This window comes from Cupressus sempervirens, chromosome 3, assembly GCF_028749045.1.
Source record: "Cupressus sempervirens isolate cs-2001-9-10 chromosome 3, ASM2874904v1, whole genome shotgun sequence".
Taxonomy (NCBI): Eukaryota; Viridiplantae; Streptophyta; class Pinopsida; order Cupressales; family Cupressaceae; genus Cupressus; species Cupressus sempervirens.
The window spans coordinates 39,206,794-39,439,417 of record NC_143120.1 but is presented as its reverse complement, the minus strand read 5'-3'; the positions used below and the strand labels follow the sequence as shown (position 1 = coordinate 39,439,417).

Genomic DNA, 232,624 nt, shown 5'->3' with positions numbered 1-232,624 from the left:
ATATGGCTTAAGTGTTGGTGAAGTGAGAAGGTTGATTGCTTGAAGGGTTGTCGAGTGAATCAAGATCATAGATGACAATGAGAAGCTTATCAGCAAGTTAGCACATGAACCAAATAGAGATCTAAACTTGCAAAGTGAGTTAGAATCACACATATTAAAACCTACTATTTTCTTTCTAGTCTTTTAAATAGTTTGTATTGAAATCCTTGTAATAGAGGTTGACCTAATAGTCTGTGTAAATCCTTTAGCAAGGTGATATTCTAAATGGAATGATCAAATTCCTCTGACAAGGCCAATCCTAATAGGGTGATTAAATCCTCTAACCAAGTTACATTTATTAGTGTGTTTTGTAAACCTTTAAGAGGGTTGGCTCCTAACAAAGCTCACTTCAAAAGAGTGAAAAATGGTGACATGTTGCTGGTGGTTTTTTCCAAATTGGGTTTCCACATAAAATCCTAGTGTTAAATCTATGTTGAATGCTTTATATATTTTAAATTTGATGATATTTTCAAGACAATACTTTACAAGAGAGACTGAGCAACAACATGATATATAGGACAAAGAGTATTTGTGTTTAATTGTTCAAGTGGTAATTATGGACCTTGAGTAACTGATTCAGCCCCCTCCCTCTCAATTATTCTAAATATCTCTAACAATTTCTATAAGAGCTAAGTGCTTGCAGAGAAAAGTTTGAAGGTACTTAAAGCTAAAGATCATGACTCATAAGAGAGATGTATTGAAGCTGAATAAGGATAATTTTACTGCATGGAAAACCTTGACGATGTTTCACATATCTAGTATTGGTGATGATGCTATCAACTTTGTGGACAATGAATGTTTAAAAGTGAAAACTACTCCTCTGATAGCTGAACAATTGAAATAGAAGCAAGAACACAATCAACCAATGTTGGAGATTTCCTTGACCCTAAGCTTGTTGGTATCTCTAACTGTTGTCAAAAAAGCTTGCACCCTTGCCTAAAGGTTTTACCTAAAGGAAACCTTGTGAAACATGGAAACAATCTCCAAGTTGTGGGACTTGAACTATAAGATTGAGTCTCTGGAGAAGGTTGACTTCCTTACTATTAGGGTGCATCTAACTACTCTTTGAGAGGAAAAGGAAGAAGGAATCCATGAAAGAAAACTACCTAATCTAATCTAAAAGGGGTGATACATCAAAATAGTTTGTTCGGTCATAGCTCTGCTTAACAATGCACTATTCATCAATATAGCCTCAAAATACACTAATTCAACCTTTTTCTTAATCCAACAGTTACATACAGATAAAAACCAAATGAAATGCCACAAGGAAAGAACTTTATAACATTGAAAGGCAAGAGTAGATATTGTTATATAGATTGAAGAAAGAAAATAAAACACCAACAAAGGCAAGAAGATTTTGCACTAATATTGATTGGAGAATTAGGTAAAGGAAAGGATTACATTCACTCATAGATAAAAGGAAAATATAGTAATAGAGTATAGAATACTACTGCTATAGAACCAAAGAAAAAATGACTAACTCTAAGAAGGGTTACAAAATCTGATTTTATAGTTTCAGCATAACTCAGAAAGCTTATATCCTATGGTAAAACTCAACAACTACATTTCAAGTTATAGAGAACAATCACTGCAAATCTGGGAAAGATCTGATCATGGTACACATCCAAATGTAGGAAAATCATATCATCCACCAAATAGAACCTTGAGAAGATAGAAATGACATCCATTATCATTTTGACTAGGTAGATGGATAAACAAGTGATTATGGAGTGTCCCTTTACATTTATCAGGCATGGGGAACATGTAAGATTGGTTATAGACAATTAAGAAGATTGGTTTTTCCATTTAAGAGTTGTTTCTTTCTTGCTATCAACACTTCAAGTTAGTCATGTCATTGGTCAACTAGAGTCAATCCTTGGGTTTTTGCACGTGAACCAATCATATTTTATCATTCTTTCACCTGACCACTCTTCTAACTTTATGTTGACCTGTTGACCCTATCCTAGTGCAGCTTCACCAACTTTTTATCTTAATTAACTATTTACCTTGTGAAACTATGAACTCAAACTAACTATTATCGCTACTTCATAGCTTGAAATTGATGTAATATAAAATACCCATGACCTTGCAAAAATTAACTTGACCACCATTGCTTACTCACCACCTGGACTTGCTGAGACATGTGTCAACCCATTGCTATGTCACTATGGAAAATGACCTTACATATTTGGTTAGTCGCACATCTACTTTTAATATGATGGTCCTAAAGATGCATTTACCTCTATCAGTACCTCGACCATTCAAATCCCTACCCTATGCTAGCTCATTTTGACACCCCTTCACTTGCAGCCCATAGTTGAAACAAGTCCCACACGTCCACATGTGACATCATCACTATCTCACTATGGAAAATGATCATACAATTTTCCATAGTGACATAGTGACAATCGTTGATCATCTCCAAATCAACGACGGACAAGAGCACATCAAAAAATTGGTCCACTTCAAAAGGTCATGAATAGAACTTCACCAACTATTACCTCATCTGACAACTCCAACAATTGCAAAGAAGCAAGGTCCACCTAGGATACGTGACATGTTATTTCTATGTTGTTATGAATATTATTCATGCACTCTCTATTAGCAATAAAGTGATGATTTTCAATTAATTTACATCGGATGTTTGAGAAGATGTAGGCTTGCTAAGATATTGATAACGTGAAGCAAGTCGCAGACTTAGGATACAAAAATTAACCAAAGGTTTTAAACATATCTTTGATAACATTAGAATATTTGAAAATATGACTATTGGACATGTTTGACGGACAAAACTCAAATTTTGGCGGGAGGGCAAATATGGCTAACAATTGTGGTGACTCAGGGGGGATACTATCCTACTAAGTATATGACCAATGACCTTAAGCATCCATTGGGATACATAGTCATAAAATGAAACCCATGCTTCATGAAACCCTAACTCTATCTTTGTCTTCTCTATAACTGCAAAAATTATGAAACTCTGCTTCCTTTGCAACCACAAACTTCAAAACCTAGCTATCTTACAGAGAGATAACCTATGCTCAACACTTCATAGAAAACTAGAAACTAACCTAATATATACAAAAAACCCTAACCCTCTGTAGAAGCAGGGTTTGAGGTAACTTTCATTGACTAGAACTTGTAGGATATCACCATTGGTCCTGGATAATTGGAAGGCATGTGCTGCTTACAACTGGTGATAAAATAAGGTCCATTCCAATTAGCATCAAATTTGGAGTGCCTGCCTAGTTTGGCTCTTTCTGCATCCCATTTGAGGACAAGGTCTCCTTCTCTAAAAACCTTAGCTTTTTCCCTCTTGTCAAATCTCTTTTTGATCTTTTTTTTGTGAATTTAAAGTGTCTACATAGCATGTTATCTCTTTTCTTCTAGCTCCATTAATTTTACCATTTTGATTGTCATGGCATCATCTTCCATTAGCTCCAATTAATGAGCTAACTCTAGGGAGGGGAAATCAAGTGAGATAGGAAGTTTGGCCTCTTTTCCATATACCAACATGAAAGGTGAATTCCCAATGGCCCTCTTAGGTGTAATTCTATCAGCCATAGAGAGATGTCTTTAACGTTGAATGCCAACACCTCTAATTATCCTCAATAGTCATCTTCATGATTTTGATAAGGTTCTTATTAGAGGACTTAGCCAAGCCATTGCCTTGGGGGTAATAATTTGAAGATGTGCTCAAATAGATACCATGGTCAACTACCCAAGAAAAAATATGGGTCCCAACAAAAGACTTAGCATTGTCAAATATGATGGTTGAAGGAACACTAAACCTGGTAACAATTTCATCAAGGAATTCAACCACTAAAGTCTCTATGGCATCCTTCAAAGATATTTCCTCTATCCACCTTGTAAAATAACTAGTAGTAGCTAAGATCCACTTGTGATTAGAGCTAGAAGGTGGATTTATTGGACAAATAAATTTTAGCCCCTATTGGGCAAATGGTTGATCAACCTAAATAGGATGTAGGGGAAGAGATGCTAATTTTTGTTTGCCTAAAAAGAAAGCACACTTCTCACATTTCTTTATATGTTTATAAAAATCATTGAATAGAGTTGACCAATAAAAACCAACTCTCATGATCTTCATAGTTGTTGTTCTAGCTGAGAAATGACCACCATTAGGACCATCATGAAACTCCTTAATTATCCTATCTATTTGATTAGTGATGATGCATCTTAATAGGGCTCCATTGAAATCTTTCCTAAAAAGAATTCCATCCACTAGGACAAAAGGGATAGACTGCAATTTGAGTTGCCTTCTTTTAGCTCTTCTCAACCCTTGTGGATATCCTTCTCCCAACAAGAAGGTTGTGATGTCATGTATCAAATTGTTCAAGTTTCCATCCCCTATTGGTTCTATATCTTCTATAGCTAGAGAAACTTCCTTAGTTGGATCCTAGGATTAAATCATTTGTTCACATAATCCTTTACTTTTAAGAAGCTTGGTGATCTTGATATCAACATCCTACTCAATGACCTTGGTGATCCATCCATCCCTCTTTTCATTGACATCTTTATTTAAAAGAAAGTCCTTCACACTTGCATGAGGAACCAAGAGTTGTTTCTTGTTATGTGACCAAAGATGTCTAAACTTATTTAAGGCCCTTATTACATAGAGGAACTTCTTTACCACATAACTATACTTATCTTCATAGTCCTTTAGCCCTTCATTGAAAAAAGCAATAGGTTGCTCTTCATTTGTATCATTTAGCTATGTCAAGATAGCAGATATAATTGGCTCACCTCCAAGGGTATAGAGAATGAAATCCTTATAAAAATAGGGATTGATAAGGGTAGGATCTGATGCTATTGCTGCCTTAATCTCTTCAAAACTAGATCTCCCTTCCTTTGTCCAAGTGAAGACCATATTCTTTCTTAACATAGTTGTAAGAGGCTTGACCATGGTAACAAGATTAGGAATAAATCTTCTTACAAAGTTGATTCTACCAAGGAAGCTTTGCAACCCTTTCTTATGAGTAGGAAGTGGGAGAGCAAGGATTGCCTCTACCCTTTCAGGATCAATAGTCAAACCCTCTTTAGACACAATATGTCCAAGCAATTTCCCTTGATTAGTGACAAACACACACTTGCTTGGATTCAGTGACACACCATATTCTCTACACTTGCCTTAGATGACCAAAATGATCTATCACATTCTTGGAGTAGACTGTTATTTCATCAAGGTAGACCAAAACAAACTTCTCAATCATATTCTTGAAATCCATCTCCATTGCCTCTTGAAAAGTAGCACTTGCGTTAGTTAGTCCAAAAGGAATCTTACTATGGGCATAAGTACCCTCATTTAGTACTGAAAGTAGTCTTGTATCTATCAGACTCTTGGACTAGAACTTTATTTTATCCTAAAAATCCATCTAAGAAAGAAAATCTTTTTGAACCACTAATCTTGGACAAGATCTATTCCATAGAAGGGAGAGGATGGTGATCTTTAAGAGAAGCCCTCTTAAGGTCCCTAAAATCTACACATAATATAATTTCTTGACTTTTCCTCCTAATAGGAACAAGGTTAAATACCTAAGAGGAATGGTTAATAGGAAAGATAATATTAGCCTTTTAACTTGGATAACTTCTTTCTCATCATAGGCTCAATCTTAGGGTTGATTGGTCTCTATTTTTATCTAACAAGTTTGGCATTATCACTCAAATCTATGGTATGCAGAGATAAGCTTGGGTCAAAACCCCTTAAATCATCATATGTCTGTGCAAATACATCGTCGAATTCTTGACATAAATGAAAAAAAATTTCTTGCTCAACTTCAGAGGATACCTTTCCCAAATTTAGAGTCCTTCTATCAGCAACAATGATAGGTATGTGATCATCTTTGTTGATAGCTAGATTCAAACCTTTGCTCCTTGTTTGATCATCAAGGTTGACGATACTCTTTGAAGTGATTACACATTTAGTTAACTTGTTTGAACTAAGGTTCATGCTTTGATCATTGTACTAGCCTTGTAGCCTAGATTGGTTCCTCTTAGAGAGTTTTGCTTCACTTTGCAAAAAGTTGCCAATTTGTGCATCAGAATTGAACACCTACCAATTTGCATTGTTGTCTGGGATTATAGGCCTTAAAACCACTCTAATATGTTGTTCTTTTTCATCTTTAACATGTTCTAGTACATCATAATGAGAACCTATTGTTGCAAGTCTGTCAACAAGTTTAATTTCTCTCTTAGGAATACTTTGAATGGTAAATGCTTGAAAGCCTTCAAGTAGATCCCACACCCTATGTTTGTATGATTTGAGAAGATTACTCTTTGTGATATTTAGGCTCCTTACTTTCTTGACAACCAACTCACTATCCCCAAATACCCTTAGAGCCTTGATTCCTCTCTTTTGTGCAAGTTGGTGACCTTGGATAAAAGCTTCATACTCTACTACATTATTAGTGTAGTGAAATTGGAGCCTATAAGAGAAATAATATTTCTCTAATTTAGGGGAAATGGGCATCATACCAGCCCCTAAACCATTTTTATTTCTTGAGCCATCAAAGAACATGCTCCACAATCCACTTGAATTTTCTCTTGTCTTTATAAGATTTGGAGTAGGAACATCCTTTTTTGATATACAATATGTGCCAAGGCCTATCTCTAAGGCTTCTTGTACTAGATCAAATTGATAAGTAGTGGCCCACTCATCCAAAAGGATAATCAGGGATCTTTTCCAAAGAAGTAGCAAGCTCCTTTTCTATGTCTCCATCTTCTTCTTCAAAAATAGTGTGTAATTCATTTATGTTGGTGCAGATTCAAGGGCATAAAAGTATAGTTTGGATGGAAGGTCCCTTAGGTTGGACTGCCTGGGTTGGCAATCACTATGATCTTCTCAGCTAGATAGTCTTATTTTTTTCTCCTTTTGTTGCTTGTATGTAGAGCTGATACTTTCTCTTTGAGGTGAGGCTTGGCCTCCTTGTGTATATTCATATTGATACTCTGATTTTTTTTTTGTTCTGAAACTCTTATATCTAATAGAAAAAAAAATAGTGTAATTCATGTTTATGGGACTAGGAGTATAGGTATCTATATGATTGAGTGCTAGAGGCTCTGCTCTTATGGAATATTTTGTTCCATACCATGGTCTAAAAAACATGTAAGATAAATCAAATGAAATATAGCCATCTATTTGTGTAGTAAAGTCTCTGGAAAGATAGATGGCAAAATGGGGTTTGACCTCACCTACTGATATATCTTGTGTAATAGTACAACCAAGGAAAGCATGCAATGAAATCTTTACATTTTTTAAGCCTTCTATAGTCTTGAAAAAGTTACTATGTAGTTGGAGCACATCCCTAACTATGGGTTCATATTTGATGCCAAGGAGATCAGCTACACTTCTAGGCATTATAGAACTACTAACCCCTAAATCTATCATGCAATTATGGACTATTTTATTTCCTATGATCAAGGAAACATAAAAGGGAGGAGGCCTAATTTTCTTACTTTTTTCTCCCTCTTTTATGGGTTGCACCAAGCTTGTTGCATTCTCCTCTCTAGGTGGTTGATCTTTCACTTCTATACTCTCGAACTCTTGTTGTAGTAACTTCTTTTGTGATGGCATAGTAGCAACAACATCCCATATGGAGATATTAACATCAATCCTTTTCATTTGATCTATCAATTGAAAGGAGCATTAGATTCCTTGACTAAATCCTTGGGAGCCACATGGATAGGTGGTTAATTTTGAGAAGTCTAAGGTTCAGTAGACTCCTTGTGGCACATACCTTGCCTCTGTTGAGGGGAAACATTGGATTGTGCATTTATCACTGGCACATGAGGAGCAGCCTCTGAAGTGGAAGCTTGGTTAAGTGAGGAAGATGTAGCATCCTTGTAAACAACTCCTCTTTTACTTCTAGTGTTATGGGATATAACATCATGATTAGCATGATAGTGTTCCTCTAAATGATGGTTTATGAAAGAACAATCACTCTGTTATTATATATGAGAATCATCAGTAGGTTGGCTAACATTATATTATTGTCCTTCTGCTTTCTCTTGTGTATTCAATGCTAAGTAAGACTCTGCCTTCTAGCACATACAATATCCATAGGAATAGTTACAAGAAGGGAAAAAATCTTGATCTTGACCAAGATTATTCTGAGGGACTAAAGCCATGTTTGGGTTTATATTTGTAGCAAGGGTATTACCAATAGGTCTATTCTGATTGTAAGGGTCATGCCTCTAATTTTGATTTGGAAGCCTATTATGCATGGGACCCTAATACTAGAGCATGGGAGGCTTATTGTTTTGAGCTTGTTTCCTTTCTAATGTCACCACTTTGTTACTCATCTTTTGTATCAATGAGAAGTTATCCTCTAGCTTCATCTCCTGACCTTGCAACTTCTTATCTATATTTTGCATTATAGATTGCATCATATCTTTAATTTCATTTATTCCATTTGAAGATGTGGAGGCTAAAGGAATAATAAAAAGGGGTCAACTTGTAGATGTAGTAGGGATAGGAGCTACAGTAGACTGATGATTAGACATATCAGGAAAAAAAGTCATTGGAGGTCTTTGGGATAACTTTCCTCCTTGTATTAAAATATTTTCTACCCTTATAGTAATTTCATAGGCATCAAGTAAAGTATCCCCTCCCATAGTTTGCACTATAGTGGCTATGTCACTATTAAAGGCTCTATGATCATGCAATAAAACATTACTAGGGGAAAGCTTTACTACAGTAGGTATTCTATCCCATGTCCTTTGAAATCTATAATTAAAATCAGTCATATATTTATGGGGTGCTCTCTTGATAGTTCTTAGCTACCCCAAAAGTGATAGGTGATCACTTTTATCCTCAAAATGCTTGTAAAGTCCTGCTCCTAACCCATCCCAATCACTAATAGAGTTATGAGGAAAACCTCTATATCATTGCAATACTTTTCCTTTTAAGGATGGAGCTAGAATCCTAACAACATCATCATCCTTTGTAATACCATGTATATTACAAACATTTGAAATTTCTTGAATATGTTCTATAGGAGAGATGGAAGTTTCACCAATAAAATTAGGTATACTTTTGAGAGCTGATACTAGAATATCATGTCTTTGAGCCAATAGGAGAGGAATCTTACCATTAAAGGTGGCAAATGCATGTGCTCTAGGATATGCTATATGGAATGATGATCTATTTAGATGAAAATATGGAAACCTAGGTTGTGATCTATCAACAAGAGGAGTGGAAAGAAATCTTTATAGTGTATGTGTTAGTGTTGCACTCCTAACTGGTGATAGAGATAATCTATTTCTCTTTCTTCTAGGGTTTGGAAATGAGAGCTCGGTGTATTGAAAATTACCTCTAAAAGATGCCCTTTTATGACCCTTGGGCATGAATCATAACAACTTGGTCTAGAGACTAGATGTATTATAGAACAAAGTCACCAAGTACTTGAAAATGAGCCTCTTGAAGGCCTAAAAATATTGATAGTAGCACTATCTTCTCAGTATGCAATTGAAGTCCATGTCTTCTTGACACCAATGAACTTAAAATGCTTCAATATGAGGGTCCCACTAGGCATGCCAAAAATTGTTGTCATAAAAGCTTGCACCCTTGCCTAAAGTTTTTACCTAAAGGTAACCTTATGAAACATGGAAACAATCTCCAAGCTATGGTACTTGAACTATGAGATTGAGTCTCTGGAGAAGGTTGGCTTCCTTACTATCAGGGTGCATCTAACTACTCTTTGAGAGGAAAAGGGAGAAGGAATGCATGAAATCAAACTACCTAATATAATCTAAAGGGGGTGATACACTAAAATAGTTTTTTTAATCATATCTTTTTCTAACAATGCACTATTCATCAATATCACCTCAAAATACACTGATTCAACCTTTGTCTTAATTCAATAGTTATATACAAATTAGAAACCAAATGAAATTCCTCAAGGAAGGAACTTCACTCTATAACATTCAAAGGCAAAGTAGATATTGCTATGTAGATTGAAGAATGAAAACAAAAAAACAATAGAGGCAAGAAGATTTTGGACTGATATTCATGGGAGAATGAGGTAAAGTAGAGGATTACATTCACTCATAGACAAAAGGAAAATACAATAATAAAGTATAGAATACTACTACAATAGAATCAAATAAAAAATAACCGACCCTAAGAAGGGTTACAAAATTTGTTTTTATAGTTTATGCATAACTCATAAAGCTTCCAACCTAAGGTAAAACTCAACAACTACATTTAAGGTTGTAGAGAAAAATCGCTACAAATCTAGGAAAGATCTAATCATGGTACACATCCAAATGTAGGAAAATCATATCATCCACCAAATAGAACATTGAGAAGATAGAAATGGTGGCCATTATCATTCTAATTGGGTAGATGGATAACCAAGCGGTGATGGAGTGTCCCTTTACATTTATCAGGTATGGGGAACATCAAAGAGTGGTTGTGGATGATTAAGAAGATCAAATTTTCCATTTAAGATCTTTTTCTTTCTTGCTATCAGTATGCCAAGCTAGTCATGTCATCTGTCAACAAGAGTGAATCCTCAGGTTTCACCACATGGACCAATCATATTTTATCATTCTGCCACCTGCACACTCTTTCAACTTTATGTTGACCTATTGACCCTTACTCTAGTAGTAGTTTTGCCATATTTTTATCTTAATTAACTATTTACCTTATGAAACTATGAACTCAAACTAATTGTTATCACTGCTTTGTAGCTTGAAATCGATGTGACATAAAATTTCCATGACCTTGCAAAAATGAACTTGACCACTATTGCTTACTTGTCACACGGGCCCACTGAGACATGTGTCGACCTATCAATATGTCTCTATGTAAAATAACCTCACATCTTTGCATAGAAACTTAATGATAGTCATGCATCTTCTTTTAATATGATGGTCCTAAAGATTGACCTCTATAAGTACTTTGACCAATCAAAACCTTGCCCTACACCACTCATTCTGACAACCCTTCGCTTATAGCTCATATTTGAAATAGGTCCCACACATCCATGTGTCACATCATTGATATCTCTCTATGGAAAATAAATGTACAATTTTCCATAGTGATAATTGTTGATCATCTCCAAATCAAGAACATACAAGAGTACGTCAAGAAATTGGCCCATTTCAAAAAAAGGTCATGAATAGAACTTTGCTAGCTGTTACCTTATTTGAAAAATCCACCAAATGCAAAGAAGGCCCACCTGGGATATGTGGCAAATTGTCACTATTTCATTATGAATACTCTTCTTGCACTTTTTGCTAGCGAAAAAATGATGATCATCGATTTCTTTATATTGGATGGTTGAGAAAATGTGGGCTCGCAAAGATATTTATAATGTGAAGCAACTCACAGACTTAGGATATAAAAAGTAATGCAAGGTTTTAAATATATATTTGATGAAATTAGAATATTTGAATATAAGACAATTGGACATGTTTGACAGTCAAAACTCAAATTTTGGCAGGAGGGTAAATATGGCTAACACTAACCATTATTGTCTATTAGTGTCAAACACTTAGTAATTTACAAGGTAGAGTTAGGCGGTCATCACTATTTCCAAGCTAATCTATATGGGCTACATCATGTACATAAGTGAGTATGTATCAAGCTCTATAGGAGATGAGTAAGTGTATGGTCATTGAGTACTTTTTATATGAGACGAGTTCATCAACAATCAAGAAAATTCAAAGTCTACAAGTGTCAAGTTATATAGTGTGTGTCGAGCACAATACATGTCAAGCATTAGAAGGGTAATACAGATTGAGCAACATAAATGTTGGGCATTAGGAAATATTAAAGACTGAGCAATGTAGAGTTTACATAAAAGTCAAGAATGGAAGAAAGTTTGAGGCAAAATGAATAACAAGCTAACTTGGAGGGTATATTTAAGTTTTGAAGAGGTTGTTACAGAACATTTAATACTTGAAGAGGTTGTTACAAAACATTTAATACTTGAAGAGGTTGTTACAGAAAATTTACACAACGTGGATCATATATCCCTATGTTGTGTGTTCAATGATCAAGATGAAGAGGCAAAACATGGAACCATATAGAAAGCTCTACAAAATTCTTTAAATAGCGATCATCTTAACCTATATAGCAAGAATGAATGTGAAGTAAGAGAAAGGATAGAGAGATGAATGTGTGTGAACAAGAGGTAAAGGATTGAAAACATATTAGAAGTAAGTGAAGGTTTCTATTATCATCTAACAGAAGAAGTGACCTAGTCAAGGTAGTGAAGCGAAAGGGAAAGACAAGTGATATTAGATAAGAGGAGAGGACCAGTTAGCAAGGAGAAGACTCAAAATTAGCTTGCAAAGAAAACTGAGAGTTAGGTACTAAATTATTTTTAACTGACTTGAATCGGGGTAAATCTTTTAACAAAGTGGTCTTAACAGATCTTTGTAATTCTCCCAATAGAGTCCTAACTTTGTTGTAAGTGTTAAATTCTCTAACAAGGTAAGACCTAGTAGTCTCTTAAATCTTAAACAAGGAAGAATACTTATAGGGTAGATCATATTTTATGATCAAATATTGTAACTTGACTTGGTTAACTTTATTACTGCAGTTGTGAAGATTTGTGGGTATCATCCGCACCCCAATTTTACCTTCACCTTGGAGGGTTTCTAGGTAAAAAATATAGTGTTATGTGTTTTCATTTCATGCATGTGATTGATTGGTTTTACATGTTCCAAAAATTTTACATGCACAAGTTACTAATAGATGTGAATGAATTCGTAAAAATGTTAAAGTGTTAAAGACTCTAGTTCACCCCACCTGCCCCCCCGCCTCCTCCTCCCCCCCTAGTATCTAGTTTATCTTGTTTACACCTCCATAAATAAATAATTGGTATCATAGCATTGGTTCTCTAAGAGAAGCTTAATAGATTGGAGATAAGATCTTTGAGATGGAGGAATTCGAATTGGATAAGGTTATTAAAAATCATGTGATTGACATTTGAGTCATACTGCAAAAACTTGAGAAGTAAAGACAAGATTTGAAGGATTCCCTAAAAAGGAGAAAGGAAATTGTCATCCAGATAAAATAGTTCTCCTATGAAGAAGTTGAGACCGAAGGATTGTTTAAATCAATCAATCCAACTGACAAAGCATCTATTGATCTAATTGGCAAGAGAAAACTCTTGAATGAAGAAATAAGAGAACTAAAAAGAGAACATGAAATCCAATTAGTAAGACTATGTGAAGTGATTGAACAAAGAAAGAAAGTTGAAGAAGACAAAACTACGACTGAAGTAGACAAAAGGGTAATGGCTACCAGACTTAAAGAAAGGATATCAAATGTGTAGATGCTCGCTAATACTCAATTGGACATGATGAATCAACTAATGCTTGCAAACTAGGAATTGAATAATAAGAATCTGGAAATTGCAAATCTAAAATCATAAAATGACATACTAAAGATGTTGGTACCCAAATTAAAAAATTAGGTTTCCTATGGAGTGATGATCCAATTATGGGAACTCCTGATAGAATTTTTTCAATTGACAGGTTCTACTCCAAAATAATGTGAATCTCTACAATTCTGGCTCTATAGAACCAAGGCTAGTAGGCCTATACCTCACACCCTAGAGGATTTTTAGAGTAGATATCTTAGGGGACTTAGGTGTTGAGGAATTTAATTAAGAAGTTGATAAATATTTATTGGTGTGATATGTGAATGTATGATGGATTGGTGATCTTCATCACCTGGATATGTGTCCTTTTTGCAATCAACATGAAAACTCAAAATAATAATCAAAAGACCAATGCCTTAACCTATGGAGTCTTTATCATTATTCTATCAATCATTCAAAATGTTTAAAGTAACCCTTAGAGATAGACAATAGATCCCTTCAAGATAGATTTTTGTCACTTTAATGATGTATGAATTATTGAATACTTAAAAAAAATTCAATACTAAGTCTTATTGACTTTAACTCTCCTCAAGAGCCCAACAAGACAACGATACAGATCGACTAATCAATACAATATTACTATTTTACAAAAATTGAAAAATATTTATTGTGTTCAATCAATTAAACAATCAATTAAAAAACTTAAGATTTTTTCTGAGGAAAAAAAATGTATGAGATATAAATGATATCACCAAAAGATCAATCGAGCACATGAAACCCTTGTATTGAACATGAAATCCTTCATCACAAATACACTTGTTTCTAGTGCATACAAATAACACAATCCAAAGTAAACAAAAATGATGGACCTTGTCTGAAAAATATGTTATATAGAATATATGATAATGATGATATATCTCCAAATTAAGTCCTTATAATTATAGATAGAAAATTGGTTACAAAATGAAAATATGTGACCCTTTTACAAAATTAATCACAACTAGCCAACTGATGATAACTACTAATTAAGCAAAACAAGTCTATAAGAGAAAAAGTTTCATTGAGATGAATTTGATGTCAATTCCTCAATAAAATCATTGCATTATCTTATGTGCTTCTGATATTTGTCATCCTCGATTAGGTTTGCATCAGTGATCACCTCACGAGCCCTTATCTCCATCTCGATCATCCATTTAATCTACTCATTGGTCCTTGTTATCTCCAAATCATCATTCTTCATTTCTCCTAGGGCTTTTTCCTACATCGCATGGAAAATCCCTATCCATGTTTCCCACTCGATTGTCTATCCATTTGCATCATTCCAAGATAGAACTTCATGCTTTGTTACTAAATATTCAAATAACTTAAAATTACTTTTAAACTCCTTAGTGTATATATTATGATCATGGATCAATTTATTTACCTCTCAAATGTCTTCATCCTCTACAAGATCATCTTTTCTTTGAAAAGAGTTTTATATATTTCATTATGTTGGAGAGCCAAGGATTTGTATGTATTGTATAAGTCCCAAAATTTCCCTAACTTGGTTAACAACATTTTGAAATGATTTTTTAATATGGAACCAGATATTTCCTTTTTTATCAAAGAGATATCCTTCATCCTTTTATTTTCCTCCTACATTTTCTTCAATTCAATCTTTAACGCATCATCATCTGATTGAATCATAGGTTGAGTCTGTGGCCTTCCTATTTTTAGTAGGATCTCATACATTTCTCCTTGATTATCTGAAAATTTTTACCTATTTCATCTATGCTTGATTAAACAGAGCTATATCTCTTGCATAGTTACTGATTTGTTAGGGTCTGTTACCCTCGCTTTTAGTGTCATCAACTGTCCAAAGGCTTGATCAATATCAATAATCTATGGCATCTTGTGTGGAGGATAGAGATCCCATAAATGCATAGACCTTTCATCTTCTATAAATATGGAACTAATGATCACATCCTTTACACCTTGCACATTTAATTTCATATCTTGCTTTCCAAATTTGATTAAGCTATCAAATATGTAGGATGTACTCAGATCCTACACAGGTAAAACCATGATTCTTGCTTCATTAAGAAATTATCTCCCTCTAGCTAGATTCATATTCTTCACTTCTTTTTTGATATCTTCTTTTAGGTTTACCATCAAGTCCTTTTCATTTTTTGTAGTGATGTGTTGAACACTCTGCCTCAATATCTTTCCTCTATAATTGTATAGAACAAAAAACTGTTTTGATTTAACAAAATCATCATCACTTACAAACTCGCTAGATTCAAGGATCATTTTCAACATATTATCTATCAACTACCCAAACATCATACTCTAATACTTGAATCTCTAACCTATTTAAATTTTGAGTCATTGGAACAAGGGAATATGGAAAATTCTCTAAGTCATTTTTGAATTGTTCCAATTCTTGTTGTCTTTTCTCTTCCATCTCTTTGTTCTATTCATACAACTTTTTTTGAACTTATAACCACTTCATGTTCTTGAAATTTTCTTCATCTTCAATGCTATGATGTACTCACCCAATTTCTATGACTTTCTACAGGCATAGATATAACCTTCAGGGTCATAATGAGTCCATGGATTCATAGTGTACATATGATATTCATTCTACAAATTTTCTCCAATTTTATCATATGATTTGGTTGCACAAATTGTAAAATATCCAAAAGACAAAGTAGTAGAGAGAAAAGTTTACTTCCTTTGTTTCCCTCCAAAATGTTGCTTCTTGACTCTGACATTTGCCTTACAATTTTCATGTAAGAAATCCTATCAAGTACTGAGACTGGCAATCTATATGGGTTACCGTCAAATCCAAATCCTCTAAAACATGTAAAATAATTGTATGAGTACCAATTATGTTTGATCTTTTCCCCCCAATCCATTATCCCTAGGTCTTAAAAACCTCTTGATTTTAGGTCTGATGGAAGGGAAAGCTTGATGCCCAAACAAAGTATCCAAGGGTTGGACAAAATAATCCTCAAAAGTGAGGTAGCAAGATGCACTGTATCTATAATTCCATATTGAAGTCCACATTGGAACTTTCCTTTCCTCACCATTTGGTTCCCACACATTTAATTTCATATCTTCATGCCATAAATTTTCAGCATAATCATAGGGCCTAGGCTCCAACATTTGAATATGAGATGCTAACACCATGGGTCCAATCTATATTAGGTCTAGAACTCCCATTCCTCCAACTTTCCCACATGACTGATATGTGATATTGAGGTATTTCTTAAACATATTAATGCTAAATGGAGGTCCATCTTCTATAGTCAATGGTTCCTTGACAATCTTATGTAACATTAACTTCCATTACATATAGGATATTTTTGACTTGTCATATTCACTCTTCAACTCGATAAATGACAACTGCTTTGTGAGACTCTCTGTTAATTTGAAAACCTCATTCAAGGAATCAATTGAAATCTCCATAAATTTCTCCCCCACACTATCATAGATACACCTATCATCAACATTATACTTATTGATGATAACCTTTAGCAATTCAACATTCATTAATATATTGGGCACAACCAATTTTCCTAAATTCGTCTCCCATGGATTACAAATAGGTGCTTTGTAATTCCTTCTAACATAATCATATAAAAATAGCTCATAACCCTTCATCCTTGTCTAGACATTTCCCACCTCACTATATTTTTATTCCAATTTGTCATGAGAGGAAAACTTAATCCTTCTCGATTTAGGCCTAGAAAAATCCATCTATTCAATCAAGTTCTCATTTAGCCTCCTAGGAGAAACTTCATCTTTTGTTCTTTGCTTCCTCTCATTTTTACCCTTCTTCACTTTCTCAACTTTCCTCTTTAGTGTCAAACTAGAACTCTCCATGCTTCTCTAAAAATTCTTTCTAAATTGAATTGCTACAAACTCTATACACTAACAAAAAACCTTACAGCTCTTATAAAATTCTCTGATTTTGGAATAAGGAATGATTACCTCTTTAGTATAGAACACCTTGTGTGCTTCTGCATTTACTTCCTTGCATGAATCAAAGTCATAAAGTTTTTTTATCATTTTAATAAAACACAAATTGTCAGTGGTCACCTCTTGTCAATACTTCCTGAATTCATAAAATATTTTTCAAATATTTGATTGCTATAGTTTTTGGCAAAAAATACACACACACCTTTGATCACTATGTCTCAACCCTTGAATAGTGATTCTATTTTACTTTGTGCACTTATTGCTATATTAGTAGCAATAACCCTATCTCTCATCACTATATTTGAAATCCCCTACTTGCAACCTTTGATAGGTGTTGTTTCTATAGAGTACAGTGATCATAGGCTTAGTCTTTGTAGCAAGTTTTCATCCTATCGCTATAGTAGATAGTGATATGTAAGTACCCATTGCTTATTGCTATGTTCATATTTCTCAGAGTGTGATCTATGATCAACTTCTATCCATTGATATAGGAAATAGTGATCCATGTTGTTATCAAATTGCTTTATCATTGTAGCACATTGCAACACAAACTCCTTTCCTTCGGCTATTGATGATCACTGAAAGTCATAATTATATACTTTTCTTTATTGCTCAATGCTATATAAACAATATGTTCTCTGATGATGTTGCTTCTGGATTCGATTGTGTAAAAAAACTTACACAATCGAATCCAGAAGCAACATCATCATTAACAATGGATTGTGGAAACTTGATATTATTAATATGTTCTCTTTTCATAGTGATGAACTTGAGTGCTATATTTTATAGTGATATCTCACCCAACTTTGAAAATGACTCTATTGTTATCACTACAATATATATCGGTACTTGATACTTCATCACTATAGCTATAGTGATATATGAAAAAAATCACATATCTCATAGAAGTTCAAGAAAATCAAAAGAAAGATCCATTGATAGGGATTTCCATGTGATGAGTAAGCCATGGGAATATATTTTGAGATAGGAACCTTTGATTTAGATGTTAAATTTTGATTTCTTGCAAACACGAAGAAAGGCAGGAAGAAATTCTTTTTTTTGAGCACCACCATAAAATCATCCTAGGCTATGAAGATGATAAGTAATTTGCAACATGAAGAATAATTCAATAAGATCCACACATAATCAAAGCATATAAAAGGTAGAAAATATTTATAAAATATTAAACTCCACCCTAAGAATGAATTGAAAAATGAGAAAGATTCTATGGATAAATTAAACAAACCTAAAGAGGCAATGAAGTACTTTGAAGAACTTATGAAGTCATCAAGGTGTTCTAATGGGTCGAGATATTCATGCATTGAGAAAGGAGAATCATCCAAGAATGAAGAGTTGAGGAATGCAAAGTCAAAGGACAAACCAACATAATATCACTATGGAAAGCTTGGTCATACTGCAAATATTTGTTGATGCAAACATGGTATTAAAATTTTGAAAGTTACTATTTTTACTCCAAGAAACAAAGACATCAAATACATGGGTGTAGGCCAAGACTGAGGAATGCACCTACTACACCTAGATTTGAAGGATATTATTATAACTGTCAAAAATATAGACATAGAGCATATGAATGCAAATCATAGACAAAATTCTACTCGAAAAATTAGAGAAATAATTATCCACCTAACAATGCATGTTCCAAATATCACAGGTTTGGACATTAAAGCAATAATTGCAGGACTCAAGTACATTCAGCAAATCAGACAAAGGACAAATGCAAAGGCAAAGTAGTTATTGATGAACCAGAAATGGAAAAGGAAGATAGAAGATGGAAATAGTGGAGTTAATGAAGTTGAGGTCACCCAATCCAATGGAGAAGGTAATCATGTCATCTCTAACTAAGAAAGAGAGTTATGTGTGAAACTATATACTTAATTGATATATCATACATCAGTTCCTTACATGTAAATGTGCCAAAATTTCATATATGCATATGTAAAGATACATAAGAAAAAAAGGTTGTCAAGCATTGGTAAAATTTTCTATGTTGACTGAGCATTGCAACATAGATCGAGGATTTTAGAAATGATATGGAAGAGACTGAGTAATATGGAAGAGACTGAGATGGAATACAAAGACCTAGTTAAAAGGCATGAATATCGACCGAGACAATTGGCTTCCACTCACCTAAGTACACAACACTATTGGAGACCCTAAATTGATCAAAGAAGGTATATAGTGAATTTTGAAGACATTATTACATACCTTGCATTCAAATTTTTGAGAGCACGGAGTGATTTGGAAATTTTAGAAATCAACAAAGATTTCAAGAGTGATTTGATCAAGAAGCTTGAACAAGTAAAGGTTTGAACTGTGTCGAGTATCCAGAAAAACAAGAGCCTCAAGACCTATCTACAATCATGGCCACTTCATCAACCATTGGAATGAGACAAGAGGTTAGCATAATCCAACTGGTGAAGAGTGAGGTTTTTCCTCCACCTAAGTTTTGTGCTATTCTAGAGATTTCTATGAAATGAGACTCAATGGGTGCATTATCTTTGATACCACCTAAAGTCACTATAATCCATGATGTCAGAATCTATTATGTGTGTTAGCTTGATTTTCCACATCTTATTTTTTTTGCAAAATTGTAGTGAAATACTTAGTTGTCATCAATACAATTAGGGATTATGTGTCTTTTTATTGATTATGCCTTGGAAAAAACCCTAATGTAATTTATGCACTATGTCTCTAAAAGTTGGTTCACATTGTTTTTATTTTAAAAATGTGCATGGGAAGATTCTTTATAAAGCCTTAAAAACTATTGAAAATCCTTTTATTGTATGATTATCGCGCACTCTTTTAACTATTTTTGTGAAATTTTTTTTACCCTAATGTAATTTATGCACTATGTCTCTAAAATTTGGTTCACATTGTTTGTATTTTTAAAATGTGCATTGTAAGATTCTTTATAAAGCCTTAAAAACCATTGAAAATCCTTTTATTGTATGATTATCGCGCACTCTTTTAACTATTTTTGTGAAAATATTTTTACCCTAGCACTTGACTCTTCTTTGAAATAGGTTTTCCTATGGTTAGACCACCCTTTGTTTTATTAATTAAGTTATTAATCTAAAAAGAGTCATTTTCGTGATCGTCAGATCTTAGCAGATTGACGATCATCACTTTCTCACTTTTCAAAGATGCACAATGATTAGCTAAAGTGAGGAAGCAATGAGTTGTCACCTATCCCTATGGGCCCCTCTTTGGTTTCTAAGAAATATAAAATTATCTATCTTTCAATCCATTTATTAGATTCAAATAGACACTTGTCACATTCTTGCTTTATAAAGTTGCTTGAAGGATAACCAAAGCGAAAATGCGAGCATTCGATGCTTAGACATTGTGGGACCTAAGTGATGATTGGTCCACATTTGCAAGGTGTAAGAAGGGGCCCATAAATAAGGAAACATAGTAACTCGTTTTAATAAGCTTTAGATAATTGTGAATCAGATGGTATAAATCCAACTTCGGGCCTAAATGTTGAAAGGACAAAAGATTTTTGGAGAAAGTCTCGCAAATGATGACACTTCTCCACATTCAAATCCATCTTAGGCCAATTTGGATTATAAAGGAAAAGTTATTGTGTGGTCATAGATTTTGAGGAAATCAATGGCAGTCGCGAAGCAATAAAATAAAGGGGAATGCGTCAAAATAATTTGTCTAGATGACACACTTAGGTGGGTTGGAATTTTTGACTATTATAAATGATCTTCACTTTATGGAAGTTGTTGATCAAAAGTAGATCAACACCTATCACTTTCTCAATTTTCAAAATTGCATGAAGAATAACCAAAGTGAGAATGTGAGCATTGGAGACGTGTCTTGTTGGGCCCCAATTCATAAAGAAATTGAGCACATGTCAATAAAGTCTTCAAAAGATATGAAAGACAATTATCATAATGTCATAGGCTAGATAGCATTGAAGATTTTTAAGGTTGTGAGATAGTGATAAATGAGAAAAAAGTCAAGTTAACATTCATCATAGCACCGCACGATTAAGCCAAGAGAAATGATTTTGGGTTGTGAAATAGTGAAGAGCATCTAGCAATTAAAAGAAATGACCATCACACCATCACAAGGGTTTTTAATTGAAGTAAAATTTAAGTTGTGAATGTAAAAAAAGAAATTAAGATAGTTAGAGTCTTTGGTTGTGAAGCTATGAAGAGAGGTGGTGGATAGTCATAATAGTGTTTGAAACATTGGAGGTGATGGAAATTCTAGGCCCTAAACTGTGGAGATATTGCAAAAAGGTCAATTTCATGGTCATCCTTAGGTCACACTAGTTAGTAAATTGAAATGGTGAAACAAATAAGAATTAGCAATAAAGAATAAAAAGGAGAGATCACAATTTTCCAAGCCTAAGTGGTCAATAGAGAAATTAGGTTTCAAAGAAGCGAACATAAGAAGGTGCAACATCACTAGTTTTTCTTGGCAATTAGGGTGTTAACCTCATAATAGTTTTTGACACTTGAGTGCCAATACACTTAACCACTTTCTATATTGGAGCTGAGTACACCATGTATGTTGAGCCACAACATGAGCCGAGTCAGGAAAGACTTTAGGTGCCGAGTAGCCTTCAGGTGCCGAGTAAAGATCAGGTGCCAAGTGAAGTTCAAGTGCCAAATGACTCTAGGTGCTGAGCATGATACAAGTACCGAGTGATATTTAAGTGTCGAGTCACAAATGATGTCAAGCAATACAAAATGCAATAGGAGCCGAGTAAGCCAGTTTGATATTAGTGCCGAGCATTTGGAATCAGCAAGTGCCGCGTAACACAGAATGTACGTATGAGTTTGTAACTTCATTGATTCATATGTAAACTATTTTCATGGCCGAAATATGATGAATCTCGAAGGATTAAATGATAAGATAAAATATTTTGTATTTCCTATGCAATCTACATGCAGCCAATAAGAAAAATGGAGAAGGCATGCAACCAATACGAAAAGTGCAAGGAATGAGCGGGAAGAAAAGATTCAATATGGATCGTAAATCCATGCCTAACCCTAAGTCTTTGAATGACTTTATAAGGAAGATGAAATATCATTAAAAAAAGTGGATGTACAAGGGTGTGGAAGGAACACTATTTCAGAATAAAGAGTATCAGATCTCAGAGGATCAAGATTAGAGAAAGTAGATCAAGTGCTTGTATTTAGCAAATGAAGGATTGTAAGCTATCAGGTTTATTGTACCTAATACTCTCTAGCAATTGTATTAGAATGAAAAACCCTATGGTGATAGGTTAGCTTAACAGCTATTTTGTAGATCCTTTAAATATGTGATTAAATCCTTTAACAGGGTGACAATTCATGTAAAGTGTTTGTAAATCCTTTAACCAGGTCAGTATTGATAAAGTGTAAAGCCTTTAACAAGGCAGGCCTTTAACAGGGCAGACCATCAGAAGTGGTTAAATATTATTACTGTAGTGATTTTGTGGGTATCATCCCCACCCTAGTTTTACCTTCTTATTTCTGGAGGGTTTTTGGGTTACCAAAATCTCAAGTGTTATGTGGTGATGCTTATGTGTTTCTCATAATTGTTTGATATATTCATATGCATGCAATCTACTTTCAGTTAAAAAGTTTTAATGATCAAAATACAGTACTTTTGATTCACCCCCCCCAGAAGCATTCTTCCTATTTGAATATTTCAACAATTGGTATTAGAGCAAGGTTCTCACAAGAAGAAGTCTAACAACTTGGAGAAAAAGATCTAATGATGGAAGTCTTCAAACTTGGGAAGAATATTGACAATCAAGTGATTGATGTGCAACTGGCTCTACACAAAGTAGAGGAAGCAAGGGAGGAATTGAGAAAATCCTTGAAGAGAAGGAAGGATATAGCCATAGCTGAAAATGATATAAACTACAAGGAGATTGATACCACAAAACTGTGTGCCAATGGAGACAGCAAAGAGTTTGATGCAGCAATAGCAGAACTGATGGAGAAAAACAAAGTTCAAGCAGAAGAGATAAGATCTCTCAAGATGGAACATGAATCACAGGCCATAATGTTATGTGAAATCATTGAACAAAAGAAAAGAGAAGTTGAGGACAAAGTCATGATGGAAAATGACAAAAGAAATCTTGCAAAAAAACTTGAAGAAAAATGTACTGAATTAACAAGGATCTCAAACATGCAGATGGATACACTTGCCCAAATGATGAACCTTCATCATGAACTCAATATGAAAGATATTGAGATCTCTACTTTGAAGATGCAGAATGAACAACTAAATAATGAATTAAATAGAGAAAAAGAGGTAGCAAAGAATCTCAACAAGTCAAGTGAAGCCATCAAGTATTTTGAACAGTTGCTGAAATTGCCAAAATCTGCCCATGATACATCAGGACTTGGATACAATAGCATTGAAGTTGAAGAATCATCAAAGAGTGTTGAGAAAAGAAGTGATAAAGGTAAGAATTCTAAACCCACTTGTCATTATTGCAATAAAAAGGGACATACTGCTAATATTTGCAGGAGTAGGAGATTCAATCAGCCAAATACACCCAAGAGCAAGGGTTACTGTCACAAGTGCAACATGTAAGGACATATAACACAAGATTGCAGATCCAATATCACAAGGACTCAAAGATTTGATGGACATTGTCACAATTGCAAGAAGTATGGACATAGAGCATTTGAATGTAGATCAAATCCTATGTGGACATCAAATCAACCAACAAAATCAAAAGGATATAAAAGTCACTATCATTGGGATTACAACACTAGGAATAGCTGTCATTATTGTCAGGAATATGGACATACACCCCAGAATTGCATAAGAACACATTTCAAGGGAAACTATAAAAGATGGTTGAGCCAAACTACATGTTTCAGTTGTCAGAAAATTGGGCATACTAGAAGAAACTTTCCTACAAGGTCAAAGGCAACCAAGACTGAAGAAAATAAGGGTAAAGAAAAGATTGATGTCGAAAAGATAAGGGGGAAAATGAATAAGACTTGGAAAAGGAAAGATGAGTGCAACACATCAAGTGGAGGGATCACTTCACCCAATGGGTCAAGTGATCACACTTCATCAAACTAAGCATGAGAAGTATATGGGACTAATATACAAAGTTATATCACACATTAGTCCCAAGATAAAGAAGCAATGCAAAGTATAAATCTGCATGAGACAAGATGTCAAGACAAGATCTAAATGATGTTGTCAAGCTGTCTTTGGATGCCGAGCTAAACTTCAACACATGTCGAGTTCCTAATAGCGACTGAGTTGATAACTGATGCCGAGTTGGTGAACTCCAATGCAAGCCAAGTAAAGTGGAAGTGTAGTACAAGCCGAGTAATGTTAAAATCCATCAGAAGTGTTGAGATAATGGGTGTTGCACACATTGCATAATATTGTTATTTGATTGTTTTATTTTATTATTATATAATGTTGTACCTAGATGGACGTGCAACATGTAAAGATTCCCATGAAATATTCTTAATGAGTTGTATTGTAACATTGTGATAATATTTCATGTAATTATTTAATATTGGGGAAAAGAATTAAATGCCCAATATTAAATGTGGGGTCAGTAGGTTAGGTAGCACATGGTTTTAGCACATGCTTTATGTAATACTACTTGGTGGTTTTGTGGGACTTGCTACTATATAAGTAGCCACAAGGGTAGTTGTTGTATAGAGAGAGTGACAAGGAGAAGACAAAAGGCAAGAGTCGAGCGGGACAAGGCTTGACAGGTTAGCCAAGGGAGCATTTGTGAAGGTTGAAAGCATGGCATGGGATGTGTGGATTCATGCTTGTTCACATAGTTTTCTCGGTTGTGGCTATGGCCATGAAGGCTTCCATGGTTGTATGGCAATGGTATTTTTGCTGAATAATACATGGTGATGGATGCTTTTGGAGGCTAGGTTTTTCCCTCAATGAGGGTTTCCCAGGGTATATCTTGTGTCACATTTTGTGGGTATGTTGTCTATTCTCTTGCATGTGGATTTTAATTCTGTGTTTATTTTAGATCTATTATGGGTTATGTGGAAACGATTATATTATTTGTTGCCAACTTTCCTCACAAGTGGTATCAGAGCCAGATTTTATTATTATTGTAACCCTAGATTGAATCCATGGGAATGCATGAGAGGATAAAAGAAAGGGCAAGATATATGAATGATTTATTGCAGATCATAGGGTTTTGGATTTGCTGTTATGATGGGATGTTAAAATATTTGGGCATGTGAAATTGTTGGACAAAAGAGTTTTTTGGATGTTTCATTTAAATGAGGGTTTTGGGGGGTAGCATGCAGAAATGACCTCCTGGGTAAAAATAGACCTCACCATTGGATCCGGGTCGACATTTCCATAAGATTTGATATATAATATGCCCTAGTTTGGCCATGTCAAGAGGAAATGAAAGAGTTTTTTGGTTTCAGCCCATGATGGCCATCAAATTTAATCCCGTCAGAATTTTCGTCACTGAAAAAATAAAAAATGAAAAATCGTACTGAAAATGGTAAAAAGACTGTCTTAGTAAAATGGCCATAACTTTCTCTCAGAATATCAAATTTTAGAGTTCTTATAGGCGTTGGAAATCTAATTCAGAGCACTACAAGATGGTGTAGGTTTGGTTCTATGATTTTGATATTTTGTCAGGTTTTGAGAGCCCTAAAGTCAGATGTTATTTATTTTGAGCAATGATTAGGGCATAATTTGGGCATACAGAGTCAGATTTTGGACTTCGAGTAGTCAACGAAAAGCTCTTGGAGAGATCTACACATTGGTTAAGATTTGGTGCAGGTTTGGCATGATTTATTTGTTGATATATTTATCTGAATAGTTTATAGATATATTTTGACTATGGTAACATTGTGAGTTTATGGCATTGAAAATTTAAGATTTGATGTCATTGTATACTCAGTTCATATTTCAGATTAGTCTCATGATGATATGGTTATCAGTGTTTGGATTTGGATATGTATGATGACTTGTTGGATCTACAAGTTGTGCAGTGTTGTAAGCGGTCTATACTTATAGGTTGCATTTATAGCTTGGTTATGGGTTTTCTTTTCCCATTGATCTTTTATTATTGATGCATATTCAGATTGGTGGCTTGGATTTGGGTTGTCTATGCCCTGAGTCACATGATTTGTTGATTTTATTCTTCATGTAGAAGGGATGAGATGTTGTTACCAGGGACAGTCATGTTGGAGGATTGTGGTTGACTATGCTGACAGGTTGGACACTTTGAGAGATAGATGCTTGGTTCATGGATGTGATCATGGTGTCATGGATTTTGGCATGACATGATTGGATATACAGGTACATCCTTGATGTTCATTAGCTTGGATTTCTGATTTGGTTATGGTGGTATATCTTCTTGGTAGAGGATCATGGTTATTTAGTTTCTTTTGAGGAGCTCATAATGTGCACTTTGAGTTCTTTGATAGTTTGATGCCTTGGTTGATTCTCATGGTTAGAAGATGAGTTTTCATCATGATGTCATGGATAGCTTGGATACACGATTTAGTGGGAGCTTGTGACAGTGATGGGGTGACAGTGTAGGATTAGTTCCTGGTTTGGTTTGCATCTTCAAGTAGGAGATGGCTTTTATGATGTCATAGGTGACTTGGTACCACGGTTGAGTGGGAGTTGTTGACATTGATATATTTATTGAGTGTTTGCAGATGTTGGAGGTTTGTCTTAGATCCTGTTGCTGCAGAAGCATCTTTGATATTTGCATGCTGCACTTGTTATCTTCATGGTGTTTGAAGATGGTTAGATCTTGAGGACTCATGGAGTTCTTGGTTATCTTCATGGTGTATGGAGATGGTTCTTCCTGGTATGTGGAGATGGTTGCATCTTGAGAACTCACAGGGTTCTTGGCAAAGGTGTGGTTTATGCTTTTATTTGGCATGTTATCCTTGGTGTGAGGATGGTTTCATTATTATGTCATGGTATACTCTTGATACATGTTTAGAGTTGTGACATGTTATGGTGTGTTCATGTGGAGCATGTTATCTCTTTGGTTGAGATGGTAAGATCATGTTGTCATGTTTATGTTCCTGAGGCCATGGTTGGAACTTTGACATTGATCTTGGTTTAGTTTCTTAGTATTGAGTACACTGATCATAAGCTGGATACTTCATGATATTTCTATGTTGCATTTGGAGTTGGCATGGATTGATTGGTTACAGGTGCTCATGGATACTTAGAGACGGTGGTGACGTTGATTTCTCTTAGATTAGAGAAGTATTTGTTGGGATAGTTGATGGTTTCAGCAGGAAGTCCGAGGGGCACTCACCTGATATGGACTTGAGAGGAGATTGTTCTTAGATGAGTCTTGGTTGGAGACTTGGGTATCTTGATGAGCATTCTCATTCCCCACTCTTGATCTACTTGGCAGTTTGCTACTTGAGAGGTATAGCCCATTGTTTCTCTCAGTTGCATTATATTTATGCTTGTCTTTCATGGATATGGATCTTGAGCTATGGTACATGAGTTAGTTCTGGAGGGTTCATTTGAGAGATGGTTTAGCATTGGTTATCTCCATGTGCATATGTTGTTATGTTGGTTGAGTTTGGGAGATGGTTTTATATTGAGCATATTCCTTGGTTTAGGAATGGTTTTATTGAGTTTGATCTTCTTGTGAGAGGCTTACATCCATGATGAGTTATATGGTATGGTTTGGGTGTTGTTGAGGCTTCTTGTTGGGATTTTATGGAGGAGATCATACTTTCACAGTTTACATCTAGAGGTGTGTGTAGAAGGACATGATACAGGTTATGATTTGCATGGTTTCTCTAATCTTGGTTATCTTCCTGGATGTTTAGTTTTGCTTACATTGGATTTGAGATTGGTTGGAGATTGTGATCACTGGTTTGTGCTCATGTATGTCATGTGAGAGATGACATGCTTATTTCTTTATCTCTTTCCTTTGTTGGTTGTGGAGAATTTGAGAGACTATTGGAGACTTGTTATGAGAGTTATTCTTGCAGGATATTGGATTATGTATTGTGGATGTCCTTGATACTACATGGATTCACTTCTTTGAGATGTGTTGAGTGGATTGGTTATAGATTTGACATTATCTTTTGCAGTGGGAGCTTCTTGGTATATATGTGGCAGGTATTGCTCTTGAGGCTTGTGATTGTAGGTTATAGATTGGATATGTCGGTGATATGAGATTCACTTGTTATACCTTTGAGGTATAGATAGTTGGATGGATTTGGCACTTGCTGTGGGTGCTATTTCAGCTATGGATATTTTGACAACTACGGATACATGTGATTACCTTTGGATCAAGTTTTTTTTTGTGCATGGAATTTTAGTTGGTACAGGATTTTATGATCTTCTAATGCGACAGGTTGGTTGGCTTTCTCTTTGGATGGCTTCTATGTATGTCCAGTGGGAGTGGCATAATAGGAGGTGAGATCATTCATGTTCGAGATGCTGGATACTTTGATTTTGTTGCAGGTACCAGGATGGAGCACTTGGTGTATTTTGATCCATGATGGTGGATGTGCTGGGAGGGATTGTTCCCTTGTTCATTTTGTGTGGCACACATTGCATAATATTGTTATTTGATTATTTTATTTTTTTATTATATAATGTTGTACCTAGATGGACGTGCAACATGTAAAGATTCCCATGAAATATTCTTGATGAGTTGTATTGTAACATTGTGATAATATTTCATGTAATTATTTAATATTGGGGAAAAGAATTAAATGCCCAATATTAAATGTGGGGTCAGCGGGTTAGGTAGCACATGGTTTTAGCACATGCTTTATGTAATACCACTTGGTGCTTTTGTGGGACTTACTACTATATAAGTAGCCACAAGGGTAGTTGTTGTATAGAGAGAGTGACAAGGAGAAGACAAAAGGCAAGAGTCGAGCGGGACAAGGCTTGACAGGTTAGCCAAGGGAGCATTTGTGAAGGTTGAAAGCATGGCATGGGATGTGTGGATTCATGCTTGTTCACATAGTTTTCTCGGTTGTGGCTATGGCCATGAAGGCTTCCATGGTTGTATGGCAATGGTATTTTTGCTGAATAATACATGGTGATGGATGCTTTTGGAGGCTAGGTTTTTCCCTCAATGAGGGTTTCCTAGGGTATATCTTGTGTCACATTTTGTGGGTATGTTGTCTATTCTCTTGCATGTGAATTTTAATTTTGTGTTTATTTTAGATCTATTATGGGTTATGTGGAAATGATTATATTATTTGTTGCCAAGTTTCCTTACAAGAAGCTGAGTTGGCAGTTGAGCATTTAATGCGATAAAATAGGGTATATTATCGTGATTCCAATTAGTTTTCCTCATCGCAATCAAGAAGCAAAGAAGAGAAAGAGAGAAAAGAGACTTCATAGTAGAAAATTCAGCATTTTAAGTAGATTGCAACATCTTTCAATGTGTTTTCATCAATCTTGAGGTATTTTCATTTGTGTCGAGCTATGCAATTTCATATTTTGTAAAAAGGAAACCCTAGTTTGCATAAATGGTGTCAAGTTCCAAGAAAACTGAGGAGAAACAGTCATTTGAAGTTTAGTTAGTGTCCAATGAGGTCAAGCAAGCTGAGTTTTGTCCCATCCCTGAAGTTCATACAAAAATGGCCCAGCCACAGCTCTCTCCTAAATAGCCCCAAAAGTTGTAATGGTTCAAGATGTGAGAAGATGCTACAATTGTAAGATAGGAGCCCTAGGAGATATGGAAATAAGACAAGCCTATGAGAAATTGTGCATGGATGGAGTCTTAAAAGATGAATTCAAAATTGTTGAAAGAAAGGGTTTGACCTGAGTTTTGAGCTTTCCCACCGTATTCAAGATAGAATGGGTTAAACTTGTGTTAAGCAGAATTCATGGTGGAAGATATTCCCATCAAATTAACCAAAGGAATCATACATAGGGTAACTAGGTATCCTACCCTAGATCAGTTCAAAACCTTGAGAAGTGAATCGAAGGAGGTTATTGAAAAGAACACTGGTGCTCAGTGGAATAAAAGAGGAATGAATATTCACACCATCCAAGATCCTCTAGTTGAGTTTTCTGTTAGAGTCATTGCCCATAAGTTATATCAATCTAGTAGACTCAATAGTGTGCCATGTATTGTAGTAGATGTAGGTTACAAATTGGTGAAAAAGGATCATACTTATGATCTCACAGAATTGCAACTACAACAGATTATTGAAAACCTAGCTGCCATAAGAAGGACAAAGGGTGCTCAATGCAAATTTGGAGCAATTCTAGTTTGTATATTATTTTATGTTCAGAATGATTTTCCCTCTTTTGGAAAAGTTACATGGAGGAATGATAAGACTATCATTTCCCAAATCAATGAATATATAGAACAGATGGGAGAAAATTTTGATACACTGATGACAAGTTATTTTGAGGATTTCAAGAAATCCATGAACCAAAGATCAAGAATACCAGTTTCCTTAGTGGAAAAACATACTAATGATTTGTGCTTCTTAGTTGACATTGATTTTACCTATATTCAAGCAGTAATTCCAAGGGTGAGATGGGTAAAGCCATTTGGATATGAAATCAATATAGATGAAGCTTCTACAGCAATAACTGCATTATTGGCAGAAGAGACAGATAAGAGTGCTCCACACTTTGGCACTTATGATGTGGTAAGATCAAAGATAAATATGGAGTTAAAGACTGCCTCCACATTAAAGAAGAAAGAAAAATTGTTGAAGAAGATTAAAAAAAAATTTGGTGAAGGAATTGAGGCTAAAGTAGAAGAAGATGAATGAAAATGATGATGATGAAGATGAACAAGAACAAGGCCCAATGGAATTAACCCAAGGCCTAGGTGAAGACAAGGAGGAAGGTGCAGAGGAAGAAGAAACCAAGGAAGCACCAACTAAAGCTGAGTCAAAGAAAAGGAAGGCAACAGAACAGCCTCTAGCTCAGCAAAAACTAAAGAAATCTGCTATGCCATCACCTCAAAAGCCAACAACCCGAGCTGCAACAAGGGCCTCCACTAAAAAGGCTAAAGAGGAAGCTACAAAGAAGAAACCAATCAAGGAAACATAGGACAAGCCAAGGAAAAGAAGAAGATATGTGGCTCAACCTGATACTGATGAAGAAGATCAATCTGAAAAGGTACGCCATTTTTCAGTTGATACTTTATGTAAAAAGATTAGAAATGGTGATTTAAGAAACTTAAATAAAGTTGATTTCAATAAATTTACTAAAGAAGAACATAATAGGATAGAGGAAATAGTTTATGGAATGATGGCATTGTTAACATCATAATGTTTTTGACACTTGAGTGCCAACACACTTAATCATATTCCACATTGGATGCCAAGTACATCATGCATGCCGAGTGAAGATCAGTTACCGAGTGAAGAATAAGTGTCGAGCAATACAAGTGCCAAGTAGAATCAAGTGCTGAGTAAGTTCTAGTGTTGAGTAAGTCCAAGTGCCGAGTAAGTTCAAGTGCTGAGCTGGTATAGGTGTCGAGTAACACAAGAGGTGCCGAGCACCAGTAACTCGATAATGTCGAGTTGCTGAATTATTTAGGAAATTGAAGATTCGCCAGATCTAAGCTGACAAGGTTGTTATCTAGAAATCTATGAATTAAAAGGAATATAAGAAATATGAGTTGGTGGCACAGAACACCATGTAGAACAATTTTAAAATACAACTGGCAAAGTTTCAGGAAGAAAACAAGATATGGGATAGATACATTGTATCCTACCTAATCAATTTTGAAACCCTAAAATTGGAGAGGGAGAATTGAGCGGTAAAGGCATGCAACCAATCAGCAAAAGATAAGTATTGAGCGAAAAATGAAGATTGAATATGGATTGTAGATCCATACCTAACCCTAAATCTTAAAATTTCTTTATAAGGAAGACAAAACTTCATTGTAAAAAAAAAAGGAGAGATAAGAGGTATGAGAAGATATACAAGGGTTTGCAAGGAATTCTATTTTTAGAAGTAAGGATTATTAGATCACAAAAGGATCCAGATCAGAGAAAGAAGAAGAAGTGCCTGCAATCAGCAATCAAGGATTGTAATCAGTCAGGTTTATTGTACCTAATACTTTCTAGCAATTGTATTAGAATAAAAATCCTATGGTGATAGGTTAGCTTAATACCTATTTAGATAAATCTTTTAACTAAGTGATAAAATCCTTTAACAGGGTAACACTTCATGTTGAGTGTTTAAAAGCCTCTAACCAGGTCACTATTGACACAGTGTAAAGCCTTTAATAGGGTAGGCCTTTAACAGGGCAAACCATCAGAAGTGGTTGAACAATATTGCTGCAGTAATTTTTGTGGGTATCATCCCCACCCCAGTTTTACCTTCTTATTCCTGGAGGGTTTCTGGGTTACCAAATTCTAGTGTTAAGTGTTATTGATGCATGTGTCTAGTTTCATGATTATTTGATATACTTACATGCATGCAATTTACTTTCAATTAAAAGTTTTATTGGTTAAAGTATGATACTTATGATTCACCCCCCCCCCCCACTCTCATAAGTACTCTTTCCATATTTGAATATTCTAACAATTGGTATCAGAGCTTAATCTAGGTTCTCTTAAGGAAAAGCCTAAAAGCTTGGAGGAAAAGATCTAAACATGGAAGCCTTCAAACTTGGAAAGATAATTGAAAATCAGGTGATAGATGTGCAACTTTCTTTGCATAGCTTGGAGGAATTCAGAAACAAGTTGAGAAACTCATTAAAAAAGAGGAAGGATCTAGCCATAACTGAAAATGATATACACTACAAGGAGATTGATACCACCAACATATTTTCTAGTGGAGACACTAAAGAGTTTGATGCAGCAATAGCAGAATTGATGGAGAAAAATAAAATTCAAGTAGAAGAGATAAGAACTCTCAAGATGGAACATGAATCACAGGCTATAATGATATGTGAAATTACTGAACAAAATAAAAGAGCAGTTGATGATAAGTTCATGATGAAAAATGACAAAAGGAATCTTGCAAACAGACTTGAAGAAAAATGTACTGAACTAACAAGGATCTCAAACATGCAGATGGATACACTTTCCCAAAGGATGAATCTTCATCATGAACTCAATGTAAGGGATATTGAGATCTCTACCTTGAAGATGCAAAATGAACAAATGCAGAATGAATTAAATAGAGAAAAAGAGGTAGTAGAGAATCTCAAAAAATCAAGTGAAGAAATCAAGTATTTTGAACAGTTGCCGAAATCACCAAAATCTGCCCATGATACATCAGGACTAGGATACAATAGCACTGAAATTGGAGAATCATCAAAGAGTGCTAAAAAAAGAAGTGATAAAGGTAAGAATTCAAAACTCACTCATCATTTCTGTAATAAGAAGGGACATACAGCTAATGTGTGCAGGAGTAGAAGATTTAATCAATCAAACATACCCAAAAGTTTCTGTCACAAGTGCAACATGCAAGGACATATGACACAAAATTGCAGATCCAATGTCACAAGGACTCAAAGATTTGATGGACATTGTTATAATAGAAAAAATTATGGACATAGGGCATTTGAATGTAGATCAAAACCTATGTGGACAGTAAATCAACCAGCAAAGACATCAAACCATGAATTTTGGGATTACAACACCAGAAACAATTGTCACTATTGTCAAGAATATGGACATATCCCACATAATTGCATTAGAACACATTTCAAAGGAAACTACAAAAGATGGTTGAATCAAACCACATGTTTCAGTTGCTTAAAAATTGGTCATGTCAGTAGAAACTATCCTACAAGATCAACGGCACGCAAGACTGAAGATAACAAAGGAAAACAAATAATTGACGTTGAAAAGATAAGAGGGCAAATGAATAAGACTTGGAAAAAGAAGGAAGGGTGCAACACATCAAGTGGAGGGATCACCTCACCCAATGGGTTAAGTGATCATACTTCATCAAACTAAGCACAAGAAGTACACAGGACTGATATACAAAGCTATATCATACATCAGTCCCAAGAAAAGGAAGTTAAGCAAAGTATAAATCCACATGAAACAAGATGTTAAGATAAAACTAAATGTTGATGCCGAACTGCCTTTGGATGCCGAGCTCCCAACAGCGACCGAGCTGAAAATTGATGCCAAGTTGGATAACTCCAATAGAAGTCGAGTAAAATGGAAATAATGGAAGCCGAGTTAGGTCAAAATTTCCTTATAAGCTAAGTAGATAGTTGGCAATGTACTAAGCATTTATTACTCTATTCTAAAGGGTACATAAATCTGATTTTCGATCATTTTCTCACCATTCGAACAAGAAGCAAAGCTGAAAAAGGAGCGAAGAAGATCAAGAATAGCTCAAAAGCCATTCATAAAAGATTTCAACAGTGATTCAAGATAAATTTCATCTATTTAAGGTATTTTACTTAAGTGCCAAGCTATGTAGGACTTATAAACTTGTTTAAATTATAAACCCTAGTTTGGCAAACAATGGCATCTGGGTCAAGAACCACCAAGGGTTTAGAAAGTCATGAAGTTCAGTTGGTCAGTAACGAAGTAAAACAACCTGAATTTAAGCCCATTCTAGAAGTAGCATACAAGAATGATCTTGCAGGAGCATTATCAGTTATTCCAGATAAGGTTGTTATGGTACAAGATGTTCGCAAATGTTACAATTGCAAAATTGGTGCCATAGGAGACTTAGAAATTCATAATCCATATGATAAACTGTGTGAAAACAAAGTACTAAAAAATGAGTTTTCAATAGTAGAAAGAAAAGGATTGACCAAAACCCTAGCATTTTTTACTGTTTTAAAAACAGAATGGGTACGGATAATTTTGAGCCGAATACATGACAGAGCTTTTTGGTTAGAGTCAGGGCCAGTAAAATTTACCAAGAAAACTATTCATAGGGTTACTGGTATTCTAAACCTAGATCGACCAAAGACCCTGCGAAGTGACAAAAGGGAAATAATAGAGAGAAATACAGGTGCCAAATGGAAATATAGAGGAATGACTATCGACACAGTCATAGATCCCCTACTAAATTTTGTTGTGAGAATTATTTCACAAAAATTCTATCAATCAAGCAGGTTGAACAGTGTACCTTGTATAGTAGTTGATGTTGCATACAAAATAATCAAAAGAGATCACACTTATGATCTGGCAGAGCTCATGTTTCAACAGATTAATGAAAATTTGGGAGCCATAAGGAAAAGCAAGGGAGCTCAATGCAAATTTGGATCAGTTTTGATGTGTATGTTCTTCTATCTGATGAAAGAATTTCCTTCTATAGGGAAAGTAAAATGGAATCCAGATAAAACAATTGTTGAACAAATTAATGGATACATTGAACAAATGGGTGAAAATTTCGATGCCCAAATGACAGGTTATTTTGAGGATTTCAAGAAATCCATGAAGCAAAGGTCAAGGATACCAGCTTCATTAATAGAAAAGCATACAAATGATATATGTTTCTTAGTTGATATAGATTATACTTACATACAAGCAGTTATACCTAGAATAAGATGGCTTAGGCCACTAGGATATGAACTTGATGTTGATCAAGCCTCTACAGCAATAAATGCTCTACTAGCAGAAGAAGCTGATAAAAATGCACCACATTTTGGCACTTATGATGTGGTAAGATAAAAAATAAACATGGAATTAAAAACTACTTCTACATTGAAGAAGAAAGATAAATTAGTCAAGAAGATCAAGAAGAAGTTTGGAAAAGAAATTGAGGCTGAGGCAGAAGAAGAAGAAGATGACAGTGAGGATGAAGATGAGCAGGAACAAGGGCCAATAGAACTAACCCAAGGTCTTGGAGAAGACAAGGAGGAAGGTGCAGAGGAAGAAGAAGCCAAGGAAGCACCAACTGAAGCTGAGCCAAAGAAGAGAAAGGCAACAGAACAAACTTCAGCCAAGCCCAAAACGAAGAAAGCTACCACTTCATCACCTCAAAAGCCAACAACACAAGCATCAACAAGAACCTCTACTCAAAAGGCTAAAGAGGAAGTTTCCAAGAAGAAACAAGTCAAGGAATCTCAGGAAAAGCCAAGGAAAAGAAGAAAGTATGTGGCTCAACCTGACACTAATGACGAAGAGCAAACAGAAGAGGTAAGCAATTCATCAGTTGATACCCTATGTAAAAAGATTGCAAGTGGTGACTTGAATAATTTAAATGAAGTTGATTTTAGTAAATTTAATAAAGAAAAAAAAAAAAAGATAGAGGAAACAGTGTATGGAATGATGGCACAGTTCAAGTATACCCCACTTGAACTAGATGGTCAATTGCCAAAGGAGCTGTCAAAAATTATAGAAGACAGATGGAATTTTTGCTTAAAAATGGAGAAGGAGATGAGGGAATCAAGCCTAGCTAGTGTATTTCCGAATTTGACTAGAGAAAAAATTAGCAAAGCAGTCAAAAGGCATAATAATAGGTTCACACCCAAATACAGGGCATTCTTTATACTTCAAAATAGAATGGAAGAGATTGTTCAAAGAACAATAAAATTGTGGAAGAATTTGTATAAAAAGATTGAAGATTTTCTTGAGGAAGAATACAAGAAAGAAGTAGCCATACCAATAGAAGAGAGGAAAAAGAGAAAAGAAGAAGAAGAAAAGAGAAGAGAAGAAGAGAAGAGAGAAGAAGAAAAGATAGATGGAAAGGAGGAAAAGACACAAAAACAGGATAGAATGGCAATAGCTGAACAAGAGGAGCAACTAGATCAGAGTGTGCAAGACACACAATTGCCACCCCCTAGCCCTCCACAAGCATCCATTCCACCTGCAAATATTATAACAATTACTGATGTTCCTGATACTTCTGGTCAGAATGTCAATCCATTAATTGCAAAAGATCTGAAAAGAATTCTTGACCAATCAACACAACAAGCAATATTATGTACAGAATTAGTATTGGTCAGTATAGATGAGTTACAAAAACTAGTAGAAAGTATAGTTAAAGATAAGGTGAATACACAAGAACCACCTTCTATCACAACTACTAGTAGTCAATTTGAAATACCAACTAGTACAATTGATGCTGCAAGACAAAAGCAAAGTGTAGCTGTAGAACAAGGAAAGGAACAAACAGGACAGACCATTACATCTGATCCTACAGCACAAATATAAGGTGCACTTCCATAGATAACAATAATTGATCATGGTAAACAGAAAGAGGAGGAAATAGTAAAAACCCCTAAAGAACAGGAGACAATACAAACACTAATAAATTTGCCTACCTCGGGGACTCCTTCACCCAAGCCATTACAAATTTTAGTACCATCATCTAGTACTACCAGAATTGCAAGGGTACTTCATTATGGAGACCCTAAATTAGATGAAGAGATAGTCATACCAAGTTATGACTCAAAATCAATAACCATTGATCAAATCAATGAAGTGCAGGATGCACTAAATAGAAGGAAAAGGCAGAAATACTCATGAAAGAATATAAGAATATGCAAACACTTTATGAGATCAAGGACATCTTTATGGATGCCTTCAATTTGCAATCACCGGATGAGTCAAAGCATATCACAGAGCAATTAACAAATATTGTTGACCAGGTGACAAATGAAGACCTAGAAACTAGTGCAAAACTTATGGAATGGTCAGAAAAGAAATTTCAAGGGAAAGTGAACGAGAAAATATCAAGACAAATCGCACTTTCACAAGTAGAATTGGAAAAGCTCATTGATAAGGTGAAAAAGGTACTTGAGAATATATTCTCACTATACAAAAAGTTGTGTGATTTTTCATACTTCACACAAGAGACTAGCCAAAAAATACTGAGCTTGGAAAGAAATTTGAACATTTCAAGCATGCAACTACCAAGTGATCCAGCTCAAAGTGTGAAGCATTTTGCTCAATCGCTTCACACAAACTAAGAAATAGCTATATTAACAGCAAATGAGGCCAATATCAAGGCCAAAGTAATACAACTCCAGTCCTCCATTACCCCACATTTAGAGATACTCCATAAAGAGCAAGTATATGCTGAAAATGTACTCAAGAAAGATCCAAATATTTCTACATTAGATGGACTTGTTCATCTTTCTGCCGATACTGCCATCCAGCATAAGTCACTATAAATTGCTTTGAATAATTGGGATGCAGCTCTTAGAATGATTATGGAGGTAAATAGCACATTCTTGGCCAAATATGGTCTTAACCCTTAAACACTCTTTGACATAAGTGTCAAAAAGGGGGAGATATAGATTGTAAAGGGGGAGTTATACAGATTAAAAGGGGAGAACAGATACAAAGGAGGGGCATTGATATACAAATAATATACAGATAAGGCACAATCAACTCAGGGGGAGATACAAAATTTTTGAGGTATATATTGTAAGATTGTAAGACATAAATTTTGATCAAAGTTTTCAATATGTACATACCAATCAGATTAGTAAATGTACTTATAAGGTCAGTTAAGTGTTTTCGTCACTCATGTCAAAGGGGGAGATTTTTAACATCATAATGTTTTTGACACTTGAGTGCCAAAACACTTAATCATATTCCACATTGGATGCCAAGTACATCATGCATGCCGAGTGAAGATCAGTTACCGAGTGAAGAATAAGTGTCGAGCAAATCAAGTGCCAAGTAAGTTCTAGTGCCAAGTAAGTCCAAGTGCCGAATAAGTCCAAGTGCCGAGTAAGTTCAAGTGCCGAGCTGGTATAGGTGCCGAGTAACACAAGAGGTGCCGAGCACCAATAACTCAATAATGCCGAGTTGCTGAATTATTTAGGAAATTAAAGATTTTCCAGATCTAAGCCGACAAGGTTGTTATCTAGAAATCTGTTAATTAAAAGGAAGATAAGAATGATGAGTTGGTGGCACAGAACACCATGTAGAATGTTTTTAAAATACAACTGGCAAAGTTTCAGGAAGAAAACAAGATATGGGATAGATACATTGTATCCTACCTAATCAATTTTGAAACCCTAAAATTGAAGAGGGAGAATTGAGCAGTAAAGGCATGCAACCAATCAGCAAAAGATAAGTATTGAGCGGAAAATGAAGATTGAATATGGATTGTAGATCCATACCTAACCCTAAATCTCAAAAAGTCTTTATAAGGAAGACAAAACTTCATTGTAAAAAAAAGAGAGATAAGAGGTATGAGAAGATATACAAGGGTTCGCAAGGAATTCTATTTTCAGAAGTAAGGATTATCAGATCACAAAAGGATCCAGATCAGAGAAAGCAGAACAAGTGCCTACAATCAACAATCAAGGATTGTAATCAATCAGGTTTATTGTACCTAATACTTTCTAGCAATTGTATTAGAATAAAAATCCTATGGTGATAGGTTAGCTTAACAGCTATTTTGATAAATCCTTTAACTAGGTGATAAAATCCTTTAACAGGGTAACACTTCATGTTAAGTGTTTAAAAGCCTCTAACCAGGTCACTATTGACACAGTGTAAAGCTTTTAACAGGGCAGGCCTTTAACAGGGCAAACCATCAGAAGTGGTTGAACAATATTGCTACAGTAATTTTTGTGGGTATCATCCCCACCCCAGTTTTACCTTCTTATTCTTGGAGGGTTTTTGGGTTACCAAATTCCAGTGTTAAGTGTTATTGATGCATGTGTCTGGTTTTATGATTATTTGATATACTTACATGCATGCAATTTACTTTCAGTTAAAAGTTTTATTGGTTAAAGTATGATACTTATGATTCACCCCCCCCCCCCCCCCTCTCATAAGTACTCTTTCCATATTTGAATATTCCAACAGGCATAGTTCAAGTACACTCCTCTTGAACTAGATGGACAATTGCGAAAAGAACTGTCTAAAATTGTAGAAGACAGATGGCATTTTAGTTTGAAAATGGAGGAGATGAGGGAATCAACCCTAGCAAGCGTATTGCCTGATTTGACTAAGGAACAAATAAAGAAAGTAGTCAAAAGGCATAATACTAGGTTTATGCCTAAGTAAAGGGCATTCTTCATTCTCAAAAACAAGATGGAAGAAATTGTTCAAAGAACAATGAAATCATGGAAAAACTTGTACAAAAAGATTGAAGATTTTCTTGAAGAAGAATACAATGAAGAAGATGTTGCTCCACTAGAAGAGAGAAGAAAAAGGAGAGAAGAGAAGACAGTAGTAGAGAAGGGAGAAGAAGAAAAGAAAGAAGAAGAAGAAGAGAAAGAAGAAGAAGAAAAGAAAGATGGAGAGGAGGAAGAGATACAAGAACAAGATGTCACGGCAACAGCTGAGCAAGAGCAGCAACCAGACCAAAGTGTGCAAGACACACAATTGCCACCCTCTAGCCCTCCCCATGTACCCATCACACCTGTAGAAACTATAATTATAAAAGATGTTCCTGACACTTCTAGTCAGAACATCAATCCATTAACTGTAGAAGACCTCAAAAGAATCCTAGACCAATCTATGCAGCAAACAAGATTGTGTACAAATACAGTATTGGTCAGTATGGATGAATTACAAAAACTAGTACAAAGCACAGTTAGAGAAAAGGTGAATCCACAAGAACCACCTTCCATCATCTCTACAGCTACTAGTGGTCAACCTCAAATGCCCATAGTTACTTCATGAGGCATAGTTGACACCTCAATACAGAAGCTGAGTGCAGCTATAGAAAAAGAAATAGAACAAATAGGATAGACTATTACATCTAATCCTACAGCACAAACACAAGGTACACTTCCTAAGATTACCATAATTGATCAAGGTAGTAGACAGTAGGAGGAGAAAATAGAGGAAACACCTAAAGAGCAAGAGGCAATACAAACATTGATAAATTCGCCTACCTCGGGAGCTCCTTCACAACAACCATTACAAATATCTGCACCAGGATCTAGTACTACAAAATTTGCAAGGGTACTTCACTATGGAGACCCTAAATTAGATGAGGAGATAGTCATACCAGGATATGACTCAAAAACAATAACCATTGATCAAATCAATGAGGTGCAGGAAGCACTGAATAGGAGAAAGAGACAAGAGATACTCAGGAGGGAGTATAAACAAAAGCAAACACTACATGATATTAAGGACATCTTTATGGATGCCTTCAGTTTGTAGTCACTAGATGAGTCAAAGCATATCATAGAGCAATTATCAGATATTGTTGACCAGGTGAAAAATGAAGACCAAGAGACAAATGCAAAACTTATAGAATGGTTTGAAAGGAAATTCTAGGGAAAAGTAAATGAGCAAGTATCAAGTCAAATTGCACTCTCCCAGGTTGAATTGGCAAAGCTAATAGACAAAGTGAAAAAGATACTTGAGAATATATTCTCATTATACAAAAATTTGTGTGACTTTTCATACTTCACATAGGAGACAAGCCAAAAGATATTGAACTTGGAGAGAAATTGAAATATTTCAAGCATGTAGCTACCAAACGATCCAGCTCAAAGTGAGAAGCATTTTGCTCAATCGCTTCACACTCAGAAAGAAATAGCTGTATTAACAGCAGATGAGGCCAATATCAAGGCAAAACTGATACAGCTCTAGTCCTCCATTACCCCACATTTGGAAATACTCCATAAGGAACAAGTCTATGCAGAAATAGTTCTCAAGAAAGATCCCAATCTTTCTACTTCAGATGGACTTATTCATCTTGTTGTAGAGACTACCATCCATTACAAGTCACTAGAAATTTCTTTAAACAATTGGGATGCAGCTCTTAGGATGATTATGGAGGTAAATAGCACATTTTTGGTGAAATATGTTCTTAACCCTTAAAATCCTTTGACATAAGTGTCAAAAAGGGGGAGATATATATCTTATTAACTAAGGGGGAGATATTATAAGATGAATGAGAGAATTGGGGGAAACAAAACCAAGGAAACCAAGGGGAGCATGATATACAGATAATGGCACAAACAACTAACTCAGGGGGAGTTACATTAATTTTGAGGTATATATATTGTAAGTTACACAAATTTTTATTAAAGGTTTTTAAAACCTCTATATATACCAAGCAGATTAGTTAATGTACTCATAAGATCAGTTAAGTGTTTTTGTCACTCATGTCAAAGGGGGAGATTGTTAACCTCATAATAGTTTTTGACACTTGAGTGCCAATACACTTAACCACTTTCTATATTGGAGCCGAGTACACCATGTATGCCGAGCCACAACATGAGCCGAGTTAGGAAAGACTTTAGGTGCCGAGTGAAGTTCAAGTGCCAAATGACTCTAGGTGCTGAGCATGATACAAGTGCTGACTGATATTTAAGTGCCGAGTCACAAATGATGCTGAGCAATACAAAATGCAACAGGAGCCAAGTAAGTCAGTTTGATATTAGTGCCGAGCATCTGGAATTAGCAAGTGCTGAGTAACACAGAATGTACATATGAGTTTGTAACTTCATTGATTCATATGTAAACCATTTTCATGGCTGACATATGATGAATCTCGAAGGATTAAATGGTAAGATCGAATATTTTGTATTTCCTATGCAATCTACATGCAGCCAATAAGAAAAATGGAGAAGGCATGCAACTAATAAGAAAAGTGCAAGGAATGAGCAGGAAGCAAAGATTCAATATGGATTGTAGATCCATGCCTAACCCTAAGTCTTCGAATGTCTTTATAAGGAAGATGAAATCTCATTAAAAAAAGTGGATGTACAAGGGTGTGGAAGGAACACTTTTAGAATAAAGAGTATCAGATCTCAGAGGATCAAGATAAGAGAAAGCAGATCAAGTGCCTATATTCAGCAAATGAAGGATTGTAAGCTATCAGGTTTATTGTACCTGATACTCTCTAGCAATTGTATTAGAATCAAAAACCATATGGTGATAGGTTAGCTTAACAACTATTTTGTAGATTCTTTAAATAGGTGATTAAATCTTTTAATAGGGTAACACTTCATGTAAAGTGTTTATAAATCCTTTAACTAGGTCACTATTGATACAGTGTAAAGCTTTTAACAAGGTAGACCATCAAAAGTGGTTAAATATTATTACTGCAGTGATTTTGTGGGTATCATCCCCACCCCAGTTTTACCTTCTTATTTCTGGAGGGTTTCTAGGTTACCAAAATCTCAAGTGTTATGTGGTGATCCTTATGTGTTTCTCATAATTGTTTGATATATTCATATGCATGCAATTTACTTTCAGTTAAAAAGTTTTAATAGTCAAAATACAATACTTCTGATTCACCCCCCCCCCCCCCCCTCCCTCCTCTCAGAAGCATTCTTCCTATTTGAATATTCCAACATAGGAAAATAGGTAATGAAGTCATGAAATAGTTAAAGATAGCCATCTTCACTTGGTCATAGCCAGGGCTAAAGAAAGAAGGAAAAATACAGTGAAGTAGCAACAAAGAGGAATCATATCATTGTAGGCATAACATAACAATTTATTTTCAAGGCCCCAAAGATGCAAAAATATGATAGGTGGTAGAAAACCCTAGGTTTAAGGCTAAGTTGCAGAGTTGGAGCAAGATGAAATAGAGCTAAGAGCACTGAGCATTATTGCTCAATCTACACAACAATGATGGAGATCTAATTTTCAATTGGAGTAAGGTAGCAAGAAACTTAAATGAAATCAAATGCACTGTGTAGCTCATCAAGAAGGAAATAAATGTTTTAGAAGTAGTTAGAGAGAATAAGGCTTTGCTAGTGGGAAGCACTTGAAGATCTAAATGATTAAAGGTAGTTGAAGATAATAAAAAATTAAATCAAAGACTCCTACAATAACAGTCACCTATCAATTTTGCAATTACTTTCCTATTTTTTGTTTGAATGTTTTAAATGTAACATTATAGAAATATCTTGCCACTTGTTTTTCTAGTAAGATTTTGACATGTGTCCTATTCGTGTTTGAAAATTCTGGAGGGTTTTCAATCATGCCAATGAGAATATGACATATCTAGGGGCAGCTAACTCCCATTCTCAACATATCACTTCAAACACTAGGCCAACTATAAAGCTTCACCCTTCTTCTACTTCAGGCTTTGCAAGACCTAGGCGGGTAGACCTCAAATTCAATTGATATCGTACCATTGCAAAACATATCCCTAAATCTATTTATTGTAGATGAAACCCCTTATATCTCCTAATTAGTCATGAAATGACACAGATCTACAGTAGCTAAATGCAAATCTATGACATTCATAAGCTGAGTGAGGGTTAATTCCTTTTAGCCCACTACAAGACATGAAAAATTGAATTTATTTGAATAAAAGATTTTGAGCAAATGGAATTCATATCAACTTGCATCTAATTTAGTGATTAGTCCCTTATCCATTGAAACATAGAGTCATTACTAGCAGGATGACCTAATTTGTTTGCATTACAATTAAGTTTATCAACTGAAATCCCCAAATCCCATTCTTATGCAATATCCCCTTCATACACCCATAAACCCTATTAGAACACTGAAGCATTTACCTAACTCCTTGAGTCAGAAGAAACAACAGATCTAATACACAACTCATCCAACCTACCTTAAATCAAATGAACCTTATCCATTTAATCACAAAGTTAATGACATATGAAGAATTAGGAGACAAAACAAGGAAACCCAGATAATTCATGTAAATCCTTTTTCATATTTATCCATGGAAAGACTGAATACATTAACTGGTAAAACTAAATGAAACTCAAGATACTTCACATAATCTAGCATCAATTTCGAGTATCTCAGAATAATAATACATGACATGAAATTAAATCTACACATAAATAGGTTTGTGGTCTTCACTGCTAGAGCTCGACTCAATAGACAAGAAGCAAAACCGTCAACAACCCTAGTTTCAATAGTAGAACTGGAACCTGCTAGTATTACCCAGAGAAAAATGCCAACCCTTACAAATAATGAAAGATAGAAAGATATAGGAGAAGATGAATTCTCGGATTTGATTTCAGAATGACATGTGTCCACTTGGAATTTCATCCTTTTCAATTGCAAAACATCTCTCTTCTTTCTACCTATCTGATTTGATTTGATTTCATCATTAATCTGTAACAAACTTGCAAAATATCTCCTGCTGAATGATGAAATCCTTTGATTGCCAAAATATCTGATATGCATTAAGAATGCTAATAAAACTCCATTTAACTAACTTAGAAATGACCCCAACTGCATTTTCATTATCTCTTACCCATATTCAAGTCATTTCCATGCCAAAAATTAGTTTTGAACTTCCTCAACTGAATACAGTTGCAAATTGGGAATTTGGGAGAAAACCTTGAATTACTCAAATAGATGGCTCCCTTTGCAAAAATGAAATCCAGAATTGAAAAGTTTGTCTTCTCCCAATTTCAGCAATATATAATATCGCATATCTAGCCTCTCAAAAACCCATTAAATCTCAGTTTGAAAAATCACTCTCCTAGCTATAAATGTTTGATATGCACTTAATTTTCAAAAAAATTGAAAATTTTCTAAAGTTTGACTTTAGATTTAATGCCTCTTTGAATTTAAAATCTGGACGTAATATGCTTTTTGAAAAACAATTTAAAATTATTTTTAAAACTCAAATTTTTTCTCTATCCTTCAAATTTGGGGTCAACCCAAGTTTGACTGTGCCACGTGTCAATCTGTGATTGGCTAGCCTAACTCCCACATCACCGCCCTACTCCAGAGCACCACATCATCGCGCGTGAGACCCGCTACCACATGGTAGCATCCTGCATTCCCATAATTCTTAACTACCTTGTAACTTTGTAATGCAGGTTTGCACCCACAGTCAGATCTACCACATGGCAGCATCCTATGCATCTACTGTTTGATCTTCTGTCTGACGCCACATCATCTTCGAGCGAGACCTACTCTCACTTGTCCAAATTCTACATGCCTCCATTGCTTAAATAGTGAGCATTTTGGTTTTGTAGGTATGCCCCCACTGCATGATCTTCCAAATGTCAAAATCTTGTGCCTTGGTCACCACATCATCCTACACGCATGTTTGTTTAAAAATTTGTTCACGTCGCCCTACGAGTTGTCTTCCTTACTCGACATGTAGGTGGCCCACCCGCACAAGAAACCTTTCAAAAGGCTCTTCTCTTTTAGACATACCACATGTTGAGTTGTTTAGTATTTAAATTGTTAGGAGAGTCCTCCCACAACAAATGTGGGATAATTTGTTTTGAATATTCTTTATTGGCACCTGCTCTACATTTTTTTTGTGGGCTTTCTTTGGAGAAATTGTGGCTCTCTTTAACTTGGACGACTGCTCTATATTTACACATTGATTTCATTTTGTTTGAAGATGGCATAGAACTTCATTATGTTCCATCATGGGTTTATTCATTGTTGGAACTCCTCTTTGCTTCATGCTATGTGTTTCTTCCCTTCCATTTGCCCTGCATTCTCACTTGCATGTGGGAACTTTGATGTTGGGCGTGAGCTCTTTCAAGTATGGGTTTATCTGCAAGTTCGTGGTCCAGGCTCCATTTGGCGTTAAGTGTTTGCTCCAGGTATGGGACATTGGGCGACTTTTTCCCAAGTCTGTGTGGTTTTTTTTTTGGTATGCTCTATTCTTTAAAACTTGTGCGGGATCCCTTAACATGGAGTTCTCTTCTAACATTGCCTGCGTGAGGCATGTGTCTTCTATGTGTATGGCTTGGACTCTTAGACTTCCCTGCCTCTGCAGACATCCTCTTCAAATGGGTGGATTTCCTCTGCTTGCTTTGTATGATGTGTGAATAACCCTACTATACTGTAGGCTGCTATTTGGTTCCTTTTTAATGGCATGAGATTGTTTTTGTGGAGACTGTCCCCCTTGCACAACATGGAGCCTTGCCCCTATTATTAACATGCTCTCCCACTATGCATGCCTTGCGTGGAATTTAACTTTCAGATTTTGTTGTGGTTTTTTGCTTTATTTCGTAGGCAATCTCCTTACTTGCATGGATTTATACTGACCTGGCAGCTTCTACTTACATATTACCTCAGGGTGAAGCTCTGATTTGGTGTCTTCTCATGGCTATCGCCTATCTTAGATATTGCTTGCATGGACTAAGCCCTTGCTTGGTCAGCCCATTTTGATGCCTTGCTAATGGTTTTCTTTATACATGGCTTTCTCGCAAGCTCTTTCTTATGCGGCTTCATCCTCCTTATGCCACTTTAGCAATCAATATAGGTACTTGATATTTAACATGAATGCCATATTTCTTGCCTTTTGATGTCTCCCCTGTTGCTCACCTCGTTTGTAAGGAAAACTCTCGAGTCCCTATGATTATATAATACATTTTCATATGGCCATTGATGATCTAGAATCAAGTGGAGTGCAACCATAGTTGTGATCTACTTTATCATCTGGGGAGTCCTCCTTTGTCATAGCCTAGATGCATAACTGTAGTCTTGTATTTGCCTATACATCTTTGAGAAATGCCCTTTATGTGTTTGGTATATACATTACAAGAAATATATTTGATAATGCAAGTAGCATTTCTTTCAGTAAACAAAATTTCCAACCCAACATGGCCACTAATCATAGATATGAGTTCAAAATATTGAAATATATGGACCAGGACCATAAACAGATTTCCATGATAATGGGATGACTCATTCTATATTTTTATTACTCACAAAAGTTCTTGCACATAGGTCAAGCAACTTATATATTGCCTTGGCCAATACAAAAGCATCTCCCATATTGTATCAGTCTAATGCAATTAGCCGGGCCCCAAAGCGAGTCTGACTAAAAAAAAATTTGTTTTCGAACAACTGAATCTGCAAATTGATCTATAGAACACCTAAACTGATTAGAATAAATTTTGACCACTGATCAATCAACCGAAACCCATTTTACCACTAATCTAATACTTGTCAACTTTGTGCCAGGAGGTCCTTTGACTGGTCTTAAAAACTAACTAGAACACCTGATCAGGCTTTGAAAATCGGCACATTGATTCTGTGTACCGCACACTTGCACCTCGTTGAATCTCATCTTATGAAAAATTCTTAGTCAAAAGATGTTCGCTGTCGAAGTTGACCTCTTAGAACTACCTACAGATAAACATGTTAGAAAACACTAAATCGCGTTTGGAATTGGCTTTGAAAATTGGGCAAACTGACACTTGGGAAGATGAAAATTGGGGCATTGGTTTTCTATCATGAGGAGAGTATGAATCTATGATTTGGGCTCATGATGAATAATAGGATGTGAATGGCGAGTGGTCAAAGTGGGCTACTTAGATTTTGCAAACTGGAGACAATGACATAAAGTGATTTTTTGTAAATGGAAATGACCAAAAAAAGTGTGCAAATGGATTTGTCATGACTTAAAAATTGACACATTTGGAGTATTTTTGGAGGAAAACATAGGGGTACAATCCATTTAACTTGACCTATCACGGATCTCAAGTTATGATGCCACGAATAGAGCTTCCAACAAATCTGCAAATGCTGACACTAGTAAAAAGATAGAAATTCCATTTGGAATCGCATTTGAAAATGGATCAAATGGATTCATCTTGAGCTAAAAATTGAAACATAACAAGTATCTGACATCTACAATTCAACACAAAAGGAATTTCAACAATTGGGTCAACTGGTCAAAATTTATTATAGGTCAAACAGGGCTTCCCAGAATTTTGAACATTTCATATCAGCATGACATTGATAACTTACCAACTTTGAGGATTCAAAACCTAGTTAAACCAATTTGAAATGACTCAAAATCTAAAACATAGGTTCTTAGGTATGGACAGTAGACACTCCCAAAATAGCAAGTCATAAAACATTTCTAGGTGTGAGATATTCACTTGCAAACATAGCCTCCTGTCGTTGTTTAACACTCCAGTGAAAATGCAGAAATGACAATTGCTCAAAAGGAGACTTCACAAAATGGCTCAGAATGATAATTTATCATCATGGAACATGTAGGTGCACTAAATGAAAGATGTTAGAAACATTAAACACCTCATGGGGCTCAAATCTATAGTCAGGTACATAGGCATTTATGAGCGCATATGGGGCTTGATTTGACTCAAAATTTCAAATGGACGCTCAAAATGAGAACGCAATTTTGAGTGCCCATAGTGGCTTTGTCTGGGGATGCATGTCCCTTGCAGGAATGAAAAGGATTTAGATCTCTGGGAGAAGCAAACCACACACTCAACAACAAAACTTCCTCTTGAACAGCTTTATTGAAAGCAAGAAAACAACTACTAACTATGTACACACGATGGCCCCGGGCCACCGAAAAAGTTTTCATAACTTCTTACCTCTGTCATACACCTAATTTTCATTACCATTCTCCTGAGGTAAACTGAAATTCTTATTCCCATTTGTTTCACCCAACACATTAGCACTTTCAATCATTTGGTTAGGCAAAACAAAACTATTATCATCACTTCCATAGTGCATATAAAAATCAGACACACTTTCTTCATCTTTCTCACTATGAAAAAATGAATCAGCATGATCATAACAACTGAAAACAAATTGAAATTGATCACTACTAATTTAATCATGGACTCCTTCAATCGAAAACACAAAAGCTTGGTACTCTATTTCATTCAATGAGTTGCATGAATCAATTTGTAACTCACCTTGTGCCTCTGTATATGAAGAGTGTATAAACTGTGATCTCTCCTTATTTGCAATATCAGTACACCATATATCAGACTGAATATACACTACATTTTTTTCATATTCCAACAAATGATTAGATCTCAAACCACAAGAATTATCATGAAATTACATTCTAACAATGTGCTGATCCGTATCAAATTATCTCTCAAATAACTCACTAGGATAAACCATTTCATTAGTATTTCTTTTCTCATCATGTGAGCTATCTGAATTTATCTCATCTTCATGAAAATAAGAAAACCATGCAATAGCAACAAACCTTATCTCTACATCTTCATTTTCAACATAGAAGTCATCATGTGCATTGATGTACATATTACCATCACCAAAATTTGACAAAGCATATTCTAAAACTACATCTTCTTCAGCATCAAATTTAGGGGAATTGACTTCACCATATAGAAATGCAAAATGTGGCAAAGCACAAGTATCCTTGGATAGATTAACACACCTTTCAAAATTGTGAGCCAACAAGTCAAAAATCTCATCAACACTTAATAAGATTTCACTACTAGTTTCTTCACCTTGGCTATGATCATTATCTAGATAGCTTGATACATTTGTAACAGCAGACTTTTTAGTAATATTTTCTAAAAAATTAGAACTCTGATCATCACATAAATCTTCTTCTTTAGAAAATACCTCAAAAACTAGTATCGTAACACCTTCACATTCATTATTAAAAGAAAGACTAACACTTTTCCTCTTCTTGACAATCATCATCATAAAAAGATGAATCCACATTATGCCTATTATCAAATTGCTGACTACTATCCTCTGATTTGTAAAATTGAGACTCTTCATCCTTGACATCATTTTCAATAGACTCATTGCATTCATTAACATTAGACTCATTAGCCTTCAAAACACTTTCAATTTCTATAATAAAATCTTGGATTTCACACATCTTATCTAATCTTATTTTGGCTGGCCAATCAACCGAATGTGGCATAAAAACTTCTAAGAGTACCACTGGCCATGAAGACTCCTTAGGTCTGAAAAACTTGTCAAGATTCATAACTACTGATTTGAATTTCATATAAATTTGAAATCCACTAAGACCCTTAATATCACCAATTGTACTTCTTAACATTAAGACAGTCTTATCATGAATCTTTCTTTTCAATCTAGCAATATTTGCACAAACACTTTCAAGAGTTAGCACATCACTTTTAGAACTAGACTCAGAATCCATCTTTCAAAATTTTAAAACTCTACCTCTATTTTCTGAGTGCTGAAACCACTAGATGGAGGCAACCATTTTTAACAACTTTTGACTTCCATGAAAAGAAAACATGAAAATCAAAATACCTCAAGATCTGGATGGCTAAAAGTTCTTTGTCTACCTTTTACAACAACAGACCCAAATTCTTATCAAATCCTTACTAAACCTTTTGGATCAACACACCACAAATCTTGCAACCATTCGAATGTTTCAACCTCTTTAGATCTGTTATTCTACTGCAACAACTAATCACAATTCATGCATAAAACTGCACTAGTATAGAGATTGACTTCGAGTTGCCACTCACATTAAGTGAGACATGAATTGAATTAGATTTGAACATAATTACTAACTGATTTGTAATAATAGTAGATAGAAGAAAACTCTTCAGATTTATCTCAAATTTGAAATCTCTAAACAAAGCTGAAACATAACTCTTCCACACTATCAGATCCAAACTACACTTCTCTTTTCAAACAAAAATTTCAATAACAAATCTAGATCTGCCCAACAATGTGCTGAAAGCCCTCACCAAAATACACAAACAATTAAAATCCACTAGTTGCAGAGATATAGTCACCACTCACAATTGTGAGAAAAGATTTTGAAACACAGATTATTATTGATCTAATTCTGAACCAGACTTTTAGCATGAAATAAACTTGTAGATCGTCAAACATTTTGAAAAGAGAACAAGATACTCTTCATTTTTAGATTCTGGACTCTAATTTTTACAACAGCAACTCTCAAAATTGAACTGATTGAAGGTACACTCATTTCTCAGCACAATTTACATCCAACTCAAGAGCTACTGTTGTAAGAGAATAAAGCTTACTGGGGAACATGAAAATATAGTAAGGAAATGGACTAAACACATCAACTTACTGTGGTATGAAAATTTTCTCCATGTCATTCCTTTTGTTTTTTTGAATCCCCTTTAATTCTCAAGGTTTTTCTATCATGAATCTCAGTACAACTCTCTAGCAGAGTCACCATTTTGTTGGTGTTTGAAAATGTTGGAGGTTTTTCAATTATCCCAATGAGAATATGACATATCTAGGGGCAGCTAACTCCCATTCTCAACATATCACTTCAAACACTAGGCCAACTATAAGGCTTGACCCTTCTTCTACTTTAGGCTCTTCAAGACCTAGGAGGGTAGACCTCAAATTCAATTGATATCATACCAGTGCAAAACATATCCCTAAATCTATTTAATATAGATGAAACCCCTTATATCTCCTGATTACTCATGAAATGACACAGATCTACAGTAGCTAAAAGCAAAATCTACGACATTCATAAGTTGAGTGAGGGTTAATTCCTTTCAGCCCACTACAAGACATGAAAAACTGAATTTATTTGAATAAAATATTTTGTGCAAATGACATTCATATTAGCTTGCATCTAATTTAGTGATCAGTGCCTTATCCATTGAAACATAGAGTCATTACTAGCAGGGTGACCTAACTTGTTTGCATTACAATCAATTTTATCAACTGAAATCCCCAAATCCCATTCTTATGCAATATCCCCTTCATACACCCATAAACCCTATCAGAACACTGAAGCATTTACCTAACTCCTTGAGTCAGAAACAACAACAGATCTGATACACAACTCATCCAAGCTACCTTAAATCAAATGAACCCTATCCATTTAATCACAAAGTTAATGACATATGAAGAATTAGGAGATAGAACAAGGAAACCCAAATAATTCATGTAAATCCTTTTTTATATTCATCCATGGAAAGACTGAATACATGAACTGGTAAAACTAAATGAAACTCAAGATACTTCACATAATCTAGCATCAATTTCCAGTATATTAGAATGACAATACATGACATGAAATGAAAATCTGCACATAAATAGGTGTGTGGCCTTCACTACTAGAGCTCAGCTCAATAGACAAGAAGAAAAATCATTAACAACCTTGGTTTCAATAGTAGAACTGGAACCTTGCTAGTATTACCCAGAGAAAACTACCAACCCTTACAAAGAATGAAAGATAGAAAGATATAGGAGAAGATGAATTCCCGGATCTGATTTCAAAATGACATGTGTCCACTTGGAATTTCATCCTTTTCAGTTGCAAAACCTCTCTCTTCTTTCTACCCATCTAATCTAATTTTATTTCATCATTAATCTATAACAAACTTGCAAAATATCTCTTGTTGCATGATGAAATCATTTGATTGCAAAAATATTTGATATGCATCAACAATGTTGATAAAACTCCATTTAACACCCCAACTGCATTTTCACTATCTCTTACCCATAGTCAAGTCATTTCCATGCCAAAAATTAGTTTTGAACTTCCTCAACTGAATACAGTTGAAAATTGGGAATTTGGGAGAAAACCTTGAATTACTCAAATAGATGGCTCCCTACATGAAAATGAACTCTAGAATCAAAAATTTTGTCTTCTCTTGATTCCGACGATATATAATATGTCATATCTAGCCTCTCAAAAATCTATTAAATCTCAGTTTGAAAAATCACCCTCCTGGCTATAAATGTCTTATCTGCACTTAATTTGCAAAAAAATTGAAAATTTTCTGAAGTTTGACTTTAGATTTAATGCCTCTTTGAATTTAAAATCTGGACATGACATGCCTTTTGAAAAAAAAATTTAAATTATTTTTAAAACTCCTTAAATTTTTCTTTATTGTTCAAATCTGGGGTCAACCTAAGTTTGACTGGTGCCATGTGTTGATCCGTGATTGGCTCACCTAATTGCCACATCACTACCCTGCTCCTGAGCACCACATCACCACGTGCGAGACCCACTGCCATGTGGTAGCATCCTGCATTCTCATAATTCTTAACTACCTTGCAACTTTATAATGCAGGCTTGCGCCCATTGTTAGATCTTCCACGTGGCAGCATCCTGTGCATCTGTTGTTCGATCTTCTGTCTGGCACCACGTTATCTCTGCGCAGGACCCGCTACCACTTGTCCAAATTTTGCATGCCCGTATTGCTTAAATAGTGAGCATTTTGGTTTTGTGGGTATGCCCCCACCGCACGATCTTCCATGTGTCAAAATCTTGTGCCTTGGTTGCCACATCATCCTACATGCATGTTTGTTTAAAAATTTGCTCACGTCACCCTGCCAACTATCTTCCTCATTCAGTGTGCAGGGGGCCCACCCGTGAAAGAAACCTTTCAAAAGGCTCTTCTCTTTTAGACATACCACATGTTGAGTTGTTTTGTATTTAAATTGTTATGAGAGTCCTCCCTCAACAAATGTGGGATAAATTTTTTTGAATATTCTTTATTTGCACTTGCTCTGCATTTTTTTTTGTGGGCTTCCTTTGGAGAAATTGTGGCTCTTTTTAACCTGGACGGCTACTCTATATTTACACATTGATTTCCTTTTGTTTGTAGATGGCGCAGAACTTCATTATGTTCCATTGTGGGTTTATTCATCACTAGAACTCCTCTTTGCTTCATGCTACGTGTTTCTTCCCTTCTATCTTCCCTGCATTCTCACTTGCATGTGCGAACTCTAATGCTAGGCGTGAGCTCTTTCAAGTATGGGTTTATCTAAAAGTTCATGGTCTAGGCTCCATTTGGCATGAAGTGTTTGCTCTAGGCATGGGACATTGGGCGGCTTTTTCCCAAGCCTATGTGGTTTTTTTTTTTTTTGGTATGCTCTGTTCTGTAAAACTTGTGTGGGATCCCTTAACACGGAGTTCTCTTCTAACATTGCCTACGTGAGGTGTATGTCTTCTATTCTTATGGCTTGGACTCTTAGACTTCGCCACCTCTACGGATGTCCTCTTCAAACGGGTGGATTTCCTTTGCTTGCTTTGTATGATGCGTGAATAACCCTGCTATACTGCGAGTTGTTGTTCGGTTCCTTTTTAATGGCATGAGCTTGTTTTTGCAAAGATTATCCCCCTTGCCCAATGTGGAGCCTTGCCCCTATTATTAACATGCTCTCCCACTATGCATGCCTTGAGTGGGCTTTAACTTTCAAATTTTGCTGCAATTTTTTGCTTTATTTCGTAGGCAATCTCCTTATTTGCATGGATTTATACTGACCTAGCAGCTTCTACTTACATATTACCTCAAGGTGAAGCTCTGATTTGGCGTCTTCTCATGGCTATTAGCTATCTTAGATATTTCTTGCGTGCACTAACCCCTTGCTTGGTCTACCCATTTTGACACCTTACTGATAGTTTTCTTTATACATGGCTTTCTCGCAAGCTCTTTCTTATGCGGCTTCATCCTCCTTATGTCGCTTTAGCAATCAATATAGGTACTTGATATTTAACATGAATGCCATATTTCTTGCCTTTTGATGTCTCCCCTGCTGCTCACCTCGCATATAAGGAAAAATCTTGGGTCCCTATGATTATATAATATATTTTCATATGGCCATTGATGATCTAGAATTGACTGGAGTGCAACCATAGTTGTGATTTTCTTTATCGGTTGGGGAGTCCTCCTTTGTCATAGCCTAGATACATAACTATAGTCTTGTATTTGCCTATACATCTTTGAGCAATGCCCTTTATGTGATTGGTATATACATTACAAGAAATATATTTGATAATACAAGTAGCATTTCTTTCAGCAAACAAAATTCCAACCCAACATGGCCACTAATCATAGATATGAGTTCAAAATATTGAAATATCTGGACCAAGACCATAAATAGATTTCCATTTTAATGGGATGACTCATTCTATATTTTTATTACTCACAGAAGTGCTTGCACATAGGCCAAGCAACTTATATATTGCCTCGTCCAATACAAAAGAATTTCCCATACTGTATTAGTCTGATGGAATTAGTCGGGTCCCAAAGCGGGTCTGGCTAAAAAATTATTTGTTTTCAAATAACTGAATACACAAATTGATCTATAGAACACTTGAATTGATTAGAATCAAGTTTGACCACTGATCAATCAACTGAAACCCAATTTACCATTAATCTAAAACTTGTCAACTTTGTGCTAGGAGGTCCTTTGACTGGTCTTAAAAACTAACTAGAACACCTGATCAGGCTTTGAAAATTGGTGCACTGATTCTATGTTCCGCACACTTGCACCTCATCAAATCTCATCTTATGATGAATTGTCAGTCAAAAGATATTCGTTGTCGAAGTTGACCTCTCAAAACTGCCTGCAGATAAACATGTGAGAAAACTCTAAATCACGTTTGGAATTGGCTATGAAAATTGGCCAAACTGACACTTGGGAAGATGAAAATTGGGGCATTGGTTCTCTATCATGAGGAGAGTATGAATCTATTATTTGGGCTCTTGATGAATGATAGGATGTGAATGGGAAGTGGTCAAAGTGGTCTACTCAAATTTTGCAAACTGGAGACAATGACAGAAAGTGATTTTTTGCAAATGGAAATGACCTAGAAAAGTGTCCAAATGGATTCATCATGGCTTAAAAGTTGACACACTTGGAGTATTTTGGAGGACAACACAGGGGTACAATCCATTTCACTTGACCTATCACAGATCTCAAGTCATGACACCATGAACAGGGCTCCCAACAAATCTATAAATGCTAACACCAATAAAAAGATAGTAATTCTATTTGGAATCACATTTGAAAACTGATCAGATGGATTCATAATGAGCTAAAACTTGAAACATAACAAGTCTCTGACGTCTACAATGCAACACAAAAGGAATTTCAACAATTTTTTCAATGTTTCAAAAGTTATTATAGGTCAAACAGGGCTTCCCAGAATTCTGAACATTTCATATCAGCATGATATTGATAATTGACCAACTTTGAGGGATTCAAAACCTAGTCAAACGGATTTGAAATGACTCAAAATTTGAAACACAGGTTCTTGGGTATGGAAGACACTCACAAAATGGAAAGTCACAAAACATTTCTGGGTGTGAGATATTCACTTGCAAACATAGCCTCCTATCGTTGTTTGACACTTTAAGTGAAAAATGCAGAAATGACAATTGCTCAAAATGAGACTTCACGAAATGGCTTGGAATGATAATTTATCATCATGGAACATGTAGATGCATGAAATGAAAGGTTTTAGAAACATTAAACACCTCATGGGGCTCAAAGGTCCAGTTAGGTACATAGGCATTTATGAGCGCATATGGGGCTTGATTTGACTCAAAATTTCAAATGGACACTCAAAATGAGAACACAATTTTGAGTGCCAACATTTCCTCCCATATAAAGCTATTTGCAATCCTTCTCTATAAAAGGATTTCCAAGATGTGGAGTTAGGGTCCGAAATCTATAGAATTTTAGTGCTTATGTTATTTACCATCGATCGAACTTTTGTGTTAAGTGTATGATGTATTCATTTTTTCCAATCTACAAATATAGTGAAATATTGAGTGATGGGTTTTTTCATGTCTTGAGTTATATTTTCAGCTTCATACTAGTATTGTATTGTTTTCAAAGAAGATTAATACAAAGGAAAGTTTTGCATATCTATGTCTCTAAGTTTTGTCTCCATTTTCATATATCTATAATTTCGGGATTGAAATGAATAAAGTTCTTTCACTTCAATGTAGCTTGGATGGGTTTTATATCTTTTCATTGATTTCTATTAATTCAAGGAGTTAAGTAAATTCTTTCAAGAATTGATAGGGCTTTTAGGTATATGGGAGGGATATCATAAGAATGAACTTCATGTTTAATTCCTAATAAGTTTAATTGCAATTCAATTAAATAGGTCTAGGGTTGTTGGTTTGATTCTGTATAACAATGGATAAGACACTGGTTAATTAATTTTGATACAAGTTGATATGATCATGTGGTTGCACAATATACATTTTCATCAAAATCAATTTTCCATTTCTCTAACAAATAATTAAATTGATGGACATTACTTATTTGTACTAGCTTTCCTTTTGAGTTATAGCTAGCTACTGTAATCAAGGGATAAATTACAAATCCAAGAAGAATATTGACCATTTTTCTTCTATAGGGGATATAGGTCTAAGAAGAAGAAATATGAGTGAGAAAATATTTGAAGAAAATCATAGAAGAAAACCCATCATTTCCAAATCCCTAAAGTGCACCTGCCTTGGCCCCGCAGAGCCTAAAGTGTACAAAGCCCTTTATGAGCTTTGTTAAAGTTGGTCCAAATATGAGATTAATCCTACTGAATATGGGATCTAGCTAGTCCTTAGGCTTTTTTTTGTCTTCTACATCTTGGTATTGGGTTTCTACAACCTAGTAGTTTTAAAGCACCAACAAAATGGTGACTTTACTGGGGAGTTGTGTAAAGAATGTTGTCATATGAGCTATTGTAGTCTTTGGTGTTATTTATACACTTCTAGTTTGAGCATTAGTCATTGTTTCAATCCTTTTAGTGGTCTTTTCCTATTGACAAACCTTGAGAATTTAAAAGGTTTCCATTATCACAAGAAGAACATGATGTGGTTTTTCAATAGTGCCTTATCTGCAAAGTAGAGTTGTATTGTCCAAAGAATGCAGTGTTAAAAAAAATTTGTTGGCCCTCTATATCAAATCCTTTTTAAAAAAAAGGGTTTTTCCCCTTGACATTTTCTAGTTTCTAAAGGTTTTTCAACTAGTGCTATATATTTCAAATAATTCTAACCAATGGAAGATAAGAGGAAAACTACATGAGCTTTTACAAAGGCCCACCCAGAAGTACCATTTTACACAAAATTACCTCATGGGGTTAGGAAGAACCAAGCGAAAAAAAAAGTAGATTCTAATCCTACTTGGAAGCCTAGAGGTAGTGTGTCAGCCCATTCACAATACCAACTTGTGGTAGAAAGAGAATCATCTTCCTTAAATTCTAGATTAGAAACTACTAGACTGGTGGGAGATATGTTCACAACCCTATTACAAGAAGAGAGGACTTATCAGGATAAGGATGTGTCTTCTATAGGAGATATCCCTTTAGATTGGATGTGGTGAAGGAAATGAACTATAGGTAGGGATATAAGGGTAATCTAGATGTTGGATTCAACCCTAGAAAAATTCCATATGTGGAAATAAATCTCATAGATTTGGATGACCCAGTGGATTCAAAAGTCACTTCTATAGATCTAGAAGAGTTATTCTTAGAAATAGAAGTTCTTAGGAAAAGGGTTGCAGAAGAAGATGCCAAACACATTCATTTAGAGAAGAAATAATAAGTCATTACAATGAATTCCCTCTTATAAAGGGAAGCCCTACTTAGAAAAATGAATTCTCTTCAAGAGCAAAATAAGAAGTTGGAAGAGAAGTATTCTAAATTGAATCTAGGTATATTTTGAGATGTTGAATTTTTGAGATCAAAAGTCCAAGAGTAGGAGTGCCTTCTTAAAGAGAAGGAGAGGCCTATTATCTCACAAGTCCAACCCTATATGCTTGTTGAACCTAAAGTTATAGAATTAACTATGAAGAATACTAACAAAGGGAAGAAAAAGGTAGTAGGGATACAAATCAATGAACCCCAAAATCTTCCAAAGAATCCTACCATGTCTGTGCTTGACTTAGATTTAGAAAAGGCCAAAAAGGAGAGATAAGAGTTAGCCAAAGAGGTTGAGGAGGTTGAGAATGAGGATCGATGTGCTGAGACCAGAAGGAAAATATAGTTTATCAAATCTAATTATGCCTTAGCATCTTGGCCAAACCTATACTCACAAGCTATCCCATCTGTTCATACTTGTGGACTAGTAGTGGCTAGCCAAAACATATCTCAGTCAACCCTTGCCTCATCTTCTACAACAAGTAGTCAAATGCCTATTATTCAGTAAGTTCAGCAAGGTCAAGTCCTAATGCAAACCTAGGTTGTTAGAGAAAGTACTTCAAATGTTGTAGGATTTTAGAGAAGACCCATTTATATGGAAAAATATAAGAAAATTTCCTTTGTAGGCATTCCTAGCTTTCCATATCCTATTTCAAATTATCTAAGAGATAAGGTTATTAAATTTTTGGGCAACAATGCTATAACTGGTGAGGAGCACCTAAGAAAATTTATAGACATGCTTAATGACTATGAGGTAGAGCGTGAAGCTTTAGTAATGAAATTGTTTGTTCATTCTTTATCTAAAGATGCTAGAGATTGGTTTAGGAGACTTCTTGATGATAGTATCAGCTCATGGAATGATTTAGAAAATCTTTTCAAGGAATAATATGGAGACAATACTAATGTTGGTTTTATGTTGAATGAATTTAACAACATAAAGAAGAGCTCAAATGAGTCTACATTTGATTCCAATGTAATATTCTAGAAGGGAATGTACAAATTGTTCCAAGTGATGAGACTTGGTGAGGATGTATGCCTCATAACTTACTTTAATGCCTTTGATAGTAAAATGTCATATACTCTAAGGGACAAGGATCCTAGGACATTGAGAGATTCCCACAAAATGGTTGTGAGTATTGAGAATAATAGAAAGGCATCTAGTAAGTTGGGGAGAAGGGATGACCAAAACTATTCAATCCAAGGGGAAATGAGAAAAATGGTGAAAAATCTATTGCACCCAAGAAAATTGAGGATGATACAATGGTTCAAGTCTTAGATGTGCTTTAGAAATGGAATCCACCAGCATACCATGCCAATAAGCCAAATATTGGTGATAATGCCCAATTCAATAGTGGTTATAAAAAGTAGCCTAGGATGCAGAATTACCCTTATACCACACAATGGAGGGATGGTAAAACCATCCCTAATCCTTCTCAAGGAATAAAGATAAAGGTACACTATATCCACTACAAAGAGATTTTGTAAATATGGTGGAAGAAATGCCTTGGTGTATTGTGTGCCAGTCCTTATTCTCTTGACTATTGTGCAATTGCTCAATATTTTTCAGTAACTCAACAAGCACAAAATGAATAAGGAGAGGAAGAGGACAACCATTAGGATGTAGCATGCAATATGATAAATCTATGTGAAAATGGAGAGGACTCTGATTTGGAAGACTCTAAAATCAATATTACACATCAAAGAAAGATGTATCAATGGCACCATTAGCAAGTATTTCTAGATGATGAAGGTCAAGATGAAGATAGGGTGTGCAATATGATGCTAGACATGGATCACGTGAATTTGAGAATGCCATAAAATGAAGATATTGATAGAAGCACTACAAAAATGATAGCTCAAGTGCATAGTACTTACAATCTAATAAAAAAAACTATTAACAATGCTCCTGATAAGCCATTTAGTATTTTCATTGAAGATATCACTCATAAAATGGATGATGAAAATAAAAAGGATAGTCCAGTGATAGTTAAGATCAAGGATAGTAAGAACAAAAAATTGGAACCAAAGAAGAAAGTGCATTTTTAGGATGTGGAAATAGTCAAGGTCAATGTGCAAGAGAAAAAGTCAGGTCCTAATGTCACCAAGCAAGTGAAGGAGCCTATTGTTCAAGAGAAAGTGCTCAAAGGTAATCTTCCCAAATCTTTTACATATGATCCTATTGATATGATTTCTATGTTGTCTCAAATTACTATCAAAGCTCCCTTATCTAATATGTTTAGAAGAGAAGAACACAAGAATAAGGCTCTTTCTTAGTTAAGTGGGCTAGGAAGTAGTATTGTTGAACAAGAACCATCGATAATACAATAGGTACCACTTGGGATAAAATATAAGGAAAAAATTGGAGTCATGACCCAAATACTACAAATATATTTGGATACTTCATCTGCATCCTACATAGAAAATATTGGCCCATTCTTTTTTATTCTGATAAAAAATGAAAAGACCTTAAATAAATGTATGATAGATTCAGGGGCTTCTAATACTATAGTGCCTTTTAAAATTATGGAAGCTTTAGATTTGAAAGTGGATAAAAAGCATGGTAGATGTAGGACCATGGATACAAGAGATGTGCATGTTATAGATAAAATCAATGCCTTTCCTTTTAAGTTAGTTGCATACCCTGATGTTGACCTAACCATGATAGTCCTAGTAGTAGATATTCCTCCACAATATAGAATGTTGCTCTCAAGAAAATGGAGCACTGCAATGGGAGATATCCTACGGTGTGATCTATCATGTGCTACATTTCACATAGTAGATAAGGCCATCAAAGTTGATAGAGAACCAAGAGTCACTCCTATGCTTGAGGACAACATTGATAAAGATGCTACATATTTCCTAGATACCGAGGTTAATGCTTTGAGAGATGAATGTATTATTTGGAAATTGAAAAGCCAATACAATTGATTGCGCAAGAGGTAATAGATTGTGTAGATTCCCAAACCCTTTGGACCATGTATTTTGATGGAGCAAATTCTAAAGATGGGTTATGAGCTGGAGTTGTTTTCATATCTCTAGATAAAAATACTTTTAGGTATTCATTTACTCTAAATTTCTCATGCATCAATAACATTATAGAGTATGAGGCACTTTTACTAGGATTAAAAGTGGCATCAAGTCATGGAATTAAGAAGTTGCATATTATTCATGACTCAGAGCTAATTGTGTCTCAGATCAAGGAGACATATGCTTCTAAGAATAGAAGGCTAAAATAGTATAGAAATGTTTCTTGGGACCAAATTGAAGCATTTGATGCCTTTGACATATCTTGGATGGATACAAGCAACAACAAAGTGGCAAACTTGTTGGCTAATGTACCAATCAAGCCTAATGATGTATCATTTGCTAGTATATCTATAATTGAGATGTAGAATAGGCCCTATATCCTTGATAATGTAGAAAATTGGCAAGTCTTTGAAGATGAAAAGGATATTTTGAACTTTCTTCTAAGTGAGGATAAGTATCATGGATAAGAGATTGACTATGCAGCACTTGTGGAGACAATAGATGGTAAGGACACTATCTTTCATGAAGAAGTTGTCCAATTAAAAACAAATAAGATTCCTAAGGGATTGGTTGTGTTGGAGACTATCTTATTATAGGTGCAAGACAATTGAAAGTGAACAAAATGCCAATGACTTTGAGGAGATCAATCTTGGGACTAAAGAAGCACCTAAAAAGGTACATATAGGAAAGAAATTATCTCCTAAGATTAGACAGAGTTTGATTAATCTACTGAGAAAGTATAAACATGTCTTTTTTTTGGTCCTATGATGATTTGAAATCCTATAGAGAGGATCTTTTCTAGCATGAGGTTCCATTGAAGGAAGTAGCTAAGCCTTTTCGACAAAAACAAAGACCCATTAACCCAACCTTAGCACCTAAAATGCAAGAAGAGTTGGTAAAGCTAAGAGATGCAAGAATTATTAAACCAATTAGGAATTCTTCTTTGGGTGTCAAATTTAGTTATTGTGAGGAAGAAAAATAGTGATATCAAACTGTGTCTTGATTTCAAAAATCTGAATATATCATCATTAAAGGATAATTATGGATTACCAAACATGGAGGCCATGTTATAGAGAGTTACTAGATCAGAGTTGATGGATGGTTTCTTTGGCTATAACCAGGTGGTTGTTAAGGAATCAAAGTAGTACAAGACTACATTTACAACACCTTGGGGGACTTATGTCTATAGCAGGATGTCCTTTGGTTTAACCAATGTTGGTGTCACTTTTCAGAGAGTCATGGATGTGGCCTTTGTTGATATTATTGATAAATTCTTAGTGGTATATTAGGATGACCTAACAACATATTAAAAAGATGAAAATGACCATTGTAAGCACCTTAAAAAGGTTTTCATTAGAGCTCTCAAGTATGGCTTTTTTTTTAATCCTATAAAGTGTGTCTTTGCTATTACAGAAGGTAAATTATAAGGCCACTTGGTTGGAAAGGGTTGAAGCCATATACAAGATTCAAATGCCTAAAAATGTGAGGGGAACTCAGTATTTCTTTGGGAAAATGAATTTTCTTAGAAGATTTGTCACAAATTTTGGTGAGATAAGTAGGCCCATTTCAAAAATGTTGAAGAAGGGTTCTGAGATCAAATGGGACGAAGAACCAAGCATATCTTTTCACAAGATAAAATAAGCTATCAAAGATACTCCTATTTTGAGAGCCCCTGATCATTCTAAGCCCATGCACATTTTCCCCTTTACCTCATTTCATACTATGGCAACAATAATGTTATAGAAAAATGGGGATGGGTATGAGCAGTCCCTAACATTTTTCAGTAAATCATTGTAAGCTACAAAATTAAAATATGATATAAATTAGAAGCAGGCTTATGCATTGGTCAAAGTTGTGAAAGCATTTAGATGCTATGTAATGGGGGAAATAGTAATTGCATTTGTTCCAACTATTGCAATTAAGGACATCTTCCCACAAAGAAAAGTTTTACGTAGAAGATGTAGATGGATCAAAAGAATCTAGGAGTTTAATATAGATATTTAGATCACTAATTTGGTGGGAGGTTAGGGAATTTTTAAACTAATGGTAAAACCAACCTTGAAGCAAATAAGATAAATCAATTTGATGGTGATAGTACAAATGGATTATGTGATATGAACACCTGTGATTGGTATTAAGATGTAACATTTTACTTGCAATACATGAGAGCTCCACCAGGCTTAATTGATAATCAAAGAAGAAATTTGAATCGACAAGCTATTAATTATGCCATTGTGAGTGGGCAGTTGTGATGGAGAAGTGTTGAAGGAGTATTAATCAAATGTTTTGATAATTATCATTCAGTCATAGTTCTGAATGAAATGCATAGTGGAGTGTGTGGTGGCCATTATATGGCTAAAAAAATTGCTTATAAGGTAATTAGAGTAGGATTTTTGTGGCCCACTCTTTTTAAAGATGCATACAAATTGGTAAGAAGGTGTGATGCTTGCGAAAGGTTTAGTGGAAAATTAAAATTTTCTGGGAACATGCCTTTGAAATTAGTAGAAGTTCAAGCACCCTCCAACAATGAGGATTGGATTTCATAGGACAAATTTCAACCAAATCTAGTACTGGTTACTCTTGGATACTATTGGCAACAGACTATTTTATAAAGTTGGTAGAGGTTATTCCTACCAGAAATGCCACTAGTAAAGTAATAAACAACTTCTATTTGAATAATATTATAACCAGGTTTGGATGCCCTAAAAAGATTGTAACTAATAATTCCATGTGCTTTAGATCTAAAGAGTTCATAAAATTTTGTGATAAGTATGGTATTATTAGATCAACATCATCTCTACACCATCCCCCAGGAAATGGGAAAGTAGAGTCCAATAAAAAAAGTCTATTGAAAATCATCAAGAGAAACTTGGATGAGAAAAAAAAAAGCATGGGATTATAAATTGCCACTAGCACTCTAGGCTGACAGGGTAACAGTGAAGAAAGCTATAGGTTGTGCACCATTTGATTTGCTATGTGGAATACAAGCTAGACTACCTTAGAACAATCTAAGAGGTATGTACAATTTTTTTCAGCATTATGATGATGATCTCATCAATGAAATGCAAATTAGAATGGATGACATTATGCAATTAGATAAAATAAGAAGAGATGCTTCTACCAGAAATGCAAAGTTACAAGTTAAAGTTAAGAATCTCTATGACAAGAAGGTAGTATCAAGAAAATTCTATCTTGAAGATATGGTATTGTTATGGAATGCTAGATTGGAAGACAAAGCTAAACACAGAAAGTTTGACCCCATCTGGTTAGGACCATATCTAATTCATGATAATTGGGGAGAAGACTCCTATTTCATAAAAGAATTATTAGGAAACATTATTGAATTCCTAGTTCATGGACAATTCTTGAAGAAATAGTTTTGTTGAAGTTATTGTATCTCCATGAACAATAGTTAGGTTCATATATATTTTTAAATTCATATGTATACGTGTATATCCCTATATAGTCTAGTTTGTTCTTTTCCCCTACTTTGTCAGGAGTTTTTCTCCAAAGTTGTCATAAGTTTTCATGTATGTGGTATGCTCTAACCATAAATTCTAAATTCTTGCATGGATACAAGTTATCCATCATCCCCAGACAAAGCCACTATTAGCCTAGTTTTTTACATGTTAATTTATTTGTAAAATTGTAGTGAAAGATCTAGTTGTCATCAATACAATTAGGGATTGTGTGTTTTTTTATTGATTATGTTGATGGGCCTCTAAAATACCATTGTTTTAAGATCTATTTATCTTGTTTTTAAGTAGTTATCTTGCAGAAACAATCATGACTTTATGGTTTTAAGGAAATGAACTTACATTTTCATGTATATGCTCTATATATGATAAGACATTAAGTAGAAGTATGGATAGTTCAAATATGCTATAATTGCTTGAATCTATGGACAAAAATGGTGTAATGAAGAGATGGCTCGTGCTAATAAATGTTTCCTCATTTATGCAATGTCTTGGGTAGTTTTTCTTCTGTAGCCATAGAATTTGCAAGAGTGGTAATTTAAGCTTACATATTTTATAATATTGATGATAAAATAAATATATGTGGAAGTGGTGTGTGAATTGAATGTTTTTTAGGTACTTTCCACGAATATTCAAGAGTCAACATCTCAGCATTAAGGTTAGAGCCAATCAGATTGCTAAATCATCATGAGTGAAGCAAGTCATTATATGCTTTCTATTGGAATAGTGCACAAATGTAGCTTCCACAACCTACTATATTACTAGAGGATTAATTAATGGTTAATGGTGATTTTGTTTTAAACCTTATGAGTTTGTAATTGGTCCTCATTAATGGAGTGATCATAGAGTTAGGGAGTAGTTGTACTTTTATTTTTAAATAATGTCTACTATAGCTTTAAGGGAAGTTTTTGGAAAGAAAAAGATAAGTTGATTTTCATACCAGTCAGGTGTGATGTAGTTTTTTGACAAGTGTGATTCCTTCACCATGAATGAATAAAATGAGCAGGTCAAGTTTATTTCTCTTATCTTGATTGTGTTTTTTGTGTTGGAATTTACAAGTAGGAAGATTTACTTTTGAGGGGGGGCGGGGGGGTGGGGGGGTGTGAATTAGAAGTAATAAACATGACCCTCTAAAACTTTTAACTGAGATTATTCACATTCATCTAACACATCTAATAAACATGAAAGTAAAGACATGCATGAAAATAGATAACACAAGATTTTTGCACCTAGAAACCCTCCAAAATGAGAAAGTAAAACTGGGGTGGGGATGAGACCCATAACTTATCACTGCAACAATATGTAACTAGTTAAGGTTACAAAGTTTGATGATAAAAAATGGTCTTCCCTATGAAAGACCCACCCTATTAAGGGCTTTACACATTGTTAAAAGTGACTTGCCTAAGGGATTTACAAACATTCACTTGGAATGTCACCCTGTTAAAGGATTTATCACCTTGATAAATGTTCTACAAAATAGATGTTAAGCTAACCTATCTTCATAGGGTTTTCATTCTCTGAATACAATGGTTAGAAAGTATATTAGAATGTGTTGATCTGATGACTTACAATCTCTAATTTATAATTCTAGATCCTTGTTCTACTCAATCTGTTATGATCCTTCCTGATCTAATAACTCTCTATTCATAGTGTTGATGCTCTATTCTAACCAACTTGATTCTACAATGTTGCTCTTCCTCTAAGTCTTTACACCCCTTTTTGTTTCCTTCAAAACTTCTATAGCATTCTCTCATGCATTCCATACAATCCACACCGACTCTCTCTTTCTCACACTCTTAATTATGGGGTTTTGACCTCCTTATAAAGGCTTCAAGACTTAGGGTTAGGTATGAATCCACGATCGAGATTCATCCATCTTTTCTTTCTCAATTCTTTACACTTTTCTTATTGGTTGCATGCTTTCTCCATTTTTCTAATTGACTGCATGTTGATTACATAGGGAATATAATATATTCAATCTTATCTTTTAGATCCTTCTAGATTCATCTTGAGTCAGCTCAAAAATGGTTTACATTTGAGTTTGTGAAGGCACAAACTCATATGCTAATTCTGTGTTACTCTGCACTAACTTATTGTTGATGCTCAACACATATAGGATTATTGTCTTGCTCAGCTCCTATAGTAACTTTGTCTAGCTCAACTCCTATAGTAACTCTATCTCGCTCAACACCTATACTTTTCTCGACACCTATAGTGACTTGGCATCACTTGTCACTCGACACTTTGAAACTTACTCGGCACCTAAATTTCACTCGGCACCTGTTAAATTTTTGGCTTAGCACATACTATAGCTCGGCATCTATATTATACTCAACATCAACCTTAGAATTTTCCTAAGTGTGTTGACACTCAATTTTCAAAACCAATCTTAGACCAACAATCTCCCCCTTAGACATGAGTGTCAAAAACACTTAACTAAGCATTATGGATCTGATCTCTATTAGTATAATATACAACTTGTTTGGCATATGTACAAAACTTCAAAAACTTGTTCAAAATTTTGTAGAATATATACCTCAAAAACTTGTAACTCCCCCTGAGCTGATGTGCCATTTCTATATCCTTATGATGGATTTGACTCATGTTGTTTCCATTCTCTACCTTATCATTTCTTTCCTTAACTACTCTATTTCTTTCTGTTTGCTATGTTTCTTCTTTTGTTGTTACTCCCCCTTTCACACATCTTCCCTTTTAGTTTTTGTATCCTTTTGACTTGATCTCCTTATCTCTCCTCAAAACTCAAAAACTCAAAATTTTATTATCTTCCCCTTTGGGTATCTCCCTCTTTGGGTCTCATTTATTATCTCCCCCAATTAAATCTCCCCCTTTTTGACACTTATGTCAAAGGGTCCTATGAATGAATGGAATACTTAGCCAAAAAGGTTTTAGTTGCCTCCATTATGATTTTTAGAGAACCTTCCCAATTGTCTAATGCAATTTCTAGTGCTTTAAGTTGGATGGTTATCTCTACTACAAGGTGTACCAGGTCTTCCAATGTAGAAAGATTGGGATCTTTCTTCAAGACATTCTCTGCATAGGCCATTTCTTTATGCAAAACTTCCATGTGAGGGATTATTGCAAACTGTATCTATATCAACTTGGCCTTGGTGTTAGCCTCATCTATTGTGAGTACTAATTCCTTTTGGGTGTGAAGCGTTGTGGTAAAATGATTCTCACTTTAAGCTGGATCCTTTCGTAGCTATGTGCTAGATACTTTGAGGTTCCTTTCCAAGCTCAATATCCTCTGGCTTGTTTATTGTGTGAAGTATGAGAAATCACACAATTTAGAGAATTATGAGTGTATATTCTCAAGTATTGCTTTTAACTTTTCAAACTTTTTAGCCAGTTCTACTTGAGAAAGTGTTATTTCACAAGATATTTTCTCATTTACCTTCATCTATAATTTCTTCTCAGACCATTCAAGCAATTTAACATTGGTATCTAGGTCTTCATTCTATACCTGGTCCACTATGGTGGATAGTTGCTCCATGATGGGTTCTATCTCATTGAGTACTTTCAAGTTGAAAGCATCTAAAAAGATGTCCTTGATTTCAATCCTTGCTTGCCTTTGCCATTACTCATTCTTGAGTATCTCTTGCTTTTTCTTCTTTTCCAGTGCCTCTTGCACTTCATTGATTTGTTCTATATTCATTGTTTTATAGTCATAGCTTAGTATGACTATCTCCTCATCAAGTGTAGGGTCTCCATAGTGAATTACCCTTACTACCTTGGTAGAGCTCAAGCCTGGTGTTGATATTTGCAGAGGTACTACATTAGTGCTCGGCTGCTATGTTATTCTAGTAGGAGTCCCTGTAGTAGGTAAAATAACCAACATTTGTATTGCCTCTTGTTCTTTCTCCTTAGGAGTCTGCTCCTCTTCTTTTTCCTCTTTAGTTCTACCTTGATCAATTATAGTGATCTAAGGAGGTGCACCTTGACTTTGTGATGTAGGGTTAGAGGTATCCTTCTGTCATATTTGATCCTTATCTTGCTCCTCAATAGTTGAAATTATTGATACTGTGGAATCAACCTTAGAAAATGCATCTTGTGTTGGTTGCTCTTGTGGTTGTCCACTTGTAGCTATTAGAGTTTGTGAAGGTGGTTCTTATGGATTTAGTTTCTATTTGGTTATCTTAGCTACTACCTTTTGTAGTTCCTCTACACTCACCAAAACTAGATTGGTACATAATTGTGATTGCAAAGTAGTTTGGTGAAGGATCTTTCTAAGATCCTCTACAGTCAATGGGTTAATGTTCTAACCTGTAGTGTCAGGAAAATCCTTCATAAATATTGTCTGTACAGGTGTAGGTGTTGCATGTGGAGGACTGGGTGGTGGCATCTATGTGTCTTGCACACTCTATTCCTATTGCTGCTCTTCAACTATTGCCATATCACCTTTTTGTGTTTCTTTCTCCTTAGTAACTTCTTCTTTTTCTTTCTCTCCTTCTTCCTCCTTTTCATTTTCTTCCTCTTCCTCATCATTATTCCTTCCCTCAAAGGGATCTTCTTGTCCTTCCTTGACTGTTTGAAGGCCATAAATCACTTTCCATATGAGAGTGGACTTCTTCACAACATCTTCTATTTTATTTTGAAAAATACTAAAGGCTTTGTATTTGGGTGCAAATTTTCTCCCGTGCTTCTTACTTTCCTTGCTTATTTGACCTTTAGTGAGGTGAAGCATCACATGAGCCAAAGTTGACTCCCTTATTTCCATCTCCATTTTTAAGCAATAATGCCATTTATTTTCTACAATTGTATATAGTTCCTTAGGCATAGTATTATCCAGTTCAATTGGAGTATTCTTGAACTTGGCCATCATAGTGTAAATTGACTCTGCCACTATGTTTTTCTCCTTTCTACTTAACTTATTGAAATCAATAGTTTTCAATCTAGTCATATAAGCATTATCCCTAATATTGTCACAAATATTTTCTAAGTATGATTTTGTGGTGTGACTTACCACTCTAAATTTTTCATTATCATCAGACTCTATCCTTTCATCATCTGACTCTAGTGGTGCCACATATTTTCTCCTCTTTTTCTTTGTTGGCCCTCCCTTCTTTGTAGCTTCCTTCTTTTCTTATTGTTTTTTGACCTTAGTTTTTGCCCTTGTATTTGCCCTTGTGGTAGGTTTGGCTAGGCTTGGCTTAGCCTTCTCTTTCTCTTTAGGTTGTGCAGCTGGCTAATTCTGTGATTTCCTCTTCTTGAGCTATGCTTTAGGTGCTTCTTTTTCTTTCTTGACACCTTCTTCTTCTTCAACATCTTCACCCATGCCTTGGGTTAATGCTAGTGGTCCTTGCCCCTATTCCTCTTCATCTCCTTCCTCATCTTCTTTTTCCTCTATCTTTGTTGTGCCTTCTCCAAATTTTTCTTTGAGCTTCTTCACTAGTTTGTCATTTTTCTTTAGTGTTGAAGTAGTCTTCAACTCCATATCCACTTTGGATCTCACTACATAAAATGTGCCAAAATGTGGGGCACTCTTATCTACCTCCTTTGCTAGTAGAGCTATTATGGTTGCAGGTGCCTCATCAATGTTTATCTCATACCCAAGAGATCTGAGCCATCTTACCCTTGGTATGGTTGCTTGAATGTAAGTGTGATCAATCTCAACAAGAAAACAAATGTCATTTTTGTATTATTGCACAAGCGAGACTAGAATCCTAAGTCTCTGTTTCATTGATTTCTTAAAATCTTCAAAATAATTGGTCATTAGTGTCTCAAAATTTGCTCCTAGTTGTTCAATGTATTCATTTACCTAGGCTACAATGGACCTATTTGTTTTCCAACTAACCTTTCCAAAAGATGGAAATTCATTATGTACATAGAAGACTATACATATCAATATTACACCAAATTTACATTGGGCTCCCTTTGTTCTCCTTATAGCTCCTAAATTCTCATTTATCTATTGTAGTTACAGTTCTGCTAGATCATAGGTATGATCCCTTTTAACAAGTATATAGCCAACATCTACTGCAATACATGGAACACTGTTAAGTTTGCTAGATTGGTAGAATTTGTGAGAAATGACTCTGATAGCAAAATCAATAAGAGGATACTTAATAGTATCTATGGTCATGCCTCTCTTGTTCCATTTGGCTCCAGTATTCTTTTCAATGGCTTCCTTGGAGTCACTCCTTAGGGTCTTGGGCCAATCTAGGGTTGGATACCCTATTACCCTATGAACAATCCTTTTTGATATTTTGATTGGCCCATCTTCTAACCACAAACTACCATCATAAATCCTACTCAACAAAATTCTGATCCATTTGGTCTTAAAGATACTAGGGAACTCTAGGGCATGAGTTAAACCCTTCTTCACAATAATTTGATATTCTTCATTCAAGACTCCATTCTCACACATATGCTTCCCTAATTTCCATGTCTCCTATAGCACCAATTTTGTAGTTGTAGCATCTCCTAACATCTTGTACCATTACTACCTAGATAGGGCTTCGGCTGGGTCATTCTTCTAGGAAACTTTAGGGATAGGTCAAAAATTAGGTTGCTTAACTTCATTTGACACTAACTGATCTTCAAACAGCTCTTCCTCCTAAGTTTTCCTAGGACTAGATGCCATTTCTTTGAACTAGGGTTTAAACACGAAGGAATTTTGAAATTGTGTAGCTTGGCACTAGTATAAATACCTTGAAATTGATGAAATTGTGTTGAATCTTTGTAGAAATCTGCTCAAATGCTTCAAACTCTACTTAGAAATTGTTCTACACTCTTCTTTATCTTTTCCCTTTTCTCATGATGTTGAAAAATGATTCAAAATGCAATCATATACCCTTGTTTCATAGCATTTAATGCTTAGTGCATTTATAGTTGTTCACTCAACTCCTTAAGTATTTTTGCTTTACTTGGCTTCCATTGTCTATCTACCACTCAACATACACTAGAGTTTCCCTTACTCAGCTTCAACTGAAAGTTCCCTCCACTCAACATTCACTACTAACTCGGTTGCAACTAATCACTCAACTTCTACTGACTTTGATAGACAACTCGACATGTACTAGATCTCTACTTAGCATTTGGAGGAAAAAAAATTTAGTCTACAATACTCATGAAAATTTGAAGTTTTAACTTTGCATCTCTATTCATGCTGATCTTTCCTTTTTAGTACTAACTTAGTATTGGAACTGATGTATGATAAAGCATTAAGTATCAGTTCTACATGCCTTCTTTTGCTTAGTTAGATGAATTGTGACCACTTGACCCTTTAGGCAAAGTGATCTCTCCATTGGATGTGATGCCTTCATCTTTCTTCTTAAAAGTTTTATTCATCTCTCCTCTGATGTGTTCAACATCTACCTTCCCTTTTCCTTTGTTAAACTCTGAGTTGGGTGCCTTTGACCTTGTTGGGCAATTCTTGTTGATGTGACTAGTCCTCAAACAACTGAAACATGTAGTTTGGCTTAACCATCTGTTGTAGTTTCCTTTGAAATGTGTTCTTATGCAATTTTGTGGGATGTGTCCATATTCTTGATAGTAGTGACAACTTTTCCTAGTGTTGTAGTCCCAATTGTAGTGATGTCCATAACTATTTTTCCCTTGCTAACTGATTAGGTGTCCACATAGGCTTTGATCTACACTCAAAAGCTCTATTTCCATACCTCTTGCAATTGTAGTAGTGACCTTCAAATCTTGGTATCTTGATAGTTATAGTCTTGCAGTCATCTGCCTGATGTCCTTGCTTGTTACACTTGTGACAATGACCCATATTCTTAGGTTTGTCATGTTGATGGGCGTGCTTACTCCTACACACATTAGAGGTATGTACTTTTTTTATGACAAAAATGGAAAGCAGGTTTAGTGTTCTTACCTTTGTTACTTCTTTCTTCTACAGTCTTGGATGACTCTACTTTTTCAGTGTTGGTGTATCCTAGTCCTCAAGTATCATTGTTGGATCTTGGTGATTTCAGTAGTTGTTCAAAATACTTGATAGCCTCATTAGGTTTGTTGAAGATCTCTACAATATCCTTTTCTCTTTTCAAGTCATTTTGTAGTTGTTCATTTTGCATCTTCAGTGTGGAGATCTCAATGTCCTTAACATTCAACTCATGATGTGCATTCATCATCTAGCTTAGGATGTCTAGTTGCATGTTGAAAATTCATGCAAGCTCAATTGAATTTTCCTCCAATCTATTGGCAAGTTTCTCTTGTCTTCTTCTATTATAGCCTTATCTTCAATGGCTCTTTTCTTCTGTTTAGTCACTTCACAAAGTATCATGGCTTGTGATTCTTGTTCAATCTTGAGATTTCTAATCTCTTCTGCTTGAGCTCTATTCTTCTCCATCAAGTTTTCTATTGCTGCATTAAATTCCTTGGAATCTCCATTCGAAAACACTTTTGAGGTGTCAATTTATTTGTACTATGTATCATTCTCAGCTATGGCAATCTCTCTCCTTTTCTTTAAGGATTTTCTCAATTTTTCCCTGGCTTCTTCTAGAAAATGTAGAATGAGTTGTATCTCAATCTCTTGGTTTTCTATGATCTTCCCAAGTTTGTAAACTTCCATTTCTAAATCTTTTATCCAAGCTGTAAGGCTTCTCCTTGTGAGAACCTGGATTTGATACCAATTGTTAGAATTTACAAGTGGGAAGATTTACTTCTGGGGGGGTAAATTAGAAGCAACAAACTTTACCCTCTAAAACTTTTAACTGAGATTATTCACATGCATCTGAGACATCTAATAAACATGAAAGTAAAGACATGCATGAAAATAGATAACACGAGATCTGGTCACCCAGAAACCCTCCATAATGAGAAGCTAAAACTGGGGTGGGGATGACAACCACAACTTATCACTACAACAACATCTAACTAGTTAAGGTTACAAAGTTTGACCATCAACAATGGTTTTCCCTTTGAAAGACCTACCCTATTAAAGGCTTTACACCCTATTAAAAGTGACCTCTCTAAAGGATTTACAAACATTCACTTGGAATGTCACCCTGTTAAAGGATTTATCACCTTTTTTAAGGTTCTATAAAATAGCTATTAAGCCAACCTATCTTCATAGGGTTTTCATTCTCCTAATACAATTGTTAGAAACTATAGTAGAATGTGTTGAGCTGATGACTTACAATCTTCAACTGTTGATTCCAGATACTTGTTCTGCTCAATATGTTCTGGTCCTTCCTAATCTGATAACTCTCTATTCATATTGTTGATGCTTTGTTCTAACCAACTTGATTCTACAATGCTACTCTTCCTTTAAGTCTTTACACCCCTTTTTGTTTCCTTCAAAACTTCACTAGAATTCTCTCATTCATTCCATATAATTCACATGACTCTCTCTCTTACTCACACTCTGAATTATGGGGTTCTGACCTCCTTATAAAGGCTTTGAGACTTAGGGTTAGGTATGAATCCATGATCAAGATTCATCAATCTTTTCTCGCTCAATTCTTTACACTTTTCTTATTGGTTGCATGCTTTCTCCATTTTTCTGATTGGTTGCATGTTGATTACATAGGGAATGTAATAGATTTGATCTTATCTTTTAGATCCTTTGAGATTCATCTTGAGTTAGCTCAAAAAAGGTTTGCATTTGTGTTTGTAAGGGCACAAACTCATATGTTGATTCTGTGTTACTCGGCACTAACTGATTGTTGATGCTTGACACATATAGGATTATTGTCTTGCTCAGCTCCTATAGTAAGTTTTTCTTTCTTGGCTCCTATAGTAACTATCTCACTCGAAACTTATACTTTGCTTGACACCTATAGTGACTCAACATCACTTATCACTCGGCACTTGAAACTTGCTTGGCACTTGAAGTTCACTCGGCACCTATTGAATTTTTGTCTCGGCACATACTGTAGCTTGGCATCTATATTATACTCGACATCAACCTTAGAATTTTCTTAAGTGTGTTGACACTCAATTGTAAAAACCAATCTAAGACCAACATTTTGTTCACTCATCCAAGGGGGGCCAATTGGTGAGTGAACTATTCTATTAGAATAGATTTCATTTCCTTGTTTGTTTCCTTGCAAGATAGATTTATGTTGCCCCTATAGCCATTGATAATAGAATCAATGAATTGTTCCTACATCATAGGTGAATAGATAGGTTTACTATTACAACATTACTTTCAATCTTTAAGTTAAGTTGTTGTTTCAGTTGCTAGCATAGAATTCCTTTAGCATTTCCTTCATACTAGTTGTAATTGTATTCACCCTAAAATGGTCACCTAGACTATGGGCCCCCATTACTCAATTTATCAAATTTCCTGAATCAATGGTTTGCAATATTATATTAAATCAATTCAAATCAATTTATTTGATCAAATTGTAATTAATTCAATTATTTGAACATTTCCTAAGGTTTGATCATTTTATCCTAAGTCTTATTTAATTAAAAGAAAACCTCTCTTTTAATTAAATAATTAATAAACATTTAATTAATGAAGAGAAAAACCCCTCTTTTAATTTAATTAAATATTTCCTATTGAATTAAAAAGAACTTTCTCCCTTTTAATTAAGTGAAATCCCTCTTGAAAAGGAAATTAAATAAATAAAAATTAAATAAATTCTTTTTTTCCTCTACACTTTAATGCACATATTTCTAAGTGAGATTCCATTTAATTTTCCTCCTCTTTTCTCATTCGTGGAATTTTGTCTCACACGGATCATTCTTTCTCCACCCTTGATTAAATCTTAATGCCTCTTAATCTTAATTTTTCATTCTTCTTTACAAGGGAGAGCCCTCTCCTCATTTTCGACATCCACGATTATACTTTTGTTATGCTACAAGTTTGGAGAGTGATTTTTGGAGAAGGAGTTTGAGCATTGAAGCTTTTTGTGGAGAACTTATATCTTCTTATATTCTTCTCTCATGCATCCATGGCTTCCATCATCATGATCCATCCTTGCATTTTCATATTAGCCTAGATCCATTTTTCTTTTCATAGATTAATCTTGCATTGTTATTTCCTTTTATAGATTAGATTTTCTTTCTTGCATTGCTTTGCATTGTTATCATTTAGATTAGCTTGCATATTTTTTTGCATGCATATTTTGATTTTTGAATCTCTCATTTTATGGTGTACTTGGATGGGCACAAACTAGGTCAAATCGAGGGCCTCCATTACAAACCCTTGCACTTCATGAATAGAGAGCTATGAGCCACCATTCGAGACCTCATTCTTGAGAAATCTTGGATATAATGACTCATAGAAGTGTGTCAACATTTTAGCACACATTCTTTAGTGCCCACCATGGGGCAACCCACCTTTACTTACTAGTTTTAGATATTTCTAGAGCTAACCCACTTATGCGGATTTATTTGGAGATGAAAAACCTTAGATCTTAAAGATTTGATCATATCTCCCAAATGGCTTGGTGTTTTGGTCTAAATTTTGTTCTATAGGTTGGTGACATATCAGAGAAGCTTTAGTAAAATTGTTATATTTTTCTGAGATATTTTTTATTTTTTAATATTTTTTTCTTTATTTTTCATAAAAAGTTGATTTAGGGCACAAACTAGCAAATTTTTCAAAAATTTCTACAATTTTGGAAAGGTCTCAAAATTTTAAATAGGGTTGATTCTTTTGTTTTGATTTTAGAGATCATATTAAGGCTCAATAATTTTATTTGCAAAAATTATTCTTTTTTGACAAAATGGCTCCCTAGGGCACAAATTAAAAGATCTTTTCAAAATTTTAGCATTTTTGGAAAGCACTCTGATTTTTGATAGAGGTCTTTTTTTTTGCATTTAGGGTTTTGGATATGAATTCATATCATATAGGTCCAATCTTGTTAACTAGGCAAAAATTCAATATTTAAAAAGGGCATTTAATGAATAACTTGCATTTAATTTTTACATGGATCAATACATGATGTGAGCTTTTATTTTAGTTATTTTCTAGTTATCATCACTATTAAAAATCATATTTTCAAATCTAACCCTAGTTTTGCATAAACTGGATATATATTGCATATCTTGTGTTTGTTTGTTTTGCTTGTTGCTTTGTTCGTTGCGAGCAAGTGTTTAAGCATAAATGAAAGGTACAACGGTGAAAAGATGTGTTGTAAGGATTATCAGGTATTTTTTTTTATCTCTATAACATTTGGATTTGGAAATGAAATGAACCCTTTCATTTGTCTAGCTTGTGTGCTTTTACATGCTTTCATAGATTCACACTCTATTTGGTGCTCTATAATTGGATCTAGATGTACTTTCATGCATATGTGTTTCACATAGTAATTAGCCTCTATGAACACTATGTGTGGATTTCTTGAGGGAATGTGCTTCATTTTTTTTCTTACATGTGAAGCTCTTCTCGATGATAGATCCCCTTGTAGGTAGGGAAGGATATTTGTTATTATCTTGCTATTTTGCTTGGGTTTTTCCTCAACATCCATTAGTACTTTCTCTTTTGAGATTGGTGGTGTTTAATGTTGACATTTCTAAAAATTTGGTGAGGTGATTTTGAATTAGCATGTCAAAGAATCTTATTTTCTATGTTTGGGTAAGGTAAAGAGGCTAGAGGAGTATGCTATGTTCCCTTTTAGGCACATTAGAAACTTGGAACCCTTGAATCCAAACCAAGTCCCCATGTGATACAACTTTATGAGTCTTCCTTGATTAGAGAGGGTTAATTGTAGTGGACATTCCCTTTATTGGGTCAACCACATGGATGAAACCTTAAGTGGTAATAGCTATTTTTGATGTGGTAGTAATAATCATTATATAAATTTCCTTGTGGGGGAAATCCTCTGGGTGTAGTCTTTTGTTGGCTTGTCAGATTTCTTCAATATCTTTGATTGACTAAATTTTTTGAATATGTCAAAACCCTGGTGCACCAAGATTGAATTTTGTCCACTCTAGATTGTAAAAGCTATAGAGTTGAATATTACTAAGAACCATAGTGCTGCCAAATTTTCTTTTCTAGGACTATGTGTGTGATTGGAAACTATTTTGAGAACATACACAATGGTGGTTCTAGGGATTAGACTGATACTACGGCACTATTATTATTTATGTGCAAGGTTTCTTTGTCCCTTGCTCATTATTAGAAGATTTTTTCTTGAAATTCTTGATTGTTGTCTTGCATGATTGGTTCATGATTCAAAATTTATCACATTTAGTTGGATATTTAAGATAAATAAAATTTGAGTTCCTAAGTCGAGACTTTATGATCAAACTGCTTTGCTATCCTATTATTTCCAGTCTCGCTAGGTTGATCTGATTTAGATTAGGCTACTTACCCCATTGTTAGAAGCTTTTTTGCACCTTGGGTTATTATGCTTTGACCCCTTGAATTAGTGATTTTTGATTTCAGAAATGACCTTATTTGGAGTCGTTGAGTTAGAGACCTTATTCACCAAAGTTGTGGGCACCTTTGTGGCAGTGTAGGTTTATGCCTATTGCAAAATTCTCTCTTATCACATCTCTTTTGGACAAGTGAGTTCTTTTACTATCCTAGTTTGGTACCAATATTTCTTAGGGTTATCCTATCACCTAGTACCTTTTGTTTCATGTTGGTTACAACAAGATATCAAGTAGATCAAGGAGTGACCTCAAGTCATCTTTAAACAATTACCTTTAGTTCAAACTCATCAAAGACATAAGGGAAACAAACCTATGTTTGTTTAATTACCTGAGAATATTTTAGAAGATTTTTTTCAACCTAGTAGTGACCTTACTAAGTTGAGTACACCCTTAGCATCACCTCACTCAGATATGGAAATGAATTTTACAATGGCTCCACAAAAGGAGAATCAAAGTGGTGAATACTATGTTGACCTATTGAGTGGTGGTCCTACTCATAAAAATTGACCAACCTCACCCCATATTGAGGATAGATATTTGGATGCATACCAAAGGGCTAAGAAAGGTAAGCATTATACCTATCAAGAAGAGAAAATCCCAATATGATGATCAAATTAGTGAGCCTTCTAGCATTCATGTAAATGCAACATTTACTGGTAACCAATTTAGACAGTCAAGACCATGTACATTGCTCATGACACCTTTAGGTTATGTAAGTGACAGACTCAAAGTACTTGAGAATGAGAGAAAATTTCTTCTAGAGGAACAAGCTAAGAAGGAATAACAACTTAGATGCCTAGATGAAGAAATGCAAGTTACGATTGAGATAGAAAGGAAAGCCCATCAAGAAGCACAAGACCTTCTCATGGCTCTAAAACTTGACAATAAATTCAATAATGTGCACATTGGTGGTGGAAACAAGTCTCCTCCACTCATTCCTCCCGAGACTTCATGAAATGGAAAATATTGGAGAACACCTTCACCATCTCCTAGTCCTAGAGGAAGGAGAGCTTCAAGACATGATGATTATAGGATACTAACACCTCCTATAGTTTGAATACAACCTTCACAACATGCTCATCATGGTTCACAATATGAAGATGGTAGCTCAAACTTTGACCATAATTCTTATGATTTCATGGCTATGCAACAAGACCCACATTTTCAACAACATATGGAAGCATATATGGAACAAAATAGAAATGCATGCTTTCAACATTTAATCAACAAGGGTGCTAAGGTCCCTTACAACTTTGATGTAGACAAAAATGTTCAAAAACATGATCCTTGTATGAAAGAAGAAATTAACCAATTGAAGAAATAGTTGAATCAAGCATCGACACACAAGAGTTCTTTTTCACTTGATTAAATTTGTCCTAATCCTTTTGATAAGAGTGTTGACATGAAAGAATTTCATAGAAAAATTGAGATCCCCCAATGTGACAAATATGATGAAAATGGGGATCCAAATGATCATGTGTGTTAGTTCTATATTATGAGTTTTGAGTTTCATCATGAGGACTCATACCTTATGAGATTATTTCCAAGAAGTCTTAAGGGTCACACAATGGAATGGTTTACCAATACAACTCCTCTTGTTAAGAAATTCCCTCTGTTAATTTAGAGATTTTTTCAACACTTTGCATACAATCTTTCCTGATCTATCTCACTATTAGACTTATGTCACACAAAGAAAAATCAAGGAGAATCCTTTGTTACTTTCTTGCAAAGATGGAGATGACAGTGCTCTCACAATTCTAGGACTATTCCTAAGAAAGAAAAAATTGAAATCCTCATTAGTAACATGGTTCTTGAGATGAAGTACGAAGTTAAGAAGATGGTTTTTGAGTCCTTTGATACCATGGTTGAAGTCACATTTAGAATTGAGGATGTTTTGAGAGAGAAAGATATTTTGACAAAAAATGGAAACAACAACAACAATGGTCAGAATAACAACGAAAATAACAATGATAAAGGAAGGAACACGTATTGGAATAAGAACAAACAAGTAGTTAATGATGGAGTTTTGGATTCCTCTAAGCCCAAAGACCAAGCTATTCTCCATTTCACTAGTGCCAATCAACAAAGTAACAAGCCCAAGATATCAAGAAAGGTCTAAAGGAGAGAAACATCAATTTACACAATTGGGTGAGTCAAATGAAGAGATATTCATGAAGCTCCTTGCTCATAATATTGTGCACCATTATGATGTCACAATTTTCTGCATACCTAAACTTAAGCCATGGTGGTGGGATGAGAAGGCCTATTGAAAAATTCACAATGCCATTGGACATGATATTGAAAACTATTTGAGATTTAAGCATATTGTTCAAGATCTTATTAAGAATGGAAAACTTGAAATAGATGGATTAAATACCAATGTTGATCATATAGCATCGAAAGAGCCTTTTTTAAAGAATGAGAAAGGCGAAGCTTCCCAACCTAAGAATGGCAAGGTTGCAATCAATTACACTTATACAAATGTAGAAAATGTTGTCAATATGATTGAGGTTGTAGAAGAAAGTTTCAACATGATAGAAGATAAAGATCCCAGTGGTTATGATTTAAATTTGACCTCTCCTATCCTTGGTGAAAAACCTATTCTGGTGCTAAGGGGTGCTCACTCTACAAAGTCATCTCAAGGTCCCCTTGTCATTATGTGACTCAATTCAAACCAGTCAAGTAAATCTAAGCAAGTGTCTTCCAAAAGTCTCAATGTTGTTACATGAAGTCAAGGTCCCCTTTCCATCAAAGGACCTAGTTCAAACTAACCAAGTAAGCCAAAACAAGTGTAATCCAAGTATGTTCCTTCAAAAATAGTGGTTAATCCCAGGTTGAGTTATAATCTTGTTGATCAATTGCAAAGAACCCCCACTCAAATTTTGATCTTTGAGCTTTTAGAGTTATCTTTGAGACACAAACAAGACCTTGAGGATGCTTTGTGCATGGCCAATGTTCCCAACAATTTAGATTTTGATCAATTCTAAAACATGGTTAATCATATTACTATCCCTCATTACCTTTCCTTTTCAGAGGAAGATGATAGATCTTTGAGCCATCTGCATAATCTTGCCCTTCATATTGAGGTCATGATCCATAGAACCTGTGTTAGTTAAGTGTTGATAGATGAGAGTGTTGGGCTTAATATTTGTTCTTTGAGTCTTTTAAAGACATTAGGTTATTTTGAATAAGTAATTGATACCAGAAGGAAGATTATTATCAAAGCCTATGATGAGGTAGAGAGAACTTCAAAGGGATTGGTTTTCCTTCCCATTAGGATTGGTCCTATTGAAAAAGATATTTTATTCCAAATAGTTGATGTTGGACCCCTTGCATACAATATTTTACTTGGTCGACCATGGATTCATGATATGCAAATAGTGTCATCTACCTATCATCAGTGTGTTAAGTTCCCTTACAACATAATAGAGATTTGTATACCTAGGGATAATACTTTGTCTATTAAATCAATTTTAGCAAGTACTCATGTTCCCCTCAATAGAGAAGCAGATGATTTTGATGCAACTTTAGCTGAATGTAAAGACAAGTTCAAATCCATAGACCATGGCATGGGGGGATATCAACTCAACTCCCTCACAAGATTACCCATTTTACCTAGGTCTTATGGTAAACCTTCACAAGAGATGAAATCATCCTCTTCAGCTATGACATTATTTGACAAATTTGTACAGTCGTTAGTGCCTATTCAAGATGAGAAAGAAGATGTGGTTGTTAGAGATTGGATTTATAGAGAAGAGAAGTATATGCACAATGAGAACTCCACTCCCTCTTGTAAAGCTTATGGAATATAGTATACTTTTGTCAAGAAGATGGGCTATCGTGGACATGGCCCTCTTAGTAATAGATTAGATGCTATAGCCAAACCGCTTGATCATGGTCTTTTTGGATGCAAGCCTAAGAAGCTAGTTGACCTAGGATATGTGAATCACAATAAGCATGTTGCTCCTGTCCTTGATAAGTCAAATAGTGAACAAGAATAAGAGTACATGACTAATTTGGAAAATCAGCAACATATGTATGAAGATTGGGTCCCTTCTAATAGTCTCCTTTGGGGAGATTCTGATAGTCTAGTATCTCAAAAGCCAGTTGCATAGTTAGAACAAGAGAGTGTGACCCTTGACGATATTGAGGCTTCCATGTCCAAGCATCCCAAGCCTTCATGGTATAAGTGTCCTAGTCAAGATTCAGAAATAGATTCCAATGAGTATGAATGGGACTCCCTCTTAGAGCCTTCTATAGTTGATATGGATATTGATGTTGTTCATACATATAGTTCTCAACCTGAGTTAGTCAATGATTCAAGTATAGGATTAGATGATTTGAACTCACATGTTACCTTAGTGGACAATTCTTCACTTGTCAAGATGAATCCCAATTTGGGTAGTTTAGAAAGTTACTTGATGGACTCTAACTCTTCAGTCACCAAAGATATCATTCATATTCATAACCTTGAACTAGTTATTGATTTGCCCCTTATTCATCTTGATTTGATTGATTTCTCCCAGTGTAATTACAAACCTAAGCTCTTAATGTTTCAAAATTATTATGAGATAGCCTGCTATTTGAATGCCATTGAATCCATAGTCTCTTCCACCAGTGAACTGACTACCAACATGATAGTGCTAGACATCAAGTACCTTAGTTGTGTTGGAGTTATTTCTAGTAAAGAACATATCAAGTGGATTTAAACCTGATACCAAGAAACAAAGATCAGGGACAAGCCTAAGGATGAGCTAAATTCTATGTTCAGCAAGGCTAAATCTTAGTTCTAGACCAATTAATAGAGTCATTAGAACTCACTTCACTTTAGGCTCTACTAAGCCATGGTGGGAAAACCTAAGGGGTCATCTCTTCTTTAACTTGATTTTCTTCTGTGCAAGATTGTCCCTTATAGCAGAATAGGTAACTATTTCTTCTATAATTTGCTGACAAACTCCCAACTGCAATAGCTAATTATAACTTAAAGAAAGCACAACAAAAAAGCCATGACCGACATTTTTATCTCTTCAATAAATGAAAATAAGATGATTTGTTTTTGTGATTGTTATATAAAGGTGAAACATCCATGCACCCTTGAACTTTGGAATAGACTAGTGTCTTATCCAATGGGATATAGAGTCAAAGATTAGTAGTTTGGACCTTTTCAATCAACTTGTGATTGAAAGTGTCAACATTAAACTTTTGGTTTCATTCTGATTCTCATCCATTCCATAAACCTTAAGCTTTATCAATTATGGAAAGCAACTTTCTTAATTCTTGAATTAGGAGCAATCAATAAAAGACATACAACATTTTGGATTGCATTAAACTGAAGAGAAACTTGTCTATTCAGTCCCAAAGCTACAAATATATGGAAAAGAGACAAAACTACAAAGATAATTATTGTTAAGGATAAAATCCTTCAATTTAAACCTTAATACTACCAATAGAACTCATTGTATGACACAGAGATAAAACCATTGGTCCTCAAGATTCCTTCTTATATTCAAGTATGTATACATGTAAACTCATTCAAATTATTATAGAACAAAAGTGGACAGATTGCAAAATAATACATGACACATATATAAAAATTCTACATACAACCGACCTCTCCTTCTCATCTTGGGAATCCATATAAAGGATTGCAACAAGCTAAAAATGAGAGGAGGACACATGTCAAAATTTTAATAGATACAACCAACTTTTGGAAGATGCACACCATAAATACATAGAACATTCTTCCAAAAATATCAAAAAAAAAGATAAGTAGCTGAGGAAGCAGAAAAACATTAATGTCAAAGTCTTTGATATTTTTTCTCATTGTACTTCATCTACCTCGTATGCAAAATTATTCAGCTAATTCCTGATGGCAGAGCTTTTATTTCACCCATTACTTCCCAAACATAAATTTCTCTTTTAGTGGGCCAGTCTATATTTTTCACCTTCTGTAGATCTTGAGTAGCTTTGGTCCACCTGGCATCCATAATTGCCTTGGATTCAAAAATAAATTTATTTAAATTTATTTCTACCCTAAAAAGAGAATCAACTAGAGTGTGGAAAGGGGAATCACAGGTATCTTTAAAAACTACCACTGTAGTCTCCCAGGTCAAAATGTCATCAAAAGAGGTTGACCACTCTTGCTAGTCCCTTACAACATTGGTAGCATTAAGTATTGAAGATATACAAGGTTCTACTCCATCATATAAAACTTTTAATTTACCTTGTATAATTTTCAATTTACCAGTAAAGAAGCTACTTAATTCTTTTACCATTTCCAGGCTTTCTTTTACAGTGAAAATTTTAACTGGGAAATCAAGCATTTTAGCCATTACTACAATTAATCTATCCAAAAATTGAATGTAGGGCCCCCATAGGCCAAAAGTAAGTGTTAACCATGAGAGTGCCTCATTTCAAAATTGCTCAACACTTTGTAAAGCAACAAATGAATTATGAGCCTATTTTGATATGTTCTTCAAAACATCAACCCTGTGGCTCATCATGTTTCTAAGGATTTCCATCCTTACATCTCTTCCCTGCTGGACTAATTGAGTATCAATGCTCATTCTTCTTGGCTATGAGGATTTGTCCTCCTCTATATCTTCAGTTTGAATCAAAGCCTTAGTAGTGTCCCTGACTGGTATTAAAGTTCCTTGTCCTTCTTTTCTCTGAGTTGGAGCCATTCTCTACTCTACTTGTGCTAATTTCCCTTTGAGGGACACAATCTCATCCTCTAATCCTTGAATTTTAGCCTCAATCTCAGCAATCTTCTCCTTATATATATGGTTGCTCCTAAGCTCATTTTTATAGAGCATGTATGGATTGGGCTAGTCTTGTCTCCATTTCCTCTACCTTGGCCTCATTAATTAATGAAAAATGTTTTAATGCCTTGGAGATCTCTATGCCATAGGTGCCCTGTAGAGTTCATACAATCATGTTGCCTTTCTCTGTGTTCTATACATCTATCAATTTAGGTTTGTTAGAAGTAGGGACCATGCTCCAGACTACTAAGGACTTAGTATCAATATTAAAACTAGTCCCTCTCTTCAATCCCTCAACACCAATTGCGTCATAGAAGATGGAATTCTCTTGTCTTCTAGTTTGATCAAGCATAAAAGCTTGCTCCAAGTCCCAACCAGGCACCAACAACATACCACTTCTTTGGACATGATCTTTGGCCTCCTCTAAATTCATTACTTCACTTTTAGGTTCATAGGCCTGCAACTTCTCAATCAACTCCATCCTCTATTCATCTAATTCATCAAGTTTCATCTTGAGGACAAGCTCACTCTATTTAATTCTCTATAAAAAACTTTTAAATTCATTCAATTTGATGAATTCATCATCCTCCAAGAATTGTTGAGCTTGAATAATCCTATCATCCAATCTAGTTGTGGCCAACTCTAAATCTATCAGAGTACTCTTTGCTACATTAGCCCTAGCCTGTAAATAACTTTGTCTCATGTTAGCAAAATACTAACTATTTCCTGGTAAAATTTGTAAGGTCCTTTGTCTGACCTATGGAGGAATTTGAACATTTTTTTGCCTCTTATTGCCTTTGGCCATCTAGGATGCCTGGGGTGCATCTTCCTCTTCCACCTCAAGGGTTATATCAAGTTTAGGGCTATCTGGGCATAATCTTTCCTCATCCCCCATTGGACCCTCTAGCATCTTAGCCATTATTTTAGCATGGTCCATGACCATTTTTTTGATTCTCTGCAGGTAAGGGATATCCATGTAGAAACCTGGGAACTGGGGATCAACTTTCTTTAATTCCCTCTCCACCCTTAGAACATCATCAAGCTTTGCAAGCTTATTAGCTGCATCTCCTTCTACTACTATATTTATGATAATGTCTTCATGGGGTAGCTCCTTAGGATTTGGTAATACATAATTTCTCATTTCCTTCAGTGTTGCTCTCATCCAACCCTCAGAGTCATAAATCCTATAATGTCCTATGCACAAATTATAGTGGTGTAGGAAAGAATGAGCAGGGTCTAGGGCCTCCTTACCAATGGTAAAGTCACCAATCTTAAAACATCTACACAAGAAAGTTCCCCTATGCACCTTAGGGCCCAAATACTCTCTATTCACCACGAACAATTTCCAAATGAACTCAATTATTTCTAATCTAGGAAGAATGAACTTTGGTAGAATATGAGGTGGCTGGGGACAACCATAGACTCTCATTAGAGAAAAATTAGGAAAAAAGAAAATATCCCCCCAATTATGATCTAATCTCTTCCCTTCAGGCAATAAGGCTGGTCCCAAAAGACCTTTCAAAATTTTAGGGGCTCTAAAGTACCTTGGGTCTAACATTTTCATTATAACAGCACTAAAATTATTGAAAAAGGAAACAACATCAAAAAAATGATAAGTGTTATCCCATACCTGTGTCCAAAGTTGTATAGGTAGATCTCCATTCAAATTAGAAGTTTGATCAATGAAATCAGAGCTGATATATCCCACATTCTTGTAGAGGATCAAATGCATCAGTAGGGAGTAATAAGGGAAGGTGAAATCCTTCATATCTCTAGCCTGAGACCTAACAATGTTGTCCCTCATTATATCTAGAATATAACTAACATAGTCATATTCACAAGCATGATAAGAATCCTGCATATCCCTAGACCTCATTAGACCCATCCTTACCTACAACTTTGTGTACGCCATATACAGTCTTGACAAAATAGCTTTTGAATTTATCAAAGGGCATCTTTTTTTGTATCTTCTTTGGGTAATCACCTACCTTCTTTAAATCACCAATAATGTGTTGAAACAATGATGCTCATGTAAAAGCATTAGGGTTTGCCTCAAATCTCCTCTATAAATCCTTCAAATCTATAGGCTAACCCATTGCTTTGGTTAGTCCAAAGGCCTCAATTAAGGATTTTCGATCCAAGGTATAGAGGATAGTTCCATCTTTTCTATAGAAAGACTTGGTGGTTTGATTGTGGCACTGGAACAAGGCCTTTATCAAATCTATATCCAAGAAGACCTTCAGGAAAATCAACTTGGCAAGGTTATTTTTCTAAGGATTGCAAACAGGAATCTTCTTCTCCCTATTGCAATAGAAAAAGTAAAAAAGTTTAGAACCAATAACATTAGGGCACATGGCATCTCTGCACTTAGCATATGGGTCAAAGAAGACATGATCATCAGCAGAGTTTGCATTAGTTGAACCCAGGAAAAGCTTTATCCATTCTTCTGGGAACCTACTAGGCCTCCTTTGTGTAGTTTTTGTTCCCTTTGAAATTGAAGTCTCTGAAACTATCATATCTGAGGCTTGAATCTCTTCCATTTCCTAGTTTGACATTATGAAAATATACAACTGAATTACCCAAAATTGAAAAATGCTCTATCTCTTACAAGCTCTAGAAGCAATAATTCAAAACGCACAAAAAACACAGGAAAAGCTCAAATTGTCTCTATTGCAAATGGTGGATTGTGATTATGTAAAGAAGATCTTATAAATTGATATGGGCAGATTAACATCTCTACTACATTTATTTCAACATGCTTAAAAAATGATCTTAATCCCTTCTGTCAACTTCACGAAATGTCACCATTAATCTCCAACTATGCACTTTTTATACTACATTCAAATCTAATTGGTTGAAAAGCCCTTAGTTCATTTCTCATCATTATGTTTCCTATCTAGATTAGATTCTATGATATTATGACAAGGTGGTAGAAAATACCTTTCGTAACATTGTACCATTTTTTTGATGACCCTCTGATCTCACGATACCCTTTAAAATTTATATTGGCCAATCGGATATGATAGCAAAAATCTTTGTGATCCTATGACGCCCTTCATTGTCACAGTATCAACACCATATCCCTTTCACTTTATGATCTCTCGAAAAAAGGTTTTGCAACATCCCAAAACATTTTCCTTTACCCTAAAATCATATGATTATGGTTAAGTTCATCTCTTTGTAACATTGCGGGGAAACCCTTTTGCTTCTACGATGTTATGGCAACCTTTATACCTTTATCTCGTGGCATCAGCAGCTTATAACTTTTCTTGTGTAATCTTATGATTAAGCTCTAATCGTAACATCGAGGAGCTTCTATTTATATCCTTGAGATATTATGATGAAAGATTCATCGTAAGATTAGAAACCAAAGTTCCCTTTCAACTTAAATTTGTTATGGTCCCACGAATGTTGATGGCAAACACATCTGGCACTCATACACTAGCTATACCCAATCAAAAAATTGATACCTATCCTAACAACCCTCCACTTGCTTGTCATTATAACCCTTAGGATCTCACGATGGCAAAAAGTCATGCCATCGCAACATCACCTTTAGCCCTTATATGTTCATACGATAAACACTTTATCATAGGATTGTGACAACCCCAACTCACCACTCTCGATTTTATGAAGAAACTTTTATCACAACATCAGAGAAGACCATAATGTGATCATAAAATGTTATACAATCATACAATACAAGGGACATTGCATGATTGATGAAGTTGAAAATTTTACCTACAACCACAAGACACAACGTTAATCATGAGATTCGGAAGGACCATTGTGCATTCTTGCGATATTTCACTAACCCCCTATCATAACATTGGAGAACACAATGTATTTTTAGAAAATGAAACCCGCTTACTTATATGGTCTAGGGTTATGGAGAATAATGAAGATTTAAGAAAAATTTGTTAGGGTTAAACTATAAGTAGGAAGAAAGTAATCATAACCTTAACAAATTTATTCAAGATTTTCATTATAAATTAAAAATTTATCATCAGTGAAAAAAAAAGAGCGTCAATGGCTCTAGCTGGGGATGATGGATAACTTGTATCCATGAAAAAATTTAGAATTTCTAGTTTAAGTAGACCACACACTTGAAAAAATGAGCTAGAACTAGAGGCTATATAACAAAATATACATATATACAGAGGCTATACACATTTGCATAGGTACTTTAAAAAATACATTTATTCTGGGGAAGTCAAATACCTTTAACAGAAGTATCTTTTCAAAATTTTCCCATGAACTAGCAATTCTAAAAGACTTCCTGATAATTCTTTAATGAAATATGAATCTTCACCCCAAGAAGAATCAACTAGATAAGGTCCCAACTAGATGGGATCGAATTTCCCATGTTTACCCTTATCCTCTAGCCTTGCATTCCACATTAAAACAAGATCATTAGATTGAAATTTTCTAATGACTACCTTCCTTTTGTACAGATGCTTTGTCTGTAATTGCAATTTTAAATTTCTTGCAGAAGCTACATTTCTTTTTTCAGCTAATCCAACTAGTTCATCAATCCTCTCATGCATGTCATTAACAATATCATCATCATACATTTGTATATAGTATTACAAACCCATCAAAATGTTCTAAGTCATTCTATCCTGGATGACATATACAAGGTCAAAAGGTGATACACATATTGCCTTCTTTATTGTTACTCCATCAACCCATATAGCTAACTACAATTTTGAATCCCAAGCTTTTTTGTTATCTTCTAGGGTCCTCTTGATGACCTTCAACAAATTCTTATTAGTAGATTCTACTTGTCCATTCCCTTGTGGATGATAGGATGAAGAAACTGACCTAGTGATATCGTATTTTTCACAAAATTTGATAAATTCTTTGGAGCTAAAACACATAGCATTATCAGTTACTATTCTTTTAGGACACCCAAACCTTGTAATGATGTTATTGAGTAAGAAATTATTTCCCACTTTACTGGTTGAATTTCTAGTAGGGATTGCCTCAACCCATTTTGTGAAATAATCAGTTGCAACTAGTATCCAAGAAAAACTACTACTAGAGCTAGGTGAAATCTCACCTATAAAATCCATCCCCCATTGCTGAAAAGGTGCTTGGATTTCAACTAACTTCAAAGGTGTATTTCCAAAAAACTTTAATTTCCCTACAAACCTCTGGCATGAGTCACATTTCCTTACCAAGATTTGAGCACCTTTAAACAAAGTAGCCCACCAAAAACCAGATCTCATAACCTTATGGGTTGTAGTCTTTGCCATATAATGCCCACCACATATTCTTGAATGCATCTCATTTAATATTCTTTTATATTTTGTTGATCAATGCATTTCAGCAATATACCTTCAAAATTTCTCCACCATAGGATTCCATCCACAATAATATATCTAACTGAATGCAATTTTATAATCCTCTTCTCATTATCTGTTAGATGTGGTGGAGATTGTATATGTTGCAAATAATATATTACATTTTTTTACCAATCACACTGATACATATCACATGTTCCAAAAGAGGAAGCCTGATCTTATACATTTATTTTATTAGGATCCAAATTAGTTTGTGCCACAATCTTAGCTAATCCCTAACCTCTCACCAACTTGGTGATTTGTATATCCATGTTAAATTCTTGGATTCTGTTGATCCATCTACATCTTCTCCCAGATAATTCTTGTTGAGAGAAAATATCTTTCACTGTTGTATTAGGCACAAAAGCAATAACAATAGCACCAACTATGTAACACCTAAAAGCTTTAACAACATTGACTAGAGCATATGCTTGCTTCTCATTTATTTCATATTTCAACTTTGCAGGTTGTAGGGATTTACTAAAAAATGCTATAGGTTGTTCATGTTCATATTCATTCTTCTAAAGTAAAACTCCTACAATAGTATGAAAAGATGCAAAAGAGAAAATATGCATGGGCTTTTCATAATCAGGGGTCCTTAGAACTGGAGCATTTGTGATAGCATTTTTTATTTCTTGGGAAGCAATAGCAGGCTCACCTTCCCAATTGATTTTAGCACGTTTCTTGAGCATCTTTGAAATTGGCCTACTAACCTCAGCAAAATTAGTTATAAATCTCCTCAAGAAATTATCTTGTCCAAAGAAAGACTATATACCTTTCACACTCTTTAGCTTCTGAACCTTGTCAATTGTTGCTACCCTTTCTAGATCAATTTTTTCCCCTTCCTTTAAAACTATATTGCCTAACAAATTTCCTTTTGTGACCCCAAAGTTACATTTTCTTGGATTCAAAGATACCCCATACTCCAAAGCTTTAATGAAAATCTTTTCAAGGTGCTTACAATGATCTTCAACCCCTTTTGAATATGTAGTCAAATCATCTTGATACACTACCATGAATTTGTCAATGTAGTCTTTGAAAGCCACATCCATGCCTCTTTGGAAAGTTTCCCCTACATTCATGGTACCAAAATGCATTCTTACATATACATAGGTTCCCCGAGGAGTAGTAAATGTTGTCTTGAACTATTCTTTTTCATCAACAAGGACCTAGTTATATCCTGAAAAACCATCCATCATGGAGATTAAATCTAAACCAGTCACCTATTGTAACATAGCCTCCATGTTGGGCAGTCCATAATTGTCCTTTAAAGATGCAATGTTTAGATTCCTAAAATCAACACAGAGCCTAATATCACCATTCTTTTTCCTAACAAGAACTAGGTTAGATACCCAAGAGGAATGTCTAATTGGTTTAATTATTCCTCCATCCCTAAGTTTCAATAATTCTTCTTGCATCTTAGGGGCCAAAGTAGGATTTACAGGTCTCTATTTTTGCCTAAAAGGTTTGACATCTTCCTTAAGAGGTATAATATGTTGGATCAAATCTTTCCTGTAAGCCTTAAGGTCATCATAAGACCATACAAAAACATGTCTAAATTTTCTTAACAGCTCTATCAAAGACTTTCTAATCTTAGGAGTTAAGGTCCTACCAATATATACCTTTTTTGGAGAATCATTTGATCCCAAATTAACCTCCTCTGATTCTTGTGGTTTGTTATTTTGTGTATTTGAGTGGTCCCTGTCTTGATTATCAAAAGCACTCTCTAACACAACCAACATTTAGGTACCTTTTCATCTTTCAATTGTAAGATCTCTTGCCCAAAAATGTTCTCTTTCCCATCCACTGTTTCCACCCAAGCATTGCAATCAAGTTCCTATCCATGATATTTGTCCTTATTAAGAAGGAAATTTAAAATATCTTGGTCATCTTCAAAAACTTGCCAACTATGAACATTATCTAGAATTGAAGGTCTATTATGTACTTCCATAGTAGAAACACTAGAAAATGATATATCATCAGGCTTTATGGCCACATTTGCCAATAAATCTGCCATCTTATTATTACTTTTGTCTTTCCACATTATTCCAAAGGCATCAAATGATTCAATCATTTCCCAGACAACATTCCTATATTGTTTCAATCTCTTATTTTTTGAAACATACACTCCTTTAACCTGAGAAATAATTAATTTAGAATCACCTATGACATACATTTTCTTAATTCCATGGCTTGCTACAACTTTTAATCCTAATAATAAGGCCTCATAGTCTACAACATTATTGGTACATGCAAAATTAAGAGAAAAGGAATATCTAAATGTGTTCTTGTCAGGAGAAACAAAAAGAACACCTGCCCTTGATCCTTCTTTTGAATTTGGTCCATCAAAATACATGCTCCACAATTTTGGTGAATCCATACAACATGTAACTTCTTGTTCAATTAATGCAAGAAGTTTCTCAACCTCTTGAATAACCAACTCAGTTCTAAAAGCATTCACAATTGTATCTAGGAAACAAGTTGTATCTCTGTCAATATTTTGTTCAAAAATATAAGTAACCCTCAACTCTCTGTTTACTTTGATAGGATTTTCCCCTACTTGGAAAGTAGCATATGAAAAATCACACTACATACTACCTCCCATTGCAGCACTCCACTTCCTAGAAAGCAACATCCCATAATAAGGAGGAATATCCACCACTAGGATAGACATGGTTAATTCTTCATCAGGATACACAGCAAATCTAAAAGGTAAAGCATTAATAGTACCTACAACAGGCATCTCTTTAGCATCCATTGCTCTACATCTACCTTTCCTGGTGTCAACTCCTAAACCAAGAGCTTCCATAACCTTAAAAGATATTATATTATTTGAAGCACCAGAATCAATCATACAATTTTTTAGAGTTCTACCCTTTATGATGAAGCTTAAGAAAAAAGGGTCAATATCCTATAAGTATGCAACTGATGAGTTATCCAAATACATTTGAGGTATCTGAGACATAACCTCTACATCTTCTTTTTCCTTTTCTAAATTTTGGAATTGCTAGACCAATGTTGGTTCTTGTGTGACAACACTATCATTTCCTATTACACCCAACCAAGACAAAGCCCTCTTCTTGTGTTCTCCTATCTTGAAAATTATAGACAAAGGAACCTTGAGAGTAATTTGTGACAATACTGAAATCATATCAATTGTGTCATAATTGGTAGTTTTAACACTAACATCTATGGGTATAGGAGCTTGAATAATAGATGATTCCTTTTGCTTATTACTTTCAGATTTTGATCCCTCTTTTGATATAATTGGCTTAGTGATTTCTATCTCCTAAAAATGTACCCTCTTTTTTGGCTCCCACCTTTTATTGTTATTCTCTTTGATCTTTGAAATCTCAAGAACACTTTTCTTAGCTTCACTAGTGACTCTTATAGGGGTATCTTTGAGAAAAATACATGTTAGCTTCATAAGGGTACCATTCACAACTCTATTTCTAAAGTTATAAGTACTTTGGACTTGTGCAACTAGTTCTTAAGTAATCTTATCAATTTCTTCCTTGGAAGGCTTTCTCAAATTTATGTGGCCATTTTCAACTAGAGTGTTACACACAACATTCTCATCATGACCTTCATCATCAAAAAAAACTTGTTGATGGTATATATGGTATAAATTTCTCTGATCTATAACATCATGCTCAGGTTCCTTGACACCAAATTCCTCATCATTATCACAGAGATGAATCATGTTACTAACAATATCCTCATGATCTTCCTCTTCTACTTCCTCTTCATTCTGTACAAGCTAGTTTGTAGCAAAAGATTGAGCTACAACACAAAAATCAGGGGAATGGGGAGATTTACAAGTAAAACACCAAGGTACATCTTCTACCATGTTTATAGAATTCTTTTGCAAAGGATATGGTGCTCCCTTGTCTTTATTTCCTTGAATATAGTATGGAATTGGCTTTCCATCTTTCCATTAAGTAGTATAGGGATAATTTTGCATCCTAGGCTATATATTGAAATTGTTAAAAGGAATCTTTTCTGCAATATTTTCTTTATTTGTTTGGTAAGCAGGAGGATTCAACTTTTTTAATAAACTTAAAACTTGCTCCATTGTATCATCCTCTGGCTTTATTCCTACAGTGGGCTTTTCATTGTCCTTTTTACCTCTAGGATTAAACAACTTGGGGCCATCACTCTTTTCAAGTTTACCAACAGCCCTTCTATTGTTTTCAATATTCATAGCCATAGTATAAGCCTCTCTTAATGATTTTGGATCTTTATCCCTAAGAACATAAGCCATCTTACTATCAAAAGCATTGAAATAAGTAGTAAGACAAACATATTCATTCAACCTCATTACTTGAAATAACTTGTACATACCTTTTTGAAATCCAACATTGAAATCAAAGGCTGACTCATTAGGATTCTTCTTGAGATTATTGAAGTCATTCAACATAAAACTAGAATTAGTCTTATCACCATACTATCCTTTAAACAAGACCTCAAGATCATTCCATGATTTAATGTTGTCATTAGGCAGTCTTTTGAACCAGTCTCTAGCATCCTCAATCAATGAATGAACAAAAAGTTTCATCACTACATCTTCATGTTCTACCCCATAGTCATTTAGCATATCCATGAATTTCCTAAGGTGTTCTTCACTAGTAATAGCATTATTTCCAAAAAAAAATGTGACTTTATCCCTTAAATCATTTGAGATAGGATGAGGAAAACTAGGGATACCCAAAAAAAACATATGTCTATTCTTTTCCAAATAAATTGGTCTTTTTTGAGAAACTGGAATACTTGAAGAGCTAGCTCCCATTGGTTGACTCTGAAAAGAAACCTAAGTTTGTTGAGTTGGTTGAAAAGGAGGTAACTAACTGGTAGTAATAGAAGTTACAACAAGGGCCACTTGTTTAGAACTTTGGCCTATAATCAAAGGACCCACACTAGATATAGTAGGGACAACTTGTGGAATCTAAATGGGTTGGGTAGCTAACGCAGAATTCAACTTAATGAATTGAATTTTTCTCCTAGTTTTAGCTACCTGAGCTTCTTTCTCTTCTTTTTCAATTTCCTTTGCTAAATCATCCTTTTCTTTTCTAGCTTTCTCCAAGTCTAAATCAAGTTTAGATATAGAAAAAGAAGTGGATTTGTTAGAAAGATGAGGTTCATTGATCTATATTCCAATAGCCTTCTGCTTTCCTTTATCTGAATCCTTCTTATTTATATCTTCCACTCTTATCTCCAAAGGTTTATAAGGCTGAACTTGAGAAAGTACAAGGTTCTCTTTCTACTTAAGAAGTTGTTCCTTGTTTTGAACATTAGACCTCAAAATATCCATATCCCCAAAAATATTAAAATGTAAATTAGAAGATTTCTCTTCCAATTTCTTATTTTGCTCTTGTAATGAAGTCATTCTCCTTAGTAAATTATCTCTTTCAATGATGCTATTCAAGATTATTTTTTCCTTTTCCTTCTCCAAGTGCATGTGCCTCCTTTCCTCTTCTGTAACTCTTTTTTCTGAGAAGGACAAGCTCTGGGTATAGCTCTTCATGATTTGTAGTAGTGGCCTCAGATTCAACTGGATCAAAATCCATAAGATTTACCTCATATGGTTGATGCCTTGGACTAAAACCTATGTCCATATTTCCTTTGAAAGCCCAACTATGGTTTATTTCACTTGTCAAATCAAGCCTATAAGGAAGGTCCCCCACAGGAGACATAGATTTATCATGAAAAACCCTTTGTTCCCTTATTAGGGTTGAAAAAGTTTCTCCCAAAAGGGTAACCTCTTTAGACTCAGTACTCTTAGAACAGGATTCCTTTTCTACTGTATGATGAAATAACAATGGGGCTAACATATTCCCCCTAGGAACCTAAGTGGTAGTAAAATCAAGCTTTTTCTTATTTTGATGTTTTCTTGTCCCAGGAGGTAACTCAGCCAACAATGGTATTTCTAGGTGGTCCCTTGTGAAAGCATGTGTATTCTTTTTCTTCTTAGCCATTCAGTTAAGACTTCCTTAAAATTATAGCACTAGCTGCAGAACCTTAGACTTGAGCTACCACCCCTATGAAGGGAAAGTATGAAATAAAGCCTAAAAAACAAAGAATGATAGAATAATACTGAAAACACCCAATTAGGGACCCATTAACAGATTATTGCAAAATCATCCCCAGCGAAGTTGCCATTTTGTTGGAGTTATTTTTGGTAAAGAACATATTATGTGGATTTAAACCTAATACCAAGAAACAAAAACTAAGGACAAGCCTAAGGATGAGCTAAATCCTATGCTTAGCAAGGCTAAATCTTAGTTTTGGACCAATTAATTGAGTCATCAGGACTCACTTCACTTTAGGCTCTGCTAAGCCAAGGTGGAAAACCTAAGGGGTTATCTCTTCTTTAACTTGATTTTCTTATGTGCAATATTGTCCCTTATAGCAGAATAGGTAAGTATTTCTTCTGTAATTTGCCGACAAACTCCCAACTGCAATAGCTAATGACAACTTAAAGAAAGCACAGTAAACAAGCCATGACTGACATTTCTATCTCTTCAATATATGAAAATAAGTTGATTTGTTGTTGTGATTGTTATATCAAGGTGAACCAACCATGTATTCTTGAACTTTAGAATGGACCAATGTCTTATCCAATGGGATATAGAGTCAAAGATTAGCAGTTTGGACCTTTTTAATCAACTTGTGATTGAAAGTGTCAACATTAAACTTTTAGTTTCATTCTAATTCTCATCCATTCCATAAACCTTAAGCCTTATCAATTATGGAAAGCAACTTCCCTAATTCTTGAATTAGGAGCAATCAATAAAATACATACAACATTTTGGAATGGATTAAATTGAAGAGAAACCTATCTATTTAGTTCCAAAGCTACAAATATATGGAAAAGAGACAAAACTACAAAGATAATGATTGTTAATGATAAAATCCTTCAATTTAAACCTTAATACTACCAATAGAACTCATTGTATGACATAGAGATAAAACCATTGGTCCTCAATATTCCTTCTTACATTCAAGTATGTATACATGTAAACTCATTCATATCATTACAAAACAAAAGTGAACGGACTGCAAAATAATACATGACACACATATAAAAATTTTATAGACAACCGACCTCTCCTTCTCATCTTGGGAATCCATATAAAGGATTGCAACAAGCTACAAATGAGAGGAGGACACATGTCAAAATTTTAATAGATACAACCAACTTTTGGAAGATGCACACCATAAATACATAGAACATTTTTTCACAAATATCAAACAAAAAGATAAGTAGTTGAGGAAGTAGAAAAACATTAATGTCAAAGTCTTTGATCTTTTTTCTCCTTGTACTTCTTCTACCTTGTATACAAAATTATTCAGCTACTTCCTAACGACAGAGCTTTTATTTCACCCACTGCTTCCCAAACATAAATTTATCTTTTAGTGGGCCAGTCTATATTTTTCACCTCCTATAGATCTTGAGTAGCCTTGGTCCACCTGGCATCCATAATTGCTTTAGATTCAACAATAAATTTATTTAAATTTATTTCTACCCTAAAAAGAGAATTAACTAGTGTGTGAAAACGAGAATCAGAGGTATCTTCAAAAACTGCCACTATAGTCTCCCAAGTCAAAATATCATCAAAAGAGGTTGAACAATCTTGCTAGTCCCTTACAACATTGGTAGCATTAAGTATTGAAGCTATACAAGGTTCTACTCCATCAGATAAAACTTTTAATTTGCTTTGTATAATTTCTAATTTACCAGTAAAGAAGCTACTTAATTCTTTTACCATTTCCAGGCTTTCTTTTACATTGAAAATTTTATCTAGCAAATTAGGCTTTTTAGCCATTAATACAATTAATCTATTGAAAAATTGAATGTAGGGCCCCCATAGGCCAAAAGTAGGTGTTAACCATGAGAGTGCCTCATTGCAAAATTTCTTAGCACTTTGTAAAGCAACAAATGAATTATAAGCCTGTTGTGATATGTTCTTCAAAACATCAACCCTGTGGCTCATCATGTTTCTAAGGATTTCCATCCTTACATCTCTTCCCTACTAGACTAATTTAGTATCAATGCTCATTCTTCTTGGCTATGAGGATTCATCCTCCTTTGCATCTTCAGTTTGAATCAAAGCCTCAGCAGTGTCCCTGACCAGTATTGAAGTTTCTTGTCCTTCTTGTCTTTGATCTGGAGCCATTCTCTACTTTGCTTGTGTTAATTGCTCTTTGAGAGATGCAATATCATCCTCTAATCCTTGAATTTTAGCATCAAGCTTGGCAATCTTCTCCTTATATATATGGCTACTCCTAAGCTCATTTTCATATAGCTTCCTGGCATCAATATAATCATGTATGGATTGGGCTAGTCTTGTCTCCATTTCCTCTACCTTGGCTTCAGTCATGAATGAAAAATGTTTTAATGCCTTGGAGATCTTTGTGCCAAAGGTGCCTTGTAGAGTCCATACAATCATTTTTCCCTGCTATATGTTTTGCACATCCATCAATTTAGGTTTGTTAGAAGCAGGGGCCATGCTCCAGACTACTAAGGACTTAGTATCAATATTGAAACTAGTCCCTCTCTTCAATCCCTCAGCACCAATTTCCTCATACGAGATGGCATTCTCTTGTCTTCTAATTTGATCAAGCATAAAAGCTTGCTCCAAGTGCCAACAAGGAACTAGCAACATACCACTTCTTTGGACAAGATCTCTGGCCTCCTCTAACATAATTACTTCACTTTCAAGGTCATAGGCTTGCAACTTCTCAATAAAATCCATCCTATGTTCATCTAATTCATCAGGTTTCATCTTGAGGATGAGCTTACTCTATTTAATTTTATATAAAAAACTTTTAAATTCATTAGATTTGAGGAATTCATCATCCTCCAAGAATTGCTAAGCTTGGATAATCCTATCATCCAATCTAGCTGCGACCAACTCTAAATTTGTCAGAGTACTCTCTGTTGCATTAGCCCTAGCCTATAAATAACTTTGCCTCATGTCAGCAAAATACTGACTATTTCTTGGTAAACTTTGAAAGGTCCTTTATCTGACCTGTGGAGGAATCTGAACAATTTTTTGCCTCTTATTACCTTGGCCATCCAGGATGTGTAGGGTGCATCTTCCTCTTCCACCTCAAGGGTTATGTCAAGTTCATGGCTATCTGGGCATACACTTTCCTCATCCCCCATTGGACCCTCTGGCTTCTTAGCCATTATTTCAGTATGCTCCATGATCATTTTTTTGATTCTCTATGGGTAAGGGATATCCATGTAGAAACTTGGAAACTGGGGATCAACTTTCTTTAATTCCCTCTCCACCCTCAGAACATCATCAAGCTTTGCAAGCTTATTAGCTACCTCTAATTCTGCTACTATATTCAGGATAATGTCTTCATGGGGCAGCTCCTTAGGATTTGGCAATACATAATTTCTCATTTTCTTTAGTGTTTCCCTCGTCCAACCCTCAGATTCATACATCCTATAAGGGCCTGTGCACAAATTATAGTGGTGTAGGAAAGAATGAACAGGGTCTAGGGCCTCCTTACCAATGGTAAAGTCACCAATCTTAAAACATCTACACAAGAAAGTTCCCCTATGCACATTAGGGCCCAAATACTCTCTATTCACCATGAACAATTTCCAAATGAACTCAATTATTCCTAATCTAGGAGGAATGAACTTTGGTAGAATATGAGGTGGTTGGGGAAAACCATAGACTCTCATTAGAGAAAAAGTAGGAAACAAGAAAATATCCCCTCAATTATGATCTAATATCTTCCCCTCAGGCAATAAGGCTAGTCTCAAAAGACCTTTCAAAATTTTAGGGGCCCTAAAGTACCCTAGGTCTAACATTTTCATTATAACAGCACTAAAATTATTGAAAAAGGAAACAACATAAAAAAAATGATAAGTTTTATCCCATACCTATGTTCAAAGTTGTACAAGTAGATCTCCATTCAAATTAGATGTTTGATCAATGAAATCAGAGCTGATATATCTCACATTCTTGTAGAGAATCAAATGCATCGATAAGGAGTAATAAGGGAAAGTGAAATGCTTCATATCTCTAGCCTAAGCCCTAGCAATGTTGTCCTTCATTATATCTAAAATATTACTAACATAGTCATATTCACAAGCATGATAAGAATCTTGCATATCCCTGGAAATTATGTACTCTACTCCCTAGACCTCATCAAACCCATCCTTACCAACAACTTTGTGTACACCATATACAGTCTTGACAAAATAGCTTTTGAATTTATCCAAGGGCATCATTTTATGTATCTTCTTTGGGTAATCACCCACCTTCTTTAAATCACCAGGAATGTGTTGCAACAATGATGCTCCTACAAAAGCATTAGGGTTTGCCTCAAATCTCCTCTATAAATTCTTCAAATCTACAGGCTGACACATTGCTCCGGTTAGTCCAAAGGCCTCAATAAAGGATTCTCGATCTAAAGTACAGAGGATAGTTCCATCTTTTCTATGAAAATACATGGTGGCTAGATTGTAGCATTGGAACAAGGCCTTTATAAAATCTATATCCAAGAAGACCTCCAGGAAAATCAACTTGGCAAGGTTCTTTTTCCAAGGATTGCAAACAAGAATCTTCTTCTCCCTATTGCAATAGAAAAAGTAAAAAAGTTTAGAACCAATAACATCACGGCACATGGCATCTCTGCACTTAGCATATGGGTCAAAGAAGACATGATCATTAGTAGAGTTTGCATTAGTTGAACCCAGGAAAAGATTTATCCATTCTTCTGGGAACTTGCTTGGCCTCCTTTGTCTGGTTTTAGTTCCCTATGAAGTTGAAGTCTCTGAAACTGCCATATCAGAGGCTGGAGTCTCTTCCACTTCCTTGTCTGACATTATGAAAATATACAATTGAATTACCTGAAATTAAAAAATGCTCTATCTCTTACAAGCTCTAGAAGCAATAATTCAAAATGCATAGAACACATAGGAAAAGTTCAAATCATCTCTGTTGCAAATGGTGGGTTGTGATTATGGAAAGAAGATCTTATAAATTGATATGCACAGATTAACATCTATTCTACATTGATTGTTTCCTTAATGGATGGTTTTTCTGGATAAAATCAAATTAAGATAGCTCCTGAAATTCAAGAAAAGACTGTATTCACTTGTGCATGGGGTACCTATTGTTGGAAAATTATGCCTTTTGGATTAAAAAATGTAGGAGCCACCTATAAATGAGCTATGACAACTATTTTTCTTGATATGATGCATGAAAACATGGAAGATTGTGTGGATGACACCTTGGCTAAGTCTAAGAAAAGAGTGTTGGTCTTAGATTGGTTTTGACAATTGAGTGTCAACACACTTAACCAATTTCCAAGATAATGTTAAGTATAATATAGATGCTAAGCTATAGTGTGTGCCAAGCTAGAAATTCAATAGTTGTCAAGTGAACCTCAAGTGCCAAGCAAGACTCAAGTGTTGAGTAATAAGTGATGTTGAGTCATTATAGGTGTCGGGAAAAGTATAGATGTTAAGCTAAATAGAATTAATATAGGAGCCGAGTGAGATAGAATTCCTATATGTGTCGAGCATCAATAATTAGTAAGTGTTGAGTAACAGAGAATCAGCATGTGATTTTGTGCCTTCACAAACTCAAACATAAACCATTTTTGAGCTGACTCAGGATAAATCTCGAAGGATCTTGAAGATAAGATCGAATCTTTTGCATTGCCTATGTAATCAGCATGCAACCAATAAGAAAAATGGAGAAAGCATACAGCCAATAGGAAAAGTGAAAGAATTGAGTAGGAAAAGAAGAATGAATATTGATTGTAGGTTCATACCTAACCCTAAGTCTTTGAAACATTTAAAAGGATGATAAAACCCCATTATTCATATGCATGAGTGAGAATTTATGGGAGAATACTAAAAAAGTAAAGAGGGGTGTAAAGACTTAGAAAAGGAAGAATAGCATTGCAAAATTTAGTTGATCAGAACAAAGCATCAGAACTTTGAGGAGAGACATATCAGATCAAGGAAGGATCAGAACAGACAGAGTAGAATGAGGATCTGGAATTAGCAATTGAATATTGCAAGTCATCAGGTCAAGACTTTTTAATACTCTCTAGCCATTGTATTAGGAATGAAAATCCTATGATGATAGGTTGGTCTAATAGCCATGTTGTAATCCTTTCAACATAGTGCTAAATCCTTTAATAAAGTAACATTCGAAGTGAGCATTTGTAAATCCTCTAACCAGGTCACTTTTAACAAAGTGTAATGTCTTTAATAGGATAGGCCTTTTGAAGGGTAGACCATTAGAAGTGGTCAATCTTTGTAACCTTAAATAGTTACATATTGCTGTAGTGATAATTTGTGGGTTTCATACCCACCCTAGTTTTACCTTCTCATTTTGGAGGGTTTAAACCTTGTGTTATCTATTTTCATGCATGTCTTTATTTTCATGTTGAGTAGATATGTTAGATGCATGTGAATGATCTTAGCTAAAATGTTTTAAAAGATAAATGATTCGCTCCCCCCCCCCCGCCAACAAAAGAAAACCTTCTCAATTTTAAATTCCAACAATTGGTATCAAAGCCTAGTTCTCACACAGAAGAACCTTATAGCTTGGGGAAAAGATCTAGAAATGAAAGTCTAAAAATTTAGGAAGGTCATAGAAAACTAGGTGATTGATAGACAACTTGCTTCACACTTTGGAAGAAGCTAGGGAAGAACTGAGAAAATCTCTAAAGAGAAGAAGAGAGATTGCCATGGTTGAGAATGATACACAATACAAGGGGATTGACACCTCAAAATTATTTGCAAATGGAGATTCCAAAGATTTGGATGCAACAATTGTAGACCTAATGGAGAAGAATAGAGCTCAAGTAGAAGAGATCAAAACTCTCAAGATTGAACAAGAATCACAAGCCATGATGGTTTGTGAAGTGACTGAACAGAAGAAAAGAGCCATTGAAGATAAGGCTATGCTAGAAGAAGACAAGAGACACCTTGCCAATAGACTGGAAGATAAGTTAATTGAGCTTACAAGAATTTCAAACATGCATCTAGATACCCTAAGTTAGATGATGAATACACATCATGAATTAAATGTCAAGCATGTTGAGATCTCCACACTAAAGATGAAAAATGAACAATTGCCAAATGACTTGAAAAGAGAGAAGGAAATTGCAAAGAGCTTCAACAAACCTAATGAGCCCATCAAGTACTTTGAATAGCTTTTGAAATCACCAAGAGCTAGCCATGATACTTCAAGACTAGGATACACCAGCACTGAACAAGGAGAGTCATCCAAGATTGTAGAAGAAAGGAATGACAAAGGTAAGCACACTAAACCCACTTGTCATTTTTATGGTAAAAAGGGACATACCTCTAATGTATGTAGGAGCAAGAATGCACATCAGCATCACAAACCTATGAATGTGGGTCACTGTCACAAGTGCAACAAGCAAGGACATCAAGCACATAACTACAGAACTAAGACCATCAAAAAACCAAACTTTTAAGGTCACTACTATAATTGCAAGAAGTATGGACATGGAGCTTTTGAGTGTAGATCAAAGCCTATGTGGACACCTAATTAATTAGCAAGGGCAAACAATCATGGACATCACTACAACTAGGACTACAACACCAGGTATAGTTTTCATTACTGTCAAGAATATGTACACATACCTAAAAATTGCATAAGAACACATTTTGGTGGAAACTAAAATAGATGGCTCAGCCAAACCACATGCTTTAATTTTTTAAAGACTGGACATATCAGCAAGAATTTCCCAACAAGGTCAAAGGCACCCAACTCAGAGATTAGCAAAGGAAAAGAGAAGGTAGATGTTGAACAAATTAGAGGAGAAATGAATAAGACATGGAAGAAGAAAGATGGAAGTAGCACATCAAATGAAGGGATCACTTCACCTAAAAGGTCAAGTGATCACACTTCATCCAACTAAGCACAAGAAAGCATGTGGAACTAATATACAAAGTTTTTATCATACATCAGTTCCTAGAGAAGTAAGTGATGAAAAGAAGAGATTAGCATGAATAGAGATGTAAAGTTAAAAATTCAAGTTTTTACCAGTATTACCAACTAAGAAAAGTTGCCCTCAGATGCCGAGTATAATCCCAGTACAAGCCGAGTTGATTACCAAAGTCAGTAGAAGTCAAATGATTAGTTGTAGCTAAGTGGTAGTAGAAGTTGAGTGAAGAGAAATTTTAGTTGAAGCTGAGTGAAGGATGCTTCATTGGACATCGAGTGGTGGAAAGATAGTGGAAACCAAGTAATGCAAAAATTCTTAAGAAGCTAAGTGGATAGCTGTAAATGCACTAAACATTAAATGCTATGAAAATAGGGTATATGATCACATTTTGAACCATTTTTCTTTATCATGAACAAAGAGCAAAGATGAGGATGAGTGTAGAATAACTTCAAAATAGAGAATTCAGCATTTGAGCAAATTTTAATAGTGATTTAGCACAATCTCATCAATCTCAAGGTATTTATACTAGTGTCGATCTATGCAGTTTCACATTTTCTTCATGTTTAAACCCTAGATCACACAAATGGCCTCCATTTCTAAGAAACCATAGGGGAAAGAGTCATTTGAGGTCCAAATTGTGTCTAACAAAGTAAAACAACCTGACTTCTAGCCAATCCCTAAAGTGGCATACAAAAACAATCTAGCCAGAGCACTATCTGTTATACCTCCTAAGGTAGTTATGGTCCAAGATGTTAGGAGATGTTACAACTGCAAGATAGGAGCCATTAGAGACATGAATATGAGGGAATCCTATGATAATTTGTGTCAAAATGGAGTCTTGAAAGAAGAATACCAAATCATTGAGAAGAAGGATTTGACTCGTGCCCTAGAATTCCCCACTATGTTCAAAATAGAATGGATTAGAATTGTGCTCAACAGGATTCATGATGGAAGTTTATGGCTAGAAGATGGACCAATGAAAATAAAAAAAAGGATTATACATTTAGTAATAGGGTATCCAACCGTAGATCGTCCAAAGACCCTTAGAAGTGACTCTAAGTAAGGAATTGAGAAAAACACAGGTGCCAAATGGAACAAGAGAGGAATGACTATAGATACTATCCAAGACCCTCTTGTTGACTTTTCTATTAGGGTTATTTCACACAAATTTTATCAATCTAGCAGACTTAATAGTGTACCTTTCATTGGAGTGGATGTTAGCTACAAACTAGTGAAAAAGGATCATACTTATGATCTTGCAAAATTACAATTGCAACAAATCAATGAGAACTTAGCAACAATAAGGAGAAGAAAGGGAGCACAGTGCAAGTTTGATGCAATTTTGATTTGCATATTTTTCTATGTACAAAAGAAATTTCCATCCTTTGGAAAAGTAAGCTAGAAAACCAACAAGTCTATAGTAGCTCAAGTAAATGAATATATTGAACAAATGGGAGCTAATTTTGAGACACTAATGACAAGTTATTTTGAAGATTTCAATCAGACCATGAAATAAAGGCTAAGGTTACCAGTTTCATTGGTAGAACAAGATGTAAATGATGTATTTTTTCTTGTAGATATTGATTATACTTACATACAAGTAGCCATACCAAGGGTTAGATGGCTAAGACCTCTTGGATATGAGATAAATATAGATGAGGCATCTGCAGCTATAACTACATTATTAGCAGAAGAAGTGGACAAGAGTGTAGCACATTTTGGGAATTTTGATGTGATAAAATCAAAGGTGGACATGGAGTTGAAGATTGCCTCCACATTGAAGAAAAAGGACAAACTGGTTAAGAAGTTAAAGGAAAAATTTGGTGAGGGCACTAGTGAAGAAGAAGAAGAAGAAGATGAAGAAGAACAAGGTCAAAAACCATTTGCATTGACCCAAGGCATGGGTGAGGATGCAGAGGAAGAAGAAGGTGCTGAGAAGGAAGCACCCAAGGGTGAACCCAAGAAGAGAAAGGCACAAAAACAACCTGTTGCACAACCCAAAGGGAAGAAGAAAGTAGCTAAGTTGAGCCCAACCAAGCCTACTACAAGGGAAGACACTAGGGAAATGACAAAAGTGGCTAAGGAATAGGAAAAGAAAAAATCCACAGAGCAAGGAGGACCTATAGAAAAGAAAAGAAGAAAATATGTAGCACCCCAAGAGTCAAATGAAGAGAAGATAGAATCTGACAATGATCAATTCAGACTGGTAAGACATTCCACCAAATCTAACTTGGAAAATATTTGTGATAATATTAGGGATAATGCAGATTTAACTAGTTTAAAGACCATTGATTTTAATAAGTTGAGTAGAGAAGAACAAAACATAGTGGAAGAGTCTATCTACACTATGATGGCCAATTTCAAGACTACTCCACTTGAACTTAAAAATTCTATGCCTAAGGAGCTAAGCTCCATTATTGAAAATAAATGGCATTACTACTAAATATGGAGAAGGAAATATGGGAGTCAACATTGGCTCATGTAATGCTAGACCTTACAAAGGGTCAAATAAGTAAGGCCAATAAGAAACATGGGAACAAATTTGCACCCAAATACAGAGCCTTCAACATTCTACAGAATAAAATTGAGGATGTTGTAAAGAAGTCCACACAAATGTGGAAATTGATTTATGGGTTAACAACTATCAAGGAAGGACAAGAAGATCCCTTTGAGGAAAGAAATGATGAAGAGGAAGGAGAGGAAAATGAGAAGGAGGAAGAAGGAGAGAAAGAGAAAGAAGAGGTTACAGTGGAGGAGAAGACAAATAAAGGTGATGAGGCAACAGCTGAGGAGCAGCAACAAGAATAGAGTGTCCAAGACATCCAATTGCCACCACCCAGTCCTCCACATACAGTACCTACATTTGTAGAGAAATTAATTATAAATGATGGTCCTAACACCTCAGGTCAGAACATTAATCCATTGATTGCAGAGGATCTCAAAAACATCCTTCACCAAACAACATTGCAATCATAGTTGTGCACAAATAATGTTTTGGTGAGTGTAGAAGAGTTAAAAAAAGTTGTAGCTTAAATAACTAAGGATAAGGTGAACACACAAGAACCACCTTCACAACCTCCTATAGCTTCAAGTGATCAACCAAAAGAGCAAGCAACACAAGACACAACTACTAAGGTTGATTCCACAGTGATAATAACAACAACTGCAGAGGACTTAGCAAAGGAGCAGATAGGAAAAAAGGATCCTATAGCATAAAACCAAGGTGCACCTCCTAAAATCATTGTAATTGATCAAAGTAGAAGAGAAGAAGACAAGGAAGAGGATAAAACCCCCAAAAAAAAGAGCAAGAGGAAATACAAACTCTAATAAATTTTCCTACCTCAAGGACTCCTACTAAGTAGCCAAATACTAATGTAGTACCACTACAGATATTAGCACTAGGCTTGAGCTCCACCAAGGTAGCAAGGGTACTTCACTATGGAGACCTTGCAATTGATGAAGAAATAGTCATACCAAGTTATGACTACAAGAAAATGAACCTAGCATAGATAAATGAAGTGCAAGAGGTGCTAGAAAGGAAAAAGAAATAGGAGATACTTAGAAATGAGTATAGGCAAAAGCAAGCATTAGTAGAAATCAAAGCCATCTTCCTTGATGCATTCAGCTTGCCAATACCTGATGAAAAAAAAGCCCATCATGGAGAAACTATCCAACATAGTGGACCAAGTACAAAATGAAGACATTGATACTAATGTTAAACTACTAGAATGGTCTGAAAATAAATTTCAAATGAAGGTTAATGAGAAGATATTTAGTGAGATAGCACTATCACAAGTGGAATTGGCTAAGAAGGTAGAAAAAGTGAAAATATTACTTGAGAACATATTCCCATTGTACTCCAAACTATGTGACTTTTTATATTTCAAACACTAACTAGAGAATGTTGAGCTTGGAGAGGAACCTTAAGATATCAAGCACATATCTACCTAAGGATCTAGCTCAAAGTGAGAAGCATTTTGCAAGAACGCTTCACACCCAAAAGGAGTTAGCTATATTAATAGAAGAGGCTAATTTTAAGGAAAAATTGATATAGTTATAGTCTATAATGAAAATGTTTTGAAGAAAGGTCCAAATCTTTCTATACTAGAAGGCCTAGTACATCTTGTAGTAGAGATAGCCATCCAGCTCAAAGCATTGGAAATTTCCTTAGATAATTGGGATGCTTCTCTGAAGATGATAATGGAGGTAAATAAAAAAAAATTGGCTAAATATTTCATTCATTCTTAGGACCCTTTGACATAAGTGTCAAAAAAGGGGGAGCTAATACATTTTTGGGGAGAAATTATGAAACCCAAAGGGGGAGATAATAAAATTTTGAGTTTTGAGGAGAGATAAGGAAATAAAGCCAGAAGGATAACAAAAACTACAAGGAGTTGTGTAAAACAAGGAGAAGAAATAAAGGGGGAGTACAAACAAAGTAGATATAAACCAGACATAGAGTAGACAAGGCAAAGAGTATCAGACACATCAGCATGAAACAAATTCAGCTTAAGGGAATTTTTGGTTATAGAAATGGCACATCAACTCAGGGGGAGTTACAAGTTTCTAAGGTATATGATCATCTACAAAATTTTGAACAAGTTTTTGAAGTTTTCTACATATGTCAAATAGGATACATATTATACTCATAGAGATCAGATTCATAATGCTTAGTTAAATATTTTTTCCACTCATGTTAAAGGGGGAGATTTTTGGTCTAAATTTGGTTTTGACAATTGAGTGTCAACACACTTAACCAATTTCCAAGATAATGTTGAGTATAATATAGATGCCAATCTATAGTGTGTGTTGATCAAGAAATTCAATTGGTGTCGAGTGAACCTCAAGTGCTGAGCAAGATTCAAGTGTTGAGTAATAAGTGATGTTGAGTCACTATAGGTGTTGAGAAAAGTATCGATGCCAAGCTAAATAGAATTACTATAGGAGTTGAGTGAGATAGAATTCCCATATGTGTCAAGCATCAACAACTAGTAACTATCAAGTAACATAGAATCAACATATGAGTTTGTGCCTTCACAAACTTAGATGTAAACCATTTTTTAGTAGACTCAGGTGAATCTTGAAGGATATTGAAGATAAGATTGAATCTTTTGCATTCCCTATGTAATCACATGTAGCTAATAAGAAAAATGGAGAAAGCATGCAACCAATAGGAAAAGTGAAAGAATTGAGTAGGAAAAGAAGAATGAATATTGATCATAGATTCATACCTAACCCTAAGTCTTCAAAACCTTTAAAAGGAGGAAGAAACCCCATTATTCATATGCATGAGTGAGAGCTTATGGGAGAATGCTAAAAAAGTACAGAGGGGTGTGAAGACTTAGAAAAGGAAGAACAACATTGTAGAATTTAGTTGATCAAAATAGGTCATCAAGACTTTGAGGAGAGACATATCAGATCAATGAAGGATCAGAACATATAGAGTAGAACGAGGATCTAGAATTAGCAATTAAAGATTGCAAGTCATTAGGTTAAGACTTTCTAATACTCTCTAGCCATTGTATTAGGAATGAAAATCCTATTATGATAGGTTGGTCTAATAGCCATGTTGTAAGCATTTCAAAAAGGTTCTAAATCCTTTAATAGGGTAACATTCCAAGGGACTGTCTGTAAATCCTCTAACCGGGTCACTTTTAACAGAGTGTAAAGTCTTTAATAGGATAGGCCTTTTGAAGGGTAAACCATTAGAAGTGGTCAATCTTTATAATCTTAAATAGTTACATATTGTTGTAGTGATAATTTGTGGGTGTCATCCCCACCCCAATTTTACCTTCTTATTTTGGAGGGTTTTTGGGGGACCAAAACCTTGTGTTATCTATTTTCGTGCATGTCTTTATTTTAAAAGGTTAAAGTTAGTTACTTCTAATTCACCCCCCCTCTTAGAAGTAAACCTACCCAATTGTAAATTCCAACAAAGAGATACACACTTAGATGATTTAGAAGTCATTCTAGATCACATGGAAGAATTTCAACTAAGGTTAAATCCTTAAAAGTGCGCACTTGGAGTCAACTCTAGAAAATTACTAGGATTCATTATTTCAACAAAAGGAATAGAGGTGGACCCTAAAACTGTTCAAGCAATTATGGATATGCCTCCTCCTAAAAACATTAGTCAAATGAGGAGTCTTCAAGGGCATCTTCAATCTATAAGGAGATTTATTTCACAATTGGCAAATAGAGCTCAAGTTTTTAAGAAGAACTTACATGAAGGAGTCAAATGTGTATGGAATGAAGAGTGTGAAAAGAGCATAGATCAAATCAAGAAATACTTGGCAAATCCTCCTATTTTAATGCCTCCTATTCTAGGGAAACAACTTATTTTATACATTTCAATGATAGTGTCTTCCTTGGGGGCATTATTAGCTCAATTGGATGAAAATGGGAAAGAAAGAGAAATATACTACATTAGAATTATTCTTGTTTCATATGAGGTTAATTACACCAGTATTGAGAAGGCTTGCCTCATAGTTGTGTTTTCTTCCCAAAAGTTGCAACATTATATGCTTGTGCACACTATACACCTAATAGAAAAAATTGATCCACTCAAGTATTTACTAGGTAAGGCTTCCCTAGCAGGTAGACTTCCTAAATGGATGATGATCCTTTTAGAGTTTGACATAGAGTACGTTGAGTGCAAAGCAATCAAAGGGCAAGCCATCCCAGATCAATTGGCTAATTTCCCAATACAAGATGATGCATCTATTCATGTTTATTTCCTAGATGAGCACCTCATGTATATGACTAAAAGAACATGGAAGATGTTGTTTGATGTATCCTTTATGGAAAATGGTTCTAGAGCTGGTATGTTGTTTTTTTCTCCTCATGGGTACATGATTCCTAAATCTTACAAGTTATTGTTTCCATTTACAAATAACATTGTTGAGTATGAAGCTTTAACAAATGGACTTAAGATGGCTATAGAATGGAGAATTATAGAGTTACACATCTATGGGGATTCACAACTGATAATCAACCAATTCAATGACAGTTATTTAACAAAAAATGAGAAATTAGTACCTTACAAGAAAATGGTTGATTCCTTGAGATGCTACTTCACATTTGTCTCATTTCAACAAATCCCTAGAGTAGAAAACAAAGTAGCTGATGCTATGAATACACTTGGCTTCACTTCTTTAATTAGAGCAACATGAATCAAGATTTGAATTCCTAGCGGAAGAGCTACATCAACCTATCTATGATTCCCAAGAAAGTCATGTTATTTGCACCCTTTTTGGTCATGAGTCATCCCATTACAGTGTCATTTATTCATACCCTCATGATGGCATTATACTTGAAACCTTTAACCAATCTGAATGTAGAAACCTTATTCAAAATGCCTCTCACCATTCCTTTATCTTTGGTGATTTGTATAGGAGGGGTCTAGATGGAACACTTCTTAGATGCTTAGAAAAGGAAGAATTTGATCAAGCATTAGTTGAAATCCATGAGGGAATCTATGGGGAACATTCTAATGGTCTTTCCATGGCTCAAAGGTTGCTTAAAGTGAGGTATTATTGGCCCACAATTCAAATTGATGCAGTAGCTTTTGTAAAGTCGTGTGCAAAGTGTCAGAAACATGGCAACTTGATACATGCTCCAGGCAATGAACTCATTCCTTCTATCTCTCATTAGTCATTCCAGCATTGGGCCTTTGATCTTGTTGGGCAGATTCATCCCAACTCATCATATAGATAGAATCTATTGATTACTTCACTAAATGGGTAGAAATTGTCCCACTTTATATTGTCGTGGGCAAGACAATTTCTTTGTTTATTTTTAATCATATTATATGTAGATATGGAGTTCCTTCTGAGATTATCATTGACAATGGAGGCTAGTTTAAAAATAAGTATCTTAAACAACTTTGTAAGAAATTCAAGATAAAACAACATTGCTCCTCCATTTACTTCCTGCAAGGAAATGGTCAAGCAGAAGCATCAAATAAAACCATTCTCAAAATCTTACATAGAATAATTCATAAGAATGGTAGAGATTGGCACTTATAGATAAATCTGGTTTTGTGGGCCTATAGAATGAGTATTCCTACTCCTCCTAGGGCTACTCCTTTTGCCCTTACATATGGTGTTGAAGCAATGTTACCTTTAGAGGTTGAGATTCCTTCACTCAAATTTTCCCTCAAAAGTCTAGTTACAGATGAAGACTACCACACCATGAGACTTCAAGAGTTAGAACTTGTAGATGAGAAATGCCAAACATCATTTGACCATATAAGGATCTATCAAAAGCACATGTTAAAAGCATTCAACAAAAAGGTTCACCCTAGAGAATTCCAAGTGGGAGATCTTGTCCTACGTGAAAATCCTGAAAATCAACAAAATAGAGATCAAAAGGGTAAATTTGAACCTAATTGGCTTGGACCTTACATTATTACAACAACTTTAGGGTTTGGTGCCTATTTACTATCTATAGTAGAGGGAGAGAAGCTCCTTGATCCCATCAATGTCTTGCACCTGAAGAAGTTCTATCCATGATGTCCATTTTGTTTAGGGGCATCTCTATACATAATTATTGATCTTGAAATTTTTTTTAAAATGATATACTGTAAAATTCTTAAAATTGGAAAATGTCCTAAAAAATGATTATCCTAGTAATAAGCACTTTGATGTTGTTAGAAATAATAAAAAAATGAAATGAACTAAAAATAAAGAATTATAATTTAATCCAAGAGAGTTTGTGATGAACATAATTACCATACTTTAAAAGAGCTCTTCAAGATCAACACAAAGGAGGAGACAAGGATTTTGAAAGGGGAAAGAAAAGAAAACCCCTTGTGAATTATATGAATGAGGCAAATGCCTAAGAATGAAGAAAGTCAGAGAAGGAGATAATGGGGATCCATAGGGCTCATTACATGAACTACATCATGAGTGTATGTGTAGAATGAGAGAGAAGCATCTCTTATAAAGAGATGAGAAGAGGAGTTATTTGTAACTCCCAAGTGAATGATTGTCACATTCATAAGTGTATGCATAACAAGTGTCATAATTCTCTTAAGGAGGAATAAACTATTTTCCTTAATAAAGGAATTATAAAAAAAGACTTGTCCTCACATGTGGACTAGAGGACAAACAACATAAGGGATACCATGGTTTATCCCATTTAATAAATACCACCAAGAAAAGATTACCAATTCTAACACCCCCCTTTAATCTTTACTTGGGGAAATTACACCAAAGGGTATTAAACCCAAATTTTACAATGAAATAGCAGAAACTTCATCTTTTAGAGTGTCTTCATTTGTGCAAAGGTCTCTTGTGAGTGTATATAAATCTTCATAGAGCCAAGAGAGAAGTGGATAGGTCATCTGAATGTACACCAAATAATATTGTCTTGTATGTGCCTAGATGGATGACCTCAAAAAAAAAACACAAGAAACAAGACAACTATCCACAAGGAGTATTTCATCTTAAATTCAAATTAGAAATCTTATATTCATAGTGAAATAGAGAGGTAAATAAATATGTTACCACAAAGCAATGGATATAACCTAATATCAAGATAAATTATATGCTCAAAAAATTGTCAACAAGGACAAATTGAGTAAAAAGCTTGATCAATGTTCTCATGAAAAGTATATTATACTAATGCACAAATAACCATAGACAAGGCCAACTAATGATACTTGCATCAATATTGCATCAATCATGTGGATATAGGCAGTCCACTTAATGAATCATCTCATTGCAAAAAAATGGGTTGTAGCACCATAACATACATGACTCGTTATCTAAGCAATAAAGTATGCAGATCATTATCACATTAATATATGAAAATAAAGTAAAAGGAGAGACATGTTGATCAAATTAGTATTATCATGATTTCTTTTAGGATACTAAAAGGAATGGATTATGAGGATTTAACAACATATTGCCTTCAAAATTGGATCAAATCATCTAAATTTGGATGGAAAACTCCAACAATAATTTCCTCAATTGAGGAACAAAATGGAACAACATGGAGGGAAACTCCATAAATATCAACCTTTCAAAGTAGAGCATATAGAATCAAATGGAGGGAAACTCCATATAAATATCAATCTTGCAAAGTGGAATCAATAGAACAAATGCAGGGAAACTCCATAAAAATATTATCCTTTCAAAGTGGAACAAATAGAAAAAAATGGAGGGAAACTCCATATCAAATGAGTGCACACCAATACAGGATGGAGGGATACTCCATGGGCCAGATAAGGAAACTATGTATCAATTATACTGAGGGGACGTACTAGTTAACCTTGAAGAAATTGGCTCCCTATGCAACTCAAAGAAAATATCATATAAATCATGTAAATCAATGGTATAAAACCATAAAGTGCCAACATGGGCATGGAACGATGCTATAAAAGCATAAAAGTGCAACTATGTGCACATCAAAATATCGCAATAAAGTTGAAGGCAAATGTGTAAGATAACTCATAATCCAATCTGAATTAAGGTAAATGCAGGTATCCAAGGATGATCAATGAAAAAATGAATAAAATATATATATATATCAAGTATAAAACTCCATTGAGGGTAAACATGAGTACTTAATTCATTTTGTGAAGGTATATATCAATTTATGAATCATTATAGTCTTAAAATTATATATTTATTTGGGTATATATGTGTGCACCCATATATACTTAAATAAATATACCTAAACTATCAATTTGAAATAATAGAAAGCCAATGGTCAATAGAACATAATTATTTTAAGTAAAGCACTATCAAATGATATCACAATGAAATCATAACTTCTATGCCTTGAAACATACTAAGGAGAAATTACAGTGATGTTGTGTAGATAAAGTATGAGCCATATACTTTAAGGTTGATAAAATTGAGCAAATCCAATTAAACATTCAGTGCCTCCTCAAGAAAAATGTATGCCACTTACCTTGCAAAATATATTGCAACCTCAATTCTAGTTACCAAGGATTCCATCACACGTCATATAAACATTTTTTCTTAGCAACACCAATAAATTATCAAATAGAATTTTAGATGCCAAAATTTAGAGAAGAAAAATAATAATAATAATAAGATTAAATATAAATGATAAAAACAATTAGGATACATGATAATACAAAGCTAAGGATGTAATCTCAAAGAAACTTCAATTTGTCAAAAAAAGAAATAGAAAGGATTGCCTTCATTTGCCATATAGCTTTGTAGAAAGGTTCGAAAAACTTAAAAGATTTGAAATAATTAGGTCATTGATTTTTAATTAGAAAAAAATTAAATATGCAACTATTTATAACAATTAGTATATAAGTAAAGATTTAGATGGATAAATAGAAGTTAGACCCAAAAAAAAAAATCAAGATACCCATTATTTTCAAAAAAAATAGAAAAATAGAAAAATAATAATATAAAATTAAATTAAATTTCTCGAGACGGTTGGCAACTTGATAGGGATGACATGAGAATTGTGCAATATGAAAAGAATTTAACAATTTTCAAAGTTTGATTTTAAAGAACTTTTTTTCCCTATAAAAATCACATGAGTTGAAGTATGATGACAAGTCGATTTTTTTTTAATAAATAATAAATATTAGAGGGAAAAGGTATGCAACAAAAGACCTCATTTATTTATTTATTTTCTATTAAACTTTCCTAAAGAGGATTAACGTTGGTGAAATATGAAGGAAACTCAAACATTTTGATAAAAAAAAATTTTAAAATTATGCATTTAATCTTGACTAAGACGTGGTTTCCTTAGTGTTAATTAAATATTTTAAACTTTGAAATATAGTAACGTAGGATTGAAGCAAAATCAAATGAAAAAAGAGATGATAATAGGTAATTAATAAAAAATAAACGTCTTAGACTGTAGATTCTCGAGTTGCACTGATTTGGAACTATTCTCTGCCAAATGAATTAAAATAGAAAGTAATAAACATAAATTAATAATGAATTCTTAACAACAACTAGCTAAACTTTCTATGATGCTATAGAACTTATTTAAATCATTCAATCCTGCATATAAAGTATAAAGCGTTAGGAACTAATAATAATAGAAAGAATATAATGACAAAAAATGAACCGGATTCTCAAAGGATAAATAAAGATAAATAATGATAAAGGGCAGCTACTTAGGAAAAAGAAGAAGAATAAAAATTTCTATTGTTATAGCAAAGACAATAAGAAAATGATTTAAGAGTAAATAGAGAACAACATGTGAGTGAGGAGAGTGCAGAAGTTGGCCAATAGAGAAAGATAAAGATCTAAATATTTTGGAAGAAAATGAAAATTAAAAAAATGAGAACAGAGAATGAGCCGGTTAAAACAAGGTAGAATCTAATTTTTTGGTCTTAGGTGATGCAAGCATGGTCATATATGGGTCATTGTTACAAATTTTCCTCAAGTGTTCTATGGCAGAGATATTAATGAAACACAAGTCATGGCAGAGAAGTTACAAAAATTATATTTACAATGCACCAGTGATGGCAGAGATGTTTGAAACGTAACTACTGCAGAAAAATTTAGAGAATAAAATAGTAATAGTAAATATAGAGAAAAGAATGATTAAGGGTTGAGAATAGAGAGTTAAAAAAAAAAACAATAGAATGTTAAATACAAAGAATAAAATCTGCTCTAATTTTGAAGATAAACTACCATGCAAGATAAATTAGGGAGGTAAACTAGTAATGATTAATAAAACACTAGCAACCAACCAAGAATTAATATGTAATCCTTTTGTTAAAACTTTACATAGTAAAGAAGATAATAAGAAAATGTTACAGAGCAATGATTAAAGAGGCCAAATAATACTGGCCAAAATTCAAAGAATAAGGAGAGAGCGGCAACAAAGGGTGAATGAAGCAAGAGAATGGATCTTGTGAAAATTGATAGGGGAAGTGGCTAGATTTGTGCCTTACAAAAAATGAATCACTGAGCTGATGAAGGTGGGGAAGGATAAGCGGGTGTGGTATGAAATCTCCCTACACTTTATAAAGAATAAATTAAAAAATATAATATCATTTGGGCTTTCCAACACAAAGATTTAAATCACCAAATCGGTGTCTTGCTTGATAGGTAACCAAAAAAAACTATTGTTACTTTAAATAGGGAGGTAGCATTTTCTCCAGCATAATGTCGTGAGATTGAGATACGTAGTGGATGGTGATGGCAATATCATCACAAATCAAAACCCTAAGCTACATTTTTTAGATCTGCGAGTAACCATCGAAGAAACTTGTTTGAAAGATCTTGAACTTGAAATGAAATAGAAAACCTCATCAAATCATATCCCTGACAATTACAAATTCCACGCTATATTTTTTAGATCTCTGAGAAACCATTGAAATCTGTTTGAAAAGGCTTAAAACTTTAAACAAAATAGAAAACCTTGTCGAATCATCCCCCTTAGAAAAGCTTAAGTGAAGAGGGCATTTTTTTTAATTATAGCATGGAAAATGTGAAGTAATATTAAGTCTGCATCTTAAAATGCAATAAGGACAATTTGTAGTCAGTCTACATCTTTAAATGTCAAAAAAAACTCTAGCTAGTTTCCATGATCAAATGGATTCACTAGACTAAGCAATACACAAGATCGATATTGTATTGTAGTATTTGCAAATTTATTAAAGCAAGGAAAATCCAAAAAAAAATGTGAAAAAAAAAAGATTTCAGACAAAGCCAATAATACTTAAGGAAAGTGAGCCTAATGGATACCAGATGCAAAAGTTTGTACTCGATTTCCTACTGAGCTGAGTGGATATCTCTGTATTGGACATGCAAAAGCTATTATTTTTAAACCAATACTTTGCTCAAAGGTATAAAGGGTGCTTGATTATACGCTTTGTGGTTGTAGTAGCAACTTACAAAACAAAATGCATGAAGGCCACAAAAATAAACTAATAAGAAGATTTACAATGCTATAATGATGCAATAACGAACTAATCTAATCTAATAAATTCACAAAAGAAGGCACAATGAGGAGAACAAATTGGGCTAGAGCAAAGAAAGGGTGAACTATACAAACTAATGGAAAAGGATTGAAGAAGAATTTCAAAAGCATGAAGACCACAGAGCCGCAAGCTAGCAAGGGAAGATAAATTCCTATCCTATATTTGCAAGACTACATGACTTTCTTGCAAACAAGGAAAGTTAGCAACACAAAGAATGAACCCATAGCACATAAGTGAAGCCTAAAGAAGTCATATTACAATGTGATCTCTCAAAGGATCAACATGCAAGGCGTACAGGCTCTCATGCAATAAGAAGAAACACAGAAAAAAATCGAACACCAAAAATGGAGAATGTGGATTCAATCTCAATTAAATGAGCTTGAGCAGAGAAAAACAAGGGAGATAAAAGGAAAGATACTAAAAAAAGAGATCACATAATGAAATATCTTTTAAAAAAATCAGAAGTTAGAGAAAATAACATTAAATTAGAACTTGTTTAGAATTTGTAAAAAAAATAAAATGTAAGAATTAAATAATGAAATATTTTTAGGTGAATAGGTTTTGTTAAATTAAATATAATCATAAATAGGTTTTATTAATAGGTCATAACTAATGATTTTTTTAAGTATTCCTTGCAATAACATATTAGAGAAATAAGAATTTTTTATTTTGAGTTTTTAAAAATTTAATCAAAAAAAATTTAGTGTAATTTTTGATTGAATATTTAAAAAATTGCACATTATATAATTAAAAAAAAACTAAAACAAAATTTAAAATATATAAAATGCTACTTGTTAAAACAAGAGCAAAAAGGTTTAATAATTTTTCTAGTAGAGATACCTAGGTAGAGATTATTTAATAAGATGTGCTTCCAATATATGACATCCTTCATCACATAAAACTCAAAACAAGGATTAGTAGCTCTAATACCATGTTAGAAATAATAAAAAAATGAAATGAACTAAAAATAAAGAATTATAATTTAATCCAAGAGAGTTTTTGATGAACATAATTACCATACTTTAAAAGAGCTCTTCAAGATCAACACAAAGGAGGAGATAAGGATTTTGAAAGGGGAAAACAAAGAAAACCCCTTGTGAATTATATGAATGAGGCAAATGCCTAAGAATGATGAAAGAGAGAGAAGGGGATAATGGGGAGCCATAGGGCTCATTACATGAACTACATTGTGATTGTATGTGTAGAATGAGAGAGAAGCATCTCTTATAAAGAGATGAGAAGAGGAGTTATTTGTAACTCTAAAGTGAATGATTTTCACATTCATAAGTGTGTGCATAACAAGTGGCATAATCGTCTTAAGGAGGAATAAACTATTTTCCTTAACAAAGGAATTATGAATAAAGACTTGTCCTCACATGTGGACTAGAGGACAAACAACATAAGGGATACCTTGTTTTATCCCATTTAATAAATAAAACCAAGGAAAGATTACCAATTCTAACAAGTGTATCTCCAAAAAAAATTATATATTCCAAAAAAAAAAAATTCAAGTGGTGCAAACTTAGAAACGGGTGTTGTTAGAAACAATAGTCCATCAAGATAACTGAGAGGGAGGGGTGAATTATTTATCCAACAATTAAAACATTTTTCTTCTTTCAACAAACTTAACCATTCAACCAAAGTAAAAAACAACCATAATAAAATGCACATAGACAATTACACCAGATATGTTGACTAGGGAAACCCTTGATCGGGGGAAAACCCTGGTGGGAATGATGCCCACAAGATGATACACTAATATAAATATTCCTTGTTAGAGAGGATAGACACTATTAGGAGTCTATTACAACATTTAGTACAATGAGTCCCTATTAGAAGACTTTGAATCCTTGTTAGGAGTTGTGGTACAATGTATGCAAGAAGAGCCCACTGCCCAAACATGCAATTTCAACTACAAGAAGAGCTCACTGCTCAAACAAGTAATTTACTATTATCTTCATCTTTTCTTTGTTCTCTCAACCCAACCAATCACTATTATACCTTGTAGACTAGGTCATTAACTTTGGATCCAAATATCAAACCTTAGATCACTCAGCAAAACCTTGGCAATGAAGTTTCCTTCACTTTCGCACTACTTTTCTTAGCTTCACATTCTGCACTCTCTCCTGCTTAATATCAATCATAAAATCATATCATCTAATTACATACCATGATAAAGGAACCAAGTCCTCAAAACAATTCCTTGAGTCGGTTGTTAGACCCTCTTAATTAATTATTATAGGACCACATTAAGAACACGTTACACTAAACGATAACATAAATCATCCACCTTGCAACTTGAATAACTTCTCATACATGCAATATTATGATGAGTGAGCTTAGCCATGTCATCACCAACATTTCTTCTTCATGTCCTTCACATTGATTCTTAGAATAACAACTCTACTAAGCGATATAACAAGTTTACTAGAACATGCCTCTGTGAACTCTATCTTAGAACAAACATCACCAAAACTTACATAACTTCTGCTATACTAATCCTTTCTTCTTCTAACATTAACTACATATACCAGATACTTATAAGTATCTCCCATAACCTTGGATGGCTATAATACTCAAATAGTCATCTGTAACAACTTGATCTTTATGTTGTTCTTCTGTTAGATACCATAGAAAACTGCTCTGTGGACACCAATGACAAACTCAATCATGAATGTGACATATCTACAATACTCCCCCAATAGGAATATCATCAACATTCATGCTTCTAACCAATCTTCTAAAAAACTCCCCCTTTGGCATTGATGGCAACATAGATGAAAAACATGCTTTCAATCAGTCTCCCCCATTGATATACCTCAATGTGTTTTCTACCAAATTTTCATTCCATGCTGAACATACTATACTCATGTCGAACATCTCCCTTAGCATTATGTTTTTCATGCAATATTCTCCGCCATTGACATCAATATCAAAGGTTTCAACAACCAACATCTCTTCATCAACCTCTACAACAACTAATACTTACTAGCTCAAGTGTCAAAAGATACTATTGAAAAAAACATCCAATAAGAGTCCTAGATGACTCTATCCATCACAAATACTCTCCCATACAAGAAGCATCAACATTCAGTCTAGATAAACAATGGTGCTTGATTACCCTAGACTGATGCACTCTTGCATCTTCTACTATGATGTAGGAAGGGGCATAACCGCTAACATACCTTGCAAATACTCAAAAGCCTCTTTGGGAAGAGGCTTAGTGAATATATCTGCAATCTAATCTTTAGTGCTCACATGCTCCAATCTGATTTCCTTTTCTGCAAATTTTTCTCTCAACATATGATACTTAACAAAAATGTGCTTGGTCTTAGAATGCAATACTAGATTCTTAGACATATTTACCGTGCTTGTGTTGTCACAATGTATGATAGTAGGTTCATTGATTTCTATCCTTATATCTTATAGCATCTACTTTATACAAATGACTTGATTGCAATTATTTTCTACTACAACATACTTTGCTTCTGCTATACTTTGTGATGTACAATCATGTTTCTTGCTTAACCAAGAAACCAATCTTCATCCAAGAAAGAAGGCTCCTCCACTATGCTTTTTCTATCATTCATATTGCCTGCCCAATCTACATCAATTTAAGCACTTAGAGTAAAATCATTAGATATGTCATACCATAATCCAAACTCTGATGTTCCCTTCAAATATCTAAATATCCTTTTGACTGTTGCATAATGTGTTTCTCTGGAATTAGCTTGGAATCTTGCAACAATTCCAACTGCATTTTCTATATTCGACCTTGTGTGATTTATATATTGTAATCCTCCAATCATAGATCTGTACTTCTTCTACTCAACAATAGGTGTCTAATCCTTTGTAGATAAATTGTGTCGAGTTATCATAGGTGTTCCAATGGGTTTGCATGTTTCCAAACTAAACCTTTTTAGTAAATCCTTCAAGTACTTATTTTAAGAAATAAAGATTCTTTTTTTATTCTGTACAATCTTCAATCCTAGGAAATATTTCATCTCTCCTATCATACTCATTTCAAATTCTTTCTTCATCTCTTCTACAAACTTCTCACTTTCTTCATCATTTCCTCCAAATATGATATCATCAACAAATATTACCAAAATCATCAAACCATTATCAATTTCTTTCCAATATAGATTACTATTTGACATACCTTTGTTGTATCCAAGTTTTATCAAATGTTTGTCCAACCTTGCATACTAGGTTCTAGGTGCTTGCTTCAATGCATACAATGTTTTCCTTTGTTTGCATACTATGTCCTTGTTATCTATCAAAGGACATCCTTCAAGTTGTTCAATGTATACCTCTTCTTCAAGCTCTCCATTCACAAATGATGACTTCGCATCCATCTGATATATTTTGAATTTCTTTTTTGTTGCATAGGCTAAGAATAATCTTACGACTTCTATTCTAGCCACTACAACATAAGTCTCCTCATAATCTATCCCTTCTTGCTGTGAGTAACCTTTACATACCAATCTTGTTTTTTTCCTTACAACTTCTCCTTGCTCATTCATCTTGTTCTTGAATACCCATTTAGTTCCTATCACATTCTTGTCTACTAGTCTAGGGACCAATTCCCATGTCTCATTCTTAACTATCTGATTCAATTCCTTTTTCATGGTTTGTTTCCAATAATCATCTTTACATGCTTCATCTGCATTCTTGGGTTCAACTTGAGATATCAAGAATAGTTCTTCATTTATTCTTCTTATTGTCATCACACCTTTATCTTTTCTTCTAATGATTTGTTTAGATGGGTAATTCTTTATCATATTCTTTCCCAAAGTAGGAGTTGCTATCTCAACTCTTGGCTCTACTGAAGATTCCAAGCTTTGTTATTTCCTTGGCTCTCCTTGACTCTGCAAGTCATTGTTAGTCTCAAGAAATACCTCATCATTCCTTCGCTTAGTAACAACATCATCATCTAAATTGTAATCAACTATTCTCTCTTGTATTCTGAATTTCTCATCAATTCTCACATTTTCACTTTCCATAATAGTCTTAGTTCTCTAATTATAACATCTATAAGCCTTTCCTTTCAATGAATAACCAAGAAACATGCCTTCATCACTTCTAGCATCAAAATTACCAATATCATCATCTCTTTTGATATAACACTTCCAAAGATTTTGAAATACTTAACTGTAGGTGAGTAACCAAACCATAGTTCATAAGGTGTCTTATTTGTGTCTTTCTTGACTTTCACTTTGTTCATAGTGTAGACTATTGTACTCATAGCTTCTCTCCAAAATGTCTTAGATACATCATTCTCTACTAACATAGCTCTTGCAACTTCTATAACTAACTTGTTCCTTCTCTCTACAACACCATTCTGTTCAATGGTTCTTGGAGCTGATAACTATCTCTTAATTCCATTTTCTTCACAAAACATCTTAAACTCATTTGAAATAAATTCTCCTCCTCTATCTGATCTTAAACATTTAATCTTCATGCCAAATTTATTTTCAACCCTATTCTTGAATATCTTGAACTTATCAAATGCCTTAGATTTCTCTTTAAGAAATGCAACCCACATGATTCTAGAAAAATCATCAACTAGAATCACAAAATACCTTTCACCATAGAATCCTTTAGTCTTTGTAGGATAGCTGAGATCTGTGTGTACAATCTCTAGCTTTTTTGTAGTGGTAAACTTCTTTCTAGGAAAAGAAGTTCTATTATGCTTAGCCAAAACACATTCCTTGCAAATTGTGTTAGTAGGCTTTACAATCTTCGGCAAATGTCTAACTGCAAACACTCTACTAGTCCTCACAATACTGTCAAAGTTTAAATGAAAAAATCTCTTATTCCATAACCAACTATCATCTACCTTTGCAAACAAACATGTCATTTTAGTAGGATTCAACTAAAATACATTACCTCTAGATCTAATTCCTATTCCAATTACTTTTCCATCTTTATCTTTGATCATGCACGTTCTGTGAACTGCAATTGATAACCTTTGTCTACTAGCTGTCCAACACTCAAAAGATTGTTCTTTAAACCATCAAAAAAGTATACTTCTTCAATGTTAGTCTTACCATCAAGAGTTATAGATCCAATACCTTTAACTTGGCATGTTTCATTGTTTCCAACTCTGACAATACCTCCATCCTAACTTTTGAAGTCAACAAACTTGTTCATGTCACCAGTCATATGATGTGAACAACCACTATCAATTATTGAATTAGATTTCTTCTCAACCTATGACACCAAAGCTACCTTTTATGGACTTTCTTCTTTAATTGCCACAAATCCAATTTCATCATCACTAGAACTTAATGCTAGTTCATCAAATCATTATCTTCATTTGCATACAAACACTCTATCTTTTCTAGGCTTGTAACTTCCCTTATACTTTTTCTCTCTTTTAGGATGCATAGATGCATAATGACCATATTTATCACAATTCCAACATTTAAAGATTTTCTTACCTCCTTTTTCTCTTTTTAACAAAAGCGCTACTCCTTCAATCTTTATGTCCTCCTTATATTTGTTGCTACTAGCAAAATATCCTCTAGCACTTGTGCTCCTTGATAAATTAGGTTGAATGTTCAAGGCACTAAAATTTTTCTCTATTCTAGTTAATTCTTCAAACTATCTAAGTTCATTATCAACTACTTTAAGTCTTCCAAGCAATGTCTCCTTTGTGAAATCTTTGGTATGAGATATCAACAACTGTATCATCTAAACTGCTGACTTAAATGGTGGTGTTAGAGTGTTCAATATCTTCCATTTAACCTCATAATCTTCTTTGGTTCCACCTTGGGATCTAATACATGCAGTAATTTTTGGTATCCTACCAATATATGTTCTTACAAATTCATCTTCCATCATTTTAGCATCTTGAAATGCAAAAATCCAACTTTGTAGTCTAAACTTCTTAGAATGTGCATCACCTTCAAACTATTTTCCAAAGCTTTCCAAATTAAATTTGAAGTAGCAAGTGATTTTACCTAATTGTACTCAATTTTAGGAAGTGTATTTAATATTTCTGTGTTGCATAAAAATGTAACTAAAGGAAAACACATTAAGCAACTAATGCACATTCCTACATTATCATGCAAAACCTCAAAATATGGAAGATAAACATGTAACATAAAGACAACATGAAATTACAATGACTCAAACTACTAATGCAAACCTCATGAAATCATCAAGTGTAGATGATTTCATTGTTGTGGGATGTGGTTGATCACAAATCCAATAGCATAACAATGAGTTAGATAGTAGATGTGGAAATGAGGAGAGGGCTCTCCTTTTATAAGAAAATGGATGCAACGGATGGCTAAGATCGAATGCAAGATGGATGGTTAGGATCTCTCAAGATCAATGAGGTGTCCATGAGGTGGAGGACAAGTAGACTCCACATGGATTAGGGTTTTGACCATTCAAAGGGGGCAATATGCTCACACATGTGTGAGCAACCTTTAATGGTGACATGATCAAGAGGTGTGAGAAGCATGGCTTCTCACACACGTGTGAGACAACTTGATTCTCATGAAAGAGGACAAGTGTGCAAGGGGTATGAGAAGGCATGGCTTATCACACATGTGTGAGACACCTTGACTCTCATGCAAGAGGACAAGTGTGCAAGAGGCATGCAAGATATGAGGGATGAGAAAAGTGTGAACATCTCTCACACATGTGTGAAGATTCCTCACACATGTGTGAGAACACACTTTGGATTAAGAGGTGATTAGCTAGGATGATTAGGAAAAGAAAGCATGATTAGGAAGTGGGTAGGTTTAGCAAGATGGGTTAGGTAGGCTAATGAGGTTACGTAAGGGTTAAAAGTAGGAGCCATGTGCTCAAATAAGATTAAATGCAATATTTAATTCCTAGTGGGATTAGGAGGGAATTAATTAAGTAAACGACATACTTAATTAAAGTGAAAGGGGTTAGATGCACGTGGAAATTGGTTAGGATTTAAATAAACCTTAGTTTATTTAAATCAAGGTAAGGAAAACATAATTAAATAAATGTAAAATTTATTTAATTAAGGTAGGGGAATTAAATAAATAATGAATATTTATTTAATTGGCTAGGAATGGGTTTTGGACAAATTTTGGTGTCTACAAGTTCTTCTCTAGCTCTCATCTCACACATGAAAAGATCTATTTCTACCTCGGTGCAAATTTCCAAATCCTTTTTAGCAATGATTGTCTTCTCTGGTTTTGTCAAGATCTAATATCCTAGACCCATACACAACAAATGTGTCTTCATCATTTCCTTCTAGCTATCATAATTTATTCCATCAAACTTCAAACTATATTTCTTAAACATGTTCACCATGGATCTCCCAAAATTATTAAACTTTTCCTTCAAGGACCTGATGCTCTGATACCAATTGTTAGAACTAATAGTCCACCACGATAATTGGGGGGGGTGAATCAGTTATCCAAAAATTAAAACATTTATCTTCTTTAAATAAACTTAACCATTCAACCAAAGTAAATAGCAACCATAATAAAATGCGCATAGACAATTACACCAGATATGTTGACTAGGGAAACCCTTGATCAAAGGGAAAACCCTGGTGGGAATGATGCCCACAAGATGATGTACTAATATATATATTCTTTGTTAGAGAATGAACCCTATTAGGAGTCTATTACAACATTTAGTACAATGAATTCCTATTAGTAGACTCTGAATCTCTGTTAGGAGTTGTAGTATAATGTATCCAAGAAGAGCCCACTACCCAAACATGCAATTTCAACTACAAGAAAAGCTCACTACTCAAACAAGTAATTGTTGAGATGATGGGTGTTGCACACATTGCATAATATTGTTATTTTATTATTTTATTTTATTATATAATGTTGTACCTAGATGGACGTGCAACATGTAAAGATTCCCATGGAATATTTTTGATGAGTTGTATTGTAACATTGTGAAAATATTTCATGTAATTATTTAATATTGGGGAAAATAATTAAATGCCCAATATTAAATGTGGGGTCAGTGGGTTAGGTAGCACATGGTTTATGTAATACCACTTGGTAGTTTTGTGGGACTTGCTACTATATAAGCAGCCACAAGGGTAGTTGTTGTAGAGTGAGAAAAAGAGTGACAAGGAGAAGACAAAGGGCAAGAGTCGAGCGGGAAAAGGCTTGACAGGTTAGCCAAGGGAGCATTTGTGAAGGTTGGAAGCATGGCATGGGATGTGTGGATTCATGCTTGTTCACATAGTTTGCTCAGTTGTGGCTATGGCCATGAAGACTTCCATGGTTGTATGGCAATGGTATTTTTTGCTGAATAATACATGATGATGGATGCTTTTGGAGGCTGGGTTTTTCCCTCAATGAGGGTTTCCCAGGGTATATCTTGTGTCACAATTTTGTGGGTATGTTGTCTATTCTCTTGCATGTGGATTTTAATTCTGTGTTTATTTTAGATCTATTATGGGTTATGTGGAAACGGTTATATTCTTTATTGCCAAGTTTCCTTACAGTAATTTACTATTATCTTCCTCTTTAAGCCAAACCAATCACTGTTAGACCTTGTAGACCAGGTCATGAACCTTGGATCAAAATATCAAACCTTGGATCACTCAGCAAAACCTCGGTAATGAAGTTTCCTTCACTTTCGCATTGCTCTGCTCAACTTCACATTTCACACTCTCTACTACTTATCATCAATAATAAAATCATATCATCTCATTAATTACCATGATAAAGGAAAATGTTCTTCCTTTATACCAATTTCTCAAAATAATTCACTGAGTCGGTTGTTAGACCTTTTCAATTAATTATTATAGGACCACATTAAGAAATGTTACACTTAGTGATAACATAAATCTTCTACGTTGCAACTTGAATATCTTTCCATGCACACAATGTTATAATGAGTGAGCTTAGCCATGTCATCACCAACATGTCTTCTTCATGTCCTCCACCTAAATTCTTAGAATAACAACTTTGCTAAGAGAAATAACAAGTTTACCATAACATGCTTCTGTAAACTCTATCTCAGAACAAACATCACCAAAACTTACCTAACTTCTTCTATACTTATCCTTTCTTCTTCTAACATTAACTAAATATACTAGATACCTTGGATGGTTACAATACTCAACTAGTCATCTGTACCAACTTGATCTTTATGTTGTTCTTTTGTCAAATACCACAGAAAATTGTTATGTTGATATCAATGACAAACTCATTCATGAATGTAACATATCATCATAGTAACATATCTACAATACCCTCCCATAAGAATATCATCAACATTCATGCTTCCAACCAATCTTCTAATAGGCACTACTTGAGGCCTTTGCACCCCTATTTCTTAGCATGTTTCCTCGACACTTGGCCTTTCTCCATCATGCCTTGTCCTTGTTGCCTTGGTTTGCAATTGTTTTTTGTCTAGGGGGGATAAATATATTAGTTTTGGTCTCTTGGATGTGTTAATCTTTAGGACACCTTGAGAATGGTATTTTTCAACACCACCCCAACTACATTTTTCAATACAACCCCTGACATCAAGTATTTTTCAACACTTATCAGTTTGGTCTTACCCAATCTTGTCATGTGATCTTACTTGCTTGCAAGCATTTGATCCTTATCCTTAGAACTCAATATAAATTAACACACTTAAATTTTTTAACACAAACACTTAATGCTTGACCTATGTCATGATATTTTCTTTGTGTGATGATTGTTATTGATTTTCGTTGAGTATCCTTGTCTAACAAGTCTCTTCGAGATGCATAGCTAGAGGACTTGGGGCATAGGGCATGTTTTTATTTGTTTTCTACTTGTGGGTGTGGTCTTCAAACTCTAAAGTGTCTCTTGTTGTCCCCTTGAAACACTTAGGACATTTGAGGAGTCATCCTTGACTGCTTTTTCACAACCATTCTTATGGCCATCCTAGCATCTATGCCTTGATGTGAACATGGTTTTGATACATTAAATTGGGTAAGCTAACATCTAATTCATCTTGACCTTTACGTCTTTGATGGTTATGTTAGAATATTTCCACATTCTAATCCAATATAAATCACATTCATATCTTTATAGTTGCACTTGTCACTAGTGATGATTGTGTGATTTTTTGATGTCCGTTAATAATGGCCCAATGATGAAAATAAGTTCTTTTACATTCTCTAATGAATGATGAAAACAAATCTTATATTACAGTTTCTCCATTGCAAGTACACCTCTGCATTTTCATGTAGCTTGCATTATTAGACTTCATAGTAGTTTGTATTTTTAGGCTGCATTATGAGTTTGTGAGGGTTTTCCCTTCAACTTTCCTCTGAACTTTTAATCAACTATGGTCATGTTTTGATCTTCATTTTCTTATCTTCTTCATTTTTATTCTTTGTCCTAATGTGTTCCAAAATCAACCATACATTTGGGTTGTTTTTTGATCCCAAATCGATCTCACACTTCAATTTCTTTCTTAGACTAAATGTGTTCCCAAATCATTCACACATTAGTCAAAGAGGGGAAAATGTATGCACCCTAAAATGGTTTCCTAGATCATGGGCTCCCATTATTCAATTTATCAAATTTCCTAAATCAATAGTTTGCAATATTTTATTAAATCAATTCAAATCAATTTCTTTGATCAAATTGTAATTAATTCAATTATTTCAACATTTCCTAAGGTTTGATCATTTTATCCTAACTCTTATTCAATAAAAAAAAAACCTCTCTTTTAATTAAATAATTAATCCACATTTAATTAATTAACAGAAAAATCCCTCTTTTAATTTAATTAAATATTTCCTATTTAATTAAAAGAACTTGCTCGCTTTTAATTAAATAAAATCCCACTTGAAAAAGGAAATTAAATAAATTCTTTTTTTCCTCTACACTTAAATGCACATATTTCTAAGTGGGATTTCATTTAATTTTCCTCCTCTTTTCTCATTGTTGGAATTTTGTCTCACACAAATCATTCTTTCTCCACTCTTGATTAAATCTTATTGCCTCTTAATCTTAATCTTCCATTCTTCTTTTTAAGGGAGAGCCCTCTCCTCATTTTTGACATCCACGATTATGCTATTGTTATACTACAAGGTTGGAGAGCAATTTTTGGAGGAGTTTGAGCATTAAAGGTTTTTGTGGAGAACTTCTATCTTCTTGTCTTCTTCTCTCATGCATCCATGGCTTCCATCATCATGATCCATCCTTTCATTTTCATATCATCTTAGATCCATATTTGCTTTCATAGATTAATCTTGCATTTTTATTCCCTTTCATCGATTAGATTTCCTTTCTTGCCTTGATTTGCATTGTTATCATTTAGATTATCTTGCATCTTCCTTTGCATGCATATTTTGATCTTTGAATCTCTTGTTTTATGGTGTACTTGCATGGGCACAAACCAGGTCAAATTGAGGACCTCCATTACAAACCCTTGCACTCCATGAATAGAGAGCTATGAGCCACCATTTGAGACCTCATTCTTGAGTAATCTTGAATATAATGACTCATAGAAGTGTGTCAACATTTTAGCACATAGTAATGACTTGAAGGAGAATTAGAGCATAGACTTTTTAGTCATCCTCTTAGTTTACACTCCCGAGTTGATAAATTAAATGAAGCCAGTATACTATTATAAGTAAAACACATAGTGTTGTTTGACCATGGAATTACTATGCAAAGATGTCCAATCCTTTGTTATTAATTTAATAAGCTGACTAGACATTTTTGGCACCATTGCTAGGGAGGTGTCAATCTAGTTCAACCCTAAAATCATTATGTTAGTTTAAATTATGCATTATTTTTCATGCATAGAAGCAGAGACATCCTTGGGAGATTTCTACCATGTAATATTTAGGAAGACATTTTTAATCTTGAGCTTGAAGAATCTCACAATGAGAACAAAGAAGGACCTTTTGAAAATCCATTCGTTATTGCTCAAGGATGAATACCCTCATCCTCTGATAAATCCTTGCATTTGAATGATCTCTTTGTTGAACCTAAATACCAAGATAATCCACTTGCCCTTGTTATCTATCAACCACCCCCACCAAGTCCTTCTCCAAGAATGGCTCAACCTTAGCCTACATTTCCCTTTCCTATCCCTCCTCAGCAATGTAATCAAAACTTGATGAACATACCTTTTGCTACACTTCCAAAGTTCTATGGCCTAATTATTGAAGACCCTAAAACCTTCCTCTTTGAGTTTGATATCCTTTGTAGAAGTTATGACTATACAACTGATACTCACAAGCTAAAGTTGATTCCATCCACCTTAAAGGAAGTTTCTCTAAGATGGTTCATGTGGTCGGGTGCCAACACTATAGAATATTGGCCTACAATACAAAACTTGTTTCTAACAAAGTAAAAATAATATTGTAGGGGTTGAAATTTGAAAGGGGATGACATTTTAAAAATGTCCCACGAGGATGATAAAACCTTGGAAGACTATGTTTTACGATTCATTTTCAACCCACTGCATGATACACAACATACACTGAATGAAGAATCAAAGAAACACCTTTTCCTATGAGGCATAAATGATGGGAGTATTGAAGCTCTAGATATAATGGCAAGAGGAGATATCACTCAGAAAAACTAGACTGATATACAGAGTATATGTCTAAATTATTCTAGAGCCACTGTGAAGAAATGTAGGGGACTTAAAGATCAACCACATAAGTCTAATGGCAGTTCATGAGTATCAAAGATGGAGCTATCTAATTTACCGTCATATTTTAAACAAGAAATCATTAATGATGTAGCCACTTAGCTAGATACCATGTAGGCTAGAAGGAGAAAGGATGAAGTTGATGTCATGTTAATTGAATTTTTTCCACATTGTAGGGAAAAGAAAAGGCATATTAGATGCAAGTATATTGCAAGCTTGGAGACACAACCAATGCCTACTGAGTTTAAAATCATTGATGAAAATTGAGAGGTTCTCTATGTTTCTTAACAAAGACCATGGGCTCAAAGACAAGGTATGCCACAAGATCCTCTTCAAAGTTATAATAGTAACAATCAATGGTAAAATAATGGTTTTAGTAGAAATAATAATTGGCAAGAACATTAGCAAGGTTGGAAACAACCTCAACAAGGTTGGTAGCAATGTTAGCAGAGTTGGTAGCAACCTCAAAAGGGTTGGTAGTAACCTTGGCAGGGTTGGTAGCAAAACCAAAATTTGAATACCCAACCTAGTCAATAAGCTCTAATGCCACCACCTTAGATATAGGCTCTAATGCCTCCCCCTTCAACCACTAATGCTCCTCCCAAGCAAACACAACTACTAATTCAGTATAATCATAATCCCAACAATACCAAATAGCTAGCACAACATCAAAACTATGTTATTTCCTTAGATGATATCCACTTAAGGTCAAGCACTACTCTTCTTTGACCCTAAAAGCCTATAATAATTGAAGTTAAGGATTCCCCAACTGAATAGGAACATGTGTCAAATCCACAGACCTCTCTTGTAGCCAAAGAACCTAAATTCCTCATAGGTTGATGGATTAAGGTCAGCCTGCAAAAAAATACACAGTAATTAATTTTCTCAATCAACTCAAGCAAATGATTATGCAAATATCATTACTTGATGCTATCAAGGAAGTCCCTTCCTATACTAAAGCTATCAAGGAAGCATGTATCAAACAACTAGGAAGAAAGAAGAAGAATCCAAAAACTATTCATGTCTTAGGGTAATTATCTAATTTGATGTTGGAAAAATTAACTGTACTTAAATATTCTGACCCTAGGAGTCCTGTGGTTACTATCACCATTCATGGGATGTAAGTTCAAAATGCTTTAGTTGACTTAGGAGAATCTATAAATGTCATGAAAAAGGAGGTATTGTCTTGATTGCATATTATTGGTCTCAAAGAAACACCAACCATACTTCAGCTTGTTGATAGTTCTACTATCAAACTAGATGGGATGATAGAAGATGTCATAATCACCTTGAATTCCTAGGAGTATCCCGTAGATTTTTTATCCTTTCCCCAAAGGATAACATGGGAGGTTATCCTTCAATTTTAGGATGACCATGGTTGGCCACTATAGATGTCTATATAGCTTTCTAGTATGGTAAAATGACAATATCCAATGATATCCATACTAAGAACCTAACCTTATACTCCCCTATTTAACCAGTATTGTTAGATGAGCAAGTAATGTGGCCAGACTTGGGTGATGAAGATCCAGAGGTAAATTCCATCCATCAGCTAATGATGATAGATCAAGAGTCATTTTTAGCCTTTTGAGTAGAAGATGAGATCATTTCATCCATTATCATGAATGAATATGGAGTAGAAGCTTAAGTGTGTCCTCAAGTAGAATGTTTCCTAGAAACCATATTACCACCCTTGAACACACCCTAGCACTCAAAAGCATCCCAATTCCTTCACTACTTATTACCTCATGAGATGGATTCTTCTTGTGTTTCCCAGTTATTTGTGATAGATAAGGTTATTATGATGAAAATTGGTCCAAAAAAGGAGCTAGATGTAAACAATGCCTCATCACCTTCCTATCAGATAATTATGTTGTAGTTACTATAGGAAAATCAAAAAATATTTTTTTGTAACTACGTGGACATGAAAGGACTAGACCCTATGCTTTGTACTCACAATATTTACACCAATCTTGATTTTAAACCTATTTGGTAGACTCAGTGGAGAGTTAACCCTATTTTAAAGGATATAGTTAAAAATGAATACATAAATTATTGAGTGCTAGTTTTATCTACCCCATCTCTAATAGCCAATGGGTTTCACCCCTAGTTTTTGTACTGAAGAAGGGAGGAAAATGGAGAGTTTGTGTAGATTATAGGGAGCTTAATTCAGCCACTAAGAAAGACCACTTTCCCTTACCATTTATAGACCAAGTTCTCAACAACCTAACTAGCAAGAAATATTTCTCTTTTCTAGATGGTTTTAGTGGTTACAGTCATATGCAAATAGCTCTATAGGATCAAGATAAAAAAAATTCACATATCCATGAGGTACCTTTGCCTATTCAGTGTTACCCTTTGGCCTATGTAATGCCCCAACCACATTCCAACAAGTTTTCATAAGTATCTTTTCAGATATATCTGCTAACAATATGGAGATCTACATGAATGATTTTACTATTCATGGGACTAATTTTGAGGAAGAAAAAGCCAACTTAGAGATAGTGCTCAAGAGATGCCAAGACTATAACTTTTCCCTAAATAGTGAAAAAAGTTTTATGATGATGGAAGAAGAAGTAGTACTAGTTCATTTCATTTCATCCAAAGGCATCCAAGTGAATCATGCCAAGATCAAAGTCATTCGTACCTTGCCTACACCAGAGAAGTAGAAGGATGTCCGAAGTTTCCTAGGACGTGCTAGATATTATAGAAGATTCATCAAAAAAATTAGTCAACTTGCAATGTGCCTTTATAACTTGTTAACAAAGGATTTTAAATTTTCCTAGGACTCTACATGTGCTACATCTTTCCTGTAGCATAAAGAAGTCCTCACCATAGCACCAATTTTAAGAGGACCTAATTGTTGACAATTGGCTAATGAAGATATGTAATTTTTTCATTTATCACAATACATGATGTATATTGTTATAAATGCCCTGGAATAATTGAGGGAGGGGGGGTGAATTAGTTATTCAAGGTCAAAATGTCCTAATAATACTTTTTCATCAAGTACAATGAGCCCATCAAACTGTTCATTCTTCTAAGCTTAAACTTTCCTACTTAGAAATTTACTGAAAATCAACATGTAAGCATAACACATGAAGAATCAACACATAACACAATGATTTATGTGGAAATCCAATTTGAGAAAAATCACTAGTAACATGCTACTCAATTCTCACTCTTCTAAAGTGATGCCTTGTGAAAGGCTTGCCCTGTTAAAGGCTACAAAACACTATTAAATGTGACCTAGTTAAAAGGTTTTACCACCCTGTTAGAAGTGGGCCTAGTTAGAGGACTTTAGAAAATTCACTTTGAATGCCACCTTGTTAAAGGATTTACAATTGGCTATTAAACCAACCTAAGTCCATAGGATTTTACCCTAGCTAACACAATTGTTAGAGAGTAACAACAAGGGCTTTTGACCTGATTATAGTTCACAACTTATCTTGTAGATTTCAAATCTTTGTTCAGTTCACAACATTGCCTAGCTTTCAGTCTTTACAGTTCTAACAGCTTCTCCCCTCTCTTCAATCTTTTTAGCCTTGAGTCTCCATGCTCTATGTACCAGTGCAATCCTCTCTTTCTGACCACTTATCAAAGCAAAGTCTCCATTCTCTATTCTTTCTTCTTTTGATACCTTCTTCTTGACACCCTTTCAACCACTTCACAATTTGGCACACCAACAACTCTAACTTCTTGGCCTATGACTCCTTAAAGAGAAGTTTGAAATTGCTTTTCCTGCTCAATTATTCCCTCCTTTAATTTTAGTTTGAATGGATTAGGTAGGATTCATTGAATCTAACCCATATCTTGTTCCTTCTAGAAACATCATGCAGAATCCTCCAGAATTTGCCTAAAAATGGTTTATCTAAAATTCTATGCCTCCAGATCATCATCCTTATCCTCCATATTGTTCACAAAATTCAAGATAACAACCATGTCAGTTTAGATTTGAAAAATCTTAGACTTTTCAAATAATGCAGCAGCTCAACACTATTGAAATTTTGGTGCTTGACACATACTATGTTACTTGGCACCAACTATGTTTTTCTAATGCTTGACACCTACTGTGGATTCACTCAGCATCCACTAGGTGTTTTTGATGCTCGGCACCTATTACTTTGCTCCTTCTATATCACTCAGCACACACTAGAATTTGCATTTTCTTAGCACTAACTAAAAATTTGCTCAGCTCAAACTAGCTTGCTCGACATTTACTAATGAACTTAGTTAAGCTTTGTAGAAAACCTTGTTACAACTTATTCCTCTAGTGTTTCTAAGTGTGGCCAACATCTATATCTTCAAGAATACTATCAATACATCATTTTACCATTTTCTTAACTCATCCTTGCACTTCATTACAAAACCATAACTCAACCTTTCCCTTACGTACTTTTGTTACATCTTATTGATTGAATCCTCCTCATCAATGAACTAAGTGATAGTACTTGGATCTTATAAGAAATTGTCATTCTAGCAAATAGAAGGTTTGACATCTATGACAAAATAATGATTGAAAACATTCTTCATCAAAAACTCCCTCTTTGATAGTACTCTTTTTCAATCAAATTTCCAATAGTACATGCTTATAGGAAACCTCTGAAATAAAGATACTTAGCTTTTGGTACTCAGAAAATTGTCTAAGTATGAATTTGATATACAGTAGTGTATTGTTTTGTTTGTAACTTGTTACTGATGTCATATTATGACTAGTGAAGTTAGATAGAGATAGTATACATGTTGATGATGATGTGTATAACCTCAAAATTTAGTACAGGCTATATGGAAAAGTGATATTCATGTTTTAGTAGTGAAACAAGACAACAGAATTAAAGGAAATGAATTATTTTGTTTACAAAATAATTACTTGTCCAATTAGGGCCAACATCTTAGATGTTTACTCTAAGTTGGAAAAGTGTATTGTGGTCTTAGCCAACCTAGTAGAAATTTGTGTAAAGGCATGGTATTTATGTAAAGGACATCTTGTGAATTCAAATGTGCTATCTTGGAGAAATTGTGTTGATTAATTGTATGCAAACTTTTGTGAAAGTGATATATGTGAAGTTTGTGAAGCTATTTTGTGATCCAAGATCAAACTAAGAAAGAATGTATATTTCAAAAGTTTAATTACTTGTTTGGCTAGTGAGCTCTTCTTGTAATTGGAAGTGCATGCTTGGGTAGTGGGTTCATCTTGCATCTACTATACTACAACTCCTAAAAGGATTAGAATCTCCTAACAGGGATTCAAAGTCTCCTAATAGGGACTCTCTATACTAAATTTTCTCATTGACTTCTAACAAGTTCCATCCTCTAACAATGAACTTATATATTAATATATTATCTAGTAGATATCATGCCCACCAGGGTTTTCCCTTAGCCAAGGTTTTTCTAGTTAACAAAATATGGTATTATGAGTTATCATGGTTACTATTACTATTCAAAATTACTTTATTACTTTGTTATGTTTGGTTTAAAGTAAGAAATAATATCTAGTTGTCGACTAAAGTTTGTAGATTACTGATTCCCCCTCCCCTTCCTAATAATCCCTATTTCTAACAATTAGTATCAAAGCTAAGTTACTTAGAAGAGGCTTAATAGCTTGAGTAAATTCCCTATGGATATGGAATAGATGAACCTTCAAGAGGAATTTGAACAAATTGTTCTCCTTACTAAAGAAAGAGATAAATTGAAGGATAGATATGAAGACTCCATAGTATATATTGGATAGTTGAAGGAAAAGATTAAACATCTCAAATCCAAGCCCGAATCTACTAAATTTGAAACTAGTGATGATGATTATTCAAAGTTGAAGATAGAGTACAAGATCTTGAAGCATGAATTGAAGATTACAAATCTAAAGTTGAATTTGAGGAATGATCCTAGAAAATTTGAATCTAATTTGAAAATTGAGAAATAGAGAAAGTTTGGCAAAGAAGACATTTAAATTTGAAACATTGAAAGAAGATCATGAAGAACTTCATAAGTACAATACTATTGTGAAAGGTGAATTAACTCAGTGCAAGCAACAACTTGAGAAGCTTTATTCTAGAAAAGAAAGCCTTGATGATTCAATGTCAATATAGAGACCTACTTATGATAAGAATGCTCTTGGTTATCTAATTAACATATCTGCAAAGAAACCTGAGATTAGATCAGATTTGAAAGAAAAAGATAAATTTGATGATAGGATTGAATCTAGTCAATCTTTTGATAAACCTAAAGAAGTTGGACAAGACAAGGAAGTTGAGATATTGGATGAACCAAAGAAAGTGGAATCTCCTAAGGAAACTAGTTATGAATTTAGAGGTAAGTGTTTTTCATGTAATGAAATAGGTCATATGAAAAGAGATTGTACAAATAAGTCATTTAATCATGTTAAGGATTTCTATTTTCATGATTTTCATGGTATGGGTCATAAAGTAATTGATTTTAGGAAACTTAAATATGATAATGATAGAGGGAATAGTAGAATGTCTAGAAATATTAACCCTATAGATAGAAGAATATCTAATGAAAATACATCAAGAGAAGGAAGACCTTACAAAGATAGAAGATAGATCATGTGTTATAAGTGTAACAACTTTGGACACATTACTTGGAATTTTCATGCACCTGATGATCAGTAGAATTCTAGAAATAGAACACCAGTATGTCAGTTATGCAACAACTTGAGACATACAACAAAGTATTGTAGAATGGATAGAAACTTCAGAGATGGAACAATGGAAGAAACTTTGAGAATAGAAGGAATGATGGAAGAAATGTTGGAAATGACTAAAGGAACCATAAAAGAAACTCCAAAACTAACAAAGACAATAAGGAAAAAAGAAGTATACTCAATAACCTTTGAGAAGAACTCAATGAGGCATTTGTAAAAGGATTAGACATCTCAAAAGAAAGATAGATGATGATGAGATAAGAAGATCAAAGTCATCTATCGAGTTTGTTTCAATTAAATTAGATTAAGCTTGTTTACAACAACAAAATTTGAAAACTTCATTTAGAAATCAAATTAGAGGTAGAAAAGTTGGGAAAAGGTGTATCAAGATAAGTTTAGATAGTACCTAAGCTCTCTTGTAATTTGGAGCTTATCTAAAAAAGTTATGAAGGAATTAAGAGTTACTGGTATTATAGAAAAAGTTAATTCTGTAGTAGAAGATGAAAACTATGTTTTTGTAGAGAATTTTGTGAATCAAAGTCTTGAGGAGCATTTTCATGATGGGAGGAAGCTATAGTAAACCTCAGGTAGCATCTAAAGATAAGATAGAAGATCTTGAGTAGTTATTTGATTTCAAATGCAATTGACATATTTTTCATGTTTGCAAAGTATGCCATTAATGCAAGTTCAAGTTGAAGGAATAAATGGAGTACAAACTTGATTTTTATTTCATTTTGATCACATCAAAAACAAAGAGCATTTAGAAGTATCTTTTCAAGGTAATTTTGAGTCAAACCCTATTTTCAGAAAGAGGTATTTTATCATTTTTCTATAGAATTTATTCGATAAAAGTTCATATTTGATAAAATCATGGATATGTCAGTAGTTCACAATGTTGAGAATGAGGAGAGACTAAAATTGAAGGTTGTTTCCATGAAACTCATAGAAGGAAATCCTAACTCAGCATTATTCATTACTCCAAACAATGTAGATAGTGTATTTGGAAGATGTAGGAAGTTATCTTACAAGTAAGTTTGAATCCATTGGGAGTGAATATATGAACAATGATATGGAATTAGTTTTCAATCATGATATGACTACAAAACTTGAATTTGAACACTTGAAGGAATTAGACCTATTCAAATATCATTTTTACCGAGAACTAGACATAGATGAGTGGACACAGATCATACTAAGTAGAATACATGATGGAAAACTATGGATGAAAGATAGTGTAGTTGATATCTTAGCCGACCTTATTCATGAGCTAACTAGTCTATGTAAACAAGGAACTATACCTATAGGTGACAAAATGGTTTAAAAGAAAGTTGAGAGCTACACAAAGGCGGTCTATAATGGAAAGGCCATGGTGATCAACACCATTAAGCAAGATAATGTAAGATTACTTAGTAGAATCATTGCCTACTTTATATGTGCAAGTTCAAAGATTGATGAATTATCAGCCAGATTCATGTATGTAGCCTACAAGATATGTGTTGAGAAGGAACAAGTAAATCTTAGTGAAATTCTAAGAATGCCACTTCTTGAGAACCTAGAAAAGATCAAGAGAACTAAGAATGGTGTGTTTAGATTTCATTAATTGATTAATCACATATTCTTTCATGTGCTTAAAATATTTCCATATTTATTAGTCATAGATATTATGAGTAGTGAGAGTTGTACAATGGAGAAGATCACTGAAGTCTGTAGAAGACATCCAGCAGATAAAATATTAAATAGTGGGAATTTGATTATGAAAACATTTCAAAATGAAATGAGGCAAAAATTTAGAATTGCACCTGCAATTGTAGATAGATTTAAGGAAGATATTTGTGTTATGGTTGATACAGATTTTACTTATATTCAAGCAGTAGAACCTTGGGAAACATTTCTTGATATTTTAGGTTATGAATTGAGTGATGAAATAGCAATTGGATATATTGATTTAGTGTTGAAACCTAAGAAGGACCAAGTTGAATACAAATTTGGAACTTATGATGAGATTATCCAATCAACTCATCAGACATCCTTGGAGAAGGCATCTCACAAAAAAAATTGAAAGTATAATGAAGAAAGCTTTATCAGGGGTTGGTATGACTGAGAGTGAGTCACAAACAGTCAGACAAACCATGAAGAAAGGTATACTAAATGTGCAACCTTTGTTAGTATCTATTGTAGAGACATCTTCAGAACAAAGCATTTTGTATGTAGCAGTGTCAGATGTTCAAACAAGTGAACCAAAGAGAAAATCTAAGAGATTAGTGGAAGTTGTGACCACAAAGACTAAAAGGGTCAAACAAAAAGCCACTAGACTAGGAAAAAGACAAAAGACCTTGTTGATAATTGTTGAGTCTAGCAAAGAAGAATAAGAAGTTAAAGAAACAAAGAAAGTGACAACTTCAAAGTAGTCAACAGGAAAAACTCAACAACCCTAGAAGTCAAAGATAGAAAAGATAAACTCGGCTATTGCTCAAATGAATAAATTATATGATTTGTATAACAACTTTGAGAAAGATCAGATTGATATCTCTACTGTGAGATACATTATACCCAACAATCTGAAATTGAAGGATATTGAAGGCATAGTAAACTAGAAAGTCTATGATTGACTCATAGAAAAGAAGGCTCTAGCAAGAGATGAGGACTTAGAACTTTGGAATTCTATGTTAAGAACAATATGCAAGACTAATGATGAAGAAGAAGTCAAGATATTGTTGAACAATCTTACACCTTGCTTGAGAAACAAAGTAACACCATTTCTATTTATGGTGGGTGAGAAAGATAAGATAAGAAGTGAGATTGCAATAGCTATAAGTCAGATGATGATAGAGTCTACGGTAGCACCTTCACCAGCACACAGAACCTCAGAAGTGTTAGTGAGTGGTGACACAATGCAAATAGATCAAACTAGTATTACCATTAACATTGATGATACAAATCCATTTAAAGGTTCCAAACATAGTGAACCTCATACCGAGCATATTGAAGATAAACTAAGACAAATTGAAGAGGAGAAGAGGTTACTAGAAGAAGAAAAAAGAAAATAGAAGAGGCCAAGTAGAAATTGCTTAAAGATGAGATGAAAAGAAAAGAAAAGAGTAGCCAAAGAAGAAATGAAAAAAGAAAATAGAAGATGAGAAGAAGAGATTAGAAGAGGAAGAGAAGAAAGAGGAGGAAGCAAGAAGAGTCAAAGAGGCAACTGAGAAGAAGCAAAGGGAGGATGACACTAAACCTTCTAGTTCATCTACTCTGCTTTTGCTTGGTAACCTAGCAACTGATGATGATGATCAAACTGACTTGATCTCATCTTTATCAAAGCTTATTCAGAAGAAAAAGATAGTGAAGAGCCTATAGAGAACCTTGATGGAGGTTATTGATAGATAACATACTACTCGAGTAGTGTAGCACATAGAAGCAGATCCAAAATAGAAGGCACGGGCATTGCTAAAGCCTTTTCATGAAGAATTCAAAAAATTGTTGAACGTTGTAGAAACAAAGGCACAAATCTCACATGATGCTAACTTGTTTAGCACCATTTGTCAAAATATTAAAAATGATTTGATAAGTCTTGATACTTGTATCAAGGAACTTCAAAAGTGTCAACAAGATGGCAAGATATTGTACAACAAGTGCACTTTATCTCACAAGCTAACTAAGGATATTGAAAGTCAGAATGGAATTAAAATGAGTGAGCTAGAGGCTCTATCTAGCCAAATACAACATCCAACTAGTAAGATTGATGATTTTGAAGGAAAAATGCCTAGTATTCATAATGATATCAGGAAACTAGAACTTTGGAAGGAAAAAATTTTGAAGAGAGTATCATATTTTAGAGAGTCTATTGCTCTTTAAAAAAAAATTGTTGAGGAACAGTTGGAGGAATGTGTCAAGGCCAAGGACACTTATTGTAACTTTTTATACTCTGACCTTAATGCAGTTGAAATTGCATCATATGCCTTATGTGCATTTCTCACCTCTATTGAATCTACCAAGGAGACACGGAAAAAAGGTATGGATGGTTTGAAAGAAAATTTTGATGATTGCATGAAGATACTATCAGTTTAAGGTAGATGTTTACAGAGATTTTGATAGCAGATGGACATTTTTTTGGATAGCTTTTTTTTGACATTTTAACCTTTGTCATTGATGTCAAAGGGGGAGAAGATACAATAGAAAATTGTAAGTATAATATTGTAAAGTATGAAATCATATTCTAAGGAGGAGCATATGTAAGATGGACAAATTGTAATGGATGTAATGTGAATGTGTTGTTTATTTTAAGTTTTTGATACTTAGCCAATTTTTCCTATTTTGTCACCATCAATGCCAAAGGGGGAGATTGTTGACAATTGGCTAATGAAGATATGTAATTTTTTTCATTTATGGCAACACATGATGTACATGCTTATAGGAAACCTCAGAAATAAAGATACTTAGCTTTTGGTACTTAGAAAATTATCTTAGTATGAATTTGGTATACAGTAGTGTATTGTTTTGTTTGTAACTTGTTGTTGATGTCATATTATGACTAGCGAAGTTAGATGGAGATAGTATACATGTTGATAATGATGTGTATAACTTCAAAAGCTTGTATGAACTGTATAGAAAAGTGATATTCATGTTTTAGCAGTGAAATAGGATAGCAGAATTAAAGGAAAGGAATTATTTTGTTTACAAAATAATTACTTGTCCAATTAAGGCTGACATTCTAGATGTTAACTCTATGTTGGAAAAGTGTATTATGGTCTTAGCTGGCCTAGCAATAATTTGTATAAAGGCATGGTATTTACGCAAAGGACATCTTGTGAATCCAAATGTGATATCTTGGAGAAATTGTGTTGAGTAATTGTATGAAAACTTTTGTAAAAGTGATATATGCAAAGTTTGTGAAGCTATTTTGTGATTCAAGATCAAACTGAGAAAGAATTTATATTCTAGAAGTCTAATTACTTGTTTGGGCAGTGAGCTCTTCTTGTAATTGGAAGTGCATGTTTGGGAAGAGGGTTCATCTTGCATCTACTATACTACAACTCCTAACAGGGTTGGAATCTTCTAATAGGGATTCAAAGTCTCCTAACAGGGACTCTCTATACTAAATTTTCTCATTGACTCCTAATAGGGTCCATCCTCTAACAAGGAACTTATATATCAATATATTATCTAGTGGGTATCATCCCCATGGGGGTTTTCCCTTGGCTAGGGTTTCCCTAGTTAACAAAATATGGTGTTATGAGTTATCTTTGTGCATGGTTACTATTACTATTCAGTATTACTTTATTACTTTGTTATGTATGGTTTAAAGTAAGAAATAATATCGAGTTGGTGACTAAAGTTTGTAGATTACCTATTCACCCCCGCCCCACTCTCAATAATCCCTATTTCTAACACTAATTGGGGACTACCTTTCCACATCCATACAAATGCCTCAAACTATGCTATAGGTACAATGTTGGGCCAAAAGGTAAACTCAGTTGAACATTTCATTTATTTCATCAATAAAAATTTTCAAGGTGTCGAGTTTAACTACACAGTTACTAAAAAAGAGTTACTTGTAGTTATTTATGCATTGAATAAATTCAAACACTACATTAGTGGATATGAAATATTTGTTCATACTAATCACTACTAAAAAGTATCTGATGAATAAGCCTACAATATCAGGAAGATTAACTCACTGGTTGTTACTTATGTGGGAATTTAATATCACCATAATAGATAAACCTAGCTTATTCAATGTGGTAGCTGACTTTCTCTCTTAGTTGTATGTCCCTAATGATCCTGCAACCATTGATGACAATTTTCTAGATGTACATGTTTTCCTGTTATTAGCACAAAGTCCATGGTATGTAGATATTTGAAATTACTTAACCACAAGAAAGATACCAGCTCACTTCTCTACCAAAGAAAGGATTTTACTCTCTCAAAAGAGCTTTAATTATTTATGGATTGCTAGATTTATGTTTTATAATGGCCTTGATCAAGTAATGTGTTAGTGCATTAGAGAAGATGAAACATATGATATCTTATGATGGGCACACGACCCAAGAACAGAATGGAACCAACAGAAAGGGGAAATTATATTAACTGAGAAAATAAGCTAGTACAAATAGTGCAAAGAAAATAAACTTCAAAACATGCCCTAAGGGCTTACAATAGCATAAATCTGGAGATAATTTCTCCTTTTAGTACCTCCTCTCATACTCCACTCCGAACTGCCTTTTACAATGCCAAAAATGCCCTTAAATAGACCTCGGAGGGTTAAGGACTAGGAGTACATTCTAGAAAGTGCTAGTAGGCATCCACCGACCAAATAGAAGGTTTCGAAAGCTGCGTTAGAAGTCGGTGCAAATCTAGAAGAATCCAGAAATGGTAACCGAACTTCTGGGAGGCATAACTTTTGAACCGTAGCTCCGATTGACGAACCGTTTACATTTTTGGAAAGATCTTGAAGCGCTCTATAGCCCTATGGACAAGCTTTTCTCATCCCCCATTTTTCAACCCTTTTTGAGGTCATTTAATTCCCCTAACTTGACTTTGAAGCATTCTTAGGGGGTCTCCAAAACCCGAAAAATTGCCATAACTTTCAAACCGTGGGGCCTTTTGACCTGATTCTTTTTCTGGAATGCTTTAAATCACAATTATATTCATCTGGTCAATTCACACCTTCTAGGTCACCAAAATGATGGCCAAATTGCATGCTCCTATTTTTTCAGGATTTTCAAACACACTGATAGTGGAACTATGAGAGTTGGAACCTTTATTTGACCCAAATGGGTATCCAAAAATGAAAAGACATGAAACAAAAACTAAGTCTAAGTACAATTTTTTTTTTGGGTGACACAGGATTGCCCTTATACCTCTGGATGCTCCTGCATCAGACACCCAGGGTAGATTGAAAAGTGACCCTGTCACTTTATGGATGGTAGGGGAAATCCCAAATGGGAAACCTCAGCTGCTAAAATCCAAGTTGAGTCCTCGATTAGTCGTCCTTTCCATTTGACCAAATACTCTTCATACTGCCTATTTCTGGTACTCCTACCCACACGATGATCTAGAATGTCTTATATCTCCTCCTTCTTAGAAGCAAGAATTGGACATGGCTCTAACACAAGCTCATCATTTGCACCATCATCATGATACTCTGTTAAATCTGCAATGTTGAAAATGGGAGAAATGTGAATATGATCTGGCAGCTCCACTTCATATGCATTTCCTGAATCATGTTTCTTCAAAATTTTGCAAGGGCCAAATTTCTTCATTTTCAGTTTATTATAAGTACCGGCTAGAAATCTTTATTTTTGTAAGTGCACCATGACTAGATCCCCTACTTGGAATTCCTTATGTCCTCTCCTTTGATCAGCCCTAGCTTTATATTCTTGATTCATCTTGGTAATGTGTGCTTGAACCTCCTCATGTAAACGCTTGATATGTTCAGCAAATTCTTCTGCTTCAGCACTTGTCCTCTCCCCTTGTTCTATCTTCCTCAGCTCTGGTGCAGTCCTTGGGCTACTCCCATATACAATTTGGAATGGTGACTTTCCAGTACTCCTATTTACAGAGTTATTATAAGCAAACTCTACCTGTGGTAGAATCAAATCCCATCCCTTGGGCTTATCCCCAACTAAACATCTTAGCAAATTGCCCAAACTTCTATTTACCACTTCTATTTGACCATCACTCTATGGGTGATGCGTGGAACTTAATTTTAGGTCTGTTCTCAACTTCTTCCACAATGTCCTCTAGAAATACCCAAAAAATTTAGTATCTCTGTCAGAAACTATACTCCTTGGAAGACCATGTAGTCTTACCACCTCTTTGAAAAACAAGTCTACAATATGGACAGCATCATGAGTTTTGTGGCATGGAATGAAATGTGCCATTTTGGAGAACCTATCAACCACCACGAATACTGAGTCATTACCCCTTTGTGTCCTTGGCAATCCAAGAACAAAATCCATACTTATGTCCTCCCATGGCCTTGATGGAACAGGCAATGGCTAATATAGACCAATATTGTGACTAAACCCCTTGGCAACTTGACAAACCTGGCAACTTTGTACGAACTTCTTCACATCCTGTGAAATTTGAGGCCAAAAATAATGTTCTCTAAGAATGGAAATGGTCTTATCTTGACCAAAATGTCCTACCATTCCTCCACTGTGTTTCTCCTTAATCAAATTTTCCCTCATGGAACTCCTTGGAATGCACAATTGATTACCTTTGAACAACATGCCATCCTGAATCAAATAGTCTAACCACTTGGTTCTATCTACAGCAATAGGTTCTTTACAAGCTTTCCATGCTTTAGCAAAATCAGGATCCTCAAGGTACAAATTCTTGAGTTCATCAAACCCAACTACTTCAACCTGCATTACTGTAAGTAGTGACTATCTGCTAGTGCATCTGCAACCCTGTTAGATTTTCCACTTCTATGCTTCAACACAAATGTATAACTCTGCAAGAATTTTACCCACTTCATATGCCTCTGATTCAATTTACCTTGGCTATTTAGGTACTTAATGCCTGATGATCAATATACAAAACAAATTCCTTTGGCAATAAATAATGCCTCCATTTCTTTAAGGCCTGAACTATTGCATAGAATTCTTGATCATAAACATAATACTTCTTCTTTGCATCATTCAATTTTTCACTAAAATATGCAATAGGCTTACCTTCTTGGCTTAATACAGCCCCAATAGCGCTACCACTAGCATCACAATCCACCTGGAACACTTTCCTAAAATCTAGAAGTGCCAACACAGGCTATTCAGTCACCTTCTTCTTTAGCAATTCAAAACTTCTCGCAACTACTGCAGTCCATTTGAACTCTTTTCTATCCCCTCTTATTGTATCAGTTAGGGGTGCACATATGCCACTAAAATTCTTAATAAACTTCCTGTAAAAACTAACTAGAACATGAAATGATCTTACCTCAAAAGCAGTCCTTGAGTAGGCCATTCCAAGATGGCTTTTACCTTCTCTGGATCCATTTTGAGACCTTCAGGTGATATAACAAATCCCAAATAGACTAACTCCCTTTTTCCAAAGACACACTTCTTTAGATTAATTAATAGTTTCTCCTCCCTTAGCCTTTCAAGGACACTACGAATATGCAGTAAATGTTCTTACAAAGTCTTGCTGAAAATTAAAATATCATCCAAATAGACAATAACAAATTTTCCCAAGAACTTCTTAAGTACCTCATTCATGAACCGCATGAAGGTGCTTGGGGCGTTCGTCAATCCAAAGGGCATGACTAACCACTCATAAAGACCCTCCTTGGTCTTGAAGGCTATTTTCCACTCATCTCCTTCTCGAATCTGTATCTAATGATAGCCACTCTTGAGATCTATCTTTGTGAAGTACTAAGCTCCACTCAAGCAGTCAATAAGATCATCCATCCTTGGTAAAGGAAACTGGTACTTGATGGTTATCCTATTTATAGCTCAAGAATCTATACACATCCTCCACTCTCCATCCTTCTTTGATGCAAGTACTACAGGTACTGCACATGGACTCAGGCTCTCTCAAATCAAGCCCTTCCTCAACAGCTCCTAAACCTGTCTATTTAGCTCCTCTGTTTCAGTAGGAGTCATCCTGTGAGCAGCCTTGTTAGGCAAACTAGCTCCTGGAATCAGATCTATCTGATGACTGATTTTCCTTACTAGTGGCAATCCATCTGGAACATTATCAGAGATAATATCACCAAATTTCCTTAGTAAATCTAAAACTTCAAATGGTATTTCACTACTACCTTCTTTATCTTTCCTAGGAATCAAAGCATAGCACATATGCTGATGTTTCATGCCATCTAAAAACTTCCTTCCATCAACAAGACAAATCCTAGCACTGCTACATACCTTTTCACCTTCCTTTTTCATGGGCTTCAATTTGTGGCAAACTCCATCCTTTGTCAGAGAGTATGTGTTTGCATGTCCATCATGTATTGCATGTCTATCAAACTGCCATGGTCTACCCAACAATAGATGGCAAACATCCATCGAAATAACATCACAGAGAACTTCATCATGGTAACTCCCAATTTTGAATTTTACTAAACATTGTTCACTTACCATGACCTTATGATCATCTTTTACCCAAGAAATCTGATAGGGTTGGGGATGTTTCTCCCTCTTGAGCTTCATCTTAGAGACTATCTCTTTTGATACCAAGTTATCAGTGCTACCACCATCAATGATCACGTCACAACATTTATCCTCACACTTGCATCTGGTATGAAACAAACTCCTTTGTTGTCCTAGTTCATTCTCACCACTTAGTAGGACTCTTTCATTTACCAAGGTCTCTCATCTTTCTGCATCTTCTGAATGTGATGATTGTGCATCCTCATCCACATGAGCAACCCTATCTTGGCCCTCAGCTCTCCTATATGTCCTTCCTTATCGTTGAGGGCATTCAAAGGCACGATGACCTTCTTCATTGCAATGGAAACAGGTTCCATGGAAGCCTTCTCTTCCTTGTCCATGTCCTCTACCTCTTCCTCTTTGATTTCCAAAGTCTTGATCATGGGAGCGGTTGAAACCCCCATTCCTTTGGTTTTTGCTAGTACCCACATCTTCATTTTTCTTTTGGGTTTCATTGTGGCCTCCAGATGATCTACCGCTTCCCCTTCCTCCTTGACCGCGCCCTCTTTGTCTTCCTTCAAACCTTTTATTCAGATTCTCTTCAACTTGTAGGGAAAATTGGTATGCCTCTTCAACGCTGGTCATTCTTACCAAACTTAATTCCTCCTAGATGCTAGGTCGCAACCCACTGATATAACGAGCAACCTTCTCCTTATTTGCTTTTGCATGCCCCGCTCTAATCAAGAGTAAGTAAAACTCCTCTGTATATTCTTGGACTGATCTTACTGCTTGCTTTAACCCATGCATCTTCTTAAACAGATCAAGCTTGTAGTCCACAGGAATGAACTACTTCTTCAATTTGTCCACCATGCGATCCCATCTTGTGATCTTCTCCTTTCCTCTTCTGTTTCTTTCCAATTGAACCTCTTGCCACCAGATTTTGGCATGGCCTTTCAGTTTGGCCTTTGCAAACTTAACACTATCTAGGTCCCTGATATCCTCATACTCAAAGTATTCTTCCAGTTCATTGATCCAATCGATCAACTCATTTGGTTTCAGATTTCTTGAAAATACACCCACTTCAATTGTAGGTCTTTTCCCAAACTTAGTAATGGCCCTAAAAAGCCTTTCCTCTTTAGGATTTAGAACTTTCCTGTCAAATTCTTCTTTTGGTCCCATTGCTTCTTCTTCATTGTCATCCTCACTGTTGTCACCTGCGGAAACATTTGCTCCTCTACGAAGCTCCTCTTGCAATGCATGCACCTACCTTTGGAGGGCTCTAACCTCCTTAGGATTAATAGCTTTGGCCCTTCCACCATGCTCTCTTCGTGGAGGCATCTTCTAACTTGAACCCACAACCACACAGTCTTGGTGCAAACTGCCTCACAGTTGGTGTTCTGTCTACACACTCAGGAAAACCCGCTTGATACCACTTGATGGGCACATGACCCAAGAACAAAATGGAACGAACAGAAAGGGAAAATTATATTAACTGAGAAAATAAGCTAGTACAAACAGTGCAGAGAAAATAAACTTCAAAACATGCCCTAAGGGCTTACAATAGCATAAATCTGGAGATAATTTCTCCTTTTAGTACCTCCTCTCAAACTCCACTCCGAACTGCCTTTTATAATGCCAAAAATCCCCTTAAATAGACCTCAGAGGGTTAAGGACTAGGAGTACATTCTAGAAAGTGCTAGTAGGCATCCATCGACCAAATAGAAGGTTCTGGAAGCTATGTTAGAAGTCGGTACAAATCTAGAAGAATCAAAAAACGGTAACCAAACTTTCGGGAGGCATAAATTTTGAACCCTAGCTCCGATTGACGAACCGTTTACATTTTCGAAAAGCTCTCGAAGCACTCTATAGCCATATGGACAAGATTTGCTTGGCCCCCATTTTTTGACCCTTTTTGAGGTCATTTAATGCCCCTAACCTGACTTCAAAGCATTCTTAGGGGGTCTCCAAAACTCAAAAAACTGCCATAACTTTCAAACCGTGGGGCCTTTTGACCTGATTCTTTTTTTGGAATGCTTTAAATCACAATTATATTCATCTGGCCAATTCACACCTTCTAGGTCACCAAAATGATGGCCAAATTGCATGCTCCTATTTTTTCAAGATTTTCAAACACACTGATAGTGGAACTGTGAGAGTTGGTACCTTTATTTGACCCAAATGGGTATCCAAAAATGAAAAGACATGAAAAAAAAACTAAGTCTAAGTACAATTTTTTTTTGGGTGACACAGGATTGCCCTTATACCTCTGGATGCTCCTGCATCATCTTAAGAGCATGCCATGATGAACCCTGTGGAGGTCATTTTTAGCCAAAAGGATAGCCTTTAAAATATTAACAATTGCATATTATTAACCAAGTTTACACAAGAATGTAGCCAGATACACCAAGAAATGTAATAAGTGTCAACATATGGGAAAACCCACTAAATATGATGAAATTCCCCTACAACCTCAAGTAGTTGTTGCACCCTTTGATAAATGGGTGATTGACTTTATAGGCCCTATTGAACCCTCTTCACAAGGTAAATCATATATCTTAGTTTGCACTAATTATGTAACTAAGTGGGCAAAGGCCAAACCCATGAAACACCCAAGGGATAATAATGTTGCAAAGTTCTTGTATAAATCCATCTTTACATGATTTGTATTCCCCAAGGAGTTGACATCCATCCAAGGAGCTCAGTTTACATCTAATCTAATAGTTGCTCTCATGAAAGAATATACTATTCAACATGGTAAATCATCACCTTACCACCCACGAGCTAATGGCCAAGTAGAAGTTACCAACAATGAGCTGGAAGCCATTCTCACCAAAATAGTAGCACTTCATAGGAAGGATTGGGCCACATGCCTTCTTGAAGCTCTTTGTGCTTATAGAACCCCCTAGAAATCTACCACAAGTTTTACTCCTTTTGAGCTCATCTTTGGCAGGTCATTTGTAATGCTTGTAGAGTTTGAATATAAAACATTGAGGACCACTTTGGAGCTTGGTATGGAACTCACTATTCCACAACAAGACCAAATCCTAAGTTTAAATGGTCTTGATGAATGGCACAAATCTGCATTAAACAACATTAAACTCATCCAACATTAACAGAAGAAATGGCATGATAAGTTTATCAAACATAAAATGTTTGATGTATGAGATTGGGCCCTTGTTTATGATTCCAAGTATTAGCACAATCTAGGAAAGTTTTAAACTCATTGGTTAGGACTATATGAAATTATTGTTGTATTTCCAAATGGAGCTATCCAATTGTCCACTATTGATCTTGTTTGATTCAAGTTACTTGTCAGTGGGAATCATCTCAAGCTCTAAATTAAACTAGTAAGTTGTGAGGAGTTCTTGCAATAGTTTTAGCACACCAAAGATATCCTCATTCTTTCAGCCAAGCAGTCTGGGTCTTCTACCTTGACTGCTACCAAATATTGAATTCATTCAAGCTTTTCATAATAAACACTTTCTCCTTAAAAGTACTTTCTCCATCTTGCATTTCATCTCACATTCTCTCTTTTCCATCCTTCCACCCCATCCCATCACTCCATCATTTATAATGATCTTTTTTAGAAATCTTTCCTACAATGCCTACCAAGTACATGCCACATACTCTTGTATAAATTTTATTTTACTCACTCTTTATTTAGAAATTCGTTTTGTTCAACTTTATTCCTCTTGGATTTCCTAGCCTGGTGGAACCCACGCCTGAACTTAGTTGGGGGTGGCAAGGGGAATATTCATTTTTTTTTAAATTTCAAATCGCAAAGCTATTATCTTATGAAATGTTTGTCATCACACATTGATGACCTGTCCTTCTATGATTGCATCATTCAGGGAGTTAAGGACATTAAACTTGAGCTTAACCTTTAATGATAATTGGCAACATGTTTGGGGTGACACACCTGTAAACGAGTGAAAATTATGAGACTAGATGTAAGGAATGATATCATGAGATTGTGTGCATTAAAAACCTTTATGAAGCATGAAGTGACAATACACTATTTTCTTTATCTGATGCCATAATATTGCAAATTATGTTAACTCATCATTGTTGAACTTTGGAAAATGCTATGAACTTGTCAAAATTATGTTGTAAGTAACAATGGGTAAAGGTCTCTAGAGGTATGAACCAATTGATCAGAGATATTTGTTGGGCGACGCGGCCAGTTGCAAAATGTTTTAGAGAAGGGGATGGTTAGATTACTACCTCAGTCTTAAGGGATTTGATGAGGAGGTTTCCCTTCAATTTTTGAGCATCCTACAGAATGGTTTTGCAATGTCTAAGGGCCTTAGAATTGAATTTACAAAAGAAGTGGTAGCCAAAGTTACTGAGTTACCTTAGGAAGGAGAAAATTGGTCAAAATATTTTGACCTATGAATGGCTAGGGCACAGTTCAGTGTGCATTATAAACCTCCATTAGATATTGACAAGAAGTAGGGTACCTCTAGACTATCATTGTTGTTGGAGTTTATCCAGCCAATAGCATTTATCATTCAATATTTCACTTGTGAAGGTCATTAAAAATATCATCATGCCCTATATTTCAAGATGTTGGCTCATCTGTGGCATCATTATCAATAGGTAAATCTTCCCAATTTCCTATTTAATATTATTAAGAATCAAGCTTCTTTAGTGTAATCAGGAAAGGATCAATCTATCTCCCATCATTTCTTGATAAAATTAGTTGTGCAAAGAGAATTGAACAAACAATCAATTGGGACAAGGCAAGAGTTCTTGTAGTTAAAAGAGGTAGAGCCTAGGTTGGTTAGCCTTAGAGGCTGAGGAGTTGGATGAAGGGAAAAGATATCTACTAGTTTTTGTAAGGTCATTCCCAGGATTGAAAATGTTCCTAAAGCCTATCCCTCTAACTCTAGACCAACTAAGAAGAGAATCTATAAAGTTGATGCCTCTATCTCTAGAAGAAAAAAAAAAAAAACTAGGAAAGCTACCAGTGCCCCCAAGACCCCATCATCTGTTAACACTAGGTCTACTATTAAGGAAGGAAAAGGTAAAGAGGTGGAACCTAAGGAATAAAAATTAGAACAAAAACCTAATGATAAAAGTAATGTTAATGAAACCTTGTACTTACAAGAAGAGGAAGTTTTAGAAAAACCTCCTGAAGCACCTACTGTCAAAATGTCTGCAGCCAAGAGGAAATGAAAGAATCCTCCATGCTTGTCTGCACCTCCTATGAGGTGAAGTGTGAAGCTTTCTGAGGGAAATAAGGTTACTTAAGCCTCTTTTCCAATGGTTAACATAGAATCTTCTAAGGTTGAGGAGGAGTCATCTTTGAAGGGAAAATTACAAAAAAACATAGCCACTGATAATGACTGTAATAACCAAGGTCCACAACCTAAAGTTGACCTTAGAGTTAACTATGTGATTTTTTATAATGATAAGGAGTCTAATGAGCCTAAATCATTTGAGGAATTTTCATAAAGACCTATTATGTAGGATATTGGTGAGAATCTAGAAGACCTTCCTTTTGAGGACTATCCAGAATTCAAGCAAGAAATTGTTGAGGAAGTAATGGAAAAGATCAATCAGGATGGGCTAGATACACTAGCCATAGCAGTAGCTAAATCCATTAAGGAAGAGAATGTGGTGACAAAAATTTTCATAAGTGAAGGAGAATGCTCCACACCACAAAGTGCCAACAAAATCCCTCATTTGACATCTGAAAGGATAGACATTTTTAACCAGGAACCATTGACACCACCTAATTTGTCTACACATTTTTCCACAGGAATCAATTTGTTTCAATAGTTGTAATGGGAAATAGCTCAATGGAAGCTAGAAAAAGAAAAATGGTAACATGTTATTAATGAATAGAGCTATTAGTTGAAATAGATCTCAAACTAGAATGAAGTTTTAAAAAGGAGGATTGAATAAGTTATAGGATCAAATCTTGAACTAATGGAATGTAGATCATCATCACTAGTGCATGCATTGTTTCTCAAAGAGAGCATTGTAAATTTTAAGTTGACTAGTATTGTGGAAGGGCTTAATCCATCTATTACAACTCTACATGAGTTTTATGATGCATTCTAATATGTTCCAATGTCTTTTAAGAATTTATTATGTGAATTGTATCTCCATAATTTGGCAGTGCCTAATGACACAAAGTGGAACTCACTCTTGCATATAAGGAATGTACAATTGAGAGCAATGATTTCTTGGATGTAGAATGTGATAAGTAGGCAACATCAAGCTGCACCTTACAGGAATATTGAAATAACAGTACCTCTACTCATGAGACCAGAAGTTCAACACTTTAGATGGATATTTCTGGGTTGGATTTCTATTCTAGGCAACCTTGTTGGAGCTTGTAAAGTATGCTCAATCAAAGAACAAGCCTTTGTAGATTGGGAACAACACTCCTCTCAATATTTTGAGATAGCTATTATTGCTTCAAGACAAAGGTGGACATAGATGCCACATGACCTAAAGATAAGAGAACCCCACTCTCCTCAAAATTTAACTCTTGCTACTATTAGGATTCCATTTGGAAAGGAATTGGTGCAAATATTAGCTTCTATTAAAGTATAAGCCCCTATTCTCCTATAGCCACTACTAGTAGTAAAAGACAATGTAGAGGATCATGATATGATAGTAGAAATTTGGAAAGGGAGAAGGCTTAAGGAAAATGATGGGTACTTTGACTATGTTAAGAATGATCTAGGGGAGAGGATAGACAGTGATTGGAGAGTTTGGGCTGGAATCAAAAACTTCATAGTTGTTGGGGACCAACAATAGCTCAGTTGGGGGGAATGATGGGCCTCTAAAATACCATTGTTTTAAGATCCTTTTATCTTGTTTTTAAGTAGTTATCTTGTATAAACAATCATGACTTTATTGTTTTAAGAAAATGAACTTATGTTTTCATGTATATGCTTGACATATGATAAGACATTAAGTAGAAGTATGAATAGTTCAAATATGCTATAATTGCTTGAACCTATGGAAAAAAATGGTATAATGAAGAGATGTTGCATGATGATAAATGTTTCCTCATTTATGCTATGTCTTGGGAAGTTTTCCTCTTGTATCCATAGGATTTGCAAGAGTGGTAATTTAAACTTATACCTTTTCTAATATTGATGATAAAATAAATATATGTATGTGGAAGTGGTGTGTGCATTGAATATTTTTTAGGTACTTTCCATAGATATTTAACATCAACATCTCAGCCTTAAAGTTAGAGCCAACCATATTATTGAATCATTGCAAGTGGAACAAGTCATTATATGTTTTCTATTGGAACAATGCATGAACATAGCTTCCACAACCTGCTATATTCCAGGAGGATTTATTCATGGTTAATGGTGATTCTATTTCAAACTATATGAGTTTGTAATTGTTCCTCACTAATGGAGTGATCATAGAGTTAGGGAGTAGTTGTATTTTCCTTTCAAATAATATTTGTTGTAGCTTTAAGGGCAGTTTTTGGAAAGAAAAAGATAAGTTGATTTCCATAGCAGTCGAGTGTGGTTCAACTTTTAGTCAAGTGTAATTCCTTCACCATGAATGAATAAAATGAGCAGTTCAAGTTTATTTCTCTTATCTTGATTGTCTTTTTTGTTCACTCATCCAAGGGGGCCCACTTGGTGAGTGAATTGTCCATTAGAATAGATTTCATTTCCTTTTTTGTTTCCTTGCAAGATAGATTTATGTTACTCCTACAACCATTGATAAAAGAATCAATGGATTGTTCCTACAACATAGGTGAATAGATAGGTTTACTATTGCGACATTACTTTCAAGCTTTAAGTTAAGTTTTTGTTTTAGTTGCTAGCATAGAATTCCTTCAACATTTCCTTCACATTATTAGTAATGACTTGAAGGAGAATTAGAGCATAGACTTTGTAGTCATCCTCTCAAGTGTATGCTCCTGGGCTAACAAATTAAATGAAGTTAGTATACTATTTTAAGTAAAACACATTATGTTGTCTAACCATGGAATCACTGTGAAAGGATATCCAATCCTTTGTTATTAAGGTAATAAGGTGACCAATTATATGCCTTGGAAAAAACCCCTAATTGTATTTCCCTAATGTCATTTATGCACTAGGTCTCTAAAAATTAGTTCACATTGTTTGTATTTTTAAAATTTGAATGGAAAGATTCTTTATAAAAGCCCTAAAAAACTTTTAAAATCCTTTTATTAAATGATTTTCACACAATCTTTTAAGTTTTTTTGTGAAAATATTTTTACCTTAGCACTTGACTCTTCTTTGACCTAGGTTTTCCTATGGTTAGACCACCCTTTACTTTATTGATTAAGTTCTTAACCCAAGAAGACTCATTTTCATGATCATCACTTTCTCTTTGCACAATGATTAGCTAAAGTGAGGAAGCAACAAGTTGAAACCTATCCCCATGGGCCCTTCTTTGGTTTCTAAAAAATATAAAATGGTGTATCTTTTGAGCCGTTGATCAAATGCAATAAATTCTTATCGCATTCTAGCTTTATAAAGTTACACGAAGGATAGCCAAAGCAAAAAAGTGTGTATTCGACATGTGGACATGGTGGGACCTAATGAATCAATAGGACCTAGCTGATGATTGGTCCATGTTTGCAAGGTCTAAGAAGGGGCCCATAAATAAGAAAACATAGTAACTCATTTTAATAACCATTAGATGGTTTTGAATTGGATGATATAAATCCTATGTTGAGCCTAAATGTTGAAAGGAAAAAAGAGTTTTGGAGAAAGTCTCCAAAATAATGACAGTTGTCAACACTTAAATCCATATTAGAATGATTTAGATTATAAAGGAAAAGAGATTGTGTGACCATGGTCATAGATTTTGAGGAAATCAATGGTGGTCGCAAAGTAGCTAAAAAAAAGGGAATGTGATAGAATAAGTTGTCCAGATGGCATGCTCAAGTTGGTTGGAATTTCTGACTATTATAAAAGATTTTCACTTTATGGAAGTCATTGATCAAAAGAAAATCAACACCTATCGCTTTCTAATTTTTTTCTCCCTTTCCAAAAATTCATGAAGAATAACAAAAGTGAGAATGTGAATATTGGACACGTGTCTTGGTAGGCCTCAATTCATAAAGAAATTGAGTACATGTCAATAAAGTCTTTTGAATATACAAAATAAAATTATTGCAATGTCGCAAGCTAGAAAGAATTGAATATTTTTTCAAGTTGTGAGGCAGCAATAAATGAGAAAATAGTCATCACAACATCACGCAGTTAAGTCAAGAGAAACAATTTTGAGTTGCAAAACTATGAAGAGCATCTGGCAGTTAAAAGAAATTACCATCGCACCATCGCAAGGGTTTTGAATTAAAGTAAAAGTTAAGTTGAAAATGTGCAAAAAGAAATTAAGAAATTTAGGGTCTTTGGTTGAGAAGTTGCAGAGAGAGGTGTTGGTTAGTCAAAAAAATGTTTGCAACATCGTAGGTGATGGAGATGTTAGGCCCTAAACCACCGAGATATTGCATAAAGGTTAGTTTCATGGACATCATTGGGTTTCAATAGTTAGTAAATTGAAATGTTGAAATAGATGTGAAGTAGTGATAAAGCATAAAAATAAGATATCACAATTTCACAAGCCTAAGTGGTCAAAAGAGAAATTAGGTTGTGAAGCAGTGAATAAAAGAAGGTGCAATGTTGCAAGTTTGGCTTGGCAATTAGAGAAAGGGGTATCAAAGCCACAAAAGAGCTAATGATAGCCCTCTTTGTGTGGTCACAACTAGGGATAAATAAAGAATGAATACCACAGTGAAGCAGTGAAAAAGAGGAATTGCATCATCGTAGGCATTAGTGAGGAACAATGTGGTTAATGGTGATTCTAGGTTAGACTAGGAATTGTAGGTTAGGAACAATGTGGTTAATTGTTAATTGCTAATGGATTTAAGGCTTAGACTATAGAGCTAGAGCAAGATGAAATAGATCTAGGAGTACTAAGAATTCATGCAAAAATCTATATAGAAATGATGGAGATCTTATTTTTAGGTTGAGTAAGGCAGTAAGAGATTTAGATGAAATCAAATGCATTGAGCAGCTCATCAAGAGGGAAATAAATGTTTTCAAAACAGTTGGAGAGATTAAGGCCCTTCTATCAAGAAGTAGTTGAAGATCTACATGATTAAAGATAGTAGAAGACAAATGGAATTAAATTAAAGACTCCTACAGTAAGTGTCACCTACCAATTTTGAAACTACTTTCCTATTTTTATTCGAATGTAGAGAATGTTTTAAATGTAATATTATAGAGATATCTAGCCACTCATTTTTCCAGTAAGATTTTTACATGTGTCCTCCCATCTAAAGCTTTTTGTAATCATTCTCAATAAAAGAATTTCCAAGGTGTGGAGTTAGGGTTCGAAGTCTATAGAATTTTAGTGCTTATTCTATTTAAAGTTGGTCCAACTTTTGTGTTAATTGTATGATGTATTCATTATAGAAGTTGATGAAAACCAACTTCACAGTGTGCCAAGATCACCTGCATGCAAATAACCTATTGAAGAGAAACTGAAGAAGGAAGGAACAAGAGCTTGGAACAATTAAACAAAGTGGGAAAATATATTTCACAATGAGAAGATGAATTTTTTATACAATATGATATGAAAATACAATAGGAGAGCCTGTTTATAAAGGCCTCTAGGAAGCTTCTAGAAAAACCTAGAAGGAGCTAGGAGATAATCATGATAACTAAGCATACATCCACAAAAAGTGGATTACCCTCTAAGTAGGTGAGAGGATAAGTATGACAAGGTTTTGACAACACATACACAAACTTTTTTGTTGTCAACAAGTCAATATGTAAAAGTATGCTAACTCCTAGATGACAACTAATAAATGAATGCATTTATCCTAAGTAAACTTAAGTAAAGAGTAAATAATAATTATTTACTCTAACACCCCACCTTAAGTTGAACTTAGGGGAATGCACTTAAGCTCACAATAGCTATGATGAAATGCATAATGGGTCTCGGTAATGAGGCCATGTTAGGTACCCATGTACGAATGCAAAGAAATGCATCCTCTAAAAATAGGGAAAGAGGGAAAACCACATGGGAAAAAGCCTCCTCGAAAAAGAGGTAAGTACAAAAAATGCTAAAAAAAATGAAGGAAGGCCTCAAAAAGACCCCCCAAGGATAAATTCCACAAGAAATGGCTCAAGAGACTCTCAAAACCGTAAACACAACCAGCCCTCCCATGAGAGATAGAAAAGACACCAAAGCCTACCCAGAATATTGGAGCCCCTAGAGAAAGAATCAAACCAATGAAACTCCAATGCAAAGGAAACAAGGGAACCTTTGAATGAGAGGGAAAACTAGAAGGCCTACCTAAAAGGGAATCCCCAAGGCAGGTGTGATGATACTATCATGAATGTCCACTGTAGAATCTGCAACAAGTACACCTAGAGGCTTGATGAATAGAGTTGGAGGATTAGGCAGAGCAGAAGAAGAATCCTCCTAAAGAGAAAATACCTCAACTAGATGTGGTGTGGAAGTAAAAATAGGGATCCCAAGAATAATACAAATGTTCCAAGTATCTTGACTGTACCACATGATGCTCCTGCAAGAGAGAACAAGTGTGCTCTGATAATGGAGATGGTGGACTAAAGTGCAAGCAGTTGTAGAGATGAGTGGAAGGATCAACTACACTTATAGAAATAAGACCTCCTATTACAAAATCTAAAATGAAGACTAAATCAGCAATGAACTCAACTATCTTCCCTGATCCACTGCATGTAATTTGAGAAATCGAGAGAAGGTTTATAGAAAGAGATGGAACATACAATACATCATTGAATATACCATCCTGGATGTGAACTGAACCTTTCCCACAAACTAGTAGGGTATTTTTATTCCCCATCAGAATATGAGGAATGGGAGAAGCCTCAATAGTAGAGAAGACACCTTGAGAAGATGTCATATGGTGAGAAGCACCTAAATCCGGTATTCAAGGGACCTGTGAAGGGGATGCAATGGAAGCTTGTAATGCATGACCCTTTCCAAGATCTAGTGTAGATGTCAAAGAGGTGGAAGAAGATTGAAAAGAAGACCCTTGTGAGGTAGAAGAGGATGGAGAGGAAATAGTCCTCTTTTGAAGGAGAGCTTTCAAATCGAAAATCTATTTCTCATAGCAATCAAATCTCTTTTGAAAATAATGTGACTCATTATGAGGTCCCTTCTGACAATAGGAACAGGTAGGAGTCTCAGTCTTCTTTTTCTTCTCCTTCTTAGAAGAAGAGGATGAACCAATAGAGTGTTGATAGGAGGAATCAAATATCTACCTCAGCTTCTGCTCATGTGTATCCTCGGTAAGCAATGCCTATGACTATGAACCTGTAAGTGAATCCATCTGGGTGATCATGGATTGTTCCATGTCAACCAATCAAAAAATGTCTCAAAAGAAGGCATCTGATGTTTGGTAATCAAGGCCTCCATAGTGGAGTAGAAAGTGGAAGAAAAGATCTAATATTATCCTCACAACTTTTAGAGTATCAAAAAGATACACTCATCATCTGTTTTAGTTTTCCACATCCCTGCAAAACTATGCGTAGAGATTTGAACTTCATCAGGAAGTTTTCAATGGTGGAAAAGCTATCAAGTGTCAAAGAAGTCAACTTTACATTAAGTTTTAATGCATATAACTCATTCACTATGCTAAACAAGGTTTGGAATTTGTTCCAAATAGCCCTGGGAGTGGTCTAACCAACCAAGTGAAATAGCAAACTATCTGAGCTATTTAGTGCAATCAATCCCATGGCCTCATCCTTTTTTTTTTGTGCTGAAGAACCTCAAAGGTACACTAAAAAATAGGTTTTTTCTCATCCACACATGACCATAGACCTCATGACATAAGAAGCCTAGTCATTTGTGCTTTCTAGGTGTGATAGTTGTGTGGCATTAGTTGGGTCACAGAAGGATCTGATATTGAGAGAAGAAGACGAAAGTAGAAGGGTCTAGTATAAAGTAAATTATAGAAAATAAAATACCCCCCCACCATGACATATAAAGATAACCCTCAAATGTCAAAGAAATGACTATGGAAAGTGCAAAAATTGATAAAAGAACCTAGATTCTAGATGCAGAGAAGAAGGAAATAGAAGCCTCTACTTCAACATCAAAAATGGTAGCTCAAATGAACTTGGAATGAAATGAAACTAGCATCATTTTCTATGTCTCTAAACTAGCTTTTTGGTGCTTCTTTTAGATCGAAAAAAGACCTCTGTATGCTCAACTTATGGCCAAAAAACCAACTGCTACTCCAAAAGACAAGCTCATTGAAAAATTGTAGACACGGCAAAAAAATTTGATAGTCATATGGCCATCAACCGGACGTCACCGAAAAAAAATTTGGTCATCAAAATGCTGACATCAGCTACTATATTATGACATCATCCTACCAAAAAATGATGTCAGTAGGGTGGCCCAGGCTGATGATGTCATGCTATCATGGTAGACCAGAATGATGGCATGGCAGATTAGAATGATGATGTGGCAGCTAGAAAATTGACGTTTGATGCCAAAAATTTGACATTATAGGGTGCAAGTTATCTAGCCATGGCACTACTGGCTGAGGTGGTGGCCCCATAGAGAGTCTCAGTGGCACTGCAATGGTGAGTGGGGGGCCAGCGGTGCATCAGTGGTTACAGAGTAGTGGCCGAGGGTAGGTGGCATCACAGTGTCTCTACGGTGGTGCTACTGACAATGCCATGGGGATGGTGTCGTGGTGGTGTGGTAGTGGTGTTATGGTAGTGTTTTTGTGGTGGTAGTGCCACTTTTTTTTTTTTTGGCCAAAAAATCATCCGTACAGTCTATATGACCTACCCAAGGGCCAAAAAAAATTCCACAAGCTACAATCACCAAAAACAAAAAGTTTTATATGGATCATGACTATAATGGGCCTTCTTAACTAAATAGCAACATCTATTTAGGCTCAAAGTGCCTCAAAAAATTTCTCTTCCTCTCGATTGAAAAAAAAAAACACAAACAAACTGTGGTTTGTGTTTTTGAATTGTGGCTTCAAAAATCCTTCAACCAAGAAGTAGCAAGGAGGCTCTAATACCATGTAGAAGTTGATGAAAGCCAACTTTACAGTGCACCAAGATCGCCTGCATGCAAATAACCTATTGAAGAGAAACTAAAGAAGGAAGGAACAAGAGCTTGAACAATTAAACAAAGTGAAAAAATATATTTCACAATGAGAAGATGAATTTTTTATACAATATGATATGAAAATACAATAGGAGAGCCTATTTATAAAGGCCTCTAGGAAGCTTCTAGAAAAACCTAGAAGGAGCTAGGAGATAAGTATGATAACTAAGCATGCGTCCACAAAAAGTGGATTGCCCTCCAAGTAGGTGAGAGGATAAGTATGACAAGGTGTTGACAACACGTACACAAACTTTTGTGTTGTCAACAAGTCAATACATAAAAGTATGCTAACTCCTAGATGACAACTAATAAATGAATGCATTTATCCTAAGTAAACTTAAGTAAAGCGTAAATAATAATTATTTACTCTAACATTTATTTTTGCTAATCTAGGAATATAATGAAATCTTAAGTGACAGGTTTTGTCATGTCTTGAGTTATATTTTCAACTTCATACGAGTACTATATTATTTTCAAAGAAGATTAATACAAAGAAAAAATTTTCCTATTTGTGTCTCTAAGTTTTGTCTCCATTTTCATATATCTATAATTTTGGGATTGAAATGAACAATTTTCTTTCACTTTAATGCAGCTTGGATAGAATTGTATATATTTTCATTGATTTCTCTTAATTTAAGGAGTTAAGTAAATACTTTCAAGAATTGATAAGGTTTTTAGTTATATGGGAGGGATATCATAAGAATGAAATTCGGGATTAACTACTAATAAGATTAATTGCAAGTTAATTAAATAGGTCTAGGGTTGTTGGTTTGACTCTATATAATAATCGATAAGGCACTAATCAATTAATTGACATGCAAGTTGATATTTTCATGTGGTTGCACAAAACACATATTAATTTTTGACACAAAAGCTTACACCCTTGCCTAAAGTCTTACCTAAAGGCAACCTCATGTAACATGGAAACAATCTCAAAAGTGTGGGACTTTGTGACTTCAGATCAAATCTCTAGAGAAGGTTGGCTTTCTTAGTATCAAGATGCACCTAACTATTTCTTAAGAGGAAAAGGGGGAAGTAATTCATGAAATCAAACTACCTAATCAAATCTAAGAGGATGTGATGCACCAAATAGTATGTTCAATCTTATCTCTGCCAAAGAATGTATAGTTCATCAATACAACCTCAAGGTATACAAAATCCAATCCTTTCTTAATCCAACAACCATATGTAGATCAGAAACCAAAAGAATGCTATAAGGAGGAGACTTCACACTTTATATCATTCAAAAGTTAAATAGATACAATCATAGAGTTTGAGAAATGAAGACAATACATTAACAAAAAAGAAAGAGGGTATTGCACAGTATATTAATGGAAGAAAGAGATACAACAGAAGAATGTATTAACTCAAAGGAAAAGGAAATTATAGTAGCAGAGAATAGACATGCAATGTTTTAGAATTAGAGGAAAATATTGACCCTAATAAGGGTTACAAAATCTACTTTTATAGTGCAAGAATAACTCAGATAGCCTCTACCCTAAGGCAAAACTCAACAACTACATTCAAGATTATAGAGAATATAAGTCACTACAAATCTGGAAAAGATCTTATCATGGCACACATCCAAACATTAGAAAATCACTTATTCACCAAACAAAGCCCTAAGAAGATGGAAATGGTGGTTATTATCATTCTAACTAATTAGATGGACCAATAAGCGGTGATGGAGTGTATTTTCATATTTATTAGGCATGGAGAACAAATAAATTGGTTGCAAAAGATTGAAAAGATTAGATCTACCATCAAAGAGTTTCTTCATTTTTTATCAACATGCCAAGTCAACCAAATCATCAGTCAACTAGAGTCAATCCTCAGGCTTTGCCACATGGACCAATCATAATTTATCATTCGGTCACCCTGCCAGTATTCAATCTTATGTTTCATGTTTGACTTCCCATGATCATAGCTTTGTGACCACCTTTCTTTATTATCTATTATTCCTTGTGAAATGAAAAATGAACCATATTGTTGCTTTGCAATTTATCCTTAAAATATTTTCTTAACTATCATGATCAGGCAACAACATGATCTTAACCCTTCACACCATCATGGCTTTAACCTTGATTTAACATGCATGCCTACGAATTTGTGAAAATGAACTTAACTTCTATTGCTTGCTATCCACCCAGGCCCACTGAGACATGTGTTGCATTATCATTATCTCACTATATAAATTGAGTGTACAATTTTTTATAACATAGAGACATGCATTGATTTCTTTAGATCCAACGGTCAAAAATATAGTTGGGACCCCTCTTGCATAGTTTAGCTCCTTGATCAATCAAGAACTACCACATCACCAAGGTCATCCATATGGTGCCAAACTACAACTTCATGACCTTACCCCAGGATTATTCTTAACTCATCACAACCATGCAAAAAAGAAGAGATGCATGATCGTAATACTAACTGTGGTTTATACCATAACTCTAGCAAAGCTGTGATGATTGCTTGGTCTACTTATTTTATGTTATCATTGATTCATAACTTAAATATTTAATGCATCACTGACCCCATCAATCATATGCATAAGGTGATTTGTGACTTCACTATCCTGATCATGATTAACACTAAACTCTCTAAAATCATGCAAATGAGGAAGGGTCACAATATCACAACTTAAACCTAGAGTAAAGATCATAACCTTGTGACTGAGATATAAACAGAGATCATTGTGTCACCACTCATAATTGGATGTTAGCCTTCTAAACCATGAAGCAGTGCTAACTACTTAAAAAAACCATATCGCGCAATTGCACCTCCCCAAATGATTAAGTCACAAATTGTAGCTACTAGGCGATAAAAGATAATCACATGGTTGTGACTAAGAACTTTAAAGGGATAAATAATAAAAGGCTTGGACCTAGGAAAATAAAGGATAAGAAAAAGTTTTGGGTATATCTTTTATTTGATCATTTGAATTTGTAAAAAACTCAAATTTTGGCAAGAGGGTAAATATGGCTAACATTAATCAAAATCAATTTTCCATTTCTATAATAAAGAACTAAATTGTTGGTCATTACTTATTTGTAATAGCTTTCCTTTTGAGTTATTGCTAGATATTGTATTCAAGAGGTCAATTGCAAATCCAAGAAGAATATTGACCATTTTTCTGCTATAGGGGATATAGATTTAAGAAGAAGAAATCTTAGTGAGCAAATATTTGAAGAAAATCATAGAAGAAAACCCATCATTTCCAAATCCCTAAGGTGCACCCACCTTGGCCCTGTAGAGCCTAAAGTGTAGAAGGTCCTTATGAGATTTGTTGAAGGTTTTCCAGATCTGAGATTAATGCTACTGAATATGGGATCTAACTAGTCCTTAGGCTTGTTTTTGTCTTCTACATCCTGGTATTGGGTTTCTACAACCTGGTAATTTCAAAACACCAATGAAATGTACAAAATTGGAAAAGTAGGGGATTATGAAATCAGGGAAGCTAACGAGAAGTTGTGTAATCAAGGAATTTTGAAGGATGAATTTCAAATTGTTTAGAGGAAAGGGTCAACTCATGCCCTAGAATTCCTAAGAAATTCCAAAATTGAGTGGATTAAGGTTATTTTGAGCAAAATTCATGACATGAAGTATTGGCTATAGAATGGACGAGTGGAAATCACAAGGAAATTGATTCATAGGGTTATGATTTATCCAACCCTAGACAAGAAGTAAATCATGCAATTTTTTAGCCATGAAGAAATTGAGGTGAATAGAGGAGCCGAGTGGAATGGACATGGTCTATCCATCTCAAACATTTCTGATGCACTAATTGAATTTTTAGTAAGAATCATTGATCACAAATTTTATCAATTGAGCAAATTGAATAGTGTGCCTTGTATGGTTGTGGATCAAGCATGGATGATTGTGATGAAATATCATGAGTATGATCTTGCTAAGCTATAGAGGTTGCAACTTGTAGAAAATCTGTCATCAAGAAGAAAAGCAAAGAATTCAATGTGTAAGTTTGGATCCCTCATTATTTTCTTTTCTTTTTACATATAGAAGTATTTTCTTGATCTTGGTGATATTGTATGGGATCAAGACAAACCAATGACAAAATACATCAATAATATATTACTCAATTGGGAGAAAATTTTAAGAGTGTGATGAATGCTTATTTTGATGAATTTAATCAAAGGATGAAAAGAAAAATGATCATTTTGTTGTTCTTCTGTCAAATACCATAGAAGACTGCTATGTTGACATCAATGACAAACTCAATCATGAATGTAATATATCATCATGATAGAATATCTACAATACTCCTCCATAGGAATATTATTAGCATTCATGCTTCCAACAATCTCCCCCTTTGGCATTCATGGCAACATAGATGAAAAACATCTAGTTCCAAGAATGCAAACTGAAAAAGATTGATAATCTTTCTTTTCAAATCCTCTTCATCAATCAGTCTCCCCCATTGATATACCACAATGTTTTTTCCATCTTTCCATCAAACTATCATCCATGTTGTATTTCTTCCTAACATGTTCTACTTGTTCTTTCTTATTTTTCCTTCTCTCCCATGATGTTTTTCATGCAATACTTCTCCCCATTTGACATCAATGTCAAAGGTTTTAGCAACCATCAAACTCTACAACAACTAATTCTTACTAGATCAAGTGTCTAAAGATACTATTCAAAACAACATCCAACAAGAGTCCTAGATGACTCTGTCTATTACAGATACTCCCCCATACAGTAAGCATCAGCATTCAATCTAGATAAACGATGGTGCTCTATAACACTAGACTGATGCACTCTTGCATCATCTACTCTGATGTAGGAAGGGCCACAACCCCTAGCATACCTCACAAATACTCAAAAGTCTCTTTGGGAAGAGGCTTAGTGAATATATCTGGAATCTATTCTTTAGTGCTCACATTCTCCACTCTAATTTCCTTTTCTACAACTTTCTCCCTCAACATGTGATACTTAATAGAAATGTTCTTGGTCTTTGAATGCAACACTAGATTCTTAGACATATTTATTATGCTTGTATTTTCACAATGTATGACAACAGGTTCACTAATTTCTATCCTTATATCCTCAGCATATGCTACATCCAGACAACTTAATTGTAATTATTTGCTACTACAACATATTTTTCTTCTGCTATACTTTGTAAGGTACAATCTTGCTTCCTTCTTAGCCAAGAAACCAATCTTCCTTCAAGAAAGAAGGCTTCGGCACTAGTGCTTTTTCTTTCATCCATACTACCTACCCAATTAGCATTAGTATAAGCACTTAGAGTGAAATCATTTGATTTTTCATACCACAATCTGAACTCTGGTGTTCCTTTCAGATATCTAAATATCCTTTTGAATTCTACATAATGTGCTTCTCTAGGATCATCTTGGAATCTTACAACAATTCCAACTACATTTTCTATATCTAGCCTTGTGTCACTCAAATATTGCAAACCTTTGATCATAGATATGTACTTCTTTAGCTCAATAATAGGTGTCTCATCCTTTGTAGATAACTTATGCCCAATTATAGTAGGTGTTCCAACAAGTTTACATGTTTCCAAACCAAACCTTTTTGGTAAATCCTTCAAATACTTAGTCTGAGAAATAAAGATTCTTTATTTATCCTATACATCTATAATCCTAGAGAATATTTCATTTCTCCTACCATACTCATTTCAAATTCCTTCTTCATTTCTTATGTAAACTTGTCACTTTCCTCATCATTTCCTCTAAATATGATATCATCAACAAATATTACCAAGATCATCAATCCATCATCAATTTCTTTCCAATATAGATTACTATCTTCCATACATTTTCTATATCCAAGCTTTGTCAAATGCTTGTCCAACCTCGCATAATAGGTTCTAGGTGCTTTCTTCAAGCCATACAATACTTTCTTCAATCTACATACTATGTCCTTATCATCTATCAAAGGACAACCTTCAAGTTACTCTTTGTACACTTCTTCTTCAAGTTCTCCATTCATAAATGTTGACTTGACATCCATCTGATACACTTTGAATATCTTATATGCTACATATTCTAAGAATAAGCTTACTACTTCTATTATAGCTATAGGAGCATAGGTCTCATCATAGTCTATTTCATCTTGCTATGAGTAACCTTTACATACCAATCTTGACTTGTTCCTTACAACTTAACCTTGTTCATTCATCTTGTTTCTAAATACCCGTTTAGTTCCTATCACATTCTTGTCTGTTGGTTTGGGGACCAATTCTCATGTATCATTATTTACTATCTAATCCAATTCCTCTTTCATAGCTTGTTTCCAATGATCATCTTTACATGCCTCATCTGCAATCTTAGGTTCAACTTGAGATATCAAACATAGTTCTTCATAAACTCTATTTCTTAGCATCACACCTTTATCTCTACTTCTAAAGATCTACCTGGGTGGATGATTCTTTTTCATATTCATTCTCAAAGTAGGAGTTATTATCTCAACTCTTTTCTCTGCTAAAGGTTTTGAGCTTTGTTCCTGCCTTGGCTCTCCTTCATTCTACAAATAATTGTTAGTCTTAAGGAATACTTCATCATTCCTTGGTTTAGTAGCAACATCATCATATGAATTGTAATCAGCTATTCTTTCTTGTATCCTAAATTTTTCATCAATTCTCACATTTTCACTTTCCACAATATTTTCCAAAACTATTTCTTCTAATACTTTCTCTTCATTAACCAATCTAGACTCATTAATATAGTCTTTCAAGGATCTTTCCATGCTTTCACTAAATTCTTCAACTTTATTAGAAAGTAGATTCTTTATAGTTTTTCTAAATCTCGTAGGACATCTATTTGAAAAATGACCAAACTCTTTACATGTCCAAAAAACAAAAAATTTCATACCTTCTGGATCTCTTTTTGTAAGTAGATCAATACCTTCCTCTATCTTTATGTCTTCTTCAGAATCTAGATCTATATTTTCTTGAGCTTATGTTCTTTTGTATACAATAGAAGGATTATAGATTTGAAAACTCAATACTCTGCTCTTTACACAAATTTGATAACTCACCAAGAATTTCCACCATTCAGGTATCAAAATTTCTTTTGTTAGATGTAGGACTATCTTTCATGAATATGCTCACCGTGGATCTCCCAAAGTTGATAAACTTTATCTTCAAGGACTTGATTCTCTAATACCAATTGTTAGAAACAATAGTCCACTAAGATAAAAAAAAAAAGAGGGGGAGATGAATCAATTATCCAACAAATAAAACATTTATCAACCTTAAAAAATATTATCCATTTAACCAAAGTAAACAATAACCATAACAAGATTCACATAGACAATTACACCAAATATGTTGACAAGGAAAACCCTTGATCAGAGGGAAAACCCCAGTGGGGATGATGCCCACAAGATGATGTACTAATATAAATATTCCTTATTAGAGGATGGACCCTATTAGGAGTATATTACAACATTTAGTACATATGAGTCCCTGTTATGAGTTGTAGTACAATGTATGCAAGAAGAGCCCACTCCCCAAACATGCAATTTCAATTATAAGAAGAGCTCACTGTTCAAACAAGTAATTTACAATTAAGTTCCTCTTTCCTCTATTTTATCAATTGAACCAATCATTTTTAGACCTTTTAGACTAGATCACAAACCTTGGATCCAAATATCAAACATCGAATCACACAATAAAACCTTGGCAATGAAGTTTCCTTCACTTCCGCTCTACTCTTCTCAACTTCACATTTTGTTGTCTCTACTGCTTACAATCACTTCTCCATGCCATCTCCATTATCCATGAAAAATGAAAATGTCCTTCCTTTATATCAAATCCTTAAAATAATTCCCTGAGTTAGCTATTAGAGCTTCTCAATTAATTATTAGAGGACCACATTAAGAACACATTATAGCTAGTGATAACATTAATGTTTCACCTTGCAACTTGAATATTTTTTTTTACATTTAATATTATGATGAGTGAACTTAGCTACATCATCATCAACATGTCTTCTTTACATCTTTAACCTCAATTCTTAGAATAAAAATTCTTCTAAGAGATATAACAAGTTTACCAAAACATGCCTTTGTAAACACTATCTCATAATAGATATCACCAAAACTTGCATAACTTCTTCTAGACTTATCATTTCTTCACCTAACATTAACTACATATACTAGATACTTAGAAGTATATTCCATAACCTTAGATAGTGAGAATACTCAACTAGCCATCCATACCAACTTGATCTTTGTATTGTTCTTCTATCAGATACCACAAAAGATTGCTAAGTTGACATCAAAGATAATATATCATCGTGATAACATATCTAAAATACTCCCCTATAGGAATATCATTAGAAGTCATTCTTCAAACATGGCATACCATCGAGAAAGAAGGCTCAAGAAACAAAGAATAAGCTGACAGTGACACCTTCACCACCAAACAAGCCAAGGACTAGAGCAGTTGCTAGTGTCGAGAAGTCTGCAGAGTAGAAAGTAGCATAGTCTACCAAGCCTATTACCCCCAAAACCAGAAGAAGGAGATTGGTCAGAGGATAACCTATTATGCAATCAAGGACTATTGAGGAGGTATGAAAAAGCTTGAGAAGATCTATAGGGTTATCTAATTTTAGATTTGTAAAGTATGATACACTAGATAATGGTGATAGAAATAAAGTTGAGAAGGTTATGTTTGAAATGATTGCAAAACAAAGACTAGCTCCTAGTGAAATAGAGAAGAACATACCCAAGGATCTATATGAAAGAGTGGAGAGAAAATGGTAGTAGCCTAAAGAAGTAGAGAAATAGATAAGAATTAACACATTAGTCAGAGCCATGCCTTATCTATCCAAGGAACAAAAGAAAACATATTTGGAGCAGTATAGGGGAATATTTCTTCCTAAGTATGCAATATTTTTTATATTATAAAATAAAGAGGGAGATGTACAACAACAAAGTGAGTTGCTATGGAAGAAAAATTTTGGGCTATCTATAAAGAAATTAGAGATAGACACTATAAAATTTGAAGATGAATACAATAGTGGAGATAGATTAGGTGTGCCAAGTCCACAAGGAAACATGTCCCCTATACATACTGACACCCCTGACTCTCTAGAGGCTAAGCAGTAAAGGCTCACAAATATAGAGGTAGATGGTGAAGACAAAGAAACAAGTATAAATAATATTATTTCAACACCTCATATTGAGGAAAGAAAAGAATCAAATAAATTTGAACTGTGTGATTATTATTGTCTCAAGAACATATGCAAGTGGTGAAACCCCCTCACCAACTCCTAAGGTAGTGTTGAGCAGCAACACTCCTTCACTGAGTAGGAAGAGAAGAGAAATAAAAGATGTTTAACTAGATATTTAGGTTAGTCTAGATGAAATCATTGATATGCCACAATTGGATCTAAAAAATCTCACCTTGGAGAAAATTATTTTTCTACAAGAAGTTTTGGAAAAGAAGAGATAAGAAGATCTTAGGGGAGAGCACAAGCCTAAACATGTATTTTAAGATGTAAAGTATATTTATTTTATTCTTTTGACATTCAAAATTATGAAAATGATGTACCAATCATAAAATAGCTTGTAAATATAGTCGATCTAGAGAATGTTGGAAGTATGGAGTCAAATGTGAAATTAATGGATTGGTTAGCAAGAAGATTTGAAACTGATGCAGGAGCATCCTAGGCTTTCTTGTAATCCTGCATGTTTGGAGGGATTTTGGTTAAGTGTTGTGGAGTACGGTAGATACTAGTGCTCGACATGATCTATGGAACTCGACATGGTCTAGGAACTTGGCATGATCTATCCAACTTGACATGGTCTGGGAGCTCGGCATGGTCTATGGATCTCGGCATGGTCTTGGAGCTTGGCATGGTCTGGGAGCTTGGTGATGCTTGTGGATTTTTTGGTGCTCGGCTTGGTTTCTATTGGTGTCAAGCTATCTATAAGTAAACTTTTGGCATTCAATTTATGTATGGGTATTTAATTTGTGTTGTGGCCACTTGTGGTTTGACATATATTTAGTGTGAGGGATTTAATTTAGTTTGTAATGAGTTGGGCCAACTTGTGGCTTAGTTGGGTATAAGTAAGGGGTTTTGTGGAGTCTTTAGGAGAGAGTGATCATTCCAACTTAAAGAAGGGGATGAAGTGTAGATGCAAATTTTGAAGAGCTAGGGTTGTGGCTTGAAAACTAGAGGATTTCTTGGTGGACCTGAGGGTGCAAGTGTGGATTCTTCTTGGTGTTCTTATCCAATTGTGTATCTAGACTAGCTAGGATTGGGTTTGTAAGTGGATTTTGTTGGATCTTGCAAAACTAATTTTGTAATTATTTTTTGTATTTGGCCCTAACCCATAAGGCCTTACAACCATGCATATTGCATGTAATCAATTATATCTATGAATAAAGAGTTATGATTTGGTATCAAATCTTGCATTATTGTTACATTGTTGTTATATTCCATTGTGTGGTTCTTTGCTAGGGGTTTGGAAATCTCCTTTGGGGATTCTCTTGCCTTGCACTTTGTCAAATGGTATTAGAGTGAAGTTTTTCCTAAGTGTGTGGAAAAATCATGAAAGCTAAGGCAGTTTACACCATGACTTGTAGAGAAGGTTGATCTAGTGGCTGATTGATCTTCTAAATTGGTCGATTTGTTGCTTAGGGTTTGCTAAAATTTTGGAAGATTCCTCCAAGAAGATTGGACCCTAGGGTGATTGATGATCTTAGTGGTTTTGTGGAAGAAAGAATCTCAGAGAAGGTTAAAGAAAATTTTAGATTTAACATGGAGGAGGTTAAAGCCAGTTTTAGATTACATATAGCATTGATGAAGAGCGACATGATTGCTGAAATTGTAAGTGCTTAAGGTGGTGTATCTAGGCTTGTGGGTACTGAAGGAAGTTATGAGGAGGTTGTTGAACACTTTGAAGTTGTTTGATCTAGTGGTGATGACACAATTGATCATGTGGAGAGACCTGTTGGAACTAGGGCTGGTTAGTTTGCTAGACTTGGATCTCAGTTGAAGCTGAAGCATAAGATGGAGATTTCTAATTTCTCAAGTACTTTGACTCTTGAAGACCTGATTGATTAGATTGGTGAATTGGAAGACTAATTTGAGCTTGAGGATATTGAAGATCCACTTAGAGTGATGTTGGCACAAACTAAGTTGAAAGGACATGTTGCACTTTGGTGGAAAGAATTGTAAAGAGATAGAGAAGAGGAAGGTGAAATGAAGATCACTAGATAGAAATTGATGGTGACTAAGTTGAAGGCTAAGTTTGTTCCCACTGATTATGAACTTGAATTGTTTAAAAGATTGTAGAATATAAAACAAAAAGATATGTTTGTAAAAGATTATACCGAGGAGTTCTACAAGTTGACTATCTAGTTTGGTCATAGAGAATTGTCAAAGGAAAAGGTATCTCGGTACATTAATGGTTTGAGATTCAATATTCAGGATGAGGTTGGTATGTTGAATATTTCTTTAGTTGAGGATATTTATCAATATGCCCTGAAGGTATAACATAAGTTGAAAAGGAAAATTCAAGGTAATGATAGAGGAAAGGAGAAGCAAGATAGCTTGGCACAAGCTAAATTGAGTATTGGAAGTGAAAAAAAACCTATTGATCAGAAAAGGAGAATAGGTGGAGGTGGATTCAAAGGTAACTATTTCAAATGTGGGAAAGCAGGGCATAAATCTTTTGAATGTCTGATTGGTAGGAAAATTTCTATTGTGAATGAGGTTGTAGTTCAAGATAGTCAGCCTGAGCAAGGAGAAAGTTTGTTGGCTAGGCAAGTATTAGTTGGTGAGAGGACATTGGATCCTTGTCAGAGGAATAGTTTTTTCAGGACTTTTTGTAAGTTTGGTGGTAAAGTTTGTAAGGTGATTGTAGATGGTGGTAGTACTAATAACCTTATTGCTAAGGAGATAGTTCAGAAACTTGGTTTGAAGAGAGTGAGACATCCTTATCCTTATAGGATTGGCTAGTTGTAGGGTGAGCATGCTTTGGATGTAAGGGAGCAATGCCTTTTTTATATCCAGATTAAGGAGTATAAGGATCAAATGTTGTGTGATATTGTGGACATGAATAGTTGTCATGTGTTACTTCGTAGACCTTGGTAGTATGATTGTAGGGTTATGCATGATTGTGTCAAAAATGTGTTTACTGTTGAGAAAGGTGGCAAGAAGTTTTCCCTGATTCCTTTGCAGAATGAAGAGCTTGGTAGGAGGAACCTGAGTATTGGCAGTTGAGTTGAGTTGGTAGATTCTAAGAGGGTTGGTGATCAGTATGGAAAGAAAACCTATAGCACACCGAAGATGAATGTGAAGAAGCAGAAGAAGAACAAGGGAAAGAGTGTAAAAATTAAAGATTTGGAGAATAAGTATGTGAAGAACTAGTTTGGAATTTATGTGTTGAATCCCAAAAGATGTTCTTCCAATTTTTAGAACATCTTTTTGAACCTAGGATGTTTGATGCATGAGCATCCTAGAATTTCTTGCAATTCTACATGTTTGGAGGGATTTTGGTTAAGTGGTGTGGAGCTCAACAGATACTAGTGCTCGACATGATTTGTAAAACTCGGCATGGTCTGGGAACTTAGCATAATCTATGGAACTTGGCATGGTCTAGGAGCTTGGCATGGTCTATGGAGCTTGGCATGGTCTTAGAGCTTGACATGGTCTTGGAGCTCAGCAATGCTTGTTGATTTTCTAGTGCTTGGCTTGGTTTTGCTGACACTCGGCTTGGTCTTAGTTTCTACTAGTGTTGAGTTGTCTATGATCTGACTTTTAGCATTTAATTTATGTGTGGGTATTTAATTTGTGTTGTGGTTGACTTGTGGCTCAACATATATTTAATGTGAGGGATTTAATTTAGTCAGTCATTTACAAGGCAAAGTCAAACAGTCATCATTGCAATCGAGCTACTCTATATAGGTCGAGTCGTGTACATAAGTGAGTATGTATCAAGCTCTATAGTAGTCAAGTAAGTGTATGGTCATTCAGTATTTTCTATATGAGCTGAGCTCATTAACAACTGAGAAAATTTCAAGTATACAAGTGTCAAGTCATATAGTGTGTGTAGAGCACAATACATGTTGCAAATTAGAAGGGTAAAATAGGATGAGCAACAAAAATGTCAAGCATTGGGAAATAATAAAGACCAAACAACATAGAGTTTACATAAAAGCCAAGAATGGAATAGAGTTTGAAGCAAAATGAATATCAGGCTGATTTGGAAGGTATATTTAAGTTTTGAAGAGGTTGTCACATAACATTCAATACTTGAAGAGGTTGCTATAGAACATTTACACAATGTGGATCATAGATCCCTATGTTATGATTTCAACAATCAAGATGAAGAGGCAAATCATGGAACCATCTAGAAAACTCTTTATAAAATTCTTTAAATAGCAATGATCTTAACCTAGATCACAAGAATGCATGTGGAGTAAGAGCAAGGATAGAGAGGTGAATGCATGTGAACAAGAAGTGAAAGATTGAGAACATACCAGAAGTAAGTGAAGGGTTATGTTATCATATAATAGAGCAAGTAACCTAGTCATGGTAGTGAAGTGAAAGGGAAGGGCAAGTGATATTATATTATAGGAGAGGATCAGTTAGCAAGGAGAAGACTCAAAATTAGCTTGTAGAGAAAACCAAGAGTTAGGTGTTGAATCAATTTTAACCAACTTGATTCAATATAAATCTCTTAACAGAGTGGTCTTAATAGATCTTTGAAATTCTCCTAAGAGATTTCTTACTTTTTCTAAGTGTTAAATCCTCTAACAAGGTGAGACCTAGTAGTCTCTTAAGCCTTTAACAGAGCAAACTCTCCTCACAAGGTAGATCATATTTTATGATCAAACATTGTAACCTTAAGTGGTTGATTTTATTATTGTAGTAGTGAATATTTGTGAGTGTCATCCCCACCCTAGTTTTACCTTCACCTTGGAGGATTTTTGGGCAACAAATATTGTGTTATGAGTTTTTTTTTTCATGCATGTGATTGATTAGTTTTATATGTTACAACAAGTTTACATTACAAGTTTTACATGCACAAGTTACTGATAGATGTGAATGAATTAGTGAAAAAATTTAAGTGTTAAAGGATCTAATGCAACACCCCCCCCCCCCTCCTTCCCCGCCCCATCTTAGTATCTAGTTTGTCATGTTTAAACCTCCAAAAATCAACATGATATGGTGATTTTGATGACTTAAAGGAGTGTGACAATACAAAGAAAATGTGCTACAAATGAGAGCCAAATCAAAAAGCATAAGAGGTAAATTTGATGACATGAGTATGATGGAAGGTGAGAATATAGTGCAATACTACACAAGAGTTAAAGAATTTTTTAATACTATTTATGCCATTAGAGTGTCTACAATTCAAGAACTAAGATGCACACCAGGTAACACTTTGACCTTAGAAGGTGTAATTAGTAGAGTTACTACTTTTGAGATGTCTAACTTTGATAACTATAGACTTGCTAATATCGAATCTACATTCAAGTCACAATTAGTTCTTAGAAAAAGAAAAGGAAAACATGTGAAGAGTGATAGTGATAGCTCCAATGATGAAGTTGATGAACTTGAATCCCTCATTGCAAAAAGATTTGGAAGAGGAAAAGGAAAATACAGAGGTAAACTACCTTTTTTTTTTTTTCATGTAGGAAAGTTGGTCATATTTTTTCTAGGTGTCCTAATAGAGAGGATAAGGATGAAATAAAGGAAAGAAAGTACAAAGGAAGAAGTGATGACAAAGACTACAAGAGAAACAAGGATGAGAAAGGTAATAAATTCTATTATATTACTAAAGAAGAAACTAATAATGAATATGAAAGTAATGATGATGAAGTTGTTTATGTTGATATGAAAGAAGATTCTGATGAAGATGAGAAAATTGCATTGATTTCATATGTAAACAAAGGTGACGGATGGATAATTGATAGTGGATGTTCAAATCATATGACTGGTGATAAAGATAAATTTGAAGTTATTGGTCCATACAAAGGTGGATGTGTTAAATTTAGTAATGATATCTAATGTGTTGTGAAAGGTAGAGATACTATTCAATTTACTGACAAGATAACATGTGAAAATGTTTACTGGGTTGAAGGACTGAACTATAATTTTTTGAGTGTTTCATAGCTAAAAAAATTAGGTTACAAAGTTGAATTTCACAATAGGAAGAACAAGATACATGATACTAATGGTAGGTCGATTGGAATTGGTGATTAGCTAATAGGTAACTTGTGCTTTCTAGATTTATCAAATAAGACATGTTTGTTTTCACAACAAGAAGATGTTTGGTTATGGCACAAGAGATTATGTCATGTGAACTTTGACAATTTGGTAAATATTAGTAAAATTAAGAAAGTAAGAGGACTGCCCCAACTAAAGAAGCTTGACAATGCCATTTGTAAACAATGTCAATTGGGAAAAATGATGAAGTCTAGTTTTAAGTGAAAAGAATACATTGTTAGTGATATTTTTGAACTGGTTCATACTGATCTATGTGGACCCATTAATTTTTAAAACTACTATGGAGATAAGTATTTCATTCTACTTTATTAATGACTACTCTAGGATGATGACTGTGATGGTTCTTAAAGCTAAATCTGATGCTTTTTGGTTATTCAAGTGGTATTTAGCCAGAGTTGAAAAAGAAATAGGGAAGAATCTAAAGTGCTTGAGATCTAACAAAGGTAGAGAATTCATTTCAAATGAGTTCAATACATTATGCAATGATAGAGGAAATAAAAGACATATGTCAGCACTAAGGACCCCTCCTCATAATGGGATGGCTGAAAGGAGAAACATGTCAATAATGGGCTATGCTAGAAAATTAATGATGGAGAAGAGTATATCAAAGAAATATCAGAGAGAATCTATTAGTATTTTAGTTTATACCTTGAATAGAGTATAAGTCAAGAAAGGTACAAATGTTAAACCTTTTGAACTATCTAGTATGGATATGCTCCTAATTTGAAATATTTTAAAATATTTGGAAGTAGATGCTATATACTTAAAGATAATATGAATGAAATACTTGATGCAAAGAGTGATGAAGGTATATTCCTAGGATACTCCACCAAAAGTAAAGCTTATAAGTATTTAAACTCTAACACTAACAAAGTTGTTGAAAGTGCAAATGTGAAAGTTGATGAGTTTGTAGAAAGAATTGACATTTCATGTAATGAAGAACTTGAAGATTATAGTACATTCATCTATGTGGATGATTATTCTCCTAGCACTCAAAATGAACAAACAAATCAAGTTGCAGTTTCACAGTAGATAGGAAATGATGTAGTACAACAAATTGTCAAGCAACAAAGAGTGGGTGTTGAGCAATCGACTAAAGATGTTAGAGTCATAGATAGGAAATGTCAACCATTAGATAGAAAATGTTGAGCATGCAGAACATGAACTAGAACCTGAATAAGACAGAGAAAATGAGCCTGAGATTAATTTCCAAGGTGAACCTTTAGAAGAACAAAGAAGGAAACTACCTATGTTAGAAAAATATGTGAGAAGACATCACAAACCTAAACAAACCATTGGTGATGATAAATCAAGCGTTATGATAAGAAACAAACTCAAAGGTGACACATGCTTACTTTGTGAATTTGAGCCTAGAATAGTGAAAGATGCTCTAGACAATGAAGATTGGATTTAGGAAATGAATGAGGAAATTGAATAGATTGAGAAGAACAATACTTGGACTTTAGTGCCAAGACCTAAAGACAAAAAAGTCATTGGGAGAAAGTGCATTTTTAGGAACAAATTCAATGAAAAGGGAGAAGTAACAAGAGGAAAAATCAGTATATAAAGGCTATGCTCAAGAAGAAGGAGTTGATTATGGAGAAACTTTTTCTCTTGTGGAAAGACTTAAAGGAGTTAGAACTCTTCTTGCATATTCAACCTATAAAAATTTTAAGGTATAGAAAATGGATGTCAAATCTACATTTTAAAATGGTATACTTGAGGAAGAAGTACACATTGAAAAACCTATTGGATTTGTAGATCAAGGCAAGAGGAACATGGTATGTAAACTATAGAGCCCTTTATGGATTGAAATAAGCTCCAAGAACCTAGTATGAGAGACTACATAACTATTTGGTAATGATTGGTTTTGAAAGGAAAAATTATAATAGTATTTTATATTTGAAGAATGGTAAGAACAATGAAGTACTATTATCTAAAATATTTGTTGATGATATTATATTTGAAGGAAGAGAAGCATTCTGCAAATCATTTGCTGATGAAATGAAGAAGGAATTTGAAATGTCTATGTTTGGTGAAATTAAATTCTTTGTTGGATTACAAGTATGTCAAATGAAGTTTGATATTTTTATCACTCAATCCAAATATATCAAGGAGATACTAAATACTTTTGGTATGGAAGATTCAAGGCCAGTGAGCACACCTATGTCTATAGGATATAAGCTATCTAAGAATGATGATTGTGTTAATGTGAACTAGACCTTATACAGATCCATGATTGGAAAATTGCAATATTTTGTTTATAGTAGACTAGATAGTGCTTTAGCAATTGCAATAGTTGCTAGATTTTCAAAAAAATCTAAAGAGAATCACATGATGGCTATAAAAAGGATAATGAGATATCTAAAAGGTATAGAAGACTATGGAGTGTATTACAAGAGAAGTGATAGGTTTGAATTGAAGGTTTTTACTAACTCAAATTGGGCAAGAAATATTGATGATAAAAAAAAGAACTAGTGGAGGTGCATTCTTTCTAGGAAAGAGATTGGTGTCATGGACAAGAAAGAAGCAAAATTGTATTTCCCAATCAATAGCTAAAGCTAAGTATGTGGTAGTTGCAATGAACTATTCAAATATAATATGTATTAAGCAATTATTAAAAGGAATGAAAGAAGAAATTACAGATCCAATGGTTATCTATTGTGATAACACAAGTGTTATTGAAATTTCAAAGAATCATGTGAGGCACACTCAGACAAAGCATATTGCTATCAAGTATCACTACTTGAGGGAGCTAGTTCAAGAAAGAGAAGTGAAGCTAGAATATGTGCACACAAAATAATAGATTATTGATACATTCACAAAAGCCTTACCTAAATTGCATCACATGTGATAATCAAAATATCCTACATAGTGATGCAATAGAGCTCTACAAATGCCTAAGGTAGATAGTCAAGTATAATATAACAAATTAGTCATAGATAGATGACAAAAATTGGCCAGACATCCAAAAACTACATAATTTAGATGTATGAAAGTTGAAGCTAAGTGTCTTTGGCATTGTTGTCAAAGAGGGAGAGATATAGTAAAGAAAGAGAATATACAAAGATTATTGTCAAAGAGGGAGATACTAAAAGAATGTACAAAGAGAGATATAAAAAAGTCGCAAAGGGAAAATCTACAAAAGGAAATTTATCATTTCAGAGGGAGATAATAAAAAAGGAAAAAATGTAATGAAGGTGATGCACAAATAATAGTGATAGAGGATGATTGTGTGGTGACCCCAGTGTGTGTGTAAGACATGGTTTCACACATGTGAAGTTTTGTATAGACTATTCAATGGAGATAAGGCTTAAACACTTTGGAAGATCAATGGAAAATATGTTCAAGAAAGATAGTCTGAGATTCAATGGGGCCAACTATGATAGTTGGAAGGAAAAGATGAAGACTCATCTATTGTGCATGGGTCTAGGTTATTGGATCCTGACAAAGAGTGAGAAGACAATTGTGGAAGAAGGAAAGCTTGAAGAATGCAGTGAAGCAAAGAGAGATCTATTCATGTGTAACATGAGAGCCAATGAAGCCCTACTATTAACTCTTCCAGAGAATGAATACAGTTATGTAAAGGCATTTCAAACTTCTCATGAAATTTGGAGAGCATTTGAAGTTAATTTTGAAGGTGATAATCATGCAAAAAGAATGAAATTGCAAATTTGGATTTGCGCATTTCAAGATGCTAAGATGATGGAAGATGAATCCATCAGAAATTATGTAGGAAGAATATTAGAAATTGTTGTAGGTATTTGATCTCTTGGTGGAACTAAACAAGATGATGAAGTTATATGGAAGATCTTGAAAAATTTATTACCACCATTCAATCAAACAACTCAATTGATTCAACTAGTAATGCCCTACACCAAGGATTTCACAAAGGAAACTTTTCTTGGAAGATTAGAATCTATAGAAATAGAAATGAGACAGTCTAGAGAATTAGCTAGAGTTGAGATAGCATTCAGTGCTATGAACATTCAACCTAATCTATAAAGAAGTACAAGTGCAAGAGGAGACTTTGCCAGTAGTAGTAGATCTCAAGAAAATAAGAAGATTGAAGAAGGAATAGCCCTTCTGGTAAGAAGAGAGAAATATGGTAAGAAAGTCTTTAAGTGTTGGACTTTGATGAATATGGTCATTATGCATCTAAATGTCCTAAAAGAGAGAAAAAGTTTAGAGGAAAATTTAAGCCTAGAAGAGATAAGGATAGAGATTTTTTATATGCTAATGAGGACAAAGAATTTGATGAAAAGGATCAAAGTGAAAGTGATGATGAATTAGGATTTCTGGCTACTAAGGAAGATAACCTTGATAGAGAAAATAGAGAAGAGAGAGCTCTAGTTACCCAAGTTGAGAAGAAATCAGATTAGATAATTGATAGTAGATGTTCACATCACATGGCTGGTGATATGAATGAATTTGTTAAGTTCAGAAATCATGATGGAGGTATTGTTAGAGTTTGTAACAATGTAGTCTGTCATATTAAAATGATTGGATCTATTACTCTTGATGGTAAAACTAACAATGATGATGTTTACTTTTTTGATGGTTTGAAACATAATTTTTTATGTGTTGGCCAGCTGGTAGACAAGGGATATATGTTTCAGTTCATAAAGAAGACTTACATTATCAAAGACAAAGAAGGTAAGATGATTAGTACTGGAATCACATCTAGAGGTAATGTATTTCAGTTGAATCCCATTGAAATAACATGTTTGGTTATGGCATAGAAGGTTTTGTCATATAAACTTTGATAATATTGTGAAAGTTAGCAGTACATTTATAGTGAGACATCTACCTAAGATTATTAAGCCTAATAATGTTGTCTACAAGGAATATATTTTGGCTAAGTAGAGGAAAGTGTCTTTTCCTAGCAAGAAATTCTCTACTATAGAGAAATTGGAGATTGTTTGCACAGATATGCGTGATCCTGCAAGAACTAGAGGATTCTATTTTGAAAGGTACTTTGTGATTTTTGTTGATGATTTCAGTAGGATAACGTGGGTAGCATTTCTTAAAGAGAAGTCTAAAGCATTTGAGAAATTTAAGATATTCAAGAATAGAGTTGAAAAAGAATCTGGTGTTAAGATTAAGTGTTTAAGATCAGATAGAGAAAGAGAGTTCACTTCTAGAGAGTTCAACATATTTTGTGAAGAGAATGGAATTAAAAGATAGTTATCTTTACCTAGAACACTTGAACAGAATGGGATTGTTGAAAGAAGGAACAAGTCAATAGCAGAAGTAGCAAGAGTGATGATATTTGAGAATGATGCCTCAAAGACATTTTGGAGAGAAACAATTAACACTGCAATATATACTTTGAATAGAGTATAGATTAGAAAAGGTACAAGCAAGACACCCTATGAGTTATGGTTGGGTCACTCACCATCAATCAAGTATTTTAGAATATTTAGAAGTGCTATATAAAGAGAGATGATGATATTGGTAAGTTTGATCCTAGAAGTGATGAAGATATGTTTCTTGGTAGTACATTGAAAACAAAAGCATATAGATGTTTCAAATAAAGAAGTAAGACAATATTTGAGTGTGTAAATGTGAAGATTGATGAAAAGTTTTGGTACTAAAGAGAAGATGGTAGATTATAATTCTGATAAACAAGAGGATAATTCTAGATTTTTTAGACAGAATACTGAAGTTATTTTTGAGACTAACAATGACTTGTAAAATGATGTATCTATTGAGCATAGAGAAGAAAAGAGATATGAACCTAGGGAAAATATCAAAGTTGAGATGTCAACTCCTACTTCTAGCAGAAACATAACAAAGAATGACCCTTCAAAGTAGATCATTGGGAGCAAGGATAAAGGTGTGATGAAAAGGAACATAGTGAATAAGGAATTGTGTCTAATTTCTCAAGTGGAACTTAAGAGCATACATGAGGCATGTAAGGATGATCACTAGGTGAAAGCTACGAAAGAAGAACTAGATCAAATTGTGGAGAAGGAGACATAGGAATTAGTTTCTAGACCTAAAGACAAGAATATGATAGGAACCAAAAGGGTATTTAGAAATAAGATGAATGAGCAAGGAAAATATGTGAGAAACAAGGCCAAACTTTTTTGCAAAGGTTACTCATAGCAAGAAGACATAGATTATGAAGAAACATATGCACCCATGGCAAGAATGGAAGCAGTAAGGATGTTCTTGGCTTATGCAGCAAGCAAGAATTTCAAGGTTTATCAAATGGATGTCAAGTTAGTTTTTCTAAATAGAGAACTTGAAAAAGAAGTCTACATTGAACAACCTAATGGACTCCCTCTGACAGAAGATAAAGATTTTGTATGCAGACTAAAGAAAGCATTGTATGGTCTAAAGCATGCACCTAGAACCTAGTATGCAAGGTTGGATAGGTATTTATCAAAGGTATAGTAGATGGTAATTTATATTTGAGGAAAATTGATGATGGTCTATTTATCATTTTAATATTTGTGGATGCCATAATATTTGGAGGAAATGATGAAGAAACTAACAAGTTTGCTGAGGAGGTGAAAACTTAATTTGAAATGAGTATGATAGGAGAAATGAAATTTTTCCTAGGATTGTAGATTGTGTAGAACAAAGATGGGATATTTATTTCATAAACTAAGTATCTAAAAGATTTTTTGAAAATACTTGGTTTGGAAAGTTGCAAACCTATTGGTACACCCATGATAATTGGTCACAAGTTATCCAGTAAAGATGAGACACCTACAGTTGAGTAGAAGAAGTATAGATCTATGATTGGAGGATTGCAGTATTTGACTTACACTAGACTAGATATAGAAAATGTAAGTGGTATTGTAGCAAGATTTCAAGCTGATCCAAAAGAGTATCAGTATGTAGTAGTAAAGAGGATATTTAGATATTTGAAGGGTACATCTAATTATGGAATATGGTATGATAGATCAAGTGATTTCACCTTATGTGCATATAGTGATGCAGATTGGGTAGGCATTATAGATGATAGAAAGAGCACCAGTGGTGGAGCATTATTTCTTGGAGAAAGATTTGTTTCTTGGTTGAACAAGAAATAGGACCATATATCTCAGAGTATAGCTAAGGTAGAGTATGTTGCAATAGCAAATAACTGTAATCAAGTTATGTGGATGAAACAAATGTTGAAGGATATTGGAATTGAATTTACAAAACTTGTTATCATTTATTGTGATAACACAAGTATAGTAAGTATGTCTAAGAATCTAGTATTACATTCTAAGACAAAGCATATATCCATAAAGTATTATGTTTTGAGAGAGAAGGCAACAAAGAAAGACATAAAGTTGGAGTATGTAAATACTAAAGATCATATTGTAGATATATTTATGAAGCCTTTGTCTAAACATAATTTTGAGTACCTAAGAGGTATGCTAGGGTTTATGCCCCTACCTACTTTAGAGTAGTTGATGCAAGGAGTAGTTGATTAGCAATTGGTATGTAACAATTGGTATTATGATTGACACCTTTGACTTTGATTTCAATGGGGGAGAGAATGTACACAAGTAATAAGAAGAGAAGAACATATTGAAATGGCAATAGGGGAGAATTATCTCTTTAGGGAGATTTAGAAAGATTTGTGTAAGTGTGCAAAAGGAAATGTGAGTGCACAAAAGAATATGTAAGTGTACATAAGGATGTGTAAGTGTGCAGATACAACCAAAAAGTATTGGAAGTTATTTACTATGAACAACTATTGCCAATCCTAAAAGAAGAAGAACAACAACACAGTGTTCTAAAATATTTCAGATTGATAGAGAGGATTTGAGAAGATGACAGTAGTAGATTTTGGTATTCTTGGAACTTAGATGTTTTTCATCAATGTTGCCATCAATGCCAAAGGGGGAGATTGTTAGCATGAATGCTAATGATACTACATTGGGAGAGTACCCTAAGAATTGTAGAGTATTGATATGTTAAATTCATGACTGTATTTGTGATTGATGTCAACATAGCAGTTATTTTGTTAAGACTGGAAGAATAGTAGTTAGTAATCTTAGTATGCATACGTGTTGAGGAAATTTCAGATGATGCATAGTGGAGGACATGTTCCTAAGGTTTTCCTAATGATGTGTTTAAAAGGACTAAGTCTGATTTGATGGTGTACGTAAGCTATAGTTGTTTTACTAGAAGTAATGTAGAAATAGAGCATTGGAAAATAGAGTTCTGATGATCTATCGTTATCTTTCATATGAGATGTAATGAAGGTGATGCATAGATAACAGTGATAGAGGATGATTGTGTGGTGATGCCAGCATGTGTGCAAGACATGGTTTCACACATGTGAAGTATTTTATAGACTGTGAGCTAACAATGTTGTTGTAATTATGAATTAATTAATTATCTTATTTTTAATTAATTGGGAAAGCCTCAAGGCCAACTCAAGGAATTATTATGAAGATACAGTATAAAGGAAAGTTGTTTTCTTTGTTTATAATGAGACTTGAATTTAGAGGATCAAGTGGAATGTGAAGTATTAGTGCTCAATGTAAGAAGGAGAAGAATGCTTGCTAAATCCATGTAAGAGATCCAAGGGATCATTCAACATGCAATATGAGATATGGTTACAAGATGTGAAGGAGCATAAGTCTGGTTGACTAGACAGAGATAAAGGAAGGAAGTACATTTTAGTTCTATTATTCTACAAGGAATAATATAGAGACCATTTGGATAGTGGGTTCTTTGATCTTAACCTTAAAGCAGTTTGGGTAGTGGGTCTGACATAGGGAAATACAAAGAACTAGGGCCAAAAGCACATCCAGCTATTCAAACTACCTACTTAAAGTCAACACAACAGAAATAACAAAATAAAAAACTCAGCATATAGAGGGAGAAAATGCCTTCATTCATATATGCATTCAAAGATCTATTACAAGCCTAGTTGTAAGGCTTTATAGCTTATGGCCATGTATTAATTTAATTACAATATTCAATGATCCAACTTTACATTCTGATCCTACTCAATGTATGTTCTCTCCAAAGATTGTAACCAAGGTCTCTTAAATATATACACAACCACAAGTCAGCCTGTTGCAAATACAACTAAATAAACTATCATACTAAATGCTAGGCTAAGCCACAAGTTGGTTCACAATAGATATTTGACATTAAATTAAATGCAAAGGTCAGCCACAATAGGAAATTGCACATAGACAACTTGACAAATGAAGGCTCCATGAATTAATGACACTTGACATCCAAACAAACTTGGCAACCACACAAACTCGAAAACCACACGAACTCGGCAACCAAACAAACTCAACATCCAAAGGATGACTTGGAAACCAAAGAACACTCAATAGCAACTATGAACTTGGCATCAACTAGGAAGATCGACATCCACTAAATGTTCAGCACCCACTAGGAGCTCGGCAATGCAAGACATTGCAACTTGGCAGAAACTAGGAAAACTAAAAACATGCAGGATAGTAGTACAACCCAAGATGCTCCTACATCAGACAACTATGGTAGAAAGAAATGATTCTCCTAAATCATGAAAGTGTCACAAATTGAGTTGAATGCAACTTAGATTGAGAAATACATTTAGCATCTTCACTAGGTCTATTTTTCCATTTTACCAAATACTCATAGTGGTCTTTTCCTCTTGTACTCTTAGTAAGTCTCTGCTCTAATATATGTTCAACTTCTTCAATATTCTTCTTAGGATAATCATCAGATACATCCACTTCATCTTTTGACTCATGATATTTGTATAAATAAACAACATTGAATATAGAAGATATATCCATGTCATCAGGTAACTCAACTTTATATGCATTACCATTGTCAAACTTCTTCAGGATCTTACAAGGTCCAAACTTCTTCATCTTTAACTTACTATATATTCCAACAAGAAATCTTCCTTTCTTCAAATGAACTATCACATCATCACCAACTTCAAACATATGATGTCTTCTAGACTTGTTAGCATTCTCCTTATACTTTTGATTTTTTTGTTTCGTTCTCAATTTTACTTCTTTATGCAAATACTCCATAAAATTAGAAAATTCTTCCTCTATAGCACTTATCTTCTCTTCACCAACAACATCCCTCAAATCTAATACTCCTCTAGGCTACATTCCTATAATAATATCAAAAAGTGTCTTTCCTATACTCCTATTCATAGAATTATTATATGCAAACTTAGCTTATGCCAACACTACTTCCCAATTACTTGGCTTATCTCCAAAAAAACATCTTAAAAAGTTACCCAAGCTTCTATTCACAACATTTGTCTATCCATCTATCTTTGGATGCAATGTAGAACTAAACTTCAACTCAGTACCCATCTTCTTCCACAAAGTCTTCCAAAAATAACCAACAAACTTACTGTCTCTGTCAAAAATAATGCTTCTTGGTAAACCACGCAATCTTACAATTTCTTTGAAGAAAATTTTAGCAATATGCTCAACATCTGATGTCTTCTTACAAGGTATAAAATGAGCCATCTTAGAAAATCTATCCACAACAAAAAATATAGAATCATACCCCTTCACCATCTTAGACAATCCAAGAACAAAATCCATGCTAATGTCACTCCGAGGTTTCTCAGGAATAGGAATAGATGTATACAAACTAGTATTATGACTCACTCCTTTTGCAACTTGACAAACTCCATAACTCCTTACAAATTTCTAAACATCCTTATACATATGTGGTCAATTTTACTTATCCTTCAGCAAACTCAATGTCTTATCAATTCAAAAATGTCCAACCAATCCACCACTATGTTTTTCATTAGTCAAATTAACTCTCATGGAACTTCTAGGGATACATAATTGAATACCTTTGAACAACATACCTTCTTGAATCAAATATACATCATACTTACTGTTGTGATCTATTAGATTTTGTGCTCTATACTCTCTTCACACCTTAGAAAAATCAAGGTCGGTATCATACAAATCTTTCATGTCATCAAAACCAAGAACTTCAACCTTCATTTCGGTCAACAAAGAACATCTTCTACTCAATGCATCAACAACTCTATTAGTAACTCCACTCTTATGCTCAATCACAAATGTAAAACTTTGTAAATACTCAACCCACTTCATATGTCTCTGATTCAATTTACGTTGACTTCCCAAGTACTATAAATCTTTATGATCAATATACAACACAAAATTCTTAGGAATCAAATAATGTCTCCACTTCTTCAAGGCTTGAACAATAGCATAAAATTACTGATCATATATAGAATATTTCATTTTTGCATCATTCAACTTTTCATTAAAGAAAGCAATAGGTTTACCTTTTTGACTCAATATAGCTCCTATTGCACAACCACTTGCATCAAATTCAACTTGAAATACCTTATTAAAATTAGGCAAATCTAGTATAGGCAATTCAGCAACCTTTTATTTCCAAGTCTCAAAACTCTTATTAGCTCCATGTGTCCACGTGAATTCCTTTTCATCTCCTCTCATTATCTCAATCATAGCATTACAAATAGTACTAAAATTTCTTATAAACTTCCTGTAAAAACTAGCCAAACCATGAAATGATCTAACCTCACCCACATTCTTAGGTGTAGGCCATTCCAAAATTATTTTTTACCTTCTTAGGATCCATCTTCAAACCATCAGCTAAAATCACAAATACCAAATACAAAATCTCTTATTGCATAAAAGAACACTTTTTTCAGATTAATCATCAACTTCTCCTCTTTCAATATCTACAATACTTTTCTAACATGTTCAAGATGTTCTTCATTAATCTTACTAAATATCATAATGTCATCCAAATAAACAATCACAAACTTACCCAAGAATCTTTTCAGAACTTCATCAACCTCATGAAAGTACTAGGTGCATTAGTCAAACCAAAAGGCATAACTAACCATTCATACAAACCATCTTTTGTCTTAAAAGAAATCGTCCACTTATCACCTTCTCTAATTCTGATCTAATGATAACCACTCTTTAAATCAATATTGGTAAAATACTTTGCTCCACTAAAACAATCCATTATGTCATCCATCCTCGGCATAGGAAACCTATATTTCACTATGATCTTGTTAATAGCTATGTAATCAATACACATTATCCATTCTCCATTTTTTTAGGTGCTAATACGACAGGTACAGCACATGGACTCAAACAATCTTTGATCAAACCTTTCTACAACAACTCATGCACTTCTCTATTAAATTCTTCATTCTTTGTAGGTGTTAATCTATATGGTGCTTTATTCAATAAACTAGCTCCAAGAATCAGATCCATACAATGACTTATACTTCTCATTGGAGGTAAACCATTAGGCATATCTTGTGTAACAATATTCTTATATTCATTTAGCAAATTTTTAATTTCTACTGGTACTCAACTTCTATCAGCTTTTGTTGCTCGATCACCACTATTTTGTATTACTCGATCTCTATTGGCACAACTTGGCTTCCTAGGAATTATAGAAAAACATTCTTGATTCTTTTTTATTTCCTTTTCAAATTGTCTCCCATTAACCATGAAAATTCTCATAATAGTACAATTAACCTCATCTGGACTTTCAATCAAAGGTAGCAATATTTGCTTCTTCTCATTCACCCAAATAGTATATTGATTCAACCTTCCATTATGTATAGCATAGCTACTATATTGCCAAGGTCTACCCAACAAAATATGACAATAATCCATAGGAATAATATCACACAAAACTTCATCAAAATAATGTCCAATCTTGAACTTCACAAGGTATTGCTCACTTACCAATATCTTATGCTCATATTTGATCCATGAAACATGATAGGGTTTAGGATGCTTCAACCTTTGCAACTGCAAATTTGTAACCAACTCTTCTAAAGTCAAATTTGTCAAACTTCCACTATTGATGATTACATTGCAACATTTTTCAGCCATCTTACATCTGGTTTTGAAAAGACTTTTCCTTAGGACAGGTTCCTCATCACTTCCCTTATTACATAAGGTTCTTCTTACCATCAAATTTTCACTAGCCTTAGGTCCACTTGGTGAACCCTCAATGTCTCCTTGAATTATAACATTTATGTTACCTTGACCACATTCATAAGATCTACACTCAAAGGATCTATGCCCTTCTTTACCACATCTAAAACAATTACCATGAAAACCACCTCTAGAATAAGAATTACCTCTTCCTCTATAAGAACTAGTACCCCCTCGATAAGAATTACCTCCTTTCCATTCATTCTTATTTTTATCATCACTTTTCCATTCGAATTTCCCTTTATCTTGCACAAAATTGTCAGATCTACCACCTTCTCCATAAAATCTACCTCTGGCTCTCTGGAATCTACCACCTCTTCCTCTTTGTCTTTGTTCATGCCTTTTTTTCAAGATCTCCTCAGCCTTCAAGGGTTATTGGTATGCTTCTTCCACACTTTCCAAATTTACAAACTTATCTCATCTTGAATTCTAGATCTCAATCCATTTATATACCTTACAATTTTCTCAAAATCATCATCCACATGTCCAGAGTTGATGTCCAATCTATAGAATTCCTCAGTATACTCCTTCACAATCATGTCTCTTTCTCTTAAATTTTGCATATTTCTCAACAAGCTAACTTGGTAATCAAGAAGAAGGAATTTGTTCTTTATCTTGTTTTCCATTTTCACCCAAGTTCATCTCCTTTGTCTATCAATTTGTAAATGCTTCCACCACAACGAGGTGTGTCCTTTCAATCTTGTAACTAAAATCCTCACCATCCTATTATCAAGAGTTTTTTCATACTCAAATAAATTCTCCATTTTAGAGATCCAATCTAGCACATCATTGGTGTCCAATTTCCCATCATAAGAAACAACTTCTATAGCAGGCTTTGAATTTTCTCTAGACAATACTCTCAATAACCTTGCTTCATCTTGATCTTCTTTAGGTTTTAGATTAGGGTTTGCTGCTACTACTTCATCATCAAGATGTGCTCCTCTCCTCTAGGTGGTCTCTATAGCATCTAATCTAGTTAAAATTTTCCTCAATATATCCAATATTGCATTATCAACATTTCCTCTACCTTGAACCATATTTACAAATCAAGTTTTTGCAAGATTGTAACCCTCTACAAGTTGTAGGTCAAATCCTCAAATCTGCTACCCCATAACCAAATTTACTTAAGGTTCTACATAATCCACTCTCCACAAGGATGAACCTCAACTCTGATACCACCTAGCACAAGGAAATATGAATAACTAAGGGAAAAGGCACACCCAGCTATTCAAACTGCCCACTTAGAGTCAACATAGTAGAAATAGCTAAACAAACAACTTAGGAGATAGAGGGAGAAAATGCCTTCATTCATATATACATTCAAAGATCTATTACATGCCCAATTGTAAGGCCTTCTAGGTTATGGCTATGTATCAATTTAATTACAATCTTCAATGATCTAACTTTGCATTTTTCTCCTCAATCTAAGTTCTCTCCAAAGACTCTTACCAACGTCTCTTAAATACATGCATGGCCATAAGTTAGCCTGTTGCAAATACAACTAAATAAACTCTCATAAAAATTCGGCTCACAATAGATATCTAACATTAAATCAAATGCAAAGGTTAGCCTCAATAGGAAACTGCACACAAACAACTTGGAAAATGAAGGCTCCATGAATTACTGACACTCAGCATCCAAAGAAACTTGGCAACCACATGAACTCGGCAACCACATGAACTTGGCAACCACACAAACTTGGTAGTCATATGAACTTGGCATCCAAAGGATGACTTGGTAACCAAAGAACACATGGTAGCAACTATGAACTCAGCATCAACTAAGAAGCTCAGCATCCACTAAATGCTCGGTACCCATTGGAAACTCGACAATGCAAGACATTGCAACTTAGCAGAAACTAGGAAAACTAAAAACATGTAGGATAGTATTACAACCCAAGATGCTCCTACATCAGGGTCCAGATGTCTTCCATAACTCCTAACAAGGTTAGTACAACTCCTTAAAGGGTTGGAATCTCCTAACAAGGATTCAAAGTCTCCTAACAGGGACTCATATGTACTAAATGTTGTAACAAACTCCTAACAAGGTCTATCCTCTAACAAGGAATATTTATATCAGTACATCATCTTGTAGGTACCATCCCCACTAGGGTTTTCCCTCTGATTAATAGTTTTCCTAGTTAACATATATGGTGTTAATTGTGTATGAGTATCTTGTTGTGGTTTCAATTTATATTAATCACATGGTTAAGTTTGTTTAAGGTTAATGTATGTGATGGTAGTTGGATAACTGATTCACCCCCCACCCTCTTGGTTATATTAGTGGACTATATATTCTAACAAGGTAGTCCTCCTTCTTTACATAAATCTTTCTGAATCTCCCTAATAAAGTAGAGAGTTCCATGCACTCTTCTCCTCATAGATACTTCAAAGATGTTTTTCACGCATATTCTCCCCCATTGACATCAATGAAAAAAGGCCTCATTATGTCAATTTACTACTCCAAGTCTTCAACCATCTCAAGTGTCCAAAGACATTATTCAAGGCCAAATTCAAGAGTCCTTAATGACTAAGCTCATCACAGATACTCCCCCATATGGGAAGCATCAACATTCCAGTCTAACAATAGTGCTATGTACCACTGGACTAATGCAATATCTACATCATCTACTCAAAAGTAGGTAGGGGCATAACCCCAAGCATACCTCTCAAGTACTCAAATGTATCTTTAGGTGAGGACTTCACAAAGATATGTGCAATCTAATCTTTAGTACTCACATATTCCAATCTAATATCCTTTTATGTTCCCTTCTCTCCCAAGACATGATACTTAATAGATATATGCTTAGTCTCAGAATGTAATACAAGATGCTTAGACATACTCATTGTACTTGTGTTATCACAGTATATGATAACAGGTTCTACAAACTCAAACTTGATATCCTTCAACATTTGTTTCATCCACATCACTCGATTACAATTTTTTGCTACTACAATAGACTCTTCTTCAGCCATACTTTGTGAAATACAAACTTATTTCTTGTTGAGCCAAGAAACTAATCTTCCTCCAAGAATGAATGCTCCACCATTGGTGCTCTTTTTGTCATCCATACTGTCTTCCCAATCTACAATAGTATATGCACATAGAGTGAAATCACTCCATCTATCATACCAAATTCCATAGTCAGATGTTCCTTTCAAATATCTAAATATCCTCTTTACTATTGCATAATGATACTCCTTAGGATCAGCTTGAAATCTAGCTACAATCCCAATTGCATTTTCTATATTCGATCTGGTGTGAGTCAGATACTGCAAATCTCCAATCATGGATCTGTACTTCTTTTTCTTAATTGTAGGTGTCTCATCCTTACTGGATAACTTGTGACTAGTTATCATAAGTGTACCAATAGCTTTAAAACTTTCCAATCCAAATATTTTCAACAAGTCTTTCAAGTACTTAGCTTGTGAAATGAAAATACCATCATTGTTCTACAAAATCTGCAATCTGAGGAAAAACTTCATTTCTCGTATCATACTCATTTCAAACTCATTCTTCATCTCTTCAGAAAATTTATCACTTGCTTCATCATTACCTCAAAATATGATATCATCAACAAATATTACTACTATCAACAAACCATTCTCAATTTCTTTCAAATACAAATTACTATATGTCATACCTTTAGCAAATCCAAGTTTTGCCAAATAGTTGTCCAACCTTGCATACTAAGTTCTAGGTGCTCGCTTCAGTCCATATAGAGATTTCTTTAGTATACATACCATATCTTTGTCTTCTATTAGAGGAAAACCTTCATGCTGCTCAATATATACCTCTTCTTCAAGTTCTCCATTTAGGAAAGCTGATTTAACATCCATCTTATGTACTTTGAACTTCTTATTTGCTACATAAGCCAATAAAATTATTCCTACTTCCATTCTAGCTATAGGGGCATATGTCTCCTCATAGTCTATGCCTTCTTTCTATGAGTAAACTTTACATACAAGTTTGGTCTTGTTTCTCACAACTTCACCATGTTTATTCACCTTATTTCTGAATACCCATTTGGCTCCTATCACATTCTTGTCTTTAGGTCTAGGAACTAACTCCCATGTTTCATTCTTCATAATCTAATATAATTCTTCCTTCATTGCTTGAATCCAATGATTTTTTTTCATGCTTAATTTTCTCTTTTAGATTCAGCTTGAGAAATCAAACATATTTCCTCATTAACTTTATTTCTTGTTATCACACCTTTGTCTTTGCTTCCAATTATCTTCTATGGAGGGTGATTCTTTGTCAAATTCCTATTAGGGGTAGGAGTTGACATCTCAACTCTTATATCATCTCTAGGTTTAGATCTCTCTCCTCTTTGCTCAATAATTTGTACACAATTTTGCAGATCATTGTTAGTCTCAAAGAAAACTTCCACATTTTGTCTAACAATTCCAAAATTATCTTCTTCTTCATCTAAATTCTAATCTAACATATTTTCCTTAGTTCCAAATTTTTCATCTATCTTTACATTTTCACATTCAACTATTATCTTATTTCTATGATTAAAACATATGTATGCCTTGTTTTTCAATGAATAGCCAAGAAACATACCTTCATCATATCTCTTAATATAACACTCGCTTCCAAATATTTTCAAATACTTAACTGATGGTGAATGACCAAACCATAATTCATAAGGGGTCTTGCTCATACCTTTTATGATCTTTACTTTTTTCATAGTGTATGCTACGTTATTGATTGTTTCTCTCCAAAATGTCTTGGATACATCATTCTCAAACAACATCACTCTTGCTACCTCTTCTACTAATCTATTTCTTCCTTCTGCAGTCCTATTCTATTCAGGTGTCCTAGGTAGAGATAATTGTCTCTTGATTCCATTCTCTTCACAAAACATATTAAACTCTCTAGAGGTGAATTCTCCTCCTCTTTCTGATCTCAAACATTTTATCTTAGGATTAGATTCATTCTCAACTCTATTCTTAAAAATCTTAAATTTCTGAAAAGCTTCATACTTCTCTTTAAGAAATGCTACCCACATCATTCTAGTGAAATCATCAACAAAAATCATGAAATTTTTTTCAACATAGAAACCTCTTGTTCTAGAGGGACCACTCAAATCTATGTAAACAATCTCTAGCTTATGTGTGATTGTGAACTACTTGCTAGGAAAAGATACCTTCTTCTATTTAGTGAAAATACATTCTTTGCAAACAACATTAGTAGGCTTTATTATATTAGGCAAATCTCTGACTACAAAAATGCTACTAACTTTCATAATATTATCAAAGTTTATATGACAAAATCTCCTATGCCATAACCAACTGTTATCCACATTAGCAACAAAACATTCCATTTCAGTGGGATTCAATTGAAATACATTACCTATAGACCTAGTTCCAGTTCTAATAATCTTACCATCCTTATCTTTGATAGTGCTAGTCTTTTCTATGAATTGTAATTGATACCCTTTGTCCATCAACTATCCAACACTCAACAAGTTATGCTTTAATCCATCAAAAAAATAAACATCATCAGTGTTAGTCTTTCCATCTAAAGTAATTGATCCAATCCCTATAATATGATAGGTTGCATTGTTACCAACTCTAATAATACCTCCATCATAGTTTATGAATTTAAAAAACCTATTCATATCACTAGTCATGTGATGTAAACAACCACTATCTACTATCCAATTAGATTTATTTTTAGCTTGGGAAACTAGAGACTTTTCTTCATTAATTTCTCTATCAAGATCATCTTCCTTAATAGCTAAAATTCCTAGCTCATCATCACTTTCACTCTGACCTTTTTCATCAAATTACTCTTCTTCATTAGTATATAAGCAATTTCTAGGTCTCTATTGACACAAAATTCTACACCCTTGCTTGAGGTATGACCCTCAAGTGACCTTATGTAACATGGAAATGACCTTCAAGAGTGGGACTTACACTTTGAGGTTGAATCTCTAAAGAAGGTCAGCTTCCTCACTATTAGGATGCACCTAAACTACTATTGGGAAGGAAAAGGGAGAAGGAGAACTAAAAGAAATTGTAGAAAGGGAAAAGTGGTGATGCACCAAGATAGAAATATGGTTACAACCCTACCCATAACTACACTACACATAAATGAAAGCACCAAAATACACTAACTGGACTCCAATATATCTTCTAAGGAATCACATGTAGGTTTGAGAATGATGAAATACTGAAAGGAAGAGGGTCTTCACTAAGCAACAACTATCAACAACTTAACACAACATGTAAATCTAAAAAACATGAAAAGGAAGCATTTACAACAAGGCAATAAACATGCACAAATTAAGGAATGGCTAGAATAGGTAAGAACAAGGTTTTTTCATTAATGGAAGGCAAAAATTGCAGAGCATAATGCTACTACAAAATACAAAATAGATAAGAATAGAGAAGAACCCCTTGAAAACTATTTATAAGTGCCTTTTAAAGAGTTTAGGTATAACTTGAATCTAACTTGAAGTTTAAACCCCAACCCAAGGTGGATTCAAGTTGCACAAAGCAGCAATAGATGAATATCAGAACTAAATCTAATTGTTAGCTTAAAGAATAAATTTGACAACTAAGTGTCAATACACTTAACCAAGATCAAAAGTAAGTGCCGAGTAAGATAAAGTGTCGAGCTATAACAAAGTGCCGAGCTATAACAAGTGCCAAGTATAACAGGTGTCGAGTGTTAACAAGTGCCGAGTGTTAACAAGTGTCGAGTATAACAGGTGTCGAGTGTTAACAAGTGCTGAGTATAATAGGTGCCGAGTGTTAACAAGTGCCGAGTGTAACACGTACCAAGTGATATAGTTTTGTTTAGGTGCCGAGCTATCCATGAAATAGCATGTGCCGAGTATCAGCAATACTTCAGGAGCCGAGTAACTCAGTAAATCAGCATAAAAGTTTGAAATTGCTCAAACTATGATGCAAACAGTTTTTGCAGCCGACATAAGGTAAACTTCAAGGGATTCAATGATAAAATTGAATCTTTTATTTTTCCTGTGCAATTCACATGCAGCCAATAAGAAAATGATAAAGGCATGCAATCAATTAGTAAAAGATAAGTATTGAGTGAGAAATTGAGATTCAATATCGATTGTAGATCCAAATCAAACCCTAAGTCTTTGAATTCTTTATAAGGAAGACAAAATTTTATTGTAAATAGATGGGAGGACATACAAGGGTGCAGAAGGAAATCTGTTTTCAGAAGCAAGAGTTATCAGATCACAAAGGATCAAGATCAAGAGAAGGCAGAAAAGGAGCCTGCATTCAGCAATCAAGGATTGTAATCTATCAGGTTTATTGAATCTAATACTCTCTATCGATTGTATTAGAATGAAAATCCTATGGTGATAGGTTAGCTTTACAGCTATTTTGTAAGATCCTTTTGATTAGGTGATTAAAATCCTTTAACAGGGTGACACTTCATGTTAAGTGTTTGTAAATCCTTTAACTAGGTCACTATTAATACAGTGTAAAGCCTTTAACAGGGCAGGCCTTTAACAGGGCAAACCATCAGAAGTGGTTGAACAATATTGCTGCAGTAAATTTTTGTGGTATCATCCCCACCCCAATTTTACCTTCTTATTCGTGGAGGGTTTCTGGGTTACCAAATTCCAGTGTTAAGTGTTATTGATGCATGTGTTTTGTTACATGTTTATTTGATGTATTTGCATGCATGCAATTTACTTTAAGTTAAAAGTTTTATTGACTAAAGTGTGATACTTATGATTCATCACCCCCCCCCCCCCCCCTCTCCCCTCTCATAAGTACTCTTTCCATATTTGAATATTCCAACACTAATCATGAAATACAAGCTATTGTAATGAAGTGACAGGAAGGGCAAAACAAATGAACCTAGTTGTAAGAAATAAAATCTCATGAGATTTAATCATTAAAATCAATAAAGAGGCATGGAGATGCAAAGTTGTCATGCAAACAAGGAAAAAAAATGTAATTCAATATTAAATAATAGTCCTTGCATTACTACATTTGGGCCCAAATTGTGACGAAAAGTCATCGCAATTATGACAGTAACTCGCCATTCAACCAACATCAATCAGAATTGGCTCATGTTGGATGGGTGTCAAACTTTTTTTGTCACAAGTTGCAATGATAAGGGTTACCATCACAATTGTGATGGATATAGGTGTCATAAATTGAGCTACCATTCTAGTAAACCATTCATTTTCTCTATATGAATTGTGACAAAAATCTATCAAAGACACCATCGTAATTGTGATATCTATGTGACAAAAATGCTATGGGTGTCATAGCAAGCTATCAAAAACCTCTATTGCAATTGGGATGGGCATGTTGCAGGAACGCTATGTGATTGATGACTAGTTGTCACAATTGTAATGTCATGTTGTATTAATAATAAAAAATTGGCGGCAACTATTGAATAGCTATGATGCAATCATAGGTTAATATTGAGCTTCACTTGGTTTTGAGAATAGTTTAATATTCTATACTAATCAAGGTTCCAAACCCTCAAAAGTGACATAATTTTCCCATCTTTCAGTGCACGTCATTTTGCCATCACATCCAAAATAAGATTTTGCCACTCTCAATCAAGAATGCATGTGCAGCTGCATTCAAATGCATGGACAATAGGTGGAGCTAATAAAACACAACATGATTACATTTATTTAATAGGTATATTAAGTTTTTAAAACTATAGACCATCATCATGAACAATGTTCATGATGGTCTATAACTTAAGATACCTAATTAAAGACCTCTAACAAAAATGCAAACCTATTGCATTTTTCAGCTCTGCTTAATGTCGTATGGACATGAATTGATATTGCATATTGAACTATGGTGTCCTATATTTCTTGAAACCAAGAGATTCACACAATTAGTTGTCATACAATCATAGGTTATTGTTGAGCTTCACTTGGTTTTGATAATAGTTTAATATTCTCTACTAATCAGGGCCAACCACATGAAGGTGGAAGCTCATTCCCCCCTCCCCCCTGCCCAATATCTAAATTCTTTATTAACATCTAAAATATTTAAGAAAGTATTAATCTTTAAAGTACTTAGAATGTCCTTATCACATCTTGCTACTCTCAATTGAAGTCCATCTTCATTTTTCATGGGTAATTGATCACATGAGTACATCTAGGAATGTCCTTATCACCTTGTGCATAAAATGAATCCAATATTAGAAAATGCCCCATAAGAAATAATAGTTCAAGTGAAATAAACACATGAAAAATGAGAGAGAGAAATAGGAATCTACTTACCAATAGGCATTGCCATTGCATCTATGGCCATGCTACTTGTTGAGAGATTTTTATTGTTTTTATAGTTGTTCCAAGATTTCTCTATTTATATACATACATACATACATATACAGAGATCACAAGGGCACATACATATATACATACATACATACATACATATATAAATGCATACATGTATGCATGTATGTGTATATAGAGAGATCTTTTTTAAGGTGCTAAGTGACTTACCTCAAGATCCTCCACAAAAATAATGTAGACCAGGAAAAATGGGCAAAGTTTGCAGGAAATTTTACAAAAACATATCATAGCAAATATTTTTAGAAAGAAACAAGCCATAACCCAATTAAATGGGTCTAGTTGTTGATTAGCTAGGTTGATATATACGTATATTTAACTGGGTAATGGTTTCTACAAGGGAATGAGCCTCATGATTACAAAATTTACATAGAAGAAGAACTTACTTCTTCAACTCCTTACACTCTATTCTTCACTGAAGTTATTCTTCTAGTAGTGAGAATAGATGCTACAAATTCCTTGGAGCCAAGGGACCCTAAACCTATGCTATGTTTTCTAGAGACATGGAAGAAGTTACTACAGGCTTTAGCACTTCATAACATTCTGGATCATATAGTGATGCCCAAATTAACAACAACAATAGATACTTGGGATGAAGAGATTGCAAGGGCATGACCAAAAATTCCTATAGAACTATCATCATATTAGGTACAATAAAATGAATGAAATGCAGAGATCAAAAGGGCATGACAATGAGATGCAGAGATCACGAGGGCACAAAAACAAAATGTAGCTATCACAAGGGCACATCAATAAAATCCTAGATCTCCACATGATATATACATACATACATACATACATACATAAATACATACATACAAGCATACATACATACATACATATATACATATATATATATATATATACACACACACACACACACATACATACATATACATGTATGTATGTATGTACGTATGTATACAGAGAGATCTTTTTTAAGGTGCTTATTACATTTTAGCACAACAGAAAAATTGATCCAGCTACATATATATTCCAAAATCCAAATAATTAAACAATAAAACTCATTCAACCTATGCTAAGTAACTTAGCTTGAGATCTTGCACAAAAATAATGTTGATTGCTCATTTTATTGTACCTAATATAATGACAATTCTACTAGAATTTGTAATCAACCCAGGTAATCAGCAATTAGACCCATTTAATTGGGTTATGGCTTGTATATGTACATATATTTAATTAGGTTATGGCTTCTACAAGGGAATGAGCCTCATGATTATGGGATTTACAAAAAAGCATAACTTGCTTCTTCAACTCCTTACACTCAACTCTTAACTATAGTTATTCCTCTAGTAGTGAGAATAGCTGCTACAAATTCTTGGGAGCCAAGGAACCTTGAACCTATGATATGTTTTTTGGAGACATGGGAGAAGTTACTACTAGCTACAGTACTTCATTACATTCTGGATCATATAGTGATGCCCAAATTAACAATGACATTAGATACTCGGGATCCTCACAAGGAGAGAGTGCCAATATATGCATGGTTACATCCTTGGCTTCCATTGTTGGGCTAGTGTATGGAACCTTTCTATCCTACCATACTTTATAAATTGGGGAATGTGCTTCATGCCTGGAATTCAAGTGATGCATCTGCATATGCAATTTTATCACCTTGGAAAACTATATTTGATCTTGCTAGCTGGGAATAGTTGATTGTTCATTTTATTGTACCTAATCTGATGATAGTTCTACAGAAATTTATAATCAACCTAGCTTATCAGCAACTAGACCAAATTAACAGTAGCAATAGATACTTGGGATCCTCATGGGAGAGCATGACAATACAATTCAAAACCCGCAAAACTTAAATCAAATTATTTATCTGCAATTCTTTTAAACCTTTAATAAGATAGGCATAAAATACCAAGTCTGCTAGATCAAGACATCGTAGTTAAATTTACTAGAAAACATAGAACAATTAATAATATGGTCCACTAAGTTTCTCAACATTTTCCTACATTGTTAATACCCTATTTTAGCTAATTTTCCTTAATCTAATTGAAGTCAAATTGGAATTTCAAAAACTTGTATTTCTTGAGCACATAGAAAACATAGTTATAATTAAGAGGTGCAGAAAAGTAAACATATTTCAAACCCCATTGCAAAAGAAAGAAATCATTAAATAGAGATACTCTTTAAAAAGTTGAACAAATTTTTCCTTAACAAAATTACATATATTCTAAAATTTCTATATGATATTTCAGCTAGATTTTCTCATTAGAAATCATGGCATTTAGAAAAAAAATAGATTTGAAATAAAATTTTGTATTAGCCAAAACCAAATAAAAATCAGCTCAATTTTTCCATGTCGTTGAAAATATCATTTGTTCCTACATTGTCAAAACTTTGTCTCAGCTTATTAGGAAACAAATTATCTAATGGGATTTCTTCTTTGGGGGCAAATTAGATGCATCTTAACTAAGCATTCAAAGCAATATTGTAGAAAGTTTTATATTGTGCTTAAAATTGGTAGAAAAAGGAGGGAATGAGCAGAGTTCCTATTTTCGGCTGGGAAAGTAGTTTTCAACGCTAGTAAATTAAATGGGCATCAACAATTAGAATGTGGATAAAATATTGACCACCTATTTCACTTAATCCACATTGATTGATGTTTTATGAGATCAAAAACATCTAAAATTTCTTAATTTATCTATATGTTCTTGTTTATATCTGAGCTCTTATAATCTTAATTTTGATAAGGTAGCTTTTTATAATTTGTATAATCTTTTCTCCCTCAAATAGTTGATGTTTGTTGTCAACTTGCAATGCACATTCATAATGAAATATTTTGATTAATCTCTGAGTTGTGGCATTCTCGAGGTAAGAAATATCAATTCAGGAATCTCTTTGGTCACAATGTCAAACACTTCTAAAAGATTTCATAATGCACTTAGGTCAAGAAAGATTACATACAGGAACTGTCTATGTGGTATACTTGCATTTAATAATTAAAAAATCAATATAGAATTATAATCTATGTTTTTATATAATTATTATTAAATAAAGAAACAAGTCTTATCACAAGATACAGGTCTTATCACATACCTAATTAGTTTGGAATTGTGTTCTCAGCAAAAATCGTGAAATGCAAGAACAACTATGCCAAAAAGAATGTAAAAAGATGATTATCATGCACAATCACTTTTTTAGCTCTTTTGGCATAATCATTCTTACAATTATTTGGCTCAATATCCAACTAGTTAGTATGTGTTTTGAAAAATTATTCTTGGAATGTGAGTCAAGAAAAAGAGAAATATCAAATTTGATAAAGATGTTCATAAATGTAATTAATTTTTAAACTTCAATTTTATAAACTTACAAAGATAACCATAGAATTATAAGAAACTATTGTGGTTTGTACTATTTGATAATTATAGTTACAACTGATAAAGTTATATATCTTTGATTTAGAGAGCACAAATAATGGAAATGAAGTATTCTTGAAGGTGTAAGCTCAACTGCCCCCCCACCCCCCACATGTGGATTGCACTATTAAGTAGAGAATAGTTACATACATATGTACATGGTTAAGTTTTACCTAACTACGTCCAAGGCTACCTAACTATGTCCAAGTTGTCTGCACACTGGAGGCATATTCCACCTACTAGGCTGCCTACATACTCGTATCCACGGGATCAAAACCCTTGAACTACTCACTCTAACAAATATATAGTTCTAGTTTCTAATTTTTTTGATGTAGCTATATTCCTATAACCACTGGTGAGCTTTGCTCACCTAATATAGCTCTTTGCCATCATAAACCCACTCGAATGAATCAAGCCATTTTCTATAATTAAAATATTGTAATACCCTAGTACAACCTTTGTGTTGTAGTTTATAGTTAATGTAAGGTTAACCTATATACATCTTAATTCACTCCTTATATAGTTATGTTTAAAATCTTGTGAAAATACCAGTGGCCATGGTACCTGTTGAGTGATTTTTTTTATTTATTTTTTTTGTGCCAAGATCTCCATGTTTATATACATACATACATATACACATATATATACATATACATATGTATATATGTCTATACATACATACATACATATACAAACATCACAAGGGCATGACAACGAGATACAGAGATCACAAGGACATGGCAATGAAATGCAGCTATCACAAGGGCATAACAACAAAATCCTAGATCTCCACTAATCTCCACAATCCACAAGATCTCTCTCTATATATGCATACATACATATATACATATACATACATACATACATACATATACATGTACATAAATACATACATACATATACATATACAATTTTATCACCTTGGAAAATTGCATTTGATCTTGCTAACTAGGAACAGCAAATTGTTCATTTTATTGTACCTAGTCAGATGATAGTTCTACAAGAATTTGTAATCAATCCAACTAATCAGCAACTAGACCAATTTAACTAGGTTATGGCTTGTTTCTTTCTAAAAATATCTGCTATGACTAATTTTTTCTAAAATTTCTTGCCCATTTTTCTTGGTCTACATTATTTTTGTATAGGATCTTGAGCTAAGTCAGTTAGCATGGGTTGAGTGATTTATATTGTTTTATTATTTGGATTCTAGAATATGGGCTTTGTTTAATCATTGACTTTTTTTAAGTCCTAATTTTAATGAAGTAACAAAGTGGTTTTTACGGTGGAAAGGACTATATAATGAAGATGAAATTTGAAAACTTGAATGTTCAAATGCTGAAATGAAAGCTATTGAGGATCAAACACCTATGGTAGAGGTACAACACAATGTGAAGTAGATTTTATATATATATATATATATATATATATATATATATATATATATATATATATATATATATATATATATATATATATATATATATATATGTATATATATATATAAAGAATAAAAATAAAATATGACATAAATCATTCCCCATTTGTTTTGATTGTGGAGAGTTACATGCAAAAGAGGCTGGAGAACTTTGGACGAGGGTGGAGAGCTCTAAACATTGGTGGAGATTTAATTGTCAAAGGGTAGAGGGCCTAAGACAATTGGCATCACATCCAACTTAGGCTTGCATTTTCCTTCTTTCTTTATAACAAGGGCACTACGCAAATACACAGTCAGTTAACATCCTAATAAATGATATTTGCAAGGACTTAAATGACACTAATTTGCATTCATTTCATTGATTAGGAAATTAAAACAATAAAAATAAACTATATCAAATGAATATACCATCTTAACTTAGTTGGATCAATAATTCCTATAGCCATCAAATCTTCATAACCACCTATAGTAGCAGTGTATCCATAATTGGGATTATCATTGGAAATGACCTATAAAAAGACAAGGATAGGGCTGTCATTTTACTACCATGAAGACTAGAAAGAGCTATTCACATCTAGTACGACATCCAGTGAAATTGAATAAGATTGTACATCTAGGTACAATGTCAATTTACTTAAATTCAATAGGCTTCATAATGACTAGAAAGAGTTGTCTGCATTTAGATTGTTTTCTAATGAAATTGAACAGGACATACCCAGGAAAAAGAGCTTAAATCAATGAGATTCTATTGAATAATTGCGAAAGAATTGAGTTTAAATATACTTGATTCTATTCAACAATTTCTCAAGAGTTGTAATAACATTTTCAACCACGACACTTCCATTTACTCCTACATTCTTTTCAATTAATTTCACCAGGAAGCTCAAAGCTTGTTTAACAATACCTGCACCAATCAGCACACACCAAAGAACTAGCAAATTTCAGAGCTAGATGTTACAAACACATTGCAGAGCTAAGTCTTATATGACAAAGCATTGTCTACATATCCATTAAGGATTATAAAGCCACTTCCATGCCAACCATACTTGCTCATGTAGCAAACACAAAATTAAGCTACCTTCTATTCCTTATTTTCAAGTGTATCTCTAATAACATCAACCTTTGTGACAAGCCTCAAAAGAGCACACCCTCCACCAACAACAATGCCCTCTTCAACAACTACCTATTTATAGAAATTAATTAGTGAATTGCTCCAATACAATTAATATAACTTCAATTAATTTTTCATTCTACAAAGGAGGATCAAAGGATAGTAGACAAAAGAATTAGTCCTCTTTATACCATTGGAGAATAATAGACAAAAGACTTTGTCATTCCATACACAAATGTCTTAATAGTTAATTTCTGCTAGTATAGGAATTGGCATGGGAGTTTTACACATTCATATCAAATGACAAAGTTATTTACAGAGAATATTGCCATACCTTTGTAGCATTCAAAGCATCCTCCACTCGTAACTTCTTTTCCTTCAACTCTGTCTCTATTTGTGCTCCTACCTATCAATCATACTTCTTATCATCCATCACCTAACTTGGCTCATGCTTATTTATTATCATAATGATATAGGTATAATAAAGCCTATCTTAATGAATGATATACATTGACAAAATTTATCTATTACTCAGAGAAGTATTTAACAGTGAAACACTACAGAAGACTAGACACATTTCAATAACTTCACTTGTATAACTACAACTCCCCTAGATAGTTTAGCAATCCTTTCATTCAATTTTTCTTTCTCATAATCTTGTTCAAAAACCTAGAAATAAAGAAAATTTTCAATTTTCAAATACATTCTACAAGCTAGGTTGACAATAGCACAATTCTCTAATGAGTTATTCTTTGCCAATATATTGATATGCTCAAAAAAAGATAGAGTGTTAACAATGATGAGATACTAGGTGCAAACAAAGGAGAAATAACATAAAGAATAAAACTAAAGTTCTCTAATTACAAAGCATAAGACTGATAGTCCATGTTAAGGCCTAAAGAACTCACACACAGACAAGAAGGCATACCTCAATCATGCTCCTAATTTGATTAACTCTTCTCTCAATAGCCTCCTAAGTTGTTCCATCACTAACTATTGTTGTTGAATCTTTTGGCAGCAGTTCCCAAAACCTCATTCCCAATAGTGTCAAGGGCCAGCCCCACTTCATCTCTAATGATAGTGCCTACATTAGAATACATGGTTCAGATGTTTATAGTTGTCTATATTACTAAATAACATCTTAGGAGAATGAACTCTGAAATGACATAATCCTAAGCTGACAACTTACTTTTTGTACTCAATTTAAACTCATGTTCAAAATATTAAAAAGGCCACTTCATTATGGCCTATGATAAAATGACCAACATAATTAACATTGGATAGAAAACTGCCATGATAAATGATTAAGAGACAAAAATTTAGGGTTCACTTGATAATCATACTACTACATAATACCTCCAGTCAACACGGCAATGTCATCCAAATACTGACTTTTCCTTTCTCCAAATCTAGGAGCTTTTAAAGTAGTAATCTTTAGTGAACCTCAAAGCCTATTGGTGACAAGGGTAGCCAGAGCTTCTTGCTCAATGTCTTCAGCAATTATTAAGATAAGATAACCACCCTGAATTGCATCTTCCAATATGCCAATCATATCTCTTGCATTTGTTATTTTCTTATCAACCAAAAAGAGCTGCAAGTTGTAAAACAAAATAAATTCATTTCTACACAAAGTTTCCTGATTCCTAATACATGTCCAATCACTCTCTTACAATAGCTAAATGATAAGTGCTCATTTTTAAAATAGGCTAAAAATGGCAAAAATGATTTTGATACATATATTAGCTACCTTATAATTCTCATACTCTACTATCATCTTCTCACTATCTATCACAAAATATGGGGAAATATATCCACGGTCGAATTGCATTCCATTTACAATGTATAAATTATTTTCTACACTTTTTCCTTCTTCAAGGGTTGTTATACCCTTCCTACCAACTTTACTCAAGGCCTCTGCAATCATATTTCCAACTTCATAATTGTTCCCAGCACTTACTACAAAAATATAATTAAGGAAAGATCATTACTGACTAGGCATGCAACGGTCAAAAAAAAAACCATTAAAAATTGGAAAAGCATTTTACTTTGGCAAGTTTCAAGAATGGCAAAAAATACAACTATATCCAAGAATATATCTCAAACATGAAAATACATATCTCACATACAACCATTGCAACCATTGATAAGCAACAAGATCAAAATTATATCTAAGCAAAATCAAAAGGAATAACTAAGGAATGTTTTCTTCCAGAAATGCATAAGATAAAACATATTGGATCACTCAAACAACTCACTCTAATTTTGATGAAATTTATAACATAATTCAATAAAATTTACAAGAAAATAAACGTAGGTTTTAAATTCTAACCTTGTTCATAATATGAAGAATCTCTTTAGAAATTAACATAGATTAAAATGATCATAGGTAGAGGAAGGCATGTTCTTTTACCATAATTCCTTTCTTGGCCTTTGGCTCCTCATTGCTTTCTTCTGAGCTCTCATCCTCCTCAGAGTTGCTCCCCTCAAATTTTTTTGTCAGCTGCTACATTTTAGTGACCTAAAAATATGAAACACCATAGTAATTATCAGGATTATGAAACATACAAGAATACATATAGAGAAAAAAACACAAGCTTTACCTTTCAAATATTTTCCATGTGAGATTATAGGCTATAAATCCAATGATCAGAAATGTGAAATATGTAGTGAGGTAATTACATGTAAGATAAATTACATAGTAATTAATAGAATAATAGAAGTCCAAATACACAAGAATTTTATATACATAGAAGAAAAAGCTTTACCTTTCAAATTTAATCCTTATGAACTTATTGTTTGGAGAAGCCAAAGCAGTTATAACTATGTGCGGTTCAAAAGAAACAACTAATATTATAAATTTTAAATAAAATTTGAAGGTGATGTGTGTGTCTCATATGATATAAATTTCCATTTTTATGATATTGAGTATGTGAGATGAAACTTTGAGAAATATCAATTCAATGTTCAAAAAGATTAAAAATTGTAGGCTCGTGAATATAGATTTTTTAGTGAACTTTTTACACAGTGTTGTGTGTAAAATATAGAAGATCAAAATTCTAAAGAGTGTTTGTGAAATACGATGCATATGTGTCGAGTGTAAGATCGAAAAACAAAAGAAGTTTCAAAAGAAAAACACAGCAATGTTATTATGTCACTAGAATGATTGAATTGAAGGAGGGAATGATCATAGGTTTTCACAGCCTGTAGCACAGTTAACAACAATATATAGGTCTAGTAACATCAGTGCTATCAGTCACAGTAATTCTTTCTCTGTTATGTTTTATGAAACAATTTGATAATTCTACAATCAAGTTTATGGATTATACAGTTCTTTAAATCTTCCAATTTCTCTGAAGATATGTTGCATGACTAATCAATATTATAAAAGATAGTGATTTGATAGTGATGTTATGAAAGGATTGAGTTTGGTTTACAAGGATTAAAATATAAGTTTAAAGTAAGTTATATTTGTTGATGATTCAAAGGCATATTTAATGATGAGATAGAAGACTTATATGAGCTGGAAGTTGAGTAGTCATACCATTATATGAGATAGGTGGAATATCACTTAGTTCTAACATTGCACTTAAAAGAGAATACATGGTATTAGCTTGGATAGATGACTCAAGCCATGAGTTGAAACATGATTACAAACTTGAGGGTGATACCATTTCACATCATGGGATGATTAGTTACTCTCCATGGACACCACCACTTGTGACATATGTAAATGAAGAGGTAGACTGAGAGTGCACCACACTTGTTATGGCACTTGGGAATGTAGTTTCTTCATGTGATGCATTGGTCTTGGGTCGATTAATCTCGGTTGGGTGTCAATATTGGGATTTCTCAACAAGAAGTAATGGAGCTGGTTGAGATTCATTGGAGTGACCTTGGAAGATATAAGGATAAAAAATTTTAGACATTTAGGTGTTATTCACCATTTTACCAGTCACTTTGTGTCCCCATTTCATCTAGAGATAAATTGGGACAAGAGTCTCAATAAGGATTGGAGCATTGATCAAATTGGTACACTTGATATTGCTACTTGGCAATCTTTGGTGAAGGAAGACTCATTCCTTTAATTGTGAACTTATTGGTTAGTTGCAGACTAGCCACACCACTCTATGGTTTTCCCTAATACTAGAGAGTTGGTAAGTTCTTCTTGGCCAAGGCAGGGAGAGTTCATAGTCGCAGACTCGTGCAAGCTTCTTCCAGCCACTTCTGAGGCAATCTGGACTAAGGCATTACTCAAAATTCATGCTAAGACTATAGGCACTCCTATGTTTGAATAGAGTATTGAAAATGGTGATATCATAATGTATTTCACAAATTTATGTTATGGGCAGCACTAGTCCTGGATCATTTTAGACCTACCACATGCAAAGCATCCATTTTATGTTAGTTTGAGCTTCACTTGGTTTCAAGAATACTATAATATTCTCTACTTAAGAAGGCCAACCATGTGAAGGTGGAAGCTCATCTAGCCTCACCCCCCTCCCCCTAACATCAATCTAAATTACCCATTATCATCTAATTACATACTTCATTCATTCATTCATCCATTTATGAACTATAACATTCAATCAATACAATCACATAACATTCATTAATATGATATAAAATTCATTAATACACAATACTAATTGAGACTTCATTAGCACATAACAATATTCATTAACATAAAATAAAAATTAGTATTAATACACATCATTCATAGATAATTACTTAAAACAAAATTCTCTCATTATCCAACAAGGTTTATCAAAGAGCATTTTTAAAACATCATTTCTTCTTTTTGTTTTTCTTAGCTCTCTTAAGAAAAGCACTCATAGGAGCATCCATATTTGTGTCATTCTCCTCCTCTTCTAGCACGTGTAATGTCAAATTAAAATGGCTCCTTCTCTTTGGAGGAGCAGGAGGCTGCTACACTAAAGGGGGCTATGTTGCAAGAACAAGTAAACGGGATAAATTGGCATACTCTTTTTCTTTTTTTAACTGTTACAAGCCTGTAATTAAGTACTAGTAAATATAACATGCATTTTTCTTACCTGAAAATGCCACATCATGCACATTAACATTTTGATCCACTACCATGTCAACATGTTGAACACTTGGAACATGCTCCACTCCTTCAGCATGATGTTCAACATGCTCTGAAATATTCAAAAAAGGATACATGTCAAATTGCAATTGAAGATGTTAAATTGTATTCATAATTGCATAATTAATTTCCAATAGAAAATTAATACCTCCACCACTATAATGCACATCATGGCCTTCATCACGAGCAGGTTATGTGGTAGGATATGAAGGCTGCAGTAAAATGTTATGCAGTCAATTTACATTCAAAACTAATACCAAAAAAGAATCTTCTCAACTATTCAATTTCATTTACTTTTCATCTAACCAATTTACCTATGAGATATCATTTGGTGCACTAGATTCTTGGGCAAGGCTTTCAAATTCTTCACATAGGTGTGCAGCCATGACTTTGTAGCCTTCCTTCAAGGCAATTTTTTTATCTTCATCTGTGAGCTCAACATAAAATTATGTGCCCTATATTTTTTGCTTAATATTGTCAATTTTCCATGTATGGTTTCATTAAACAAAATTGTTTGCAACATTATTATTTTTTTTAAATGAAATTTCATTGCTCCTACTTACAAGTAAAGACTGGAGATTCATATAGCCACCAGAGCCAAGTTTGTGTTGGCCAAACTTTTCAAGTTTCACTGGCCTACAATCTATGAACGATTTCAAACATCTTATATTATATATTTACAAATATCAATAATTAGTGCATCATTACAATGTACTTAATACTATCATGACATACCTTTTTTTGGCCTATGCTGCTTCATTTACTCTATTTTCACATAGCCTTTTCTCCTTTGCATCTTCTATTATTTCATTCCACTCCGTTAGTGGAATCATAGGAGGATGGTCATACTTTGGGTTATCCTTAAGAGCCCTTCTATATTGATCCCTCACAGTCTTTATATGCTTTGATGCTCTTTTGATGAGTAGGTCAGTATCAAAAATGTTTTTTTCCAAATTTCTCCTCAAAAGATGCAATCAGCTAATTTTTTAATTCCACAACTTGTAAATTCTACCTTTAAAAAAAAAATATTGTTAGATCAATAACTTTAATATATTACAATAAATGGAAGAAAAGAAAAATTATGTAGCAATGATATGAAACTACGTACCTTTTATGTATGGTGGGTCCAAATAGTCTCAATGTCATATGAAAAAGATGATCAAAGAAAGCATTATTACCTACAAAAACATAAAGGGTTTATCAATCCAAAATGAGTAATGTAAAAGTAAACTAAATTTACACTTTAAATAATAAAAATTTCAAAACACCTAGAAACTTTTGTTCTTTTAACGGAAACATAGTTTTCTTGTTCAGCAACAATGTCCCTTCATATCAACCAATACTAATCACATGGACTGCTCTAGGAAATGGATTAGCTTTAGAAGTTCTACTCTCTATTGCTTTATCAACTAAAATATCATGATAATTAAAGCAGACGCCAAATGAAATGAAAGACAGAGAGATGCCACCAGTCACACTTTGTTAATATGACCAATTAATTTGCTGCCTACAAATAGATGTAAATTATAATGCTGACCAAGTAGAATAATGTTTCAAATTGGTCATGGCCAACTTAACCTAATATGGTCGACTTTATAAAAGACTTTAATTTACTGATAGACGTGACAGTTGGATTATATAACTATAAGCTAGCAAAAGTATCTTAGCACTGGATATTCAAATTGATTTTATTCAAAATGAACAGCAATCACATTGCATCAGTAAGACTATCAGTCAACAAACTGAAACAAATGATTAGAGTGTGCTGTAGAAAAGTTGTTAAGAGAAAAGATACAATAATTATAGAGTTTGTTTGAGGATAGTGATTCATAGAAAGTAGCAATCTTTTATTATTTCAAAGGGGACAATAATGATTATTGTTTTAAAAGGTGTGATTCATAACTAAAGAAGCATAATTAAATGTGTTTTGAGATATATTAATATATGTTTAAGAAACAAGTGCGATTAAAGGAAAGGTGACAAAATTGAAAGGCTATGTCCATTTCAAACAGAAATTTTTCTACATGAAGACATGAAGGTATACAAGATAATTGAAAATCATTAAGAGAGAAAAAGAATGTAAGTTCTAAAATATATCATCATATAGAATGGGGCAGATATAGAATAGAAGTACATGTGTGGTGTGTGCAATGAGAAATATTTGAGTAAAGAGCAGACATAATGAGGGTAGGTGAAATGGAACATGTGTGTATCATGTGTATGATAGAGATATATCATATAAACTAACAAGAGATATTATATGTAGATTTATAATATCTATGGCAGACTTATAAGAGGAATAAGTGCACATTTGAAAGGATAATAAGGGTAGACATTGAAGGATAAAAAGTGTTGATTTAGGAAAAGGATAAGTGCAAACAAGGCAGATTTATATGAAGCAAATATAAAAATACATGTATATTAATAGAGATTATAAAAGGTGGATTTGAGAAGATCATTGAAGAAGCAAAATGCAAGAAGAAAGGTATAAGATTTAAAGAGATTATTATGTCCGTCATCTACTAAAGATATCAACATTGTCAAGGTGAAATTTAAGACTTAAGTGAAGTTGGTTCTTTGCTTCAAGGGGTTGGTGCCTACAAATTGTTGGGGTTGCTACTTCTAGTGAGTTGGTGCACATACACTTAGGATTTGGTGCCTCTAATAGGTTGGAGCCGACAAACATTGTAAAAGAACAAGATATATAGCAATTATTTGCTGTAGTTGTTCACAAAAACTCTTCAAATTTTAGATTTGGGAATGGTTATGGACTTGACATGATGTTTTATGATGAAATTCATAGATAGACAGTATTAGCATTGCTCAGATAGTTAATTACTTTATTCACATGAGAAGAATTGTAAAAAAATACTACATTATTGTGGAATTGCTGAAAAATAACAGTAGGCTCAAAGAAATTTCTTGATTATATCATGATAGCATTGTTATAGTAGTATAACAACAATAAAATCAATCATTATGGTGGTGACATCAAAAAACTGTAGTAAAAAAAAAGTAAAAATTGTGATTTAGATTCACAGTTGATGATATAACAGTTAACACGACAATAATTTGGATTTATGATCTTACTTTTCATAAAGGTTTCAGTTTTCAAAGTTCTTGATATTATTGGATTCCATCATTATTCAGTTGAAAAAGAAAATAAAGGTGCATTTCCATACTTTGGTATAGTGTGGTATTGGATGTGAAGTGCAAACAATGTCTTTTTGGAATGTGGTTGGCATGCGTGCTTTTGTAGACATCATTTAAGCATTGATATGCTAGTTCACTATTCATCAACTTGTAGGTAAAAATACATTACAAAATATAGCACATTAAAAAATATAGAAAAACAAGGTTTTACCAATTCTAGTGGGCATAGATGAGGATGTTTGCATGGTCCTTATTGTTGATAATGCACCAGGCAATACTGGACTACCAACCGAAGGAGGAGTCCGCACTTCATCATGAGCTGAAGAATACAATATTGTTAGCAGAGACATTTGCAATGGATAAAGATAAAATGGGATACTAGCTAGAATCATCCACACAAAAAAGGTAAGTGTTATAATGTTGATGAAAACAAACAAAGAAAGTGTTACTTACACGAAGGTTGTGCGCGACAACCCTCACCATGTTCACCATGTGATGTTGCAACTGCCGCATATGTCTATACAAGAACACATAACATTAGAGATCATGATCCATAAGATACTATAAAATATTAACATCTATTGAACTTCTATTATTGCTTTAGTCAAATTACTACTTACCTTCAAAGATTGGATTCTACGGTTCAATTCTTTTCTCAGTGCCTCTTTCTCCTTGCTTATGTCATCATCGATGATAATGTTAACAATTTCATCAGTGTATCTTTGTTTAATTTATTGGGTGATGAACATAGAGTCAGCACTAAGGGCAATGCCATGTAGAAATAATGCTTGTATTTCAGATCACATTTGATTAGCGGTCATTCTAGCTTTTTCCTATCATTTGTGACATCAAATATCAGTAAAATTTCATCAAAATGACTCCAAAGCCATAAAGAAAAGAACATAATAATATGACATATGTTTCTATATTAACATTAAAATTTACAATAATTAATGTTTACCCCCACTAAAGGTGTCTAAGATGGTGCATCCATATCACCTTGTGAAAAAAATTAGTAAGTCTTAGAAATTAGTAGCGAAATTAAAGTAATAGACTTACCCAAAAAAAAATTAATAATAAAGTAGATTGTATATGTAAATCATTTGTCTTAAGTTAGCCAAAAATTTGGTGTAACTAATGTGTATATCTAAAAAAATATTTGACATATTCTACTTAATGTTTATATATGTACATATAGTTTGGAAAAAAAAATTTGGTCATACATGACTCCATCATAGTTGACATTGATCCTACCTAGACATTTCATTCATCATCATGATCTTCATCCATGTCATCATCATCATCATCATCACCACCATCATCATACTTGTCACTTTGATCATTGTCATCACCACCACCATCTTCATCACCATCATCATCATCATCATCACCATCATCATCTTGACCATCATTGCCATGATCATCACCATCTTCATCACCATGATCATGATCATCATCAACATCATCATCATCATTATCACCATTATCATCAGCATGACCAAAATCATCACCATCTTCTTCTTCTTCATCACTAGGTAACTGTCGTTCTTGATAATCATTTACTTCATCTTGTGCTTCTTCAATATCTTCTTCTTCCATCACATTATACTTTATTGAACTTCCTCTTGGGTTATGTTTAACAAAAAATGACCAACCTGGTTTGTGTGGAATACCAAAGTAAAACACTTGCTCGCACTGGCTTGGAAGAACATAAGGCTCATCTTTGACTGGCTCAAATGACCTTGTATTAATCATAGTAAATCCAATATCATGTTCAATAATAGTCCTATCAAGGTCATTTTGATTCAGTCATAACCTGAACCATTTGACAAAAAATAGAACTATTTTGAATGAATTAAAGTCACACTCAAGTATATCATCCAAAATGTCATAGTATCAATTTTTAGATTGTTGAGGATGTATGTCAATTCCAGACAAAATATTGGTGACCACGAAGACAATACTTATCCTGGAATCACATGATTTCTTTGTTTTGTCTAACTTTTTTGTGCAAAAATTATAGCCATGGTAGTACATAGCTTTCTGGTGTTTGACCTACAATTATTCAAACATGTCAAGATTATTTGCATCAATCTATGAGTTGATATTAAACTTGTGTCTCATGATTAGTAATCTTATGCATACCTTTGTATCTCTTAAGCCATATATTAGATCAAGTATCATTGGCATAAAATTGGGATCTCCATTATGATGAGCTTCTTTAACCAATAGTGCAACACCATCCCATGTTAATGAAAAATTATTTTCTTAAGACTATTCAATCCATACCATCATCCAATCAAGATATTTTGCAATATACAAATGTAGTGTATCCCACTCATGACCAACTATAAAGAAGACAATTACACCAGTTAGAAATAGCTTATATTGATGATGGATAAGAATTATTAAACTACAAAAAAAAAACTTATAATTACTTATGACCCTCCTCAGGTTCCCCATCAGGTACTCCCCTTCAAATTTATCATTAGAGTTGGGATCTCAAATGCGATCTACATGGATATCTGCTGCAAACGTTGGAAGATATTCACTAATGTACACCATGGTCTGGTATACCATATATTCCTCTATCATAGAACCCTCAGGATGTGCTCTTTTTCGAACCAAGCCCTTCATAAATTTCAAGTGCCTCTCAACCATCCACATTGACCTAGTTTGTACAGGTCCACACAATTCAATCTCCTCAACTTGATGTATGAGGTAGTGTTCTTGAGCATTGAAAAAGGTTGGAGGTAAACACTTTTTCATTTCACACATAAGTTGTGAAATTTTTCTCTTCCAATATTTTATATCTTTTTTATCAATTTCTTTAGATGATAACCACCTAAAAAATATTCAACACACAAAAACACATAAACAAGTTTTCAAATAAAATTATATAATAAATTTCAGATAAAAAGATATAAATCTAAGAAAAAATACTTCTAACCTCATGTATTTTCCAAGATCATATATAACTTGTTTAATACTATTGTCAAACTAGTGTGGAATGGATAGAGGTAGGATGTACTGCAATCATTAAAAAATGATCATTTTAATATATTATTAAATAATATAATAGGTAGTACATTCAATTTTACAAATATACTATAAATAGAGAATATGACTTACCTTGACAAAGGTATGCCAATCATGTGCTTTCAACCCTAGCCCAAAATCATCTTTCTTTGATAGAAAAGTGTTTATATTTGCTGCAAATCCTATTGAATTTTTTTCTTTTTTAATGACTTCTTTTAATGCATCACTTTTTTGCTCTATTAATAACCAAGGAAGGGCACTTGTATGTATGCAGTCTCCATTGCAATTTGATTCAATGAAATCTTTTAGTGCATGATTGAATTCATGAATATCAGTACAAATTTTGGCAATTTGTTCTCTATCATGTCTTCCATCCAACATTTTTCATAGTATCTCTATTACATTCTTTCCAATATGCGGGAGATCCTTGTAGTATGATAACCTACTAAATTGAGTAGGATAACTTTTTATTCCTCTAGGAAGTTGGTCATTGATGCCTTGATGACCTTCACAGGCATCAATTACAGCATTAGTAAATATAAGACAATATCAAAATACAAATTTTAAACTGCAGACAACAAATTGGACATTAACTTGATGATTTAGTTGATCGTATTCCAACTTCCATAGATGAGGTGTCATTCTCTGTAACCTTGATGATGTCTGTTCTTTCCCATTGAAAAGATATTTTTTGACAATTTGATACCTATGATTATTGTGGAGAAAGTGCCTAAACTCATCGAACACCTGCTTTCCTAAACTTCTCGAATGACAAGATTTCATCTTCGGACCACAAACTGGAGATGCAAATTTTCCCTTTATCTGAAGACCTAAAAGATCATGCACAATTTGATCCTGTATAATTATCATGTGCAACTTAAGCATATGATAGTAATGTGTAAGCACTATAACAAACCAAAAATATGTGATCTTAACAATATAACATACCATAAAAATGAGTTAGCCTAGGGGCATCATGTATTGTCCATACAAGCATTGCATGCAATTGAAATTGTCGATGTCCTATTAGTCTAGAGATGTCATACATAGTAATGTCATTCCATAACATCAACAACTCGTCAACTAGGGGCTCAATATACCCGTTCATATCTTTAACTTGGTACTTACCTAGTGTAATTGAATGAACATAAAAATTACATAATTATTATGACCATTTTCATGCACTATTTATAAATTAATTTAGATAACTATAAAATGAAAAAATACCTAGCACAATCATTGACAACATTATGTGCTCCCTCTTATGGACATCCAAGGAGGAATGTTATTGTTAATAACTAAAATAGGTCACACTAAGTAAACAGATCTCATATTTCCATATGGATTGACACTGTCTGCTACCAATGAAAGTTTCAGATTACAAGATTCTTCTTTAAAGTGTAACCATGTTTCTTGTATGTCTTTAAGTGCAGAACTATCGGCAAGCATTCACATAATGTCATCTTGACTTCTATTGTGTGCATGGTAATTCATAAATTAGGCCAAGCTAGCACACTTGAATAACTATTGAAGATGTGGAATAATGAGAATGTACCAAAGAACCTTGTGAGGCACCTTTTTTGTTATTTGATCTGATCGATATCTACTAATATGATAATCAAGGCATTCTGTTGCAAATTCATGTTGTTTATGATATAGAATGTGATCATTGGGACATGCATATATTGTTTGATCCTTCATTCCAATCTAATTCATAATGTTAGATAATTCTCAATACGAATGAGGCAAAATGTTTGATGGTGATAAGAAAAACTCACTAATCAACCTACAACAACAAATATTCATTATTAATACAATGAATAGTAATTGTATGCTAACATTGAAGATGAAAAAAATGGCATACCTTAGCATACGTGACATTGCTACATTGGATATACCATTCATAATCTTTAAGTTCACAACAACACTATAGCCAAGAGTAGAGTTGTTTGGGAGCCTTTGTATAAAGGCTCGTGTGCCTTCTCAAGTAAAGGTATATCAAGACCATCTTCATCATCATTATTAGATTCACTAGTACCATCATTGTGAGCCTCTTCATCACTTGCCCAAATACCATCTTCTTCAATCATGTCCTCTGGCACATTATCATCTTTTTCCATGGGAGTGTTATCCTCATCTTGGATATTCACACCTCCATGTTCTTCCAATAGGAACTCCACATTCAGCAATGGACAAAAATTGTGGTCCCCTTCAACATGATCATGTTGCCTACAATGATTTTGGGCTATTGTGATTAGAATTCTTCGATTCTTTAAGCTCTTGCACTTTTTGCAAGGACAATAGCATTTATCAAGTTTTCTTTGGAACTGAGCCCACATTGTAGCCATTGTCTCATTATTTTGTTCTAGGTTCACAGTGTTAGGTGTGGTCTTTCATCACAAGAAAATATATCTGCAAATAAATTGGACATGTTGTAGTTAATGTTTATATCTACACATATGGAAATTGTTGACTAATGTTTTCAAATGTAACTAAAATGATCCTATAATTTTTAGAAGGCCTAGATGTTTCCAAAATGTGGAGTTATAGACAATGTATCTTAATTATTTGCAAAATGCCTAAAAGAGATGTCACAAGGTGAAAGTTACTTAGGTGCTATTAGTAGCATGCCTTGACTAATCCTGATAGCAATGACTAATGTGATTAATGCATCAACTAATAGTCATTGATAGTCATTGATTCCTTTTGCTCTCGTACTCTGTAGGAACCATTGAAACCATTAAAGTCTAATAGTGATTTGTACTATTTAAACCATACTAAGCCACTATACAAGCATAAATCAATAGAAAGTCACATTCAGCAAACATTATCAATAATAAATATTAACTCTTGGGAAGTTAAAATATAATTTACATAATATAGCTTCTTCTTCTTTTTTAAAGATAGGAGCACATTTAATGATCCCCAGAGAGGTGTAATAGAAAAGGATTAGGTTTAACTAGCTCACTGAAGTTAGGCACAGTTCAAGAGGCAGTTACAATATTCTTCTAGTTTGATTCTTCCTACTTTCAAATGCATTGCATGGGATAAATTTTAGGGACTTGCATTTATATGTTTCAGTTGCTTTGCTATGCCTGTGTAGATGAATAGTATCAACAAGTCAAGAAATTTGGCAAGTTGTAATGATAAAATATAGAACATATGGCAGGCTATAACAATAAAATATATCCATCCCACAACAATTCATGTCAAATGGGATCAATTAAATTGCATGTTAAGCTTTGAGTTGACTATATAATAATGCAACACTCAAATCTAAAAGAAGAATCTCAGTATTGGACTAGCCTACATCACAACTCCACAAATTAACCACCACTATTCGTTGAACAATACAATTATACAGACATGATTCCATGAAAGTTGTGAAACTTAATTGAATAGTATCATAAGTGTATAGCCACAAGCCACAACTAAGCCAAGTAGGCATATATACCTTAGATGTCTCAGGTTTAGTATCATAGGAAAATCCCCTTGTACCCCACCCATCCTCTGGTTGCACAAATTCCTCCTAAAATTTGTTTTAGCCATAACCCAAAAATATCAAACGGATGATTCACAATCCATAATCTTAACAAAACTAAGATCTTGGGAGAAATAGCCCATATTATCTACATGAATGGTAGTTTTCTTTATCATCCCTATATCCTACATGAACCCACAACTACATTAATAACTATAATTTAAGTCAATCAAGGATGACCTCCATCAAGCACACTATAAAAATTTCTTTAGTCAAAGCCATACCTTTTGTTTTATCAATGGAAAACATTCTCCAATCATCCACCTTAATTGAATTGGTTCCATAAACAATTGTGTTCCTACATATTATTCTTTTGAAAGATTAGAGCACTCAAATATAGCAACTTAAACCTATACATACATCACACTGACCAATTTTGATCAATCAAGGGTAACTCTCATAATCAAACACATCAAATTTTCATCAAGAGATCTCCCATCTATTTGTTTAGCTCATCTTTTTCTAAGTTTCTTGACATTCACTTTATCTTGGGAGCTTAAGTTCCTTTACAAGAAACTTTGCAGAGAGTGTTGCATTAACCTTTAAACAAATATGTGTAGTGTAGCCTTTACCTTCCCACTTTAGTCCTTAAATTAAATGATATCCTGATTTATGAAGAAAGAACTTATCTTCAAAGCAGTGGGTTAAGGATTTTACTGATGATAGTCTAAACATAGCAAAAATTAGTCTAGATTAAACCACTTAAGTTTCGTAGCAACATGGACATTATAGTAGAGGATCTGACATGCCTTTCCCTCAAATCTAAAAACCAATAATTATCTCATGATCACATATCTGTATGCCATAGAGATGTGTTAAGGAGACATCATACTAAGACAGCTCTGTAGTCTACTACTCAAACCCTAGTAAGCTCTCACAAACAAAAGATTAGACTTCACTATCAGAGACTAAAATTTTATAGTAGAAAATCTAACAATTATATTTAGAGTTTAATAATAGGATGAGCCACTACCACCTAAGTATCCACCACCCATGCCATGACTCGAATACAAAGATGAGTATGAACCTCCACCAATCTGAATACAATAGGAACTAGTTAATATTGTTACAAAATTTAAAAAATCAAAATAGAAAGATATCAAGTTACATACATCAACACCGCTAGATGACAAATAGTCTAAAAACCAATAATTATCTCATAATGGAAACATTTATGCCAACTTGGTTTGTATCTCAATTACAAGCAAACCATCCAACATTCTTTCTAATGGTAGGCTTTGATAGTATCAAGTGTTGGAATAATCAAATGGGAAGAATACTTCTAAGAAGGGGGGGGGGGGGGGTGTGAATTAGAAGTAATACATTTTATCCATTAAAACTTTTTAACTGAAAGTAAACTACATGCATGTAAACATATCAAATAAGCATAAAGTAAAAGCATGCATCAACAACACATAACACCAGAATTTGGTAACCCAAAAACCCTCCAAAATGAGAAGGTAAAACTAGGGTGGGGATGATACCCAATAAATCACTGTAGTAATAATGTTTGACCACTTTTCATGGTCTACCCTATTAAAGGCTTTACACTATTTCAATAGTGACCTAGTTAAAGCATTTACAAACACTTTACATGAAGTGTCACCATGTTAAAGGATTTTATCACCTTGTCAAAGGATCTACAACCTAGCTATTAAGCTAACCTATCAACATAGGATTTTTCTTCTAATACAATTGCTAGAGAGTATTAGATTCATAAACCTAATAGCTTACAATCCTTGATTGTTGAATTTAGGCATTTGATCTACTTGCTCTGATCTTGATCCTTTGAGATATGACATGCTACTCTTCGATATTCTGATACTTTGCTCTTCATCAACTAGATGTTGTAATACTACTCTATTCCTCTCAGTTTTTTCACTCTTCCCACTAAATTTCACTATAGTCTACCCATACACTGCTCTCATCCACACATATAATGGGGTTTCATCGTCCTTTTAAAGATTTTGAAGACTTAGGGTTAGGTATGGATTTATGATCCATATTAAATCTTTAATTCCTGCTCATTCCTTGCACTTATCTTATTGGTTGCATGCCTTCTCCATTTTTCTTATTGGTTTCGTGTTGATTGCATAGGAAATGTAAAAGATTCATTCTTATCTTTAATATCCTTCAAGATCCTTCAATTTCAGCCCAAAAAATGGTTTACATAGGTGTTTGTGCAATTACAAACAACTATGTCCAATCTATGTTACTTGGCACTTGTTACCTCTAATGCTCGACACATGTAGCATTTTGACTTACTCGGTACATATAGCATTCTAGCTCACTTGGCATCAATTGTGACTTGACACTAAATATCACTCGACTCATATGATTAACTCAGCACCTAAAGTCACTCAGCACCTATTGGAATTTTGGCTTGGCACATACTGTAGCTCGGCATATATAGTGTACTTGGCTTCTATATGAAAATTGGTTAAGTGTGTTGACACTCAATTGTCAAAACCAATCTAAGACCAACAATCTCCCCCTTTGACATGAGTGTCAAAAACACTTAACTAAGCTTTATGCTTGATCTTATGAGTACATTATTCATTCTACTAGGCAAAATTTCAAAAAAATTGTAAGGAATAATATACCTCAAAATTCTTATAACTCCCCGTAAGCTGATTGTGCCATTTCCATTCTTGTGCTAAATTTATATCATGCTGATGTATCTGATATTTTTTGCCTTTGCCCTATTTCTACTTCTTGTGCCCTATTTGCTAACCTTTTCTGTCTATTCTATTTTTACTTGTCCTACACTTGCAAATTTTATTCATATCTCCCCCTTTTTATATGTCTCTCCCTTTTTGGCTATTATAGGATATGTACAATCTTTTCCCTTTATTCTCCAAAAGAATGAAAGAATGTAATTATTTAGTATTCTTCCCCTTAGTTATTAATCTACCCTTTATTTCATATCTCCCCCTTTTTGACACTTATGTCAAAGGGTGCTAAGGAGTAATACCATATTTTTCCAAAAATGTACTATTTACCTTCATAATCATCTTGAGAGCTGCATCCCAATTCTCGAAAGAAATTTCCAATGACTTATGCTAGATGGTAGTCTTTGCAACAAGATGTACAAGTACATCTGAAGTAGAAAGATTAGGATCTTTCTAGAGAATAGTTTCAGCATAAGCTTGTTCTTTATGAAGTACTTCCAAATGTGGGGTAATGGAAGATTGTATTTGCATTAGTTTGGCCTTGATATTGGCCTCTTTAGTTGTTAGTGCAGCTAGTTCTTTCTGAGTATGAAGCATTTGAGAAAAATGCTTCTCACTTTGAGTTGGATCTTTGGATAGTTGCATGCTAGAAATATTTACATTTCTCTCCAAGCTTAGGATCCTTTGGCCTGTCTCCTGTTTGAAATAGGAAAAATCACAAAAAAAATTGTACAATGAGAAGACATTCTCAAGTACAATTTTTACCTTTTCAATCTTTTTGGCCAATTCAACTTGTAAAAGTGTTATGTTATTGGATATTTTCTCATTTACTTTTCCTTGAAATTTCCTCTCAAACCATTCCATAAGTTTTACATTGGTTTCTTGGTCTTCATTTGTCACCTGGTCTATAATTTCTGACAGTTGTTCCATTATTGGCTTGGTCTCATTAGGTGTTTCCAAGTTGAAGGCATCCAAAGAGATGCCCTTAATTTCATGTAATGCTTGCTTATGTTTATACTCCTTTCTGAGTATTTCTTGCCTTTTTCTTTTGTTTAATGCATCTTGCATTTCAATTATTTTCTCAATGCTTATTGTCTTTGAGTCATAACTAGGTATGACTATCTCCTCATTTAACTCAAGGTCTCCATAGTGAAGTACCCTTGTTACCTTAGTTGAGCTCAAGCTTGGTGCAAAAATTTGAAATGGCACTGCATCAGTGCTCAACTTTTGAAGGACTTGTGTAGGAGTGCTAGTAGTTGGTAGATTAACCAATGTCTATATGGTGGCCTGCTCCTCTTCTTTTGAAGTGTCCTTATCTTCATCTGACCTCCCTTGATCAATTACAACTATTTGTGGTGAACCTATTATCTGTACTGTAGGATCAGATGTAGCAATCTGTCCTATTTGCCCTATTGATGTATCTTTCTCTACTTCTACACTCATCTTATGTTGCATGGTATCAACTATGTCAACTATTGGGAATGGTGGCAGAAGCATTAGGATTTGACCACTAGTAGCTACAAAGATGGTAGAAGGTGGTTCTTGTGGATTCACCTTGTCTCTAATTAGATCTATTATTGCCTTTTGCAACTCATCCACACTGACCAATATAGGATTTGTACATAATTGTGCTTGTAGTGTTGATTGTGAAGGATCTTTGTGAGATCCTCTACAGTCAATGGATTGATGTTCTAACAAGATTTTTCAGTAACATCCTTCACAATTATAGTATCTACAGGTGTGGAGATGACATGAGGAGGGCTAGGAGGTGGCAATTGTGTGTCTTGCACACTCTAATCTATTTTTTTCTCATCAGTTGTTGCCATTTCATCTTGTTTCTATGTGTCCTCCTCTTCACCTTTTTATTTTTCCTCTTCCTCTTTCTTCTCTTCTTCTCCTTTCTCTTCTTCTTTCCTCTCTTCTTCTCCTTTTTCTATTTCCTTTTCCTCCTTTCGTTTCTCTTCATTTTTCTTCTCACTGGCCTTAGCCCTACTTGCTTCTGCATTCTCCTCTTCTTCTCCATCCTTGTCATTTGTCAAGTTATATATTGACTTCCACAATCTTGTGGACTTGTTGACAACTTCTTCAATTTTATTTTGTAAAATGCTAAAGGCTCTATACTTTGGTGCAAACTTGCCCCCATGTTTCTTATTTTCCTTAGCAATTTGTCCTCTTGTCAATTCAGGCATCACTTGTGCTAGTGTTGATTCTCCTATTTCCTTTTTCATCTTTAGATAATAATGCCACTTGTTTTCAATAATCTCATAAAACTCCCTAGGAATAGTATTCTCTAATTCAAAAGGTGTGTACTTGAATTCTGCCATCATGGCATACACTGATTCTTCTACTTTATTTTGATCTTCTCTACTTAATTTATTGAAATCAACACTTTTCAAATCAGAAAAATCTTCATTCTTAACATTATCATAGATTTTATCTATATGTGACTTAGGAGGATGGCTTACTACATTAAATTGGTTGATGTCCTCTAATTTTGTCTTTTCCTCATCATCAAATTTAGGTTGTGCAACATATTTTTTGTTTGGTTTCTTCTGCACTTGAGCAGTCTGCTCAATAGCCTTCTTCTTTTCTTTCACTTACTCCTTGGCCTTTTGAGTAGAGGCCCTTGTGGTAGCTCTTGTGATTGGTGTTGGCTTGGCTATCTTCTTGGCTTTGGGTTGGGTTGCAGGCTGAGTTTTGGCCTTTCTCTTCTTTGGCTCAGCTTGAGATGGTGCTTCCTCAACTTCTTCTTCCTCTGCACCTTCTTCCTTATCTTCATCTTCACCTTAGCCTTGAGTAAATTCTAGTGGGCCTTGCCCCAATTCATCTTCTTCATCATCATCATCCTCATCATCTTCTTCTTCTACTGCTACTACCCCCTCAATTCCTTCTCCAAATTTCTTCTTTATCTTCTTCACTAGCATATCTTTCCTCTTAATCATAGAGGTTGTCTTCAACTCCATTTCAACTTTGGATTTCAGAACATCAAATGTACCAAAAGGTTTGGCAACCTTATCAACTTCTTTTGCAAGTAATGATATGATTTTTGTTGATGCTTCATCAATATCTAACTCATATCCCAATGGTTATAACCATCTAACCCTTGGAACTGCTACTTGGATATAAGTAAAATCAATATCAACCAAGAAACAAATATCATTAATGTGTTGTTCCACTAGGGAAACTGGTATCCTCAATCTTTGTTTTATAGATTTCTTGAAATCCTCAAAATAATTTGTCATTTGAACTTCAAAGTTGTCACCCATTTGCTCAATGTACTCATTGATTTGTGTAATGGCTAACTTGTTTGATTTCCAATTCACTTTACCAATAGAAGGAAATTCTTCCAAAACATAGAAAAAATTTATGTAGACCAGAACTGAACCAAACTTGCACTAAGCATCTTTAGATCTTCTGATTGCTCCTAGATTCTCCATGATCTATTGTAACAACAATTCTGCCAGATCATATGTATGATCCCTTTTGACAAGTTTATATGCCACATCCATAGCAATACAGGGTACACTATTCAATCTACTAGATTGATAGAACTTGTGAGAAATCACTCTCACTGCAAAATCCAGAAGGGGATCTGTGATTGTGTCAATGGTCATGCCCCTTTTATTCCATTTAGCCCCGGTGTTCTTTTCAATAGCTTGTTTTGAATCACTTCACAGGGTCTTGTGCCAACCTAGGGTTGGAAAACCTATAACCCTATGCACTATTCTCTTTGTTATTTTGATAGGTCCTCCTTCTAGCCACAAACAACCATCATGAATTTGACTCAAAACAATCCATATCCACTCGGTCTTGAAAATTGTGGGGAAAACTAGGGCACTGGTTAAACCCTTTTTCTCAACTATTTAAATTTTTCCTTAAGTACTTGATTTTCACATAGTTTATCATATGCTTAAAAAAAATTCCAATCTCATATTGCTCCTATCTTACAATTGTAGCACTTCCTTACATCCTGCACCAGCACAAATTTGGGTGGAATAATGGAGAGTGCACCAACAAGGTCATTTTTATAAGCTACTTCTGGAATTGGTCTAAAATTTGGTTATTTGACCTCATTACTGACTAACTGGACCGCATGACCTTCCTTATCCTTAGGGTTTATGGAACTAGAAGCCATATTGCAGATCTAGGGTTTTAAAAGATATAAAACTTTATGACTACACAACTCGGCACTTGAAGAATACCTTAGATCAATGAAAACTATGCTTAATCTTTGTTGAAATCTATGCAAAAGCCCTTAGTGTTGTTTGTCAATCACTTATGTGCTCTTCTCATTCTTGCTCTATGTTTGAATGACAAGAAATGATCAAAATTTTACCTTATACACTTTTTGAACCTAGCATTAAATGCTTAGTGCATACAGTTGTACACTCGGATGTTGAAGATTTGAACATAACTTGGCTTCTATCAGTTTTCCTTCACTCAACTTATTTCCATCACTCGGCTTCCATTGACAACTTAGCATATACTGACATTTACTTAGCATCTAAGGACAGCTTGGCAACACTTGCAAAAACTTCAAGTTTTGACTTTGCATCTTGATTCATGTTGTTTTCTTCTTTGTCATGCTTGTTTGTCTTGGGATTGATGCATGATATAACTATATATATCAGTCCCATACACCTATTCATGCATAGTTAGATGAGGTGTGACCACTTGACCTCTTTGGTAAAGTGATCCCTCCATTTGATGAGGTACATTCATTTTTCTTCTTCCATGTCTTGTTCATTTGTCCTCTAATGTACTCAATATCAACCTTGTCTTTTCCTTTGTTGATTTCTAACTTGGGTGCCTTTGACTTTGTTGGGCAATGCCTGCCGATATGACCAGTCTTCAAGCAACTAAAATATGTGGTTTGACTTAGCCATCTGCTATAGTTCCCTCTAAAATGTGTCTTCATGCAATTTTTAGGAATGTGTCCATATTCCTAACAGTAGTGATAGCTATAATTGGTGTTATAGCCCCAATTGTAGTGATGACCATGGTTACCTTCTCTTGTTGCCTGATTTAATGTCCACATAGGCTTTGATCTACACTCAAATGCTTTATGTCCATACATCTTGCAATTGTAGTAGTGAGCTTCAAACCTTGGTGTTTTGACAATCCTAGTCTTGCAGTTATATGCTTGTTGCCCTTGCTTTTTGTATTTGTGACAATAGCTTGTATTCTTAGGCTTATCATGTTGATGGGCATTCTTGTTACTACATACATTGGAAGTATGTCCCTTTTTACCATATAAATGACAAGTAGGTTTAGTGTTCTTACCTTTTTTACTCCTTTCTTCTGCAATCTTGGATGATTCTCCTTGTTCAGTGCTAGTGTAACCAAGTCCTGAAGTATCATTACTAGCCCTTGGTGATTTCAATAGCTAATCAAAGTACTTGATAGCCTCATTGGGTTTGCTAAATCTTTCTGCAACTTCCTTCTCTCTTTTTAGGTCATTTTGTAGTTGTTCATTCTGTATCTTCAGTGTAGAGATCTCAATGTCTTTCATATGTAGCTAATGATGTGCATTCATCATCTGGCTTAGGGTATCAAGCTGCATGTTTGAGATTCTTTCAAACTCAATTGTCTTTTCCTCTAGTCTATTGGTAAGATTTCTCTTGTCATCTTCTAGCATAACCTTGTCTTCAATGGCTCTTTTCTTCTATTTAGTTACTTCACAAAGCATTATGGCTTGTGATTCTTGTTCAATCTTGAGTATTTTGATTTCTTCTGATTCAGCTCTATTTTTCTCCATCAATTCTACTATTGCTACATCAAATTCTTTAGTATCTCCATTGGAAAACACTTTCCTAGTATCAATCTCCTTGTAGTGTGTGTCATTTTTAGCTATGGCTATATCCTTCCTTCTTTTCAAGGATTTTCTCAATTCTTCTCTGGCTTCCTCCAAGTTGTGTAAAGCGAGATGTACATCAATCACCTAATTCTATATAATCTTCCCAATTTTGAAGACTTTCATCTTTAGATCTTTTCTCTAAGTTGTTAGGCTTCTCCTTGTGAGAACACTAGCTCTGATACCAATTGTTGGAATAATCAAATGGGAAGAATACTTCTGAGGGGGGGGAGGGGGGGTGTGGATCAGAAGTAATACATTTTATCTAGTAAAACTTTTTAACTAAAAGTAAACTGCATACATGTAAACATATCAAATAAGCATAAAGTAAACGCATGCATCAACAACACATAACACCAGAATTTAGTAACCCAGAAACCCTCCAAAATGAGAAGGTAAAACTAGGGTGGGGATGATACTCACAAAATCACTACAGCAATAATGTTTGAACACTTCTGATGGTTTTCCCTGTTAAAGGTCTACCTTGTTAAAGGCTTTACATTGTATCAATAGTGACCTGGTTAAAGGATTTACAAACACTTTAAATGAAGTGTCACCCTGTTAAAGGATTTTATCGCCTTGTCAAAGGATCTACAACCTAGCTGTTAAGCTAACCTATCAACATTGGATTTTCTTTCTAATACAATTGCTAGAGAGTATTAGATTCATAAACCTGATAGCTTACAATCCTTGATTGCTTAATTTAGGCACTTGATCTACTCTCTCTGATCTTGATCCTTTGAGATTGGATATGCTACTCTTTGATATTCTGATACTTTATTCTTCATCAACCGGATGTTGCAATACTACTCTATTCCTCTAAGTCTTTTCACTCTTCCCACTAAATTTTGCTATACTTTACCCATACACTAATCTCATCCACACATACAATGGGGTTTCATCCTCCTTTTAAAGATTTCAAAGACTTAGGGTTAGGTGTGGATTTGTGATCCATATTAAATCTTTAATTCTCGCTCATTCCTTGCACTTATCTTATTGGTTGCATGCCTTCTCCATTTTTCTGATTGGTTGCATGCTGATTGCATAGGAAATGTAAAAGATTCATTCTTATCTTTAATATCCTTCGAGATCCTTTAATGTCAGCCCAAAAAATGGTTTACATAGGTGTTTTTTCAATTACAAAGAACTATGTCCAATCTGTGTTACTCGACACTTGTTACCTCTGATGCTCAGCACATGTAGCATTCTAGCTTACTCATCACATATAGCATTCTGGCTCACTTGGCATCAACTATGACTTAGCATCTAAATATCACTCATCTCATATGATTCACTCAGCACCTGAAGTCACTAGGCACCTATATCATGCTTGACAACTATTGGAATTCTGGCTCGGCACGTACTATAGCTCCACATATATAGTGTACTCAACTTCTATATGAAAATTGGTTGAGTTTGTTGACACTCAGTTGTCGAAACCAATCTGAGACCAACATCAAGGGCATAATAAAGCACTTTGCAGCAATCACAAAGGAAATATTCTAGTTTTTCATATACTAGTTCAAATTTAGATATATCTTGCTGATCTAACAACATCCCATCATTAAAAGTGCCAAAAAGGCAAGCATATGCAAACATTTGTAGATCAGCATAAGATCCATAATACCAAAATGTACTTGTAATATGCACTTGGAGATGATGCATAGAACCTCTATCTGCAACAGTCATTCTATGAAAATTCCTACAATAATAACAAAGTTCTAGATACAAGCAAACAATAATGTGCTACTCATCTTGAATCCTATGCCTTCCCACACCTAAGATATTAATATCTTTAATTTATGAAATAGTAAATGTTGCCACCAAAATCTCTTCAAATTCTCAAGCTACCAACTAGTAGCTTGTATAATATTTTTGCACTTTGATTCGCATTCAACCACCTCAAGCTACAAGAGCCTCTTCTCATATTAAAAAAAATGTTGCCTTTAAAAAATTAAGTTATGCCTCTCAAAGCCTAATTCTATTCTAGCCTATGGTAGCCTCATGATCACATATATGTATGCCATAGAGATGTGTTAAGGAGACATCATACTAAGACAACTCTATAGTCTACTACTCAAACCCCAGTAAGCTCTCAGAAACAAAAGATTAGACTTCACTGTCAAAGACTAAAATTTTACAGTAGAAAATCTGACAATTATACTTACAAGTTAATAATAGGATGAGCCACTACCACCTAA

At 34.4% G+C, this 232,624-nt stretch overlaps 1 pseudogene; it reads right to left on the bottom strand.

The window, feature by feature from the left end:
* Nucleotides 1–100,416: 100,416 nt before the first annotated feature.
* On the bottom strand, nt 100,417–209,201 carry LOC149564680 (chaperonin 60 subunit beta 2, chloroplastic-like; annotated as a pseudogene).
* Nucleotides 209,202–232,624: the final 23,423 nt, after the last annotated feature.